This window comes from Zalophus californianus, chromosome 2, assembly GCF_009762305.2.
Source record: "Zalophus californianus isolate mZalCal1 chromosome 2, mZalCal1.pri.v2, whole genome shotgun sequence".
Taxonomy (NCBI): Eukaryota; Metazoa; Chordata; class Mammalia; order Carnivora; family Otariidae; genus Zalophus; species Zalophus californianus.
The window spans coordinates 44,960,132-45,240,985 of record NC_045596.1 but is presented as its reverse complement, the minus strand read 5'-3'; the positions used below and the strand labels follow the sequence as shown (position 1 = coordinate 45,240,985).

Genomic DNA, 280,854 nt, shown 5'->3' with positions numbered 1-280,854 from the left:
TGTCAATACCCTTAGGTATCATTTAACAGTTTTAAAATATTTTAGTTTAGTAAAGTTGATACTCGGTTATAAATAGTATGCCTTTATTTTTGGTTAGAAGAATTTTTTTTAACCTAGATCTAACCATTTTCATAATCTTAACTGACTGAAACAGATTCAAAAAAGTATCAAGTGCTATGCACTGAAACTTGTTTTTAAATGTTAGCTGGCACTATGTATATTCATGTAAAACAATGTTAATTTACTCAAGTTTTCAGCTTGTAGTGCTTGGTGTGTCTGTGTACGAAGCCATTTTTTGTGTATTGTTACAGTTTGGGGTTATTTATATTTGATGTTTCTTAAAACTCAATTACGACTATATTGTACTTATGAACCAAATAAATGGCATCTGCATACTTGTTAAAAAACAGAAACTTCTGATCAACCTCACACAGGACTTTCATATATGTTAAAGATTTGCACCCAGCAGGGAGTAAGTTACTTTACAAGATAGTGGCATTCATCACAGGAGAAAGGAACTGGACCCAGGTTTGGAGGGACACAGGACTGTGTGGGCAGAGCTGTGGGACCAGTATAGGCCATCAACTGTCCAAACCCTAATCCAAGCAGACACATAGCCCATGCAACCCATCTCCAGGGGTCTCACAGAGACCTGTGGGAAGACAAGAGCTGGAACGCAGCTTCAGAGATATAAAATATTGACCATGAGAATGTCAAGCTAACCCAAGGTCCTATGCGGAATCCTGCCTCCACCAGGCCCTCAGAGAGCGTATAAAGTCAGGAGGAGAACAAAACCATGATCTAGAAAAGGGGTGAAAAATAGGAAAACTCTAAGTATCCAAGAGATTCAGACAAAAGGGAACTAGGCCCAAGCTTGTAAAACCTCATCTCCTGTGCAGTAAAAGGTTAACTCAGCAGGCTTGGGGTGCTCAAACTCTGCACATTTCAAAGAAAGGACTCACTCTTACTGGGATGGAGCCCCCATCCCCTCGGGCTCCTGCTCAGTGCAGAGTCTGCTTCTCCCTCTCTCTTAGCCCCTTCCCCTGCTTGTGCTCACATGCCACACGTGCTCTCTCTCTCTCTCTCTCAAATAAATAAAATTTAAAAAAAGGAAGAAAGAAAGGATTCGTCCTTAACCAGTTATGGAGAGATAACCTGTAAGCCCTTGGAATATCCTACCTAAGAAGAGTATCTTTGCATACCTGGGGCCCAGGGCCATGACAGTCTATGTTAACAATGTAAAATACGGTAAATGCCTATTTTTGTTTGCCTGAGATCCTGGGCCATACTCTGGGGAGGCTGGAGACTGAGTAGCTAAGGTCAGTTATACAAGCACTCTATGCCTACATGACTGACCCCTCAAACCGTGGACACCAAGGCTCAAGTTGGCAATACTTCATGTGTGTTGTCACGAATCACTGCTGGGGGAATTGAGTGGTATCTGTGCAACTCCATTGGATGAGGACAACTAGAGGCTCACACCTGGTTTCTCCTGAACTGCACCCTATACACCTTTTTCCTTTGCAGGTTTCCTTTGTGGTATCCTTTCACTCTAAGTAACCGTACCTATGAATATAACAGCTTTTCTGAGTTCTGTGAGTCCTTCAAGCAAATCTCCAAATGGTAGTCTTGGGGATCTCATACATACCTCCCAATGGCAGAATATGTAGAGGAGTGGTTGAAGGGCTTGGAACTCTGAGGTAGAGCCCAACACAAAGGCTAATGCGAAACCTCCCTCTTTGTTGCCATATGCAACTCTTGTATAACAGACCCACTGACCTCTCAGTGGTAGTATGGGAGAGCCATAACTGCCTGCAGAAAATGGGGTTGTCATTTGGAATAACTGGGACGGATCTAGGGGTAAAAATTCACACAGATGTCCCCATCTGGTATCTGTTCAAATGACTATGTTTTTTTTTTTTAAATAAATGTATTGGCAGAATCTATGATTCTAATTGTGAAAGTAATACATATTCATTGTCAAAAATCTGGAAAACAAAACAAAATATATTAAAAAGAAAACAGCCCATTGGAATCCCACCACCCAGAGGTAAGCACGGTTAATATTGTGATATAGCTCTTTCCAGTCAATTTCTTTTTCATGAATATGCAGCAGTGTCCCTGATGAGACAGAATTTAAAATTTTTTGTTAGCAAGAAAATCTGCAAGTTAAAAGTTGCCAGCCACTTCCATGTCTAACAAGTCATCTTGGGACACATTTTTGTTCTGGAAACAATCACATGGACAGTTTCTTCAAGTTTGCAGATGTAAGGCAGAGGCACCCATCATAAGGCAACAATGTTCTTTGTCATGAAACATGTTTCTTGACAAAGGCTGCCCATCTCACCCCACTGCTAGTAAAGGCAAATGTCACTGGAAAGTAGGTGAGCCAATCTGAGAGGGAGCCTAGAAGCTTCCTAGGAGAAAAGAAATCAAGACCCCAACTACTTCTTCTTGGCTTCACTAGTTTTCAACATCTCTGATGAGTCCGTTAGTCTTACACAGGAGCCCAGATTACCGAAGTGTTGGTGTTTTAGTTTAGACATAACACGTAGCCCAGACAGGAACCCTCTACTGCAGCAGTCACCTGGGCACCATGGGTTTTAGAATACTGTATATGAGGGCACACTAAGAAACTGAAACCCTGGGAGCCCAGGCCATTATTGGCACAGAACCGTGAGAAGAAATCTCCTCTTTCCAGCACAGTGAGAACTATCGCCTGACCAGCTGTGATAGCACAGCCAGGGAGAGCCCCAGGGAGTGGTCACTAAACACCAATATTGGAAGAAGCAAATCCAGCCCACAGTGGACTAAGATTCTCCTGGGCACTCTCCACAAGGCACGTATTCTTTAGTCTGAATAAAGTGGGCAGAGGAGCCTTAAGTACATCACAAGAAGGGGATCACTGAGAAAGAGAAGAACATTTTCATGCTGAGTGAGATAGGGCCTCTGCTGGGTTCACTGGAGACATGACCATATTTTATACCCCAAGCTGACAAAGCAGAAGCTACACACTATACAAAAATATAAACCCACATGGTGTGTAACAAAAGGGGATTAAACTTCATAATGTAGATTTTGTTCCCATTTAACATTATACAGTTGACCCTTGAATAACACAGGTTTGAACTGCGTGGGTCCACTTACATATGGATTTTTTTCAATAAATATAGTCCAGCACTATAAATGTATTTTATCTTTCTTATAACTAATAATATTTTTTCTTTAGCTTACTTTTTATAAGAATACAGCATATAACACAAAATATGGGTTAACTGATTATGTTATCAGTAGGGCTTCTGGTCAACCATAGGCTCTACTAGTAATTAAGTTTTGGGGAGTCAAAAGTGATATGTGGATTTTCAGCTGCATGGGGAAGTCAGCATCCCTAACACACATGTTATTCAAGAGCCAACCATATACTGGAGCATTTTCTGACATTACCCATATTTGGAAACATAATATTAATAGGTAATAATAACAACTAAGACTTGTGTAGTGCTTATGTAGCTAGATAAGGAAGATAGCTAGATAAGGAAACTGAGGCATAAAGAGGTTGTGTAACTTGTTAATGTCATGGCTAGTAAATGGAGAAGCTAGCATTTGAACCCAATTTTGTATACATAGGATATATAAACATTTTCCTATCGTGAGAGTTCGTTTTCCATATTTTTTACTATTATACATATGCAGAGATAAACATCCTTAAACATAAATCTTTGAAAGTCAATTAAAAAATTTTAACCTAACTGTAGAACTTTACATGTGTTGAACCCCATCACTTTTAAAAAAATGTTTTTGGGTGCAGTTGACCCACAATGTTACATTCATTTCAGATGTGCAACATAGTGTCTCAACTTCTCTCCATGCTCTGCTCACTAGTTGTCTACCACCTGCCACCAAACATCCCTATTACAATATCACTGACTATATTCCCTCCACTGTCCTTCTTATTCCCCTAACTTATTCATTCCAAAACTGGAAGCCCATGTCTCCCATCGCCCCTCACCCATTTTGCCCATCTCCTCATCCCCCTGGCAACCACAGTTTGTTCTCTGTATTTATAGGTCTGATTCTGCTTTTTGTTTGTTTATTCATTTGTTTTTTAGATTCCACATATGAGTGAAATCATATAGTGTTTGTCTTTCTCAGTCTAACTTAATTCACTTGGCATAAAATACCCTCTAAGTTCATTAATGTTACCACAACTGGCAAAAATCTCATCCTTCTTTATGGCCCTGTAATATTCCTCTCTCTCTCTCTCTCTCTCTCTCTCTCTCTCTCTCTGTGTGTGTGTGTGTGTGTGTGTGTGTGTGTGTGTGTTGTACACACCACATCTTCTTTATCTGTTCATCTATTCATGGACACTTGGGTTGCTTCCATATCTTGACTATTGTAAATACTGCAATAAACACAGGAGTGCATAGATCTTTTCAATCTTTTTGTTTTCTTTGGATAAATACCCAGTAGTGGAATTACTGGATCATATAGTTTTTCAGTTTTTTGAGGAGCCTCCATACTGTTTTCAACAGTTGCTGTATCAATTTTTAGTCCCACCAACAGTACAGGAGGGTTCCTTTTTCTCCACATCCTCGCCAACTCTGGTTATTTCTTTGAATTCCAGCACTTTTCATTTAGACCTGTGACATTTTCTTGGATCTTGATTCTGCAATTCAGATTTTCCACTTTCCCCCCAACCTCTATGTCATTCTTAGTTAACTGACCTGTTCACCTCAAACAAATACTTTATCTTTTTTTTTTTTTTTTTTTTAGAAATCATTTCTTTAAGTAGGCTCCACTCCCAACATGGGGCTCAAACAACCTTGCAATCAAGAGTTGCATGCTCTCTCAACTGAGCCAGCCAGGCACTGACAAATACTTTATCTTAAGCTTGACCCCGACAAGACAAGTTCGCACAGCTTGGTCCCTGTCTCTTCCAGCAGTTCCTCTCACACTCAGGCTCCCACTTTGTCAGCCATACCATGCTCTCTTGGGCCACAGGGCCTTGCCACATTTGCTCCCTTTCCTGAAACCTGCCTTCCTCGGGTGAACTCCCAACAGTCCTTCACATCTCGCTCAAGCTGAGGCCAGGGTGAGTTCCTTGTTATGTACTCACAGAACATATTCTTTTCCTTCCAAGTGGGAAACTCATGTACTCAGTCATGAAATTATCTGATTAATAGCTGTCTCCCTTATTCACTGAAAGATTCCATGACAGCAAGGGCCACACCTGCTTTCTCATCATGGTACCCAGTGCCACACTTAGTCTGGAGTGATAGTCAGTGCATATTTGCTGAATGAATGAATGAATGAATGAATACAGCATCCCATGGCATAGCAATAGAACCACTGACCTTCCATGTTGATAATAGCATGCCTGGATTCCTCAGCTTTCTTTGAGTATGGCCTTCTAATCAGTTATAATTTATGACCTACCCACGTTCCTACCTTAGCTCCAGGATATTGCTAGAGAGTGTCAGACACCGCTGAGATCAAGCCATCCTGTGACTGACCTTCTATACTCTCTCCTCCCTGCAGACAACCTCTATACAGCCTCCAGTTTTCCTTCCTAAGGCAGCTCTGATTACACAACTCCCTGATTAAGAACATTTTTGGGTCCACAGTGTCGTGAGGATGAAGTCCAAGCTCCTAATCATGACATTCAAGGCCCTTCACATTTTGGCCCTCACCTGCCTTTTCCCTATTGTCTGCTGCCCCTAACATGGCCACCCCCACCCCACATAGTGCAATACCACAAGTCTTCCTATACACCATGTGCTTGTATATCTCTGAGCCTCTGCTCTCTGTCCCCAGAATGCAAACCCGTCGACTCTGACAAATTCCACTCATCCTTCAAGGTCCAGGTCAAAAGTCACTTCCCCTTTGAAGGTCTCCCTGTTTCCTTCCCACCCCCATCAAAGGCAGAATTAATGACTCCTTCTCTTAAATTCTTGTAGCATTTTGTACATACTTCTACTTTAGTATTTTCACCCTGTGTTACATGTAGATGTTTGTGTTCTCTGAGGGACTGTGAGCTCCTTGAGGGCAGGGACCATATCATTCACCTCAATCTCCCCAGAAACCACCTCTGTTCCTGACAAAAACAGACAGTCAATAAATGTTCATGCTGCTGTGTCTTTGGGTATTACCCCATGCCACAAGCCTTGTGATACTTTCGAAAAACATTAGACTTTTAGAGCCATTGCTGACCAACCTGCCTAAGATCCAGGGGTAGGTAGGATGAGGAGATTCTCAGCAACAGAAGGGGTAAGTTCCCCATGGGGACCTCAGCCTCTGCTTCCGCCACCATCACCACCAGACGCTAAACCCCCCAGCTTCTGTCAGTCCAGTGGGGATGCCTGCTCAACCCTGCCAGCCCTCTCTGCTGCCTGTCTGTTTTTTCTGTGCTTTTCGGCCCTCTACTTCTTCATCAATTAGCTACAGTTCTGGACTGGCTCAAGGTGAAGCAGCTACTGAAAGAATATAGAAAAACCTGTGTTCAGAAATCAAGGGCAGAGAAGACTGCTGGGTTTCTTGAAAAATTGAAATGGGGACATTCTGGGGCTCTAACCCTCGCCTCTTTCTTCCTGCTTCTACACAGCCCACTGCCTCAGATAGCTTATCTTTCACATGCCCCCTCCCCTGATTTATGTGACTTTTCAGCTGAGCTCTCCGTATATAACTAGAACATTTCTTTCAGTGTTCCAGTCCTAAGAATCTCAAAAGACGGCTCTGGTCAGCCCATTCCCACCCCAGTTTTATAGCTTTGGACCAGGTATCCTGTCCCAGGCCAACCAGCCAGGACTAAGATAGAGGTTCAGATCATGTGGCCAGGTTCCCTCGATTGGAGGGTGGAAGGAGAAGGGACGGTTAGATTCAGTGGCTGCATCTTTAATTAAGCACAAGGTAAGGACATTTTTCAATCTCAGACAAGCCTTGAAAGAGAAGCATGAGGTGTCTGGAGGTCAAGCATTGCTATATAGGAGACAAATATTGCCCACCATCCTCAACGGAATAGCCCAGAGACTGCTTTCTCAACATTATTCCAAGCAGCCCCTGTTAGTCTGGCAAAATGAAGACATGGGTCTGTAGCTTAAAAGAGAATTTTTGACTGGAGATGAAAATGTGGTCATCATCAGGATTAGTGAGCAATAAATGGGGGTAGTGGAGAGGTGGAGGCGGGCTTTGGCTCTATGCACATAAATGGGTTCTGGGAGGTTGAGCAAAGTGAGAAGGAGGCCTAAAGACAGAATGCTGGGACCAGGGACGTGGAAAGAGTTGGCAAGGAAGAAAATTCCTGAAGAAGAGGAAGGAAGAGCCAGAGCAGTGGAAGTCTTAAAACCAAGACCTAGCCAAGGTGGGATAGAGTTTGGAGGAAGGGAGAGTGTGTCAAATCTAAAGAGATCTCTTCCAGCAAGGATGAGCTTCTGAAACGTGGAGAGGAGAGGGTGGAAGAGGATTGAGGAAGTTAGCAAACCACCGGTTGGTTGGGGTGGGCATGGGGGGGGTGCCCTGAGAGATAGAGGTTAACAGCCGAGAGGAACTTGGTGTTACAGAGATTTTTTTTCCTCCAAGATAAAGTTTACTTTAAGATGTTTAAAAGCTGGTGGGAGGGCGCCTGGGTGGCTCAGTTGGTTGAGCGATTGCCTTCGGCTCAGGTCATGATCCAGGAGTCCCCGCATTGAGTCCCGCATCGGGCTCCCTGCTCAGCGGAGAGTCTGCTTCTCCCTCTGACCCTCCCCCCTCTCGTGTGCTCTCTCTCTCTCTCTCTCTCTCATTCTCTCTGTCTCAAATAAATAAATAAATAAAAATCTTTAAAAGCTGGCGGGAAAGAGTCAATCTATTCAGAGAGGTTGAGAAACAAGCGAGAAGGGGGAGGATAGATGGACTGAGATTTCTGAAGGTATGGGATCCGGAGCACCCTGTGAAAGACCCCACTTGGTCAGGAAGAGGGACTGCCTCCAACACAGGCAGTTGCGGGTCCCAAGGTCAAGTCTAGGACAGGAAACGCACCGGACCTAGCCCGCCGCCTTCCCTGCACGGCTCCAGCGCAGCGCGTGACGATGGTGCCCTCTAGTGGCTTATAGTCGACATCGTAGGGCACACGGAGCCTCTGTTGGCAGAAGACCCTGAGCGAGAGGGGCGACCCGGGCGGGTGAGCGGCGGCGGCGGGGGGACGGTAGCCTCTAAGGATAAAGTTCACAGCACAAAAGGAGTGGGGAAAGGAAACCATTTAGATTGGGGGACATTTATCAGCCTTCCCTACGTTTCTCCTAGAGAGGAGGGGGGATAGAAAACGATCTGGGCCAGTTAGCCAAAGCAACGGATACGCACCGAGCCACAAAAACAGATTAAGTCTGAGTTCTCCCCGTGCTGTGGATTCAGACCTGTTGTGACCTGCCAGGCGCAGACCATCTGTAGCTAGTGCAGCACAGCAGCATCAGGGGAGTCGCGGAGGCGCTGCTACCTGCACCTCGAAGCCAAGCACTGGGAAGGTGGGGAGGGAAACAGAAGGGCGCGCCCCGGGAGACGATGCATCGGCTGCACAATGCTACCATCTACCGGACAGGTCCAGGAATGCGCGGCCCGCCCGGCTCTCACCCAGGCTCCCAGGGCACTTTGATGCAGAGGGAGCCCGGTCCTGCTCTACAGCAGCATCAGGATCGGGAGGTTTTCAGGCTTAGCAACACTGAGACTCACCTGGTTCACGTAACAACTCAGAAAAATATGCAGGTGTTTTGTATTTTCCATCCTAAAATAAAGAAAAATCATATACCTGAAACAAACATAACAATGTTAACGAACTGGAATTAAAATTTTAAAAAATAACAACAAAGAAGCTGCTAGAAAGAGAAAAACTCCCCTGACCAAATAAAATCTCCAATAAAATGTATACAACGAAGAGTAGATCAGTATCTGGGGTCTGGAATGGTGTGGGTGGCAGTCTTAGGGTCCAAGGTCATTCTCAGCCTTACAGATCGGTGGAGTGCATGGAAAGAAGGTTTGGGTCTCGAGTCTGTTACTCTGAGCTCAGTTTCTTCATCTCTAACATGGCAATAATGTTGGCCTCAAAGGAGTGTTCTGAGGATCAGATATATTGATCCTCGGAAAGAGTTTGGCAAGTAAAAAGCTACATGTCATCACAAATGTGATCAAATGCAAACTCTGGTTCCCTATCAGAGGTGACTGAGCAAAATGTCCCACAATCAGGAGTTGTTGTTGGTGTTGAAGGGAGGATTTAAGAATCTCCATTCCATTTTCGCAGATAGTTTTTAATAAAACCTGTCTTTCCTAAATGGTTCTCCCATGCCATCACTAGGGAGGTTATAAGGAAGAAATTATATCACTTTAATAAAAAACGTACCTCTCCCTGAAGAGAGAATAATGAGGGCATTTGCTTTTTGGAGTTGTATCTGTCGAGTCAAAATGTATGTCAGTCTTATTTTCGACAGTTAAATGCTAGACATTTTTGCAGTGAGCATGATTTCCCCATATTACTTAAGAGAATACTGAGGTTCATAGAGGTTAATTTTCCAAGGTCACCAAGCAAGAAAGAAATGGGTATAAAACTCACAACTGGGGAAGAGAAAAATCAATTAACTTTGGATAAAGCCAGCCTTGAGCATAGGCAATATACCAGCCCATCCATCATGTCATTTCAGATGCAGTATGAGGACTTCCCTGCTGATAAAAAGAGATTTCTCTGCCTACTTATGAAGAAAATGTTACCATTAGAGAATGATTCTTCAGGTTTAAGACATTTTTGTTCCCCTCTTTTGAAAAGCAAATTCTCCTGAGAATGCTAATAACTTTAAGGTTTTTTAGTCATTTATACCTACATAAGAAAAAGTTTATTGTATTCTTCCCCAGAGAGAAACTTTTGATGAAGAGATAGATGAAAAGCACGTGGAGAGTCTGAATACAAAGGAACACAAAAAGGGAGAGAGGTTACCCCAAATTGCCTATTTCACTATTTTACCTAGAATTTTGGCTTTGATGATAGGATATGTTTTTGGTGCCAAAACATCATAGACTGAAAACAGCAAAGTTGGAGGACTCACATTTCCTCATTTCAACACTTACTGGAAAACTACAGTAATCATGGCATAAGTGTGGTACTGGCACAAGGATGAACATAGAGATAAATAGAATAAAATTGAGAGTCAGAAATAAACTTTAACATTTATGGTCAAGTGATTTTTGGCCAGAATGCCAAGACAATTCAATGGGAGGAAAAATAGTCTTTTCAACAAATGATGCCGGGAAAACTGGATATCCACATGTAAAGAATGAAATTGGACCCTTTAGTCACACTATATGCAAAAATTAAACCCATATGGATTATAGACTTAAACATCACAGCCAAAACTATAAAACTCTTAGAAAAAAATAGAGGAGTAAATCTTCATGAACTCAAGTTAGGCAAAGACTTCTTAGCTATGACATCAAAAGCACAAGCAACAAGAGTAAAAATAGATAAATTGGACTTAAATTTTAAAACTTGTACTACGGGGGCACGTGGGTGGCTCAGTTGGTTAGGCATCCGGCTCTTGATTTCGGCTCAGGTCATGATCTCAGGGTTGTGAAATTGAGCTCTGTGCTGGGCTTGGCATCTGCTTAAGATTTCTCTCCCTCCCTCTCTGCCCCTCCCCTCTCTCCCCAAGCTCGCATGTGCGTGTGTGTGTGTGTGTGTGTGTGTGTGTGTGTGCACTCTCTGTCAAAAAATAAAAAAGAAAAGAAAAAGAAAACATTACATAAATATTTGTTAAATGAATGAAGCATGACCCCAGGAGACTTTTTCATTGACATTAAGCTGCCAAGTCCCCTATGAGCACTCAATTATGACCGTGCTTACCTGAGTATGAAATAGTACCCATGCTGTGAATTACTTGTTAAATGTCAAGGTCCAGAGGCACCTGGCTGGCTCAGTCAGAAGAGCATGTGAATCTTGATTTCGGGGTTGTGATTTCGAGCCCCACATCAGATATAGAGGTGACTTAAATAAAACTTTAAAAAATTTTAAAAAAAGACATGTCAAGGTCCAAAGCAGATGACCTGCCCCATCACCACTAGCAACAGAGATAGCAAATGAAGAAGCAGAAGCTGAGAATAGAGTAAAGGCATTTAGGGATGTAGGTGAATCTAGAGTAATCCAATAGAAATGTAACGTGAACCATGTGGGGATGTTTAATGTTCTAGTAGCAGCAATTTTAAAAATTAAGAAACAGGGGTGCCTGGATGGCTCAGTCAGTTAAGTGGCTGCCTTCAGCTTGGGTCATGATCCCAGGGTCCTGGGATCAAGCCCTGAATCAGCTTCCTGCTCAGCGGGGAGCCTGCTTCTCCCTGTGCCTGCCGCTCCCTCTGCTTGTGGCTCTCTCTCCCTCTTTCTCTCTGTCAAATAAATAAAATCTTTTTTAAAAAAAATTGAACAAGCAGCAGGTCAATTTCATTTTAATAACATTTTATAAATTATGATTTTAAATATAATTATTTTACCCAACATATCCAAAATATCATTTCAAAATATAATCCAGATAGAAATTATGAGTGACGTAGTTTACCTTCTTCTTTCATACTGAGCTCTTGAAATTCAGTCACCGCTCTACTAGCTGCATTTCCGGTGCTCGGCGGCCACACACGGCTCTTGCCAGCGCCATCTAGAGGCAGGAGCAGCATGATGTCCGACCACTCACAAGTAAGGATGAGTGGTGTCCTCTGAAGCCCTGCTTATTCCATGAGCCTCACTTGAGTCTCCATGGGACTAAATGTCCATGTCCCCGTGTCTTCTCTGATTTGAGAAAAATCAGAACCAGGGTCACTATGTACCCGGAGTCCATGGAGCCAGATGGGGCCAAGACTCAGGACTTGCTATTCACAACTGGCAAGACTTGGGGCAAACCGCTCAGTCTCTCTGGGGGCTGATATGCTCCCAAATGAAATGTAGATCCTGCACAAGGAACTCCGGGACGCCAGCCTGAACTCCCTGAACATGGAACTAGTTTGGGGTCCTACTACTGGCTGCTTCTGCAGAATGGCTGAGATTTAACTTTAAGAAAGAAGGAAATTGGGGCACCTGGGTGGCTCAGTCGTTTAAGCAACTGACTCTTGATTTCAGCTCAGGTCATGATCTCAGGGTCATGAGATCGAGCCCTGCGTTGGGCTTCACACTCAGTAGGGAGTCTGCTAGAGATTCTCTCTGTCTCCCTCTCCCTCTGTCCCTCTCCCTGCTTAATCGTGTGAGCTCTCTCTCTCTCTCTCTCTAAAAATAAAAATAAATAAAAACTTTATTTAAAAAAGGAAGGAAATTATACAACATGTGACAATATGGATGGATCTTGAGGACGTTATGCTAAGTGACATAAGCCGGACACAGAAAGCCAAGTACGACCTGAGTCCACTTATATGAATTATCTAAAAGTGTCAGATTCCTAAAACTCCAAGACTGGAATGGTGGTTGCCAGGAGCTAGAGGAAGGGAGAAATGGATCATTAGTAATCAATAGGCATAAAATTTCAGTTAATGAATAAGTTAGACTTTTTGCCAAAATTATATTTTTCTTTCAGTGGCTGAGGCTTGAAAGGGAGCTCACCCTTCCCCAGGACTTCATGAGACCCCTGCAGGAGGCTAGCCCACGAGAGGCCACTATGCAGTGGATTTCAGAGTTGCAGTCCATGGAGGGAGCTGGTGGTCCTTTCCTGCCCAGATAAAGGAGATTTCACAGAGAGCCAATCAACTGCCAGAACACAGAATCAGGGGCACTCTCTATAAGGTGTCCAAGCAACGCACATGCTCATACTCTCTCTGCCATTCGCACCATTCCAGAAGCTCAGAGACCTGGGGACTGGGACACTTATACATGCCAGCATCTCCAGGGAATGATGCCAGGATCAGTCATAGCAGGAAGACAATCCCAAACTCAACAGGAACCTTCACAGCTGCTTCCCATCCTCTGCCCATCTTCTGGTTTCCCATTGCCTGCACCCCTTCAAATTTCTATCAGAGCAACTTCCGCATGTCTTAGCCATGGAGAAAGCTAAATGTTCTCCTATTCTCTAATTTATATATTGGTTTCCTAGAGCCCTTGACATTAACCTCCTCCCAAATGTTACCAAATTCATATCCCTGTTCATGATGTCAGCCTCTTTATCTCTTAGAAGGGTAACAGAGGGAAAAGAAACAAGCCCAAATGGTGGGTTTTTGTTTTTTTGTTTGTTTTGGCTGCCCATAGTGTTCTTGGAAATCTGTTAGCAAGGCATCCAGTGCCTTCTCCCCTATTGTTAGCACCAGCTGGCCGGCATCTATGTTGCTCTCTACTGCAGAATTGAGCCTGGCGGCTTTTTGCTCTCTACCAAAGTAAAAGAGGAGTCGGGGGTAACTGGAAAATTATCTGAATGAGATTTTTTTTAAAAAGTTTAAGATACTTCCTGTTTAAATAGACTCCTACAGGAGGGCCACTGAAGCAGGTACCCTTTTTTTTTTAAGATTTTATTTATTTATTAGAGAGAGACACAGCGAGAGAGGGAACACAAGCAGGGGAGTGGGAGAGGGAGAAGCAGGCTTCCCGCCGAGCAGGGACCCCTATGCGGGGCTCGATCCCAGGACCCTGGGACCAAGACCTGAGCCAAAGGCAGACACTTAACGACTGAGCCACCCAGGCGCCCCAGGTACCCTTTCTAAACCCCGTCCTAGGGCAGCCACAGGCTCTCAGGACTGCCGGGCAGGGCGGGATCGGAGGAAGCAGGTACAAGACAAGCAGACAGATGGAGGATGGAAAGAAGTTGGAGAAAAGGTAAAAAAGAGGATGGTTCTGGTGGCAGGGAGGAGCCGTGTTTGTTGAATGCCTATGTGGGGAGACTTGTAGGTGAGCCACCCAGCCTTCGGGAAAGTGCTCGCTGCTTCGCGGCAGGAACACGGCCGGCAGACAGCCTCCAGAAGCCAGCGCGGGGTCTGCCTTTGCTGCAGGACTGCCTCACACAAGGGGCGGGGGAGCCTTCCCAGGGCAGCCACCTCGGTGGGGTTGAATGAGGCGGGATCTGAAGGGCCCGCCATCATGGCCCCTTGTGGGACAACTCATCTGGACGGCACTCACCGCAGGACACCTGGGTTGCCTGAGGCTTTGTGGGGTTTGCATTGGGTGTCAGCCTCTCCTGCCCAGTCCTGCTTCCTCCTCTTGTATCGCCTGGGAGCTGATCCCTAATATATGCCGGTACCTCAGCCTCTGCTTCTGAAAACCCAAACTGCAGTGGCCTGCATTTGATCATACTAGATATTTTACAGATGTTGCCCCTCTTTATGTGCACTGTTGTATATAGAGTGTGTGTGTGTGTGTGTGTGTGTATAGTAATACATAACATATGGTATACTGTATATATAATATTGTATACGGTGGTATAATATTGTATAGTGCATGTATATATAATATATAGATACATATTATCAGTCCCCTTTTACAGCTAAGGAAACCAGCACTCTGAGAATGTTAGTAACTTGCCCTTGGCTCACACGGTGGCCGAAGTGGGCTTTCAGAAGACCCTCCGAGTGAATTGCTGATGACCTAAAGTGTACCAGAAAGTCAGGGAAAGAGCAGAGATGGGAGAAAAACCGCAGTCACCTTTTGGAGACTTTTGGAACGTACCCTGTACACAAAATACTCCTCCTACCTGGACAACTGCCGACTACAATCCCTTTCTTTCCAAAATTGGAGAGAAAAATTAACATATAAATCCTGAGAAGAGAATTGCTTCCACTTAATATATTCACATGGTTAAGTCAGCAAGCCCCCAGCACCCTCACTCTCTGCTGCTCTCCATCATCCTCTGCTTTGCCTCCCTGCTCCCACGTTGCCCTAGATCCCTTCTATCCTGAGAGAAATGATCTGATCAACTACCTCCTTCAGAGTGACACGCAAATGACAATGTGTGTACAATTTGCGAGATAATTCAAGATGCAGCTAATGTTTAACCGGAGCACTGGGGTTCCAGATTGGAAAGCTATTTTAAGGCAGGAGGATCATGACATTTGCTGTCACTTTGCAGATCTGTGTCTGGAAGTCCAGTACTCCCAAAGCTGTTTATCTCTTCCTGGTTATGTTGCCCATAATTGAGATAAGGTAGACAATGGTCCTTTAGAAATTGTCTAGTGGTAAAAACAGCTATTCTTCACATGGATACAGTTAACATAGATATTTTCTAAAAGCCAAAGTAGAATTCTTCATTAAGCAACATCATGAAACACTAGTCTCTAAATATAACAATTAAGGGAAGTCTTTTTAATACAAATAAATACAATCACTTGAAACCCAATTTTACTAGTCCTTTCAATAAGTGCTTAATCTAAGTGTAGCTTCTTCCCTCAGGCTTGATGACTATCGCTCTCCTTCACCCTCCAACACTGCTCGAGCACACATCTGAGTTTCTCCAGCGCAGTTGTTGGCAAGTCTCAGATCCTCTATCCAGTGAAAAGGTCCAAAATGTGCCACTTTGGCACAGGGTTATTTTGAGCTAAAGGCAAACTGAGAGTCAAGATATGTAAGATGAGTTCTCTGCCCTCCACTTACCTGCCTAAAAGCAGGGCATAAATTTCCCTTTGTGAGTGTATCCCCCCCACCAACCACCACCCCCACCAGGAAGAGAATTCTCTATTTTTTTCACTGAAGTATAGTTGACATATGATTTTTGAGAAGAGCTGAGAAAAGCATTATCACACTGAGACAAGTTTGCATAAACATATCTTATTAAATAACCTTTATGTTCCATTAGTTCCCCCATATTTTTCCTAGTCACTCCCCCACAATTTGTCATGCCTTGAAGCCTGTTGGGGAAAGTCATCGAAAAGATGTGACCGCCAGATGACCCATGAGCTGGACCCAAGCCTTTGGAGGCTCTGCATCCCCTCCCCTGTCCTTGGAAGGTAGGTTCTGATTGCCTTTCCCATTCCCAGAGGCTGCTCCAAGGACACAGCCTTTAGATAGTGATGTGGTGTTGAGAACACCTGCATAGTATACGTGACTAAACCCAGTTAAGGCCTCTTTATAACTTTAAAGATTTGGTGGGCGGGTACAGGAATCTATCCGACCATTCTTTTTTTTTTTAAGATTTTATTTATTTATTTGACAGAGAGAGACACAGAGAGGAAACAGAAGCAGCGGGAGAAGGAGAGGGAGAAGCAGGCTTCCCACCGAGCAGGGAACCTGATGTGGGGCTCGATCCCAGGACCTGAGATCATGACCCGAGCTGAAGGCAGACGCTTAATGACTGAGCCGCCCAGGCGCCCCTATCTGTCCGTTCTTGTTGCTGCACAAGACAAGCTTATTAAAACCTGCCACCTACCAACCTGGAGTAGCCTGCCTGTTTCTTCCATCTCTATGGGGGCCAGTTTCACATTACATCAGGGAAGCTCCCCAGAGGGTTGTCTAACCACTTTTTTGAGTTTCATTTCTTTTCTGTGAACTTCTGTGCTAATAAAATTTGGTAAAAATTTATGCTCTTTTCTCTTGTCAATCTGTCTTTTGTTACTTTTTTTTTTAAAGATTTTATTTATTTGACAGAAAGGGACACGGCGAGAGAGGGAACACAAGCAGGGGCAGTGGGAGAGGGAGAAGCAGGCTTCCCGCGGAGCAGGGAGCCCGATGCGGGACTCAATCCCAGGACCCTGGGATCATGACCTGAGCCAAAGGCAGACGCCTAACGACTGAGCCATCCGGGTGCCCCTTTTGTTACTTTATTTTTGTAAGATTTATTTATTTATTTGGAGAGAGAGGGGAGAGAGAGAAAGAGTGGGAGGAGGGGCAGAGGGAGAGAGAGAACCTCAAGCAGACTGTCTGCTGAGTGCAGAGCCCAACACAGGGCTTGATCCCACAACCCTGAGATCATGACCTGAGCTGAAATTAAGAGTCAAATGCTTAACTTAGCCACCCAGGTGCCCCTCTCTTTTGTTAGTTTAATTCACAGACCTTCAGTGACTGAACTTAAGAGGGTAGGGGAAAGTTCTCCCCACCCCCCACCAACATCAGCTACAGGATTTTTTTTTTTTTTTTTTTTTTTTTGCGAGAGAGCATGAGACAGAGAGAGCATGAGAGGGGGGAGGGTCAGAGGGAGAAGCAGACCCCCAGCTGAGCAGGGAGCCCGACGCGGGACTCAATCCCGGGACCCCAGGATCATGACCTGAGCCGAAGGCAGTAGCCCAACCAACTGAGCCACCCAGGCGCCCCAGAAATCTTTTTATTCAAGCTAAGGGGCCCTTTTGGTTACTACTGAGTTTCTCTCTGCCTGAGTTCAAGATTTATTCTACCTAACAATGCAGGCTCTCCTTGTTCTCTACTTAAAAGGAAAACACTTTCTGAATCATCTGTCTACTGAAGGGCAAAGCCCATCATCTCCTGGGTTTTCTCTAGGAGTAGAAACCCTTGAGACATATGGAGAAAGTGCAAGCCTGGAAGTTAAGAGGTTTGGGTCCTTTCCTAACTCTGTTCTATGACCTTTGCAATAACCAGTCTGGAGCCCAGTTTCCTTACAGAGGGAAGGGAAGCAGAAGAGTTGACTCTAACTCCAGTTCCTCGGCTCACTCCCAGAGTCACTCCAGCCCCTCGCCTCTCCAAGTTTCAGTTTCCCCATCTATAAACTGAGGGGAAGGGAAGGTGACTAGATCAGCACTTCCCAAACTGTGGTCCTCCTGCCCGACCACAACCACCACCGCACCCAGCAGTGGCAACATTGGGAATTTATTAGAAATGCAAATGTATGGGCTTGCTGAGCCCTACCTACTAAGTCAGGAATCTCTGGGATGCAACCCAGAAGTCTGTTTTAGTAAACTTTTCAGGTGATTCTCACTCAAATTCAAGAACCACTGGCAGGAATGATTTCACAGTGCTCTTCCAGATTAGAAACTCTTAAACTCTTTTTACCCCAACTTTAAGATCTTGCTCCCTCCCTCCCTCTTTCTTTCTCTTAAGAACAAAACAAAACAAAACAAAAAAAAACCTGCTCCAAACTTCTCTCTCAACAGACAACTAACTTCAAGGGACTTAAAATAAAATTTGCATTCAGTCATTTCCATAGCAACCTTAACAAAACTACTAAGATGCTTTTGTTCTTTAATATACCTGCTACTTCTTTTAAAGGGTCTGTGTTCCTTTTTCAGCTATAAATCCAATCTTATGTAAGGATATCTCTTAAAAACATCTCCGTAGTACATAATTATAGTCCCAACCAGCAGCACAAAGAATGTCATTTAAATCCTATCCCTTAATTGATCCTATATGCCAGCTCTTCTAAAGGCCAACTCCAGATGGAACACAATCTAAGCTCCTAAATCTGCAGGAAAGAATCTGTCTCCATAATAGTATTCCACACACCATTATTGATTTCACACTCTATCCACTGACCCTACTTCCAGAAATAGCTGCCAACTCTAATTGGTGAGCCACCCTCCCCCCTTCTCAGACCATGAATTTCTGGTGCAGCTAATTCTGCACCCAGCCCCGGGTTTGGCCCATAAAAGCCTTCCTGGCCCTGGACACAAGACGCATGTCATTCAGAGGTAGGAACATGACCCATCGAAGCCAATGAGATGTTGACTGAAACTTCTGGGATATACACATGTGATATTTCTCACTGGACTAAAGCCTGAAATGATGACACCTAGAACTCCACAGCTGTTTTAATCCCATGATGGGAGACCTGTCTGAGATGCAGCCACTGAACAGTAGAACTGTGAGGCCAGGAGAGTGGAAGTGGGGCCAGATATCATTTCTGAGCCTGTATCCAACAATGCCTGAAACCAGCTCCCCTCTCTGGACCTTCTGGTACAAGGTCCATTAAATTTCCTTTACTCACTTTGGGTTGACTTTCCTATCACCTGGCACCAAACACATTTTAATGGGTACATAGTATAAATTAATACATCTTTTGGTAGGCAACTTGTCAGTGCCTATAAAAAAAATCTCCATGTGCATAATTCTTGTCCTAGAAATTCTACTTCCAGAAATGTACTCTTCAGAAATGCTCTCACAATTTTGGAAATACACATACACACATACACATTCATGAACTTCATTGAAGCATTGTTTTCACAGCAAAGGGTTGGAAGCAACCTAGTGTCATTTGATAGAGAAATCGACCAATAAATCATGTTGCATCTGTACCATGGGACACTATGATGTCATTAAAATGAATGAGGTAGGGGCACCTGGGTGGCTCAGTCAGTTAAGCATCTGCCTTTGGCTCAAGTCATGATCCCAGGGTCCTGGGATCAAGCCCCACATAGGGGTCTCTGCTGAGCAGGGAGCCTTCTTCTCCCTCTCCCTCTGCTGCTCCCTCTGCATGTGTTCTCTCTCTCTCTCTCTCTCTCTGTCAAGTAAATAAATGAAATCTTAGAGAGAGAGTATATCCCCTCTCCAGCACAGGGTCTGACACATACAGGGGCTCAATGGACATTGTTGAATTAATAACCTATTCTTTAGTCAAACCATTTTTAAAGATTTTTAATGTGAAGTACAGTATTTTCCCTTCTCTGAGCTGTACTACAAGACTAAGAATTATAAATTAAGGAAGAAGCAAATGAGATGGTACATATGGAACCTTCTGTAAACTTCAGAGTCCCATACAAATCTTGGTGAGTAATGCTCAGGAAACTGGTTAACTTCTAGGGAATGGCTCCATCATATTCCCAACTTAATAGCTGATTTTGAAGATAAAGATTGTGGAGCAGTAAACACGTCAATACATGGGCTAAAGTATGTTTTTGTTTATGTATTTTTAGAAACGTGCCTCATTTGTGCATTTATGATATTAACGAAGAGAAAAGCACAACCCCAATCATAGAGTCAAAGACTCTGAGAGCTAGACAGGACCTCGGTCAAGTATTGCATCTATCACCTGATAGATGCGAAGTCTGGTGTCACCCAGAAAATTATTCAAAGAGCCAAGAGAAGATCCTTTATCTTCTGGCTGCCATTCCTCCTCTAAATCATGCCAGGTCTGAAATTCTGATTGTGCTAGTCATTGTCAGAAAATGGCTGGCATCTGGCCTTTCACTGTAAAATCAATACCCCAATGCAAAAGTTAAATCAACATTATGCTCAGTGTCAATGATAACAAATTAAGCTGCTTTAAGCTCAACAAAAATAGCTTTTTCTCTGCATACAACTTTTTCTTTCCCTTTCTTTTCCTTCTCTTCTGCCCACCAAACTCACACTTGTCCTGGATACAGCAAAGCAAGTGGCAATTCAGAAAGCTTCAGCAGTGAAATGCTAGTCAGAGCAAAGCCCTATTCTCAGCCACAGGAATAAAGCAGTTGAAAATGCTGTGCATTCAAGTCACAAATCATATGATTTCTCCCTGAGATTGTCCGATAACAAAAATGAATGATGGTTCTTTGCCTGAAAGTACATATTGATTGTTGGCTGTGAATTTCACCATGTTTAATGCGGAAGTCACCATCCTTCAAATGTGTGTGAATTGAAGTTGTTGTTGCCCATTCCTTGCAGGATGATTTGTAGCAAAAGACAAGACAAAGCAGGAGAAATGTCTACATCCAGGTCAGGCTGGACATTCTCCAGCCAATTTTCCATCCTGGATTATTTGATCTTCACTTCTAAGGTCCCAGTTTATTGCATGCAAAGGGCAGATTGATTGCCTGCATTTGACTAAGATGGAGGGCCCCTGATATTCTTTAAAATTTTTACAGAACTGGATTCCTTAAAAATCACCCCATATTCCCAGGCCAAGCCACCATTAAACAACTTAAATCTCTAGTGGCCTGACCTAGCCTACTTTCTGCTGGCCTGTGAATGGGACCAAATAGAAACCCGCACAGATGCCAAGGGTCATCATCTCTCCCTGAGCCAGACCAAACTTCATCCTTGCTGCTCAAATGCAGCCAGTAGTTCTTTGTTTTTTATCACTTTCTGATGCTTAAAAAACATTAGGCTTTGCTGACTAATTTGGCTACCAAAATTCCTGCAGAAGGTAGTTGGCTGGTCATTCTTGGTCAGCTGAGGAAGAGAGCAGTCTGCCTGAGCATCAGTTTCATGCTACTCACAACTCTAACATTGGAGTCCAGTGAGCTCAGAGATTCTCAGTAAGAAGTTTCTTATGGTATAGAATTCAAGGGCTCCTAAAAGTTTCCCCTAACCTAAAATCCGTCCCCAACAGCCTATATATCTAAAATCTCACCATTACAGATCCGCTTCATTAGAGTTCTATCAAATTAGGGTCTCTAAGTGGCCTTTGTAAAAATTCTAGAACCACTAAGAGATCTAAATATTAACTCCACCTTAGCAGAGATGTCTTCTAGGTTGACAGGCACTGAGCAAAAGGCTTTATGAGGATATGAAACATCCAGATTGGGGAGACACATAGGGGACAGCAAGAGAGTCACAGAACGGAAATGCAGAAAGATACCACAGATTTCCAATTTAGCCCAGGATCAGCTCAAGGAACACACCAATCCAGTTTATAAGAGAAATCAGTCCCAGAGAAATGCTCTGAAGATAGCAGTAGTAAAATTCCAGAGGACGTTCCTGGAACCTCAAGAAGTCCCAGAAGAGGTTTTTCATGCCTTTCCTGCCTGGTAACTCACTTCGTTACTTTCTCCTGGTGCCTAATGAGGGAAACAGGACCAGCGAGTAGACACATGGAGGATTTGAAGAGGAGAAACATACCTTTCAATATAATCGAGTGTCATTAAAAAGGTTTTTAATGCTTTATATAGTCAGCAAGACAAATTAGTTGACTTCACCTTCTTTTTTTAAAAGTATAAAATATTGCAGTTAGAGCAGTACAAAAAAAAATCCCCTTAGATATACCAATGCTTTACCTTTGTTGTCAGTTCTTGCTTTGTCTAACTAATGACTTAATCATCTTTCTCCTTCCCCCAAGTTAGAATGGAATCGTTTACCCCTTACTCAACTGAGACTTAGGCTATGCATGTAGTCATGGCCTCTTTATCATCTCTTTCCAGGAAAAGTCTCTACTGACTGAAATTCTTCTACTCTGTATGGATCCTGTATTGCCCAGAGATGGCACGTTCACTAACTTTCTTTTATGGCTTGTTTTATGTGACCATTATAGATAGAGGTCGTACCAAACATGTATGTACTCCCACCCCACCTGCTTTATGTGTATCTATGTTACTCTGGTTTCTAATACTAATTGAAACAATTTACTTCTTGCATTTTAGGACCGCCAAATTCATCTGAGATTATCCAACTATCACAGTACTCACTGGCCTCTGAGGAAACCTGCTTAGGAATAAATCCTCCCAACTCCCTCCTCCCAACCTTTGGATGTACCTACCTCATTATCCATCATCCTCCTTCAAATCTTCTCAGGATAAATGCTATGCCAACTCCCTTCTGAGAAAACCACCTCAACTTCCTCTTAGTCTTGTCCATTTTGCCCCCTACTGTATCTTGAAATATTAACTTTCTACCCTTACCCTCATCATAATACTCACTTTCCTCCACCTACTTACTCTTATACTCGAAATGTTCACCTGGCTCCCCAAATTAAAAGAACATCTCAATTCTCTTTCCATGTAGAAAGAGAAAGACTAACTCAGTGACTAAACTTTATGTCCTTAGACTATATTTCCAAAGTGCCACTCATCATGGACACTCAAATGTGGTCATTCTTTCCACCAGCTGTGATGGATTTGCTCCTCAGCCTTCCCGCGAAGCTGGATGGTGCAGCATAGTAGGAAGGGCAAAGGCAAATCTGCAGAGTCGGGCAGATCGAGGTGTACCTCCGAGCTCTCCCACTTACCATAGTATCCAAATAATGGTGTGGGGCGTTGACAATTTGGTGGGATTGTGCATAAAGAATCAATGTGGGATTTTTCCCTCTCCCACCATCAAGGGTGGGAACCATGTTCTCAGTTATCATTGCATCTATCTCCAGTCCCAACAGACACACCTGGCTTATAGAAGCCACTTACTATGTGTTTGTTGCACCAACATGCTAATATGCAACATAACTGATATCAGACCCCATAGACATATGGGAGGGAGCAAACACTTTCAGAAGTGCCAAGAAATCCCTGGAAGTCAAGAGCAACTGTCCAGAAATGGACAAGAGGGAAAAGGGTAAGGCAGGGAGTGCCATGATCACCACAGAAAAAGAGAGAGATTCCTATTAAAAACTTTTTGAATGACTCTACAATATTGATATAGGCATTTTTAGTCATAAAATTTGTTTTATGTCAATCCTCCCATTTGTCAAAAATGAGCAAGAATTTTAAACTTATTTGGTTGGGTAGAGGGAGAAGAGATGGAAGAAACTAAAGGAGGATGAATTATCTGAAAAAACATCGAGGAAACATATTCAGGCATGGAATTCTAGAAACTAAATGGCATCTCATCTTAGGTCCAGATTGAAGACGGATGTAAGTTTCCCTAGGGAAGATTCCTTCCAACCCTTTTGAAAAGGCGTCCTTGAGTGAGGCTCTGCCTCTCTGCCTTGGAGGTTTTGAAATCATGGAGCATTTTATACTTCATAATTTTAGCAGTTGTTTGTTTTGGTGAGAGAGTATATAGAGAGTTGCAGAAGAGAGTCCATATGTTATTAGAAACTAGAAGCTCCATATGATTATTAAGCAAAAGATGGCTGATCAACACTCTCCATGTGGAAGAGCATTCCCTGTCACAGAAGGAAGGAAGGCTTTAGTAACTCAGGGCCTCTGAGACGGCTCCTAAAGCATCCATCACAAGTTCCCACAGCCAGAAAGAAGGCCTTGATCAGAAAGAATCATCATCACAGAGACAAAGCTAATGATGACACTGAGTGCCATTATCAGGAGAAGCCAGTGGCTAGCAAGTTTCCACCTGCGAGAAAAGAACAAGACATTTTCTGAAGTGCTTGCTCTCCTTGGTGGAACAAAACATAATAAATCTGAAATACTATTGGTTACCATGTTTTAAAAACAACACATTCTGCAGGGGAAAAAAACAATAGATTTTGAAGATAGGAATATGAATTTTTAAAATCCTCTTCTTGGTTTTTCCTCTTTGTGACCCAAATAAAATGGGGTACTTTGCGGTCAGTCTCAATATAGCTTTGCATAAAAAGAATCCAAAAGAAGATATTGAAAAGCAATTTAAATCTTTATAGAATTCTCCTGAAGAGAAACGAAAGGGTATTAGGTGGCGTGACGCTAGGGAAAGCTCCTTTGAGTTTTGGGGGTTTTGTTTTTGTTTTTTCTATTTCTCCTCAGCAAAAACTCCATCTTTCTTCCTCTCCCTCCGACCCGACCACTTGCTCGGAGATCTGTTGTTCTTCCGATAGCTCCAGGCTCTTTCCACCGCAGGTCAGACCTGTCTCTCTCTTCCTTCCAGTTCCACTGGCCTCCCATTTCCACAATTAGCACAACAAACACTAGACCTAGCCTCCTTAGAAAAGGAGAGGCCCGGGGAAATCTGCAATTATTTATACATTAATACTGTTCAGTGTCACCCTGCCGTACCTGTACTTTCTAAACATTTTTAATGAACATGTATAACTTTGCCATCAGGAAAAAAAAAGCCATGTTTCCTTTTTTCGGTAAAACATAAGTGTTTTTATTTTTTTAAGATTTTATTCATTTATTTGACAGAGAGAGAGAGCGCGCACGAGAGCAGGAACACAGTAGGGGGAGTGGGAGAGGGAGAAAAAAGCTCGCAGGCGCCGCCGCCGCCGCCCCCCGCCCCCGAGCAGGGAGCCCGGTGGGGGGCTCGATCCCAGGACCCTGGGATCATGACCTGAGCTGAAGGCAGACACTTAACGACTGAGACACCCAGGCACCCAAACGTAGAGTGTTTTTAAAATAGAGTATCCTAAAACAGTGGTGGCCAGATTTTAGAATTTTATTTTATTTTATTTTTTAAGTTTTTTTTTTTTATTTGACACAGCACAAGCAGGGGGAGTGGGAGAGGAAGAAGCAGGCTCCCTGCTGAGCAAGGAGCCCAATGTGGGGCTTGATTTCATGACCCTGGGATCATGACCCCAGCCGAAGGCAGCCGCTTCACCGACTGAGCCACCCAGGCGTCCCCAGATTTTAGAATTTTATAATCAAGTACAATTTTAATAAAAATCCTGGGGATTAAAAAAACAAAACAAAACAAAAACACAACAACAACAAAAATCCTGGAGGTTGGGGCGCCCTCTCTCGCTGTGTCTCTCTCTGTCAGATAAATAAATAAAATCTTTTTAATAAAAAAAATCCTAGGGATTAACACGGGGCTAATAATTTTATATTTTGCCCCCCAAAGGATTATTTTTTAAATCTGCTACCCTCGAGAGAGCATTTTAACAACCTGTGAATAGGCATGGATTATGCCGATTGGCTAATGGTTTGGACCAATTCTTTAAGCATTGGGTGAAAGTATTTAGCAAGAATAGAAAGAAATTGACTTCTGTTGATAAAAATTAGATACCCTTTTATGTTCAGAACAAGAGACAATTACATACACTTATCATTAACATAATATTTGAACTTACTTGCAATTGTTTTTCATTTCACTGATTTCCCATTATTCCTAACTACAAAGCACTATGCACTCAGACCCAGCCCCTCAGACTCACTGGATAGAAGCAGCTTACGTAGCTTTTTCAAAAGGCCTTTATACTCTTTTGCTTTGTCTTTCTTGTTAACAAAACATTTCTGAAATGTGTGTTCTTATTTAGGATGTAAATCTGGACGTTTCCAAACCAGATACATTTTAGGAGACATTAAGGGCTTAAACTGTATATGATAAAATAAACCACTTGTTCTCAGTAAGCGGGGCTAAGGAATGCATTGTTAGGTTTCAGAATTTTAGCATTCAACTTCAGGCCACTGTCAGCTGGCTGGCTAGGGTTGGTTGGGGCTGGCTGAACTTTACGCATGCTGGCATCAAAAACATTCAGACAAGATTGGCCACCGCCATCAGAGAGTGCTTTGTGTTTGCTTTTGTTTTTGTTTTTGCTTCCACATGAGGGCCTCTATACTTATTAGGATTAGGAACAATATACTTTTTAATGCTTTTGAAAATTATGGCAGGGGAAAATCTGAGTTAAAAAGAACTGTATTTCTGGGGAGCCTGGGTGGCTCAGTCGGTTAAGCGTCTGACTCGATTTCTGCTCAGGTCATGATCTCAGGGTCGAGAGATCAAGCCCTGCATCAGGCTGAGCGTGGAACCTGCTTAAGAGTCTCTCTCTACCTCTCCCTCGGCCCCTCCTCCCTCTCCACGCCCCCACTTGCGCTCACTCTGTCTCTCAAAAACAAAACAAACAAACAAACAAAAACGTATTTCTGATCACACCAGCATCCCTTATAGTTGCCTCCCTAGGAAGTAGCTCAGCCGACCCGCTTCTTAATCCAGCCCTACAAAATTCACTTGATTAATGGGTTTGACTTTTAAGTACAGTTTAAAAACCACAAAAGAATAGGCACACACATCAGGGTACCCCAAAGAGTTACAATTTGTAGTTGTAAAATGAAGAGAATTTTTAAAGTCCCACATGGTTATTGATTACCTACCTGTTTCCTTGATGCGCATCTCATCCAGGCCCAAACTGATAACAATTGCTTTACCTTTGAAGTAATTAGCTATGACTGCTGCCAGATGTGGGAAGAAAAGGGGAAATGAAGAGAACACCCCAGGTGATGGCTGACAGTGTATCCTCTCTCTTTCCCAGGCAAGTGAAGAGAGATGAGTCTGTTCTATGTCCATCTTTCCCCTTACAATTGGCTAGTGTCCCCTGTGGAAAATATGTTCAACAGCAGCAATCTCTTCCCTTTCCCCTTGCAAATCTGCACCCATTGTTTCGTGCTGATGCGGACAGTTCATCTGATGTGCAGAGAGGACCCCACCCAGAGTGAGAGAATCAAGACCAGATTCCTCTCCAACATCCTGGGGAGCAGCCTGGCTCCATTGCTCCACTGGCAAGCGTACCCACATGGATGGGAGATCAGGGCCGGTAGGACTTGGCACATGCTGGAGCTGCCCTCTGAAGCTCATCCAATAATCCCCCCACTGGATGCAGGAGGTATGGAGATAATGACTATTTCCTGAATATCGTGCTGTTTAAACAGCCCTGCTGTGGTGTTTGGAGAGATTCAGGATGTTTTTGCATCCCAGGTGCTGTTGGAGCTGCCGAGCTAAGCTAAACACAATGCACCAGGCTTTGAGAACAGGTGGTGGCCCGCCAGACTGCTGGCAGTCGGGGTGGTGGCGGGTGTTTTTCTTGTTCCAGAAGTTGGCAGAGGAATGCATGCTTCAGTACAATCAGTAGCTTTCCATCCTCGAAAAAGGAATGTTTTCCCTGACACCGGCGCATGAAGACACACTCTACACTGCTCAGAAGCCCTTTCTGAGACAGAACAAAGTCCAAAACTGCAGACTGCCATGCAGAATCATCCTCACTTTATCCCTGATTTTAGCTGAAGCATTTTGGCTTATAAAATGAGCAACCCACTCAAGCTAGCTCAAGAGGGTATGTGTGTGTGTAGAGGTGGTATTGAAGGAACACCAAGGAAGAAATAGTTCTGGGGCTCAAAGGAGCTAGAAATCCAGCAGGAATCAAATCTCTCAGGGACCATGTAGACCCTCCCATCTCTAGTTCCCTCACAGACTCCTCCCCTGTCAACTATTTTCCTGTTGGCCATGGCCCCTGAGCCCCCAAGTCTCTGTCGCCCTCCTGGAAAGGCCTTCCCTGACCCCCTCTTTGCTGCTGTCTCTCCCAATTCTGTCAGATCACCCAGTTTTATCATTCCATTGCCTTTACTACTGCAATGGATTGAATGTCATTGTTCCCCAAATTCATATGTTGAAATCTGATCCCCAGTGTGATATTATTTGGAGGTAAGGCCTTTGAGAAGTAATTAGGTCATGACCAGGTCATAATTAGGTGGAACCTTTGTGAATGGGATTAATGCCAAGAAGAGGCCAAAGAGCTACCTCGCCCTCTTTCTGTCATGTGAGAATATATAACAAAAAGCTGGCTGTCTACAAACCGTAAGCAGGACCTCACCAGAACGTGATTGCACTGCTGCTTTGATCTTGGGCTTCTGGCCTCTAGAACTGTGAGGAATAAATTTCTGTTGTTTATTTATTGAGCACCCAGTTTATGGTACTTTGTTTAGAAGCCGGAACTAAGACAATTACCACCTGAATTTTTTTATTTATTTGCTATTCTTTTCCCCGCTTTAACATATGCGTGGTAAGAGCAAGACTTTGTCTTGTACACCACAGCTCTAGACCCTCAAATAGCACGAAGCAGGTAGCACTCAGGAAATGCATGATCTTTCACACCCAGAGCCCTCTGCTATGGAATTTCTGTGATAATGGGTTCAAATTCCCAAGAGAGAACATCTGATGTTCTCTATCCAGCAAAGGGACTTGTGCTCTTAGTCCAATCAGCCAGGGCCAGGGAGAGGGGTCATAGACACCCTTGCCAAGGGACTGAAAGGTGCAAGGTCTTTAAGGGGTCTATGGGTTTAGAAGACACTGAAACTTGTTCTCAGAGGGGACTGACAGCATTTGCAGAGTTACCTCCCACTACACATGAATGTAGACAAGCATGTGGGCAACCCACTTCCCTACCCCATGCACGAGGGTCACCCACCAAGAAGATGCCCAGTTCAGACATTCAAACTTGATGTTAGACCACCCTGTATTCCCTGCTCCAGACCTTGCCTCAAGCTATTCCCCCTCTGCCAGAAAGGCTCACCCCAACTAGTCCAGCCTCCACTATCAGTCTACAGATATTATAACCTTGTTTCAGAAATCAACTCAGATTCCGTCCCTTGCCCAGATTCTGCCATTCAGAAGTAGCCGCTCCTTTCCCCAAACTCAGTAACCAACTTGTCGCAACCTCTATTAGGGACTTGTTCCAGGCTTCTTTCCAAGAGAAAGGTAAGAATCAGCTAATAAAATGCCACACAAAGACCCCTAGCAGTGATAACCCAAAGACTTATTCACAGTACGACAGAAGTAAAGTGTGACATCCATGCCAGGTACAAGAGGCTGCTATGAGTGTGTTCACACAGAGGACACAGCTCCTTGAAGAAGGCCATTGGAAAGAGGCTTCAAGGGTGATGAGGTTACATTTTGCCTACTTAACAATAAGTACAAGCCCAGTCTTTGCCCAGATGCAGGCTGGCTTTAGATTTTACCCCTGAGACCAATGGTCATCAACTTTGGCTGCACATTAAGGTCACCTGGGATGCTTTTGAAAACTATCTGTGTCCAGATCCTACTCTAGAGATTGTGACTTAATTGCTCTGAGGTGGGGCGTGCTCAATGAGTACCACTTAAACTATATCAAAACACATATCAGAAGAGAAAGATAAGGGCTCCGGGTCCAAAGTGGACTGAGCATGAATCCCAACTCCACCCTTTACCAGCTTCACCATCTTCTGCAAGTCACTTACAACATCTGAACCTCCCTTTTCATACATACAAATAAAGTGATGCTAGTAATGCTTACCTCCTATGATTATTGTAAGGATTAGAGAAAACATGCTTAAAATTCCTAGGACATAACAGACCCTCAGTGAATGCTGGGTATAAGTATTATTAAAGCCTCTCCCAACAACCTGCCACAGAATGATATTTAACACCCTATGGTTTAAACATATAAGGTAGTTTTGCCTCCACAAGAAAATACTAGTGCTTTAAGGAAGAGGGTTGCTTTGTCTTTGTATAGGCCAGTCATAGAGGAAACCTGATTGGCAGGCCAGATGTACTCTTCTCTGAAAAGTAACATGGTCCCGACAGACTTTTCATGGAGGCAATATGCCATTAATAAGTAACATTCATGTCAGCAACTCCAGCCCAGGAGGCAGCTATTTTGCCACAAAGCAACTGACACAGAAGTCAGTAACTGCCCTTGAATAAGAATGCTGTGCCTACAGAAAGCAATGGGTGGCAAAGCACTGTGGGAACATCACATGAATGTGGGCCGGGCATCTATCACATTTTTCAGGCACATTCGTATATGGGGGGAAAACCGTCACCATGCACAAAAGACAAGAAGAAATACATTTCCTGTTTTTTATTAGCAAAATAATAGTATCCAGTTCCCAAATTCCATGAGAGTAATACTTCCTGGCTTTTTCTCTGTACTTGACCCTCTTCCCACCCAAAACTGGAACTAAATCTATAATGCAATGGTATGAAGCTGAGAGCTTGAGAAGTCTGGCTTGACTTAAACCAAGTTTGTGGGTAAGATACACAAGTCACTAGAGTCTGGACTACTAGAGAAGAGAAAATGGCACTTTGTAATCAGGATAAGTATTCCCTGACTTAATTTATGAGCCTAGGTCCCTACTTTAAAACACAAGAAATGGGAGGAAATTCCAACGTGGAAATATACAGATTAAATTAAGACAGACAATTGCAAGACAAAAAATATCTATGATAACAAAAGTATCCTGATCAGGACCCTAATTCATGAATTAACCTATTGATTTTTCTCAGCTGTGTACATTAGCCAGGTTGTTTTCCTCCATAGTAGAGGATCAACAAACTATGGCCCATGAGTCAAAGCCAGCCCACCACCTCTTTCTGTAAATAAAGTTTTATTGGTACACAGCCACAATCACTTATTTACATATCATCTATGGCTGTTTTCATGCTGCCACAACAGAGTTGTAGAGTTTTGTGATTGTATAGCCTGAAAATTTTTAAATATTTCCTATGCGACCCCTTACCAGGGAATTTTGCCAAGCCCTGCTCTGTTAAAACATGGCAAATGATCATCTCCCCACAAAAAATACTTAGGCTAACCATGATAGCTTCAGTAAAAACATACTAAAATATATGTTTGAAGATTTACTCTTTATATGGAGTACATAGAATAGCAATAATGTGTTTATTATTTGTTACATACCATTTGGGAAAAATTACTAAGTAAAATTACCTTATACCACTACATACCTATTTTTATATAGATAAAAGTTATGCTAACAGTAAAGATTTCATTTTATTCTTTATTAGTAATTACTAGATGGTTAGTTATTTTCACCTATCAGGGCAACTTGGAAAAGAAATACAGTTCATATTATTTCTGTCTTAGTTTTTCCACAGATTAAATGTAAAAGGAAATGGAGCTGGTGTGTTTAATTCAACTCAGCACTTTCTAACAAGGATGAAATAGTGTCAATTATATGCACTGCAGTTGTTTTAAAGCAAACTGAAACATAAAATATACTCAATTTAATTAAAGCATAAAAATAAAATGAGGTATCAATAGTAAAAGAGTGAGAACAGCAGTATTGGTATGGTAATCTTATTTATGCATCTAGATTTACTGCATCCAAAATTGTGTGGGTTTTAAACAGTCATTAATGGGAATCTGGTTAAAATAGAGCAACAAAGGAGGAAAAAAACAATTTAAATAAGTAACATTTTTCTTTTTTGCATTTAGCCATCATCTAAAGAAGGGGCTATTAAAATTTTAAATCAGTTTTTAATCAAAGTTTAGTAGTATAATATTTAATTGAAAACACCACCAGATGTTCTTTATCAAAACATCTTTCATAATGGCTAAATCGAGGTCTGAGAAGTTATTTAATGAGATAATTGTTGGTCTGTGAATACAGCAGCAATTTTTTATTTACTTATAACACTAAAACACACAGGTTTGGAGGCTAGCCGAGGTTCTGTTGACTGTTGTCTGCTTCTCGTATCTCTCCTTGTATGGTCCAAACAAAGATGGGTGCTTGCAACACCAGACCTCAAAGTCCAAGCCAACAGATGAGCCCCGAGTATCAGTGCCCTGGGAGATGGGCACCCTCTTTGAACCCCAAGAAAAATTCCATTGACAAGATATAGGGCATAGATAACACACTGCAAGGTTCACAGGCACACAAAGGCAAGGAAGGGAAGTCACAGACCTTGGCTTCAGGCAAGACTTAATTTCAGAAAACACTATTTGACAATTTTGGTAGGCAGAATTCTCAGCTGACTACCCAAGATTTCCCACTCTAATCTCCAGGACTATAAATATGATGATATATCATGCCCATGATTATGTTACTTACATGGCAGAAGAGATGTTGCAGATAGAATTAAATTATTACTGATCAATTGACTTGTAGTTAATCAGAAGGGAGATTATCCAGGTGAGCCTAGTCTAATCACACAAACCTTCTAAAGGCAGAGAGTCCTCATGGCTGGTGGCAGAAGAGGAAGTCCGAGAGATCTGAGGCTCTAAAGATTCAACAATGCGAGCGCCTGGGTGGCTCAGTTGGTTAAGCAACTGCCTTTGGCTCAGGTCATGATCCTGGAGTCCCTGGATCGAGTCCTGCATCGGGCTCCCTGCTCAGCAGGGAGTCTGCTTCTCCCTCTAACCCTCCCCCCTCTCATGTGCTCTCTCTCTCTCTCTCAAATAAATAAAATCTTTAAAAAAAAAGAAAAAGATTCAACAATGCTATTACTGCTCTGAAGATGGAGGGGCCGCATCAAGGATCAGAGAACTGTCCAGCCAACAGCCCGCAAGAAAACAGGGACTTCAGTCCTACAACCACAGAAACTAAATTTTGCCAACAATCAAAATGATCTTGGAAGTGGAGTCTTCCCTCAGAGCCTCCAGATAAGAATCCAATCCAGCCCACACTCTCATTTCAGCCTCAGTAAAGAACCCAGTCAATCTGCAAGCTGCCAAACTTGTGTTAATTTGTTAAGCAGTGGCAGAAAATGAATACCACCATCCCCTCCATTATGAAGGCGAGAACGACCAGGCGTTTCCAAACCATCTATTGGCTTTTCTTACTCAGACTCTGCTTGATCAAATTCCTAAGACCCCCTTGACACTTGCCATGACATTAATAAAACTTCCTCTCTCTGGAAGAAAAGATGGAACTGAGAATCTACAAATATTAAGCAAGTTATACCAAGATCTGCAAGCACCTTTTCCAAAAAGACAAATACTGTACCAGGGGAAGACTGGTAACATCTCTGAGATTCCTGTGACCCCTCTATCCAGAAAAGTTGTGCCAGTTTGCCGTTCAATTTTGCTACTATCTAGCAGAGGCAGACTTAACTATAAGCATCCTACTCTTGATTTCAGCCCAGGTCATGATCTCAGGGCTGTGAGATCGAGCCCTATGTCGGGCTCCATGCTGGGCGTGGAGCCTACTTGAGATTCTCTTTCTCCCTCTTCCTCAATAAGGAAATAAGTCCTTCAGTGGCTCGACAGCCCAAGCAGGATTCCTTGTGATGTTCTCCTGGACAGAGTGCTGAGGACCTGAGTATTCTTGGGGAACCAGCTTAATGTGGTGCCGAATCCACCGCTTAATTCTCTTCCATTTCACTGGAGAATGCAATGATTAAATTCAGGTTGGGTATTAACACCTCCGCTACATGGGAGATAATAAAAAGGGTCCCACCCCCAAGCCCTCCAAATCAGCCCCTGCTTGTGAGCAGAACCCTCTGTGTCCACTTTGTCCTTAAAACTGAAGGACTAGAGCAGCACCTGGGTGGCTCAGTTGGTTAAGCGGCTGCCTTTGGCTCAGGTCATGATCCTGGGGTTCTGGGGTTGAGCCCCACACAGGACTCCTTGCTCAGCAGGGAGCCTGCTTCTCCCTCTGCCTGCTTCCTCTGCTTGTGCATGCACTCACTCTAACAAATGGATAAATAAAATCTTAAAAAAAAAAAAGTGAAGGACTAGAACTGTTTAGCCTTTTGAAAAAATGTATCTCACCAGCAGGGGGCTGCAACCAGGATGGGGAATATTCAAATGTAATTTACTATTCTTTGAGATAGAGAATTAGAAAGAGCAATAGGAAACCCCTCTGTTGCCTTGTAACCAACCTCTGCCTTATTGCTTATTTTAAAAGAATGAGGAATGAGAATCCCCTAACCTCGGTAGGTCCTAAAGCAGCAACGAGGAAACTGAAGAACTCCTTGGGTGCCGAGGATGCTCTGCTTTTCAAGACTAAATACTACTATTCTCCTAGAGACCTTCTCATCAGCAGATGGCTTGGAGATGCAGCTTGTAAATTGTACCAGTTTGGCTAGAAAGACCAGTTTCCATTTTGTCCCACTCAACATTTTAACTTCATCAGTGTTCACACAGGGTTGTTTAAAAGGTGAGGGGTGAATGAAGGGGGGGGAATTGGAGGGGGAGACGAACCATGAGAGACTATGGACTCTGAGAAACAAACTGAGGGTTCTAGAGGGGAGGCGGGTGGGGGGATGGGTTAGCCTGGTGATGGGTATTAAAGAGGGCACGTTCTGCGTGGAGCACTGGGTGTTATGCACAAACAATGAATCATGGAACGCTACATCAAAAACTAATGATGTAATGTATGGTCCTTAACATAACATAATAAAATATAAATAAATAAATAAATAAATAAAAGGTGAGGGGTGGGCAGCTTATAAAACTACTGAAAGATCTTCAAACTTAAGGCAAACATTAGGTATCTCTAATATTCTAAGTGTGGCCTGCAAAGTCATTTAGCCCTAAGGGACACCAACAGAGCTACCCACCCAGCCCCCTCACACACCGAGTCCCTCCAAAAAATATGAAAGGAATCAAATGGAGGAGTAAAGAAAAAGGAAAATAAAGCTGTGTTTACATAATTCCCCCCCCAACCCAGTGAGAGGGGAAGGTCCAACAGTGATCTATTTTAGTCTATTCATCAATTTTGTCAAAATCATTGGTTTAGTAATCCTACAAAAATACTGAAGAATGCAGAGGAAATAAATAATAACATTTACTGAGGGTTAATTATGTCCTAAGCACTGTTCCAAGTGCTCTATGTGTATTAGTTCATTTAATTTCCCTACAAATTTTTAAGGTAGGTACTATTCTCATCCTCATGTTACAGATGAGAAAACTGGGGGCGCCTGGGTGGCTCAGTCGTTAAGCATCTGCCTTCGGCTCAGGTCCTGGGATTAAGCCCCGCATTGGGCTCCCTGCTCCGCGGGAAGCCTGCTTCTCCCTCTCCCCCTGCTTGTGTTCCTGCTCTCGCCATCTCTCTCTCTCTGTCAAATAAATAAATAAAATCTTAAAAAAAAATTTTTTGTATGGTGACTAACATAATAAAATAAAATTTAAAAATTTTTTTAATTAAAAAAAACAGATGAGAAAACTGAGGCACAGAAGGGTGAAGTTACTTACTCGAGCTTATAAACCTAGAAAGTGCTGGAAATGGAATAAGAGAAGAAAGGGATCCCCCCCAAATTATATATATTTATATTTAAATATATATATATGCATATAATGTACGGAGCTGAGATGTCTTAGATAACAGAGTGCTAACCAGTGGGAGATGTACAGAGAAATTCGTTCATTCATTCAAGAATGCATGCACCTATTGGCCTGAGCGCTAGAGATACAGCAATAGTAAATCAGTTTTTAAAGGCACCCATTATCCTTGCGATTGCACAGTCTGGTGGTTGGATCCACGGCAGTCAAGCTAAGGTGGAAAATGTGCCCAGGAGAGACCTCACTGCCAGACCTGAGGGTTAGAGAAGGCTCTTCCCACCGAGAGCGATGTATAAGCAGAGACCTGAAGTATGAACAAGGATGCTCTGGGAGTCAGAACAGATTGCCTCAGCCCTTCCAGAAGGGTTTTTGTTTCCCCCACCCCACCCCCTCCAGCGCTAAATGTTTTAAAAATAGGCCCAAAAAGAAGAGAGGAAGAGACTGTGGCAGCCAAATTCCAAAGGAGACCAGTCATTTCCTCCTACCCTGAAAGCCCCCGGGAGAGAGAAAGGGCTTGGCAAAGGCAGAGCAGGACAGGGTGGATGGACCCGGAAAGGCTGGAGGCTGGAATGCGATGTCCTTACAGAAGGGAAGGAAGCTCTCGAGGTCAAATCCAGCTACAGATGCTGTGGGGAGCACGCCTACGTTGTGGACACGGGCATGAAGGATACAACTCAGAAGAGTGAAAGTCGTCCCGGCGAGCAGCCAACCCAGGACAGCCCAGGAAGAAGGAACTGAGACTCCTGCAGCTCAGGACCGCCCAGGACTGCAAAGGTCTACACCCGCAGGCTGGTGTCAGCCAGACCTGGCTACAGCCTGCGCGAGTCAGGGCTTGGCTGGGGTTCGGAAGCTCAACTTTCAGAAGGGAACCAGGGCAAAGGAGGCAGGCAGGGTTCAGTCCCAGAGAGAGAGAATAGGATCTTGGGAATGAGATAAATGCTCAGCTTCTCTAGGGAATTCCAGAAAGAAGAATGTGCACAGGAGGATGGCACATTCAGGGAACTGGAAGTCTTTTGGTTTGGCAGGTCAGCGAGGTCAAAGCAGAAGGGTCAAGTGATGCAGCTGGAGGATACATTTTAAAATACTAAAAATTTTCTACGAAGTCTAGTATTTTCCTTATCAACTGGGGGTGTTTAATCAACAGTATTTATTTAGGTATAAACCTTTGATTGACTAGAGCTGCCTCAAGAGGCCCAGATGAAAAATTTTATATGTTCTAATTGGTTTGATGCAGTTATACCAGAGAATAGCTTTAACCGGGTCCCCAATGAGCCTCTTCTAGCAAATGTTTGTGGTATAGAATTACATTAAGAATGTAACCAAAAAAGGGGCACCTGGGTGGCTCAGTTGGTTAAGCGACTGCCTTCAGCTCAGGACATGATCCTGGAGTCCTGGGATCGAGTCCCACATCGGGCTCCCTGCTCAGCAGGGAGTCTGCTTCTCCCTCTGACCCTCTTCCCTCTCGTGCTCTCTATCTCCCATTCTCTCTCTCTCAAATAAATAAAGAAAGAAAGAAAGAAAGAAAGAATGTAACCAAAAAAGATTTATCAGGCTGTCTTCTGAGAGGCACACGAAGCTGCAAAGTGTTGCTTCCCACATTAAGCCAATTTCCTGGACTTACAAATGTCCATCACCACAGGGACAAGCCATGGCTGAAAATACGGAAGGTTTCCCACACAGGCATCATCGCCACATTGTCAAAGCCCCTCCTGATACTCCCCCTGTGTGCTAACAGGACATGTTAGTTGGGTCTGCTTCCCATCCTGGGGGCTGTTCAAGCCTCCAATAGACCCCCCCCATCCAGTTGTGGGCTAGCTGTCGACAAAAGTCTGAGACCTAGGATCACACACAGAATATGAGAGATTTCACCAAAGGCCCAGGAGACATGAGCTCCCCTCTCTTAAAGTTGTAACCTCTCTCCCCTCTCTTGAATATCTCATCCCCAAATCACTTTTTCTCCAGTAAGAAAATCACTGGGGAACCTCCCCTACCCCTGAAGGCCTTGACTATGAAGCCAACCACCTGCACATCTCATGGGCTTCCAGAACCCAAGGCTGAGTATACCATGAGGATAAAAATGTCACCTCTGAACCTTGAAGAAAACCTAAAACTCTTCCTTCTCAATTAGTCATAGGAATAGACTCAAATGACCCAAGAGAATTCCACTCAACAAGAATCAAAAGAAGAGGGACTTTTTCCAGTATTCCCTCTGTTCTGGCACATCAATATTTCTCTCAAAAAGCAAGCATTTTTATTAAAACATGAATGCTATGAGAAGGCAGTAATGAGGGAGGTGCCTTGGCATTAGGGATTTGGATCTGAAACCTGATAGCTATAGATGGTGACAATACTGGAATTACCCTGTTACTCACCCAGGAGGCTGACACACCAGCCAGGTAGCTAAGTTGTAGTAGATAAAGTAACAAACCTGTCATTCCGTTATCAGCTTTTAAAAAAGTGAATCTTTAGCACCAGTGAAAGGAATGTTGTTATTCTACTCACTTAACAAGCTTTAAAAAAAAAAAAAAGAAAAGAAAAAGAAAAAAGCAGTATGAGTGAAAGAAAACTTGTTACTCAACATCTTAACACCCTAGCTGATGACCTGTTCAGAAGGGAAGGGATCAAAGCTCTCAGGATAAATATCCTCACAGACTTTCAGACACCTATATAACCCCTTCATAAGCACAAAGTTTTCCTCACAGTTAAGTTTGTGACCGAACCACTTACTCCCTGAAAATATTTTATTCATCCTGGTTTGATACTCTCCCGGGCCTCTTACAATGATGAGGAGACATTCTTTATTTTTTTACTTTGCCAAGGTGAATTATGGAATCGGGCGACTGGAAGATTAATATGGGGGCACTGCATCATCTACCACCAAATGATCATATCATTTCCCCCATAACAAAAAAGGATGGAGCCTAATTATGGAATAACCCAAGGAGATTTCTTTCTACTTGTCACAAGAAGCAATTCTTCTCTAATTTATTTTTTGGGGGGATGCAAATGTAAAAGTCTGTGTTAATTCAAAGTTAAAGTGTAAAGTAATGAATTTTAAGCCAGGAAATGAAGCTCCCAGAGATTTAACAGCCTCATGTGATATATCTGGTATAGTGAGGATTAGAGCGTAAACATAATTTTCTTTGCAATTGCGTATATTTGGAAGTTAGCTTATTATTCAGTGACTCTTCAGAAATCTTGAAAGGTTGTCAAACAATAGAGCAGAATGTGAGAGAGACTGTCTTCCTTCATGATCTCTAAAAGTCCTTCAGATATCTCCATGCCCCTTGATGACTTACGATCGGGGCTAAACGCTCCAGCATCACCTAGCTTTCAATGATCTCTAGAGAGTCCTTCCAGTTCTGTGTCTCTAATATTGAATTTTATAGGCTTTTAATGCCTTTTCAATTATATCATTAGCTATTTCCCTGCATAGCTGTAGCTCTTTTAAGAGATCAGATATAGAATGCTGATAAGAAATCGGTTTCTGTCCTTTATTAAACAATGAGATTCTATCGAGGGACTTCACATATATAGAGAGAACCAGCATCAAGGGCTGACTCTAAGTCAAATGTCCTGCCATGTCTCTATGACAATGTGATATGATCACTACAGAGCCCACCCACCACCTTTCTAGAACTGTCCAAAAAGGATAAACCCGGTTTTATAAAGAATCAGCACAGCCAAAATCAAGCTCATCATCTTCTCCCAACACAAACCTGCCTCAGCAGCAATTTCACCAAGTCTCCCAGGCCAGAAGTTTCGAAGTTTTCTCTTGACTCCTTCTCACAGTTACTTTCAAAGGCCTGTATGTTCTACATCTTAAATAAAACCTCTCATGCATCCTTTCCCCTCTATTTAGGGTGACCGCATGTCCCCGTTGTCCAGGGAAATCTTGATTTATGCCTGTTGTCCCGGCACAAGTATGAACAGTACTCCCTTTTGCTCACGAAAGTGTCAGAATGGACAACAAATGATGTGGTCCATTTGGGAAGGTCCTGCCTTTCCATCACCACAACTCACGTTAAGTCCTCCTTGACTCCTGCCTGGATGGGAGTTGTAGTGGGCGGGAGTAGTTACCCAGCTGACTTTTTAAAAATTTTAACTCAGTGCCAGCTCTGTATCAGGCCCAACGTTGGCACCAGGGCGAGCTTCCCTGTAAGGCTGTGAGCTGCACTCACAGGAAGCCAGTGAGGCTGAAATTCAGCCCTTCCTTCACCTGCTAGGCCATGTATTTTGATGCAGGCTCGGTTCTCCTCCCAAGAGGAAGAGGCTACTTCTTCTTGGCACAAAGGCACCATCTTCTTGCCAAGTCTTGTACCCTCTGTGCTGCATCTCCCCGGGGGGGCGGCGGCGCTTTTTCCTAATTTACATAAAGACACTACAAAGGCTAAAGGTAGGCCCTACTTTGTAGAAATTACACTCCTTCTTCAAGTCTGTCCCTGTTCCAATCCCTTCCCCTCTTCTGTATTCACCTTCCTATGCTGCAACCCTGATCTTGCTTCCCCCAGCACCCTTCAACAGCTCGCTGTCATCTATAAGCTCCGGTCCAAAGCCGTGGGTATGGTGCGCAAAACCCTTGGTCATCTCATATCTGCCTTCTCTCCAGAGTCAAGTTTTCCCCAATTCTCCCCATACACACCTTGCTTCAGCTATGCTGGACTTCTTCCAGTTGTTGGGATGTGCCAAAATCCTTTGCATTAGCTTCATCCTTTTCATATGCTGTTTATCTGGGCTGGGATCCTCATCCATACCCCATCCCACCACCTGACAATCTACTTACTGATGATGATGAAGGAGGAGGAGGGAGAGGAGGAGAAAATGAAGTGATGATAAAGATGATGCATAACTATCATAACAGACTGTTAGATAGAACAACATCTCCTGTGCCTGGAAATGGAGCTAGGATCCACAACCCAAAACTACAGATGCCATGTGTTCCCACATTCTAAAAAAGAGCCACCAAGAACTGGAGCAGAATGTCCCCCAGTGCTAAAGGGCCTACAACAATCAACCCCTCCCGGCATACTCACCCCTGCTCTCTATAAGCTGGTTGGGGCTGAGTGAGAGCCCAGCGGAGGATGCAGTGGGGTTCTCCTCCCCTTCGTGCCTGCCCCCTCCCACCCGAAGAAGCCAAGTGAGGCGGGCAGCAGCCAGCATCTCTGTGGTGTTTGCAAAAACGGGAGACAAATAGTCCATTTTCCAGTTAGATGTCTGCTGGGGAGGCAGGACACAGGGATACAGCAGGGAAGGCCACATGGCACCCTCAGCCTCCCACAGATGCCATCAAAGTTTGCTGGACTTGGAGATGCCCTCCCCCCCACAAGAAGGGTGTTTGCCAGGTACATGGACCCACTGACAAAGGGTTTGGGAGTGTGCTGTGGGTTGGGGTGGGGGAATGTTGAGCTGAAATGGAATAGAAAAAGAAGGAGCTGGGGGGCAAATCTCTCATGTGCCATTGCCCTTCATCCAAAGGCCATCAGGAACATACCTGTAGTCAAATACATTGGCTTTCTTTACTCATTGTAGCAAGAGAGAATGGGCTCCACATGGAACTGCGGCGTTCCCGAAGTTAAGAGGGTGTCAGAAAGAACCTATTACAGGATTTGGACTCTGGTTGAGTAATTCTGGGGATAAGGAATCAGGAGTTCACTCTGGATGGAACAATTCTATGATTATCTCAACTCTTATCTATAGGGAAGGCAGACTCGAGTAATAGAAATAATTGGTAAAGCTGCAGTCTTTTTTTTTTAAGTTTTTATTTAGGTAAAGTAGCAGTCTTGTTTAATGAGGGAGGTGCTGCTTAGTACTTTGTGGCTGGCACCTTGTCTGGAGTAGGGAGACGATCTTGCCCATATAGCCCTCAGAGGAAACCAATGTTCCCAGCACCTTGATCTGGGGCTTCAAGACTCCAGAACTGTAAGAAAAGAATTGTCTGTTGTTTAAGCCGCCTCATCTGTAGTATTTGATTATGGCAGCCCCGCAAACTAATACAGACCTATAACAAGTAAAGAGATTGAATTAGTAACAAAACACGGTCCATGAAGAAAAGTTGGGGCTGAGATGACTTCACTGGTGAAGTCTACTAAACATCTGAAGAAAAATTAATACCAATTCTTCAGAAACTCTTCAAAAAAAGAAAACAAAAAACAAACAAATAACAGAAGATGAGAGAATACTTCCTAACTCACTCTGAGGCCACTGTCACCCTGACACCAAAACCAAAGACAACAAAGAAAACTGTGGTCCAATATCACCAATACATGCAGATGCCAAAAACCTGCAACAGCCCGTTAGCACACCAAACCCAGAAACATACAAAAAAAAAAAAGGACTATACATCATGACTAAGTGGGATTTTATCCCAAGCACGCAAGTTTGTTTTAATGTTCAAAAATCAATTAATGGGGCACCTGGGTGGCTCAAATGTTAAGTGTCTGCCTTCGGCTCAGGTCATGATCCCAGGGTCCTGGGATCGAGCCCCCACATCAGGCTCCCTGCTCATTGGGAAGGCTGCTTCTCCTGCTCCCACTCCCCCTGCTTATGTTCCTTCTCTCACTGTGTCTCTCTCTGTCAAATAAATAAATAAATAAATATCTTTAAAAAATAAAAAAAATCAATTAATGTACTATGCCGTATCAACACTGATCCTCTCAACAGATGCAAAACAGGCATTTGACAATTCAAAAGTTAAAATTCCAACTCTTGATGATAAAAGCATTCAACAAAATGGGGGATAGAAAAGAATTTCCTCAACCCGACACGACCATCTGTGAAACACTCACAGGTAACATCATCCTTAGTGGTGAAAGACTGAAAGCATTCCTTCTTTTTTTTTAATTTTCTTTAAATTTTTTATTGTTATGTTAATCACCATACATTACATCATTCGTTTTTAAATAATTTTTTTAATTTTTATTTTTTATTGTTATGTTAATCACCATATATTACATCATTAGTTTTTGATGAAGTGTTCCATGATTCATTGTTTGTGCATAACACCCAGTGCTCCATGCAGAACGTGCCCCCTTGAATACCCATCACCAGGCTAACCCATCCCCCCACCCTCCTCCCCTCTAGAACCCTCAGTTTGTTTTTCAGAGTCCATCGTCTCTCATGGTTCGTTTCCCCCTCTGACTTACTCCGCCTCATTCTTCCCCTCCTGCTATTTTCTTCTTTTTCTTTTTTCTTAACATATGTTGCATTATTTGTCGCAGAAGTACAGATCTGCGACTCAACAGTCTTGCACAATTCACAGCGCTCACCATAGCACATACCCTCCCCAATGTCTATCACCCAGCCACCCCATCCCTCCCACCCCCCACCACTCCAGCAACCCTCAGTTTGTTTCCTGAGATTAAGAATTCCTCATATCAGTGAGGTCATATGACACATGTCTTTCTCTGATTGACTTATTTCACTCAGCATAACACCCTCCAGTTCCATCCACGTCGTTGCAAATGGCAAGATCTCATTCCTTTTGATGGCTGCATAATATTCCATTGTGTATATATACCACTTCTTCTTTATCCATTCATCTGTCGATGGACATCTTGGCCCTTTCCACAGTTTAGCTATTGTGGACATTGCTGCTATAAACATTGGGGTGCATGTACCCCTTCGGATCCCTACATTTGTATCTTTGTGGTAAATACCCAGTAGTGCAATTGCTGGATCGTATGGTAGCTCTATTTTCAACTGTTTGAGGAACCTCCATACTGTTTTCCAGAGGGGTTGCACCAGCTTGCATTCCCACCAACAGTGTAGGAGGGTTCCCCTTTCTCCGCATCCCCACCAACATCTGTCATTTCCTGACTTGTTCATTTTAGCCATTGTGACTGGTGTGAGGTGGTATCTCATTGAGGTTTTGATTTGGATTTCCCTGATGCCAAGCGATGTTGAGCACTTTTTCATGTGTCTGTTGGCCATTTGGATGTCTTCTTTGGAAAAATGTCTGTTCATGTCTTCTGCCCATTTCTTGATTGGATTATTTGTTCTTTGGGTGTTGAGTTTGATAAGTTCTTTATAGATTTTGGATACTAGCCCTTTATCTGATATGTCATTTGCAAATATCTTCTCCCGTTCTGTCGGGAGAAGATGTTTGGTTTTGTGGACTGTTTCTTTTGCTGTGCAAAAGCTTTTCGTCTTGTTGAAATCCCAATAGTTCATTTTTGCCCTTGCTTCCCTTGCCTTTGGCGATGTTTCTAGGAAGAAGTTGCTGCGGCTGAGGTCGAAGAGGTTGCTGCCTGTGTTCTCCTCTAGGATTTTGATGGACTCCTGTCTCACGTTTAGGTCGTTCAACCATTTGGAGTCTATTTTTGTGTGTGGTGTAAGGAAATGGTCCAGTTTCATTCTTCTGCATGTGGCTGTCCAATTTCCCCAACACCATTTGTTGAAGAGACTGTCTTTTTGCCATTGGACATTCTTTCCTGCTTTGTCAAAGATGAGTTGACCATAGAGTTGAGGGTCCATTTCTGGGCTCTCAATTCTGTTCCATTGATCTATGTGTCTGTTTTTGTGCCAGTACCATACTGTCTTGATGATGACAGCTTTGTAATAGAGCTGGAAGTCCGGAATTGTGATGCCGCCAGCTTTGCTTTTCTTTTTCAATATTCCTCTGGCTATTCGGGGTCTCTTCTGGTTCCATACAAATTTTAGGATTATTTGTTCCATTTCTTTGAAAAAAGTGGATGGTATTTTGATGGGGATTGCATTGAATGTGTAGATTGCTCTAGGTAGCATTGACATCTTCACAATGTTGGTTCTCCCAATCCATGAGCATGGAACATTTTTCCATTTCTTTGTGTCTTCTTCAATTTCTTTCAGGAGTATTTTATAGTTTTCTGAGTACAGATCCTTTGCCTCTTTGGTTAAATTTATTCCTAGGTATCTTATGGTTTTGGGTGCAATTGTGAATGGGATCGACTCCTTGATTTGTCTCTCTTCTGTCTTGTTGTTGGTGTATAGGAATGCCACTGATTTCTGTGCATTGATTTTATATCCTGCTACCTTACTGAATTCCTGTATGAGTTCTAGCAGTTTTGGGGTGGAGTCTTTCGGGTTTTCCACATACAGTATCATATCATCTGCAAAGACTGAGAGTTTGACTTCCTCTTTGCTGATTTGGATGACTTTGATTTCTTTTTGTTGTCTGATTGCTGTGGCTAGGACTTCTAATACTACGTTGAATAGCAGTGGTGATAGTGGACATCCCTGCCACGTTCCTGACCTTAGGGGAAAAGCTCTCAGCTTTTCCCCATTGAGAATGATATTCACTGTAGGTTTTTCATAGATGGCTTTTATGATATTGAGGTATGTACCCTCTGTCCCTGTACTCTGAAGAGTTTTGATCAAGAAAGGATGCTGTACTTTGTCAAATGCTTTTTCTGCATCTACTGAGAGGATCATATGATTCTTGTTCTTTCTTTTGTTAATGTATTGTATCACATTGATTGATTTGCGGATGTTGAACCAGCCTTGCAGCCCAGGGATAAATCCCACTTGGTCATGGTGAATAATCCTTTTAATGTACTGTTGGATCCTGTTGGCTAGTATTTTGGTGAGAATTTTTGCATCCATGTTCATCAAGGATATTGGTCTGTAATTCTCCTTTTTGATGGGGTTTTTGGTTTTGGGATCAAGGTAATGGTGGCCTCATAAAATGAGTTTGGAAGTTTTCCTTCCATTTCTATTTTTTGGAACAGTTTCAGGAGAATAGGTATTAATTCTTCTTTAAATGTCTGATAGAACTGCCCTGGGAAGCCATCTGGCCCCGGGCTTTTGTTTCTTGGGAGATTTTTGATGACTGCTTCAATTTCCTTAGTGGCTATAGGTCTGTTCAGGTTTTCTATTTCTTCCTGGTTCAATTTTGGTAGTTGATACATCTCTAGGAATGCACCCATTTCTTCCAGGTTATCTAATTTGCTGGCATAGAGTTGCTCATAATATGTTCTTATAATTGTTTGTATTTCTTTGGTGTTGGTTGTGAACTCTCCTCTTTCATTCATGATTTTGTTGATTTGGGTCATTTCTCTTTTCTTTTTGATAAGTCTGGCCAGGGGTTTATCAATCTTGTTAATTTTTTCAAAGAACCAGCTCCTAGTTTTGTTGATCTGTTCTACTGTTCTTTTGGTTTCTAGTTCATTGATTTCTGCTCTGATCTTTATTATTTCTCTTCTCCTGCTGGGTTTAGGCTGAAAGCATTCCTTCTAAGGTCAAGGTCAGGAGCAAGACAATGATGTCTGCTCTCACCACTTCTATTCCACATTATACTGGAGGTTCTACCCAGGACAATTAGGCCAGAAATAAATAAATAAATGGCATCAAGATAAAACAGGAAGAAGTATAAAATTCTCTCTATTTGCAAATGACATAGTCCTTTCTCCACACCCAGGCTTTTCATCTCACTAGACCTAAAACTGAATAGGTGACAATATCTTCTTTCTTGGAAGCAAGTTGTCAAATTTCTTTGTCAAGGCTCCATTTTCCTGCCATTTCTCCTTCCTCTGAATAAGCGTATCTGTTCCTATTTCCAGGTGCTCCTCATTGGCGCTCTCACACCACGCAGGCGCCCCCTTCAGTGACGAGAACGCCGCTGTTCTGCTTCCTGGGCAGCGAGGAACCCCAAAGGAACTCTACTGTCCCACGCGCTTGCATGCCTACTGCTGGCTTTGATGCAGGGTTATAGAACACCACACAGCTGCTGTCAGTGTTCCTATGCCACTCCCCCCAAACTTGTAGAGCCCGAGGGCTTCATCTGGCTGCACACCCACCTCGGAGCTAACTTGATAAGCACCTTTACTGACTGTTTTCCCTTTCTGTCCACTCCCCCCCCCCACCAAACCCCATGAACTGGTGTGTCCTTATGTGGCCTCTCAAGTAAACTACTTGCACTGGACTCCTTGTTCTCGGGGTCAGGTTGTGGGGAAGCTAAACCTATGACAGGATAGTCAAAGTGGGTCATCTCAACTTAGCTGACCTTGATCAATTCATAATGTTACAACAGAATAGGAAATACCAGAGTGCACTCTGCATTTGTTTCAATTTGGGACTGTACACTGGGTTCATGTAAACTGTATCTCAAGTGGGACAAAGGCAAGAATATTTAGGAAAACTCTGCTCCAAAGACTTTTCATCATTTTACAAACAATTGTCATTTCAACAACATACGACCTTGTAAAGAAAAGTGTCACTTTCCCAGAATATCTAAGGAGAGGCCAAAAAGCAGTGCTAGGTTTTCCGGATAGGAGGATGCTTGGTTTTTTTATTCCCTGAATAAATTTTCTGATTGTATAATTTTCAAAAAAGTTTACAGGAATCCTAGGAAGGCTGATAAGAGTGACATCCATACATTACTGGTGGCATCGTGTCAGCAATCCTATAAATCCTTGGATTTATGCTAAGAAAAAAACTTTTCTAAAGAACTAAAAGGTGACATGCAGAATGATGCACATTGCAATGTTGTATGTTCAATAAAAATGGAAAGAATTTAAATGTCTGGATAGGAGGGATTTGAAAGGGCATACTCTCAGAAAAAGAGGCTTTAAAGGTAAGTCTGCAGGGCACTTTACAGAGAGACGGAGGAAAGTCTGTAGAGCACTTTACAGAGAGACGGAGGAGGAAACGTCAGTCGTTTATATAAAAAACCTCATGGGACTACTGGTGAAAATTGCTTCAGGTGCCTCAGTGGCACACCCAGCTGTGCCCTGTCCTCTGGAGAGGTTTGATGGTGATCCAACACAATTTAGTGTGAACTTAAGGCAGTACAACAGCTCTCATGAATTCAGAACTCACACTTAAAACTTGACTTGGCATAAGAGAGCACATGGGGCAGGAGTCCATCATGAAGTTCCAAAAACGAGGAGTGGTTGGCAATGATTTGTCCTCTTAGCCCGGCGCCCAAAACCACACCGGGCCTGTGGCCAACCGGGACACAAATCCCCACGTGGGGTTTTAAACACGAATTGTTCTTAAAAGAGTAGTCAGTACTCAGGTCTCCCAGGCCCACGGAGAATTTAATAGATTAAACGCAGGGTCGTCTCAAAGTCGTTAAGAAGTATAAATATCTGGGCAGGGAGAGGCGCCGTCCCCGCGGGCGACCCCGAGGGACTGGGGAGCAGTCCGCGGGGCTGAGGGCAGGGGCGCGAGCGGAGTTGGCGGGGTGCGCTGGGAGGCAGACGGCGAGCGAAGCGGACGGGAGACCGAGCTCCCCGGGCCTGCGCGGATGCCCCGCCCCGCCGGCAGGGGCGCGCTCGAGCCGGGCGGTCCCGGGAGGCGCGGCGCGGGCGGGGCAGCCGAGCTCTCACCGCCCGGGGGTGTGGCTCCCGCGGACTGGCCGGGCGGGGCGCCGCCGGGTTTAAAAGCGCCGGGCTGAGGGCTCCCACTCACTCGCGCTCCTGCCGCCTCCGCGCCCAGCCATGGAGCGGCCGCCGCTGAGCGTCCTGCTCCTCGGCGCCGCCGGTTTGCTGCTCCTGCTCCTGCCCCTCTCCTCTTCCTCCTCTTCGGACGCCTGCGGCCCCTGCGAGCCGGCCGCCTGCCCGCCCCTGCCCCCGCGGGGCTGCCAGCTGGGCGAGACCCGCGACGCGTGCGGCTGCTGCCCGGTGTGCGCCCGCGGCGAGGGCGAGCCGTGCGGGGGCGGCGGCGCCGGCAGGGGGCACTGCGCGCCGGGCATGGAGTGCGTGAAGAGCCGCAAGAGGCGGAAGGGTAAAGCCGGGGCAGCAGCCGGCGGCCCGGGGGTGAGCGGCGTGTGCGTGTGCAAGAGCCGCTACCCGGTGTGCGGCAGCGACGACGTCACCTACCCCAGCGGGTGCCAGCTGCGCGCCGCCAGCCTGAGGGCCGAGAGCCGCGGGGAGAAGGCCATCACCCAGGTCAGCAAGGGCACCTGCGAGCAAGGTGGGCACGAGCGCTTTCCCTTCCGACCCCGCCCCGGCGGCCGCGCGCCCCCTGGCGGATCAGACCCGACAGGGCGTCCGCGGTCGCGCGGTCCCGCGAGGACTCAGTGGGCATCCCGGGAGACGGAGTCGGGGAAGAGGGGTGGCAGCCGCCGGGAGGCATGGGCGACGCCCCTTCTTCTCTTTTTTTGGTAGTTTTATTTTGAAAGCTTGTTGCGTGCGCCGAGAATTGAGGACTGGCGGGGCGAGGGTATATATAGAAAACATTTTCCGATTACCACAGCTCCCGCGTCCCAAAGGCTCAGCCAGCACAGTGCTGCCCCCACTCTTTTGGAAACCCAGAGATGCCATTTCCTCGTCCTTCTTTCTTGGCTCCGGTGGATAGGTGGACGTGAAGGCGAGAGAGGGGGAAAGAGTTTTACGATGAAGTACAAAGTAAGGACTTTCAGAGAAGTTGTTTGTCCTATGTTTAATTGGCTAGACTGTAAGAATTTTAAAAATTGGATTTCATGGTTTCTTAATATTAGAGAAAATAATTCACTTACTGGAAATTAAAGATTCTCAAACAATAATGAAGCTAATTATTTGTGGGCCAAAAGTACAAACTCTTTGAAGAATGTTTTTATGAGGTAGTTTATATTGTGAACCTTATGACCATTTTGTTTTTCTTTCTTGTCCCATTTTTGTGTAATTCGTCCCCCAGGATGCACTGTTAAGCAGGAATGCCTTTGAGGTTATGTTTGATCGTTTATTTTTTTTTTTTTTCCAGACAGGTCCAAACTTGCCATAAATGAAAGGGGAAAATAAGAGTCTGGACTTGTAAGGGGGAAGAAACCTCAGAGATTTTAACTCTGTCTGAAATGAAATTACTGCCTACGGAAAATGTTAAAGGGAAAGTTAGAGATCCAACCTTGGCAGTCCCTCTCCTGGCCCCAGCCGATGTAGAAAAAAGGAGGGAGGCAGTTGCTTCTTTAAGCACAGCTCAGACTTTCTCCACACTTTCCAAATAATTCTTTTTTTAGAGCTTTTCCCAGAAGTCCATACTCTGATAGGTCGTATGTCACTAATTTCACAGTTCACTACTGAAAGCGTTAAATCGTGTAACTTAACTGTTGACTGTTTAGATTATTGTCACCTTAAACTTAGAAAATCACAACCCAAAATAATTCATAGACTTTTCCAACAGAAACAGTCATTTGTTCTTTTGGATCTAACTTATCAGTCATTTCCTGAAAAGAGAAATGTATGCAGTTTAAAAACGCATTCCAAATACTGAGATTTTTCTTATAAGCATTCCAAGAGGAATTTTTCCCCATAGTCTTTCCAAATCACTGGTACTTGCTTATCAGAGCAGAAGGTTAGCTGGATGATTGTTTAAGCATTGTTGCCAAGTCTAGCCTGTAGCTGGTTTTATCCCTTGTTCTCTCCTGCTATGTGTGTCTCTAAACACACAGTGGGATTATAAAATCTTGAGACGGACAGTCCTATAGAACTAGTCCTATCACCTCATTGCCATGAACACTCAGTTCCTCAGCATCTTTCCAGACTGTAAACCCCATGAAGATATGGACCTGGTTTTTCTTTTTGGGAAAATGTTAAGGGAAGTAGCATCTAAGACTGGAAACCTTGACATAAATTAGGCTTTTCTTCCCAATCTAAATTTAGAGATATGGGGTCTAAAGCCTGGGAGCATTTATTATGCCAGAGTAAGCAGAAAAGAATATGAGGTCTACCAGTGTACTTTTCTACAACAGAGACAAATGGGGCCAAAACCAGATCTCCTAATATATTTCTCCTGATGTGGAGGTGTTTTGACAATGACAGAGGCGAACCTGACAGAGTGCCATTTAGTACTGGGCCTCTGCAAAGAATAGGAAATGCATTTTCTAGGTCCCTCCAGTTATTTTTACCCTGAGAAGAAACTTGAGTTATGCTTCCTCAGGTATTGAGAGGAAGGGGGCATTCTTACTCATCTTGTTAACCAACACTTATTGAGCATATAGCACATGTCAGCCCTGTACTCGGTGTTCTATAGCCAAGGATGCACAAACAGATCTTGTCTTGCTGATTAAGAAAGTATCCATAGTTGAATCACAGATCTGTACCTCTGAAACAAATAATGCAATATATGTTAAAAAAAAAAAAATAGGGGAAGAATGAAGGGGTGGACATCAGAGGGGGAGACGAACCATGAGAGATGATGGACTCTGAAAAACAAACTGAGGGTTCTAGAGGGGAGGGGGGTGGGAGGATGGGTTAGCCTGGTGATGGGTGTTGGGGGGGCACGCTCTGCATGGAGCACTGGGTGTTATGCACAAACAATGAATCGTGGAACACTACATCGAAAACTGATGATGTACTGTATGGTGATTAACATAACAATAAAAAAGTATCCATACAAGTTGCAGTCTCACCTCCCTGAGTGCCTTCCCTGGGAGACCCTCCCAATCATCCCCGTCTTTTCTGAGATCACCATTTACCTACCATCTGGGGAAAGATCTTGGTCTGCCTGTTTTCTGAACCTGTGGTAAGAGGCAAAGCCATCTTCTCAAAATTATGTCCAAAAGGTAATGAGCTAATCATCTCAAACCTTGGAACTGCCATCATGAGTTTAGTGCCATTAGATCTTATTGAGGTCCCTGATGTCATGAGTAGGTGGAAGAGAGGATTTGACAGTTCAGTTTAATAAAAAGTTATAAAGGTGCTGAGATCTATAATAAAATCACACAGTTGGAAGAGAATATGGTGCTCCTTTATTCTGGTTCTTGGTTAACACCTTTTGTTTGTGGTTTGTTCGTGGTCCTTTATTTTTTTTAAAGATTTTATTTATTTGAGAGAGAGAATGAGATAGAGCATGAGAGGGGGAGGGTCAGAGGGAGAAGCAGACTCCCTGCTCAGCAGGGAGCCCGATGCGGGACTCGGTCCTGGAACTCCAGGATCATGACCTGAGCCAAAGGCAGTCGCCCAACCAACTGAGCTACCCAGGCGCCCTTGTTCGTGGTCCTTTAAATCCGAGCTTCTTGGCGATTCCATTTCAGCCACCTTGGGTGTCTGTGTTTAGTACTTTTAGGACCAAGTTCAAACTGCCTAGCTGGGCATACGAGGCTCTTTACCATAACTATATGATTTTGGCCCCTTCTCTCCAACCCCCTTATGGTCCAGTCACAGTAAGTGTTGCTGTTTGCAGTCACACCCTTACTGTCTTTCCACTCTTTGAACTCTAGGACTTCAAGAATCAGCCCATGTCCCTTTCTCTGTGAAGCTCCTTAACCTCCCCCCACCCTGCTGTGTTCCACCTACCCTGTACCCCCATAATGATGTCCTCCTTCAGTTCTCTGTAGGCTTCCAGCCATTTTTCAACAATATTTATTGCACATATACTGTGGATATGTAAGCAAGAGGGCTTCTAGCAGAATGATAAGACACTGAGCTCTAGAGCCAGATCCCTGGGTATGCATCTTAACCCTGCCCCTTATGCTTAGGCAAGTCACTTGACCTCTTGGAACCGGGTTTCCTCACCTGTAATAGAGGGATTAAAATCATACCTGTCTCAGAGTTGCTGTTAAGATTCAGTGTTGTGGAGATCATCCGTGGAAAGCACACAATAAATATGCATTGTCATTATGGAACTTGAAAGTAAGCTCCATGAGGAAAGGGAACTTTTGCTTCCTGATCTATGCCTACATCAGTGCTTGGCACTAGTAGATGCTTTAAACATATGTTGAATGAAATTTGCCAGGAGTTCTTCTAGTCTCAGGGCAAGCAGGCTTGAATAAAATAAGATCCCTTTCTCATGGCTTTTACTGTAAGCTTTAGACAGAAACATTTTTATTTAATAGCATGTGCTGTGAAGAATGTACAACAGGGAAATGGGATGGAGGCTAGGGATGGAGGAGCAGTATTAAGTGAGGGTGGGCCAAGCCATGCAGAGGATCCATGTGAGGATTTCGGCCAAGGGACTGGAATTCCTGAGGGAAAAACAAGCTCTGCTGGTTAGTATAGCACTCCCCATTGTCTCCAAAGGGCTCTTTAAATGTCTGTCTTCCCCACTAGACTAGGAGCATCCAAAAAAGAGGGACTCCATCTTATAATTATTTATAAATACAGTGGCTGGTGATTAGTTGGACACTTAGTAAATATTTGTTGATTAAACAAAGGAATGTAAGAAGGGGCCTTCCCATTTGGAAATGTAGGCTATGGACTCTCCTGCCTGTCTGTCCACTTTTCTCCCCGTATATTCTGCCTTCCTGAAGTCTAGGCCAAGGAATACATCGGACCGTTGACTCATCTTCCCTTCCTCTGCTATCCTGAACTCTAATATTAGGTGGTCACTTTTCCCTCCAAATCTCAACATTTCTCCATCCCCTTTTTGGTAAGAATTAGGTTCAGAGCTGCAGAAACTGTTCTGTAAATAGAAAAAGCTTCAGTAAAAGAATTTGGTTTTCAGAAACTCATTTCATTTGATGAATTTTACACATTTGCTCTTTGAGAAGCTCATTTTAGGTTATCAACATAAAAATGAGCCTATCATTTAATGTCTTTGTTGTATTACTATCCACTAATGACTTATGAATTTGTGATATTGTGATTTACAATAAGTATATATGTGACCTTAACTTCATTTAGGGTGAAGCTCCTAAAGCCCTTGGAATTTCCTAAGTGTGGAGTGTGATGGGATATCTTTTGCTGTGTTAATGAGTGACTTTGGGACTGAGGAGTGGGCAGGTTGCCTGCCGGTTGAACCAACCACTTGATTATTGGGTGGGAACTTTCAGGCCCACCCCCCACCTCCTGGGAGGGGAGACGGGCTGGAGACCAATGATTGTCATAGAATCATTAAATCAGGTTTATGTAATGAAGCCTCCACAAATACCCAGAAGGATGGGTTCAGAGAGCTGCTGGGTTGGTGAACATTGGAGGTGCTGGGAGAGTGGCGCTCCCAGACAGAGCATGGAAACTCCAACCATACCCCTTTCCCGTACGTTGCCCTACACAGCTCTTCTGTCTGGCTCTTCCTGAGTTGTATCCTTTTATAATAAACTGGTAATTTTGTAAGTAAAATGTTTCTCTGAGTTCTGTGAGCCACTCTAACAAATTAATTGAACCTAAGGTGGGAGTGGTTGGAACCTCCAGTCTGTGGCCAAGTCAGAGGCACAGGTGGCAAACTGGACTCGGGATGGGCATTTGAAGGATGGGGGTGCAGTCTGGAGGGACTGAGCTGTGCGAGCTAACGCTATCTCAGCTGTCAGAAAAGGACCCCCAGCTGGTGTCAAAGACTTGCTTGGTGGCATGGAAAAAATACGTCGCAACTGGTATCAGAATTGTAGAACTTTACTGAAAGTTGAAACAGCGATTTGAGAATTAAATGAAATTATTAATGGTCTGGTTTATCTCCAGGGATGGGGGGAATGGACGTCCGTGCAATACTTGTTAAGCTAACACAGTTATACCATAAGATGGTCACAGAGCCCAGAGGAGGGGGATCCTTCATCCAGATTTGTAGAAAAAGAGCCAGAAATGACTTGCTGGAAGAATAAGGTCCTGAGGGATGTGAAGGAATTGGCTGCAGCAGAGCTAGCCCGGGAGTTGGAATGGACTTAGAAGGGAGAGGAGACGAGTATTAGCAGCAGAAGGACTAGCATGTGGTTCCATGGGGCTGCCATGCAGAGAGAGGGAGCAGCAGTGGCAGCTGGACACCTGACAGAGCCCACTGATGGAAGGAGAAGTTTAGATGCATCGAGGTTTAGAGGTGATCACAAGAGCAGCAGGACCTAGTGAGTGATATCATTGGATTTATGCTTTTTAAAAAATCTGTATTGGCCACCCTTAGAATGGATTGGAAAGGGGCAAGACTGCGATCAGAGACTCCCATTAGGAAGCTGTTTAACATAATCCCAGGAAAGGATGCCTAGACTTCTTCACAAGACCTTAAGTTTCTCGGATCTTAGAAGCATTCTCAAATCCTGATTCCTAACCCGCTGGGGCAAGCTGTGTGTTAACTTGGGAGAGACAAGCCCATTGTGTTGTGCTTTTTTCTTATAAATGACTCCTTACAAAGTGTCCTCACATCGCTCGCTCATTAGCCAGCCCTGCTCCCGAATTACAGCCACTTGCTCATTTCAGGAAGCTCTTCCTTTCTCTCCCACAATCCCCATTCCTCTGTCTGCCTTCAGATCAGACACAGAAAAAGTCACATCCCAAAAAAGTCTACCCCAGCTTTTAAAATTTTTCTGGCCTCCTTTGCCCTTCTTGAGCACAGAAACTTCAGGACCTTAGCTCATTCTTATTTTACCTAGTTTTAATCACTGCATTTCAGAGAAGATTTGAAAACCTGAAGAAGCTTTAGAAAAGAGAATAGGCGGCCTTGGAAAGGGGTCTTAAAGGACTTAAGATTCTTTTCGAGGAAAGTAATCCAAAGAACAAGTTAATGTTTCTTCATGGTTGGCAATGAGTTATTAAATGGAAGGTGCCTGACCTTCTGTTCTACAGTTCCTCAGGAGATGGAATTAAAGGGCCTGGAATTAAGTAGCCATGAGGCACATTTAGATTACACAATAGGAAGAACTTGCTGTTAAAAAAAAAAAAAAAAAAAAAAATGGAATACCGTAACATGCTCCTGTGGGAGTCCAGAGAATTCTGTCTGAAAGATTCTCTTGTGGAGAGCTGAGAGAGAACCTAAGTAAGGAGGGGAAGCATGTGGAAGAGACTGTTAAAAGTTTTGAAGTCTTTGATACTCTAGACCTATGAGATGGAATGCTTGAGCTAAGCGGCATCTATTGGCACCACTAAATATGATTTCCATCCTTCCCCTGGAGCCTGCCCTCTGGGTTTACTGCAGACTTGCCTTCTACATGAAGCTGCCTTATAAGGCTCTCTTTGGGTAGTTTAGTGACAACACTGTCTTGGATGGAGCCCAAGGCCAGCCAGCCTGCCTTCATTCTAAATTCCTCCCCACAGCGGATAAGATTATGGTGCTTCCTTCACCTCAAGCTACCCCACAAATGATCTCACCACATCTGTGTTTTTAATTGTAAGGCAGCCTCTTGTCTTTATCAACTATTAAGAAGGAACCCTAAATTGTTGTCAAAAGAACTTTTAAGCCAGGGAGCATATGAATGTAACCTTTTTAAAAAAATTTAGATCCAGGAGTGGCACTGTTAGAAAGATTCCAGGCAGGAGAAGCCTTTTGAGTGTATAAATGAACATCAGCTTATTTTAGGCAGTTCTAAAGATTTCCCTGTGAGACCTTACTCTTCAGGAAGGTGGGTGGGAAGTACTAGAAATGTCTAAGGAAAGCTTTTCCCAAGCCTGTTCTGGGTGGGTTTTTCAGGTCGGTAAGACCCACCACCCCACTACCCCACAAAACCTACAAAAGAAAGTGACAAGGTCAGGAGAAGAAAGCCAGGGTTGATCATAGGGGGCGGGGAGGGGGGATGCTTTTTGTTTTTTCTTCAAATTGATGTATTAAATAGTTGAACTCTTTTATCTCAAGTTGGGTTAATGGCAAAATCATCTGGCGCCTTTGAAAAAGCTAATGTGTTGGATTGACTTTAGGGTTTTACAAAGGAGGGTGGGTGCGGTTGATTAGGACCAGCTGGAGCACGGACTAGCCCCGCCTCCCTTAGTTCCTCCATGGGTCACCCGGGAGAGGAGCCGGCTGTGGAAAGGCCTGGGCCGCAAAGCAGGCTGAGATTGCAGGGAAGTTCTGGGTCCGAAAAGTAAGACTGGTTCAGACCTGCTGAAACAGACCTAGTAACCCAGTGCTGACAGAGCCGCCTTCATTTGGTATGAAGTTATGTACAGTGAGGGGGCTAAGGACAAGCCCACATATCCAAAATAGAGTTTACTGTGAAAAAGCAACACCCTCAGAACTTCAGGATAACCCATGTAATAAGTGAAGGAACAGTTTAGTGTACCTGCTTCACAGGATTATTGCGAAGGTCAAATTGTGGAACGAGTATGAAGTCACTGTACGGTGTGCAGCACCAAATCAACGTAGGGTCATCCTTGACTGTAAACTCCTCTGGGGCAAGAACGCTACATGGTACCTTGTAGGTAGTGAGAATAACTGATGTTTGTGAGTAGTTTATGGTTAACTGAGGGCTTCTGTGGATGTTTGCTCCTTTGCTACTCATAGGAGCCTTGGAAGGTAAGGGGAGTTATCCCAGCTTCCAAAAAAGGAAACTGCAGGTCTGCCATCCACACAGCCAGTAAATGGAATTTCTGGTGTGTAAATCTGGGTATTCTCCAGGCTTGCTGTTCAAAGTGTGGCACCTAGACCCGCAGCCTCAGCTCTCTGCACTTTCTCCTCTGTAAACCTAAAATTATTTCAAAATTAACAAGGGGCACTGACTGGCTCAGTTGGTGGAGCAGGCAACTCTTGATCTCCGGGTTATAAGTTCGAGCCCCAAGTTGGGTGTAGAGATTACTTAAAAATAAAATCTTAAAAAAAAAAAAAAAAACTTCAGTGTGGAAAAAGTTTTAAGAATACCTTAATGAATTTATCTTGCTCGTATTTTCTCTTTGACGAATTGACGGGGGATAGATGATACATTCCAGTGTAAATAGGTCTAAAAGAGCTCTTTCAATGAGCATAAACTAGAAATTCGTTATGATAACAAAGGTAATGTCCTAGTTTCCTTGGCTTTTTGTGGTAACGGGATGCACCTTATAATAAATGTCACATATTACATTCAGGGAAGGATGGTATTTCTTAAATGAATGTATCTAAGGGGGTCCTGGTACAGATACCTGAGCTCTGTCTAGTGTCAGTCCTTCCAGGGCCAGATGGGGAAGTCTCCTCAGTTGCAGCCAAGAGGCTCTGGAAGGGCCGGTGTCCTGGGAGAACCTGGCCCGAATAGTTTCCCAAGCAGGGCCTCTTGGGGCATAACATTTGTGTGTGGTGTTTGACCATTTGCCAGGCTTCCTGGTAACTCCGAGTAGGGTGAAGAAGGAGAAAAATCTCTAAGATAACTGTCAGCACACTCCAGTGTTCCCTTTCCCCTGAAGTTTGAGCTCTGAGCGCTGACTGAGCCCTGCCCCGCCCCCCACCCCCCCCCCCCCCAGCACCACTCTGGCATCAATTTTCCCAGCTGGGATCATAATATTTACTCCACATCTAAACTGTGATTCATTGTAGGGCTCTTCTCTTTCGGGATTGAAGCTTTTTTTTTTTTTTTTTGTCTGTCGGGTGATGACTTGCAAAGAAGGAAAATCCTTGTAGGGGGTTGAGAACTCAAGCATAATCCATTTTGACTTTCTGAGAGGAAAAGAGCTAGCACTTTAATATTCTAACAGGCAGAAATGCAGCTGACTTCAATCACCATGTCCTTTCATGTTGTTTTTCTTGAAGAAGGGACGTCTCCAGCTTTTTTGGAGGCTTGTCTTTTCCCTGAATGAGAAAGGCTCAAAGATATTTCATTTACATCACGGCAGATTAGCCAGCCAGCGGTCAAGTGGTTGAATGGGGAAAGCTTTAGATCTAACATCTGTTCTGCTCTCTTCTGGCCTGACCCCAAGCAAGGGAGAAATTTTTATCAAGAAATAGACCTCCTGGAACATTCAGAAGGTTTTGAAAGAGACCACACAGAAATGAGGCTTTAGGAATTTGTCTGGGTAGCCCGAGCCTGCAGGATGCAAAGCCTGCTCCTTCTCCATGGGAGCTTTCAGAACTTTGTGCTCAGGGAACAGAAATCTGAAAGTGAATTTCAGTAGCAGCTGCAGCAATTACCCCACAGCCCTGGCTTCCGAAGGACCCCCCCTCCCCGGAAGCCGTGCAGCATGGGACAGAGAATGAAATGCTTAGTAGGCAGCAGTGCCGCTCCCAGTTAGAGCAGACGAGGCGAGGGGATTCATGCTGCGAGGCTGCTTATTAGAGATGCCCAGCCCAGCTGGAGAGGGCAGGCTGGGGCAGAGAGCAAGAAGCTGCCAGAGTTTTGACGGGCTAGAGCTTCGGAACCAGGGGCCCCTCTCTGCTCAGGTATGTCTCAGATCAGAGCTGCTGATGCAGCTTGGCTCTTTGTGCACCACCAAGCCTTTGGATCACTGGAAGATAACTGTCAGGGCCATGTTGGGACCCAGTTGTGACGTGGGAACGTGAACAGCCCCTCCCTCATTCCTGCCTCTTTGGAGGCCTTTTTTCACTTGCGTTGCCTGGCCTGTCCTTGCATGCTGCCCTTTTCTCCTGCCTGAGCACAAAGAAATCTGGTTTTCTCTCTGCAACCCCAACCCTTTGCTAGTCATAGAGCTTGGCCAGCAACTTTATAAATGATGAACTCTGCTCGATCTGCGCTCCCAGTTCCATCCCCAGACTTCTGAGCCACATCTGGCATGCCCCCATAGAGAGCGAATAAGCAAAAAGTTGGCATGCCACCTCTGAAAGGTCTGTGTTATCCAGGAGATGGTTGGCCTTCTTTTCTTGATACTTCTTTGGGGTGAAGTCTTTTCAGATGTGTTAGGATCCTGATTTATTATTCCATGCATCAGCCCAAGCCTAGTGGCCCTTCCCAGGTCCAGTCCAGAAGGTAGGGGCGATAGCCATACCCACTGGTGACCATGGGCTTGATAGGTCTCCGAGGCTGACCCCAGGCCTGACCCTACCAATTGTCTTCAACTCTTATGACTTCTGGGCTCCCAGCAGCCAAAATCTGACCGATACAATTGAGGAAATACAACAGAGAATGGTTAAGGATGCAAACTTTGGAGTCGGACCACATGAGTCAAATCCCTCTTTGTCACTTAACTACTGGTATGACCCTAACCTCCTTTATTCATAGTTTTCTTGATTGCAAAGCAGGTATAATATTAAAGTCTGCCACTTGGGATTGTTGGGATCTTAAGTGAGCTAATATATGAAAAGCATTGGTACCTGGAACATAGAAAAGTCTCAGTAAATGCTGTTTCATTTCAGTTTTTATTGTTACTGGCATTATAAACCCTGGTATGAGTTATTTTATAAGCACCTTGACTGTGACATGTTGATGTCTTTGTGGGGGGGGGCACGGAGGGAGAGAAAGAGTCTTAAGCAGGCTCCACATCCAGTGTGGATCCCAACAGAGGCTCCATCTCACAACCCTGAGATCATGACCTGAGCCGAAATTAAGAGTCAGATGCTCAACCGACTGAGCCATCCAGGCGTCCCTGACATGATGTCTTTGACCAATCCAAACGTAATACTGCCCTATATAACTCCAAGTTAGATCCAAAACCTGTGTTTAGGTCTATGCAAACAAAATGGCAGCATGATGTTCTTATAAACAAATCCCTGAAAACTTTTATCTAGTTCTTGTTCTTGCTCTTCAAGGATTTCAGGACAGGGAGTCCTGTTCCATCTCTGAGAGATCCCAGAGCCTAATGCAGTTACATGGGAAACCCCCAGGATACTGCCCAGAGGGTTCACTTTGCTTTACAGCATGGAATATTTCCGTCTTCCATGTCCCACGCTTTTTTTTCTAATAGCACCTTTTGAGTGTAGAGGACATGTTAGATTCAAAGGACACTCATAATATTTTTTATATTTATTTGTTTGAGAGAGAATAAGCAAAAAGAGGGAGCAGACTCTCCACTGAGCAGGGAGCCTGATGTGGGGCTCGATCCCAGGACCCTGAGATCATGACCTGAGCTAAAGGTAGATGCTTAACTGACTGAGCCACCCAGGTGCCCAAAGGATACTCAAATTAAGTAACTATTGGTCTGTTTCTTCCCTGCATATATAGGAAATGTTTTGGGGGTTTGTTCATTTAAAACAAAAAAATCAGATATTGGCTCCAAAGAATATGAACCCAAATCCGAGATTGGCAAAGAGTATGATTGGTATTTATTAGGTACATATTGGGTATTATCCTTGACTCCTAGAGACTTCTTGGTGGAAATAATAAAGCCCTTAGCTTGCAGTTCATGTATCTCCTCTTTGGCTTTCACATGTAGTCTCAGCTTAGCAGGAACTTGTTTAAAAAATAAAATCAAAACATTTAACCATAAACAGACATATTTAGACTCAGAAAGGTACCCACTTAGGTTGGTTCTTTGCATCTACTTGAAAAGTGGTGCCATCAACCTCCCAGCATAGGGTGGAGAGCAGAAGAAAGGAGGGAATAGAGAGGAAATTCAAGAAGCTAGGTAACTTTTCAGATCCACCAGTTTCAGCAATTTTGAGTGAAATTTACAGAACACTGGAACCACCAACTCTCCCTGCACACATGTGCTCTGTCACATTCTAAAGCAGTGGTTCTTGACCTTGGCTGGACATCAGAATCCCCTGAGGAGTTTTATAAAATTCTGATGCCCGAGTTCTCCCGCAAGATTCTGATTTAATTAGTTTGCTCGTGACCTGGGCAGCAGGACTTTTAAAAGCTCCTAGATGATTTAATGTCAGGCCGGATTCAGAACCATTGTTCTAAAAAGACTTCAAGTGACTTTGAGGGTGCATCATTTCCTTAGGATAATTATAATAACGATGGGCCAGTTTTGTTCCATTTATCCAGCAGGTAATGTCTCGCAGCAGGACAACTTTTCAGGCTATCTAGTTCACCATGGGAAGAGGGAGCCCTAGAAAACTGAGCACTCAGTCCTGTGCAAGCAGCAGGGTGGCTTGGCTGCCTCCTATCTGCTTGGCAGCTTTGGTGCTGTTATCGGAGTCAGAATGGAAATATTTCTACACTGGTATTTGTTGGTATCATGAAAGTTGGAATACCACAATACTTTAGGAAGAGTATTAACCTAAAGCTACACAACTCAATCTTTCAATCCTGTCACTAGAAGTAAGTTCCATGAGCCTAGTGCTTTTTAATGTTTTGAATCCCCGGTGTCTAAACTTGGGATAAGATAGTAGGTATTCAACACATGTTGAGTAAATGAATGAATAATTAAGAATAGATTGTAATGTGCCTGTGGGGAAGGGGACCCTTCACACTGGTAGAAACCCACCCTCTCCCTGTCACCCATCCCCTCGGGATCTCCAACAGGGAGAGGTGACTATCCAGCTTATAGGTTCCCCAGCCTCAAGGAGAATTTTTTTGTCACTTGGCTGAGATCGTCCTAATAGTCATCTTCTCAAATTGCCCCTCATACTCCCATCCTACCATCACAACAACTCAGACTGAGAATAAATGTTCCGTTCAATTTTATCATCTCCCACAGTCATCTCCCAGGAGGTAGTAGGGGATAGTATTCTACCGCTGGCTGTGTGACCTTAGAAAATTTACTTAACCTCTCTGAGCATCAGTTTTCTCATCTGTAAAATGAAGCTGCTACCTACCTCAGAAGTTGGTTGTAAGAGTTACGTGAGTGAATGTATTTTATTTATTTATTTTTTTTAAAGATTTTATTTATTTATTTGACAGAGAGAGACACAGTGAGAGAGGGAACACAAGCAGGAGGAGTGGGAGAGGGAGAAGCGAAGCAGGCTTCCCGCAGAGCAGGGAGCCCGATGTGGGGCTCGATCCCAAGACCCTGGGATCATGACCTGAGCCGAAGGCAGACGCCTAACGACTGAGCCACCCAGGCGCCCCTGTATTTTAAATGTTTAGCACCATGTTTGGCCCACAATTGGCCCTTAATAAAGATTACTCTGGTCTGCTTTCCCCTTCAGTTAAACAGCAATAGAGGAAGGCACAGATTCACTTCATTCTTCTTTGTGGTACTGCAAACCCTGAGTTATGAGTACTGAACCATTGCTCTGAGGGGCAACACAGTTAAGTCCCTGATCATATGCTTGTCAACCAGTCAATACATAACTTTGTTTTATGTGTGTTTTTGCTTAAAGACAACTTACTTAATTTATACTATTGATTTGTTCACATTGAGCTCACCGCCAACAACCTATAACTCCTGCCTGAATGAAACTTACCTAAGACACATTTTCCCTGTAAGACATACAGCCTTTTTTTGCTTGGAACACTAGACAGCACTTCAGCACTACACTTGGGGACCATTTTAAACCGTGAAATCACCAGCAGGAAAAAAAGTGGCAATAATCAACTGCGAAAGGGATTCTAGTTTACAGTAGGAGGAGAGCTGAAACAAGGCAGTTTGACCTTGTTTGACCTCAGCTGGGAGCTTTATTTATTTATTTGCCACTCTCCATGTACAAGAACATTTGATTTGGGGGTTACAAATTTTAGTGAACGGGTGGCTCCACAGATATGGAATCCATGAATAATAAGGATCAACTGTTGGACGGAGGTCAGTGACAAGCATTGGGGAACTACAGGTTTCTGAAGGCAGAGCCCATTATGGGTTGTGCTTCTTTGGTGTGCCCCAAAGCTAGAACAGTTCAGGGCACAGAGCAGGTACTTAATAGCTAGTTGTGGGATTCTCGATCCAATTTAACAAACACATGTCCTATCCCTATGGCGGCTGTCCCAGTGACAAGCTTCTGTTTTTGCCCTGCACTCATCTGCAAGCAGGGCTCCCATTCGCCAGGTGGTAGAAGGATAGATTTTACTGCATTTTTATAGGGACAGCAGGAGGCTCCCACCCATTTCTCTCTGCAACCTTCCCACCAGCTAGAGTCTCCTGTGTGGCTCTTCCCTCGCACAGAGCCATTTGGCCGGCACCACTTTTCACCTTCCCCGAAACCAGCCCTCTCCTCTCTGTCTAGATTTACACTTGGCAATTTTAGGCTTTGTCCTGGCTCCTCTGGGTTCACCCATCACTTCGCTCAGGAAACCAAGGTTACCTGGATCATCACCTGACATTAGAAGTAGAAAATTCTAATGATTCCCTATGAATCATGTCAAGTACCTTTTTGTAAATGCTGTGCTAGGTGCCGTAATAAGGAAATTTGCAATGATGAGAAAGATTGTGCCCCTTCTCTGAGGAGCCTGCAAACTTGTGGTCTGATGGTTTCTGAAGTATAGGAAGGCAGAAGAGGCAGTTAGACTAACATAAAAGAGCCTCTCGTAAGTCAGGTCATTAAAAATGTGTAGCAACAAAGAACATACACACAATCTACCCCTCAACTCTTTATTTTTAATAATTAGAGGCCTATATTTTCAATGCAATTTCTACGAAAAGGAAAAACGAACAAAGGTACATTCATATTTGTCATCTATGAATACATTATAATTTAATTACAGACTTCATGAGCTTATAAATAATGTAACTATGGCTAGGTGTGTAGTATACAAATGACTAGTTATTACTTTGCCCAAAGTGACATTACAGAGTGGAGACAAATGCGTTTTTTTTGTTGTTTGCTCAGAATTGAGCTAAGGATAGGGCGCCTGGGTGGCTCAGTCATTAAGCGTCTGCCTTCAGCTCAGGTCATGATCCCAGGGTCCTGGGATTGAGTCCCACATTGGGCTCCCTGCTCAGTGGGAGGCCTGCTTCTCCCTCTCCCACTCCCCCTGCTTGTGTTCCTGCTCTCGCTATCTCTCTCTCTCTCAAATAAATAAAATCTTAAAAAAAAAAAGAATTGAGCTAAGGATAGACTATTGCTCCAAAAGAATCTCAAAGATTATGTTTACCTTGGTAAACACTAAGAAAAAAAATGTAAATTCATTTTGTTGTACCTAGGTCCCCTGACAAATGTATAAAAGCAAAATTTTAAATAGGTGCAAATGACCTACTGAGATCATGAGGATACTGTTTTGCAGTTAGTGACCCATTGTCAGATGTTTAGCTTTTTGGACAAACTACAGTGGGTTTTAAATTCTAGACTTTACTTATCCTTGTTAATTCATTTCAGTTGGTGTGCAGTTTGTGTGTTCTGGGAATGTGAGCTCATTTAATTTTGTTTTCAATTAAGATCTTTTTCATTACTGAAAAAAAACAAACATCATGGAAACTTGTAGAATTCATTGAAATCAAATACCATCATTGTTAATTCTATATTTTGTATTTCATTCTAGTGTTTTTCTAGGCATTTATTATATAATTTAAATAGTGTTATTCATATTTTTATATCTTATTTTCATTTATAACTATCCTCCATGTGTTTAAAATATTTCATAAATTTTATAATGATCATTTGAGTGAATTCTTATTTACTCCAGTTTTCCTTTGTCATAAATAACCTTAAAATTCACATCTTTGGACATAAAGGTCTTCTTTCTTCTGCATTACATCTTTAGTCCCTCACATTGGAGTTACTGATTCAAAGGTATGGACATTTCAAAAAAAAATTTAATACGTATTGACATTGGTGATTCCATTTTAACAATTAGCCTCTTCTTGGGGCACCTAGGTGGCTCAGTTGGTTAAGCGTCTGCCTTCGGCCCAGAGTCCTGGGATGGAGCCGCCTGGCATCAGGCTCCCAGCTCAGCAGGGAGCCTGCTTCTCCCTCTCCCTCTCCCCCCTACTCATGCACTCTCTCAAATAAACAAATAAAATCTTTAAAAAAAAGTTAGCCTCTTCTCAATTAGACATATTTTCTCCAAAAAACAAAAGGCCAAAAACAAAGCATTCCAATATGCAGTCAGAATTACTTTTGAATTATCTTCAGACTTGAATTATACTGGGACTGTCCCTCTCCAATGGCCTAGAGACCGAGGAGAATACTACCTTCACCCCAGTCCCTGTTGATAAAATGTGCAGTGACTGACAACACCCAGGCACTCTGCCCGTCATCTAGTTTGCTCCCAGGCTTGCCAGGCACTGGGAATAGATAGAGATCAGCTAGAACTCCTCCATCAGGAATTTGCTGTAATGCCTTGCTTTTGTTAAAATCCAGTTTGGTCAATCATACATTTCAAAATAATAGGGAGCTGGAGAGAGTATGCCTTTATACATCATTGTATTAGTATTCATTAAAAGCGGCGCACCTGGGGGCTCAGTCGTTAGGCATCTGCCTTCGGCTCAGGTCATGATCCCAGGGTCCTGGGATGGAGCCCCACATCGGGCTCCCTGCTCAGCAGGAAGCCTGCTTCTGCCTCTCCCGCTCCCCCTGCTTGTGTTCCCTCTCTTGCTGTGTCTGTCTCTGTGAAATAAATAAATAAAATCTTTTAAAAAAAAAAAGATTCACTAAAAGTATGTTCCTCTTTGCTAGAGTAGCTTGAAATGTCTGTTGTAATGGCAGCCACCTTGGTGAGATCTAAACGGTCAACACTTCGTGAGCTTTGGAGGTTTTGTCTTTAGTGTTTTTTCACAGAAGAAAAAGAAGAGCCTTTATAACTCTTTGACCACAAACACTATCGATTCTCAGCATCTCGTTAAATACGAGTTCCGTGCATAATAGTGAGCCCGGGGCTCGGCCACCTGTTTCATCTCACTTCTGTGAGAGGTGCTGTTACACTCCAGCTCTCAGGGGCAGCCTGTGGCCTCTTCCACTGATTACAACTGGAAAAGAATCTGCTTATAGCATTTTACTGCACGTGTCCTTGCAGCTTTCCTCATGTCCTTAGAGATTGGCAAAGCCCTGTTTCCTTTTTCCTCAAATCCTTCACCTCCAGCAATTCAGCGACAATAGTCCTCTCTGTGAGGCAGATACAGTAGTAACTAAAGAGTGCTGAGGATAGACTTATAAAATGGAGAAGTGCACGGGATTTTTCCAGCAGAAATGTTTCCCATATTTGACCAGGAGTTAGGAATAGGACCAATATCCTAAATCAACAGATAATAGCACAGTTTATAAGAATTTTTACATATGCACATATGTATGTCACCTTTATAATCCTCACAGGATGCCTGTGGTGTATTATCCTTACATTATAAATGAGACAACCGAGGCTCAGTGTGTTCGAGTGCCCAAGCAGAGCCCTAATTAATGGGAATTGCTTGAAGCTGGAGCAAGGATTTTACATAGGCAGGTGTGTACGCAGGCGAAAGCCACAGGAAGCGAAAATTGAGTCTCAGGACCAGTTAAGCACAAGGGATGCTTCATTCTGATTCCTAATCTGTGGATTTCAGTTTCCATTCCTAAACTGCAATTTCTTGTACTGATGCCACATTCCACGACCTCCAGTGACTCTGATTATCACCAGTGTATGGAAATGCATGTGTTTGTGTTGGTTGCACTTTGGTTAAACCACATGTGTCTTTTTGAAGAAAAATATCCAGAAAATCTAAAGCTGTTTTTTTAGTAAGTTAAAATAACTCGAAGTCAAGGTTTTGGCAGTGGCCATTGCCTAGTACAGTGTGATAAAATTATTCCCTAAGTGCCCATGATTAACTTGGTTAATTACAAGTAGTCCAACTCCCAGTTGTGCACGCTGCCTGCATTGTTGGTTTTGCTTAATAACCAGTGTGTCATTCAATTTTCTGAGGAAAATGCAAAATAAGTTTAAAAAGGTAATCAGGTAAATCACTGCTTTCACATGTATTTTCTAAATATTATCACTAAAAAGCAGAAGAACTTGGGGCGCCTGGGTGGCTGAGTTGGTTAAGCGTCTGACTCTTGATTTTGGCTCTGGTCATGATCTCAGGGTCATGGGATCGAGCCCCAAGCTGGGCTCCATGTTCAGTGGAAAGTCTGCTGCTCTCCCTCTCCCTCTGCCCTTACCCCCATGTGCACACACGTGCACACCCTCTCTCTCTCTCTCTCAAAATTTTAAAAATACAAGCAGAAGAACTTTGTGAAGAACAAATTAAGTTTTCAGTCAATTTGAATAAAATTGAGTCCTGGGAGATTTATCGTGTGCGTGTGTGTCTGTGTGTGATCTCTATGGAATGGGAATGTGACCCACTCAGAAGTCCTTGAAATCAGCAGGGTGTATCATAACAACCAAAAGGCCTAACTCTGAACACTGCCAAAGAAAACAGGAAATAGGTTTAGTATGACATTTATCTCAGACTCAAGAAGTTCTTAGTCAAAGAGGTGAAGGAATATTTATCAGCAATTTTTTGAATCAGTTATGTAATTTAGTTTCTATGTAGTTTGTATTATTTTTTAGTTTGTAAATACTTTTAGGTGATGTAAGTCTGTGCCTGATGAGAAGATGCTATTCTGTACCAGTTCCTTCAACATATAAGGGGATGGTTGCATTGGGGGGGGGGGGGGCGGCGGGACCAGAACAATCACCAAAAGAGGGCAACAGCTAGTGTCTCAGTAAGGAATGCGTTCAGCTGCAAGTGACAGAAAACCTGACTACAGTGGCTCATCCAACAGGGGGTTTGTTTGCTTGCACAACAAGGAGTCCTGGTGTGGGTTTAACTGCCCATCAAGACCCAGGTTCTTTCTGTTCTATCATCCTTTGCCTTTTGTTGGCTTTTGTCTTCATGTTTAATAGCTTCAAGAAAGCTGCTGTGCCTCCGGCCATTGAGTCTTAATTCAGGGTGGTGAGCAGGAACAGGGAAAAGAGCAATGCCAGTTGTATGTCCTGTTTTATTAGGTAAGCAAAAGTTTCCCAGAAGCTCTCCTCTCAGCAAGTGCCTACCTAATCTAATTGGCCAAAAATGGGTCAGTTGGCTACCCTAGCAGCAGGAAAGACTGAGAAGAAGGAGGGTGGAGATTGGGGCAGAGTCAACCCTTCTGTGTCTGCCAGAGCCCTATACACTTAAAAATAGTTAAGATGGTAAAATTTATGGTAAATTTTAATTTTTTAGTATTAGCCACTAGATAACAAAGCCAAAACCTCGTGGACAATGTTTACCACACAGAGGTGACAAGCTATCCCTAAAAAGAATCCCAAAATGCAAGAATCCCAAAACAGGTGTTAAGGTGAATTCAAAGGATGACTGGAAGTTCAGTGTTTTGGAGTCCACAGACCTCCTCAGAGTTCACTGAACAGTAACTAGTCACTTTTGAAAACCAGATAAAATAGATCATGTCTGGAAGAAAATGAGACAAACTTATTTATAGCAAAATATGTCATTCCCAAGTTCAGTGGGAAGAGGTTCTATTGAAAAGGTGCCAAAGATCTTAACAGAGACCATTATGAAAGAAATGACATTTCGCTCTTAGAATTTAGAATGGTTTACTTTACAGAAGAGATGGCTAGCAGATTTGAGGATTCCTGCCTAATTTGCTTTCATTATGTGGAAAGGGATACTTTGAAGGTAAACAACAAGAAAAGTTTTTTTTAATTGTATGCAGATACGTGCTATGAAAATGCTTAGGAAAGAAGCATACTTTATGCAATTTATGAAAATCAAACTTCAGTTCATCCCCAGGTCTAGGTATGATGAATTCCTAATTGTTGTGTTTTTATGCTTAATTAAATCCTACATATTACAGAGGTGTTTAGAGAGCATGGTGTTCAAATCCCTGTTCCTCTAGTACTAAATGCATGATTTGGGCAAGTTACTTGACACAACTGACATTCAGAGAAGCCCTCTGTAAGATGGCGACTGTACTGCCTACCCAGCCAGGCTGGTGAGATGAGGTGCCTGATGCACAGTAGGGACGCAGTCTGCTCACCGCCCTCATCATTGGTGGTAGTGCTGAGGCTTCTGGAACAGCCCCCAGATGTCATACCTTGGCACTTTTATCCTTGTTCCTCCCTCTTTTTCTAGAGATGTGATTGAAGATGGAGACAGAAACTGAGTGGTAGGGATTGTGGGGAGAAAATTAGGGTTATTCTTGCCCAAACTAGTCCAGAACCTCTCTGTTTTTATATATGTATAATTAATACCCTGCCTTCTTCCCACATAGGATGTGAGTAGTGTGTGTCCCCCGCTCTTCAGGTGTAACAATAGTGTTGTAAAAAACACTAAGCTTAGGAGAGAGTCCAGATTATACATTGACTAAATGTGTTGTATGGGCACATTACTTGGTTGCTTGGGCTCCTCCATTTCCTTACCTGTAAAGTGGAGTTAGCAGGGCCTGTATTAAAAAGGTAGGGTTGCTGGGCGCCTGGGTGGCTCAGATGGTTAAGCGTCTGCCTTCAGCTCAGGTCATGATCCCAGGGTCCTAGGATCGAGTCCCGTATCGGGCTCCCTGCTCAGCGGGGAGCCTGCTTCTCCCTCTGCTTCTCTCTCTCTCTCTCTCTCTGTCTCTCATGAATAAATAAATAAAATCTTAAAAAAAAAAATAAAAAGGTAGGGTTGGGCAGTCAGTTAAGCATCCAACTCTTGGTTTTGGCTCAGATTGTGATCTCAGTGTTGTGAGATCAAGCCCACCTTGGGGTCCAGGCTGAGCGTGGAGTCGTCTTGAGGTTCTCTCTCCCTCTTCCTCTGCCCCTCCTGTTCATGCTCTCTCAAATAAATAAATTTTTAAAAAAATAAAAATAAAGGGGTGGGGTTGTGGAAATAAGCAAGGTAGTGGGTTTGAAAGCCCTTTGTAATGGTAAAGCTTGGTGCGAACGCAAGATTTTATTCCTTTTGGTTTTACCAATTGTTATAGCAACAGCTCTCAAATATGCCCACCTAGTTAATTATCTTGTGTACATCTGTGTCAAATGTTTACTTTTTAATAGATTGCCCACCTCCTTCCCTTCAAATCACTACCAGCAAGTAGTGCCCAGGGACGACTAATGTTATAGTGTTAGCCTGAACCAAGCATAATTAGTAAGGAAATCTGCCACAACAAATTCATACACAAGAAAATATAAAGCACTTTTAAAATCAACATCAATTTGAGATAGTCTGTTCCTCTCCTGCCCTTCATTAGTCAGGTAATCAAGAGTTGGCAGTGTTCTTTCCAGAAGCTCATGTTGCATATTGACCTGGAAAGGTATTAGTCCAGGTAACAATGGCAACTTTTATGTTAACCATCAATCACTTTAATGAGTACAAGAATGCATCCTTTCACCCTGCCAGAAGATGCGGGAATTAAGAGTGACTCATTCAGTGGTTAAATATGTGTTTTCTGTGTTGGGTGCTATCTTGGTGCTATGGGCATAAAACAGACTCCAGTTTCTAGGAGTTCTAGTTTAGTAATGGGACTGTGGCAGCAGACTTTGTTGGTCCCCTGAATTCAATCTCCTCATAAAAACAGAGCCATACAAGGGTGGTTGCCAGAGGTTGGGGAAGGGAGGAATGGGAGTTGTTTAATGGGTAGTAAGTTTTATTTTTGAAAGATGGAAAAAGTTCTGGAGATTGGACTGCAATGTGAATGTACTCAACACTATTGAACTATACACTTAAAAATAGTTAAGATGGTAAATTTTATGGTAAATTTTAATTTTTTAATATTAGCCACTACATACCAAAGCCAAAACCCCATGGACAACATTTACCACACAGAGGTGACAAGCTATCCCCTAAAAAGGATCCCAAAATGCAAGTGTGTTAAACTACTGATGCCGCAAGGTCTGCATGATGTCGATAGCTTTGTGTGAGGAAGCAGAGGAAAGTCATGAGGTGATGGACCTGATTATAGGCAAATCCCAACACAACCAGCGGGCACTCACTGGCAAGTGTGCTGCACCAAGCCATTTGTGGGTGAGTGCAAGGGACCCCCAGAAGGGTCCAAGGAGTTGGAGCAGTTTGGACCCCATGAGCTCTCAAAACTGACCAGCCCAGACTCCCTTCCAAGGGTCCCTCACTAAGGAGAAACTTCTAGAAGTAGAATCAGAATTGGGCAGGAAAGAGACAACAGAGATGAAGGAAAGAGGAGGCCAGATAAAAGTGAGGAGGGTGGGAGCGCCTGGGTGGCTCAGATGGTTGAGCGTCTGCCTTCGGCTCAGATCGTGGTCCTGGGGTCCTGGGATCGAGTCCCGCATCGGGCTCCCGACTCAGTGGGGAGCCTGCTTCTCCCTCTCCCTCTGCCTCTCCCCCTGCTCATGCATTTCTCTCTGTCTCAAATGAATAAATAAAATCTTAAAAAAAAATAAGTATTAAAAAAAAAAAAGTGAGGAGGGATTTAGCTCCTTGTGATTGCAGGACTGCTCAACAACAGCCAGAGACAAAGAAAACGGTCATGTCTTCTCCTGCATTCCACATTATCATCATGAGAGAAAACTTTTCTAAGAAGTGCTCCAGTAGATTTATCTGTAGGTCTCATCAGCAAGAATTGGGTCACACCCCCAGGCCTGAACCAGTGACTGTCAAGGAGAATGAGACACCGTGATGGGCCGACGCCCAGTCATAATTCACCCCTTGAGAATGAACCTTCTCTTAGCACATGAGAGCCTGAAAACCCAAATGCAGTCTGGTTTGCCCTTAAGGAAAAAGGGGCCTACCCGTTGGGTATATGATCAACAGTATTTGCAACAATTTGCCCAGTTACGTTGTAGCTTCAGATATTGTGATCACATTCAGTCTGGGAATCCTGTTAATTGCATTTGGTAGACATGTTATCACATGCAAAATGAGTCTTCAGGGGGGGACCTATGCAGTTGTGTGTGAGCGTCTTTTCAAAATATCCTTAATTCTCTTGGATAAATTAGGTACATGCTCTCCTGCTATAGTGTTGATTTAAGTATTACTGACTACCTAATAGATGAAAGTCATCTGTGAATTGTGGTGGGTTAGAAATGAGTAAGGTACGATTTCTGTCTTTAAGGTTCTTATGCTGTAATTAGTATAAAGATCATCATCATTTAAGCCCACGGTATAATTTTATTGTCTAAGTAGAATAAGTCTCAAGAAGTAACTGGATCTCTTGTCAAGCAGTTCACCTACGAAGTAACTTAGCACCAATTACATAAAAATAAAATTCTTCCAGTTAAAAAGAAAAATTGCTGGGGAGGGAAACAGCAAGGAAATCACACAAAGCCAGTCACCATATTTTTAACACCAAGTGAAAATAGCACAAAATGGAGTTCTTGAGAAGTTAGAAAAAGGTATCTTAGAATACCTTCTTCTAAAGGTTCAGGAAAACCAGTTTTACATGAAAATAAGCACAGAAAAGGACTAAGGTTGATGCCATACTAGAAAGAAATCTCCTATAAGGACAGAAGAGAGAATAACATTCCTGCAGATAATGAAACCATCCCCAAAGGCTTGTGCTCAAAACAGATAAAACTAGAACCTGCTATTCAAAATGAGCTCAGAGACCTGTTTTAAACAAATAAAAGACATGAAATAACAATAGAAATCAGACTTAGAAGAACTCAGAAATGAGGTGAATAGTTCTAATTACAAATAAGCAATTACTTCAGAATTGGAGGCAAAATCCAGAAGAAACCCAATAGCAAATAAACAACAAATAATTCCTCGGGCGCCTGGGTGGCTCAGTTGGTTAAGTGACTGCCTTCAGCTCGGGTCATGATCCTGGAGTCCCGGGATTGAGTCCTGCATTGGGCTCCTTGCTCATCAGGGAGTCTGCTTCTCCCTCTGACCCTCCCCCCGCTCATGCGCTCTATCTCATTCTCTCTCTCAAATAAATAAATAAAATCTTTAAAAAATAATAAACAAACAACAAATAATTCCTTGAAAGAAGTAGAAAGGTCAAGAGATGGAATTTTTTGAGGGGGAAGGGCAGAGGCAGAGAGAGAGAGAGAATCTTAAGCAGCCTCCATCTACGTGGAATTCCAGTCTCACAATCCTCAGATCACAACCTTAGCCGAAATCAAGACTGACGCTTAACCAACTGAGCCACTCAGATGCCCCAAAAGAAGGAATTTTTTTAAAAAAGAAATGAAGAGATGAAAGTAACTATTTGAAAGTAACTATTGAAAAAAAGCAGATCTAGCATACAGATAATAGAGGTCACTGAAGAAGAAAACTGAAGCCGGAGAACAGAATAAACACGTAAGGCTATATTCTAGAAAACTTTCCTGAAATACAAAAAAAATTAAAACCACATTTTGGAAGAGCAGACGGCCTACCTAAGAATATTGTTGTAGAATGGTAGAGAGCAAGTCATTCTAGAGACATCACTGGACTCTAAAAGAAATCCTTTAGAGATCTGAGTAAAAAGAGAAAATGACTTATAAGAAGGAAAAGATAAATTATCAGACCTCTGACAGCAGCTCTTTATGCCAGGGGGAAATACTTTAACCGCTGAGTAATGGAGGCAATTTAGGTTTACTTGCGATCCATTTTGTGAGCGGTGCCCTATGAGTGGTGTAAACAAGAATCACTAGAAGAGCCCAGAAAAAAAAGCCGTCACTTTCAATTAGGAAGGCTTCATGGAGGAGGTAGAAGTGTTTGTACCTTAAATAAATCTTGGAAATTTTTAAAACTAACATATTTCAGAATTATAACATTATACATAAATATGATTTATCCTCATGGTTCAACTATGTATAATATTGGATTCATTGCATACCACCCCGTGTCCATATTTTTCTTAATTATTTTTACAAAAAGTACATAATTTCTGGCTAAAAGGCTTTTTTTTCAATACTGGAATTTGAGTAATTTATTCTGTGAATCCAGAATATGCTACTATTTTAAAAATTACATACAATTCAGTGATTTTTTTTAGAGAGTAGATGTGATAAACAGCATACTCAGATTTTTTATGTGGAAACCTTGATAATCCAGCTTTTGAGCTGGTTGATAATTAAGACAAAAGTAATGATATATAGTTAAACAGAATTCTAAGCAAAATTAACTGTCAATAAAGTATTCTCCATCATTTTTTTGGTTAATTTATTTTAATAGCACACAAAATATAAGGTATTCTATATAGAATACCTTAAAATTTAAAGGGAATTTGGATTTTTAAAAAAATATTTTTTAAGTAATCTCTACACCAAACATGGGGCTTGAACTCATAACCCCAAGATCAAGAGTTGCATGCTCTACCAACTGAGCCAGCCAGGTGCCCTGAATTTGTGTTATTTAATGCTTTTTATACAAAGTAGAGGCCAAAGTTCAGAATCAAACAGTTTAGCCTGCTTCACACCACATTAAAAACAAAATCAAGATGGATTAATTGCAAAAAAAAAAGTAAATACTAGTTTTACTAATAAAGTAGTTCTGTTGCTATTCTGATGGCCCAGAAACCATAAAGGAAAAGATTGACTGAATGGGTTACATAAAAATTCTAGGCTTCTATATTTATTCATTCGTTATTTTTATTGAGAACATACTATTTACCAGGCACTGTTCTTGGTGCTAAAGACATGGTGGTGTCCTAAGCAGCAGTCACTGCTCACAAAGAGCTCATATTACATGCTATATGGCAACCAGTACCGTAAATAAATGGCTGGAGGGGGGCGGGGGGAAGACCATGACCTGGAGAGATTATTTGCAAAATATGTGATAAATACTATAATAAACAGGAGCTCGTTTAAAATACCAAACAAGTAACCCAATAGACAATAAGCAAAAGTTAAAGGCAGTGAATTAAAAGGAGAAGCAACTGGAAATGGCCAAAAACGTGTGAAGACTTGCTCAGCCTGAAAGTAGTTCTGAAAATGCAGTTAGAGCAGACACGGCAGACAGTGTTTCTCCCTTCAGCTTGGCCTAATTTCTGAAAATTCCTAACTCCCACTCCTGGGAAATGTGTGAGGAAATGAGCACAAGTCCAAGAATTTCTAGCCTTTTTTGAAAGTAATCTAGGAGTGTCTATTAAAATGAAACATTCTCGTACCCTTTGACCTGAAAAGCACATTTCCTGGAACTTATCCTACAGCTATAAAAGCACTAATGCATAAGGACATTTATGTCCTTTATGTATTTACTGAGTATTTACTGTATCATAGTGTGTTTTGTATATAGAAAAAAAATGGAAAAATCCCAAATATTCTTAAAGAAGTTTACCCATGTTATGGAATATTTTGCAGCTGTTGAAAAGAATGAATTTGATTTGTGTATATTATATTGACCTAACAAGGACATATATGATGTATTGATTGTTCAGTGACAAAAAGCAATTTGTTGGGTAATAGATACAAAATTTTTAATTAAAAAATGAAAAATATATGGATGTATAAACAACTAAATAGGTTATTGGAGGCTTGGCATTACTGTGAGGTTAAAGTAGACGATTTACTGCCTCTTTATACATTATACTTGATAATGTTTGAATTGTTACAATGAGCATGTACTTTTTTTGTTTTTTAATATCATATGGGAAAACCTTTTAACTTCATGATGTTTTTGGAAGGTGGAACTGTAATCAGTGGTGAAAGTTGCAGGAAGGCTGATTTTAGCTCATCTAAGGAAGAACTTTGCCACAACAGTGATTCAACAGTGGACTCGAGAACCTTGGGTGAGGGTCTCGGGAAATATTCAGGCAGAGAGCCATAAGCTGTTAGAAGACTTTTGTATTTGGTTTTGAGGGTTGGACTAGATGTCTCTAAGATTCCTTCCAACCCTGATAGTTTTTATAATGGTTTAATACTATTACATAGTGAGACTTCTACTCTTTTTCTTGTTACTCTTTCTTGTCGTTTGAGACATAATTGACATTATGACATTATATTAGTTTCAGGTGTGCAACATGATTTTTTTTATATATATAGTGAAACAGACTGTAATAAGTCTACTTAACATCCATCACCACACATACAGTGTTTTTCTTGTGATGAGAACTTTTAATAAGATCTACCTTCAACAGTTTTCAAATATATAATATGGTATCATTAACTATAGTCACCATGCTGTACGTTACATCCCTCTGACTTCTTTTCTAACCCGAAATTTATACTTTTTTACCTTCTTCACCCATTTCATCCACCACCTACCCCCACCTCAGGCAACCACCAATCTGTTCTCTGTTGCATTTTTTTTTTGTTTTAGTTTCACATATAAATGAGATATTTGCCTTGTTTTGTCTGACTTATTTCACTTTGCAGAATGCCCTCAAGGTCCATCTGTATTGTAGCAAATGGCAAGATTTCCTTCCTTCTTATGGCTAAGTAATATTCCATTGTTATATGCCACATATTCTTTATCCATTCATCCATCAGTGGGCACTAAGTTTGCTTCCATGTCATGGCTACTGTATATAATGCTGCAGTAAACTTGGAGGTGCATGTATCTTTTCAAGTTAGTGTTTCAGTTTCCTTCACATAAATACCCAGAAGTGGAATTACTGGATCATAAAGTAGTTCTCTTTTTAATTTTTTGAGGAAACTCCATACTGTTTTCCATAGTGGCTACACCAATTTAAATTCCCACCAGTAGTGCACAAGAGTTCCCTTTTCTCCGTGTCTTCACCAACATTTATGTTTTGTCTTTTTTTTTTTTTTTTGAGGGGGTGGGGAGGAGCAGAGGGAGAGGGAGAGAGAGAATCCCAGCATGCTCCCCACTGCAAAAAGAGCCCACACAGAGCTTGATCTCACAACCCCAAGATCATGACCTGAGCCAAAATCAAGAGTCAGATGCTTGACAAACTGAGCCACCCAGGTGCCCCTTGTCTTTTTGATAATAGCCGTTCAGACTTGTCAGATATGATGTCTCACTGTAGTTTTGATTTGCATTTCCCTGATGATTAATGATGTTCAGGACCTCTTCATTTACCTGTGTCGTTGGCCATCTGTCTGTCGTTTTTGCAAAAATGCCTATGCAAATCCTCTGCCCATTTTTTAAATTAGATTGTTTCTTTGCTATTGAGTTGTAAGAGTTCTTTATATATTTTGAATATTAACCTCTTACCAGATGTGATTTGCAAATATTTTCTACCATATGGTAGGTTGCCTTTTCATTCTGTTGATGATTGCTGTGCAGTAGCTTTTTAGTTTTATATAGTCCCATTTGTTTATTTTTGCTTTTATTGCCTTCACTTTTGGTATCAAGTCCAAAAAAATCATTGCCAAGACCAGTGTCAAGGAGCTTATCATCTGTGTTTTATTCTAGGAGTTTTGTGGTTTCAGGGTCTTACATTTGAGTCTTTAATCCATTTTAAGTTGAATTTTCTGGGTGGCGTAAGGTAGTGGTCCAGTTTTCCCAGCACCATTTATTGAAGCGACTATCCTTTTCCCATTGTGTATTCTTGGTACCTTTGTCATAAACATATGCATGGATTTATTTCTGGGCTCAGTATTCTGTTCTGTTGATCTATGTGTCTGACATTTTTATGCCAGTACCTTACTGTTTTGTAATATAGTTTGAAATCAGGGAGCGTGTTGTCTCCAGCTTTGTTCTTTCTCAAGATCGCTTTGACTATTTGGGGTCTTTTATGTTTCCATACAAATTTTAGGTTTTTATTTTCTGTGAAAAATGCCATTGCAGTAGGTATTGCATTGAATCTGTAGATAGCTTTGGGTAGTTATAGACATTTTAACAATATTAATTCTTCCAATCCATGAGCATGGAATATCTTTCCATTTTTTGTGTGTGTGTCTTCTTCAGTTTCTTTCATCAGTGTCTTACAGTTTACTTGTACAGGTTTTTCACCTCCTTGGTTAAGTTTATTCCTAGGTATTTTATTCTTTTTGATGCAATTATAAATGGGATTGTTTTCTTAATTTCTCTTATAGTTTGTTATTAGTGTATAGAAACATACAGATTTTTATGTACTGATTTTGTGTTCTGCAGATTTACTGAATTTGTTGATTAGTTCTAACACTTTTTGACTGAGTTCTTAGGGTTTTCAATATATAATTTCATGTCATCTGCAAATAATGGCAGTTTTACTTCTTCCTTTCCAATTTGGATGTATTTTTATTTCTTTTTCTTGCTTAATTACTCTTGACTAGAACTTCCAATACTATGTTGAATAAAAGTGGTAAGACTGGGTATCTTTGTTTTGTTCCTCATCTTAGAGGAAAAACTTTTAGCTTTTCACTGTTGAGCACGATCTTAGCTGTGGGTTTGTTGTGCATGGCCCTTATTATTTTGAAGTGCATTCTCTGTATAGCCACTTTGTTGAAATTTTTTATCGTATATGGATTTTGTAATATGGATTAGGTACTTGTGTATTTTTTTTAAATACCAACAAAATATTTTTTAAAATACTGTATCATTACAGTATTGGTATTCACCATGTAACATAATAAAAGTCACTAAAACTGTGAGGTATTTTCCCTCCCTCCTTTTAGGTTACAAAACAAATTAATAGATTTAAAGTGGAGACTCATAGATCTAGAATGATTATCAAGTAATACTTCAGTTCACCATTAACCATCCCCTGCCCTCTTCCCCCCATCATCCCAGTCTAGATTTCGAACTTGACTGCTCCAAAAACACCAGTAATAGGAGAGTTCTCTCCAATCACAGTTTGCTATCCGCACTGGTCTAGAATGGAAAATTTCACAGTATCCTTTGCAAACTCAGTTTCACTCTCAGGAAGGTCTTTCTTATTGTGAGTGCTATTCTTTGGACTGAAGCTTACACCTGTTTTCTCCATTTCAATGATGAGAAAGAATCAAAAATTATTCTGGGCCTCTAAAGGACCTTCTGGAGGATTGCTTCAACCTTCCCATCTCAGAGGTGAAAAAACTGAGGACCAAGTAGCATGTGGAACCTGCCTGTGGTGAGAACTGGTACCAAACCCCACTCATCCTCCCTGCCGGCCGAGTGCACTGGTGCTACCCCCGTCCTGCCTGTGTCTCCAACACACACCAGCATCACCCGCTTGGTTCTACGCTCGGTGCCTCTCACCCACTGATACAAGGTCGCTTAGGTACAGACTGCTTACAGACCTTTTGAAGCAGATCAACGTTGGGATTTGCCATCCCGCACCAAACTAGGAGTGTTTCAGAGCAAGGATGAAACTCTGAATCACCACTCATTTTGGGCTGAGGACCTAGAACCTCCACTTTTCCCTCTCTGGTTCAGGCCTCAGGCTGAGGTTTTATTTTAAAGTCAAAGCCTCACAGGATTAGGAACCAAAAGGATTTTTTTTCACCCTATCTATTCAAAACTGAAGCCCTACTGCCATTAGGAAGCTGAGGTTTTTGGCTCAGCATCTGCTGTGTTTGGGCTAAGTGAAAACCTGTGGGTGGTAGTGGATGCTTCCAGCGCCAAGTGGTTCCTGCACAAGGGCCAAGCATTCCTCCTGGCCTGATAGGACGGTCACACCAAGAAGGATGTGACTAATAAAGAATGTGACTTCAGAGACTGCACGTCCAGACAACTTCTGATAAACATTTAAACAGAGGTTAAGAATGTTTTCTTTTCTGAAGGGAAACTATGCATTTTATGGTGTGAGGGGGTGGGGGCAGAGGGGAATAAATCTAAACATCAGCTTCCTCTTTTCATGATTCTTAGGCATTTTAGCAGCAGCCATTTTTAATTCCCTGACAGGCTTTCCTGCTTAGAAGCCATAACTGGGTGCCGCCCAAAAGAGAAGGGGGATGGGATCTATGAAGACCAGCCAATTCCAAAGTGATTACCAGGCAGGTTTAAAAATAAGCTGGACATTGAGGCCAGTTTCCCTGGTTCCCACCCTGAGTCTGGGAATGCTCCCAAAGGTGTCCACTCAAGGCACACTTGAAGTTCCCTAGTTGGGATCCTCACTTCCTACACTGACAAAAGGGGGAAGCTCTGTAGAGGAAATGGGTGTTGACTTCAGGGAAAGGTGAAGTGGACCAGATGGCACCTCTCGGCATCCTCAGCCCACCCAGGGAACTCTGGGAACACTGGTCCAGGACAGGGAGGAGAGAGCCAACACCATTATCTGGCGGGCAGGGAAAAGGAAAGCAGCCTAGTTCTGGACGCAAAGCACTTTTATCGGTAGTGCTGAGCCAACTAATGTCTTTGAGCACTTTCTCCTCCCGGGCTCTTTGGTTTATCTCCTCATGTTTCCTGGATGGTGTGTGTTGGGGAAGGGGGTGTGGATAAGAATGGTACTTTTTCTCCTTGATTCTAAATCTTTTTTTTTTTTTTTAAGATTTTATTTATTTGACAGAGAGAGACACAGCGAGAGAGGGAACACAAGCAGGGAGAGTAGGAGAGGGAGAAGCAGGCTTCCTACTGAGCTGGGAACCCAATGTGGGGCTCGATCCCAGGACCTTGGGATCATGACCTGAGCCGAAGGCAGATGCTTAACAACTGAGCCACCCAGGCACCCCTTTCTGCTTGATTCTAAATAAAAAGTAAAAATAATGTTATTCAGTAGACTCCCTCTAAATGGGGAGGAGGGAAGTTCAGTATTGGAAGAAAAAGTGTTGTTAGCTTTAGTAAAACCCTTCGTGTATCTGAAGTCAATATTCTTCTGAATATGTCCGCTGCCATTATTTTAGCCATTACCCCCACAGCCAGGAGCACTCAGGACCCATGGAGATACCATGCAGTCATGTCAGTTCCTCTTCTTTGAATTTTAAGGGGGTGAAGAAATTATTTTATTTGGAAATCCTAAGTATTCCCATACTCAGTTTCAGACAATTCTTGCTTTTCTGAGAGTACTTTCTTTTTAGAAAGCATGTTCACTTGTTTGTTGGTTTATTCATTTATGTAGTCATTCATTCATTCATTCATTCACGTGTCTGCCAAAACCTACAATAAGCTCTGTAAGGATGGAAAGGGCCATCATGCCAGTAAGCCATGACTCAGAAAACTGGGAGTCATGATTAGGATGAAAGTTGTGGAGTTAAACCTACCCTGAAATCTTGGCCCTGCTACTGATAAGCTCTGCGACTTTGTGCAAGTCATTTAACCTCTCAGAGCCTCTGATTTCTCATCTGTAAAATGGGGCTAAAAAGCATAAGCCCTTCATTGAATTTTTATGAGAATTACCTGAAGTAAGAGGAAGAGCCTGCACGTACCTGGCCTGTAAGCTCATAAATGGTGGTAGGGACAGGATTCGTGGTAGCCTTAAGGCTGGTGGCAATTTTTATTTTTATTCTTATTATTAATGAGACCAACAGCACAAAAGTGACAGGGCAAATCACTGTTAGATGTCAAGGTTGGGGAGAGATTGCTGGACAGGAATGCCTGTGAAGATTCCCTATCGAACTTGACTTGCTAACTTGCTTTCCCTTGAGCTCACTTATTTTTTTCAATCACATCTTCATGGAGAAATTGGGAAATTCCTTTCCATTTGCATTTCACTTTCTATTACATTCCCGAAGACTGAAGCTTTAGTACACCATTCAGCTGAAGGCCACATCCCAGTATTTGCATTGACCTTGGAGTGCCAGGGTAATTATTTGTCAATTATTTGACTTTTTAGAGTATGCTTGCCTTGAAGAACCTCTGCCAAGGAGGACTATGTTAATGTGTAACACAGAGATAAGGAGCTGCTCTCTCTCTCTCTCTCTCTCTCTCTCTCTCTTTTTTTCATGGCTATTCAACTGGAAAACTGAAATGGTTTTATTTGCATCTCATCGAGCAGTGTTGAAAGGTGGGGGAGAAAAAGGGCTTTTACTAATGTACTACACTGAGACGTAAATTTTAGCAACAGAGGATGCAGTGAGTCACGTGCAATTTGTTTTCTGTTTTCAGAAAAAAGGAAATTGCAAGACAATGTAATACCTTGCTTTTGAAGAAGTGATGGTATTTAGCAAGAAGACAGCAAATAGGAATACTCTGAGTTGAGCCAAGGAGCTGTGTGCTCCCTTGTAGATGGGATGAATGAGTGATTCTCACTTGGCATGGACAGCAAAGTCATTTTTCTCACCCTAAATAGAATGCATTGATCGTTGGGCCTGGAGAACAACATGAGGGACAAGAGGAAATGAGCCACTGTAGCACGAGGCATTGTGTCCAGCCGGGAGGTTGGTTCCCTGCGGCTGGGAGTCGAATCTACCCAGGTGGCCCCTCCCAGGCTGGCGGGGGTGGGTGTTGGAGCTAGTGCTCTTGAGCTCTAACAGTTCTGTTGGGAACTTTCCATTATTAGAGAAACCTCCTAGTCATCATCCAAGTGCATTTCTGAAATGCCTGACTGTGCTCAGGCCTTGGTAAGCTCAGGATTAGCCAGCCTTCCATGTACCCAGTCTGTATTACAAGCGGGGATCAAGGGAACGTGGCCGAGCCAATTTTTTTTTTTTTAAAGCCCTAAATCTGCAGGTAAATGGGAAGTACATATCACTGACCCATCAAGGGTAAGGGTGTTTTGTGGAAAGAGAGGGAAAGAAATTGATTATCACAAATGAAGCTGTGGAATTTAGAGCTAGAGGAATTGTTGAAGACTGAGAAAAGGAAATTGAAAGCAAACCCTGGACTTTTAACCACGTTTCCATCCACCGCAACAAGTAGTTTGCTTGTATTTCTGTTTACTGATTTGTCGAGGCAGACTTTTAGGTCACCTATAGGATCATATGGGATGCGGTGCCTGGGTGGCTCAGTCATTAAGTGTCTGCCTTCGGCTCAGGTCATGATCCCAGGGTCCTGGGATCGAGCCCCGCATCGGGCTCCCTGTTCAGCGGGAAGCCTGCTTCTCCCTCTCCCACTCCCCTTGCTTGTGTTCCCTCTCTCGCTGTGTCTCTCTCTGTCAAATAAATAAATAAAATCTTAAAAAAAAAGATAATATGGGATGGTGGCTGGGAGGTTCTAGAACCAAATTACTTCATTTTGAATCCCAGCACACCTACTTATGAGCCTTGTGACTTTGGGCAAACTACTGAACCTTTATTTGCCTCAGTTTTCTCTTCTGTAAAATGGGAGACAGCCCCAACCTCACAGGGTTGTTGAGAGGGTTCAGTTAGTTACATATCTGTCCATAGCGAGCAGTCAATGAATAGGGCTTGCTATTGTTTTGTTATGGCCGTTGGTGGGGAGGTGGGAGACAGGAGTGAGTGGAAGGGCAGGGAAAGTCATGTGGAATAGGGTAACAGAGTATGGTGGATGCAAGGAAGTATAAAAGTCATTTAGTCCAGCCTCCTCCTTAACCAGGAAAACAAATCCTATCCCATTTTAATTTTTTTTAAGATTTGATTTATTTATTATTTGAGAGAGAGTGTGAGCAGGGGGAGGAGCAAAGGGGGAAGGAAACGGGGAAAGAATCTCAGGCAGACTCTGGGCTGAGCATGGAGCCCACGCGGGGCTCGATCCCATTACCCTGAGATCATGACCTGAGCTGAAACGCATGCATACTCTCTCTGTCTCTCTCTCAAATAAATCTTTTAAATAAATAAATAAATGAATAAATAAAATGATAATAAATAATTTAAAAATTTCCTTTGGAATCAATCTATCATTTGATTGGATTTGGTTGAAACTGTGAATAAAATGAAGAATTCATCCCTAATAATTCTCAGCCTTTGCGCATATCTACAGGACTGCATTTTAAGCAAGTCTTTTTATTGTTGGACATGTTTAAGTGCTGGCACTTTGTTAACCTTGACCTTAAACATGTAATGTGACTTTGATCTTAGTGTTTCCTTCTGGGGTAACTAAAATCAAGACTTCTCATTTCCTGATATGGTATTCCTTCAGATGTTAGAAGATAAAGTGACAGGTGCTTCCCCATTCCAGGCATCTCTTTAAACACCCACATCACCTTCTATGTTGCTTTTCAGACCCCACACCATTCATTCTTTGATGAGTCTGTTCCCTTCTTAACCTCTTAGATGGGACCCCGGGCTGCAGGACTGCAAGGATCAGTGCAGAACACAGGAGAACCATAGGCTCACATGGATGCAGACCAAGAGGGCTGGCCTCTAGCCTCATAGCCTCATTGATGTCATGGCAGGCTCCATGGTTAAATAAGGCAGAGTGGCAAGCAGGAGCTGAGGAAAGAGCTTTCCCAAACTCTTTCAGGGTGATCCATAGTAGTCTTGGTATCATTGCTATTGTTTGTATTTCAAATGAGAATTCTTCATTATATTGCTTCTAACAAAGAAATCCTTGGCATTCAAGATGTTTTCTTAAGATTTATTTATTTTAGAGAGCATGCAGGCAGGGGGAGGGGCAGAAGGAGAGGGAAAGGGAGAGAAGCAGACTCCCTGCTGAGCGTGGAGCCCAAAATAGGGCTGGATCTCACGACCCTGAGATCACGACCTGAGCTGAAATCATGAGTCAGACGCTCAACTGACTGAGCCACCCAGGCGCCTGGCATTCAAAATTTTTATAGACTATTCCTAAATTCTCAGGCATAAGTTCAAACAATGAAAAAATGTTCCCTTTTTTTTGCTAGGGGACATCTGTAGCTATGTTTATCAGAGATCTGTATTACAAATAGACCAGGATGCAGGAAAGGGAGAGATTTACAGATCTAGATATCCAGGTACTCAGGTGGCTCCTCCATGATCTACTACGCTGCTTTGCTTTATGCTCACCCTTTCTCTCAGATTGAAAATTGGACTTTATTTTTCTGTGTGTCAAATTCTCTGTAGCTTTTTATTTGCTGCGTTGAACTCTTTGCCTTAAAGGCATTTGTTGTTAGGGTGGTTTTTGTTTTTTTAATGTTTTTGCTTCACTGAAGCTTAGTGTGCTTTTTATGGTTTTATAGTTACCTTGCAGAAATCTCATTAGAAAAGCACTTTAATATATTACTTGGCAACCAGACATCTGACAGTGTTCTAGTTCATTAGTTAGGAAACCTCCCCAAGCTTGTAGGAATGGACATTCCTCTGTGAACAGGGAAGCTTTGATCACTCCTGCAGGGGCCAGGATTTTAATGCATTTTGGGAGTAGGGGAAGAGGTGCTCTAAATCTGGCAAAATGAAAATAACAGTGATTAAGAAAAACAATGAAACATTATTGAAGAAGAAATGTACTTAAGTTAATAGTATTCCGTGGCATCTCCTGAGTCTGCTGAAGACAGAGTTTGTTTTAGGAAAATGGTTTTCCCGCCGTGAGCAAGAAGCTAGTTAAGCAGCCTCACACCAGATCACAGATTACACTGAACTGATCCTAATGAGGATAGACTTTTCAAAGCTATATTCATTTTACCATGAATAAATGGATTCAAGTCTTATTCGGGGGTTTTTAATTTTCAACTTTGAATTTGCAAACTATCAAATTCCTTCAAAGCTATGGTGTGCAGAGAAGGCTCTGAGTAATAGGATTGCTTATTCTTAAAGTCAGATGCCCTTTAGCAAAGCACTAGGCTTTGAAATGTGATCAGTCAAGAGTCCAGTAGGCATGGATTGCCCCACATGAGGCTGTTTCTTGTTGGGTTATAGCCAGATTTAATATCTCTCACACAGAACACAGCTCTACCCTGAGGTCTCTTAGTGCATTCAAAGTAGGTAATGCTATATTGTTTTAACACAGATGATACCAAATGAAGTACAGTTTAAGTTCCTGAAGCATAACGGTACTTGGGCGCTGGTAACTTTTTTTTTACTGGGGAGCTGTATCTTTTTTCTTTTAACTGAAAGCCTTGAAAGAAGCAAGATGTCCAGAAAGGTGTTTTTTAAAAAGGGGACTTGGTTATTAGAACTTCAGAATAAGCCAGAAAGCAAATGGGGTATTAAGAAAGCACTTAAATAGATAGAAAGAAGGGAGAGTTTTGGCAGGAGTGATGTAGGCCCCCCAAAGCAAGGCTGGAGAGTAAACTTGAGCGTCCCACAGAGTGTGAGGGAGAAGTGAGTGACGCCTGTGGTACTTTCGTACTTGCCTGAGAAGCAGACCCCAGATGCCAGTTACAGCTTTGACCTTGAAACACCTTCAGAGGCGGGTTGGAGGAAGAAAGCGGGAGTCAAACCATAAAATGGTGTTGTTCTGGGTGAGAGGTACAGTTTCCAAAGAGGAGAGCCTGTCAGGCGGTTTGGAGCCCTGTGTGCGCACAGCAGGGGAGTGGCGGTGGGAGCGATGGCCTCAGGCAAGTTACTCACCTCTGCACCGGTGCTCACTGCGGTTCCCAGTCAACTCCGCAGCACGGCACTGTGCGTCGGCTGAGATATCTAACACTTCGGAAAGTTCTCCACAAATGGGCAGTGATGGTGGGCGAAGGTGGAGGTGATGGTGATGACTGTGATGGTGTATCCGGGCTGGTTTACAGCCTGGCCAGTGACTGCATACTCATGGGGGTGTATGGGGCCACCCCAAAAAAAGCCCGTGCCCGTCCTAGTCTGATCCTCATGATCCAGAGACCCTAGTCATCTTGGGCAGTTCTGGGACATTCTTACAACCGCCTCCCTCCCCCCAGCCAGCATTCCCAATCCACCTAGAATAGCTGTTCAAGACAAGCCCTCCTAAGCAAACCCAAAGTTTTGAAAGCCCCTGTGGACCTGCTTTCCTGATGACCCTGATGTCCGCCCTGCCACGAGGGCCACCATGCCAGCGTGGCTCCCTTGCGGCTGACCTGTTAGGATACTAGCCGAGGCCAGCCCCCTCTGCTGGGCTGAGCACTGGGTCTGTGGGACAGGCCCCCAGTGTGTGCCCTTAAAGGACCCCCACCCACTCAGTGACCAACCAGGGAGAAGAAAGGGCGGCTTTTCTGCCCTATGTGTTGGGGACCTGGGATTGCTTTGTCTAAGCCTGAGTGATGAGTGCCAGACGTCTACAGTGCACAGAAGCGAACCTTTGTCAGCACAGATGGAGGAAGGAGATGCTGGATGCGAGAGTCCCAGAGAGGCCTCCTACCAACCGACTCTCATCCCCATGCTCGCAGAACTCTGCTGATGTGATGAGACCCGCGTGCACTCCGTGATGGCATGGGATGTACCGTGTGACTAGGGGAGGCTTTCCGGAGGCCAGAACCAGAGGGGCGCTCTTTGTACATTCCAGCTGGTGTTTCACACTCCAGATGTGTCAAAAATCCATGCCTTCCATAGGACCTAGGGTTGTGCACTGTTGGGCATCACCTGTGGCCATCATCCACTCATGCTGCAGCCTGAATGGATACATATCCTTCCTTCAGCCCAACTTGGCCACCACCATATGCACACGGGCCCGAGGGACTTGGTTAACCCAGTGAGCCAGTGTGTGCAAAGCGGAAGAAATAGGAGCTACTGTAAGATGAACACATGCCGGGACGGCCCATCTCCAGATAAATTGGCCTTTGTAACTAGCAGTTTTGTTTCAGTAAACTATTTAATAAATTGAAATGTGTGTGTTGTTCCCTTCAACATTGATCCAGAAGATTGATCACGGTCATTTTTCAGGATTTATCCATCTTAATCAAATAGGAAAATGCACCAAGGCTTCCCCCCACCCCAGTGTTCATTGTTTATTAGCCCTCCCCCCAAATTGTTGACTGGGTTGAGGTGTCTCTGACATCCATAAGAGAAAACAAAGGTGTTCTTATTTAAGCGTTTGGTTTTACATGCACATGTTTTGATTTGAGAACAGTTATAGTCTCAGAGAGGTTTAGGCCTGCAGTAAGAGACTGAGAACTTTCCATCATTATAAATGTGTCCTGGGGCGCCCACCTCATTTAACTAGACCATAATGCAGAGGAGTGATTTGGGACTGACTTCTTCTTCCCACAAACTAATCTTTTTAAATGGCTTGCACTTTTTTCTGTCCCCAAAGGGATTTGTTAAATGATTTTCAGCAGGAAATGTGCTTTTTTTTGATGTTAGCCATAATGGAAATGTATAAATAAACAGAATCTCGGTTAATATAATAAGACCATCAGACATTTTTGGGTGGGGTGTTGGAGAGGAGGCTAGGATAGAGGAAACAAAGCCAGGAAAACTTCTGTCAAAGGTGAAAGTATTTCTGGAAGAAAGACTCACCTAAGATTCCTGTGGGAGATCTAAAGAGAACTCCGGTGCTGAAGGTCTCCTGTTGGAGGAACTTGCATTTGTGTTTTGTTGGAGGGGCCATAGACGACCTCAAGAGATAGAAATCTCAGCATTTGGAAGTTCCCACGATAGCCCAACCTGTGGTTCCTGCCCAACTTCTCTCTGCTTTTTTGCTTTCTATATTTTTCTCTTCTGCTCTGTCCAGCCCAAAATGGCCCAAGAGACACAAAAGGGCATTTGGGTTCCCACATCAATTTGAGTTTCCCTCACAGGCAAGCCAGTGTGTCTTGATGGTCAAGTTCTGTCTTGAAACAGTGCAGTGGGAGGGTGTCATGGTCTCCTTCATCCCGACTCATGGGAGCACACTGGAGGAAGGCCTCTCGGGGGGATCCAGCCCATCATCCAGGCACCTACCCCGAACCCACCCTAATGTCCGGGCAAGGGGCTCAGAACATTTTTCTAGTCTCGGCCAAAGAGTCTTCCTGCCATGCCTTTTTTTTCTCTTGTGTCCTTAAGAAGGGTTCTGCACCCAAGAGTGGCGAATTCAGGGAATTCGCTTTTAATGTAAAAAGAAGTAGCACGTTGAGGAACGACTGAAGGGAGCATACTGCGCTGTCAGTCAATTTTGAGAGCATTAACAGATGTTCTCAGTGTAAACATAATTTGTCCCTTTCTCCTTGTCCTTCGAAGACATGAAGTTTCCTTTCACTTCCCTCCATGCCTGCCTTTAATCCCATTCCTGGTGTTTGCCCTGTGAAAATTCAATCCTTAATATGCCATTTCCTTCCTTTAAATATTTTCTTTCCTTCTTCCTGTGGAAAACCAGGTGAAAAAAATCTTTATGTTCTCCATTTCTTATCCCAATTATGTATGAATAACAGGAAGTATTTCCATCTTTATTTTTCTCTGCCATTACTGCTGTACTACCAGGCTCCTCTTATCTGAGTCTTCACTGGATCTGTTTCTCCCTGTTCTCTTGGGTATTGTGTCTACAAGTCTTTGATGCAGGGAGAATGAGGTCATGAACTGGTGACCTCACGCCTTTGATTTGAAGTTTAGCTCTTCAAATGCTCAGGTATTTTTTTTTAAGCCCGCTTATTTTGAAACCTCAACACATCTCCAGATCAGTAATTCCCAAACTTGTTGGAATTGCAACGTCCAACCTTACATTTGGTTTATATGACATCCTTCCTCCTTTCCCACCCTGCCGATCCTCTCAGAAGAAGAGAGCAATGTTTGTGTCTGTTAATGTAAAAACAAGTAAAAATTTTGTTTAACTTTGAGGGTTTTTTGAGACAGTCTGACGCTTATATACTGGAGAAGTTCTGGAATATTGCAAAAAAGGAATCTGCCATAAATCTTAGGATAAGGTCATTTTAATCTCATGATTCCTTTTTTTTTTTAATTTTTATTTTGGAAGAAAACACATAACATGAAATCTACCCTCTTAACAATTTAAGTGTACAGACAATATTGTTAACTATTTGCACATTGTTGTGCTGCAAATCAGAACAAAACAGAAATTTCATGTTGCGTGACTGAAATTCTATATTCCCCAGTTCCCCTTCCACCCAGCCCCTGGCAAGCACCATTCTACTTTCCCCCTCTGTGAGTTTGGCTCCTCATATACATAAAATCATGCAGTATTTGCCCTGTGACTGGCTTATTTCACTTAGCATGATGTCCTCAAGGCTCATCCATGTTGTATATGGTAGGTTAATTTCCCTCGCTATTAAAGTGTAAATACAAGACTCTTAAGGGGGACCTCTTAAGGGCTGTTTAAGGTTATAAATGCTCACAGTTGGGGTTTCTGTTTTAGAGATCCTGGGGTGATATAAGTTCTGATTCTTTATTCGATCATGATGAAGTAACATAAAAGATTCTAAGATAGTAGGTACAAAGAGCATGTTAAGAATAGTCATCTCTGCAGTCATCTCCTTGGGATTGAGCAATCAATAAATATCCATCCATGAGGACTCCGTATATGTGGGGTTTTTTTACCCTAACCCTTGGGGAAAGGACTTTATGACAAAAACAAAACAAAACTCATTCTCCAAAAAGGATTATGATTTTTTTAAAAAGATTTTGTTTATTTGGCAGAGAGAGAAAGCACAGGCAGGGGGAGGGGCAGAGGGAAAGGGAGAAGCAGGCTCCCCGTGGAGCAGAGAGCCCAAAATGAGGTGACATGAGGCTCCATCCTGGGACCTGAGGTGAAGGCAGAAGCTTAACTGACTGAGCCACCCAGGTGCCCAAAGATTATGATTAATTAAGGAACAACTCTAGTTGACGGTAGAGAAGGTTCAAAGATGTTGTATTAGTTATTTTTGCTACATAATGAATTAGTCCAAAACTTAACAGCCTAAAACAACAATGCATATTTGTTAACTCACACATTTTCTCTGGGTCAGAAACTTGGGCCTGGCTTTTCCAGAAGTTCTGGCTTGGGACCTCTCATGAGGTTCCAGTCACTATGTCTGTGAGCACTGCTGTCATCTGAAGGTTTGGGTTGGTAGGGTGTATTTCCACACTGGCTCACTCACATGACTGTAGTTAGGAGGGCATAGCTCCTCATCACATGGACCTCTCCACTGCACTGCTTGAGCATCCTAACAACATGTCAGCTGGCTTCTCCCAGAGCACGTGACCCAAGAAAGAGCATGACAGAAGCTGCTATGCCTTTAATGACCTAGTCTCAGAAGTCCTGCTTTGTCACTTCTACTGCATTCTATCTGTTAGGAATCCAACCCACAGTCAGGGGGAGGAGAATTAGGCCCTGCCTAGAAAGGGAGGATTTGATAAGGGACAGGGAGACCCATGCAGTAGGAGGTATACATAGGACCTGGACTGGATAGTCTAGTGAGGCTGCAGGACAGACAGGATTGGACACAAACTCACATCTGTGGTTGACGTGGGACTGGTGTGGGGCGGAGAGAACCAGGGGAGCAACTGGCTAGCCAGACCAGAGAAGTGATACAGGTTAGGGCAGTGGCTTTGACCAGGGAACAAGGGTAGATGCCCTGGGCCAGCCCAGGAGCTTGGTGCTCCTGGATGGAAGATTTTCCATTTTCCAATCAGACTCCTGTTTGCCGTTGCTGAAATTGAACAGTGCACTAAAGATGCTTCCTCAGTTCAGCAAGGAGCTGGCTCTGAACCCAGACTCCACGGTTCTGTGAAAAAGGAGGAGGGCTGACATCTTGATGCCATTTGCCTCTGGACTTGTCCCTTTGTCCATGTCCATCTGTTGGCATTTTCAGAGCTTAAGAGTGAGCCCTTCTCTGTTTTCCCTGTGAAGTTCGATTCTGGGGTGGCCTCGATGTTTTCTCCAAAGCCCCTTTCCAAAATTTAACTTTTGTTTACTTAGGAGAAAGTTGCCTAAATTGCCTCCATAGACTGAGTTTATTTGTCTTGAGGGATGAATCAGAGTTTCGAACCCATCTCTTTCGCTCCAGCTCTCTTGGCAGAGGACACAGGAAGGTGGTTTTTGCTTATGTGTATGCTTGGGGAGGATTTTTTTCTTTGTTATTCTGTCTCAGCCATAGCCCGTGGGTGAGCCAGCACCTGGGACCTTGACAAGCCTCCATGCGTGGGCTGAGGTCACATGGGGAGTTCTACCCAGTAGAACCATTTGTGATGTTCCTGAATTCCAGAGGCAGCTGTGGTTTTCCAAATTCAAGACTCAGGGGACTGGGGGGAATTACTTTCCTGGAGCCAGCCTTCTCTTGTTTGTCCATGTTCTACTCATGCAAATTAGAAGTATTCCCACAACTAAACTGTGTGCTGCCCATCTGCCTAAGAAATGTAGCAGGTGGATGCTTAATGGCTTTGCTCAACACCTTTCTAATCTCTCAGTTTCACACCATTTAATGGTGGCCAGCTGATTGAGAATAGCTGGTTTTTTCTCAGTTAATAATAAAGTGCAAGGAGATGAATTCACATAGTTTTCATTGGTGCCAGCATCCAGTAATGAGCTAAGGTGAATGGCTAACACGCCCACCCCCAGCCTCACCTGTAAAATGAGGATCTGGACGAGATGGATCTTAGGGTCCTTTTAGGTCTAAATTCAGTGCCTATATGATAGTTGAAGAGTATGAAAGTATTTTTTTAATATATATTTTTTAAACATTTTATTTATTTGACAGAGAGCACAAGCAGGGGGAGCTGCAGACAGAGGGAGAGGGAGTAGCAGGCTCTCTGTGGAGCAGGGAGCCTGAGGTGGGGTTCGATCCCAGGACTCCGGGATCATGACCTGAGCCGAAGGCAGAGCTTGACCGACTGAGCCACCCAGGCACCCCAAGAGTCTGAAAGTATTAGTAGAAAAGGATTTACTTACTAGAAGAGGCAAATCTCCCCACTCCTTCCCGTCCCACTAGAACGGGCCTGTCTCCACTGGAACTTTTCCTCTCCATGAGGAATCAGTAATTCTTCTTTCATGTTTGGAAACAGATTTTTAAGTTGACCTTTTCACTTAAAACCTGGTATAAATATTTTTAACATCTTTGGGTAACTGGGGCTTATGCTTTGCTGTTTTTTTTTTTAATCCATCTTTTCTAATATAATAATATTGTTGGTCAGGGTGGACTTGCACTTTTGCACTTTGAAAGTATTTGCCCCACCTTCACTCTGGTTTGTCCTACCAGAAGTCTGACCAGTGACCCCGGATTTTTAAATCTTCTAATTTGACTAATATGGCAGCATTTGGCTATAGAGTCAGTCTATATCTCTTGTCTCCTGGGTTTTATCTAAGTTTTTAAATGAGATTGCTACTTTTTTATAGATTTTTTTAACATATGATCTATGTTAGTATAAGAGTAAAAATACAGAATCAGCACTTCTGGCCATTTGATTGCTCTGTGGAGTAGCTGAGTCAGGAACATAAGAAAGGCATACCTAAACATTGACGGGTTTGTACCTACAAATGGTTGAGGACCGACTTTTAAAGGCCGCAGTTAACAAAATCTCTGCACTTTAACCCTTCCCAAATGCTAAGACATGCCCTGTACAAACTCTGGAATAGGAGCAGTTATATATAGCTGGCTAGTCCCTCAAAGTGTTTTTAATAATCAGCAAGACAAAGCCAGTTTCTTGGAATGGTTCCTAAACTCATGCTATTTAAACCTTCACATGAAAATACCAAAAATATGGAACCTGGTGTGTGATTTGATAGAGGCATTGTTTCGCTCCACTACTCAGCGGTGTATTGATCACCCTCCATGCTGGGTGGTGGGATACAGGGAAGAACTAGAGTAAATTGACAGGTCCTTATCCGCACTGAGCTCACAATCTGACAGGCTATGTAGACACAATCAGAATGCCTTGTGAAAATGCTAGGAGAAGGGTAAATATAGAGAGCCATGTAGAAACCAGGAAGGAGGCCCCCATTCTGAACTGGGTGCAGGGGGTAATAAGGAGTGGTGGGAGATGAGGAAGGAACGGTCAAGGAAGATTCGAAAAGAGAGCCTAGACCCAAAGGATATCTAGGAGTTAACCAAGCAAAAGTGGGGAGGAGTGGGAAATGGGGGGGGCGGGGAGGAGATTGTTCCAGAAAAAGGAATGATATGTGCAAAGATTAGTGGAGAGCAGGACATTCAAGGAACATAAAAAGTTCTTTATGGCTGGAGCTCAGAGTTGAGGAGGGAGGTGGCAAGAAATGAGGCTGGGAAGATACTTAGGGCCAGATCTTATTTATTCTGGATTTTATAGTTTAGTAAATGTTTTCACGAGGGCCCTTATCCTCTTTCTGGCAATTAAAAAGTTTTTCTGAAGTTGAAGATGTAAATCTAAAACATACCTAATCCCAGAGAGACAACATTTTCACTGAGATAAGGATTGCTTGGCTCTGCCCAGGAATGTTTACTAAGTGTTAACATTGACTTTTAAAGTTCTCATAGGATTCCTGCATATGTAAGGTACTTTCCAAGAATATGGCATCTTCTTAATGATTTGTAAGACATACCATGAAGTATATTTTCTAATACTGATTGTCACATTAGACATTTATTGAAACCAATAAAATTCAATAAAAATGGCTGGAGTTTCCAGATTGTTTTACTCCAAGATATGGGTAGGACTCTAACCATATAATTGCAGTAGGGTTAATGTCTGCCCAGCATTCAGTATAAGGAAGAAAATTTTCACCTATCTGGAGTAGTGATCTATAAACTACCCAGAACCACTCAGATATCACCTCTGAAACATTTCAGGCCAGAGTGTGAATGGTGAGCCATGATCTCTCTTTAGGATTCTAGCGACTGTGTGACCTTTTCTCCAAAATATATTAATGTTTTTATTCTCTTGGTTGCCTTTTCCTCAGTATAACTTGTAGACATAACTTATCTCATTGGTTGACATTGAAAACCTCTGCAGTCTAGTCTGGCCTCCAATTCTCAAGATTTCTTTTCCTTCTCTCCCAACAAAACAAAGCAAGAGGGAACATTTTGGCCATTGTGGATTATGTTGAGAGGTAACATGGTAGCCCAGGGAAACCACTGGGTTTGCACTCAGAAAAACTAGATTCACATCCTGGCCACACTACTCTCAATCTGGGTGACTTTGCACAAGCCACTGAACCTTACTGAACCTCAGCTTTTGTATCTGTAAAATGACCAGCTTATCTCACAAGATTTTTGGGAAGATCAAAATGAAAGTAATAGATATAAAGGCTCTTTGTGGGGTGGAAAGTCCAATACCAATATAAATTATTTTTCCTGCAAATGACACCTCCTTTTTTTGAGCACCCTAATCCCTTTGCCTGAAGTCTCCTCACCTACCCCACCTACCACCTTTAGCTTTTGAAAGTCCCTTTCATCTTCTCTGAATTCAGTTCTTTACATCATAGGACCAGTCACACTCCATATTATAATTGCTTATCTACTTGTATACTCATCTACACTTTCTGCACTGTAAACCCATATCGGGCAGGAGCCCAACCCAACCATCTTTCTATCCATGTTGCCAGTAGTACAACACTCAGTTCATGGGGGGCCTGAATGAATTAATCCACTCCATGTTTTTACTTGCTTTGTGCCAATGCAATGCTCAAATTCGGTTTAGTTAATATCATTGTGGATCATTCTCACCTTTTATGCCATTTTCCACAGAGATTTTCCCTTACAGAATAAACTCAAGTAGGCAATAGTAGAAGTTAGTGGTCTAATTACAGGGACGGATATTAAAGTTAATGATGATTAGATGACATTTTTCTTTTGATATCTCTAATTATTAGGAATTAAACTTCTGGCCAGCCCAATTTTACATCTGATGATCAGTGTATTCCAGAAAGATCTGTTCTTTAAACATCTTCTGAGTGTGTTAAGATGACATTGGGAAAGCTATCTAGTGCTGACACTACAGAATATTTGTGGAATTGTTATTCCTCAGTATTATTGTGTAGGTTAAAAGGCTGCTTGCTCATTTAAAAAAGAAAAATTAGAACTGTCTGAATGGGATTAATCTCTCTCCGCTCCAGAGATCATGACCCTCAGTCTTCACAGACCAAGCTCGTGTGGATATGTGGGTGGAAATATGGAGAGAGGTTGCATGATTAGCCAACATCATACTTATTTGAGTCTCCTTTGAGTTTTCTTCTCTTCAAGTGTCAGTTTAACTGACTGATAGGCTCAAAAAACCATAATCTTTTCCCATGGACTAGATGAGCCTTGGATTACTTTTCCATCTCCTCCGCATTGTTCACAAGCAGAACAAGCATGAACCCCCTTGTGAACAGGCCTCGTCTTTGAAGACTCCAGCTTCCTAAAGAGGTCATAGGTTTTGCTGGAGAGATTTCCCGAGAATGTATTCAAAAGGCAGGGACTGAGGGCGCATAAACTGCAGCTTTTACGTCAATTTCAGGAAGATTAAGGACATTTTCTTCCCCAAGTTTATAAAGAATGAGTTTTCCTACTTTTATGTGTGGTCACTCTGAAGAGGTGCCAAATCTGAAGTCCCAGCTGCTCAATAAGGAAATTATTTTTCTTTACTGAAACAAAAGAATAAGCTCTCCAAGCCTAAACCTGATGGTGGTTCTAGAAGGAGCACCTGTGGAGGAAAAGGCTGGTTCCGAGGGGCAAGGCTTTCCCCTGGTGTCACCTCACCTGTAGGATACTTGGCATGCCGTTGCTCCCAGTCCTCACAAAGATACGGTATCCTCACGTTTAAAACCCAATCCGCTGTTGAAACCATGAAAACTCTCCTTGTTTTTTCCTGCATTGTAAAAAGAATTAACAACTTAAGGAAAACAGAAGAAAAATTCAACTCAAGAAAAAAAAATAACACTACTAATTACAGAAAAATAATCACTGCCTACAAATAACATGCCAAAGTAGAGATGTCTGGTCCTATAACTACTGGTAAGAGGAGCAAAGAGCATTCCCTTGTCCCAAGGGTCCCTTCTTCTGGAGTAATTACTCCCCTGTGCATTGGCATAGCTTTGTTTTACCTGCTTCCCATATGTCACAGCTCATACCCACCCAGAGGGCTCCTTGTTGTCCTCCACCCGATAAGAGCAAACATGATTTGCCTCACTAATGAAAAATTCAAAATCCTTATTCAAAGTTCTCCCACTCCTACCAGAGAGCTCCTACTACTCTGAGATCAGCGAGACATACCCATTTCTCTGATTTTCAGAGTAGTGTTGTTTGGCACTTCTGGGCCCCATCGAACAGTCTAGCTCCTCCAAATCCAGATGGTCCACTGCATCCACATCTAGCACCTTCTGTGATGTGAATTTCCTCCCAGCACACAGGAAGAATGTCTTGCACTCATGCTGGAACACAGAAAGCAAGTACACAGTGGCACACGTAACAAGTACCCAAGACACACAGACAAGAACTAGCCCACAAGGTTGGAGGAGTGTTCTGCTCTAGCTTGAGCCTTACGGACAGCACTAGAACACGCAGAACATGGGAGAAGAAACGTGAAATCCTATCAGGAAGCTGGGAGGAAATCTGAGGACACTCAGCAAAGCAGCTATAAACAAAGGCGGAGTCTTGGGGCAAATAGGTAAGATCTTTCAAGTCTGTGGACATCACAGAGGAGTACAGAAAATAGCCAGAGGGCACCGTGCAAGGCAAGAACACTGAGAAAGGGGCGCCTGGGTGGCTCAGTTGGTTAAGCGACTGCCTTCGGCTCAGGTCATGATCCTGGAGTCCCGGGATCGAGTCCCGCATCGGGCTCTCTGCTTGGCGGGGAGTCTGCTTCTCCCTCTGACCCTCTTCCCTCTTGTGCTCTCTCTCTCTCATTCTCTCTCTCTCTCTCTCTCTCAAAAAAATAAACAAACAAACAAATAAATAAATAACACTGAGAAAGAACAGGGGGAGCTGTTTGTGGGCGGCTGATGAACATCTGCGATTGTCGGCCAAGGAGGCAACTGAAACCATGAGCTCTAACCACAGCCATAGTGTCGCTACTCTCCGGTTTCCGTGCCCTTCACCAGAGCTGGCTCCCCAGACTTGTCTCTCTCCTCCCCGAACACTTGCACCTCCCAGGGGTCCTTGGCCTCTCCCTGAAGAGACTTGGAAGCAGTCTGTCTTCAAGTCTGTCCTCCTGGCCTCTCCTCTCACTTCCCGCCTTCCTGCCTGTCTGCCTCCTCCTCTGAGTGTCTCCGGCTCAGAAGCTGTGTTGTAACCGAGTGCTCCTGCCTGGGGAGTTTTCTGCACACACCAGTGCCAGACCCCACGCCCAGACCAGTGAGAAACTCTGGGAGCACGGGCCAGGCGTGGGTGCTGACTCTTCCCGGGAGCGGGGAGAGTGCAGTGTGCAGCCAGGATCAGCAAGCCCCGGGGAAGGTGCTGGAAGCCTTCCTGAGGCCAGGTCCCAGCGGCTGGAGGTCACCCCATCGGCTCCGTGTGTCTGGCTGCTTTCTGCAGACGGAACACATCTGTTCTTTTTGGTAACTCCTAGTCTGAGCCGGTGACTCTGTTCTGGCCTGTCCATCCCCCCAGGCTGCTTCCAGAGTGGTCAGCCTGACTGGAGGGATTTGCTGGGACTCCTCCAGTGTCAACCGCTTCTTGGGCAGAGCGGAGCTAATGGCAGGGATCAAGCACATGTTTCTTTGGGATGGACCAGACTGTAGCCCTTGTTAGCGCAGGGCCTGCAGGCAAAGACAAAGCTTTTAGGGTGGGTGACCTCCAGGCTCCAAAAGACTTTTTCTCACACCTTGGCTCAGGAAACATTTCCTGATGCCTGACAGTGCCAGGCCCTGGGTGTGTATGGAGGGGAAAGGGAGTGGGCAGGGACTCAAAAGGTGAAGCATCCTGGGAGCTCACTGTCTAGGTTTCTAGGAATCCCAGAATCAGGTGGCAAAAAAGAACCCCCCTCCATGGAAACTTCCCCACCCATTTCTGTGCTTATGAAATAGGAACAAGCAACCGACATTTTTCATATGTTGGATTTAAGGTGAGTCATAGTCCAGAAAGGATGGGCCCGTGAAATGTGGAGGAAAAGTATTTCCAAGACCACGTTAACAAGATACACCCACTTAACTAGGGAGTTGCCCTTTATCACGGTACTCCATATGAAGTCAGTCCTTCCATATGCTCCAACCAAATAAAAATCTGGCCCGCTAATTTAACTTGTATGGACATCAGTCAGTCTGGTATTATGATGGTAGTTTAGGTATTCCAACTTCTGTGTGAGCCCTGCTGAATCCATGAACTCATCCCTTGGCATCGTTGCCGACCCAGCCCAGGTTAGCTCACCTACCACGTGGCTACCACGGTGATCGCCCCACCTTACACATCTGAACCTGTCATGCAAGTTCCCTCCAGAGGTCGCCCCATCCCATGTGTACCAGAATCACCTGTGGGTGGCAGTCCCCCCTGCCCCAGGTCACACCCTTGGTCAGTACCCGACTCCTTCTTGTGCGAGACCCAAGTTAGGGGAAAGGAATAAGAAAACATTGTCAATATAAGAGATTTGTTTGTAAGCAGCAGATTGCAAGAAGGAACTTTCTGTTCATGTTCCATGATCAGACTTACAGTGAAAATTGTGAGACCTTGCAAGATTTACAATCATCATAGAATGACTTGTGAATACTATGATATCTACTATAGTAAAAAAAAAAAAAAGTTGGGGGGGGGGGGACTAATACACTCTAAGAAGATTTTCAGCATCGAAGATTAGAGCCATAATGGAGTGTCTCATTAAAGCCCAGAGGTAACTAGAAGTCAGGAAATGTAATTCCCAGGACCTGTGTACGCCGTCACCAGGGTTCTATCATTGGATGGTCTGCTCTCAGAGTGGCTCACGGCTGAGCTATACCTTAGCTGTCTACTTCTCTGCCCTGGGTGAGGAGGGGATGGTCACGTGGTCAGCAGCCAGCTAATTCTCGCAGAGAAGCTGCCCATGGGAGGGGGAGCCAAAGCTGCCTTCCTTCTCTACGAAGGAACCTACTACCTAGCCTTCCCAGGGCTAAAACATAAACTAGATGGTATTGACCTTGGCACTGCTGGTCCCCACAGTCTGTATCCTTTCTTCTCTTTCCATGGGGTTCAGACCTCAGTGCCCAGATGGTACCTCAACTTCAGCAAATTTGACCCCACATCCGTCCTTTCCCCCTTCTCCAGTCCAGCACCTTCCCCAGCCTGGCATCCTGCTCCTGCTCACATGTAGGAGCCTCCCCTTAGCCCTACAGCTTAGGACTCAGCCCCCACTTCCCTGCACCCAATCAGTTACTGGATGGATGGAATTAGTTCCTCCTGAATACTCTGCAGGCTGCCGCTCTCCTCTCTGTTCCCATGGCTGCAGCCCTGACTTAGCCCCCAACCCCCCCCCCCGTCCTAATCCTCCTGCAAAGGCCTTCAAAACCATCTCCTGAAATGCCCTTTGAATCCTGCCTCTCCGACATTCAGCGCCACGCTAGCCCATGAGGCCCCGTGCCCCGCACCAGATGGCCGCCGCTGTCCCTCGGTGCAGCACGCTGTCCTGGAGCCACGCGCTGCGCCCGCTCTTCTGCCTGCAAAAGCATCTGTTTCCCTGCCTCCACACCTCTGCCTTGACAGAGCCCTACTTCTGAACTTCAGGGCCTGCCCAGATGCCATTTCCTTCCCCTAGCCATCCCACTCCAAGTGCTGTGCTGTCTTCATTCTGAATAAATGATTTTTATCAGCTCCAGTCATAAGGAATTTACGTTGAAACAGAAGCGAGAGCTAATACTTACTGTTTACCCCGTGCCCTGGGTACCGGGCTCATGGCTCTATCTTGTTTGATCCTTCCAATAATCTAATGATTTTGATATTGTTACCCCATTTCAAGATGAACAAACTGGGAGAAGTTAAATAACTGGAGCAGTGTCACATGACTTGAAGTGCTCGGACAGAATCCCTGATTCCAAGGTCCGTGCTCCAAACTCACTATGTAGTCTGTTACCTCCCCAGCATTCTGTTCTTAGTCTAAACGGTTCAGCATCCCCCATCCTATCCCAGGAGATCGTATTTGGAGGAGAGGAAGCAATTCTTACACACTTTTGCCCCCAGCAGTGTTTGACAGGGCCCCATCATTATAAACTATTGGGTCTTCATTCAAGCTAAAGTGTAAATGACTAACAGTAGCTACCATAACCAGATGACTTTGCCTTAAACTAAAACCCTGAAATGAAACCCGGCCTATGCTGCTTGAGATTTAGTACTTTTTCTTCCTGCCCTTGCAGTCCTCCGCTGACACCCTTGACTGTGTGCTAGATTCCCATATCCAGGTTCAGCTGCTACATCACCCCACGTCTGGAAGTTCCCAAAATGACTTGCCTTGGCAGATGGCTCTGCTCTTTAATTAGCCATAGAGCTACTGCTTCCCCTTATTTAATATCAGGAAGTTTTCACGTGTTTCATCCCCTTCCCCCTCTTGGCCATAGTGCCTTCCTACTATTCTTTTCCTAGTTTGTACTTTTGTTTAGTGTTTTTCCCTTCAATGTGTTATCAGAATCTAATCTGGGGATTTTTGCCAAGGTGTCTGAACTCTTCATCTCCATATGTGGTATCACAGTTCTTTCTTAAACTCTCCTTTTTTGGTATGAATGCACATACTGTGTGTGAACTGTTCCAAGATTTGGCATCTTTAAGAGTCAAGATGAGCGTGGTTTGCAAATCTGTAGTGTAGGGAAGTCTTTATACTCAGCTTAGCCATGTTGGTAAGTACTCAGAGCTATAATGTCCATCATATAACCCAACATGATGCAGAAACACTTTTTTTTTTCATGTGAGGATGATTGATGATCTTTTCCCCCCAGCAGACCTACCCTCCTTGATGGGACTTCATGACTAATATATACAAATTAATTTGCATCTCCTGAACATACACAAACAGGTTAGTGTATGGGCAGTAGCCAAGAAACATTGCTGATGGCAAGAGAAAGTCAAGTGGAGGATTACAGAAAATCATGATAAATAATCTGCCAGATGGTAAAAAAGAAGTGGTTCTAGCATCACTTTGGTTAGGTGTCTGAGCAGCATGTACACCGATGCATTTTCAAGACAGTGGCTATCTACTCAGTTCCATATGGCCAATCCCTTTATGTTCTGAATTTACTGCTGCCCTTTACCCACTGCATATAATCTGGGCTGTCCCTCCTTCCAGTGAACACAAAGAACATCTGATCCCAGAGTTTCTGGGTCAGTTCTGACTCCATCTGGGCACTGGCATCTTCAGTTAGCCCTGCCTGGGGTAAGCCTGAGAGAACAATGATGTGTTAAGCTATGTGGCACTAATTGTGAACGCAACAGGATTTCAGAGAAGTTAAAGTGGGAATTTTAACTATACATTAATGCCAAAGGAGGGTGACAATTCAGCCGTAGAGCTTCAAATAAAGGATAGGGAATAGATAATAGATGAGAGGAAGGACATCCCAAGTAGGCCAGCACATCATCATAAGTAAAGCTTCAAAGTAGTAATGAGCATGTAATGGTGGGTGAGCATGGGAATGAGTTTGGGTAGAAGTAAGAAAAGCAAATTTGGAGGGTGAAAATGGAAGAGATGATGAGGGAAATGAAAGCAATGAAGAAAAAATATGTGATTATAATAGCAATAAAATGGGGCAAAAATTGACTATTGGGGAAAATTTGACTTTTGACTATTTTCCAGTGGAATATATTCAGCTTCAGAACATGACCTCTCCTAACATCTATGCAACTCTTTCATATTAAAAGATTGGCTCACTAGGTAACAGTTGAAACCTTTATAAGCTCTATTTTATTCATTCCTGGGAGAATGAACTTTGTCATGAGTCGTCACGTACACGTGCCGGGAATGGCCAGCCATCCCTGTACCGACAGATGAAAGATGACTCCAGACTTTGCCGGGAAAGAGAGGAGAAGGCAAGGGCGTCAACGCTCAGGGACGAAGACCCTTTGCTCTTCTTTGCTCCCACTTTTATTGGTCCTTCAGGAGAATCACAAATCCTTATCACTGTGTCTCAAGCATGTGATGTGTGACAAGGGGTCTTACTGAAACTGAGAGGATCTGTTTACAGGAAAGATACATATGCTCTTCAAGTCCTGCTAAACACAGCCTAAGGGACAATGCATACATGTCTTAGATCACAGGGCGGCTGTTTGGGCTGAGAAAGCTTCGGGCAAGGCAACTCCGCAGCATTCCAACGGCAGAGCGGTCATGCAGGCCCTGGCATTACAAAGGCCCACGCCCTCCTCCGAAATCTTCCCTCGCCCCCAGCGACCCCTGTGTTACATTTTAGCAATGGTAGTATGGCTGATTTCATGCTCTGCATTAACCCCAACAGACATTGCATTTAGGTAGGCGGGGAGGTCACTGGGCTGAGTTCGGGTCATGCGAGCTCCAGAGCCAGGCAGAGGAACTGCAAAACCCTCGTGGATGTTGAAGATGCCATATGGCTGTGCTCTAGGACACATTTCTGATAAGTGCGTTCACTTCTCAGGCCTGTCCTGGTTTCTTCCGTAACAGTGGTTAATTGGCTTGTCCAGAGTCTCTTGGCTATCAGCAGCAGACAAGGATCCAGAGCCAAGTGTTCTGTCTCCCAGAATGCTTTGTTTTTGGTTTTGTGTTTTTTTAATGGTGACATGGTGAGGACCTCTCAGATCAAGTGGGGGGAGTGTTTTATGCTCTGTAAGACACTAGGAAATTGTTCACATATTTCTTTTACATTATCTTCATGCTTTTTATAGGATAACAAATTTTAACTCTGTTCCACTGCAACTTCATGTAAATTGGTTTGAACAAAATGTGGGTCAAATTAAAAATTCCATTTCAGGATCTTCTCCTATGACATTTGTGTGTTTTGTGAGAACTGCCCTTCTTAGCCTCTTCAGAATCAAATTGAAATATTCCAGATTTAAATCCATCCATCCACAATTCTTCCTTTTCTACATTTTTCATGGTTTCTCAGAACATAGCTCTTTCTAGGTTATAATTGAATAATCCTAAAATAATCTGGTAATCTGTGGGTCATTTGTCTAGAACTTAATTCAAAAGAGCTAAGGAGAAGGATATACATCTAGGTGGAAGTTCTGTGGGAGACTTCTAACTCCTCCGAGGTACTTTTAAGGTGACACTGACTCATTAAATTGAATTTTAGTTTTCTTCCAAACTTAGGACTTTCTTCTCCCTTGCTACAACTTCATTTAGGATCTGGCTATCTTCTGCTTCTCCTCCACTCCTCCCTCCTTCTTCTTCCTTCCCTTCAAAGAACCATTAAAGAGAAGAGGCCATGTTAAGTCACTAGGCAAGAGTTATTAAGGGGGCGGGGCAAGAAAATGAACTTAGCTAAGATGAAGAGTGATTGGATGAGAACGGAGTTGTGAGAGGTGAGAAAGGAAAACGGAGTAGGCTGATTTGGGTCTAGTCATCTGAGAAAGATAAGTGTCTCTGAGGCAAGGAAGCACTGGGGTAGACACCCCATGCGAGCCACCGGGCAGTGCTGTGGGCAACTTGGTTGGCGTGTGGAGTTGCCCAGGGTGGGGAAGGGGAAGAGACAGGTAGTGGGCTAGTCGTTATTCTCTGTACAGGATGTTTGCTAGACAGATGTTTGAGCAGCCTGAAGTGCTTACTGGAACAAAGGCAAGGATAAATAACCAAACCTATCCTGGTGTTTGTCCCCATACATTTAAATATTCTGCAACTTGGGCGCCTGGGTGGCTCAGTTGGTTAAGCGACTGCCTTCGGCTCAGGTCATGATCCTGGAGTCCCGGGATCGAGTCCCGCATCGGGCTCCCTGCTCAGCAGGGAGTCTCCTTCTCCCTCTGACCCTCTTCCTTCTCGTGCTTTCTATCTCTCATTCTCTCTCTCTCTCAAATAAATAAATAAAATCTTTAAAAAAAATAAAAAAAATTAAAAAAAAATAAAAATAAATAAATATTCTGCAACTTGTTTCAAGTGGAATCCAAACACTGAGCATGATTTAGACGGTCATATTGGTACCCTTGGCCCGGCCTCAGGAACTGATTTTGAGCTTTCTGACTGAAGCTCAGAGGGAACAAAAACTTCCTTTACCCTTGAAAACAGAAATAAATTCTGGATCTGCTTAGCACTTCTTGGAAAAAAGGCAGAGTGGAAAGAGAAGCTATCTGGTCAAGAGTCATTTTGCTGAGCTCGCTCCTGAGGTAGGACAGAACCTTCAAGAACTGAACTGCATGATAGACGTGCAGTTCAAGATGATGGTTGGCGGTGAAAGTGCTTATCAGTGGAATATGTGGGGTGATGGTGATTTAGATCAGGGGAGAGGGGTACAGTGTTGTTGGATATGCCATCACATTAGCCCAAAATATTTTCAGTATCCCTTCACTTTCATACAAAACCTGTCCACTGTGGGTCACCATAAAGTCCCTTTCTTACTTTTTCTCACGGTGGGTCCTCACTCATCTCTATATACTGCCGCTGTGTTCTGCCTTCATCATGAGTTTGTCCATTCCCTCTTCATCCTCTGAGGGCATTTCCAGACCAGTGAGTGGCAAAGAACCAGGCAGAGGTTAGTAAGTAGGTGACCCAGTGGGTATCAGCACTGAACAGCATGAACAGGAAGAATCTGAAACTGTGGATCCTTCCAACACGGGAAATCAGGTCGAAGCCAGCCTGCCTCCACCAACTCTGGGAGGTTGGTCGATCTCTCGACTATTAGTCCAATCATTCATTGATCTGACTTGGGTTTGCAAGAGACTGCATATCAAAACCTAAAGGGCATTCTGTAGGTCCGCACTTTCTAGTGTAGATACTGTTTATTAAGTTTTCTTGAATCTGACATTTGTTCAAGGACATATGAAATAGACAAGGGTTTTTATAAATGTTCTGCAGCAAGTGGGTCCTAATGGCCCCTCTGCTCCTCCACCCCACCAACTCAACCGGGTTCAGTGAGTAATACAAAATTTATGGTATGGAATCTTGGGATAGGCTGGTAGCAGAATTGATGGGATCCTTTATATTCTTAGGATGGTCTAAATATTGACTGAGCCCATTCACCTCAAGTTTAATATGTATTCCAAGGGTTGGGAGAGAGAAAGAGGAACCACAGATTGATTTGTCCTAATCTTGAATCTCCTGGCTATGGCTCTCTTTCAAGGTATTTCTGGCTTGAGAGGTTTTGAAAAAATTCTTGCACTTCCTGAAATGTAATGCTTCTTGGAATAAGGAGAGGGCTGGAAAGGATGGATATAATGGATCTGCCCTCTATTCAGTGCTATACCTTTTTTTTTTTTTAATTTGTTTGTATTTGTTACAACCTTTTAAAGCAGAATGTGACTTGAGCACTACATTTCCACTCACAGAACTTGCTGAGTTACTTCTTGAACAGCTTTACAACATGCCTAGGTAGGCTTAGAATTTCGCTACTCTAAACAGCGCTCTTCTTTGGAAAACAAGCCCTATACATAGTTACTCCCATCCAGTTGGTTCAGTTTAACTACTAGTTTCTAGAGGCCTGGTACATGCAGTTGATAACTCCAGGGGATAGAAGATTTAAAAAGTAGATCCTAGATAGTGATACACTTTTAATACATTTCTAAATTATACCACAGACATTATTGGTGCAAGGACAGACACATAGACCAATGGAACAGAATAAAGAATCCAGAAGTAGACTCACTCATGTATGTATGATCAATGGATTTACCATTATGATTCAGCAAGAAAAGGATGGCCTTTTCAACAAATGATGCCAAAGCAGCTGATGTCCTTGGGGTGGGGGGCGGGGATGAACTTTGGCCTCTACTTCATAGCATGCACAAAAATTAATTCAAGATGGCCCACAGACCTAAATGTGAAAGGTAAAACCATAAAGTTTGTAGAAGAAAACAGCAGGTCTTTATGACCTTGGGCTAGGCAAAAATTTCTTTCAACAGGACACATAAAGCACTAATCATAAAAGAAAAATGTGATAAATTGGACCATGTGAAACCTAAGAATATCTTAGTTTTTAAATTATGCCATGGGAAGAATTCATAGCATGTCTTCAAGGCCTGTAACAGAAAAGCAGGCTGGAAATCTTCCAGGTACTCTCCAGAATGTGCCCCCAGACAAAGACCGAGGGCTCCACTACCCGTTCTGACGATGGGGAGATGAATGCAAGTTAAAATAAGTAGTTTGTTGCAAGGCTCAGGCACTGAGACCTCACAGTAAAAAAAAAAGTCTTACATTCCTTGTGTGTTTTTAATATGAGAGGCAGCTTTGTTCCCAAGCCCCTCCACAACTGAACACTAGAGTATTCTTCTCGGAACAATCTCTTGAGATCCCCTGGGCTTTGAGGTCATCCTGATGAGTCTGTGTGTGGGAAGGACAGAGCCACGCGGAAGCCCGCGGAGAGGTGAGCGAAAGGAGTTCAGATTCCAGCCAGATCCAGTTCTCCGGGAGCCCCGCCCCTGGGTCCCAGGACCCTGGAGGAAGCCTGGGGTGGAGTCAGGCCAGACCGAGCCCTTTGTGGGGTCCCTAGGAAGCATGGGAGACAGAACCAGAAACACACACAAACACAGCACGACCATGCTCACCCCATCCACATCTGCAACTGAAAAGCCAAGAAAGACCCCTGACCAAGATAGATGCTTCCTACCGGGTTAGAGGAAAGGAAGCGCAAAATATATTTAGAGCTTTTGGAACTTTGTTTTGCACATTCTTACAAAGGGGAAAAAATAAAAATACACCAGGGGATTAGAAAAAAAAAATCAGCATCTAATACTTTTAGATGAGTGGGAAAAATCTTATATGCTGGAGTCATTTCCTTTCTGTTTCAAAAAATTATTAGCGTGCTGGAAATAGCCTGTTGCAAAAGGGGAGATTTTGTGTCCTTTGAATGCTGATTGTGCCAGAAAATTTTCCAGGCCTAAAGGGGAAGTCGTCCCTTTCCCAGGATACTGAGGCAAGATGACCCCACAGTTAGACGTTTTATTTGGCTGGAAGACCCAAGGCAATGGAGAGCTGAAATTCAGAGGGAATGATGAACTCATTCATTCAAGAACTGGCGGGGCCCCCAGCAGTAAGCAAGCACACTGCTCTCTCTCTCTGTTGCTTTCAAAAGTGCTGCATCTCAGAGCTGGACCCGCAGGTGGGGTTACTTGCATGAGCTCCAGGTAATGTGTAAAGGATCAAAGTCCTGAGAGTTTCCCGTGACATCGTATTTAGGCATTGGGTGGCTAATTAGAGCTGGTCAGCACTTCTTCCATAAAAGGCCCCATTGTAAATGTTTTAGGCCATACGGCCCCGGCCACAGTGGCCAGACTTAAGGCATGACTGTGTTCCAATAAAACTTAATTTATGGACACTGAAATGTGACTCTCTTATAATATTCGCATCATAAAATATCCATTCTCCCCCCCCACCCCTCGCCCCCAACCATTTAAAAACACAAAGACCTCTTAAGTGCCAGGCCAAAACAAATGGCAGGCCCAATTTGGCCCATGGGCCATAATTTTGGCCAGCCTTTTAGAAGCAAAAAAATGCATCCCGTTGATGTTGGTCCTGTGTAAGGACCTTCTTGCCAGAGGGCATAGATAGGACAGAAAAGGCCTAGAGATGGGTTCCAGAATTGGGGGGGGTGGGCAGGTATGGCTCTGGGCTCTCGCTGGGTGGTCTCCTACGTGCTGAGGCTATCGAGGCAGTGCCTTGACACGTTCCCCCACTTGCCAGTGGCCCCTGCCAGGGACCTAGACACTTAGAGCCTGGGAAAGAGCTGTGTCCTTGGACACCCTCGTCACACACGACAGACCTGTCACTGCTGTTGTTTAACCCACTGCCTCCCTCAGCTGAGAAGAAAGCCCTTTCCCCCTTCCTGCTGGAGCCCCAGTCCACTTCTATTCAAAGGTATCTCTTGCGGTCTCCCAGGGCACACGGCACTCTGCATTTCTGTCTGAGATGAAAGTCGTCATTCCTGCCTGATTACCTTGACTTGTCGATCTCAGATCCTAAGGCTTCTTAAAATAGGGACTGCCATCTTTTCTAAGTGCTCAGCACATTTTCAAATATCTTCTTAGATTTTTTTCTTTCATCACCTAAGGAGCAGTTGGTTATTACCCTCTCCGCCAAAAAAATAGAAATTCTGGTAAACAGGGGTGCCTGGGTGGCTCAGTCGGTTAAGTGTCCCACTCTTGATCTCAGCTCACATCTCGATCTCAGGGTCAGGAGTTCGAGCCCTACATTGGGCTCCACACCAGGTATGAAGCCTACTTACAAAGAAAGGTGGAGGGGGAGAGAAATTCTGGTAAGCAAAAAGGAAAAACAAACATTTTGGAACTAAATTTCATTATATTAATAGGAACATCCCCAATAATGCAGAACAACTGGTAAATTTAAACCATTAAACATGATTTAAGGGAGCAGAAAATTTCATAAACAATACATTTTTCTTCTACTGATTTTTGTTTGTTTAGATGTATGCATTTCCAAAGCAGAGCTTAAAAATCATGCTAATGGCAGGGGGTGCCAGGCTGGTCTTTGCAATTTGCTTTAGATAAGGCACAGGAGGGACAGCCTCATAAATAGAATCAAGTATTTACTTCCTAGTATGCTAATGTTACAGACTGTTTAAAAAGATGTGTTTGGCTTTGCATTCTCTCTTGTAGGTCCTTCCATTGTGACACCCCCCAAGGACATCCGGAATGTCACTGGCGCCCAGGTGTATTTGAGCTGTGAGGTCATCGGAATCCCAACCCCAGTCCTCATCTGGAACAAGGTCAGTGACACGGATTTCAGGAAGATCCCCTAGACTGACGAGCTCCTCTGTCGCCATCCAGTGATGGCAATAATCTAAAACCTTTAGCCTCTTCTATTCCCTGCTGCTCCTCGAAGGTGAAACCCTGCGGCGATCTTCCAGACACCTCCCCTGGATCTACTGAACGATTTTACTGACCTCCAGAACGGTCTCCACTCTGCTTTCGTTGTCAGTGCCTGAGCATGGAGCCTTAGGAACTAGAAAACTGTAATGCTGAACACAAACCCACCCTGCGAGTGTGTGTGCGTGTGCGTGTGCGCGTGAGCGTGTGTGTGTGTTCCCGTCGAAGACAGTAGAGCATAGTGGTTAAGAATGTGGATTCCCTAACCAGATCGCTAGAGTTCTAAACCCGGGGCTTCTTACCCTGAGCACTATTAACATTTTGAACCAGATGATGCTTTGTTGTGGGGGCTGCCCTGTGCCCTGTAAGAGGTTTAGCAGTGTCCCTGGCCTCTAGCGGCTGTACGCCGTGCGCCACCCCCAGTGGTGGCCAGTCAAAAAGGAGGCAAGACACCGCCAAATGTTTCCTGGAGGAAAAGTCCACCTAGAGTGAGAACAGATGCTCTAAACCTCAGTTTCCTCCTCTGTATGATGAAGGTAGCATATAATTTTTGTAAAGATTGCATAGAGCGATGCAGGCAAAGTCCCTTGGCTTGTGCTCAGATACATAGTTAACACTCCCTTGATGTTAGATGCTGGTCCTGGAAATGTTTCCCTTCATGTGCCATTATCTTGTGTAACTGTCTTCACATTTGAAGGATAACCTAGTCCCAGCATGTCTGTCTGTGGAAGGGAATAGAAAACACTCATTTGCCAGATCAAATGATACTTCACAGTCATACTGTACATTATTTTCCATGCTTTCCCTTTTTGCGCATTTCGACTCGGTCAAGCCTCACAACAGCGCTATGGAGTAAATGTCATCAAACTTGCGCTAACGAAAAGGAAATAGAGTTTAAGTGAAAAGGCGTCACCAGATACCCCTTTTCAGCTGGTTCGCCCTCCAGCAAGCCCTCAGATGCTGTCTCAATTATTTTGTTTGCTGGTATCTGACCAGAGGATCAACATCTGGAATTCCAGAGGGATCTTGGCTCCCATGGTCAGAATCTTTATGTTGCAAGTTATAGAAGCTCCCTTCAGACACCCTGAGCAAGAGAAAGGGAGGGTGAGGAGTGGTGATTCCAGCCTCTAGGGCACCTGGATCCAGATACACAGTGTGGTGAGGACTCTGTTCTTGACTCTTGGCTCTCAACGTGTTGGTCTCATTTTTTTTTCCTTCTACCTCCAAAAGCTGCCGCCACACCTTAGGCAGCGCTGTCCTTGGCAGCTCCAGGCTCACATTATCGCCCCTTGAAGACTCCAGAGGAGAGAGAGGGCTTCCCTTCTCCCTGCTGCACTGTCAATCCCGTGGAAGGACTCGTGCCCAGGTTGGGTCACCTGCCAGCCTCTGGCTCCCCCGTGTGGCCAGAGGGTGCATCATCCGCATGGGGCGGTCTGGTGGAAGTGAAATCAGGGTGATTCCAAAAAATGCCTGGGGGGATGGGGCGCCTGGGTGGCTCAGTTGGTTAAGCAACTGCCTTCAGCTCCGGTCATGGTCCCAGGGTCCTGGGATCGAGCCCCGCATCGGGCTCCCTGCTCGGCAGGAAGCCTGCTTCTCCCTCTCCCACTCCCCCTGCTTGTGTTCCCTCTCTCTCTGTCTCTCTGTCAATTAAATAAATAAAATCTTTAAAAAAAAAAAAAAAAATGCCTGGGAGCAGGGGTGGGCAGAGACACCACCGGCTGCATTACAACTGACCTTTACAGCTGCAACTTCTGTTAGGACAGTGAAGGGGTGCCTGGGTGGCTCAGTCGGTTAAGCATCTGCCTTCGGCTCAGGTCATGATCTAAGGGTCCTGGGATCCAGCCCCACATCGGGCTCCTTGCTCAGCGGGAAGCCTGCTTCTCCCTCTCCCACTCCCCCTGCTAGTGTTCCCTCTCTCACTGTGTCTTTCTCTGTCAAATAAATAAATAAAATATTTTTAAAAAATTAAAAAAACAGTAAATGATAATGGTAATATTAGGAGAAATTCTCCAAAGATGTGTAAAAAGAGTTCAGAATCTCCCACCTTCCACTCCCTGGAATACCCAGCGTGAACTGCCCTGGGTTTTAGCTTTCTATACCCTTACTTGTGCCCATACACCAACACGTATCCCCAGTATGTGCAGTGAGGTAGGAATAGACTAGCATATTACTGTGAAATCTGCTGTTCTCGATAAATACCTCATGGGCATCCCTCCAGGTCTGCTTCTCAATAACTACAGGAGATTCCAAGTACGGGTGTACCATAATTATTAAACCATTCCTGTATTGTTTCTGTTTCCAGTTTTTTACCACCTTAAATAATATACGAGTATATGTGTATCCTATGTGCAGGTGCTTTTATTTTTTCCCCCTGTAGAGGATAGTTTCCCCAAAAAGATACATGACTAGGTAGGTCAAAATATTTGTTTCATGCTAGTTTTAAGATATTCTCAGATTAATTTCTAAATAGACTGTAGCAGTTCACACTCTCCCCAGTAGTGTATGGGAACCATTATCCGGCATCCTCACCAGCACTGAATATTGTCCAACTTTTTAATTTTTGTTAATGATGGGTAAAAATATCCTTTCATTATTGCTTTAATTTCCTTGACTACGCTGAGGATATTTTTTTTCACATTGTAGTATTTAAATTTCTTTGTGGTTTGGCAATCTTTTTTTAAAATTTTTTTAAAGATTTTATTTATTTGAGAGACAGAGTGAGTGCAAGGGGGGTTGGGTGCAGAGGGAGAAGGAGAGGCAGACTCTCCATTGAGCAGGGAGCCCAAGCTAGGCTCGATCCCAGGACCCTGAGATCATGACCTGAGCCATAGGCATACGTACAGTGTATATTAGTTTCAGGTGTGCAATATAGTGATTCATCAATTCCGATCATCACCCGGTGCTCATCACAAATACATTCCTTAATCCCTATCACCTGTTTTTACCCATTCCCTACCACCACCACCTCCCCTCTGGTAGCCATCAGTTTGTTCTTTGTAGTTAAGGGTCTGTTAGGGGTACCTGGGTGGCTCAGTTGGTTAAACATCCAGACTCTTGATTGCAGCTCGGGTCTTGATCTCAGGGTCGTGATTTCAAGCCCTGCGTTGGGCTCCATGCTGGGCATGGAACCTACTTTAAAAAAAGTCTGTTTCAATTTGTCTTTTTTTTGTCCTTTGTTCCTTTGGTTTCTTAAATTCCACATACAAGTGAAATTATATGGTATTTGTCTTATTTCACTTAGCATAATACCCTCTAGCTCCATCCACGTCATTGCAAATGGCAAGATTTCATCCTTTTTATGGCTGAATAATATTCCATTATGTGTGTATGTGTATACACATCTTTATCCATCTACCAGTGGACACATGGGTTGCTTCTATAATTTGGCTATTGTAAATAATGCTATTAAGATAGGGATGCATGCATCCCCTTGAATTAGTGTTTCTGTATTTGGGGGGTAAGTGTCCAGCAGTGCACTTACTGGATCATAGGGTAGTTCTTTTAACTTTTTGAGGAGCCTCCATACTGTTTTCCACAGTGGTTGCACCAGTCTGCATTTCTACCAGCAGCGCATGAGGGTTCCATTTTCTCTACATCCTCGCCAACACTTGTTTCTTGTGGGTTTGACCTTAGGCCTCTGACATGTGTCAGGTGGCTTCTCATTGTAGTTTTGATTTGTATTTCCCTGATGATGAGTGATGTTGAGCATCTTTCATGTGTCCGTTGGCCATCCATATGTCTTTGTTACAGAAATACTGTTCATGTCTTCTCATTTTTAATTGGATTACTTGTTTTTTGGGTGTGGAGTTGTAGAAGTTCTTTCTATATTTTGAAGAGAATATTTTCATATTTGTGTGTTATATGAATTGCCTGTTCAAATATCCTTTACCCATTTTTCTGTTGGGTTGTTTCTAACTAGTCTGTGGCTTTTTGTACATGAGAGATATTGACCCTTTCTTGCATATTACAAATATTTTTTTCCTAGACATTTTGTCTTTAATGGGTTACAGTGGCTGGGGATCTTAAAGTTTCAACAGACATGTATTTATTTCATCATAAACCTCTTCTGAAACTTCACCAAAAAGGCACAGCAAATATATTCTATACTGCATAAATGTCCTTTAACGGTGTCCTGAAATTCAGTGAACCCCTTGAAATGTATTCACCTGTAAGAATCACACTATTTCATCCTGCTTCTGTAACCACTAGCACTTTTCATTATTAATTGCTTATCTGCAATAGCAGGATTTAGGAAGATGTCACAGCTAAAATACAAGCAGAGAGCTGAAATGACTTCCTGGGTCTCCCTCTGATTCTCCCCCTAGTTGAACCCTCATGGCAAGCAGTGACTGCTAGGTGTTTTTTTCTGCCTAGATTTCTAAGGTTCAAACTCTGAAGCACTTCAAGCCCATTGCATATCTGTCAAATTGTCTCAGAAGCCACTTTTCTCAGCCTGCATCCTTTTTTTTTTTTTTCAAACTATAAAGCATATTGATCAACAAACTCCCCTCACATAAGGGAGCAACAGAATGTGCCATATAAAAATTTACCATGTAATAATTCTTGACATTTCTTGTTTTCTATGTGGTGTGTAGCTTTTTACAATATATTAAAATATGAGCTGTTATATATACATATCCACTTTCCAATCAAATGCTTGACGAGAACAGTTTCTCTGTATGAAGTGGATCAGGTTAACTGGCACAGAATGCTCGTTACCAAGAGTGACATAATCTGAGGACCAACAGTTCAGTTGCTGAGATTCAGTATTTCATGCAGTAGTGTTTTTCTGCTCTGGTCCCATACAAAGCTCTTAGAGAATTCTGAAATTCACTTAAGACCAGAGATACATTACTTTGGCCATTGAATCAACCCACCATTGTTAAAACCATTTTCAAATATTTCAAAATCTGCACTAGCATGAACTGTTTTTGCCAGCTACTGGGGAAACAGAAGGAAAAAAGATGCCTACTAAGTTTATCTGTTTTGTCTTGCTAGCACTTCTGTGCGAAAAACACTAAGATAACTGGTTTTCTCTCATAGTCGCAATAGAGGGAAATCCCAGGGGGAAAAAGCAAGCAAGCAAAATCCAGGCATTCGAAATCAATAATGCCAGGGTTTGTTTTTTTTTATAGAGTAGGAGTTGGCCTAGATCCCTCGTGGTTTTCAGAGCCCCAGCCCTGGTGTCACGCCGCAGAAAAAATAAAGAGTAGGTTTGAAGTTGAGAGAAGCAGCCTAACGGACTGTGGTGGGAGTGGGATCATGCGGGAAGAAGTAACACGCATGGAGAGTGTCCACACTGTCAGCTGGGCTTCTGGGACTCAGAATTTGCTTAATAATGAAAGAAAATGAAAACTACCTGTGAGATTGCAATATCAGTAAACATCAACCTAGCTCTTATTAAAGGTGGCCTGGGATGGAATAAACAAGCACTGCTTCGTGTATCCCTTTAATCTTTTTTAAACCCATCCTTGTCACAAGCTTTAAAATACTTTGTGACTCAGCAATTCCACTTCTAGAAATTTATGCTAAGTGTGTATGTACAGAAGTTTTACAAATAAATTTTATTTTTCCATAGATTTTTGTGTTATTTTCCAGTTTATATTATGAACAGTTCATGAGGGGGGAAATTAGGACAGTGTTCACTGTTACCCTCAAACCAAGGAAACTGAATGTCTTCTTAAGCCATCCCTACTCTCGTCATGATGCACAGGGGTGGGCAGCAAGCAGCTTTTGTCATAAGAGAACGGTGACAGCGTGTACTTGACAGGCGTTTTTGCTCACGAGTCCTTAGTAAATCATTAGAATGAACCCCTTAGCCCTCAGAACAAAAGGAACAGTATTGGTTTTGGACTCAACCTACTGTTTTCCATTATAGAGGTGGTTGCAGGACTTGGGCTCCGACGAAAGGTCCCAAGAATCAAACCTAGCACTTGGTGACAGTTTGTCAAACACGGCGTGACAAGCAAGAAAAAGCACAGCAAAGAAAGGCAGAATTTACAAGGGCATGAGTGAATGATGGTAGTCAGTGACAGCAAAGTATGACGGTGTGTATTCCCCAAGCATGCAGAAAAATACATTAGTTTAAAATATATAAACTTTAGAGGGGGGCGCCTTGGTGGCTCAGTTGGTTAAGCGACTGCCTTCGGCTCGGGTCATGATCCTGGAGTCCTGAGATCGAGTCCCACATCGGGCTCCCTGCTCGGCAGGGAGTCTGCTTCTCCCTCTGACCCTCTTCCGTCTCGTGCTATCTCTCATTCTCTAATAAATAAAATCTTTAAAGAAATAAAATAAAATATATAAACTTTAGAGGGAAACTGATAGGAAGAAATAAAGAAGATCTATATTTAATTATTCAGGAAAGGATAATATGGAAATTGCTGGGTTTAATCCAGTTAGAAAGTCTGATGTATGCCCTGTACAGTCTAAGAATGTGGCTACTTCCAAGTTGATAATTCAGTGCAGAAAACTCAAGACTATTTCCTTTTGTTTTTGTAGGTAAAAAGGGGTAACTATGGAGTTCAAAGGACAGAACTCTTGCCTGGTGACCGGGACAACCTGGCTATTCAGACCCGGGGTGGCCCAGAAAAGCATGAAGTCACTGGCTGGGTGCTGGTGAGTACCAAGGCTTGGCAAGGATTTCATTCCTAGGATTAGACACAGCAAACCTGGCAAATGTGCCAGATGTCCTGCCAAGCTGAAAGTATGTGCCCTGGCAGCCATACCTCTTTGGAACAGGCCTACCAGGAAACTGCTACTCCTCTTTCAGAGGGAACTTAAAAAAGAGCTGAGATTGGTTGAATGTTTTAGAAAAAAACAACAAATAAATGAGCACTAATTTTTTCTTTTAAGAAATCAAAGCAGGGGGCCCCTGGCTGGCTTAGCAGGTTAAGCTTCTGCCTTCGGCTCAGGTCATGATCCCGTAGTCCTGGGATCGAGCCCCACATCCAGGGAGCCCGCTTCGCCCTCTCCCTCTCCCTCTGCCTGCAGCCCCCCCCCCTTGTGCGCTCTCTGTCAAATAAATAAAATCTTAAAAAGATAAATTCAAAGCAGGGGCGCCTGGCAGGCACAGTCGGTAGAACATGTGACGCTTGATCTCAGGAGTCATGAACTCAAGCCCCATGTTGGGCCTAGAACTTACTTTAAAACACACAAAAAAAATTCAAAGCAAAATCTTTACAGGGTACTAAATGGCCCGAGCATTAATTATTTTAATTAATAGTTATTTTTATTTGACCTTTGATACTTCTAAATTGTACTTATACCCTATCAAGGTCTTCCTCAAACTGGTATGTGCACCTGTTCACAGTTCTTAAGCTATGTAGTGTGATCAAAAGCTGTCCGTGCTGTGTCCTCAGAGTGTGAATCCTCCTGGCAGAACACCCGGGGCAAGCTGTCCATCTTGCAGCACAGAACCTGCACTCTTTCTGGCAGTATCTTTGCTATGAATCCCTGATTCATCCTAAGAAATAATGACCTAAGTGAAGCCACAGGGAAGAGAGGACTGCCATAGAGGAGCTAAAGGTCCTTTTTTTCCACAGGTATCTCCTCTCAGTAAGGAAGATGCTGGAGAATATGAGTGCCATGCATCCAATTCCCAAGGACAGGCTTCAGCATCAGCAAAAATTACAGTGTTTGATCCCTTACAATGAAATCAGTGGAAAAAGGTAGGTAATAAATCTCACAACCATTTAAGGACTAGTGCTTTTGTTTAAGAACAGAACAGAACTAAGGATGAGAGTATCCGACATTGTTCTTATGAAACTGTTATTCACAAAGGCATGCCATCAAAATGGAGAGCACAGGGCTCTAAAAGAACATTTGGATGGCTAATGGAATGCTACTGTTAGGATGATGATGCTTTCACCTTACCTCACATCTCAAACTTGAACGGAATGGCTTCTATTTCCTCTCTCTATCCACATGGCAGTCTTCCTTGGTGTTGCAACTATGACATTAAATTTCCATTTTAAAGTAAATGATTATTAAAAAAAAATAATAAATGATTGTGAGCAATTCTGGTCCTTCACTTTGAGCTTTTATAAGAACAAGCCAGAAGGGAGAGTATACTGGCAAGGACCCAATTCTCTTCTGCTTCACCATCAAAAAAGCTTCCTCTCAAGCACCTCTCCTAGCAGCGTCAGGGAAGGGCTATTTTACATTTATATACTTCTCTTAGACCGATGTCTGAACTGGCTTCTCGTAAACCAAAAACTAAACAAAATTTACTATCCGCATCGCCGGCCCATCCCCCCGTGCAGATTGCTCACCTGCGGTATGGAAGGAGGAAGTATCAAGTAAACACAGGCTTGGTCAGACTCTCCTCGGCCAGGCTGTGTAAATCCAGGTGACAAAACAGCAGGAGCTCAGCGTCATGTTTGCGTCTTAGCTCTGCCCCTAATTATCCTCCACTTGGAATGCTGAGTGAAAGCTTCATGGCCGAGGAAAGTTCCTAAGCCTCTCTCCATCTCAATTTGCTTGTCTGTGAAACAAGCTCTTCCACTTCTGTTAACAAGGTCCATGGCTTATGCATAGCCCAGTACAACAAAATCCCATAGCTCACATTCCAAAGAGCATTCTACCCTCTCATTTGTACACAGTTACTCACAAACCCTTTAATCCCCACATTTTAACATCTTCATTTATTTGGAAATACTAAAAAGTACCTAAAGCTCAGAAAGTCAACCACATCCATATCTGTAACTAATTTTCACCTTTTTCTTTAACTAGGTGAAGGTGCTGACCTATAAACCCGCAGAATATACCCGTCTGCATCACTGAAAGTCCTGGATAACTACAGCCCTGTTCTTGCCTAATAACCAGTTTCTTTTCCTCCAATCCACTAACACTTAGTTATATTCGCTGGTTTCACATAGAGGAAATCCAAAATGAAGATAACACATCAAGACTACAAAAATTTATTGTCTATTTACAGAAGAAAAGCATGCATGTAATTAAAATCAATAAAATGCTTTCTCTCACAATGCAGTACTTTTTTTAAAAAAAATCTTGAAGAAACAAATATTTACAAGTATCTTGAGACTCTCTTAAAAGAGCTAAACACTCATCATTCGAGGTGCAATACTCATAGACATAAGTTCCTGAAACAGCAGTTTGCACGCATAAGGCATTCGCACCAAAGAAATCTGGGGGGAGGAGAAAAAGGTAATTAGCAAAACTGTATTTGAAGTGACCCCACTTCCCTACCCCAGAAAAAGGTATAAGGTCTTGGTATTGTAGATGATAAATAAGGGGTGGTAACACTCATCCTGCTACCTGGGCTTGTGGTTCTTTCTCCTGAGAGGCTTTGGTATTTCAGCCTTCCTGCCAGACATAATTTATATTCACCCTTCTCAAAAGATTTCTTTTAAACTCCTTAATTTAAAATGTTTAAAATGCCTTGTACACACCCTTATTTCCAAAAGATGACCAGCTTAGAGAAACTATCCCACCAAAACTGGTTTTTAGAAAAAGCAAATTATCTTTCTCATTTAAAACTAGGAATCTTATACAGGTATTAATCAAAATTGTGAAAATGCCAATCTGTTCCACCACAAGGAACCTGCCTGGATGATGAGACCAACATGGTTATATCCTAAACAAGTATCAACTGCCAATAAGGTCTACACACCTGGGTTTTATTGCGGCAGCCCCGGCATTCATACGTATGGGTCCTCGTGTTAGCAATCGCCATTATTCCACAAAGATTGCAAACATGAACCTGATATGGATCTGATGCCTCAAACAATCTTTCCCTTAAAAACTGGGCTGCTCCATGGGCAATCTGACAATCTCGTTCCATTTCTCCAAACCGCAGGCCACCATCACTGTTAAGGAACAAAGAACAGATTTTTATAAAGCAGCTTCTCCATGAATGAGTCTCCCAGGCAATCAAGCCTGAAATAAATGTACATTGGCAAAAGTAATGGAAAGAACAGGTGAATGGTAACAGGTTTCCCCAGTATAGAAGTGAAATGCACTGTTCAAATGGCCAAAAGTGGATGGTGATGGTTTCCTTAACAGTCTCAATATACAAAATACATAAAACCAATGATTTTCTAATAGTATTACCAAAAAACAAATCATCAGTCAACTTTGGAGGATGACAACTAACTCATTTGAAAACTGGTAAATAAAGAGAAAGAATCAAGCATTTATCCTGCCTATATGAACTATGTCACAAGATAACCAGTTGAGGAAACAAAGTTTCTCTCTCCAGAAGTATTCCAGCTATTAAGTAGAGAAATGATAAAATTAGAATCTCAACAATTTGCAGTCCCCATTTAATTAAGGGCTTCAAGTAATGATCATACATAGCTGCTAAAATTATAAAACACAACCAGATACTGGAAATATACAACACTGCCTATAAGTATTACTGCAAAAGAATGCAATCCTTCCATTTCATCAAATCTCAAGACCTAACTAGCGGTTTATAAGAAAAATAGAAATGTACAGCCCAGGAATGCAATCAGCAAAATCCAGAGTGTGAGAAACCCTCCAGGGCAAACAATCCAGTTTCTTCAACAAATCAACTGCAAGGAAAAAAGGTTGGAGGGCAACCTATAGATTTAAAAACAAAACAAAGCAAAACAAAAAAACCCAACTGCAAAGCACAGACGTATTTGTATCCTGATTGAAATCAACAAACCTATTTAAAAATCATCCAATCAGGAAAATTTGAACATCAGATACTTTATCAAGGTTACAGGTGACCCCTGAACAATGCATAAGGGGCGCTGATAAATACAAGTGATTCACTGAGATGGTTTCAGATTCTACATCACAGCTAACCTTTAAGAAACTACAACTTGTTTTGGCATAGCATCAAAAAATAATATCCACAGTCACCTAAAAAGGCTATTAAAATATTCCTCCCCTTTCCAACCACGTATCTATGTGAGGTAGGATTTTCCTCATATACTTAAATATAAAAAATACTGCAATGGAATGAATGCAGAAGCAGATACAAGAATCCTGTCTTCTAGTAAGCCTGCTCATTAAAAACATTTGCAGGGGCACCTGGGTGGCTCAGTTGGTTAAGAGACTGCTTTCAGCTCAGTCATGATCTCGGGGTCCTGGGAATAGTCCCACATCAGGCTCCCTGCTCAGCAGGAAGTCTGCCTTTTAAGAACATTAAGGAGGGCGTGTGATATGATGAGTGTTATATGCAACTGATGAATTACTGAACTCTACATCTGAAATCAATGATGTACTGTATGTTGGATAATTGAATTTACATTAAAAAATTTAAAAAAAGATTTGCAAAAAGGTAAACCAATGTCACTCATCACTAAATTTATTTGGTAAATATATTTTCCATTAAAAGTGTTATTTATGTTAATGTGCAATGGGCTTATTTTAAGATTTATTTGCGCGCGAGAGCATGCACGTGCACACAAGCAGGGGGAGGGGTAGAAGGAGAGAGAATCTCAAGCCGACTCTCCAGTGAGCACAGAGCCCGAGGCATGGCTCGATCCCAGGACCCTGAGATCATGACCTGAGCTGATAAGAGTCAGATGCTCAACCGACCAAGCCACCAGGTGCCCCCTTACTAGTGTTATTTTTTAATAAATTAATACTTCAAGTCTTACTTTTAACTTCTAACATGATTAACATCAAAAGATATAATTCAAACAAAAGCTGAGGGGTCCTGGAACCAAGAAATTTGAGAACCACTCTTTCGTAAATATATGCTGAAACATATTTATAGAAGAAATATGCCTAGGCTTTGCTCAAAAATAATCAGGAATTGGTAGGAGTGGGGAGATAAATGTAGTAAGGTTGGCCATTCATAATTATTGATGTGGAATGACAGGCATATGGGGGGGGGTCTCATTATACCATTATCTCTATTTTTGTATGTGTTTGACATTTTTCATTAAAAAAAAGGCTAGTTAATAACAATGACGGTGATGCAGCTCTCTTACCGAGATCTACCCTCCATGGGCTGTCTATTAAGGATCTGAATAGGTCCCCTGGCACGAGAATGAATCTTATCATCCACCATATGCTTCAAACGCTGGTAATATGTGGGGCCAATAAAAATCTGTGATGTGATTTTTCGACCAGTGAACCCATTGTACAGGACCTGAAACAGATTTTGAAGTACAGACTTAAAAATACTAAATATATGTGCCCAGACTATATGATTTCATTTATATGAAAACTGAAAGTAGACAATATAAAATCAAGAGACTGTTTACCTTGGGGCGGAGGTGGGGGTAGTAAATGGAAGGAGACATGAGGGGGCATCTAGGCCTAAAGGCGTTCTGGTAATTTTCAAAATCTGGGTGCCAGTCACACAGGTGTGTTCACTTTGTGTGAAATAAATTCATCAAGCTGTACACTTATGATTTGTGCACATATTTAAAGCATGCATCATACTTCAATAAGAATTTTTTTTAAAAAAATCAAACTACACACATATAAAAAATAGACACAGCTACTAATGTAAGAGCAAACATACCTCATTTCCTCTAAGATGGTAGCCATAATCAGATAATAGATTAGAAATCTTCTGCACATTAACAGCATCATTAAATGGAGTGGCATCACCAATTTCACCCTTGTTAGCGGATACCTTTTTTTAAAAAAAAGTAGTCTTTAAAAGCTGAATCCTTCTGTTGTCCCTTATAAGTCTTTATCAATAAAAATATATTCAATTTAAAAAAAGCCTTCCTATATAGGGAAGATTTTGAACATAAAAATCTATGTTATGGAAAGCCGTAATATTTTAAGTTTCATTTTATTAATATCTTAAATGAAATACTATTTATAACAAACTACTGAAAAAATTAAAACAACTCAATTATAAGCTTTCAAAAAGGAAGCTATCTACAAGACCAGATAAAAAAAGAGACTCCCAACTATTTCCTATGGCTCAAAGAAAATGACATTTTAATGTCGTAAAACCAAGTCCCCCATGTGTTAGGACATAGCCATTCTACCTGAACAAGATACTTAAAAATAGATAACCTCCACTGAAAGATGCATGAATATAGCTAATAATATAGCTATACAATTATTAAGTTCACATTGAACTAACCACCAATGAATTAACTCCTAATCTACAGAAAAGAACCAGTCAAAAGGATAACCATATATGTATGCAGAGATTAGATGTAGTAAATTTTACAAAAATTCACAAATTTTTGCTGGGGGTAAAAAAACCACCACAATCATAACCGACTTAAAAGCAGGAAAATAAGTATCATACTAGCTTTTTCCAACAAAGAACCCAGACTCAAATATGAGAGCAATCACCTATCATCATTTTGGAAGAAACATCAGTTTGGAACATATTTTTAAAGAAAATCTCTTACCTTCCCTTGAAGACATTCAATCAAGTGACCAATAGTCATGCGAGAGGGAATGGCATGGGGATTTATGATGATATCAGGGGTGATACCCTCACAGGTGAAAGGCATATCCTAGAAAGAAATTTTTAAAAGGAGACAACTCTCTCAACTACAAAACTGGAACTGATCCCCCCCCCGAAGTTTTCTATGTCCTCAATTCTGTTCAACACGCTCTGTTCATATTCTTATTCAACACTAAAAAGTCAAGCCTCTATCACCTTTGCACAGGCTTGACTTTTTAGTGTTGAATATGAACAAGATTCAATAAAATGTTAAACAGAACTTTGGGTTGGGGTAAGGGAGATACAAGATACCTACCTCTTGTCTGTACTGAATACCACAAGTACCCTTTTGACCATGTCGACTAGCAAATTTGTCTCCAATCTGTGGAATTCTAACAGAGCGGACCTGAATTCATATAAAAATAGATTAATTAACTTAAGCCAAACTAGTTTACTTTTTTTTTTTTTTTTTTGGTAGGCAGCAAAGCAAAGTTTATTGAGTGATAGTACAAAGCTCCCAAAGAGGGAGGAGACCTGAGAAGGTTGCCCTGGTTTACTTTTTATAAACAGCAATATGAAAAAGCTACACTCACCCTTATTTTACAAAATTTATATCCTTCCTGGTTGAGAGTTACCATAACCTGATCCACAATGCCCGTCTCACTAGTTCTCAGAAATGTGCTACAGTCTCTCTTGGTATAGCGTCTATTAGTGCCCTCCAATTCATCTTCATTTTCAGGCAAGGTGACTGTTTTGCCTATAATAACATCATCTCCTGATACACGGACTCCAGGAGCTATCAAACCATCATCGTCCAGCTTGTCATAAATGGCATGCCTCATACCTATGAGGAAACAGACATGGAATTTTCTGAAATGGTACTACTATATAAAATATTTAAAATGTCACATAATCCGGGGCACCTGGGTGGCTCAGTTGGTTAAGCGTCTGCCTTCAGCTCAGGTCATGTCAGGGTCCTGGGATCAAGCCCTGCGTCTGGTTCCTGGCTCAGTGGGGAGTCTGCTTCTCCCTCTGGCCCTACCCCCCAACTTGTGCGCATGCATGCTCTCTCTCTCAAATAAATAAAATCTTTAAAAAGTCACATAATCCTTCCAAAAGATTAAACCAAATACATAAATCAGTTCCAAGTCAGAGAAGTTCATAGGAATCTTTAACACCATGAACCATGTGTAGTAATAATACAATGCTCTTATTCCAAATACTACAAACTATTACGAAATTCTGAAAAACCACTGGACTAAGCACTGGAAAAATCAGATTATCTATATGCTGGGTGATTTTGGATAAGGGTGTTGCCATCTTCTGATCTCTTTTTTACATGAAAAAGAATATGCCCTCGGAGGGCCTAGGTGGCACAGTTGGTTAAGCATCTGACTCTTGGTTTCAGCTCAGTTCTGATTTCAGGGTCATGAGATCAAGCCGTGAGTCCTGCTCTGTGGGGAGTCGGCTTGGGTTTCTCTCTCCCTTTTCTTCTGCCCCTCCCCACCCCGGGCTCATGCTCTTACTGAAATAAATAAATCTTTTAAAAAGAAAAGAAAAAGAATATGCCCTCTACGCATATCCTCACACAGAAATTTTGAATTTCATCTTATGTAATCTTAACTCCACTGGACATCAATTCACTACTACACAGAACCACCCACAGGAAACGGAATAGAAAAATGACTTAAAAAACAAAACATATTTTACTTCACACAATACCATTAGAAGTCAAAACTAGCAGATACACATATTTCCCTGGGACATCCCATCCATCCCACTGCATACACAGTTTTTAAGTGTCTGTGAACATTGTAACTAGATAATAAGTTTGAGTTTTCTAGAAGAAACAAAAAGTGCTAGGTATCACTTCGTTTATCTGTTAAATGTATACAAATATTGTGGCTAGACAAATATTATGGTCACACTACAGTGTGGAGAGGGGGGGAAGTTCCCATGCAAACATATAAATGGAGGGAGAGTTCAGAGTACAAGTAAGAAGGGCTGTAGTGTATCACATGAAATTACATGACCTCTCTGATCTCCTAAATACCCTCTTCAATGCAGGATCTACCAGGATGGAAGGACCGTAACAAGCCAACTCCTATGTGTAAAGACTTTTGGCAAACACACATTTTCTTATGTATGAGCTCTAAGAATAACATGAAATCATACTCCCATGTGACAGGGGGCAGGGGAAGGTATTAATTAGGACAACCATGTATGTTGACTTTATTTTTTTTTTTTAAAGATTTTATTTATTTATTTGAGAGAGAGACAGAATGAGAGATAGAGAGCATGAGAGAGAGTGAAGAGGGTCAGAGGGAGAAGGAGACTCCCTGCCGAGCAGGGAGCCCGATGCAGGACTCGATCCCAGGACTCCAGGATCATGACCTGAGCCAAAGGCAGTCGCTTAACCAACTGAGCCACCCAGGCGCCCCCATGTATGTTGACTTTAAATTCCATAATTTAAATGTCAGTATCACTTACCCTGGCATGTTTCACGAGTTGGCTTCTCAAAAACTTCTTCTTGATCAAATCCTTTTTTAGATTCTTGTTCTTTATATGATCGATAGAAGACAGACCTAAAAACACATGGTTATAAAGATAACTTCTATTTTCCTTTTTATAAAAGAGCTTAGAACATACCGATACTTTTCACTTAATTGATACTTGGAAGACAATTTAAACCATTAATCTAGGACAAGCGTTTACTATATTGAGTCTAAGTTAAGTCTTAAATGCTGTTACATGGGCCACACATATAGCATTTGACCTGTAATCTTAACACGGCTGGATTATATGTGAGAACAGGAAGGATCTGAGGTCATTAACTGCAACCTCCTACCTAAAATAAGGATCCCTTCCATAATAAACCTCAGAGATGGTCACTCAGGATCTGCTCCAATATTTCTAGTGAGAAATTTATGATATTAAGCTATCATGCCCACCCTCTGGTCCTAGTGCTATTCTCTGACACTATACAGAAAAAATCCATCTTCTAAATTTTCAGTTTTTAACCAATCTTCATACGCTATGTATTTCAGATTGTCAATAAAATAATTGAAGGATAATTTTTAAAAGTTTGAAAAAAACCAATAGTTATTTATGGGTCCTAAGATTAATAGGTTTATTTTTATTTCTTTAGACATTTCTGTATTATCTCAATGCTTACCAAAAAAGTGGGGGGTGAGGACCTCAAAATAGTAGCATCTGAAAATCCTGAGACACAAGAAATAGTGTCTTCAATCATTCATGACATCAACCAGGCCTCCTGTTTTCTGGAGTAAGGCACTGATTTCACCACACTAAACTCTATACAGGTATCTATAGAACAGTATGTGCTTGCCATATATTCACAAAGCTTCATGAATGGAGGCAAAAGAGTAAATATCTTAACAGAAAAATTTCTCTGTTGTCAGATCAAAATTTCCTTCAGCCTGACCTTCAAAACCACTAAAAAGTTCGGATACATACAAGCCAAACCTATTTTTAAAGAACTTTTTTCATTTTTTAAGAACTTTTTTTAATTAAAGTATTAATGTTTGCACTGTATCTGTGTTTTGACAACTACCGTAAACAGCTGACCTGAAAAAGCCTCTGTCTACAGCTGAACGATTCATGATAACAGAGTCTTCTTGGTTATATCCCGTGTACGATGCAATGGCCACAATGGAGTTGATACCTGTAAGTGCACGTAAGAGCATACATTATAAGCCTCATCTGGCTTATAGTTGAAGATTGTTCCTTTTATTTATTTATTTTTGAAAAGTTAAAAATTCCTTAAGTTTTTTATTCCTGGTACCACTACCACAATTTACAGGGCAATATACCTGATATAATGAAAAGAAAAAGAAAAAGGCAAAGCTACAAGGGATAAAAGACCTCAGGAATGTACGTCTAGGGGCACCTGGCCGGCTCAGTCAGTAGAGCAAGCAAACTGATTTCAGGGTCATGAGTTCAAGCCCCACGTTGGATGTGGAGATTACTTAAAATCTTTAAAAAAAAAAACAAAAAACAAAAGAGGAATGTACATCTAATTGACACTAGACTGCATTAAGCCATAGCTGCACGTTTTGCAAACTGTGGCTATTATGGTCCTGAACAAGAAAGGTTTCCTATTTAAGCTGCAGTAACTTTTCTGACAGTGGATCATCATTCCTTCTGTGGCAGATTTTTACAATTCCTTTACTGCATTTGGGACAACTATCTGCAGCTTTCCTGACAACTCGCCCTCTCTCCTGCTAAGAACTATAGCCCTTGGGACACCTGGGTGGCTCAGTCGGTTAAGCGTCTGCCTTCGGCTCAGGTCATGATCCCAGGGTCCTGGGATCGAGTCCCACATCAGGCTCCCTGCTTGGCGAGGAGCCTGCTTCTCCCTCTGCCTCTGCCTCTCTCTCTCTCTCTGTCTCTCATGAATAAATAAAATAAAATCTTTAAAAAAAAAAAGAACTGTAGCCCTTTTCTTCTGAGTTCCTTTAAAATCTTCTGCTACCATATCCACCACTTCCACCACCAGATCCATAACCACCACCAAAGGGGCTACCCAAGTTTCTTCCACCAAGACTGCCCCCCTTCACGGGTCCATATTTGACTGCTGTTGTCCACTGTAAATTCCAAAATCACTGTAGTTCCCACCACCACCATAGTTACCTCCTCCAAAATATCCCCCTTCACTGTAACCACCATTTCCTCCACCAACACCACCATATCCACCTCCTTCGATGTCCATATCCTGGGCCTACCGCCACCGCAGCCTCCTCTACTGCTATAACCAGGACCACCACCACTATCGCCACCATCCTCTATAACTACCTCTGCTGCCACCACCACAGCCTCCTTTTCCACCGAAGTTTCCTCCATCACCCGTGAAGTAGCCACATCCACCTCTATGACCTCTTTGTGATCCAGCAGACTGCATTTCTTATTTAGAAAGGGCCTTTTTCACTTCACAAGTATGCATGTTAATAGTGTGGTATTTCCGAACAATTTTGTCATCAACTGTATCATGATCATCAAAAGTTACAAAAGCAGGGGCGCCTGGGTGGCTCAGTCATTAAGCGTCTGCATTCAGCTCAGGTCATGATTTCAGGGTCCTGGGATCGAGCCCCACATGGGGTTCCCTGCTCAGCAGGAAGCCTGCTTCTTCCTCTCCCACTCCTCCTGCTTGTGTTCCCTCTCTGTGTCTCTCTGTCAAATAAATAAATAAAATCTTTAAAAAAAAGTTACAAAAGCAAATCCTCTCCTTTTTCATCTCTTCCTGTCTTCCATAACTTCTATGGTTTCAATCTTGCCATACTTTTTTCTTTTTTTTAATATTTAAGTGGTATCTATACCCAACAAGGGACTCAAACTCACAACCCTGGGATCAAGAGTTGCACGGTCCTCCAACTGAGCCAACCAGGTGCCCCCAGAGTTTTGTTTTTAACTTGAATTCATTTCTAACACTTCAAAAATTAAATCTACACAAAAGCTTAGAATTCAAACTTTTCTTGAAAAATCAGATCTGGCATCACTGGGCCCACTCATACACATCACAACCATAGCTGAAACTGAACAGAGCTAACCCCAATGGAAAGGCAAACCTCTCTTTAACTCACCAATCCTGCCTAACCGTGTAGGAGTTTGTGGCTGCAAGCCGTTTTAAAAAATAACACTAAATACTTTGTGTTAAATATAACCTTGACTGCTCTCTACAAAAGAAGAATCATACTAACAAGAAGGCATTTGTTCTTCTGAGCACCTTGCTGGGTTTGTATATTTAAATTTGGAGCTAAAGTGCTCTGCTTGGGGAGGAAAAGGAGTGTGAAATTCTCCAAGGAAAGGGCAATGTCGGGGAAGTGGACACTGGATAAAACCCTAGTAGCAGGCAAGGCCTTCAGAGAATCAGGAAAGTCAAATACATAGTCACTCCTCAGGTGTGCAGTGAAAACTCCTCCTGAAATCTAAATGATTTCCTCTATGAAATCTTTAGTAGCATCCACATCAGTCACCATGCTTTTGCGTGGATTCTTTGGGAGAACTAGAAGAATTTTAAGTTTCACAAATGATCAAGTAGCATAATGCAAGGAAAATACATAAAGATGCAGGTTCCTAAAGGCAGGGGAGGCTCTGAAAAGTGAAGAAATTTGCAGAAATCTCAGGGTCTTGGAGGATGTGATATGATCCTACTAAGGAAGCCAGTAGTAGGGCATATATCACATCTGTGACACATGAAACGGGCAAGACTTCCCCAGCATGTCCTCACATTTTGGTGGAGCACCACCTATGCCCCGCACCTTTTTCCAGGTGATGCAGCCTATAGGTGCTCAACTGTCTTGGCCTTGTGAGGATTTCCTGTCTCTTCTGTGACAATTCCTGGATCACCACATATGCTACATCAACTAGAGCCCAGGAGGCAGCCCCTTCCTTCCCAGAACCTTTATCCAAGGTATCTGGGCAAGACTAAGAGATCAGCTAAATTTAGCTAAAAGCAGTTAACTTCTTAATTATGCTTCTTATAGTTTTTTCTTAAAAGCCCCAAACTAAGATGCAATGTAATAAAGAGGAAAAGGCACAAGAAAGAGAGATGGGAGGAAAAGGTCTACATTTGGTCAAAAAGGAAAAACATAGGCCAGAGTCTAAATTCTGGACTTACATTTCTTAAGTTGTGTAACTTTGGGCAAATAACTTAACCTTTAGAATCCTATCTCCACAGCTGTAAAACAGAGATGATACCACTGCTGCTATTTCTAATCAGTTAACATTTATTCCTCCCTTATTAACTGCCAGGCACTAAGCCATGAGTTTTGAGTGGATTTAACCATTTAATCATCATAAAAGCTTTATGAGGTAGGTACTACTATTATTTTCATTTTGCAGGTGAAAAAATACCAAAATGCTTTTATGATGCTTAGAAATGACATGTGTAAAGCACCTTGGTGTTTCATATAAACTCAATACTCAATAAATATTACTAACTTCGATAAAAATATCTGTGAGCTAAGGGGCTCCCGGGTGGCTCAGTCGGTTGAGCAGCTCACTCTTGATTTCAGCTCAGGTCAAGATGTCAGGGTCCTGGGATCAAGCCCCAAGTCTAGCTCCACACTCAGCAAGGAGTCTGCTTCAGGATTCTCTCTCCCTCTGCACCCCCTCACTCACTCTCTAAAAGAAATCTTCAAAAAAAAGAAAACATCTGTGAGCTAAAGGATTATGAAAGTGTGAAACCTAGGATTACAACCCACCTGTTAAGACAGGTTCACACCCTTCCTGCCACTTTGTTCTCACCCACTTCAAACCTCAGCTCAGCACTGAGGAGGCTCTAAATCCCTAGACATACTTTAAGTCAAGATGAGATTCTGTCACGAGGATTTCTGCTCCCAGATAATGTCAACCAAGGTAACAGTACACTACGGAAACAGGAATGATACTCATCAAAAAGACATTCCTTAAGATAACTTGATTAGCCCCAACCCCTAAGTCAGGGCTCAGAATTTGGCCAATGTAGCTGGCATATAAGACAAGGCCAGGGCCAATAATTCAGCCAGGAGGTCAGGAGATTGGTTACATCAACAGAGTGAGCAAGTAAGTAAAGAAACTGAGGCCAGTGGGAACCAGATTTCTCCTTATCAGAAAATGGAGTTCTAAAATAAACACTCCAGTGTTGGACTGATAGGAGATACTAGTGTGCACTCATGTTTCCTTGAAATATAGTCATAAAAATAGACAAAGTGGTGGGGGGCAGTATGTGCATACATGTTTTTCCTAGGTTATCAGCTGAGAGGGCCTAGAAATGATGATATTCTAATAGCAAGAAGCACACTTAGCACCACTTTGGTTTCCAAATACTATCCTTCACTGAAAAGAGAAATGGCTGAGTCCAGGTTTAAGGAAAGCACAAAATGTAAGTATGTAAAGAAGGATGAAGGACCTATCAGGAGTCATCTTGAAGCTGTTCCCACTGGAAAATCTGAGAAAATTTTAGCATCAAAATGGAAGGAATGATGGAATTAGAAAAATCACCATTTGGCAACAATCATGCTAAACTAGTGGCTGACAAGGAAGAGAATATTTACATCGTCTCAAAGTATCTCTTCACAAAAGACTTACTATGACTTAGTACAAAATACTAACAAAAAATGGAAAAATCTGACAGACACCATCTTAATCACATGATAAAAGTTAAAAGTCACTATTAATGGGACATATAGACAGCATGTGCCTCCTGATATGATGCAATGATAATACAGCACACTTCTTTGCTAGTCCTGCCCAAAAATTCATAACCTGAATACAATCATGGGGAAACAAAGCCAAACTGAGAGACAATGTACAAAGTATAACTTGCCTAAATGTTCAAAAACATCAAGGTCATAAGAGACAAGGAAAAACTAAAGAACTGCTCCACCCTGAGGAGACTAAAGAGACATGCAACTAAATGCAATGCACAATCCTGGATTAGATCCTAGATGCATAAAGGACATTATCAGGACAACTGGCAAAATCTGAACTAAGGATTGCTCACAAGATGGATATCAATGTTAACCTGATTCTGACTGTGGTACTGTGGAGAATGTCCTTGTTTTTAGGAAACATTCACTGAAGAATAAAAAGTGATGTGGCTTCACGTCTACAACTTACTCTCTAATGGTTCAGGAAGAGAAAGGGAAAGAATAAGGCAAATGTGGTAAAATGTGAACTAGGAAATCTGGATGAAGAGTATACAGAAGTTCTTTGTACTAATCTCACAACTTTTCTATCAGTTTGAAATTATCTCAAAATACAGTTTTTAGAATAATGTGATTAAGGCATGAAGCCATAACAGAACTGAAAAGCATGTGTAGTCCCTACCAGCCACGAGTGCACGCACACTTCATACCAGTATCAGAAGAACATTTTATTTCAAATCTAATCCTTTACCTGTATTTTTTTTTCTCTAGCCACAGAGAAACTATTAGCTAAATGTTGAAGAAAACACAACAGTGCAAGCATCCCCCAAAGATAGGAGCATATTGTAGGCAACCTAACAGATGGTGTTTTCCTAGACTAGAGTAACCCCTTGTGGAGGACTCTGAAAATAAATCATTCTAACCTATGAGAATTTGCCATCAAAATGTTAGATGCCCTAGTATAGTTAATAATTTAAGGCCACTATTTACAAAGCAAATTCTACTAAATAAATAACATTACGCACAGCTAAAGCCAAAATCCTATTAATAATAAGAAAACAGTTATGCCAAAGAACTATGCTGCCTCCTTTAACATTCAACGCTTCCCTACCCTTTAGATTTCTCTGCACCATTTTACCTGTTGTCCAGTCTCCTTAAGAATCTCCTCCTGCAAATTCCTGATTCTCCTAATCAGTAATTATCTCAAATGTCTTCTCATTTCTTTTCCTGGTGCCTAAAGTTCTGTTTCTGGCTTTATTCTCACTTTGAATTTCCCTCAACAATTTCATGGTATTCTATATTTATCACTAATATATCAATAACTTCGCAGCTCCAGATTTGACCTTCTTTCAAACCACATTTACAACTATCAGAAAATCTTTTCTGGGGGCACCTGGGTGGCTCAGTCAGTTAAAGCGTCTGCCTTCAGCTCAGGTCATGATCCCAGGGTCCTGGGATCAAGCCCTGCATGGGGCTCCCTGCTCAGCGGGGAGTCTGCTTCTCCCTCTCCCTCTGCTCCTCTCCCTGCTCATTCTCCTTCTCAGATAAATTAAAAATATCTTAAAAAAAAAAAAACTTTTCTGGGGTGCCTGGGTGACTCGGTTAAGTGTCCGCCTTCGGCTCAGGTCATGATTTCAGGTCCTGGAATCCAGCCCAGCCCCTGCTCAGGGGGGAGTGTGCTTCTTCATCTCCCTCTGCTTCTGCCCCTCCCTCCTGCTCATGTGTGCACACTCTGGCTCTCTCACAAATAAATAAATAAATAATCTTAAAAAAAAAATTTCTTAGTTAGGGCAGCAATTCAAAATCAACATGCTGAAAACTGAATTTATTATCTTACCTCTAAAACCTCTTCCTTCTAATGTGCTCCCAATCTTATTAAGAGTATCCCTTTCTTCTTGTTCACCCAAGCCATGAATGCCAACAATATTTCCAATTCCTATCTTCGCTCCCTTCATCACTCCACATCCAATTAATCAAGTCCCATCAAGGGTATTCCAACAGGCACTCATCCTCCACTCTTCATTTCTTAAGGACCTTACCAATTCTTATTTAGACCACGGCAAAAACCTCTAAATTATCCCCTTCCAATACCATACCTGACTGCAATCTGTATCAACTGCCAGAATGATATTCCTACAATAAATTTCTATTTGTATTACTTCCTTGCTCCAAAAGGCTGGATGAGTCTTCATTCTCAAAATTCAACCTGTTCTCTCCACACTATGAGAGACTCGTACACTTACACTCCAGTCATACTAAAGTGCCATGACTACTGCTATTCCCCTATCTCATACATTCATGCATCTAAGCCCTTCCTCAATCCATCTCTCAAATTCAAACGCCCTTTCATCAACTTTATGCTAGCTTACAATGCCACCTCCCCTGTGAAACTGGCTCTAGATTTCCAATAGGAATCAATCATTTCCTGTACTTCATCGTAATACTTTCCACATATCTATCTCTTTATTGTGTTGTTTCCCACATTATAAATTCTGAGAGAATAGATGCTGTGTCGTTATGTATTTTATTAACCCTCACAAGCACCGAGAAAAGTGCCTTAAGCACTTTAAGACAGGATCTTAAAAACTGAAGAGCAAAACTGAACATACCTGCTGGCAGCTCTCTAAATCGTAGATATTCCATAGACCGTGTAGTCACAAGTGGTTTTTGAGGATAATACAGAACATGGGCCAATGTATCCATACGAACATGGAAGTTGGTGATATAAACTCCCATAGCCTGCTTACCCATAGCAGACTGGTATGTGTTTCTAGGGGACTAAAGTAGAAATGAAAAGCAGAATCAATGAAAATTTAACTACTTCTAAAGGAACAAACTTCAGGGTACTACGTAAATAGGAATATGGCTGGAAAAGGTTATGCTTTTTTCTGAAAGGTAAGTGATAACCATTTGGAATAATCAACTCTGGCTCCTAACAGTGGAAAAAAAATAAGTATATTTAATGCAGATTTCATAGGAGTTCATAGTCCCTTCATCAGCATGCTTTTCTTTAGGAAAAACTACAGATCAATTTAGTTTTTATCTACTTCCCCCAATTCCTCACAAACCAGAAGTTAAAAACTGCTACCAACCTGGTTATGATCAGGAAAGGGAATAATAGATGCACAGACACCAAGAATCATTGACGGATGAATCTCGCAGTGTGTGTATGTGGAACAATAAGCTACTTCTTTCTCCTGTAAATCATCTGGAGTCATTGCGAGCATCACTGTTTCTTCTTCCAGAGTATCAATATATTCTACTACCCCACTGGCCACAAGATCCTGCCAACTAAAAAAGAAGAATTCACTTTATTTCCTTATTTACTGAAGTATTTTAACTCAGCTTACTACTTAACAAAGAGTATTCCTATCTCCACATGTACAGATACAGAAAGAGTTCCAAAATAGATATATTATTATTAATAGTGGGAAAAAATGCAAATTACTAAACAATACACATGAAGTGTGGTCCTATAAATATTACTATTAGTTTGTCTTGCTTTGTCCTAGAGGGAACTATTTGGAGGTGCCTGGCTGGCTCTGTCATTGGACCATATGACTCTTATCTTGGGATTTTGAGTTCAAGCTCCACACTAGTGTAGAGGTTAAGTAAAATCTTTTTAAATAAATAAATAAAGGGAATTATTTGTGAATATATGGGTATGGGTTACTTTTTAAGAGGAAAATATGAATTGGTGGCTTTTATGTATTTTTCATTATATGTTGTTTGAAATTTTTTTACAATAAAACATGCATTCAAGTATTAAAAATAAGTTTTAAAACAGGTTCATCTTTTTATTAAGTTTTTTACTTACTATTATCCATGTTACATACACAAAATTTATATTATATGTTATTTCTTATTATTAGACTTTAACAGGTCACAAAGACTTTTATTCTTAAACAAAACCTTACAAGTCCCTTACTTGATGACAAAAATCAAGAAAAACAAATGTGACTGCTAATAGTTTCTTTTTGGGGGCAATAAAAATGTTCTGGAATTAGGTAGTGGTGACAGATGCACAATCTTGAGAATATACTAAAAACCACCGAACTGTAATACTTTAAAATGGTTAATTTTATGGCATGTGAATTACATCTCAATTTTTTTCTCACTGCATGTTCTTACCTGTAGTTGTTATATTCTCTCTCTTTCAATTGATCAATATGTCTCTTCTTCAGAAGTAGCTTTTGTTTTTCTACAATCAGAAGTGGCCTACAAATACGACCTGCATCTGTATAGATCCGAATCTCCCTCTCCCGAATATCTCTAATCATAGAAACCTATAAGTAAAAAGACAAAACAGTCTCATGAATTTATTTTCTCTGTATCATTACGACTTAGCTAAAAATACAATAAAATTCCTAATAAATTTCTAGAGCAAACAATTATCAAATAAAATGGACAAATCTTTCTTAGTTTATCACTGTTCAATATACTAAAAACCTAGGTGTAATTTAAAAATTTTTAAAGAACAAATATTTAACCTTGATAATTATAAAGCTGAATAATATCTGGCAATGTCATGCAAGATAAAGTAAAATGAAGAAAATATATTTTTGGCATCACAAACACTAGTATTTAACACCTTATTTTGCTTCTTTGATAATAACAGAGACTTCACTTTGCAACCTTTCAGTAACCAACCCTATATCACTTTGCATTGATCATACTTTCTCAGTAATAAGCCCAACTTCTGACACTTACCTATCAAACAAATGGATTATAGTCTATCTGTCCAATACGGCAGTCACTAGCTACATGTCACTATTAAGCACTTGAAATGTGGCCATTCATTCTGAACTGAGACAGGCTGCACCATACAACATGTACAAACTACAAAATGGATTTCAAAGGCAATACCACATAAAGCAGAAACAGACCCATAAATACAGAGAACAAACTGGTGGTTGCCAGAGGTGAGGGAGCTGGGGGGATGGGCAGGAAAGGGTAAAGGGGAGGTACAGGCTTCCAGTTATGGAATGAATAAGTCACAGGGATAAATGGTACAGTGCAGGGAATATAGTCAATGGCATTATAATAGCGGTTATGGGGACAGATGGTAGCTACATTTGTGGTGAGCACAGCATAATGTATAGAGTTGTCACATCACTGTTGTACACCTGAAACTAATGTAATACTGAGTGTCAACTATAATAATAAAAAAAAAGTACCGCACAAAAATAAAGAATGTAAAATTTCTCATAAATAATCCTTCATACTGATTAGATGTTGAAATTGTAATATTTTGGATATATCAGGTCAAATAAGATATATCATTAAAATTACTTTCATGGGGGCACGTGGGTAGCTCAGTTGGTTAAGCAACTACCTTCGGCTCAGGTCATGATCCTGGAGTCCTAGGATCAAGTCCTGCATCGGGCTCCCTGCTCAGCAGGGAGTCTGCTTCTCCCTCTGACCCTCCTCCCTCTCATGCTCTCTATCATTCTCTCTCTCTCTCAATAAATAAATAAAAATCTTAAAAATAAATAAAATAAAATTACTTTCATGTTTCTAATTTTTTTAACAAGGCTACTAGAAAAATTTAAATTACATATGTAGCTCACGTGATATTTCTACTGAGCAGAACTAGAAAATATATTCCCAGAAAATATAAAAATATATTTTGGGCAGGGGCATCTGGCTGGCTCAGTCAGAAGAGCATGCAGCTCTTGATCTTGGGGTCATGAGTTCAAGCCCCATGTGGGGTATACAGCTTACTTAAAAAAAGGGGGGGGGGAATTTACAATAAAAAACATAATAATTACTAAAAGCACTGTAGAATTTGAAGTACCTATTTACAAAGAAATAAGTCAAAAAGGAAATAAGAATTTCCAATGAATTATCTAGATTAATATATAATCTTGGAAGTCAACTAGAGAAATGAATTGACAATGAGTTAGAAAATGGAAAAATAGATTGGTATTTCTCCAACAAAAGTACTTTAAGAGAGTAAAATCACATCTTGATACTTTTTTTTTTTAAAGATTTTATTTATTTATTTGAGAGAGAGAGAGAGAATGAGAGAGAGAAAGCACGAGAGGGAAGAGGGTCAGAGGGAGAAGCAGACTCCCTGCTGAGCAGGAAGCCCGATGTGAGACTCGATCCCAGGACTCCAGGATCATGACCTGAGCCGAAGGCAGTCGCTTAACCAACTGAGCCACCCAGGCGCCCACATCTTGATACTTTTATTATAAAAGATTAAAGATTGGGTTTATTTAAGAAAGGAAAAGATTTAGGTTACTGGGTTTAAAAACAAGAGTAAATCATAAAAGCTTGATCAAAAACATCAAGGTCTCCAAAATTACAAAGTCGAAAGCCATTATATAGAAAACGTTCTATACCTTCAGCCCATTTCCTGCCCTTAAAAAACAATCTGAGGAGAAACACTATGTCTTTAAGCAGAAACACCATCAGTGGTACTATCCATTCCTAGAAAAGACATTGCTTTCAAATGCATTGCCTTGAATCCTTAGAGAATTCCTAATAAAATACAGTTTCATTGTCTTAACAGGACGACATAAATTGTGGGCTGTGTCTCCTCAAAGCCCCAAAGGAAACATGTATACTTTAATAGGTCCAGAGAGGACTATTGACAGAACAGCCTAACAGGTCCAACAGAAGGCTAAAGTCAGAAATGGGTAAAATGAGGACCTCTGGTAGTTAGAAAATTTGAAGGAAAAGAAAAAAGTGCCAGACTCCTTCAGGAAAAATACACAATTCTCCCACTTACTTAGAGCTTTCCAAAATCACTAACGGGATATTAAAGTGCCTAGTCCAAGGACACAGGGTTAGTTTCTATATTTAATAAACAATGTCTACTATATGTCAGGTACCATGCTCACAGCTGAAAATACAAAGTCATATTAATACATGTTCACTACCCCTCTGGGGAGTTAATGGTGTAGTGAGTAAGGAAGGCAAATAAGTCAATAGGTACTATCTGGGACAAGCATTCTGTCAAAAACATTTAAGTAAAATATACACTATATACAGTCATAGAGATCTAAATCAGGGAGTCAAAGGCCAAACCTACTCTCACTTGCCATATATTTTTGTAAATAAATAGTTTTATTGGTTTATACACTGCTGCTTTTCACTACAACAGCAGAGGTGAATACACAACAGAGAGTATATGTAAACAAAGCCTAATTCAGTATCTGGCCCTTTCCAGAAAATCTTTGCCAAGTTGTGATCTAATTAAACTGGCAGGAGGGGGTTGTTCAGATAAGGTATCCTGAAGGAGACGAGAGTTAAGAGAAGTTTTGCAGGGGTGCCTGGGTGGCTCAGTCAGTTAAGCGTCGACCTTCGGCTCAGGTCAGGAGCCCAGGGTTCTGGGATTGAGCCCCACATCGGGCTCTCTGCTCAGCGGGAAGCCTGCTTCTCCCTCTCCCACTCCCCGTGCTGGTGTTCCCTCTCTGTCTCTGTCAAATAAATCAATAAAATCTTTAAAAAAAAAAAAAAAGAGAGAAGTTTTGCAGAATAAGTGAGATTTACCTGAAAAAAAGGTAGTAAGAATCCTTTTCCCTATTGCTCATTTTTGAGGAGGAATAGGGCACAAGAAGCACAAACATTCCAGGTTAAGGGAATGGGACCATGGAAAGATAGAGAGGCCTAAAACAGCATGAAGAATTTAATTTTACCCTAGAAAACACAAAAAAGCTGAAGAAGGCTCTTAGCAGAAAAACATGGTATTACCAAAATTCTCAATCATAAAAAATACAGCCAATTTCTTAGGCTTTCTCTTAGACCTAGACCTGCCTGCTCTCAAATGAAGCATGCTGTTGCTGCCTTCAAGCTGTGAACACTCCTGGTTCAAAACCCAGAGTCTGCCTGCTAGAGGAAAGCCTGGAGCAACCAAACTCTTCCCTGCTCAGCTTCGTAGAAAAGACATCAGCTACTGGCTTAAGTGTGTTACCGTTTCTCTCCAAACACCCACTTTCACCTAGACACCTAGACAGAACCCACAGTATAGATTTAAGGGAATCAAAAAACCAAGCCATATCCCTTAATACACTACACTAAAAGCAAAAGTCCTATTTGGGGTAGTAATAAAGCTCATATAATATATATTAATGTTTAAAAAAAAAAAAACTACCCTAATCCCAAAGCACTTCAATATCCACCTAAATATAAAAATCTTTATGGAGGTGTATCAGATTTTAAGAATGAATCTCTGGGTGCCTGGGTGGCTCAGTTAGTTGAGCATCCAACTCTTGATTTCAGCTCAGGTCATGATCCCAAAGTCCTAGGACTGAGCCCCGAGACAGGCTCCCTGCTCAGCAGGGAGCCTGCTTCTCCCTCTCCCTCTACCCTTCCACCCCACTTGAGCGCTCTCTCAAATAAATAAAATCTTAAAAAAAAAAAAAAAAAAAAAAGAGGGGCACCTGGGTGGCTCAGTCGTTAAGGATCTGCCTTCAGCTCAAGTCATGATCCCAGAGTCCTGGGATCAAGCCCAGCATCGGGCTCCCTGCTCAGCAAGGAGCCTGCTTCTCCCTCTCCCACTCCCCCTACTTGTGTTCCCTCTCTCACTTTGTTTCTGTCAAATACATTTTAAAAATCTTAAAAAAAAAAAAAAAAAAAAGAATCTCTAGATTCAGACAAAAGGAAAAATCAGAGATTATTCTTTTCAAAAGCATTACTGTCAGCTTTACAAGAAGATCCTCAAAAGAATTCCTTTTACTTTAAAATATAATTTGAGTTCTAAAATATAATTTAAATTACATGTCAAATTTTTAGAAGCATATATCTAAAGCATTAAAGCAAGCAATACCTTATAATTAAATTTAGCTCAAAACATCAACTAGACTTTTGACAATGTAGTCTAGAAGGAAAAGCAGTTAAAGATGCCAATGCAAAGAAAATTGTCACTAGTCTTATGCCTTGTTTAGCAATCCCATAGGATCATGCACTCTTAATTAAGACTCACTTCAGACACAATGATGTCCATCTGACGCCGCAGTTTCCTTAGGGTGTTCATAAGTTGTTCAGGATCTTTATGTATTCCAACCCAGCAGCCATTAACAAAAATCTTGGTTGCACTAAAATATGAAACCAAAAGCATTCTGCAGTTAGTAACTCTATATTAAGCAACAACCAAAGCTTAACAATAGTTTCAAAAAAGAAATCACATTTGGGCGCCTGTTTGGCTCAGTCGGTTAAGCATCTGCCTTAAGTTCAGGTCATGATCCCAGGGTCCTGGGATTGAGCCCCACATCAGGCTCCCTGCTCTGCAGGGAGCCTACTTCTCCCTCTCCGTCTACTGCTTCCCCTGCTCATGCTCTCTCAATTAAATAAAATCTTAAAAAAGAAAAAAGGAACAGAAAGGAAGAAAGAAAGAAATCACATCTATACACACTCAGCAATAGCTGCAGGAGAAATTTCTTCTAAATTTTCCATACTCCACTCTTCTAAAAATTCCAGAATTGGAGAAGGTTGAGATCCAACCGAAATATAAGCCATCAGGGCTAAATTCTTCACAAGTCCTACAGCATGGCCCTACGAATAAACAAAAAATAAATCACACTGATTTAACATGCCTATCAAAATTCTTTTCCATAAACATTTTTCATTCAATTTGATTTCAGGATTTACTCTCACTTTCTGAAAACAAAATCATAAATAAACATTAGTTCCAAAACCACATAGCATAATTACTTACTCCTTCAAGTAATTACATACCCTACATAATTATTGGTAGACTTTTTGTCCTGAATGTAAATTCTAATGTATTACCTCTGGAGTCTCAGCAGGACACACCATTCCCCACAATGTATTATGCAACTGTCTTGGTTTTGCTAGCTTGCCATCTCTACCAATAGGTGAATTTAAACGACGTAGGTGAGAAAGAGTAGATGCAAAAGTCAAGCGGTTTAACACCTAGAAAACAATAGCAAATCTTTGAAGTTTGGGCATTTCTGTTACTCATATTATCACATTTTTGGCAAATACTCGAATAAGCCAAAGTCACATTTTTACCTATAATCAACTGTCAAACTTTCCCTATCCCTCTTTTCTCCACCCTTTCCCTGAATAATATCATTCACCCCGTAACTTCAGTGCCCCTAACAGCAGGGATGGCAAATATGTGATGTACAGTTCTAACATCCCACGTAAATACTTTGTTTATGATCACCTCCAACCACCAGGATGTTAGTTCCGTAGGAGCTGACACCCCAAACCCCCACATTGTTCACAAGTCAACACTGTACTGTACTTTTCAACAAAGGAAGGGAATACCCATTTATTCTCTGGGTCAGCATCTAACATGGAGCTCTAGAAACATAAATATTTCACTAACATGGACCGTCTTACCTCCCAAGCAGCTACACTACTTAACTATCTTAATGCAAGCCGAAACCTTAATCTCTCTTAAGTAGTGCTAACAGCTAATTTAAGAAAAATTCCATTTTTGTAATTCAAAATCCCCCAGTGCCACTATACCTGAGAGAAAAAAAAAAGCAAAATAATTTATATTAAATGAAAGAAAGGATCTATTAGTCGCACAACATATTCCTATCAAACCTGTGGTCATAGTCAATGTCCTACCTGAGATACTCCAGCTCTGGCTTGATGAGCTTTCTTTTGGTCACCCCAGTTTCCCGTAGCTAAAGAATATTTTAGGCCATCAGATATAATCCTTGTTTTAATTGCCAATTCCAAGTTAAAATCCTTTCCTCGATCAATAAACTTCTGTGCATAGATCCGCACTTCTTTAAGCAAATTCTTAAACATACTGCCAAATAAAATTGGTATCATTTTAAATATGTAAAGGTCAACAACATGCATTCTCAATATGGACAATACTGCCCACAATGGGAAGGAAAGTAGTTGGAGGAAGGGAAGTATTATTACTCTTTTTATGTAAAAAGCACTGATATACTTACAGAACAAACATATATGAGGGGAGCAACTAGGGGAAAAAAATGTCAAAAGAGGCTCCTTAGTGGGGTGAAAACAAAAGGCTGAAAAACACTAATCTACAACACACTAAGTAACAGAATATGTAGGGGTGGCTGGGTGGCTCAGGGTTAAGAGTCTCTGCCTTCAACTCAGGTCATGATCTCAGGGTCCTGGGATCAAGCCCCACATCGGGCTACCTGCTCAGTGGGGAATCTGCTTCTCCCTCTCTCTCTGCCCTTCCTCCCCCCAACCCCGTGCTCGTGAATTCTCTCTCTACCCACGCCAAATAAATGTTTTACCAAAAAAAAAAAAACAGTATGTAGAAACATTGCTATAATCTTTATTAAACTGTCTACATATTTTGTTTTTAAAAATAACTTTTCTGATTATAAAAGTGTTATTTGCTCATTATAGGAAATATGGAAAACAAAGACATATGAAGAAAATAAAACTCACATTACACCAATACTGCTAATATTTTGATAGATTTCCCTCCAGTTTTTGTGTTTTTATAAAACGCAAAAGCAGGGGGCGCCTGGGTGGCTCAGTTGTTAAGATTCTGCCTTTCGCTCAGGTCATGATCCCAGGGTCCTGGGATCAAGCCCCGCATCAGGCTCCCTGCTCTGCAGAAAGCCTGCTTCTCCCTCTCCCACTCCCCCTGCTTGTTTTTCCTCTCTCGCTGTGTCTCTCTCTGTCAAATAAATAAAATCTTTAAAAAAAAAAAACAAAAATGCAAAAGCAGAACTAAAAATTTCAGTATCATCAGTACTTAGAAAATCAAGACAAACGCCTTATAAAGCTACCAGAGGAATAAAGAAAATATAAGTAATAAACTGTCCTCACAAACTTGAAATTCTCAGACATGAAGCAGAAATCTGGACAAGTGGCAAAAAGAATGTAGCTAACTTCATATGTACCCAATATGGATACCAAGATAGTTTAGTACCTCCATTAGTGCAATGATCAATCTAAAGTGCAATCTCTCTACTTTTAACAATATCATTCTATCATTCCTTACCCTCTAAATAAGAATGCAAGCAGTGGCCCAGCAAGATCCAATCTTTTGTTCCCATAGTGATCCCTGTCATCTAATTCTCTTCGACCCAAGGCTGCTAGAAGCAACCTATGAACCATGTACCTTTAAAATAAAAAAAAAAGGAAGTGAAAAACAAAACATACGGCTTTGGGCTTTTTAAAAAAACTCGTATGTTAAAAACACATTTCTAACATTTTTAACTTTAAAAACTGTATCTCAACGTTACCTTGGCAAAAATCTTAAAACAGTATTTAACATACCCCAAGAAATAAGCTTTTTTGGTCTCACAAAAATCACTGACACCAACATGAGGGAGCATTTCTTTTTGTAAGACTTCTTTTGCATACTTAATTCTTTTCTCTTTAGTGACACCAGGCTTTGCCCCTCTTGAGCCAATGAAATTTAGTGCAACATTCTGTTCCTGGATGACAAAAGCTTCATCGAGAGAAGGTTTCACCTATCAGATAATTCAAATGAAAGTTATTTTCAAATTCACATTTTCACCCTAAAATAAGTCAAGTGTAACTTTAATTTATAACATGTTAAATATCCCTATGTACCTAATAGAAAATGCACATTTTTTTTTAAAACCAAAGAACCACAAAATCCTAGAACTTAAATACACTTTAAGATCTAGAGATCTGACAAAATCCACTCATCAATACAGGCAATTATACTTCGTAAAAAAAATACAAGTAATTCTATTATAAAAAAAAAGTAGTGGTTTTTGGTTTTTACATTTTAACGAACAATGGCAAAACAAAAATTCCTTTTAGAGGGAACTTCTACGAAGTAACTGGTCTACCCTCTCAAAAAACTTCAATGTTATGAAACACTGAGGAAAAAGGCAACAAAAGATTTAAAGAGTGTGAAGAGACATAAAAATGACATGCAATACACAATCCTGGAATGGATTCTGAACCAGGAAAAAAATGCCATTAAGGACATTATCAAGACAACTGGCAAAAACCTCAAGAGCTATGGCTTAATAGTTTTGAAGGTAAGTGAAAGGTTCTGATTTTGCTAACTGTATTATGAATATGTAATGAATGTCTTGGTTCTTAGGAAATACACACTGAAGTATTTAGGAGTAAAAGGCACAATGCCTAAAACTTACTCTCAAATGGTCTAGAAAAAAATAATGTGTGTATACAGAGAGAGAATGCTAAATCAAACGTAGCACAGGTAACAACTAGTGAATCTGGGTGAAGAGTATATAAGTTCTTTGCCAACTTTTAAGTTTGAAATTACCTCAAAATAAAAAAGAAGAAGGTTCAACTATTCATTTTCCTTTTTTACTAAATTGCACCAGACCAGTATGCTTTTACGATTTTCCTTACTATGGTTTCTTCTTGCTACTGTCAGTGAACTCTGGCTGCCTCTAGTTTTTATGTCTATTTAGGCTTTCACTGCACAGTAAATGGCATAGGATTTGTGACAGCTAAATTACTCTTCAGAGCATCTTTCTACTATGTTTTAAGATTAGTAACAGTAACTTTAAACCTCTTATAAAACATTACAAATACATTTTGCTTTCACATTACCATTTCCATCATCTCTGGATCTTCAAAATCATAAATAATATGCTCTAAAATATCTCTGTCAGACACAAAACCTAATGCTCTGAACACAATAATGATGGGAACTTCCTGCTTGATATATGGTAGGGTTGCTACAATGCGTTGACCAATAGCACTCTTTTTTGCACCCTAGAAAAATAAAACATCATTAGAATATCAATACAAAGAGATCAGAGCCACACACAAACATGAGAATCATTTCATATACATGTTCATTGTATGTATTTCAAGGGAAATATACCTCCATACTTTTAAGGAACATCCTATGGCTGCTTTTCAAAACCACTGGAACAGGTTTACTAATTTTATGAACAGGCTGATCATTTAGGCATGAGAGAACTTCCATCCTCTAACTATCTGCCTGCCAAGACTCTATTAGAATTACCCAATACTGTATTTCGAAATGACATCTGGCTACAGAAGAATATGAACACTGATCCCACACCCTCTCCCCTGGCCAAAAAACCCCCACAAAACACACACACACACACACACACACACACACACACACACACACACAACAAGCCACACAAACTCTCTGGAAGACAGACATGAGGGATTAAAAAATATATATATATATGGACAAATATGGGAAAAAAGCTAAGCAACGAATGAAAAACAAATACAAACTCAGAGCTGGTCAGTAAGATATCTCTCGTTTGAATAATATTTCAAAATTAACAAACAGCCTCTTTCACACAAGTTTATTTTTTCCAATTTCTCTTTAATTGTACACACATATTTAATTGTACACACAGGGCGCCTGGGTGGCTCAGTTGGTTGAGCGACTGCCTTCGGCTCAGGTCATGATCCTGGAGTCCCGGGATCGAGTCCCGCATCGGGCTTCCTGCTCAGCAGGGAGTCTGCTTCTCCCTCTGACCCTCTTCCCTCTCGTGCTTTCTATCTCTCATTCTCTCTCTCTCTCAAATAAATAAATAAAATCTTTAAAAAAAAAATTGTACACACATAAATAAGTTACTAACCTAGACTTTCATACAAACTTGTTTGTATGAAAAGCTTCTCCATTTTAATTATACTTCTATAATATTAAGCCCTATCTTCTCTTGGCCTCATAACCCTACATTATCATGGTCCCTCTAATAACAATTTCTGTCATCTCTCTCCTCCTATTCAGGCCTCGGTCCCTAGACACCTTATTCCATTTTACGGGTTCTCAGTTAACCACTCTTCATAAATGATATCCAAACCTTCATCTTGCTCTTTTTCCTGTACCCTCTGCCCTCATTAACTCCAAATGCCATTTGGTTGTTTCTATTTAGAGGTCCATTATTCCAGTCTATTATTTGTTTCATCATAGATCTTTTTCAGAATAAGCAAAACATAAGAAAATAATGCACACAACATGTACTCCCACAAAATCTCGTCTAAAAAATGAACTCACTACATTCTAAAAATCAATTCTTAGAAGTTTTCTATTTTATCCAGAACTTGAGGACAGAAGCCACAGAATCTTAATTGATTCATATATCAAACTTACCCCTAAATCCAGATTTTTTTAAGATTTGATTTTTAAATAATCTCTACACCCAACGTGGGACTCAAACCTACAACCCTGAGATCAAGAGTTGTAGGCCCAGGCGCCTGGGTAGCTCAGTTGGTTAAGCGACTGCCTTCGGCTCAGGTCATGATCCTGGAGTCCCGGGATCGAGTCCCACATCAGGCTCCCTGCTCAGCCGAGAGTCTGCTTCTCCCTCTGACCCTCTTCCTCTCGTGCTCTCTGTCCCTCATTCTCTTTCTCAAATAAATAAAATCTTTAAAAAAAAAAAAAAAAAAAGAGTTGTATGCTCTACCGACTGAACCAGTCAGGTGCACCAGATGATTTTCCTTTCTCTGCCTCTAATTCATTCATTTTGCCCATAGCTGCCACGATAATTTAATATACTGTTTTCATTTCTTTGCGCTCATAATCTAGGCCAATGCTTCTCAACAAAGAATGTACATCAATAACACCTGAGATCTTTTCCAAACACTTGTAATTGGGCCCCATTCTACCTCTATTTACAAGTAAAAACCATTTTAATTCTTTAAAACACCTATTCTAGGGCGCCTGGGTGGCTCGGTTGGTTGGGCGACTGCCTTCGGCTCAGGTCATGGTCCTGGAGTTCCGGGATCAAGTCCCGCATCGGGCTCCCTGCTCAGCGGGGAGTCTGCTTCTCCCTCTGACCCTCCCCCCTCTCATGTGCTCTCTCTCTCTCATTCTCTCAAATAAATAAAATCTTTAAAATAAATAAAAAATAAAAAAAATAAAACACCTATTCTACATATGTGTTTAACTTCGAGTAGTTAAAATGCTCTAATCTTCAAGTTTTTCATTTTTATAAGACTTAAAAAGGTGGTATTAGGCTCTACAAAACTGTTTGCAAGGCACAAGAGTAGAAACCTAAATGTCCATCAAAAGGGAAAAGGTTAAATAAATTATGCTACATCTACATATGGAATATAACAGCTCCAAAATAATGATCAAGTGCTCATCTAAACATGTTTTTAAAGGATTCCAGCAAAGTTCAAACTGTGTATCACATGCTCCCATTTGTATTTTTTGCATTAAGATTATTTCTGGGGGCACCTGGGTGGCTCAGTCGTTAAGCGTCTGCCTTCGGCTCAGGTCATGATCCTAGGGTCCTGGGATCGAGCCCTGCATGGGGCTCCCTGCTCAGCAGGAAGCCTGCTTCTCCCTCTCCCACTCCCCCTGCTTGTGTTCCCTCTCTCGCTGTGTCTTACTCTGTCAAATAAATAAAATCTTTAAAAAAAAAAAGATTATTTCTGAACTGATTCATGAGAAATTATCAAAAGCAGCTGCCTCTGGGGAAAGGAAGGGTCAAAGGAAGACTACTTTTGATAGTATACTCTTTTTTTCTACTTTTGAACTATTTTAATGTGCATGTATGACTTATTCAAAACAAAATAAAAACCGTACCTGAAATTAAATAGAGGCAATTACAACTACTTTAGAAGATAGTTGTAAACATAAAATCAAGCAATCTGAGTAACAAAACTGGCACACAGCAAATATTCAAGAAAGGCTACCCTATTTTTTTTTATAAAGATTTTATTTATTGGGGCACCTGGGTGGCTCAGTTGGTTAAGCGTCTCCCTTCTGTTCAGGTCATGATCCCAAGGTTCTGGGATTGAGCCCCATGTCCAGCTCCCTGCTTAGTGGGGAGCCTGCTTCTCTCTCTCCCTCTGCAGCTCCCCCTGCTTGTGCTCTCCCTGTCAAATAAATAAAACCTTTAAAAAAAAAAAGACTTCATTTATTTATTTATTTGAGAGAGAGAGCATGCTACAGTAGTGTGGGGAGGGGCAGTGGGAGAGGGGGAGGAAATCAGTAGACTCCGCATTGAGCACAGAGACCACAATGAGCAGGGAGCCCAACACGGGGCTCAATCTCACAACCCTGAGATCATGACCTGAGCCAAAATCAAGAGTAGGACGCTCAACCGAATGAGCCATCCCGGCACCCCAAGGCCACGTATTATTATTACAAGTAACATACCTATGGTAGGCAGCTTCTAAGATGGTGCTCAAGGACTCCCACCTACTATTATTATTACCTTGTGCAATTCCCTTTCCTTGAGAATGGGATGAACATACCGGCTTACATTTAACAAAGAGAATATGGTAAAAATGATAGGACGTTGCTCTAAGATTAAGTTATAAAAGACTGTGATTTCCATCTTGCTTGTTCTCTCTATGGCTCTTATCAATTACTCTCCCTGATGAAGCAAGCTGCCATGTTGTCAGCAGCTACATGGAGGAGAACCACATGGCCAAGAACTGAGGGTTCCAGCCAACAGCAAAGAACTGAGTCTCTCAGTTCAACAGCCCACAGAGAACTGAATCCTGCAGACAACCACGTGAAATGAGCCTAAAGATGAATGCAGGTCATGCAAACACCTTGACTGCAGCCTTGTAAGAGATGCTCAGCCAGAGGACCCAGTGAAACCGCACCCCCATTCTGGATTCACAGAAACTGTGAGATGATAAATGTTGCTACTGGAGTAATTTGCTACTAGCAATAATTAAATAATACAACACCTACGTATAACACTGACAATATACTCCAGAAAAACGTTTTTGACTAAGAATGCAGTCTGATAAATTTATATAAGACTAGACAAAAAGAAATAAATCCAAACAATATTATCATATTCCAGTCCATACCTGTCCCCCTCTTGCCAGCATGCTAACCCAAATAGTACTGGTGGGTCGTGAAGAATTCTCCAGACATGATCTACACTCTCCCGTGTAGGCATATTTAGAATCCTTTTTGGCAAACACATAGACTGTGTTTGTTGCCATTTTCTCTTGAGCAATCAGAACCTATATGGACAACAAAAAAAGTTATGCCATAAAACCCACAGGTCTTTGAAGTAGAAAGAAGAGTAAAATCTGCATCTTAATTTAATCTGACCACATGGGCTCACTGAAACATCAATTCTTGAACTTTACAAACTCCATTTTACATAAACGCTTCACAGAAACACATAAGCTCAAACACCACCCAACTTCTAATGTTTATCATATATAGCTAAATAAAATTCTGGTTTACATAAGTTTAGCTGTCACCCCCTAAATAATTCAATTACCACTTCCAGGTTATTCTGTATCCAAATTTACTTAATTTGAACTTTCATAACTTAAATCTTAATTACAATATTGTAATTTTCTTTAAATAATCCTTATACCTTTTCTGATCCATTAATAATGAAATATCCACCAGGATCCAAGGGGCATTCATTTAATTCACAAAGATCACGATCTGTTAAGCCATTCAACAGGCAATAAGTTGAACGCAACATAATTGGAATTTTTCCTATAAAAGTTTTCTGATGCTGAGTTTGAAGTTGTTCTTCACCTTCCTTAATGACTGTTTTTGTTATATCAACATAAAGTGGAGCAGAATACCTTTAGAAACAAAAGTAAGATCATAAATAATAGTAACGTATTTGCTAAACTCTCAATTGAACTGGTCAAAATTACATTTTCTGAACTGTATTTCAATATCAATTGTTGGAAAAATTCTTACGTGAGATTTCTTAATCTAGCCTCATTTGGCATCATTGGTGAAGGAGCACCATCTCTTTCCCAATGGGTAGGTTTGGAGAGGTAAATTTGTTCAAACTTCAGCAAATATCTTGGCTAAAAGGAAACCAAAAAACATGAAAAGGGTAACTTTTTTCCATAAAAGTTTTAATAATTCCATTTTAATCAACATTAACGTTTTGACTAGAAGCAGCTCGAGAAACTGCTGAAATTAATCCACTTTACTAATACAGGGACTCTCCAAAGCCAATATCCATATTCCATAGATGTCAAGTTGAATATTTAATTGCTTTCTTAAGGCAAAAGACAAAACAGTCTTAAAACACCCCAAGTAAATAAAGACTATGCACATATCTCATATGCTGTGTCAAATAGTTAAAGAATTTATGTAAATAATCTATATAGTTTTATGCGCCCTCTCCTTGGTTAAGATAAGTAGAAAGTTACCAGAAAAGATAAATTCAGACAATTAGGACCATGCTCTAATTTATTCAACAGAACACCAAAGAAATTAACCTAGCTCTTCAATATACAAAAAAATCCTAATTAAAAAGGACTGAGAACTTCCAACTTCCAACCCTGACTATAGCTCAGCTCACTCCAAAAAAAATAAATAAATAAGTTTTCAATTAATATCTATTCGCTCCCCAAAACAAGATCCATGAGAACTTTCCAGAAATAAACGGATAGTAGGTTTCTCTCTAAACCAAATCTCAAACAAAGAGACAATGGGACTAAACAGACCACTAACCGTAATTAACACCCAAGATACCCAAACTGGAGTAGATAAATAGCAGAAAGAACTGGTGGTAATAATGAACCAAAGGGAAGCCATCCCTCTACTCCTTATTTCTACCATCATCCTAGTCTAGAACACATTATTATCTTAAGCCTAGGCTATTCAAAGGTTTTTATCTGTCTCCAGCCTCTTCCCACTCCCAACTAAAAACCATTTCTAAAGTAACCCTTCTAAAATAATGCTTTATGCATTCTTTGACAATCTTTCAACAATTCCTAATGACATCCACAGCCTGTGACAATTTCATTCTATCTTAACTTCCACTAACACCTATCAAAAACAGGTCAAGCCAAAAATCACACACTGACTATTGTGGTCATTCCATCCCCAAGCCAAATAATACCAAGTATTTTCTTGCTGAACCCCCTAAGTATCTTTTCTCTACTAGGACAAGTCCTACCCTGCCCTTCATGGTCAGCTTAAGTCTCCCCCCATCTTTTCCACCAAGTTCTTTTCTTTTTTTAAAGATTTTATTTATTTGACAGAGACACAGCCAGAGAGAAAACACAAGCAGGGGGAGTGGGAGAGGGAGACGCAGGCTTCCTGTGGAGCAGGGAGCCTGATGCAGGGCTCGATCCCAGGACCCTGGGATCATGACCAGAGCCAAAGGCAGACGCTTAACGACTGAGCCACCCAGGCGCCCCTCCACCAAGTTCTGATACTACAGCTTCAGATCTCTTCCTCGATTGTACTTAATAGTAGTGGCACTTTGAGTCTGTTATATTATTATCTCTTTTGTTTTTTTTTTTAAAGATTTTATTTATTCATTTGTGAGAGAGAAAGAAAGAGAACAAGTAGGGGGAGAGGCAGAGGGAGAGGGAGAAGCAGATTCCCTGCTGAGCAAGGAGCCCGATGCGGGACTCGATCCCAGGGCCCTGGGATTATGACCTGAGCCGACCATCTGAGCCACCCAGGCGCCCTTATTATCTCTTTTGTTTTGCAAATACGAGGAAGAGAAAATGCCATTAAAAAAAAAAAAAAACAACCATTTTTCCAGCACAATGCCAGAAGAGCTGATTATTTTTGTTAAGAGCGAAAGTCTATGCAGCATCTCGAATCAGAATGAGATTAGATCAGCCCTTAGGAGATTAGCTACAGAAAAGGACTGAACTTACTAGAAATAAAAAAAAGGACTGAACTGGGGCTTTCCCTGACTCATTTTGTTTTTCAGTTTCTCCATCTCTCTTCTCAAAAACTAGGGACAGCTATTACTTTAGACTATATACTTCTTTACAATCACTCATGTAAAACCAGATTATAAAACTATACCCTTGCTATGATTTTAACAATGCTAAGAACACAGACATGTGTGAACAAAGACTGTAAGGAACTTAGAAAAACTAAAACAGCTGGTATGTTTGGGTGATTTTCTTTAATTATCTCCTATATTGTTATAATAATGTATTCCTTACAAAAGATAAGGAGAAAAGTCCTTCAAATACATTTTCTTTCATGATTACTTATTGCGAAAGAAAAAAGGGAGGCTTTCTGAAGCAATATGACTATTTGTGGCTTGCTTCTCCTACTAGTTCATCGTATTTCTAAGTTCCCTCTCTCCAACTACTAAAACCCTACTATCTGAATAAGGATTAGGGTTTTGGATTACTTGCAAAAATGCATCTCTTCATTAGTAAGAATAAATCAGGGGGGCGCCTGGGTGGCTCAGTTGGTTAAGCGACTGCCTTTGGCTGGGGTCATGATCCTGGAGTCCCGGATCGAGTCCCACATCAGGCTCCCTGCTCGGCGGGGAGTCTGCTTCTCCCTCTGACCCTCCCCCCTCTCATGCACACACACTCTCTCTCTCAAATAAAAAAATAAAATCTTTAAAAAAAATAAATAAATCAGGAACTGTAAGATAAAAGATGCTGTAAGTACCCTGCTAAAAACACCTACTTTTTTTTCTTTTACCTTTAGGCCAGGTGAGAAAAGGACTGACGTTTCAAATCAAAACTCTTCTTTCACATATGTTACTTTATTAGAATAACCATCTTACCGGTTCTTCAACTTCTCCGCTAGCATGCTGAGCTTCGGCTTGTAGGTCTATGGGTGGAGCATCTTCCACAATTCTTTGAACAGACATCTGAATAAACTCATCAAAAGAATCCAGCTGTTGTCTGACCAAGCCTTTCTCATCAAAATAGGAACTGGGAAAATATTGGAGTTTATAACCAGTTACAAGTCAGTGATTTTCTAGCATATTTCCTCATTTTCATTATAATTAAATCCAACAAATAATCAATTGTTAAATACCAACCACTATAAGCCCATCATTACAGAGATACTCTGAGTTATCCAAAAACAGGGTGAGACCAGGTTTCTTTGTAGAATTTAAGTTTCAGGAAACAAGACTTATGGGTAAAATAATTAAAGCACAACAAAAAAACTATAAGGAAGCACTAATATAAATGTCCTTTATAAGTTTTATCCAACCTCTTTAAGTTTTATTTATTTATTTAAGTAATCTCTACAGTCCACATGGGGCTCAAACTCATGACCCCAAGATCAAGAGCTGCATACTCCTCTGACTGAGCCAGCCAGGCGCCCTTCATCCAACCCCTTTGAAACATTTCTTCAAACTAAAGAAAATGTGGATACTTGAGTGGCACAGTCAATTAAGTGTCTGACTCTTGGTTTCGGCTCGGGTCGTAATCTCAGCATGATGAGATTGAGCCCCAGGTGAGGGTCTGCAGTCAGCGAGGAGTCTGCTTAAAATTCTCTCTCCTGGGGCGCCTGGGTGGCTTAATCATTAAGCGACTGCCTTCGGCTCAAGTCATGATCCCAGGGTCCTAGGATCGAGCCCCACATCGGGCTCCCTGCTCAGTGGGAAGCCTGCTTCTCCCACTCCCACTCCCCCTGCTTGTGTTCCCTCTTTCGCTGTGTCTCTATGAAATAAATAAAATCTTTAAAAAAAAAGAAATTCTCTCTCCCTCTGCCCCTCCCCACCATGCTTGCCGCACTCTCTAAAATAAATAAATCTTAAACTAAAGAAAACGTATAGTCAAAGATAAAAGAACTCTAATTTGAGTAACAGAGAAGATGATGATACCCATGACTAAAATATGGAAGGTATAAAAACTTCAATTTTAGGTTTAAGATTAGTTCTAATTTGTATATGTTAAAGGTGGGATGAGAGTAAGTCATTCAAGTGAAAATACTCATCAAATGATGATAAAAAATGAAGTATGGGTAAGAGATGGGAGTTACCAATAGACACAGAAATCATATAATGAAGCCCTAAAGAAGAATGAAGAATCTAAAAAAGAGACATACGGTTTACAAGGAACAGACTCTTGTTCACATGAGGGAAGGGAGAAGAATATATATTATAAAGGTACAAGAAGATGTAAATACAAGAGCAATCTCACTCCTCACCACCATCCAGAAACAGTTGTATAGCTGGGCTTCAGTGAGACTGTAAGAGCTCTGAGATCTACCACAACCCTAAGGACTGGATTATCTCCTCAGTCCTCAGGAAATGTCCCATGAGCACACCCCCATGTCTCAATTCCTTCACCTTGTGACCCCTGCATCTTGTATCTATGACACTTTCTTAGCTTCTGCTCCCCAACTCCTTTACTCTCACATCAATTTTCTGAGGCAACATGCAAAGCCCAACTAATCACCAGTCTCCCATTTTGGCATCACCAGGTCACTTCACAGTTCACCAGCAGTTAACTGGCTGGCTTTGGGTCAGGATCTCACCCTGATTCAATCAATTGTGGACATCAATATTAGAAGTTAGGTCCTATGGCAGAGAACAGAGCACACAATCATCCTTGTATAAGGTACAGCCGGAAGAATGGATAGGGCAATTTCCTTCAGCAGAGACTGTGAGCTAACAGGAAAGAAATTTCTCACAACCATTTGAGTCCACCACTGATATGTAAGAAACACATGGAAAAAGGCACTGTCTGTAATTTAAGTAACAATGGTTTTTACAGACAATTAACAACGAAAAATCTTCAACAAAAAAAAATCTTCACAAAACTATGGATAAGTTTCATTCCCCCAGGAAGACTTCCCAAAATCATTAGAACACGGCTTCATTAGAATGCTATCCTTGGGGCGCCTGGTGGCTCAGTCAGTTAAGCATCCAACCTGATTTTAGCTCAAGTCATGATCTCAGTGTGTTGGGATGGAGCCCCATGTGGGGCTCCATGCTCAGCAAGGAGTCTGTTTCTCTCCTTCTCCCTCTGCCCTTCCCCCCGCTCACATGTGCAGGCACAAGCACGTGCTCTAATAAATAAATCTTTGGGGAAAAAAAGTTGTTCTTTACATACCTAAACTATATAAATATCTCATATTTATATCTATTTTGATTATTTTACCAGAAGTCATCTTACTGAAGTCCCTGATAATATTAAGTAACATCACAGTCACAATGCTTGGGAAAAAAAATCACTCTGATGTTAAAAAGTGAAAAAAAAAAAACAAAGCATCATCTCACAATAGACAAAGCACCTATAGTCAATTAAAATATAAAAATCAAATATTTTGTTTTTCTAACCAGGGCCCGGCAGAATGGCTCCCGTGAAGAAGGGTGGCGAGAAGAAGAAGAGTTGTTCTGCCATCAACGAGGTAGTGACCAGAGAATACACCAACATTCACAAACACATCCATGGAGTGGGTTTCAAGAAGTGTGCCCCTCAGGCACTCAAAGAGATCCGGAAATTTGCCATGAAGGAGATGGGAACTCCAGATGTGCGCACTGACACCAGGCTCAACAAAGCTGTCTGGGCCAAAGGAATAAGGAATGTTCCGTACTGTGTCCATGTGCAGTTGTCCAGAAAACGTAATGAGGATGAAGATTCACCAAACAAGCTCTACACACTGGTTACCTATGTACCTGTCACCACTTTCAAAAATCTACAGACAGTTAATGTGGATGAGAACTAATCACTGATTGTCAAATAAGGTATAAAACTGAAAAAAAAAAATCAAATATTTTGTAATAAATGTTAAACAGGGTGACTATTCACAATAGTTTACCTTGAACAACCAATCACATATGTTGAAAACAGTTCTTTAAGATCAAAATATTCTTTCTCCCTGGATATTGTAGAATAAGGCATACCCACAGAATATCTACCTAGTTAATTTTTCCTGGTAAGACGCCCCTTGGTGTTTAATACTCAAAGATCATAGAAGATACAAATGTCTTAATACAAAGTTTTCCCCCCACCCCAAGATTTTATTTATTTATTTGACAGAGAGAGACAGCAGAGAGAGGGAACACAAGCAGGGGAAGTGGGGGGGGGAGAAGCAGGCTTCCCGCGGAGCAGGGAGCCCGATGCGGGGCTCGATCCCAGGACTCTGGGATCATGACCTGAGCCAAAGGCAGACGCTTAACGACTGAGCCACCCAGGCACCCCTTAATACGAAGTTTTTATAGCCCATGTTTAGTAGTAAAAATATACATCTACATCTCAAAACCTCAATACATTTTTAATAAAACAAGGTTCAAGAAGGTTCAGTTATACTCCAAATATAACTGGTACAATGTTGGAAGCATATGTTCTTTGAAAAGGAAGAGACTGTCAACCAAGAGGACGTGCATCTTGGAGATGAAGGGGCTCAAAAAGACATCATTCCGTTACTATACAGACAGCAATTGTCAATTTGATAAGAGAGCAGAGTTGTAGCATTTTATATCCTAACACAGCAAGATGTTACTTCACTTAAAAAGTTACTTTTCTTACCTACATGTAAGGCTTCTGAGTTTTGTTACATTTTAATTACACTTAGAATTGGATGGGAATTTCGACTGAAATACAACCTAATGTAACTTTATCCATTTAAAATAATAAGAAAACCCAAAAATCAAATTAACACCAGTAATGGAAAAAAATGGGCATCATGTGCCTCCTGATAGACTGCAGAGAGAACATCACTGCTCCCAAAAGTAATCATTTGAATCTAATTATGAGGAAACATCAGAAAAACCCAAACTGAGGGGCACTCTAAAAAGCAACTGGCCTGTATTCTCCAAAAATGCCAAGGTCAAAAAAAAAAAAAAAAGAGGAAAACTGAGGAACTGTTGTAAATTACAGGAGACAAAAAACTAAATGCAATATGTAATCCTAGGTTGGATCCAGGATGAGAAAAAAACGTACGTTGCTATGAACAACATTAGTGGGACAACTGGCAAAATTTGGGTAAGATCTGTAGATTAAATTATTGTATTAATATCAATTTTCTGATTTTGATGACTTATGATTATGTAAAAATATTCTTAGGTCTGCAACTTACTCTCAAATGTCTCAGGAAAAAAATATGCAGAGAAAGGGAAAAAAAGGGCAAAGAAAGTATGTAAGGTTAACATCTAGGGAACCTGAGTGAAATGTATATATGAATTCTTTGTGTAACTTTACTTAAGTCTGAAATACTTTAAAAGTTCAAGTTAAATATATAAATAGAGAAACCAGTTCTCATGTAGCATATTCATATAAACATCTAATTTTCAAGAACAGAATAAGCAAGAAATCCCTTTATAGGTTATTGTGCCTTTTAAGGCTTACTAAGTTTGATCTCAAAAGTTACCTGATTACAATCCAGCACGCTTCTTGCCACAAGTCTGGGGTGATTTCATCATCATCTTCATCATATTGCATGTCTGCAAAAACCAAAATTATTGTACCCGTGTGCAATAAAATGCTAGTAGCGAACATCTTGCTATGATTTGAAGTAGCAGAAACATATTTACTCTGTTAAATAAAAAGCAATCCTTTTACCCCACTTTTCTAAACTTTCACTTAATTGAATTATTACTAACATGTTACAATATACACAGGTACACATCTATGTATACAAAGGTCTACGTCACATAGGTATTCTCCCAATATACATTACAAAGGTTCAGTGTAAGTTGTGTGAATTTGTTAATATTCCATCTTCTGCAGAAAGTCCATGCAATTCTCATTAATAGCTAACTATGATAACTAGGAGCAAGCATGTAGTCCTCTTCAGAGACTGGAGTGAAAGATTAGGGTAAGGAAGTAAAGCCAGAGAAGGGTTCCAATAGCTGGGCAATACCTTAAGGTACAGTGGTTTATTACAGCAACATTTAATACAGGTAAAGGTATGACAGACTGTATTTTCCGAAGATGGCCACAACTATAGCTTCCATTTCACGTGCTCTTTTATAATGTCATCTTGATATGCCTACCATCAAGATACAGGGGTCTATTTTTCCTCCCCTTAAATCTGGGTGGGTCTCTGACACTGCCATAACAAAAACAAAGCAGCTGAAGCCATACTACATGACTTAAAAAGCTAGGTAAGAAAAGGCAATGCAATTCCACCTTGTTTACTCAAACGTGCTTCTGGAACTCTGAGTGGCCATTAGTTAAGTCCTACTACTCTAAGGCTTGTATAGTACAAGGAAGCCCAAATCATATGGAGAGGACACTTATAGATGCTCCCGTCAATCCTGGTCCTTGAGTCCTGCTAGGCTAGGTGCCAGACGTCTGAGTAATAAACACTCTAGATCATCAAGGCCCCAGCTGTCAACACCCAAACTTTGAGTCTTTGCATTGAACCACTGACATCACGGAGCAAACAAGTCATTCCTACTATGCTCTATCCAAATTCCTAACCCACCGAATCCATGAACACATTAATTTTTTTTAATTTTTTTTTTAAGATTTTATTTATTTATTTGAGAGAGAGAGAATGAGAGATAGAGAGCATGAGAGGGAAGAGGGTCAGAGGGAGAAGCAGACTCCCTGCTGAGCAGGGAGCCCGATGCGGGACTCGATCCCGGGACTCCAGGATCATGACCTGAGCCGAAGGCAGTCGCTTAACCAACTGAGCCACCCAGGCGCCCCTGAACACATTAATTTTTAAGCAGCCAAATTTTAGGGTAGTTACGCAGCAATAGTAATCTGAACAATAGGGGATTTGAAAAATCAGAGTGCACTGGTCCTCTGCTATTGGTCTCATCATCTTATGTAAAAGAGAATTGTGCTGTATTTTTGTTTTATATTCTAACTTATATAACCTGTAAAACTTAAGAGCTTTCAATCCAAAATTTAATACATGTTCAAAACAAATTATATAATAAACTCTGCTTGAACAAATTGGAATTACTGATTACTATACATGGGGGCGGTAAGAAAGACAAATGTATCTAAAATAGCTCAGAGATATCTAGCTTTGATGACAGATTAGAGGTTAATATCACAGCCACATAGAGAAGCAAGAAGGTGGGAAAAAGAGAGAAATGAGGAGGTTAGCTTTAGGTACACTTGTGAATCATTTATCCCTTTAAATACCTGCAATAAACAACTGGATATAAATATAAAACTCAAATAAGGGGTCTAAATTACAAATAGCTGAGAATCATTAACAAGTGGTTGGTAGAATACAGAGAGCTTCCACAGAGAAGACTGAAGGCAGGATATTAAGGAATACCTCTATTCGAGTCATGTGAAAAAAAATGAGTCCACAAAGGAGACTCATTTACTCATTCATCCATTCCCATACATCAAATATTTGTTGAATGTATTTACTATATCCCAGGCATTGGAGACACAACCTTCAATAAGATAAAAGATGGCTGTATCCTCAGGGAGATTATCACCTACTGGAGGGATACAAACAAGATGAAGTCAATTAAGAGGAAAAAGAACGTGAACTGGCAGTCCTAACCAAGACCTGAGGAGGTTAGGGTAGACTTCCCAAAAGCTGAGCTGAGCAGAGAGCTCATGTATGAATAAATAGGAGTAAACCAGGCAAAAGCAAAAGGTGAGGATGGGAGGGGTAGAGAAAGTAGTCTTCCAAAAAGAAAAAACAATTTGCACAAAAGACTCCAAAATGAAAGCTACTGAAGGAATGAAAGAAGGCTAATGTAGCTGAAGCATGGAGTGTGAAGTTGGAGTGGTTAAAGAGACTGGTCTTTACCAATAGAGCTTTGAGGAACCACACTACGATTTTAACAAGGGTGTGGCTAGATCAGATTTTCATTTCTGAAAGATCACTATGGCCACAGTATAGACAGTGAATGGAAAGGAAAGAAACCTGGAGCACACAAACCAGTTGAGAATCTGGAGAAGTAATCTAGATAACAGATGGTCGTGGCCTGAACTAAAAATTGTGGCAGAGGTGACAGACAACTGACCAGATTTGACATATTTAGGAGACAGAACCCTCAGGACTTGGTGGCTTATTAGATAATGGGGGCAGAAGAGAGGAATCAAGAATGATGCCCAGGCTTCTGGCTTCAACAACACAAGGGGGGATACCACTCACTGAGATGGAGAACACAGGACAAAGCAGATTAGGAAGGTGGATGAGTAAAGGAAAATAGCTCAGTCTGGGCAGTGACAAGTTTGAGTAGCTTAGAGTACATCCAAGTGAAGTTGTCCAGTGGCAGTTAGATATGTAAGACATCTGGACTGGAAATATAAATTCGAAGTCATCCACATACTAATGGTACCTGAAGCCATGGAGAAGAGATGGAATCCTCCAGAAATAATATGAATAAAAGAGAACGAGAAGAAATGTCAGACAGGTAAGAATTACATGAGAGTTATGTGGCAGAAGGAAGGAGTGAGTTTCCAAGAGGAAGTAATCAACAATGTTGAATACCACAGGGTCTGGATAAGGTTTGAAAAATGTCCCTCTGATTTATCAATTGAGAAGTGACTAACATTCTTTTTTTTTTTTTTTTTAAGATTTTACTTATTTATTTGAGAGAGAGAGCATGGGAGGAGAGAGGGTCAGAGGGAGAAGCAGACTCCCTGCTGAGCTGGGAGCCTGATGTGGGACTCGATCGTGGGACTCTGGGATCATGACGTGGGCTGAAAGCAGTCACCTAATCAACTGAGCCACCCAGGCGCCCGAAGTGACTGACATTCTTATTAAGAGCTGTTTTACCTTTCGTCCAGAACCACATCTTCCAGTAATTCGCCCAATGACCAACACAAACAGAACGAGGAGAGGTACTCGCTATATGTTCTCTAGGCCTTTTAGAAAACTTGGAGTTGTTCCTTTAGCCTCATACATGAGAATCTATAAGAAAGGTGATACTGTGGACATCAAGGGAATGGGCACTGTTCAAAAAGGAACGCCCCACAAATGTTACCATGGCAAAACTCGAAGAGTCTACAATGTTACTCAGCATGCTGTTGGCATTGTTGTAAACAAACAAGGGCAAGATTCTTGCCAAGAGAATTAATGTACGCATTGAGCACATTAAACACTCAAAGAGCCGAGATAGCTTCCTGAAGTGTATGAAGGAAAATGATCAGAAAAAGAAGGAAGCCAAAGAGAAAGGTACTTGGGTTCAAATGAAGCACCAGCATGCCCTACCCAGAGAAGCATACTTTGTGAGAACCAATGGAAAGGAGCCTGAACTGCTGGAACCCATTCCCTATGAATTCATTGCATGATAAATGTAAAGAAAATAAAAGACCTGAAGACTGTTTAAAAAAAAAAAGAGCTGTTTTAATGTAGTGGCTAAAACACAATTAGATTATAATAGGTTGAGGAGAAACTGGAAAATAGGAATTGGAAACAACAAAGAGCCTATTTTTTTTTAAGAAGCCTAGCTGTGAATAAAAGGAGAAAGGCTAAATACTGGAAGAAAAAGTAAAGTTTAACAACAACAAAGGGTTTAACTTGTTTTTTTGAGGACAAGAGATCTAGTATTTCCAATAGAAAAAGAAGCCTGGTGAAGAGGAGTGTCTGAAAAACTGATGAGGGCATATCTAATAAAGCTATCAAAACGGGGCACCTGGGTGGCTCAGTTAAGCACATGCCTTCAGCTCAGGTCATGATCTTGGGGTCCTGGATCGAGCCCCACGTTTGGCTCCCCGCTCAGCGGGGAGTGTACTTCTCCCCCCCAACTCATGCTTGTGCTCTCTCAAATAAATAAAATCTTTAAAAAAAAAAAAAAGAGGGGTGCCTCAGTGGCTCAGTCGGTTAAGCATCTATGTTCGACTCAGGTCATGATCCCAGGATCCTGGGATCGACCCCCAAGTAGGGCTCCCCACTCCGTGGAGAGCCTGCTTCTCCCTCTCCTCCCTACTCATGCTCTCTGTCGCTATCTCTGTCTCTGCCTCTCAAATACATAAATAAAATCTCAAAAAAAAAAAAAAAAAAAAAGGGCGCCTGGGTGGCTCAGTTGGTTAAGCAACTGCCTTTGGCTCAGGTCATGATCCTGGAGTCCCTGGATCGAGTCCCGCATCAGGCTCCCTGCTCGACAGGGAGTCTGCTTCTCCCTCTGACCCTCCCCCGTCTCATGTGCTCTCTCTCTCTCTCTCATTGTCTCAAATAAATAAAATCTTTAAAAAACAAAAACAAAAAATTGGGGCGCCTGGCTGGCTCAGTTGGTTAAGTGACTGCCTTCGGCTCAGGTCATGATCCTGGAGTCCTGGGATCGAGTCCCGCATTGGGCTCCCTGCTCGGCAGGGAGTCTGCTTCTCCCTCTGACCCTCTCCCCTCTCATGCTCTCTCTCTCTCTCATAAATAAATAAAACCTTTAAAAAAATAAAAATAAAAATAAAAAAAATAAAAAACAAAAACAAAAAAAAGATATCAAAGGACACAGGCAGGAATGGAATGTAGACTCAATGCTGGAACAGACTTGATAAGAGAAGTAACTTTAACTCTCTTTCCACAGGATTATTATACATTGCTAATGAGAATATACTGGGGTGCCTGGGTGGCTCAGTCGGTTGACTGTCTACCTTCAGCTCAGGTCATGATGCGGGGTCCTGGGATCGAGCCCCATATCAGGCTTCCCACTCGTGGGGAGCCTGCTTTTCCCTCTCCTCCCCACTTGTGCTCTATCTCTCAGATAAATAAAATCTTAACAAAAAAAAGAATATAAACTAGTATAGTCACTATAAAGGTCACTTAGCACCATCTGCAAAATGTTAAACATGTATATCATTTGAGCTGACAATTCTATATCTAGGAATTTCTCCTACAGACATACCTGCACTGGACAAAATGACATGTACAAGATAATTAATAACAGCACTATTTGAACCAGAAAAATACTGGGTATAACCCAAATACCCATCAATAAAACACTACTTAAGGTACATCCATACAAACTAGGTAGGTGTGAAAAAAATGAGGTGCTCATGAAAATCTCCTAAATATAAATATATATATATAAATAAAAGTGCAGAAAAGTGTGTTATCTTTTTTCTGTAAAAGGATGGAAAACAGAATCCCATTTCTATTTGCTTGAATATGCATAAAGCACTCGAGAGAGAACCTAAGAACAGAGGTAACTTACTGTGGAGGAGGCTCACTCTACACAGATGGTGGACAAGAATAAAACCTTATGCTTTAACATTTTAATATTTTCTACCTTGTGAGCCATGAGAATATTCTACCCACTCAAAAAGTTAAGCTAAGAAAACTTTTAACTTTTTTTCTGAGATAAGAGTTAAGAAATCTAATGATGCTAACAAATTTCCAGACTCAAGATAGGAGACAGAGAAGTTTAAACAGTAGAGTTTACGTTTTTTCTTCTTTTTCTCCATGGAGTGGCCTGGGAATAAGGAGAAACGTGAGAGGTGGCCACAAGACTGGGAATCAGAAAAAGGTGGTTTGAAATAGTAGCTGTGGAGAATGGAAGACCCAGCATTAAAAATACATAATGAATATACACTAGACACGACTAAGAATTCTACATGTGAAAGGAAAAAACAAAGACATATTGGCCCTACTCAATAGGATACGTAACACCTGAAAACTCTTCCATCTGTAGGGAGACGAAATTTAAAGGTCTTTTTTTTTTTTTAAGATTTTATTTATTTGAGGGAGAGGGAGAGTGAGAAAGAGTACAAGCCGGGGAGGGGTAGAGGGGCAGAGAGAAGTAGACTCCCTGCTGAGCAGGGAGCCCGATGTGGGACTCGATTCCGGGACCCTGGGATCATGATCTGAGCCAAAGGCAGACGCTTAGCCAACTGAGCCACCCAGGCGCCCTGAAGGTCATCTTTTAAAACAATTTACTTAGACATATGACAGCATGAAGGAACGCCCGACACAGACACTAGATTCTTTGACCCGGCTGTAAAACCTAGCACAATGCTTGGCACAGGCTAACACTCAACAATTCAACTATTCAATAAATTCACTCTGGCCTTGGGGGAAATCAAGAAAGGAGCCCTTTACTTCAAAGTCAAAACAACGGAAACTGTCTTACTGCTCCGCACGCCATTTCAATTCGGGAAGGCGGTATCAGACTCAGCCAGGAGCAGAAAGTGGAGAGAACAAAATCACCTGACCAGGAGCATTAATGCTAAGGTTCCCTGCACCCTCCATCTTTCACAATCCCAGCTTCGTTCCCAGCCTGGGGAATGTTGGGGGCACGACTGGGAACACTTCAGCGGCGAGTAAGGGGGAGGCCGCAAATCCTCAATTGGTTCAGCTCCCCACTTTTCCCTCCTTAGATAGGTAGTAGCGGAGTATTCTGAGGAGTTACCTACCCTCGTCCGCGTCATACATATTGGCAAACGGTTCCCAAGTTCCTAACTCTTGGAATCAGAGAAAATCGCGCCGCAGCCTACAACACCCGCACCGTGAAGAGAAGTAATTTCCGTCTCCGGCGTTCCCAGAATGCTCTGCTTCTCAGGCCAAAGGCCACCCACAAAGCGGCTAACGTAAGATCTGCGCCTGCGCAAGTGGGAGGCTACGGTTTGATGAGTTAGAATTGCGCACGCGCAAATCGTAGACCCCCCCCCCCCCCCCCGCCTCCGGTGGCTGATAGCGAGGAGTGTTCCTCTAGGGAGGATAGGATCTCGCCAATTAAATTTTTTGTTTTTTCAATATTGTTGCACAAATAATGACACCTAAAAAAACCAGAAAGATTTATTAATAAAAGATATTAATTGAGGCCATGGGTATGCGACATTTGATGGGGTTTTTTTTTTTGCACTTCTAGAGACTAAAAACATGAAGCTTTTAAAAAATGTGATTCACTAAAAGCGAGTTGTGCCAGCGATGGCGCGTTGAAGAAGCCTGAAAGTACACAAACCCCCATTAGCCTCTCCCGCCCACCCAGCTCAGCCTATGTCGCCGACGCTTTTGACGTAGCTTTGAATGGGTTCTCCGGCCTCAGATCCTTCATCGCGAGAACTCACAGGATTAGACGCGAAAGAAGCCGAAGTGCGCTTTCCGGTAAATGAAAGCCCACCAGTAGTCCCGGGCTTAAGTCTCAGGATTTTAACGCGCATCTCGGGTCCCAGTGCGCCTGCGCGCTTGTGACTCCGCCCCCGCCGTGCCCGGGGTTGCGTTCTCCATGCTGCCTTCACGCTTCACCCGCCGACTGTGGCCCTTCCTACGGGGATCAGCTCCCACCGTAGCGCGCCATGTCTCTCGGGAGTCGCTTTTCGAGAGATGTGCGGTCGCCTCCTCCTCCCAGCACCCATCGGGCCTGGGACATAGGCTTTCCCATGGCTCAACGGCGACTGGGGGTTACGAAGGGAGGATTGACATGGAGGAGCATTTTCTGTTCCCCGAGTACGTCTCGGAGCCCGAGCCTGCACCGATCCTCGAAAAGCAGCTGCGAAAGCTGCAGCAGCGGCAGGAGGAGGAGGAGCGACAGAAGCAGCAGCGGCGGGAAGAACGGCAGCAGCAGAAGGTACGGGCCAGGAGCCGGCTACACCTGGTCGTGGGACAGCCGGACCCGACGGTGCCGCCCAGCGGCCTGAACTGCTCGGGCTGCGGAGCGGAGCTGCACTGCCAGGACCCCGGCGTGCCCGGCTACCTGCCCAGCGAGAAGTTCCTCAGCGCAGCGGCGCAGACTGACGGCGGGCTGGCGCGAACTGTGTGCCAGCGCTGCTGGCTGCTGGTGCACTACCGGCGCGCCCTGCGTGTGCAGATGAGCCGCGAGCAGTATCTGGACCTGGTGAGCGCTGCGCTGCGTCGCCCGGGGCCCGCCCTGGTGCTCTACATGGTGGACCTGCTCGATCTGCCCGACGCCCTGCTGTCCGACCTGCCCGCGCTGGTGGGCCCCAGGCAGCTGATCGTGCTGGGGAACAAGGTGGACCTGCTGCCCCAGGACGCGTCCGGCTACCTGCAGCGGCTCCGGGAACGACTGTGGGACGACTGTACCCGCGCAGGGCTCCTGCGGCCCTCTGGCCACCGAGGACCACAACACGCCGGCGAGGACCCGCAGCAAGACGGGAGGGAGAATTCGATTCCTTCCGCCAGGACCCGCACAGTGCTCAGGGATGTACGGCTCATTAGCGCCAAGACTGGCTATGGCGTGGAAGAATTGATCACAGCGCTTCAGCGCTCCTGGCGTTACCGCGGCGACGTGTACCTGGTTGGCGCCACCAACGCTGGCAAGTCCACTCTCTTCAACACGCTCCTAGAATCCGACTACTGCGTCGCCAAGGGCGCTGAGGCTATCGACAGAGCCACCATCTCCCCTTGGCCTGGTGAGCCTTAGGAGGCCCGCTCCCTTCCTTTTCTGAGATGCTGAAAGTCTGGTTGCAGCCCAGGCACCTCGTATATCCTTCCTTAATGTCCACCGGGGGCTGTCTGGAGCCTTCCGTTTAAAAATTCTCTCCATACTTTGGTCACGCCTCTTTTGTGTCAGCCTAGTTAGTACTTGGAAATTTAGTACATGGTAGAGTCATTTTCTCATGGGCATATATATGGAGCACTTCTGTGTTCCAGTCACTGTTCTTTAGGCACTGTAGATGAACCAGGAAACAAAGCAAGAGTTCCTGCTCTCTTGGAGGTTTCCCTGGTAGCTTTACTTTGTATGTTTCTCTGGAAAGTCGTTCTTTTTACTTTCTTTTTTTCCTTTTACTTTCTAAACTTCCACCCCCTCGGTCTTACTCTTCATATCTTAAGTTTATTCATAAGATCAGTATACTATACACATTTAACACTTGAATAATCACTAATGCTATATGATTTGTGGCTTTGAGAAAAAAAGTCAACTTTGTGGGTTTTGCTTTTTTTTAAGATTTTATTTATTTGACAGAGAGGTAGAGAGCACAAGTAGGCAGAGTGGCAGGCAGAGGGAGAGGGAGAAGCAGACTCCCTGCTAAGCAGGGAGCCCGACGCGGGACTCCATCCCAGGACCCTGGGATCATGACCTGAGCCGAAGGCAGACGCTTAACCGACTGAGCCACCCAGGCACCCCTTTATTTATTTATTTGCCAGAGAGAGAGCACAAGCAGGGGGAGTCAGAGAGAGAGCACAAGCAGGGGGAGCAGGAGGTAGAGGGAGAAGCAGGCTCCCTGCTGAGCAAGGAGCCGGATTCAGGACTCCATCCCAGGAGCCTGGGATCATGACCTGAGCTGAAGGCAGACGCTTAACCCACTGAGCTACCCAGGCTTCCCTCAGCTTTGGTTTTAAGAAACATCTGTAATTGCAAAATGGGTCCTTCTGTGACCATGTTGGTATTTAACAGTTGGCAAAACTGCCTTATTTGTTCCTTTGAAACCAGTGTTTAACTTTGATAAGCTCTTCTTCTCTGTCCAGGACTTTGGTTAAATTATATACAGAAGTGCTTTTATGCTGGATGGTAGTACAGTGAAAATGGAAAGAAAGCAGGTCTGCAGATTTGGGATTCAAATCCAGGTTGAGTCTGTGGGCCAATCTCTGAGCCTATTTCCTCATCTATAAAATAAGAACGATCTTGTAGCAGGTTGTCATGAAGGTTAAGTGAAGTAAATCGCAGTACCCAAGTCAGTGTAGCTCCTCAAAAATGTTAGTTTTCCAGGGCGCCTGGGTGGCTTAGTCCATTAAGCCTCTGCCTTCGGCTCAGGTCATGATCCCAGGGTCCTGGGATCGAGTCCCGCATCTGGTCCCCTGCTCAGCAGGGAGTCTGCTTCTCTGCTCGTCCTCTCTCTCTAAAAAATAAATTAAAAATCTTTAAAAGAAAACATGTTAGTTTTCCTCCCCATATTCCCTCTTCTTGTACAATGTTTATAAGAACATATTTACTCTTTGGTATTTCAGGTACTACATTAAACCTTTTGAAGTTTCCTATTTGCAACCCAACACCTTACAGGATGTTTGAAAGACAAAAAAGGCTTAAAAAAACTGCAGCTGAAGGTGAAGAAGATCTTAGTCAGCAAGAACAAAATCAACTTAATCTCTTGAAAAAGCATGGTTATGTAGTAGGTAAGCATCTTCTCTAGGAGAACTCTTGTTGGGGCTATGTTAAAATTTTTTGTTGAACAACTTGAAATACAGCTGTCTAGGGCTAGCCAGTTTTTGTGGGGAGAGACTACTCTCCTTGTTCTGGAACAAAGAGGCCCTTGAGAGGCAAGGCTGCTGTTTGGAAACCCAGAGTTAACTGTGCTAGGAAAACTGAAACAGTAGATACTTGGAGAAATCCAGGAAGGGAAACCTGCAAAACTTCCACCTAGCCATTGTCAGGGGTGGAAGCATTTTCGCTGAGAAACAGCATCCTCTCCTTGCAGACCAGCACAAGTTGTGGACTCCATACCGCAGCTTTATATTAGATTGTCCCTCTCTCCTTGGTATTTTTTTCAACCTTCCTTCACTGAAAACAGTTTGGTTGCCAGCACTTTTCCCCCAACCACCCAGCCCCTTGACCAGTGTACCCAGCTAGTGACATATTTGACCATTGCAAGAGTCTGACCTCCACTGCCTTTGAAAAAAAGGGCAAAGGTATCATTGTAGTCTTTCTTCCAGATACCATAGTTAGTCTAAGTAACTTGTTTTTGAGGCAAGTGAGGAGAATAAGAATTATCTGTCTGAAATCAAAAGCTTCAAAGGAGTGACTAATGGCTTAAATATAACTTGTTCTAGGAAGAGTTAGAAGAACATTCTCGTATTCAGAAGAACGGAAAGATGAAGCTGCCTTTGAGTTTGATGCTGATGCACTTGCCTTTGACATGGAAAATGAACCTGTTATGGTTGCAGATAAATCCACCAAACGAGTAGAATTGACCCCGCAAGATGTGAAAGATGCCCACTGGTTTCATGACACCCCTGGAATTACAAAAGAAAATTGTGTATGTTTTTGATGTCTTCTGGAACTATTAACTTTCAGTTGCGCGAGTGCCATCTTCATTGGCAGAACACAGGAAAGGCGTATCCTTTCACTTTAGACTCACTTCTGATTCATTCATAGAAGCAGTTCAGGGTGAGCTATGTGCCATCAAGATCTGTATTCTGCTTGGTAGGCTTCACTGCTCACAACCTCTTTGTGTTAGTGTGGTTGTTATCTTCGTTAGGGAGACATTTATAAAATCCTAGATTTTGAGGTTGGAAGAAAACAACTATCGCTTCAGTCCGGCCACCTATTCTACGCTTGAATTCCCTCTAAACATATCCGTCCAGCTTGAACTGAAATAAGGAGTGACTCACCATCAGCTGAAGTAGTGTCCCCTCGTCTCCCGTGGTAACCCATCTGGCCTTTGACCTGCTCTTTGTGTGGAGCTGAACAGTCTCCCTGTAACTTGCACCCATTGTTCCTCCAAATGGTCCTGTATGGAATGAACATAATGCCTGTTTCCCTTGCTAGACTTTGAACTATTTTAAGTTTAATATCTTATTTCTTCCTCACTCTACTCTTTCATTAGTTCATCCAACAAACAATGAACATTTACTGTGCTGACATAATTCAGATGATTTCTCTTTGTTTCTTGCAGTTGTTCTCTCTGAGAGGCTTTTTGTCAACTCAGGCCTCTTTTCAGAATATTTTCTTATTTGTTTTTGTCCTTAAAATATGACACTAAAGGGCGGCTGGGTGGCTCAGTTCGTTAAGCATCTGCCTTCGGCTCAGGTCATGATCCCAGGACCCTGGGATCTAGCCCCGCGTCTGTTGGGCTCCCTGCTCAGCGGGGAGTCTGCTTCTCTCTCTTCCTCTGCCCCTCCCCCCTGCTTGTGTGTGCTCTCGCGCTCTCTCTCTCCCCCTCTCAAATAAAATCTTTAAAAATATATATGACACTAAGAACTAAATTTCTTGTGTAAGTGCCCTCAGATGAGCACAACTTAGAATAAGATTAACTCCACCTGTCTTGCCCGTACACGTCTTTTTACTCCAGTTAACAATCTTCTGGGCAACTTTCTTTTATCTCATTAAATTAAGCCCATATCCTACACATTCATTAAATCTCACAACTTTTTATTCATTTGCAATTTTGATTATCATCCAAGTCACGGATTGACTGAAGAATGCATCCAGGATACAGCCTTACAACAGATCCATTAATCAGTTTCCTTTGAATCTGGTTACTGACGCAAGTTTCTGATTTGCCTAATTATGTCTGTATATGCCTATTAAACAACAGTGGTGTCTTAGCTTCTTTTCACTCTTTGCCTTATCTGGATCACTTAGTTTCAGCCTCAGAATTATACTCTATTTAGTGTCTCATGTCATAGAATTATATAGACATTTTTAACTTTTTTGCACTCCTAGAATAATTGCTTGTGTCCTGTCTCTTCCTTAGCAATCTGTAGCTTCAGAGTAACTGGACTGCTTTCTAATAATGTTCCAGCACTTGAACTTCACCATTCACCAACTTATTCTTCCCTTTTAGAATCAAGTCAAGGATAGCAGTTACTTTAGTCATCTGTACCTTCTTGTCAAATAGAAAAGCAAGAATTTGCTAAATACTGTAGCCAGCAAAATGAGACCCTAAGTTTTTAGATCTAAAAGGGCTCTGGCAGTTTGTTTCTGTGTCAGTTTAATGATACATTTATTAGATGCCTTAAACCAGTGTTTTCCCAAACCACATCAAGGAACTCTGTTGAGAAATAAATTAGGGTCTCTGCTAAAAAGGGTTAAAAGTGTTCTACTGCAGGTGGCTTTTAATGTGCTTTTTAAAACACAGATGCTGAAGAAAGTACTTGTGGCCCCTTGTTACATATTTTCTTGTGAGGCTTTCTAGGTTTCACGTATTCTTTATTTCCTTGTTATTTTTCTTTTTTTGTTGTTTTTAAGATTTTATTTATTTGAGAGAGAAACCAAGGGGGGGCAGAAGGAGAGAGAGAGAGGGAAAGAATCTCAAGCAGACTCTGCACCTAGTGCAGAGCCCAATGTGGGGTTCGGTCCCACAACCCTGAGATCATGACCTGAGCTGAAACCAAGTCAGATGCTTAACTGACTGGGCCACCCAAGCACCCCTCCTTGTTACTTTTCTTAAGAATCAAGTTCATAAAAGTTTTTTAATCCACTTTTTTACCTTCTCTAATACTTTTTTTTTTTATTTTTTTAAGTAATCTCTACACCCAGTGTGGGGCTCGAATTCAGAACCCTGAGATCAAGAGTCACATACTTTACCAGCTGAGCCAGCCAGATGCCCCATAATATTTCTTTTTAATCAGATTTTGATTCCTTAAATCCTACCAGAATCTTGTGCTTCCTGGCTTGCCTTTTCTAGTTACTCTCTTTAGGAACTCTTCATCCTTAGAAGCCAGAGTAGTCATAACTTTCTCTCTCGTTTTTTGCTGAGTGTTTGGGGGAAATAAGAAAACTGAAGACCAGACTTCAGAAAAGGGTTCTTCAAAGCTCTATAACTGCTCCTAGAATGAGGTGACCATTTTGCATTTAATGCATGCATACTTGCCACTGGGCTAGCAGATGGCATATTGCCTTACCTTTACCTGAGAACTACTGGTCCCTAGAAGCCTTGGTGGAGAGAACATATGTGCTGTTTTGGGATTGACACATCAGTGTTTTCAGTTCACACCAATTTTGACATTTGAGGGATGCTACTGACATACAAAGTCTTATACTCCCATATAAGTTGTTTCGCTCAGTATTAAGTTGTGAAACAAGAGTAGAGCCATCCATAAATTGATTGATTTAGAAAGAATGTAGCAATTTTATGTGCAGCAAATTCTGACATACTTTGGTTTATTGTGAAGTCTGGAAAAAAAAGTTATCACTTTTTTTTTTAAGATTTTATTTATTTATTTGACAGTGGGACAGCGAGAGAGGAAACACAAGCAGGGGGAGTGGGAGAGGGAGAAGCAGATTTCCCACTGAGCAGGGAGCCCAATGTGGGATTCGATCCCAGTACCCTGAGATCATGACCCGAGCCAAAGGCAGACGCTTAATGACTGAGCCACCCAGGCGTCCCTATCACTCTTTACCTTAAAGGTAAATCACAATATATCATATCTTCAGTAAAAGTAATTCTCTAAAATATCTGCCCTCCGCTTTACAGATTTTAAACCTTCTAACAGAAAAAGAAGTAAATATTGTTTTGCCAACACATTCCATTGTTCCAAGAACTTTTGTGCTTAAACCAGGAATGGTTCTGTTTTTGGGTGCCATAGGCCGCCTAGATTTTCTGCAGGTAAGGAAAGTCTGTACTGTTAAAAAATGACTTAGGATTACTTTAAGGATGCAGATCTATGAACGAGATTGGCAAATTGTTGATAACTAGTTCATGACTAGTATCAACTAGGAAGTTGATACTTTTTTGTTTGTTTGTTTGAAAATGTCCATAATAAAAACTTGGGAAAAAGAAATGGGGAGGAAAAACAAGTAGTATGTCTCAAAAGCTAGATCTTCATTAGGATATTGAATGCCCCATACAGCTTGGCATGAGGAAAAGATACTGCCCCTATCCTGTGGTATTGTTTCACATGGAAATCATAGGTTAAAAAAAAAATAGGTCCAACCTTTAGGTACAGGGTTAGTGTGTATTAAATAAATCCCACACTTTTTAAGTTTTTATTTTTAAGTCATCTCTACACCCAGTGTGGAGCTTGAACTCACAACTCCTGATCAAGAGTCACATGCTTCACTGACCAAGCCAGCCAGGCGCCCCTCCCACGCCGTTTATATCCCAAGATATGTATACATTACATATGTGCTTTTTTGTTTGATATTCATTTACATAGCATCATTCTGGTGATTTTAGAGTATTTATAGAATTGCTCCCTGTTTTCCCAAAGTGAGGAGAAAAAGAAAATGTAACATGGATGTATCCAGCAACAGTAAGTGTAACTTGCAGGCCATCGCTATAGCATATTTCTTGGGTTTTGTGTTTTCTCATAATTTTTTGGCAATTTAGACTTACACACTTAAAACCCTTATATGTTTCATTAAAGCCCACAGAATGTTAAACCTAACTTTATACTGGCACAATTAAAGCATTTCCTTTTACTTATATTCCCATATATATACTTTTTTTCTTTTTTTCTTTTAAGTAGGCTTCATGCCCAGCATGGAGCCCAGCACAGGGCTTGAACTCATGACCCTGAGATCAAGAGTCAGCTGCTTTAACCGACTGAGCCACCCAGGCACCCCTCCTTATGTTTTTCTTTTAAATCTACTTATTTACATCTCCATATATTTATAAAGGGAGCTTGGTTTTTTTTTGAGGGGCATGGTAATTGATTGTAATTTGTAATATGTTGGTTTTGCAAGTTCTTCAGTCTGTAAAATAACTTATTTTCTTCCTTTCTTAAGGGAAATCAGTCGGCTTGGTTTACAGTTGTGGCTTCCAACCTCCTCCCTGTGCATATTACTTCCTTTGACAAGGCAGATACTATGTATCAGAAGCATGCCGGTCATACATTACTCAAGGTGAGGCAGCACACTTTGAAGATTGCACAATTGGGTTAACCTACACTGTGACAGTCCCACAGCCCTGCTAAGAAAGCCTTTGTTGGACCTACCATTTTTGTTATATGATCAGCTAGCTCTCTCCTCACCTGTTCTGCTTGAGGATTTTGGCTATAAAGTAAAGTGGACCCTATAAGAAAAGGGATGTTGTTTGGACTGATCCTAGAATAGCTACAGACTTGTGTTTTCTCTAAACTACACTGGCCAATACCGTAGCCACAAGTGGCTATTTCAATTTAAATCTAAAATTTAGCTTTTCAGTTGCACTAGCTACTTTCCAACTGCCTAGCAGTCACATCATTGCAGAAAGTTGTATTGGATTAATGCTGAGCGAAGAGAAGCCACACATTTTCTCACAACTGGGGGCATTACTGGCATCCAGTGGACGGAGGCCAGGGATAATGCTGAACATCCTGCGTTGCACAAGAAAGACTCTCACAATGAATTATCTGGTCCAAAATGTCCGTAAGGCCAAGGCTACGAAGTCCTGGTCCAAGTGGAAAAGATCTCCTCCCAGATTCTTACTCCCAGACACTTACAGATTATCCTGGCTTTTTATTTCTGCTCTACTAGTTCCTTCCTTCCCCCTCTAAGTATGCTACAGTTTCATCTTTAAAAAACAAAAGAAAACAAAACTCAGTGTCCTGCTTCTTCCTTCTTTTACAGTCAATACTTCTCGTGCTCCTCCTGTCCTCTGCAGTCCCTGTTTGGTCCTTAATGTGTCACTGAAATTGTTCTAAGTTCACCAAATACTGTTTTCAGCTTTGTGTGGGAACTGTTTTCAGCTTAATAAGGCATTGCACACACGCAGTTAATGTACAGTGTCTGTACAGTGTTTAAGATCGCCACAGCCAGACGGTCCAAATGCTCTTTTCCACCACTTCACAAAGCTGTGTGACTGTGTCGTACCTACATCACAAGGTTGTGGCGAGGACTGAGTTCCAGGGCACTGCTGTAAGTCCTATGTGTTTGTGATGATGATGATGATGATGATGATGATGATGATGATGATGATGGAACACATCTACAAAAATACCAGGTGCATCCAGCAGAGGTGATTTAGTATTAATTAGTGCTTATGCAACTGAATATAAGCCAAAACCCAAAATATATACCTGCCCTTCAAAGGCTAAAGATAAACCTAACTTGAGAAGTAAATGCTTCTTTATTTCCTAAGAAAGCCAGACTGAAATTAAAACTCCATTGAAATAATTGCCCTGAAGTGAATATTCCAAAGACTTGTAGGATTTGCAGGGTGGGTGAGCATATAAAGGCAATCAGCAATATAGGATCTATTGATTTTTCTACACTTAAAAGCCTTTGGTTGTCCCGTCAAATTTGCTCACTTTTTAGGCAAAACGATAATACATGAGTTGAAATACAGCTGGAGACTTACAGGAAAGAAAACTTCCTGAATTTGTTTAATATGGCTCTCACAAAAATGAACTCTGTGGTTCTCTACCCCCACTCATCTGTGTAGTTTTCAGAGTGGACATCACTGATACTTTCCAAAGCAACAGTCCCAGCCTTCTCTCCCACTGTAACAGAAACGTGTTTGGGGGGCTACTCTGAGACTCATTCTTGCCTCCTGGTTTTCTTACCTCCCAAATGAAAGTCAGCCCTGCCTCCTAATTATCGCTGAATCCAGCCTCCCAATTCAGGCTGTAATCTGATGTCAGTAGGCTGTTTTTGAGATCCTGAAGTATTTTCTTAGCTTCCAGCTTTTGCCCTCCTCCAACCTCCACCCCGCATATACCTACACGGCCACTAAGGCAGTGCTTCTCAACCAGGGTTGACTTTTGCCCCCAGGGGCCCTTTGACAATGACTGGAGACAGTTTTGTTTTTCACAACTTGGATACTGAGTAGATGCCAGGGATGCTGCTAAAAATTCTACAATGCACAGGACAGCCTCCCCACCACCCCCCCCAAAGAATTATTCAGCCTAAAATGTCAATAGTGCCAAAGTTAAGACACCCTGCACTACAGAGATCTTTCAAAAATACAAAGCAGGCCACAGTATTTTTTTATTCCTATCTCTATTCTTTTTCCTGCTTATAATTCCCTGGTAGTTCCACATTACTGAGAAGTCCAAACTGATAGCGTCATTACTAATACACACTCATAACACAGACGTAATATGTCCTATACAGTTAACTACAGTTCCCTGAACTCATCATCCTTTTTCCTGTTTTTTTGTCTATATATATGCTAACCCAGAATACCATTCCAGTAAGTAACTTCAACCTATTTCTCAAAATACTGCTCAGATACTGCTTCTTCATTAATGTTTTCCTCGACCAAAACAGTGTTTATTACTTCTTCCTCCACAACCATAGTACTTAATAGACACTTCCCATCACACTCCTTACCTTGTAATTTGTCTACCTGTTATCTCCACCTTCTGACCACTGTGGGCGCAGGGACCATATTATAACATCTATCTTGTGTCCCTCATGTTAAACACAGAGAGATCTATTAATAATTATCCAGTTACTTCCCATTCATGGACACATCTGTAAGCAGAAGCTGAACCTTACCCATTATACATGTACCCTTCACTTGTAATGAGGCAGGGAGGGATTAATCTTTGAGGCCAGCCGGGCCTATGAGAACTAAGGTATTTTGAGGGATGTTACCGTAATTGCCAAACATTACTCTGTAAAGCTTTATGGAGGGCTGTAAAAATAGTGTAAACTAATAAAACAAGATGCTGCTATCAGGAGGTTACCACCAGACACATGCTCACATGCAGATTTTGTCACTGGGATCTCTATAGGCTTCATCTCCCTACAGAGCTCTCCCATGCTTTTCATTTGAACTAGAAATGATTTGGGGTTTTCAGTAGCTGAGAATATTTATCTCAATGGCAGGTTCCAATGGGTGGAGAAGAACGAATGGCAGGATTTCCTCCTCTTGTTGGTGAAGACATTACATTAAAAGAAGGACTTGGGGAATCTGAAGCAGTGGCTGACATCAAGTTTTCCTCTGCAGGTAATTTTACACCAGGCACTTTTTAAAAGGTGAATAAAGTAGCCTTATTGATTTACAGTATATTTTTATAGAAATGTGCATTTAACTGACATAAACTGAGAGGATTTTAGGAAATACGTACTAGTTTATTCATTAAATGCAACCTACTGTAAAAATAAATTTGTACCTTTTCACAAATGCATTGCATGCTTTCTTTAAAAATAGAGCAAAAGAGGGACACCTGGGTGGCTCGGTCATTAATTGTCTGCCTTCGGCTCAGGTCATGATCCCAGAGTCCTGGGATCAAGCCTGCATCGGGCTCCCTGCTCAGCGGGAAGCCTGCTTCTCCCTCTTCCTGCCACTCCCCCTGCTTGTGTTCGGTCTCTCTCTGTCAAATAAATAAAATCCTTAAAAAAAAAAAAAAAGGCAAAAAAGAGCAGTAACCTCCTTTGGTGCTCCATTTTGAGCTTGAGCTTGGTGTTTTTTGTTTTGTTTTGTTTTGTTTTTTTAAAGATTTTATTTATTTGAGAGAGAGAGAATGAGAGATAGAGAGCACGAGAGGGAAGATGGTCAGAGGGAGAAGCAGACTCCCCGCTGAGCAGGGAGCCCGATGTGGGACTCGATCCCGGGACTCCAGGATCACGACCTGAGCCGAAGGCAGTCGCTTAACCAACTGAGCCACCCAGGCGCCCGAGCTTGGTGTTTTTAATAAGATGGTTGCTAACACCATTTTGTGTTCTGTCGCATGCCTGCATAGGTTGGGTTGCAGTAACACCTCAGTGTAAGGACAGACTGCATCTCCGAGGCTACACACCTCAAGGAACGGTTCTGACAGTCCGGCCCCCTCTCTTGCCACATATTGTTAACATCAAAGGAGAGCGCCTCAAGAGAAGTGTGGCCTATAAAACCAAGAAGCCTCCTTCCCTTGTGTACAATCTACAGAAGAAGAAAAAATAGATAAATAGGTGAAGTTGATCTTGTTCACACTGAATATTAACTATATTAGACATAACTACATACACTGAATTGTATTAAATATAACTACAATAAAGCTCTCTTTGCTCCCACCCTTTTTAAACCACCCAAGACTGCCTGTTTGTAATGTATTGAATTTGTAAATACAAGTTATTTTTTTGTAAGATATGTATTTGCGACCCAAATATACCTAAAAAGGAGTTCAGCCACATTCAAGTTTCTCGCACTACTTATTTATTAAGACCAGTTAGAGGGCACCTGGGTGGCTCTGTTGTTAAGCATCTGCCTTCCGCTCAGGTCATGATCCCAGGGTCCTGGGATCAAGCCCCACATCGGGCTCCCTGCTTAGCGGGAAGCCTGCTTCTCCCTCTCCCATTCCCCCTGCTTGTGTTCCCTCTCTCGCTGTGTCTCTGTCCGTCAAATAAATAAATAAAATCTTTAAAAAAAAAAACAACAAAAACAGTTGTTGGGGCACCAAGCTGGCTCAGTCAGAGAAGCATTCAACTCTTGATCTCAGGGTCATGAGTTTGAGCCCCATGTTGGGGATAGAGATTACAAAAAAATAAACTTAAAAAAAAAAAGACCAGACGTCATTTATTTGCAGCCTAATTGAGAGAGCAACACAACAGTTGGCATATGAAAAAATGGCAAAAAATGAATTTGTTCAAAATACATTGGCTTAAGTAAGATAGAAGTGAATAGGTTCCTCTGCTCCGTATAATCATCCAAGTATCCAACTGGTGGAACATTCCGTGGCTTCTTCTCTAGGTCTAAGGTGATTCAGGTTGTCAACCCTTCCCAGCAAGTGGCAAGAGGGAAAGTGAGTAAGAACACACAGTTTCCCTATTTCAGAGAAGGGGGAAATGTTGGAAATTGCACACATTCCATACCGTCCATTGGTCAAGTCACAATGGTCACACCCACCCACAACAGAGCTGAAAGATGTTGGGGGAAATGGAGACCATTTGGGGTTTTTATTACTTAGGGGAGAATGAACACTGGAGAATCAAGTAGATACCTTACATAATCCTACCTGAAAATCTTAAAAAGATTCAGGTTATATCTTTGTGACAGCCAGAGCCTATTCTGCAGTTATCAGAGCACTTAGAACCATTTTATCAACAGGCGCCTGGGTGGCTCAGATGGTTAAGCGTCTGCCTTCGGCTCAGGTCATGATCCCAGGGTCCTGGGATCGAGTCCCGCATCGGGCTCCCTGCTCCTTGGGAGCCTGCTTCTCCCTCTGCTTCTCTCCCTCTCTCTCTCCCTCTGTCCCTCATGAATAAATAAATAAAATATTTTAAAAATAAAAAAAAGAACCATTTTATCAACATCTGCCTGTATATACTGTATAACATTACATCAGTCAGATGTCTACCTTTTATTCCTAGCTGAGTAAGTAGCACTGTAGCTGTGTACAGTGAACAATTGGCAAGTCAAGTCCCAGATCCCAATGTTGAGATAAATGCTAGTGGGATTAGCTGGCCTGAAATGCAGTCAGATCCATGCATTTCCTGTAGACTAAGGTTTACCATAAAATTAATAAACATACCTATGTTCTCAGTCAATGGGTATCCCCCAGCCCCCATCTCACTGAGACAGCTTAGAATAAATGGTTAGCATTTTAAGGTGCAATTTGTAAAAACTACATCTCGCATCATGTTTCATAGAAAATACTATTGGCATTTTGGGGAAAGGAGCTCTTTATGTGTAACCCTGCATTTCAGTATGACAGCATCCCTCATCCCCAGATAATAAATGCCAGTCAGTAACAACTCCCGCTGCCCCATTAGTCATTGTGACAAAGAAAAAGCACCTCTCAGGCACCTGGGTGGCTCAGTCAGTTAAAGGTCTACCTTTGGCTCAGGTCATGATCCCAGGGTCCTGGGTTCGAGTCCTGCATCGGGCTCTCTGTTCAGCAGGGAGTCTGTTTCTCCCTCTGCTCCTCTCCCCAGCTCATGCTCGCTCTCAAAAATAAAAATCTTAAGAAAAAAAAAAAAAAAGTACCTCTCACATTTCCAAGCCCACCCTCTAGAGGGCGGTAACTTCCCAAATTGAGAAAATCAATTTCTAGTTGTTTTTATTTTAGAAAAAATGAAATACGATTAATTTTACAAGTTAAAAGTCTGGCATTTGTATAAAAATATAGAACCTACGAACTGATGCTGTCATTACCCCAATAACTTCTGAATATTTTAGAAAGCAAAGCATTCCTCCTTATCGTCTCTAAGCTTTTAGGCCTCCTAACAAAGATCCAGTTTTTCAATGTTCTTAATTTAGACTCTCAGATCTCTTTTAACTCTAAAATTCAATGGTTTTGTTTTATAAAGCTTGACTGAAGCAGATGTTCCAGTATACCTTGCTAGAAGTTTCAAACAGTACAGTTTACTCGGCAAGTTTAGTTTCCCTGGTTATATTAGTTAATGTCTTCAGGTCTTCATTTTCTCACTTATAACAGGAGGGAAAGACATTAGATTTTTCTTAGTCCTTGTATAATTCTCAGCAAAAACAGGCAGGAAAGCCAGGGAAGAGTGGTTCCAATACCACAGACAAAAATGAGGCCCCATACCTAGACAGTCGAGGACTTCTGCTAGGATCCGTGTTAACTTACTCCATATTCTGCCAACCTCATGCAGCCCAGGATCACTGCTGGTATATTCAACTGCTCCACAGTGGATGTAACTTTAAGTTGTTACTGTGTTGGTTTCTGAGCATTAGTCAGCTTCATGATACTTCTTAATCTAGTAATCTAAGTATGGAGAGCTCCCTTGAATCAGTAATCATGCAGGAATAAGTAACGAGGAGAAATTAATGGCAAAGGGTCAGGACAGCCCACTCACTTTTCCACAAAACAGATGGTTTCGAGGGGCTAGAAAACAAGCACATTTATACTAGATCATTTACAATTTCTGCAGCTGTGTGGCATTCAGCATGTCACCTCTTTTGTATTCCTGACACCTAAAGGAAGTAAAATATGTGCCATCAAAGGTTTTTGACTTCTATGTAATATTAAACTCAAAGTTTTTTTTTTAAAGTTACACCTTATCTCTTCCCCTCCTTGAAACAGCAGCATTTCCTTCCAAGTTCCCGAAACAGTTTAACACATTTTGTATTTTTAATCACCATAAATGGCCATTAGAACTTTACTGTGGGGGCGCCTGGGTGGCTCAGTCAGTTAAACATCTGCCTTCGGCTCAGGTCATGATCCCAGGGTCCTGGGATCGAGTCCCACATCGGGCTTCCTGCTCCGTGAGAACCCTGCTTCTCCCTCTCCCACTTCCCCTGCTTGTGTCCCTTCTCTCGCTGTCTCTGTCAAATAAATAAATAAAATCTTGAGAAAAAAAATAACTTTACTGTGTAGTTCCCCCAGAGTCTAAATTTGTTTATGTTACTTGCAACGCTCCCTTCCCATGACAACCAAGGAGAAGTAGAGCCCAGATGCAATCCTGTGGGCTTGTGTTTCTGGATCGTTCAGACACTGATTACAAAATGGAGATCAAGGCCAGTTTCCTGCAGATGACTAACTTGGAGCTCCCGCTGTGCCAGCCATGGTAGAGCTGTTATTGCTTCACTGAGTAGGCACCCAGCGCCCAAGCTGGGGCGAGCTGGTTCGTAGACAGCCTCTGATCATTTATCCTGGCTTCCCTCCCACTTGGCTCTGCCTTGTGGAGCAATAGAATCATTTCCATTCTTTCTCAGACTGTTCCATTTTCTCTTGGCTGCTTTCCTCCTCCCAGGGGGATTGTTTTCTCAACTGTCAAAGAGTAATGCTTAAACATTAAAAACAAGACCTCACACTCATGTGAATCGAATGGAGAGCACCTCTGCCTGCTCTTAATGTCTCTGTGTCATGTTGTCTGTCCCATTAATGTCCTGTAATGATAGGGGAATGGTTCAAGATTAATATTTGAATACCATATAGGAATGATGCCTCATTTTTCCCTTCGTGTTGAAGAGCATTGTTATTCTCTCATTTTGTACAAGAGATTCATGATCTGAATATTCCTAAGTCTGTCTAGAGCATCCTTAAAATACCCATGGCTTGGACCCCCAGGTTCCTGTTTTTCAGAAGCTTCCTTTTCTCTCCCAAATAATTCTCAGGATTTCCCTTGTAAGTAATCAACCTAGTGGAAGAATTTCTTTGGTCTTAATATTCTCACTGGTAGATGCCATAGATACGATGCTTAGTTGTAGACATTATCAGTACTTCTAGCCAGTAGCTGTGGTAAATCTGAAAAGCCAGGCCTCACACACACAAAAAAAAGATACACATGCCCTGGAGAACACATCCTCAGGTGATCTGGGAAGTGAGGGACTGCCAAGATCCTTTCTAACTTTTCAGTAAGTCCCTGGAAAATAGGCATTCAATGAATAATTGAATTAATTAGGAGAATGAGGGGATTTTCTTGTTTGGTTGGGTTTTGCCTTCCCTGGAAAATAGCAACAGAGCAGACTTAAATTTGCTTAGTAGAGGGGCACCTCAGGCTCAGTCGGTTAAGCATCTGACTCTTGATTTTGGCTCAGGTCATGATCTCAGGGTTGTGAGTTGGAGCACCGAACTGGGCTCCGCACTGGGTGGGTGTGGAGCCTGCTTAGGATTCTCTTTCACTCTCTCTCTGCCTCTATCCTCCAACAGGGCACACATGCACACACACACGTGCACTCTCTTAAAAAAAAAATTTTTTTTTTTGCTTAGTAGCATTTGCATTCTTTTAGGGTTTCTTCCTTTCCTGCATAAGGGCACCACCTCATGGTAGTTGTATTTTAGACTGTTCGTGTTTGCTATGATGATATTATAGCTCATACATCTTTTTATTCCTTTACATTATAATAATAGTAGCTATCTCTTATATAGCACATACAATGAGCCAGACACTGTTTTAAGTGTTTTACATATATTAGCTGAATCCCTACAGCAAACTCCATGCAGGAGATACTATTATTACCTGCATTTACAGATGGGGAAACTAAGGCACAAGTAATTTGCCCAGGGTCACACACCTAATGAACAATGGAGCTGTGATTCAAACAAACCCAAGCAGTCTAGGTTCAGTACCCCTGTGGGTTTAATTATACAGGGAAACTGACTTTTTTCCCTTTCATTGTACAGTTCTATGGATTTCAATATAGATATGTCTGTGTACCGACCACCACAATTAGGATACAGAACAGTCCCATCAGATAGCACCCAGGTTTCTAACCACTACACGGTATGTCCTCTATATATGGGAACGCATCACAAGTCTAAAGGAGAGACCTTTTCAACCTCAAGGGGGAAACATGTTATCTCGGAAAGACCACTTTGAAGACCTCCAAAAGCAATGACACAATTTCCATGGAAACTGTAACTGCCACGTTAATTCTTTCTGGCTTCCTTTGAATTCTACTGTGCACAATTCTACTGTGAGAAGAGTATTTCTCAGGGCTAGGGCAGAGTGTGTGTGTGTGTGTGTGTGTGTGATGTGCTATTATTCTCTGGCTGTCTTACTTCAGCAATGCTGAACAAACATCCAGTGTCCCAGTGTGATTTCCTTGCTCTTACCATCTCAGATAGCTTTAAATCAGCTGTGCTTTCGTGGCTGGCTGGGAATCTTTCCACAGTGCTAGTGAGCTTTGCCAAGTACCACGGACAGATCACAGCATGAGTGGAGATCCTGAACCACAGTTCTGATTAAGAAAATAGTAAATTAAATACACAGGAAATCTGGAATGCAAACATCCAAAGAATTATACCACTAAATTACCACAGAAAAGAAACTGATTTTTAAGTCCTGACTCTACTAGTGACATAGAATTAGAACTGTATTAGAACAGAAGAACTCTATTCACAAATCAAATAGCTTCAAATACCAAATTGATCTGGTCCTGAACTTGTGTAAATGGGCTTGCCTTTTCTACTTGTATAGCACTCATCCTATTCCTGTTCATTTTTACATCTTACTTTCACTAAAAGGGAATCCTAAAAACTTTCTCTTATCTCCAGTTTTTCTCAGCATTTAACATCAGGCTTAAAAGAAGTTTTTTTTTCCCGTCTTTGACTTTAAAACTCCATGATTACACAACAGGAAGGAAAATTAGAGAAATGGGACTACTTTTCTCTAAAATGCCAGATAAAAGATGTATTTTGCTGAAACACTAGCTAAAGAAAATGTCTTTTTCACCGAACAAATAAAGCTATTATGTAAAGCTAATTCTGAGAAATGTGAAAATTTTCAGCATGGGAACTTGGATGAGACTGTTCAACAAAGGAAAACTATGCCTAATGGTCCCGTTTACCCACTAACTCCCCCAATAGGCACGGGTTAAGTCACTTCTAGGTAGTTGCTCATTTGTTCACTGGAAATGCTTTTTTTTTTTTTAAGATTTTATTTTTTTATTTGACAGAGAGAGCACAAGCAGGGGGAGCGGCAGGTAGAGGGAGAGGGAGAAGGAGACTCCCCGCTGAGCAGGGAGCCCGATGTGGGATCATGACCTGAGCCGAAGGCAGACGCTTAACTTACTGAGCCACCCAGGCGCCCTGGAAATGCTTTTTTATTAACCAGATTGAGGCCATTATTAGGTTTGTATCCTTATCTATCGCTGGGTAACAAACTAAGTGACAAACCAAAACTAAGTGGCTTTACACAAGCATTTATTTGCTCCCATTCCTTAGTTTGGCAGTTTAATCTAGGCTCAGCTCAGGGACTCTTCTGCTCTACAGGGACATGCACTTGCAGAGTTCACTCTACATCAGGAGCTCCGGCTGGGATAGTTGTAATAGCTAGGAAACCTGGGCCTTTTTCCAGAGGTCACTCGTATCTACTGTGTCTCACCCTAAAGCTTGTTTACAAACCTGTGACAGTGTTCAGAAAGAGCATGAGAGAAGAGGCAAGCCCTCCGGGAGCTGAAGCTCAGAAGCGACACGTCACTCCGCTGCATTCTATTGGTCAAAGCAAATCAAAATGGCAGCACAAATTCAAGATGACTGGAAGTGCTACCAAGAATCTGTGCACCAGATTTTATCTACAAGTATCAGGCATGTTCATCACCTTGAGGAAAACGCAGTGTAACATGCTATCTATTCTAACAACCTTATGAAGAGAATCCCCTGTAAATCTGCAAAATAAGGAATTTGGTGCTAGTTTAAATTTACCTGCTATATGTACCTATAGGTCAGGTACAAATAGCAGCTATGTGACTGAGGAAAGGAGGGAGGAAAAGACTATGGAATGTTGATGCCATCATAAATCTTTTAGGAATATTGGGGTTTTTAAAATATTTTTTAAAGATTTTATTTGTCAAGGGAGGGATAGAGGGAGAAGCAGGCTCCCCGCTGAGCAAGGAGCCCCATGTGGGTCTTGATCCCAGGACCCCGGGATCCATGGGGGTGCTCCATGTGGGTGGACATAGGCTAGATTTGAATCTGAATGGATTTTTTTTTCACTTTAAGTTTGTGCGAGTAATACATGCACAGTTTAAAACAATATCCCTGGGGCACCTGGGTGGCTCAGTCAGTTGGGCATCTGCCTTGGCTTGGGTCATGATCTTGGGGTCCTGGGATCAAGACCCGCATTGGGATCAAGACCCACGTTGGGTTCCCTAATGCTTAGTGGGTAAGCCTGCTTCTCCCTCTCACTCTGCCATTACCCTGCTTGTGCTCCCTCTCTCTCTCTCTCATATAATCTTTTTAAAAAAAAAAAAAAGAGAATGCCTGGGTGGCTCAGTCAGTTAAGCATCTGCCTTCGGCTGGGGTCATGATCCCGGGGTCCTGGGATAGAGTCCCACATCGGGCTCCCTACTTGGCAGGGAGTCTGCTTCTCCCTCTACCCCTCCCCCCTGCTTGTGTGTTCTCTTTCTCTCACTCTCAAATAAAATCTTTTTTTTTAAGATTTTATTTATCTATTTGACAGAGACACAGCAAGAGAGGGAACACAAGCAGGGGGAGTGGGAGAGGGAGAAGCAGGCTTCCCGCAGAGCAGGGAGCCCGACGTGGGGCTCGATCCCAGGACCTTAGGATCTTGACCCAAGCCGAAGGCAGACATTTAACTGACTGAGCCAGCCACCCAGGTGCCCCTCAGATAAAATCTTAAAAACAAAAAACAACAACAACAACAACAAAAAAAAACAAATAGCTACCCACAGGGGCACCTGGGTGGTCAGTGGGTTAAGCATCCAGCTCTTGGTTTTGGCTCAGGTCATGATCTCGGGGTCATGGGATCAAGCCCTGTGTCGGTCTCGGGGATCAGCTCGGGAGTCTGCTTGACATTCTTTCCCCTCCCTTCTCCCTCCCTCTCCGCTCCTTTCCCAGCTCATGCTCATTCTCTAAAATAAATCTTTAGCTCTTACTTCTTCCCCGGACTCTTTGGTAGTCTGTCAGCGGGAGAACCTTGTCGCCATCCCCTCACCTCCTCCAGCCCCAAGGAACCCTATAAGTCTCAGTCATGCGTGAGTGCATCTCCATCCACATGGTCCAGGCTGGTGTCCAGATCAGCAATGCCTGCTGGGAGCTCTATTGCCTGGAACATGGCATCCAGCACAATGGCCAGATGCCAAGTGACAAGACCATCGGGGAAGATGACTCAACACCTTCTTCAGTGAGACTGGCACTGGCAAGCATGTGCCCAGGGCCGTGTTTGTAGACCTGGAACCCAGGGTCATTGATGAAGTTTGCACCAGCACCTATTGGCAGCTCTTCCACCCTGAGCGGCTCATCACCGGCAAGGAGGACGCTGCCAACAACTATGCCCAAGGGCACTACACCATTGGCAAGGAGATCATTGACCTTGTCTTGGACCATATTCAAAGGCTGGCTGACCAGTGCACAGGTCTTCAGGGCTTCTTGGTTTTCCACAGCTTTGGAGGAGGAACTGGTTCTAGGTTCACCTCCCTGCTGATGGAATGTCTCTCTGTCGATTATGGCAAGAAGTCCAAGCTGGAGCTCTCCATTTACCCAGCCCCCCAGGTTTCCACAGCTGTAGTTGAGCCCTACAACTCCATCCTCACTACCCACACACCCTGGAGCACTCTGATTGTGCCTTCATGGTAGACAATGAGGCCATCTATGACATCTGTCGTAGAAACCTCGATATTGAATGCCCAACCTACACTAATCTAAATAGGTTGATAGGTCAAATTGTGTCCTCCATCACTGCTTCCCTCATTTTTGATGGAGCTCTGAATGTTGATCTGACAGAATTCCAGACCGACCTGGTGCCCTACCCCCGCATCCACTTCCCTCTGGCCACCTACGCCCCCGTCATCTCTGCTGAGAAAGCCTACCATGAACAGCTGACTATAGCAGAGATCACCAACGCAAGCCTTGAGCCAGCCAACCAGATGGTGAAATGTGACCCTCAGCATGGTAAATACATGGCCTGCTGCCTGTTGTACTGTGGCGACGTGGTTCCCAAAGATGTCAATGCTGCCATTGCCACCATCAAAACCAAGCGTACCATCCAGTTTGTGGACTGGTGTCCCACTGGCTTCAAAATGGGCATTAATTACCAGCCTCCCACTGTGGTGCCCGGTGGAGACTGGCCCAAGTACAGTGCACTCTGAGCATGCTGAGCAACACCACAGCCATCACTGAGGCCTGGGCTTGCCTGGACCACAAGTTTGACCTGATGTATGCCAAGCGTGCATTTGTTCACTGGTTTGTGGGGGAGGGCATGGAGGAAGGGAGAGTTTTCTGAGGCCCGTGAGGACATGGCTGCCCTTGAGAAGGATTATGAGGAGGTTGGAGCGGCTAGTGCTGAGGGAGAGGATGAGGGTGAAGAGTATTAACCTGTCTACTACGATTTTACACTCCATTGTCTTGGGACTGTCTTATTTCTGTTCTGGAAGCTGTCTGTTGTGGCCCTAACTTGTCAATAAAAGTGATGTTTCTATTTTTTAAAAAAATTTAATTAAAAAATAAAATAAATCTTTAAAATATGTATATGGCTATCCACATAATATAGTGGCTTATCTAAAAATGCCAGCTTAAAAAAAATGCCAGTTTATGCTATCTCAGAACTAGAATTAAGTAGGATTAGGGCACAGTTCTTTTATCGTAGTTTACTTCTTTTTCAAAAAGGTGAAATTAACCTGACTACTGATGGTAAGCTTCTCATAGGGTCTTTAATAAATATAAACTGATTAGAAGTTATGATAGCCTGTTTAGAGTGCCCTTTTTATCATGTTAATAGGGCACTGTAAATTGAGAACATTCAGATTAGGCGGATATCCCTTTGATCACTCCTAATTGCTCCTTTTATTTTTATAACATCCATTTCCCCACATATTCACTTAATCAAAATGGCAGTGTGGCACAAACCTGCCACTTCCTACTGTGACATCAAGCAATGTACTTGTCTGTAGGATGCAATGTGGGAGTAATAACCTACTTCTTAGTGATGTTGAGGGGTTGAGTTAATGTGATGTGCTTAGAACTGTGCTTGGTGCTTATAAAAAAGTACTTATACTCCTAGATGCTAATGCAGGATCTCTAAGCCCATGCAGTGTTTCCCAATGACTTGAGTTGTTTCACATGGATCATGAGTTAAGTCCTACCTACTCTTACATGAGATCAGCCATTTTATTTCTCTTCAACAGCTTCCTTTAATGGAATTTCATACTTCTGTGCACAGGGCACAGAACATCTCATCAGAAAAATTGTTCTTTTATGCCAATAAGACTCCCGTTGGGCTCCCCACACAGGGCAAATAGACATGGCCCAGCTAGTTATATCTTATGCTCAAATTACAATTCCTTAATATGCCATTATATGGATAATACATTCACACCAGCAATGTTAGCTGAGTGTGAAGTGCTATTGCCTACCTGCATCTATGCTGAACATTACATGTTGGGAATATTATTCATCATTCTGTTATTTTAAGCAACACTAAATTAAACATTCCAAATATATACATCTTCTGTGTTAAAAAAAAAAGTTTTAACATAAAAAGTACAAGACTTGATTACTACTAGAAAACCTGAAGGAAGTTCTATCTTAAGCACACAAGCACAGGGGCGCCTGGGTGGCTCAGTCCTTAAGCGTCTGCTTTCAGCTCGGGTCATGATCCCAGGGTTCTGGGATCAAGCCCCACATCAGGCTCCCTGCTCCGGGGGAAGCCTGCTTCTCCCTCTCCCACTCGCCCTGCTTGTGTTCCCTCTCTCCCTGTGTCTCTGTCAAATAAATAAATAAAATCTTTTAAAAAAAAGAACACAAGCACAAACTAACATAATTTGTAAGACTGTAAGATAAATAACGGTCCTCTGAACCTTACTTCGTATGGTTTCCATTCTCAGAATACTTGCAGGTTGTCAACCAACTTTGGCATAAAGATGTCAGAGAAATAGGCATTAAAGAGATTAAATCATGACATTCACCCTTTGGAACATTATGCAATAGTTACAAAGAATGAGGAAGTTCCTAACTACTGACAAAGATCCCCAAATTCTGCAAATTGTCAATAATCCCATTTGTCAAAAGCAAAAAAATCAAATATTTTAATGTGTATACAAATATGGAGGTAAAAAGTTAACAGTAAACCATTAAAAGTAGTTAAGTCTAGAGAACAAATGAGAGTAAGAGGGTTAACAGGAAGAGAGCTAGTCAAGATGGATTTTAACATTTTTAACGAGAATTTAGTTTCATATGCATTATGTGATTTTTAAACAGCAACTAGGGCACACACACTAAGAAATAAAAGGTGTGGCATTTCAAAATTAATATAAGAATTAGGATACTGTTCTTTAAAATTGCCCCTTCTGGTGGTGGAATCTTGACCACTGGTAAATTTCCACCTGCAGTTGATACCTTAAGACATTCCAGGGCGCCTGGGTGGCCCAGTTGGTTAAGCAACTGCCTTTGGCTCAGGTCATGATCCTGGAGTCCCTGGATTGAGTCCCGCATCGGGCTCCCTGCTCGGCAGGGAGTCTGCTTCTCCCTCTGACCCTCCCCCCTCTCATGTGCTCTCTCTCTCAAATAAATAAAATCTAAAAAAAAAAAAGACATTCCAGAAAGCTTCCATAATTTTATAGTACTGTTATGACTTAAGCAGAGAGAAATTTGATATATCTGAGTTTCAAAGTATTTGGTCATTAAGTAAGAACCTTCAGTGTTTTAAGACTCTTAAGTCTCATGAAGGGAGCCAGAAAGGGCGTCCCCCTCACTGGCTGAATTGGAGTAAAGTGAATGACTGCCAGATAACACAGGAAACAAGAACTGGGCTCTACCAGAAGGAAAAGCTCTTCCTGACAGAACACCAGTGAACACAGAAGGTATAACTGATTCAAGCAAAAATAATTATATGCTAAAATCACTGGGTTTGTTGATACTTTCAGTATATCCTCCCACAGAGGGGCGCCTGGGTGGCTCAGTCATTAAGCGTCTGCCTTCGGCTCAGGTCATGGTCCCAGGGTACTGGGATCGAGCCCCACATCGGGCTCCCTGCTCAGCAGGAAGCCTGCTTCTCCTTCCCCCACTCCCCCTGCTTGTGCTCCCTCTCGCTGTGTTCTCTGTCAAATAAATAAAATCTTAAAAAAAAATTATCCTCCCACAGAATATTATGAAGGGGAAAAAAAAAGTAAGAGAAATCTGGTGGACAACACCTTAACCAAGTAAGAGTTAACACTAATAATGGGATAAACTGACACAATGTATGCCATCTGGTGTAATGCACCAATATTTAGTATTCCTGCCAAAATGCATAACCTGAATTGAGGTATGAGGAAATAGTAGGCTCGGGTCGTGATCCCAGGGTCCTGGGATCGAGTCCCACATCAGGCTCCCTGTTCCTTGGGAGCCTGCTTCTCCCTGTGCCTCTCTCTCTCTCTCTCATGAATAAATAAAAAGTTTAAAAAAATAAATAAAAAGAGGAAATAGTAGAATAATCTAAATTAAGAAACACTCCTTAAACAGCTGGCATGAACTCTTCAAACTCTTATTACTGTTGTGAAGAACAAGCTAGGGAGTTGTTCTAAATTAGATTTATGCGATCTGAAGAGAAACCAGAGGAAATTCGAGGAAATTGAAGAGATGAGACAACTAAATGCAATGGATAATAGGAACAGGGGGATTGTTAAAGGTTAGTATTAAGACATTTGGCATAATTTGAACATAGATTGTAAGAGAAATACTCTATCATTCTTAAAAGTCCTAAATTTGATAACTGGAGTGTGGTTGTGCAAGAGAATGCCCTTATTCTTAGGAGACACAAACTGAAATATTCAGAAATAAAAAGGTATGCCACTTAATTTCTGGTGGTTCAGCAAATAATATATACATAACATATAGAAGCAAATGTGAGTGAATCCAAATGATACACAAAATTCCAAGGTACCATTGCTGCAATTTCTCTAAGTTTGAATGTTTCTCAAAATAAAATTTAACAAAGTCTCTTTCTCAAGATTTACTATTTCCTGCTACTTGGGTTGACTCTCCTTGCATCCAGAAAAATACTCTCCTTTAGGAACCAAGAAATTTCTGCATTATCAATTTTTTTAAAGATTTTATTAATTTATTTGATAAAGACACAGCGAGAGGGGGAACACAAGCAGGGGGAGAGGGAGAAGCAGGCTTCCTGCTGAGCAGGGAATCTGATGTGGGCCTCGATCCCAGGACCCTGGGATCATGACCTGAGCCGAAGGCAGACGCTTAACGACTGAGCCACCCAGGCGCCCCAGAATTTTTTTTTAAAGATTTTTTTATTTATTTATTTGACAGAGACAGAGAGAGACACAGCGAGAGAGGGAATACAAGCAGGGGGAGTGGGAGAGGGAGAAGCAGGGTTCCCGCTGAGCAGGGAGCCCAATGCGGGACTCAATCCCAGGACCCTGGGATCATGACCTGAGCTGAAGGCAGACACTTAACGACTGAGCCACCCAGGTGCCCGTGCATTATCAGAATTTAAAAATTACAGTAAACCTACCATCATTAATTAGCTAAAATCAAGGAGAAACACACAGAAATACACACCACACACAATTCTTGGCCCAGGTAACTACTCTACCAAGGACCACATACTATTTTAGCTGCTTAATAAAGCAGTGAACATAAAAGCATTCTGACTCCCAATATATTACAATATAGTTTGACACAAAAGCCCGTGTACTACTTTAACATTAAAAGCTGTTTTGCAAGACAAACAGGTGAATTACACAACTTAATCCTGCCCAAATATAGAGGAAGGACTTCATGTATTTAAGGATAGTTACTCGGTTTGCCATGTAATCAAAGAGGTCCCCAGTAAAACTATATACCAAGCACCAGGCTAAATGCTTAATAAGCACTTAACACTCAAAGCCTCTCTGGATAGAAATTCCATGTCCCTTTTATAGCTGAAGGAATAGGTTCAGTAAAGTTAAAATGGTTTGCCCATTTTATAGTGGTAAGGAAGAGAGGCCCATTGTGAACCCAGCTCTAACTCAAAGGCCCACAGAGCACCTGATGCAGTGCTCGTTTGAAAAGGCAATTTCTTAACACTGAAACTTTCCCTTATTACCAAACACTAGTGCATTGTTCTTAGTACCTTCAGCAATCTGCCTTTATGAAGCTGAGAATGAATGCTGTGGAGTACCCTAGGTGGATGCTCACCCAACTACACTGTAATTCTACCTACAAATTAAGAGTCAAGCCCTCACGGAGACCTGGGGAGAAAAATAGATGGTCAACAGGTCAAGTGTAAATGTATGGCATATGTAAACATCCTAAGAAGGGTAAGCCCCTAGGAAAGAAATAGAAAGGGACTGAAGAAAGACACTTGTAACCATTCCTTCACTCATTAAAGATAACAAACCAAGTCAGACATCAATAGCATTTATGTATTCAAGATAAATTCCCCACATATACTTGGTTGCGCAAACTTTCACGCTCCTTGTCATTGATTCTACCATACCAATAAAATAAATGCTGAGGGCGTCTGGGTGGCTCGGTCGTTAGGCGTCTGCCTTCAGCTCGGGTCGTGATCTCAGGGTCCTGGAATAGAGCCCCGCATCGGGCTCCCTGCTCAGCAGGAAGCCTGCTTCTCCCTCTCCCACTCCCCCTGCTTGTGTTCCCTCTCTCGCTGTGTCTTTCTCTGTCAAATAAATAAAATCTTTAAAAATAAATAAATAAACGCTTGGAAATTCATTTTGCCCTTTGCCGATAAGGAGTCTTGCAAAAGAGGCTGGAGGGTGAATCACTCTCATCAATATGAAAATACCCATTCTTTAGGACTCAGGACCTTCCAGGTCACTTGCTGTATCTGGACAGAATGCAATCCAGTTGTTTTGATGCTTTGCATAGCCAGAGGTTTCTCCATCACCCTCCCCCGTTTTTTTCAACTCAACAAAAACAAATTAAAACACATTTCTCCATTAACAAAAAAAGCAGACTCTTATTAAGATGGTTTATCACTTTCCTTTGAGTTTCATTAAATACAGCAAAATGCTTAAAACAGTACCTTGGCAGTCAACACTCAGTGTAACTCAACTTATTTTCCCTTCAATGCATCTTTTTCCAATTATAAGTCAAAATGTACTAACACCAGGCCTGCTACTGAGAAAGGGTATTTATGTCATAGCTGTTACAGGAACCTGTTGGGCAGTAATTACTATGTAAAGGATGCTATGAACTGTCTTCAGGTTGTTTTTCCCTGACCTCCATCTCCCAGAAAAGTACAGTATGGGAAGATGCGGTCTGGACTACTACCCACTGGACTTGTTACCCCAAACAACAGATTGCCATGACCTTTCTACCTACCATGGGTTATCAGACATAGTAATTTTAGAATTAATATACTTGCAATTCTAGCAAAATAAATTTGGTTTCTTTGATACGTGACGTACCAATAATAAACAAAGGCATAAAATGCTTTTTTAAAACTTTATTTCAACATAACTATGCTTACAGAAATACACTCATATTGGTTAATAGAATGCAATTTAAGTTTAACTTATCCTACACAATTTGGACCAAAGACTTGGTACATGGTTTAAGCTTAAAAAAAAAAAAAAAAAAAAGGATTTGCAATCTGGTTTATTTTTCATCTATTACAAATGTATATAAAAGATCCTCCCATCAAATGCTGCTAAAGCAGGCAGCAAGAACCTTGAGATATTAACCTTTGGTTTGTCTCGGAAAAATAACACGTATTGCACTGTAAAAGTTTATAAAATTGGTGCAACAAAACATTGTTGTAATGTTTCAATGCCAGTTTACAAAGATCAATTAACTAATGGATGTTGAAAAGGGTGGGGAGAGCCTATGTACACAAATGAAAATGTAAAAGCTATCTGATTTAGTTAAAATTGCATGTAGATTGCAAGTCTACACAAACCAGATAATTTACTGAATCTGAATTAACACTATCAGATCAGTTCATCTGCTGAGGTCAACAAGGAAACTGCACACACTAAGTGTTTTTCTGGTTTATGCAAAATTAAGTTTCTTCCCCAGTTTTTCAGTCCAGAACTGTTATTATACTACAGGCAAGGTATTCCTTCCATTGTCAACATTCATGGGGTGACATGTGATGAGGTCTACTTGGGTTTAAATTTATTTGCATTAGCACTTATATGCAAAATAGTCCCCAAAGTTAAAGACCACATGACTTTAGAAGTAACTCTAAAAAATAAAATGGCCCTTCTTGGAAGACTAGAACAAAACATCCAGCCATAGTTATAAGAAGGCTTATCAGAAATGTAGCCCCTTATGAATTACACCTCAATAAAAAAAGGTAGCCCCAAAGAAGCAGCTCTGAAAAGGGGAAAAAATATAACTTAAGATATCTTGAAGATCAATGTGAATATAGGTTCAGAAGATAAAAGAGATACATTTTCATAAGACTACCTAGGATTAGGCTTATAATGTATTCTAGTATTTCAAGTTTATCTCTAGTTACTAAACATCAATTTACAGATAACATATTCACTTTTTATTCCTTTAACAAAAGGGAAAATTCTAGTTTCAATTCTATCCAGTGGAGGGGAAACTGAGAAAACAAAGATTCAAACAGTTCCATGCAAATATCACATTTTTCAAATGGAAGAACTCCCAACTAAGCCAGAAGTTCATATTACTAATATATTTTTCATTGAAACAATTTTTAATAAGTACAATACATGGCATTAAGGTTCAGAACCTAATATAGGCCTGACAATCAAGTCCTTGTTTTCTGGAAGAAAGGCCTCAAGTCCCACTCAATTTCCAGTAACAATGTTTTCACAGATCAATTTAATAATAAGGGGTTTTAATTTCCTTCATATTTTGTTTTTAGCATTCTAGTCTTAAAAACTAGATAAGAAAATTAGTCCAATTCCCCAGAAATCTAATTTTTTTTTGTAGCATGAAAGAATCCACAAAACCTCTTCCCCAAACTGATTCCCAATCTCCAATCTGTACTTAACATGAGTCTTTTCATATAGAATGTAAAAGGTAACTTACATAAAATGTACCCATGAACATTAAAACTAGTTGTTAGAAAGATTTAACTAGCTTTATAATTTAAGTTTTAAAACATAAATATTTGCAGCTTGATCTTCTGTTGACAATGATTGTCGGAGCCGTGAATTCATCTAGAATTCAACATCATTTATAAATTCCCATTCATGCACACAAAACACACACCATTAACACACAACTTACTCCTCATGTCTTGAGAGAATCTTCTCTTCTTTAAATCTTTGGCCTCCCAGTCAATTCCAAGTTCAAATGTCTTTTAACTCAAACCTCACTCTCAGATTTTTAACAAGTTTTCCACCCACACTTCATCAATGCTTTTCCTAATCTTTCATGTTGCATTGCCAAACTCTGATACCTGCCTCAAAGAGATCACCAGATAAAAGAAAATAAATGAAATATAAAGTGGTTATTTCAGAACAGAACATGGGAGGATCAGAATTGTCCAAGATTCCCTAATGGGATCATACTTTGACTGAAATGAATTAACTGCTATCAGCAAGGAAAATCCCGTTGGATTCTTTCATATTCTTTGGCAACTGGCCAAAGAACCTACCAAGAAAGTTTTCAAAGTACACTCTTTCTTAATACAAAGTGCCCCCACAGGAACACCAGGATAGCTGCAATTCATCTGAGGCCTCACCTGTAGAAAGAGGCTGTCACAGGGACAGCCAGGACACCCACTAGTTTGTGGAGATCCCTGAGAAAGTGTGATTTTTTAAAATCTGGACTGTACTTAAGTTTCACCTGCCTTTTTCATTGTATTCATAGAAAGTAAGTAGCAGCTGGTCTACCAGCACTCATACTACCTCTCTCAACCTAGTTTGCTATGGCTTTGGAATCTCACAACTGATATTCTGTATAACTTGAAGGAGTAATTGTGTCTCCTAATTCCAGGTTTGCAGTTTCCAAATATCACTTACAGTTCGTTATTCAGCTGAGTAGCCATATGGACACCAACCATCTATGGAAAAGGTCTTCCTCAAAGATATATATGACTTAACACTGTACATCTAGGAAGTAGTTATACTAAAACAAGCCAAAAATTTTTACTTACGGTTGGTATCGGAGATAAAAATCCATTAAATATAGAGCCTAGTGGTTTATTTATTGTAAAGGTCAAAATGAGAGCTGTGAACTCACTATATCCTTTTAAAATAAATAACTTATGTGAAATACAGATTCTGGCATAGATATAAGATGTGAAATTCAAAATCAATGGATTGAACCTGCATGTTTCATTTGCTCACAAATTTGCACACACTAATAATATTCTGCAAAAAAGACAATTGCAGCAAAGGAAAAAGAAAACTGCCCTTTTGCAAACACTAAAAGCATCCCTCCAAAGAGGACAAAATAAACATGCATATATATGTATAAAGTGTTACTGTTCAACAAATACTATTTCTAAAAAAAAAAATTGAACTGCATAGGTTAAAAAAAAACAAAAAACAATGTGCAACATCTTAAGCCATTAAAGCACCAAAAAAAAAACACGAAAAAAACAAAAAAAAACACACCAAAATCATAATGACGATTAACATACACAAATAAGAGATATTGATCAAAAATCAGGAAGTAAATACCTGGACTGATACAATGTCCACTGTTGGGAGAATTTTTCTTCAATTTAAATGTCTCTTCTCATCTCTAAAAAAATTTTAAAGTGCTAACTTTATATAAAGCAGGCAAATTCTTCAAGTAATTTGCTATTTAAGTATGCCAATTTTTATAGAACTAAACAAAGAACTAGAAAAAAACTAATGTGAAACAAGAAGACAGACATGGCAAGAAAAGTGACAAGTTACAGCCAGACAAAGCAACAGAATGCTACAATACCACCTTGGCCTTCTCATTTCAATTAAATGTATAAGCTAACGGATTGAGGTGTCTGCTGGTTTAGTACACTAACTTCCTTGGATTTGCTAAAATTTATCCATCAGTAAGTATAAAGTCCTAAGGAAAAGAGTGCCACTTAAAAATCAACATCAGACACTAATTAAAGCAATTTAAAAAAATAAAAGGTTGTCTACAACTATAAATGAATATTAAATGTAATAGATCTTATAAACTAAGAACTGAAGCCTTATCCTAAGTTTAATTACTCCTGCCCTTTAGCTGCTTTTTCAAGGAAGTATACATTAACCAAATGGCGATTGAGGTGCTTGCTGTAATCTTTTTCCTTTCTAAAAGAGCGATCACAGAAGATACAAACAAAATCTCCCTCAGCCACTTTCACTGCCAAGGTTTCCTTTGCATTTTTCCTGTTGTTTTCTTGTGGAACTGGCCGGGCCCCATTCAATCCAGAGTCATCACTACCCTCTGACATGTTGTCACTTAGATCACTTCCATCATGACTGTGGATGCCTTCATCTTCATCCATTTCCTGAGACTCATTTACTGCTACAGTGACAGAAGGTGATGTCACAGCAGTTTTGGACACTGCTTCGTGGTTTTCTATTGGTAGGGGAAGCAGCACTGGTGAAACTGGTTCTTCAACTGCTGGGTCTTTGCCAGGGGGATTCTCTGTTTTGTTCTCATCAGTGTCCATTTCCATTTCACAAAGCACAGCTTCAGCCTGACACTTAACATCTAAAATTTCACCCTCTGGCATAGTCAAGTTTTGTTCAGAGGATGAAATATTGGCAGATTCCTTGATAATAGCAGCAAGACCAGCTAGACTCTTCTCTGCCTCTTCTACTTTTTGAAGAGGGGCTTCTTTGCTTCCTTCGCCTTCAGTGAATAATTTTTGGTCTTTTGACTCCTCTTCTTTTAAGTTTTCCTTTGGCGGTGGTGTTGATGGTGGTGAGAGATCCTGTGCACCTGCACTTTCCTTTAGAAGCTGGCTATCTTTGACAGGCACTAAGCCAACTTCAATAAGGACTTGCTCCTTCCGTGCCATTTCACTCTGCATGTTGGACTTTTCCTTTTTATCTTTTCGAGGAGACTTTTTGGGACTTGGTTCTATGTGAAGAGGAGGCTCTGTGGGAGGAGGAGGCTCCATCTGATCAACCTCCAGCTGAGTGGGCCCCATGGGAGGAGGTGGCTCTGTCTGAGCAGGCCCTATCTGAGCAGACTCCATTGGAGGAGGAGGCTCCATCTGACCAACATCCATCTGAGCAGACTCCATGGCAGGGGGTGGCTCCACCTGAGCAGGCCCCCTGGAAGAAGTCTCCAAATGAGAAGGCCCCTTGGAAGCAGGCGGCTCCATCTGAGAAGGCCCCTTGGAAGGAGAAGGCTCTATCTGAGAAGGCCCCTTGGAAGGAGAAGGCCCCTTGGAAGGAGAAGGCTCCATCTGAGCAGGCCCCCTGGAAGGAGAAGGCTCCATCTGAGCAGGCCCCCTGGAAGGAGAAGGCTCCATCTGAGCAGGCCCCCTGGGAGGAGAAGGCTCCATCTGAACAGGCCCCTTCTGAGCAGGCTCCTTTTGAGCAGGCTTGCTGCCTTTTTTACTTGACTTATTTTTCAGACTTTTCTTCTTTGTACTTTTTTTCGTGCAAGTAGTTTGCTTTTTAGTCTCCTCTACTTTGCTATCAGCTTTTGGCACTTCCTGACTATTTTTGGATTTGCTTTCTGCCTTCTTTTTCTTTTTTGTCACAGGTTCCTCATCATTAACAGGATCTTTTAAGGAATGGGCTTCAGCTTCCATCCTCCTTTTGCTTTTCTTGGTTTTACAGGTTGTTTCTGAATTATTTCCTGTATGCACATCCATTTCTTTAGTTTCCATTGCGGATTTGCGAGTTCTGGTAGTCACTTGAGTTGAAGCATTACAAGACCTTTTCTCTTTTGAAACATTATCTTTCTTCTCCACTTTTACAGACCTCTCATTCTTCTTTCCAGCCACATCCCCCTTTATTTTTGTCTGTTCTGTTTCTTTTTTTTCATTGGTAATATTGTTATCAGGCAGGTCAGCCTCTCGCTTTTTGGTTTTCTTTAGTTTCACTTTTGAGACATCCATTGTTTTATTAGGACAAGTAGGATGCTTGGATTTGAAGTGATACTGCAGATTACACTTCTTGGAAGCTGCATAGTCGCACACAGGGCAATTGAACTGCCGTGGATTAACATGTAGCTCTACGTGTTTTTTGAAGTTACTTCTATCTGCTGTTTTGTAGTCACAATGTGGACAGTTAAGAGGTTTAGGCCCATTATGAACCTGTCTTGCATGGCGGGTTACTTCATGTTGATTAGAGGCCACATAACTGCACTGATCACATTTAAATGGCTTCTCACCTGAAGGTAAACAAGAGATGTTAGAGAGAACATAGATTAAGAAATGAATTCAAGCTCTTATTAAAATATAAGGAATTGGATATGTTAAAACACACACACACACAAGCTATTCATTGAAAAGACTGTATCATGCACTTTACATTTACCATATTTATTTGTAGATCTTTTCTCTACCCCTTGACAATGACTCTCATACCAAATGGAGGAACAATGACCTCATTTAACCATCCTCTCCTAAAAAGTTCATCAAGCTAGAGCTCTCAAACACTGTAAGAGAACAATGAATCATCAAGAAGTACACAACAATTACTGGCACAGTTGGCTGGGCTCTGGATGTGAATTTTGGGGCAAGGGCACTCAAAGAAAAATATAATTTTATTTTATTATTTTATTTTTTTGAGAAAAGATAATTTTAAATGTTTTATGTTTAGTTAAAACAAATGACAATGGAGTAGAATATATAATTCCCATACATTTTTAAGATAAATCTTGAGACTTCAAAAGTATCTTACACTCCAGGTTATACTCTCAGACCTTAGATGTAGAAGTTGTAAAAGTTTTAGCCTCAGGAACAAAGGGCCTTTTCTTTAAATTTAACCCTTTTGTCCATCCCAGGATAGAGTCAAGCTTCACTCAGAAAAACTAGTCCAATGCCAGAATTGCTATTTTAAAGCAAAAACATAGCAAAGCCAGAAACTTTTTGATTTTTCCCTACCTTCTTTTAACAAATGGGTAAAGAAACAACATAGATAAGGGCATACAAATAGATATGGTATGTAAAATAATCGAACAAAGTCATGATCACAGATCATAGGTACATACAAAACCAAAACCACCCCCACCCCCAAAATTAAAGGTACAAGATTAACACATTCTACCTGAATACATACCCATCTAGATCACACTCTAGTAAATATTACCAAATGGTATCCATACCCCACTGGTCCAATGGAATGCATAGTAGAAAAATGGAAATTGACATTTATGAAAATTCATCTCTGAAACATTCTCAAATTCATATCAAATCTAATTTTTTCATAAAGCAAATTTCTCAGACATTAAGTAAAACCATGGTAAGCTTTACATGATTAGAAAATGTCTGATAATAAAATAATCGCAGAAACAACTTATTCAGGTATATCAGACTGGTTAGGTTGGTTGTGTAGCTAACTGGACAACTCTTTTCCATGTTAGACTACTAACAGATTCACAAATAGAGTAATGCCTCTATCTTGTCTTCTCTAGTGAATTACCTCAGTGGAGACAAACATTTGCTTAACATATATAGACACAGAATGGGGAAAATAGGTGGCATAATGATTAAGAACTATCTGGGGGATCAAATATGGGCTCTTCTCCAACTCACTGTGAGATCCTGAGTAAGGTACTGAAAACTCTCTAAGGCTCAATTTCTTCATCTGTAAAAATACTTTTAAGTGTTATGAGCTATAAATAATTTAATCCATATAAAACACTTAGCATGGAACAGAGAGCCAAGCAGTCCATATACATTCCCTATAAATCATCACTTTTGGAACAGGTACTTTTAGTATGGATAACAAAAGGCAAGATTCATTTTGCCTTTCCATTTAAACCCTACCTCTGAGTAAACAAGCAGCTGATGAATGAAGTTTCTATCTTTAGGAAAATATCTGTGCTAATAAAAGAATTACAATGGAAATATTGCCATTGTATAACCCCTAATAAATGCGGGTATTTACACAGCAAGCATCAATCAAAGTGCAAGCCTCCACCTATGAAATGGTCAGAGAATGGGAGTTCATAAAAATCTATTTAAATTTTGATGGCAAAATTTACTTGCTCCATTCATTTCCCCCGCCTCAATCTTATTTTCTTGCCTTTAAATCTTGTGTATGAGATCTAGGCATTAAAACTATACAGGCTATTAGTATCTAGTTAAATATATATTTTTTGCCTTTTATCAGTGATTTTAATTCTTTTCCAATTCTAGTATTTATCTATGTTTTTCATCTTTATAAACATGTCAGATGTCTATTTTATTCTTCCCAATATATAGCAAATTCAAAAGAGCAAAGATTTTTACACACTTTACATGTTTTTATCAGGAAGAATCCAGAAAGAACAGCAAGGGGACTTTTTAAAACGTAATGGGGCATACAATTGATTACTACTTAGCAAAAAAACACAAAGTTCTTATAAAGCAGCATGGGATGAATGTCAAAAACATCTTACAGAAGAATGTCATAATATTCTTTTTGATAGAAGTCAGACTCTCAGTTGGGGGTAGACTGGAAGGGGTAAGGAGGAAACTTTTCTGAGGGTGTAGAAATGTTTCAGGTCTTCCTCTAGGGGGCAGTCAAACAGGAGAAACCACGTGAAGTCACTGACCTGTGGTGCTTGATACATGTATGCATTTTCATGTGTGTAAATTGAACCTCAATAGAATACTGTTTAAAAATTTATTCTGTACCCCTGAAACTAATGTAACATTGTGTATCAACTATACTTCAATAAAAAATACGTTTACTGAACAAAAAAAGCCCAAACTGCATAGTAAGTTCAATTTGACATGACATACTAAAATGAGAAATAAAATAGCAAAAACACAGGGAAGAAAACTTATTCTAGAATTCATGAAGACTCTCAAACCATAATGTCTTTCAAATAAGCCCAGCCATTAAAATAGTGCCTCCGTAATAATTATCAAATACTTGGTGAAAGGAAAATAAACTTATGGTTGAAAAAAATATTTTTCCATCTTAAAAAGAGTAATAAATGAGGTAGAACTTGGCAAGTTGTTAATCTCCTTTAACAAAAGCATCCATTACATTCATTGTGGAAAAATATTTAAAATGAATTCCGATGCAAGCAGAATGGGGAACTAGCCATTATATAAAATATTATCATTAACAGCAAATACAAACTTGATGTATTTCATCTAGAACGAAATATTTCATTCAGGATGAAATGGTAGCATTTCCATTGAGAATAAGAAAGGGAGAGCTGTGGATAATGTCAGCCAGGTGAAGGATACTTCAATACCATTAGGGAGAAATACCAATAAAATGGAGAATAACACCAGATAAGGTTAGATTAGTTTAGGGTGTCAATTTTTCACCTCATTAACATTCTGATCCCTTCCGAATTTGGCCTAAAAAAACCCCACCCTATGGTTGGAAATGCTCTAAGTAAATAACCATGGTGGTTTGCTTTAAAAACGAATCTGTCAGTTAAGCTAAAATGTATCAACTCCACAGAGCCTAATCTCTTCCAAAAATAGGAGACTGAGCACATTTTCTTCTCTAAAATACACTCACATGAACCAGGAACAAACAAGCCCCTGGGGACCTTAAAGATCAGACTCCAGACCACAGAGAAGGCACCCAAGATATTCACTCCATGCAACCCATTCAAAAAAAAGGCTACCAATCCAATTTGACCTAATTTAGCCTCACTGATCCAATCTGACCTAATTTATCCTCACTTTACTTACAAGTGCTATCAGTAACTTTGATTAAAAGTATTAAAACATAACATCTTCTGTAAATAATTGCACACTCATACGCAAAACAAACTAACCATGTTTGCTTCCTGTTTGCACCTCAAACTATTGGCACCCAATAAAAGACATGTCTCTGCTCTCTCCATACGCTGTGGTTCCAATTTCGTTATGCTATAGTTTCTTGAGCCACTTTCTGAGCCATAATTTTCTTTTAACCATGCTGATAACTGAAAATGGGAGGGGTGAGGAGTTTAAACCAAATCCCAGCTCTTCTGATTTAAAGGAATGACAACCACAATAAAAGCATTTATCCTCTCTTAAGTCTGTGTCCTAATCCATAAACTAGGATTAAGTATTTAAGGACTACTAAGATTAAAGATAACAAATCCCAATTTCTCAGTACCTGGCATACAATAAATAGTAGCTACTATTGGGATGCCTGGCTGGTTCAGTCGATAGGGCATGTGACTCTTGATCTTGGGGTTGTGAGTTTAAGACCCACACTAGGTGTAGAAATTATTGAGAAAAATAAAATTTTCATGGGGCACCTGGGTGGCTCAGTTGGTTAAACAACTGCCTTCGGCTCTGGTCATGATCCTGGAGTCCCGGGATGAGTCCCGCATTGGGCTCCCTGCTCAGCAGCGAGTCTGCTTCTCCCTCTGACCGCCCTCCTCTCATGTGCTCTCTCTCTCTCTCTTTCTCACTCTCTCAAATAAATAAATAAAATCTTTAAAAAAAGAAAAAGAAAATCTTTAAAAAGAAAATAGTAGCTACTACTCATTAAGAGACTTTTAAAATACTTGCTGTAACAGTACTGAATATCATCTTTTAATACAGCAAAGAGATTCAAAAGACAACAGTTAGCAAACACAAAATTATTCAAGCAGAAGTTATTGACTGGTGTAAAACACCACAAGACACTTAAACAGTGACAAAAGTATTATCCATTCAATGAAAAAGATACAAGTATGTCATCATTCTAATCCAGTAACCCAGCAACACTAATAGTGGGTCAACCAGATAGGACTTCAAATGAGACACATTAAGTAGAATTCAAGCATTCATATTTAATTTCCAGTGTACAAGTAATACAAGGCACAGGGACAGAGGAAAAACCAAATGACACCATAAGAAAGCAAGTAAGACAAATCCAGAAAGGGGGACATTCTACAGGAAAAATGGCCACATTTCTTCAATGCCTTAGTTTAGTCTCCCCATTGGTAAAATGGGGACAGCAATAGAACTTATACATTATTGGATAGTTAGTTATAAAGGACTAAAATTAGTTAACTCACATAAAACTCTTAAATGTTTTAAGGGCTAGAACACAACTATCAATAGAACATGATGCCTACCCTCAACAAAGCCTGAGAGCATCCAAATTACCCTCAGAAAATGAAACCAGGAAGTACCTAAGCAATAAACTCGGGTTTCTGGTTAAGTGACTCAACTCAATAGCTTAGGAGATTTAGAAAGAACATTCAAAGTATATTAAAATGACAAGCTTTAGGGTGAAGAAAAGCAGCCAAACATATTATGTGACCCCTTCATAGCTGCTCAAATCAGAATCTGTACTATAATCAAATGTTACTCAATCACTGACTCAAAACAGTGATATCCAATAGAAATAAAATACAAGCAATGTATGTAATTTTAAATTTTCTGGTAGTCACATTTACAAAGGTAAAAAACAGGTAAAATTAAATTTTACTACTTATTTAACCCAATATAACTGTCATGTCAACATGTAATCAATACTTTAAAAAAAATTTTTAAGTTTTATTTAAGTCATCTCTACACCCAACATGGGGCTCTAACTCATGACCCCGAGATGAAGAGTCACATGCTCCTCCAAATGAGCCAGCCAGGCACCCCAAAATAGGTATTTTACGTGCTTTTTATTTATATTGTTTGAATTCTATGTATTTTATACTTTTCAAATTACATTTCACAAGCTTAATAACTACATGGCTAGTGGATACACAAGCAGTCTACACAAATTTCAGGCAATTAATTAACCTAAGGGAGACGAGTCTACACAGACTTCTGTTAACACCAAGATTTTGGCATAGTTTCCCTACAGGAGTATATATTCCAAATTTGTAAGTAGAGTATTCTGATCAGTTGTGGTGGTTCACCAAGGGTCAAGCGTTAATTGTAGCCAAAATGAATAATCCTTTCAAGACCACCTATGCTATATTTACTTTTTAACTCTGCCATCTACCTACCTTGATAATGGGGACCAATTCTGGCTAGAGATCACAATTATTTCACTCATTAGAGTGCATTTATAGTCCTGCATTTTATCTATTATAGGTTAATAAATTGAGATCCTGGATTATCTATTAAAGTTTGGCTTTTGTAAATCAGTCCACAGAAGCCCTATCAGCTCTCAAAAGAGGACAAACCCACATTTCAGGACCTGAGAAGTTAAGAAGGAATCTCTGTAACCTGGAAACCACACACTATGAAACTTGGTGTTCTATTGTGTTGGGAGTGGGGGAGAGGGTGAGAAGGTAAGGGGTTGCTCGAAACGTACAAACCAGTGTTGGTCTATAACAGCATTTCAAATTTTATTAGTCATAGAACTTTAAGATCTGATGAAAATTATGGACCTTCCACCCAGAAACAGTGCATGCATACATTTATATTCAGTTTCAAGAGTTCCACCTATGGATTCCTCGTTAAGAACATACATTTAGATACAACGCCACATGAATACAACACTGATTTTTAACTCTAATTTCTAAATCATGTTAAAAATAAATCATAAATTGATTTTTGAATAAATAAATAAAAGGTCTAGAAGAACTTCCTTATACTGATGTATTGTTTACTAAAAATCATAGAAAGGTTACCATTTCTTACCAACCTGAATGAGTACGCATATGTCTAGTTAGATGAGTCTTCTGAGAACTTGAGTAAGGACAAAGTTCACATTTATATGGGCGTTCCCCTGCAAAAATATAATGATTAGGGTTTAATTATGATAAAATAAGGGAAATACAATTCTCACTAACAATATACATAATATTCAGTACTGAGCATTTTTTTGATAAGGATTCTCTTTCCTATTCCTGGCAAATTGGTCAATTTTTTATCAGGTATTAGACATGTAAATGATTTAATTCAGAATTCAAGTAACTACATTTCAGCTTTGCTGACAAAAAAAGATCACTGGCTTTCTGAATTCTCATAGCCCTTTTAATTTTCACAGTAATGCTATATAATATCACATTAAATATTAAGAACTGAATGATCTTGATAAGTTATCAAGAAGCATCTTTTTTTTTAATTAGAATTACCCTTAGGGAAAAAAGCTACCCAAATTTTCTCATGCTGTCACTTGGAATTTTTGATTCTTGTGAAGGATAAATCTATCATTTGAAATTGTTAGCTTAAGAGCAAGAACACTTGAGTGAGGATGCTTAAGCTAAAAATTTCAAGTAATAGACCTTTCATGAAATAGATTAGTACTGGTTAAGGCAAATCATGCTCATAAAGCCATAAGGACTGAGAGCAACTTAAGACGAGAGGATAATAATGGCAGGAAATGTGTATTTTTGGGGTATGGTTTGTCAACCACAAAACAGGTTTTAAAAAGCTTGGCAATTAAAAAAAAGCTTGACAATTTGTAATTTGTTTTCATCTGTCTTTGGCCACAAGATAATAATTATGACCTTGGGCAAGTTTCCTCAGTAAAAGTAAAAGTGCCTTCACTTCCTAGAATTGTGAGAATTTAAATTTAAGATAATACACACAGAACATTTGACATTGTGCCTGGCACATACTAAAGCCCTCAATAAATACCAGTTATTATTTTGTCTATACAGTAAGTTACAGTAATAGATGTGTCTAGTAAAATGGACAAGGGAAAGAAAAAACAAAGTGAAAAAAGAGGAAGAATACTGTAATGAGTAGGAAATGTGTTCCTAGTACCTGTACACTGTTACTAGTTGGTAGCTACAGATTAGCTATAAATTGGTCACAACAAAAGAATTCCTACTTCAACCTGGAATTTTAGCTTAAAAAATGTTGAATGTATTCCTATAAATATACATATAAGTGACAGATAAGCACATGAAAAGGCTCACAGTATCTTTACCCATGACGGAAATGCAAATCAAAACCATAATGAGATGAAAACTTCACATCCATGAGGATGGCTATAATCAAAAGGACAGATGTTAAAGAGTATTGGTTGGGGGGGGAATAAAAAAAAAAAAGAGTATTGGTTAGGATATGGAAAAATCAGAACACTCATACAATGTGAAAATGTAAAATAGTGCAGCCACTTTGGAAAATAGTTTAGCAGTTCCTCAAATGACTAAACATAGTTACCACATGGCCTAGCAATTCCACTCCTAGGTATGAACAGTTGACCCTTGAACAACATGGGTTTCAACCGTGCAGGTCCATTTATACATGCTTTTTTTTTTTCTTTTTTAAAGATTTTATTTATTTGAGAGAGAATGAGAGATAGAGAGCACGAGAGGGAGAAGGGTCAGAGGGAGAAGCAGACTCCCTGCCAAGCAGGGAGCCCAATGCGGGACTTGATCCTGGAACTCCAGGACCACGACCCAAGCCGAAGGCAGCCGCCCAACCAACTGAGCCACCCAGGTGCCCTGTTTTTTCAATAAATACAATAGAGTTCTGTAAATTTATTTTCTCTTCCTCATGGATTTTTTTCTTCTTTTAAAAACATTTATTTATTTGAAGGAGAGAATGAGCAGGGCAGAGGGAGAGGATGCCAAGCAGCCTCCCGGCAGAGTGCAGAGCCCTTGGGCCTGAGATCAGAACTTCTGCCGAAATCAAGTCAGATGCTTAACAGACAGAGCCACCCAAGGCCCCCCCTCATGGATTTTCTTCACTTTCTTTTTTCTAGCTTAAGAATACAGTATATAATACATACAACATATAAAATGTGTTAATCAACTATGTTATTGGTAAGGCATCTGGTCAACAGCAGGCTATTTAGTGGTTGGGAGTCAAAAGGTATGTGCAGATTTTCGACTGCCCCTAATCCCTGCATTGTTCAAGGGTCAATTGTATATATCCAAGAGAAATAAAAACATGTGTTAGGGGCACCTGGGTGGCTCAGTTGGTTAAGCGACTGCCTTCGGTTCAGGTCATGATCCTGGAGTCCCAGGATCGAGTCCCCACATCAGCAGGGAGTCTGCTTCTCCCTCTGACCCTCCCCCCGTCATGTGCTTTCTCTCTCTCAAATAAATAAAATCTTTAAAACAAAACAAAACATGTGTTTACACAAACTTGCATATGAATGTTCACAGAATTATTCACAATAGCCGCAGAATTATTCACAATAGCCAAAAAAAAACGGAAAACAATCCCAAATATCCTAACTGATGAATGGATAAACAAAATGTGGTATATCCCTAAAAGAGATTATTTTGGGCAACAAAAGGAAAACAAGTACTGTACATAGGACATGGAGGAACCTTGAAAACATTATGCTAAGTGAAAGAAGGCAGTCACAAAGGACCATCTATTATTGTATGATTCTATTTATGTGAAATGTCTAGAATGGGCCCATCCACAGTGAACTGTATGGTATGTAAAATGTATCTCAATTAAGCTGTCACAGAAAGAAAAGTTAATGGAAGAAAAATCAAATACCATTATTGATAAACATAAAGGATTCTTTATAAAAGATTGCTTCCATCTGTGCAATTCTACAGAAAGGCATAAATACTCTAGAAAACTTAGTGAATTTTCAGTCACACATAGTGGCAAAAAAGTCATCCTTTAGAATTTGTGATCTTTTTTGTTTTATTTTTTTTTATTGGGGGGGGGAACGAGCAGGCGGAGGGACAGAGGGAGAGGGAGAAGCCAACTCCCTGCTGAGCAGGGCACCGATCCCATTAACCTGGGATCATGACCAGGGCCAAAGGCAGATGCTTAACTAACTGAGCCACCCAGGTGCCCAGAATTTGTGAACTGGTTAAATATCAAACCCACAAAATTAAAAATCTTTGATTGAAGACTCAAATGAAAGTAATCCTCAGCCCACCACCATGGTAATTACCCATAAAAAGAGAATTGAACTTTGACTCTTAGTTGTATATGTATGACCTTGGACACATCACTTCAGGGTTTCCTCTCAGTAAACATGGGCTATTATAACTTAGTTCCTCAATAGATTGTTCTGCAGATTAGCATAGAAGTACCCAACACTGGCCACTCAAAGAACAGAAGAAACCCATTAAGTTAATGTGAAAACTAGGGTACTTAAATGAGAAGTGATTCTATTACTCCTTAACTCTACTCTTCAGCATTAAATGAATTTGTTTCCATAAACAAAATTTTCAGAACCATGCATTTATCACCAGAGATACTCAGAATTTACAACATTCAAATATCCTCCCAGTGTATGCACTACCAAATTGTTTTAAAAAGCTTACCAAAAATAAAAAATGACAAAGATAACATTAGGAAGAAAAAAATTATTTTCAAAAAGTATTAAAACCACACAAGATTAACACTAAAATGTGAAATGAGATACATACAACCAATGTTAGCTTACTGTGAAAATATCAACCTTAAATTAATGGGGAGAAAAACTTATGGATGGTACAGTTAAGCATAAAAAAATATACCCATTAAAAATCAGTCACCTAAACCTCAATTAAAATAAATTACCTAAGGTGCCTGGGTGGCTCAGTTGGTTGCAACTGCCTTCGGCTCAGGTCATGATCCTGGAGTCCCAGGATCGGTCCCGCATCGGGCTCCCTGCTCAGCAGGGAGTCTGCTTCTCCCTCTGACCTTCTTCCCTCTCATGCTCTCTACCATTCTCTCTCTCTCTCAATAAATAAATAAAAATCTTTAAAAAAATAAAATAAACTACTCTAAAAAAATAAAAATAAATCACCCTACAAATAAAACTTTAAATGGCCAAGAGTTCTTAGTTGTTTTTTCCCCCACTGTTGTGTGTGTGTGTGTTTTTTAAAGACTTATTTATTTATTTTAGACAGAGTAAGAGCACACGCACCCGCAAGCAGGGGTAGGGGTAGAAGGAATGGGAGAGAAGCAGACTCCCCCACCGAGCACGGAGCATTGATGCAGGGCTCCATTCCAGGACCCTGAGATCATGACCTGAGCCCAAACTGAGAGTCGAGTCAGAGGTTTCACCAACTGAGCCACCCAGGCACCCCAAGAGATCTTGTTTAAAACAAAACAAAACAAAAACACTTTAATAAAAAAATTGGAAATACAAAACAAACAAACAAAACCAAAAAAACTGGAAATACACACAAAAGACTTAAAAGCTTTTCCAGTTCTCTCCATTTTCTTTTTGGTTCTAGAAATACTCTTAAGTTGACAAATTTAAATTTACAGTTGAAAACATTTTTAGTTTTGGGAAACATGAATTATCAAAACACAACTGACAAAAAAAAAATCAAAATGTATAAAGACAAAAGCACTAGGGTGTTGGTCATATTCTCTATGTTGAACTTGCATGGTGGTTATGAGTACATATATTTGTAAAAGTCATCTACTATACTTAATTAAAACAATTCATCAAAGTGTACAGATAAAAGTTATGCCATGGCTACTACCTGAAAGCTCTACAGATCACAGCCAATCTAAACTAATCCCCAAGGTTTTCAAAAAACTGTTAAATGAATATGAAGTAATTATGGCTTAAGTATATATAGTAGCTAGGATTTATTTTAAGATATTATACATGAGGTTAGTTTAGTCTGTTTAATTCAAACTGATTAATGGGGTAGGATTTCCAAGTAACTTGACTTCCTATGCCATGTAATTTTGTAATGTTTCAACTTCTAGACTTTTGAAACTAAATGGTTTCAAAGCATGGAGACAATCACAGATTAAAAAAAATTCCAAAAGATCTACAAACTTTTTTACTTGACTAGATTTTAAAGCTATATATATATATATATATATATAAATATAAAATACTGGCGCATTCTCCTGGAGCTTAGAAATCTTGCTGCAGACATCTTTTCTTCCTCTTTTTTTTTTTGTTTGAGAGCGCGCGCGCAGGCGCACGGACGCACGCGCACCAACACGAGGTGGGGAGGCACAGGAGGACAGAGAGGAACGAACGGACTCTGCCCAAGCAGGGCTCGATCCCACCAGCAGAGATTGTGACCTGAGCTGAAATCAAGAGTCGGGCGCTCAACTGATTGAGCCACCCAGGTGCCCTGACATCTTTCTTGTAACAGAATTTCACCTGCAAGTTTTATTAAGTCTACCACTCCAGTAAAGCACTATTGATTGCCCTCCCCACGGTGCCCTACTTTAACTTCACCTGTGGGGTTCAGTCCTACAGAGTAACAACTCTTGCAAAAGGAATCTTACGCAAACAGCATCCTACAACCCCTTTTTACTTGTGATCCAGACTACTGTGCTAAATTACCCTAACCATTTTCTTCAGACCACTAATCAGTCCTCAAAGGTACCAATTCTTAGCAGAAAAAAAATGTAACGTGAGAAAACTACCAATAAGTTGCAAACATTTCCTTAAAAAATCATACTCCTTGGGGCGCCTGGCTGGCTCAGTCAGTTCAGTGGGGCATGCAACTCTTGATCTCAAGGTCATGAGTTCTAGCCCCACAATGGGCCTAGAGCTTACTTTAAAAAAAAAACTGAATGATTAAGGGGTGCTGAGAAATGGGGAGCAACCACTAATAGACAGGGTTTCTTTCTGGGTTGAAAATGTCCTAAAAACTGATTGTGGTGATAGTTACACAACCTTTGTGAATATACTGAAACCAGTGAATCTTAACTTTAAGTGGATGAATTCTGTGGTAGTAGACTGTATCTCAATAAAGCTGATATTTACCAAAAAAACTGCCAAATGTGATAAAATATCATTAACTAATGAATATAGGTAATGGGTACATGTTGGTATTTGAGATGTTTGAAATTTTTCGTATTTTTAACATTGTTCCATTTTTCTGATAGTGTACACTTACAAACTAGAAACCATCTCTTACCTGTATGAGTTCAAACATGCTGAAGGACATTATTTTTTCTCTGAAAAATAGCTTCGTTTTCCACATGTGTGTTTGCTTTCTCAGGAAAATGATTTCAAGTGTGGTAATCCCACCAATCTTTTAAAAACTAACTTTTCACATTTCTATGTTTCGGAGACAAGGTTAAGTTGTTCCACTTAGGAACTCAATACCAAGACAAATTTTTTTAAAAGTTTAAGGCTTCTGTGAAATGGATCTATGCAAGGGTTAATCATTGAGTTTTCCTTTTTGCCTAAGTCCTCAATTCCTTTGGGAAACTATACTGCATCTTAGATAATGTATTCACTATCAACTAAATACACCTTCCAAAAAAAAAGAAAAAAAAAGGTAGTCCAATTTAGCTAAGTATCTATCCCAAGTTGTTAGAATACAAATTTTAACAAGAACATGGATAATATTTGTCTTGGCCATTCTTTGAAATAAGTGTTCTTCACTTATCCTCCAATCCCATATAGTTATTACCCCATGGAGAGAGAAACTGAAGCACAAAGATGTTAAATGATTTATCCAAGGTCACAAAGACAGGAAATTATGGAACCAGAACTTGACCCCAGAATCCCCTTTCTTCAGTACTACTTTAACTGACTACTGAATTAACTATCAAAAGTGAGCTGAGGGGCGCCTGGGTGGCTCAGTTGGTTAAGCGACTGCCTTCGGCTCAGGTCATGATCCTGGAGTCCCGGGATCGAGTCCCATTTCGGGCTCCCTGCTCTGCGGGGAGTCTGCTTCTCCCTCTGACCCTCTTCCCTCTCGTGCTGTCTATCTCTCATTCTCTCTCTCAAATAAAAATCTTTAAAAATAAAAAAAATAAAAAAAATAAAAAAAGTGAGCTGAATTTAGGGACTACAAGGTACTCTTACCTGTATGAGTTCGAACATGTTGAACATAATTATTTTTTCTGTCTGAAAAATAGTTGCATTTTCCACATGTGTATACTTTCCTTGGAAAATGGTTTCTCAAGTGTTTCCTCCAGTGATATTCGCTTACTGTGGTGTATGTGCAAATGATACACTTGTAGACTCGCTCATTATCCCCAGCTCTGGTGTGGTGTTTCAGGTGAGCAGTATAGTGATCGTATCGATTGGTATTGTAGCCACAGCGGTCACAGCGAATGGGGCCCTTGGAGAAATCTCCCTCCTCTGCAGTGGAAGACCCAGATTCTCTGGCTTTTGCTTGCTTCTCTGCACTTTCTTCCACAAAAAATTTCTTGGCACTATGAACTCTGATGTGATGCACAAATTGTTCTTCAGATTCGGCTTCATACTGGCATGGCTTACAGCGAAAAGGTTTGCTCTTCAAGTTCTTGCATTTGTCCTCTGCTCCAGGTGTCTCAGGGGGAAGATCTTTACTGGAGCTGTAAATTTCTGGGGCAGCAGCTGAGACCTCAAACACAGGCTGTGGTTCTACAACACTGAGTTCCAAACTTTCCAGTTCCATGTTTTCCAGTCCACTGGGTTCACCTTTTATTTCAGGGGACTCCTCAAGTCCTTCTCCATCACTATCTGAAAAGTTGTTATCTCCAACAGGCATCAATTCTGCCATCTGTCTGTCTTCACCAACCAGGTAATCACAGCAGCTGCCACTTACTTCCCCAGTTAAGGCCACATTTGCCAACATGATAAGCTGAGGCGCAGCCAATTCAGCTTTGGAGAGGTCATGCAAGTCATACATGTCGTTAGGCAAGGCCATGCCAATGTTGCCACTGCCTGTGAACAGCCCTCCTCCTCCAGAAGACTGCCCCATTACCTGGGTGGCCATGACTGTACTCTGAATTCAAAATAAGACAAAAAATGCAAAAAGTACCAGTTTAAACACAACATCCAAAACAGTGCTGTAATTCTTCATAACCTAAAAAATTCTTTTCAAATATAATCTTTAAATTCAATGAGCTTTGTTAATTGCTAAACTTAAGCTTTGAAATATTTTTGTACTACCAAATTTTCTTCATTGCAGTCACCAAAAAAATTTCTATTACCCCTACAAAAAATTCTATCAATTGTTTGACATAACTCATCCATCAACTAGGCAGGCCTACCACTGGCATGCCGTCCCTCAAGCACTTTTGATTTTTTTGGTGGGGAAAAAAAAGTAATCTCATTTTTAATGTTAATTAAAATTATTTTTCAATTCAACACATGAATAGTAAATTGCTGTCCTCCCAATTCCCCCCTTCAACAGTTTACTGGTCAGAAAATGGAGAACTCCAAAAACCATACTGTGCATTTGTTAAGTATAAACATGTCTGGAAAGTAGAAGCCTGTAGTAATTGGTCAACTGAACTGAATTTCATATGAACTCAACTAACTCCAGAAGAATAAACTACTGTGAAAAAGTACCACTTAGTTTATTTTTTTTAATGACTCGACCTGTTTAAAAGAAAAAAAAATGCGGACCTTTTCTGTAAAAAAAGGAAGATCCGTGTATTTAAAACTTCACAAATGAAAATAAAGAAACTTTCAAAACCTCTAATAATCGTACAACTTAACCCGACAATCAGCAACTTTCTTGCATTGTGCTTGACTTGGCCTACTTGCTTAGTGGAAGCCATTACAAGATCACCTTCTTGAAAACATGTTGGGCTTTTAAAGTCGCCTTAAGCACGTTACTTTCCAATCTAAATGGTGCTATTCTCAAACTGAGCGCTGTCTTGCGAATTAGAAAAAGCAAAATAAGTGGCAAGCACTCAAAAAATCAAATCAAACCCCAAACACAAAAAGCAGTCCGTTTCACCCAGGTGCATAAACACAAACCGACTGAGTTATACGTACCAAAAGTTGGAATCAAATGCCATCACAGAAAACAAACTGAGGGCCATAGCTGTCCCGGGCTTAACAGCCCAGGCTACTCGGCAATTTACCCAAACATCGACTTTTCTAATACCCCCCAACCCTAACTACCGTCTCTAAAGGAATTTTCACATTTGTCAGGAAGGCCGTCTATGCACAGCCCGAAACCCAACGTGTTGCACGAATTCCTATGTGCGGCTGCCACCAGCGCCTGCCTCGGCGGCGGCATTCCTGACTGAAATAGGCATTCGGCCATTTTCTCAAAATACCAAACACAAAGCAGCTCTTTGCAAACTCGGGCGCTCTCGCTTCCTCTCGGCTGGGCCCGCTCACTGCACACATTTCCACACCAACTCGCGGGAGTTGCCCCAACACTCGTCCTGAAGCTTTTCCTGAGTTCCCCAGCACTAAGAAAAAGCAAGGTGGGCAAACTCGGGGCGCCGTTGGGCCAGACCAAGTCTTCCCCATTCGGGGCTGCCCCCTCCCCGGTCCGCGGGCCCGAGTCTGGGAAGAGGAAGGAAAGTTACCGCGTTGCCGGCGTCCCGGCTCCTCTCAGAGCGCCTGGGCTCACCCTCCGCAGAGGGCCCGGGAGGCTCCGCTGGCGCCCTCCGGAGGCGTCGGGCCCCTAGCACCGGAGGGGGCCCCCACGCGCGCCGGCCGCCTCCCCCGCGCCCCGGAAGTTTGCGAACTCACTCCCCCACGGCGCCCCGCGGGACGCGCGCCCCGGCCCCGCCAGCTAGGGCGCCGAGGTGGCCGGGTGCGGAGGGCCGCGGCGGCGGGGCGGCCCGAGAGCAGAAATCGCTGTCCAGCCCCATTGGAGGAACCGCCCGGGCCGCGGGGCTGACTCAACCCGCCCGGCCGCACTCAACGGCGCCTTCCGGCGAAAGGGAGAGGCCGGAGAGGGAGGGGGACGCGAGGGCCGCGGGCCGACGAGGGGCTGCGGCGGGACCTGGGAGCAGGAGGACGGGGAGGAAGTTTCAGGACCAAGGCCGCAAGCAGCTCCGCTCCTCAGGACCCGACTCGAAGGGCGCCCGGGCCCGCGCGGAGGCGGCAGCCCGGCCTCGACTGGGGAGGGGGTCCTGGCTCCAAGCCTCTCCCCAAGGACGCCCCCGGCCCAGCCCCCGGGCCGCGCCGGTGTAACCCGATCCCGCTCGGCCGCCCGCCTCCGCCCCGCGCTGCGGCCGCCGCCGGAGCCACAGTATCTGCAAATCAGCCCTGGACAGCGCCTCGCTCCGCGTCCTTCCGCGCCCTCCCCCTGCCACTGCCGCCGCCGCCGCCGCCGCCCGGCCGGCCCTCCCCCACCCCGACCGAGCCCCCAGCCCTGCGCCGCGCTTACCGGCCTTCCTAGGCGAGGAGGGGCGGGAGACACGGCGTCGCCGCTCCTTCTCCGACTACTTTTCTTTGTTGCTGGAGTTTCGGGGGGAGGGGAGGGGGAGGATGGAAAAGTTGGGCGCTGGGGACGTCGAGGCCCGCGAAGGCCCAGGAGTGGGAGTGCAGAGAGTGCTCAGGCCGCCAGCTCTCGCCCTGCCGTCCCGGCCACCGCCGCCGCCGCCGCCGCCGGGGTCTGTGGCCCGGGGCCTCGGCGGCGCTTGCTCTGCTGAGGCGCCGCGAGCTCGCGGGAGCCGCACATTCCAGCACAGGAGGCTGCGCCGCGCACCCAGCCCGCGCCGCCGCCGCCGCCGCCGCCGCCGCCCGCGGGACACGCCCCCTCCACCGCCCGCGCGCGCCCGCGGGACACGCCCACTCCGCCAACCGCGCGCGTGGCCGCCCGGCGCGCCCCGCCCCTTGGCGAAGGGGGTTGTTATGGGCCCGGGCTGGGCTGTGGGCGCGCCTAGGGGGAGCCGCACCTAATCCGCCCGGCCCCTCACTGTTGCCCTTAGGTCAAAAAAGAGACGGGCCCCGGTCCCTTTCTTGATTTCTTTCATAAACAAACAACAGAAGAGTTGCCCCCTAGCCCTGGCGTGCAAGGATGAGAATAGAGCTGTTAAAAGAAAAATCTGCAGGCTTTGACCGTTCTCTTTAGAACTATTGTCACTCGCCTTTCAAGTCTAAAGCGCTCGAAAATACCCTTTAGAATCTCTTGAAATCTCCACCCATAGCCACCCTTAACTAATTAAGCATCGTTAAGCTCACGCGGTAAAATGCATCCCAAATTTTAAACAATAAGAGGAAAATGCAGTCAGTTCGTGAGCTTTGAGAAGAAAACGTCTCGGGAAGATCATGGACTCAGAACTGTGGGGACAAGTCCAAGTCCATAGACATGGCAGGTAGCAGGTCATTCCTGAGCCTTCAAAACACGATTTCAGTGGAGCAATTATCCTCAGATTTATAGGACGGTAAAGCAGGTGGTGAGGACATGGAAGCTGTCTGGTCACCACGTGTGGGAGAGTAACCTGGCTTCCCCGTTTATAAAGTGGAGTAACCATGCATAATACCTGGCGCACAGTAATATGCTTTTAAAAGAGAAAGAGAGAGAGAGAACATAGTCTCATGTACCCTTTACCTTCTGTTTACACCAGAAATGCCTTATTAGTCTGCCTTTGAACTCTAAATCATGCCCATCCTCAAAAATTTAATGGCTTCCTTAAACCACTTAGTGTAGCATTCAAGGCCCTCACCAACCTGATCTAGATAAGCTGGACTATCACTAGAATTAAAATAGACGTAGCAGCAAGTGCTACGGAGGTTCAGAGTAGGGAGATGGTCCCTAGCTAAGAGGATCTAGATACTTTTCACAGTAGGTGATTACCCAATCTTCCCTTACAGAATTAGGAGAATTTCAACAGGTGGAAAGTAGGGGAAGGAACATTCTACACAGTGAAAACAGCAAGCTCAAAAACCCATCAGCTGAGACTTGCCTAACTCCTCCTCCAGCTCCCCCAGTCCCTTCTGTTTCAAGTTCCTTCACTTGTTTTTCTTACTGACACAGCTTCCACACTCCTCACTTTCCTAGTCTACACCCGAGTAGGACCCTTGTCTCCCCATATTAGGACAGTATATTATTAATTAATGCAGCTTCAGATGCAAAATGTTTTAAAGGCCCTAAGGGCTTAATCACCAAGGGTCCGGTCACCTAATATCAAATGCAAGCCCTCCCTTGTGAATCAAACTTGAGAGGTATTCATTTACATTGAACCAAAGAGAAAGAAATGAAGAAAGGAAAGGAGGGAGGGAGAGAGACAGAGACAGAGAGGAGAGGAGGAAGGGGAGGGAAAGGAGGAAGGGAGGGAAGAAAAAAGGAAAGAAGTAAGGAAGGAGAAAGAAAGAGAAAGAAAGAAAGAAAAAGAAAGAAAGGGAAAGAAAGAAAGAAAACTGCTACAAACTTGTCTACATTTATTCTTTCTTTCTTCTTTTTAACTAAAATCTAATTTGAGTTGCATGGCTTTTCTAGGTGCTGTAGCCCAGGGAACAATTCTGGCCTCTGTCAAAGCCCTCAAAGGCATAAACTGTTTTCTTTCCCTTTTTTTATATCCAAAAAGGCAAAAATGAAACATCTCTTTTTAAACTTACTAGATAAATGTCCTTCATTTCCTCAGCCTGACTACTTCCTGGATATGTTTTATTAATTGTGAATTTATTCCCACATATTGTGATGCAAAAAAAGAATGGCAAATTGGCAGCTGCATTCATTTAAAATTAGCAGAGGCCCTTGTTCAAGAGATGGCATATTCAGAGTGACCCAAATTATCATGACATGAAGGCCACAGGTCAAATTCAAGGCCAAGTTACAAATCAATAGAAAATTTCCTTGGTGGGGGTGGGTGGAAGCTAGTGCTATGACCTTGAATTCTTAATTGTTTTTCAAGAGACTGTATAATTTGCTGCATCCAAAATTTAAGATCTTCTGCAAGATAAAGACTTTGACATGTGAATGAGTTCTGGTTTTCTTATTTTGAGACTATGGATTCTTTCCTATATATTTAATTCATCAATTTTTAAATTTTAATTATATGTTCTTAATAATGTTTTCTCTGGAGATTTACTTCAAAAGTTTGGTATAATGTTTTTCTGCTTTCATGTGCTTTTTATTCCTAACCATGTTTCATTTTTTTTCCTCTAGAAAAGAGCATAGTTTGGCTGAACCCACATGAATGTTACACTGAAGTTCAATTATCTGGTTTACATATTACATAACTCAAGATTTGTGACTGAAAATTGGGGTACAACATCTCCATTATGATGTTAAAAGATTTCACATCTACTCATTTGGGGTCACCAGCCAAAGGGAAGACATTGGTGTGTCAAGGACTAACGTTTTGGGAGTTTCTCCCACGCTCTCTGCATTTTCAGTAGTACCTGTCACTGTTCACCCTACCAGGAATCTCCTCCCCATGTGATTGATTCTGCAGGGACTGAACTCTGGCTCTGAAGTTTTTGCTGTGAGTTAGCCCAATTTCTATTTCACACTGAGTTCAAGTGAACTTAAAAGACAACTTAAAAAATACTGCTTTCCCTTCTCTATAACCTTATTCTGAAACTTTTAGTGAGAGTAAAAAAAGATTTTTTTTGTGATAGAAAGTGCACTGGATACTCTTGGTTTCTCTTCAGATCATAGAAGTATTTTGCCTTTTACTAAAGATTTCCGTGGAAAGGAACAACTTTGAGTCTTAAGCCAATTTTTTGAGTCCTTGTTTCATCAAGTTAAAAAAAAAAAAGAGAGAGTGAGAGAGAGAGAGAGGAAGGAAGGAAGGAAAAGAAGAAAAAGAGTGAGCGAGCAGAGGCCGGACAGGCTGGAGAGCTGCTTCTCCCCTGTGTCGCTTTAATAAATCACGTCTCTTGAGTTTTCCCTGTAAAATGAAGAGGTTGGACTGTGATGTCTAAAGATCTCAGCAGCTTAGAAGCCTAGGGTACTTTTTATTCTGTTTGAAATTTCAAATCATGTGTAGTTTTTCCTAGTACAATTATATATATTTTAAGTTCAATGCACTGGCATCCCTAGTTTCTTCTCTGTGGTTCTCTTTTGCCCTCCACGGAGACCCACCAGTAGCCTTGAGCCATACTGGCTTAAAGATTGGTGTTGTCTGAAGACAAGGATCTGAGGCCTGGTCTAGCTCTACTCAGTGCAAGATCATCTATCGTTGCTTCCAGCTGGACCCTGACCTTCTGTTCTGGTTCTGACAACTGGAACGCAATGTCTTATCCACTACAGTATCTGCAGCTTGAGGCACAGAGATGTCCCCTAAATGCTGAGAGAAGGAAGGGAGGTGAAACAAGGGAACTCCAGAATAAGCTGGGCTCCCTCCTGCCCTCTCCCAGAGCCCAGAACATACTTTGAACTACTCTCCCCTTGTTCCTCTTCCCCCCAGCACCACTGGCCTCCTTGAAGCCCAATTGTGGTTCCTCGTTCTGCTTGCTGTTCCTTTTCGGAAACACTGTCCAGTACCCTCTATCCATGCTGCTCATTCCTGCCCCTCCTGATTCAGATGTCATCTTCTCATTTACCAAGCTTTTAGAATTACAGCCCCCTCCCCTTTGCATCCAAACCTGTTGTCCTTCCCTGGTGTTTTTATTAGCATTTATCACTAACTAGCATGCTATGCATTTTATTTACCTTATTTATTTTCTTTCCTTACTAGAACTTAAGCTCCGGGGCGCCTGGGTGGCTCAGTCGGTTAAGCGGTTGACTTCGGCTCAGGTCATGATCCCAGGATCCTGGGATCGAGCCCTGCATCGGGCTCCCTGCTCGGCAGGGAGCCTGCTTCTCCCTCTGCCTCTGCCTGCCTCTCTGCCTACTTGTTCTCTCTCTGTATCTCTCTGCCAAATAAATAAATAAAATCTTAAAAAAAAAGAGAGAGAGAGAGAGAACTTAAGCTCCAGAAGAGAAATTGTTCTTTATCTCCAGTGCCTATAACAGGTCATTGTTCAACAAGAGTTTGTGAAATGAATGGTTGAGGGATCTCAGCGTGGTTTTTGCAGTCTTTCAAAGTGGGGACACCCCTTACACGTATCAGTACCCCCAGTTCAGTACCCATCATAGACTTCCCTCATGCTCAATGCTAGCCTGCCTCTTTGAATCTCCCCTAAAATATTCCCTTTTTAATAATTATTTTTGAAGGAATAAAGAAATGCTCCTGGATCCCTGGTCCCTGTGCTATGCCTTCTTGTTGGAAATCTCCCTTCCACCTCTTCTGCATATTGTATTCCTAGCACACCCCTAGTTTCACACACCAGTCTCTAGTTGGATTTTTCTTGGTGCCCCTAACAGTCTGTTGAGCCTCCAGTGGAGCTCCGTGTGCCTGTGGTTTAAATATAAGCCACACCCCCCTCCCTGCAAAGCTGTCATCTCCATTGCCCTGCCCATCGCCTGCATTCTATCTCTTTACTCTGGCCTTTGTCATTGTTCTTCCTCCCAAGAGTTCTCCTTCGGGATGGTGTGCGGACCACAAAATCTCACAACTAGAAGAGATCTTAGGGGTCCAAGCTCTCATTTTATAGATGAAAGAAGATAGGCCTGCAAGTATTTGGCTTGCGCAGGTTTGCACTCAAGTTAGGGTACAGCTGGAACGAGGATCCAGAGGCTCAGATTTCCAGCCAGTCTGGTGTTCTTTCCACATCTCTCAAAATCTCCACAGTCTTCCCTTGGTTTTTCCTTCAGCCCCAGTGGCCCCATTCCCAAAAACATCTTTTACTCCTCTGGATCTGATGAGCCACTTTGTTCAATGGCTGTACAAACAATGTATATTTGAGGTAAGAAGTCTTTTCAGATCCATATTTTCCTTACTTTTAAGCCTATTTTCATATGAAAATAGGCTTAAAAGGGAAAGCTAGGGAAGCCCTTACTGTATCCTATTACACTTAAAATACTCCAGACCTGGGGCAGCGGGGTGGTGCAGTTGGTTAAGCCGTTTGACTCTTGGTTTCAGCTCAGGTCCTGATCTCAGGGTCTTGAGATCAAGCCCCGCAGCAGACTGCTTAAGACTCTCTCTCCCTTGGGACGCCTGGGTGGCTCAGTCAGTTAAGTGTCTGCCTTCAGCTCGGGTCATGATCCCAGGGTCCTGGGATCGAGCCCAGCATCGGGCTCCCCGCTCAGCAGGAAGCCTGCTTCTCCCTCTCCCACTCCCCCTGCTTGTGTTCCCTCTCCCACTGTGTCTCTCTCTGTCAAATAAATAAATAAAATATTAAAAAAAAAGACACGCACATTGGAATCGGTCTATGTGGTTTCCTATAGAGACACTTAGCATATAATCTAGGTATTCTATTGTTAAAAAGAAAATCGCAGGCCCCAAATAGCATCACTTAAGCCAAGTCTCCAACCAGGAATTTTCTGATCACATCAATGAGGTAATCTGTCACATGGGCCCTCTTCACCCACCCCTCCTTCCAAAAAGAGATGAGGTAATCTGCCTGATAAGATTCCTGCTCTTCCCCCTAAGGGAAGGTGACCTTGTCTGAAACAACCTTTTCTTTCCTTTTGCTAATAACTTCCTTGCCCCACCCTCCTTCCTATAAAAACATTCCATTTTTGTACGATTCCTCAGAGCTCCCCTCTACCTTCTAGAGGGGATGCTTCCTAATTCATGAAATGATTAATAAAGCCAATTAGAATTTCAAATTCACTTGGTTGAATTTTCTTTAACAGTACTGATGCAAGAGAACTGAAAATATATGCCATCCATGCAAAGACCCTGTAGGAAAATGTCCAAAAACTGGGAACAATCCAAAAGTCAACTGGTAAATGGGTAAACAAATTTTGATATACCCATACAATGGAATAATAGTGTCAGAGAACTAAAACTTTCCCTGTACTCTCTTAGTTTAAGTGATTGGGGCCCTGCAAATTAGACTAACAAAGACAGATTAGCAAAAGATCAAATTTCTTTTAAAGATTTTATTTATTTATTCATGAAAGACAGAGAGAGAGGCAGAGGGAGAAGCAGTCTCCCAAGGAGCAGGGAGCCCGATGCGGGACTCGATCCCAGGACCCTGGGATCATGACCTGAGCCGAAGGCAGACACCCAACCATCTGAGCCACCCAGGCGCCAGCAAAAGATCAAATTTAATCTTGTTTTTGTTAAGGTATATAGAAGGGTACACAGTAAAATGTGACACAAAGGGGCTGTTAGAACTTGGGGCTTATACACCATCCTAACAGAGGCAGGGGAGGGGGAGGACACTTACGGAAAACTAATGACTTCTTAATAAGGGAAGGTGGAGGACGAAAGAGCACTTATGGGAAGACAAATGAGTTTTTTGTTGTTGTTTTTCTTTTTAGAATTTATTTATTTATTTATTTGACAGAGAGAGACATAGAGAGAGGGAACATAAGCATGGGGAGTGGGAGAGGGAGAAGCAGGCTTCCTGCGGAGCAGGGAGCCCGATGCGGGGCTCGATGCGGGGCTCGATGCGGGGCTCGATGCGGGGCTCGATGCGGGGCTCGATGCGGGGCTCGATCCCAGGACCCTGGGATCATGACCTGAGCTGAAGGCAGATGCTTAACGACTGAGCCACCCAGGCGCCCCTTAAGATTTTATTTTTAAGTAATCTCTACACCTAATGTTGGGCTCAAACTCACAACCTCGAGACTAAGAGTGACGTGCTCCACTGGCTGAGAAAGCCAGGTACCCCTTCTTCTAAAAATTTTTATGCCACAGTGAGTGGCATATTCTGGACTCTTCCAATAGCAATAAAAAGGAATTAGCTATAAGGCAACTGCATAGATGAATCTAGAGAGTATTATGCCAAGTGAAAGAAGCCAGATACAAAAGGCCACTTACCTTATGATTCCATTTGTATAACATTTTGGGAAAGGCAAGCCAACAGAAACACAAATCAGATCAGTGGTTGCCAGGGACTGGTGGTTAGGGAAGGGAACTGACTTCAAAAGGGCATAGGGAATTGTGGGGGTGATGTCAGTGATTATACCTTGCCTACGGTGATGGCTACACAACTGTACAAACTCAAAATCCATAGAAATGAGCAACCTAAAGGGGCAAATTTTACTGAATGCAAAGTATATCTTAATAAGCCTGACTTTTCAGAAATACAGCTTTAGAGAATAGAAATTAGTTTTTCTTTGGGTGTTTGATTATTTGAGTTATTTTGGAAAATGTCTGAAATCCTTTCATCAAATGTTACATCTGAGAATGATGACTTTTCTCCTAATAGAGTCTCTTCCAATTTATACTAAGAAGTCACTTTTTATCCCTAAATCTATTTTATTCTACAGATATTTACTAAGCACCTCCTCTGTTCAGGGCACAAGGGTGAGTGGGGTTGGGGGGTAGGAGACAGCTAAAGAAATATAAACTAGGTTTTGATCTTCACCAGCTTACAGTTTAGCTGGGGAAATAAAACCCTGCTTTAGTTAAAGAACATAACGTAAGAGCTTTTCGAGTTTGGAAGAGAAAGTGCTTTCAGCTAGGGCAAAGCTTCCACAATGCAGCACAGGATGTCTTGCAGGAAGGGAAGCAGCCCATGGATATAGTTCATAAGGAAAGTGTTCAAAGTCTAGAGATCAGTTACCTTAAGGTCATGCCTAATGTGTCATTCCAGGAAGAGGAGAGACTGGTTCTCTGGTGAAACATGAAGAAATAGCAACAGAGATGCAGGAAAGAAAGTCAGGTAAACCAGAATAGCAAACCAGCTGGGGCTGGAGCAAAACAGGACTAAAGGTGAAGTGCATGGCATCAATCTACGTCTGGCACCCTTTTTAAGTATGGGCTTGGCTTTCTACCAACAATGTCTTAGATAAGCAGTAATGGATTCTCTCAGAAAAACAGACAAACAAAAACGTGAACAGAATCAGCACTACAATCTTCTTTTTGTTTTTGTTTTTTAAAATATTTATTTATTTGACAGAGAGAGAGAGAGAGACAATGAGAGAGGGAACACAAGCAGGGGGAGTGGGAGAGGGAGAAGAAGGCCTCCCGCCGATCAGGGAGCCCGATGTGGGGCTCCATCCCAGGACCCTGGGACCACTACCCGAGCCGATGGCAGACACCCAACGACTGAGCTACCAGGCGCCACATCAGCACTACCATCTAATCACACTTGAGATGGTCACACAATCAAATCAAATCAAATCAAATCAAATCAAATCAAATATCTTGATTTGGATGAAGAGGAAATGTAAATACCTGTTGTGTGCTCAGAAGAAAGAATGTTTCCCTAAGAAGCTAGTCTGTCTGTAATCTAGAAAGGAGGAAAATGCAGGGGGGAGAAATTGGCTTTACCTCACGCTGTCCAGAGGGAACTGAGCCACTAAATGTGGCAGTTAGAAACTAGATTTCCAGGGCGCCTGAGTGGCTCAGTTGGTTAAGCGACTGTCTTCGGCTCAGGTCACAATCCTGGAGTCCTGGGATCGAGTCCCACATTGGGCTCCAGTTCCACATCGGGCTCCCTGCTCAGCTGGGAGTCTGCTTCTCCCTCTGACCCTCTTCCCTCTTGTGCTCTCTCTCAAAGAAATAAAATCTTAAAAAAAAAAAAAAGAAACTAGATTTCCAGAATTCTAGATTTAGGACAAAGGACAGTTCACTTGGATTTTCCATGCTTAGCATAGATGTCAAATTTATTTAATTTCTCCTGACGTTGAGTTCATGCTCACAAAACAACTTAATAGTAATAATATTCACCTGTACTTTGACTTCAAGACACAATTAATTTATTAACTGGTATTCTGATTTTTGCATTTTCTCCTACTATTCCCCCCTAACATCTACTACATCTCCTCCTTTTCTCACCCTCACTCGCTAACTCCAGCCACACATGGCAGGCATACTCCTGTCTCAAGACCTTTGCAGATGTCATTAAATTAAGGATCTTGAAATGAGGAGATTATCCTGGATTATCTGGGTATGTCCTATATCCATTGACATGTATTCTTATAAAAGACACACGGAGGAGAAGGCAATGTGGAGACTGAGGCAGAGGTTGGAGTGATCTGGCCACAAGCCGAAGAGGCTGGCAACCACCAGAGGCTAAAAGAGACCGGGACTGGAGCTTTCCCTGGAGGCCTTTCAGAGGGAGCCTGGCCCTGCTAACACCTTGATTTTGGACCTCTGACTCCAGAACTGTGGGAAAATAAATTTCTCTTTTGTAGCAATTTGTTATAGCAGCGCTGGGAAACTACTACACCGCATGATTCCATCTATGTAACATCATCAACTGACAGAGTTATAGACATGGAGAATAGATTAGATGTGGCCAAGTGTTCAGAATGGGATGTGGGGTGGTGGCTTGCTGAGTATAAAGGGGTATCACAAAGGAAATCTTTGTTGAGATGGGACACTTCTGTCTGCATGTCAATCTTTTTTTTTTAAGATTTTATTTTTATTGGGACGCCTGGGTCGCTCAGTCGGTTAAGCATCTGCCTTCGGCTCGGGTCATGATCCTGAGGTCCTGGGATCGAGTCCCGCATCGGACTCCTTGCTCAGTGGGGACCCTGCTTCTCACTTTGCTTGTGCTCTTTCTCTCTCTCTGACAAATAAATTAATTAAAAAAAAGCTTTTATTTTTATTTATTTGAGAGAGAGAGGGCACAAGCAGTGGGGGGAGAGGCAGAGGCAGAGGGAAAAGCAGGCTCCCCACTGAGCAGGGAACCCTACATGGAACTTGAACCCAGGACCCTGGGATCATGACCCAAGCCGAAGGCAGATGCTTAACCGACTGAGCCACCCAGGTGCCCCTCTCTGCATGTAAATCTGATGAAATCTGAATAATAAGGTGTGTGGATTGTACCAATGTCAATTTCCTTGCTTCGATTTTATATTATAATTATATAAGATACTCTGATTAGAGGAAAATAGGAAAAACACAGGACCCCTCTGTATTATTTTTGAAACTTCCTGTGACTCTGTAATTACCTTAAAATGAAGAGTTTAAAGAAGTAATTTCACTTCTTTCTTTTTACTATTTTCAGTTGCAGCTCCTAGAAAACTTTAAATTACATATGTGGCTTGTGTTATATTTCTTTTTTTTTTTAAAGATTTTATTTATTTATTTGTGAGAGAGAGAATGAGAGACAGAGAGCACGAGAGGGAAGAGGGTCAGAGGGAGAAGCAGACCCCCTGCTGAGCAGGGAGCCCGATGTGGGACTTGATCCCAGGACTCCAGGATCATGACCTGAGCCGAAGGCAGTCGCTTAACCAACTGAGCCACCCAGGCGCCCTTGTGTTATATTTCTATTTGATCAGGGCTGCTCTAAAATGTTATTTTCCCCTGTGGGGTTCTATAAAGGAGCCAAACAGCCTCCTGCTCTGAAATCTCAGCCTCACCTTCTATAATTGCAATAAAAACAATACAAGTCTGGGAAGTAAACTCATAACAGGAGGGAAAGTACAGACTGAGTCAGACAGACCTGGGTGGAATCCTGGCTTTGCCATTTAGAGTCAGACCTCCAGCAAATCCTTTAGCTTCCCTCAGCCTACCTCTCTTCATCTGGACAATCAGAATAATAATGCCGTTTGGGCAGGACTCATGTGAGGACAAAATGAGATCACAGAAGTGCCTGACACATATTGAGTGTTCATTAAATGTCCGTTTGTTGCCTTTCTGCTCCAAGTTTCTCATGTCACATTAGATCTTGATGTTTCCAGAAAGGGAAGAGGAGGGAAGTGATAATTAGGGCCATCTTAGAGGCGGTCTGCCATGCATGGGAAAGCACATTATTGTTTAGAGATGCTTCCAGATACCTTTTTTTTTTTAAAGATTGCATTTATTTATTTATTTGACAGAGAGAGAGACACAGCGAGAGAGGGAACACAAGCAGGGGGAGTGGGAGAGGGAGAAGAAGGCTTTCTGCAGAGCAGGGAGCCCGACGGGGGGCTCGATCCCAGAACCCTGGGATCATGACCTGAGCCGAAGGCAGATGCTTAATGACTAAGCCACCCAGGCGCCCCAACATGCTTTCAGATACTTGATTTCATTCACTGCTCAAGATAATCCTGTGATATAGATTATTGCTGTCAGTCATTAACCTCCCAAAAGACCACCAGGAAAACTTGCTGATGAAGCAAAGCTAAGTTTATTAGGGTACTGCAGGGAGAGGGAGCAACACCTTGACAGAATCTTAGGAGTCAGAGGAGGATACTTTATAGGGCTTTAGGCCCAGGTTAGATGACTTAAGCAGGTCTCGGAGGACAGGAAACTGGTTGGGAATAAGCAGAATTTATCTTATAGTTTAGGATTAGCGAGCATAGCAAGGTGAGGGTATTAAAACAAGGATTAACGAGCAAATTGTTAATCTTGATTAGTAAACTATTTTAGTTGGTTCATAGTGGTATCTTTCAAGAACAAGAATTTCACAGAGTAAATAGCTAAGTTATTTCTGTCTGATCCCAGAACTCTTTAGCCCAGGGACAAGAAAGTGAGTGAGTTTCAGTTCTCATGGCTAACAATTTTATAGTACAAACAGATTAAATAATTAGGTTAATGATTCATGGTACATCAACAAGAAAAGATACTCTACAGTCATTAAATATAATTATTAAAAGTACTCGAAAATATGTTAATATTGTATATTGATGATATAATGTTAAATGAAGGAAACAAAGGGGTACGCCTGGGTGGCTCAGTCGGTTAAGCAGCTGCCTTCAGCTCAGGTCATGATCCCAGGGTCCTGGGATCAAACCCTGCATCAGGCTTCTCCCTCTTCACCTGCTTGTGCTCTCTCTCTCTCTCAATCTCTGTCAAATAAATAAATAAAATCTCAAAAAAAAAATTTGGGGGCACCTGGGTGGCTCAGTCAGTTAAGCGTCTGCCTTCGGCTCGGGTGGTGATCCAAGGGTCCTGGGATCGAGCCCCGCATCGGGCTCCCTGCTCAGTGGGGAGTCTGCTTCTCCCTCTGCCTGCCGCTCTGCCTACTTGTGCTCTCTATCTCTGTGTCAAATTAATAAATACAATCTTTAAAAAAAAATAATTTGCTTTAAAAAAGATGAAGGAACAGAAGACAAAATATTAAGTTACATGGTTGTGACAATGTCAAAATATGTGAGGATTTAGAAGAAAGTATGCTAAGAAAATAATGCCAGGATGGTGAGGTGATGAGTGTAGCAATCAGGGTCCTATCGGGAAACAGAATCCATTTCTAAGTATTTAAAACAGAGGGAATTGGAGGCAAGGGGTTATTTACAGAGAGGGTGGAAGAGCTGAGAAGCCCAACAGGGCAGCTAAAGAGCTAGGGGTATGCAACAGTTGCTAGAACCTCCACAGTAGGCCTGTTTAGTAGGAGGCCCACTGTGGAGGTTCTAGTCTTGCAAGAGGTGGAGCAAAGGGAGAGATCACTGGCCTGGCAAACACACTTCTCGGGACAGAGAGAAAGGGAAAAAATGCCAGACTTCTCACTTCCTCACCACTGCAATCTCTTGCCTGGGCTTCCCACTAGCCAAACTCAGTCAGATACCAGCTTCCAGGAAGCCTGGGAACTAGCTGGCAAAGGCCAGCCTCCTTCAGATGCAGAGGAACACAGAAGAGCAGAAATAGATCTGAGGCCCCAACAAGAGCTTTTCCTTGGCTTTCAAATATGTGTATTCGCTGGGGTTATAATGCTCCTTCAATTCCAGTGGGGGTGGGGGGGTGGGAGGGATGTAAAGTAAATAAATTAATTTTTCTCAGAAAGAAAACTCTAAGCAGTCTCTTACACTGTAAGTTGCTGTGTAAATGGGTATCACCTCTTGGGAGGGTAATTTGGCTATGATGCTCAAAGATTTCATTGTACTTATCCTTTGTCCCAGCAATTTCATCTCTAAGAATTGACTCTATGGAAATATTTACAAGTATCTGCAAATATATATATAATATTATACATATATGGATGGTAATTGTAGCACTGTTTGCAACTGCAAAAAAAAAAACCTGCCCAAGTGTCCGTCAATAGGAAATCGTTTTTTTTTTTTTTAAGATTTTATTTATTTATTTGACAGAGAGAGAGACAGCGAGAGAGGGAACACAAGTGGGGGGGGGGGGACGCAGGCTTCCCGCGGAGCAGGGAGCCCGATGTGGGGCTCAATCCCAGGACCCTGGGACCATGACCTGAGCAGAAGGCAGACGCTTAACGACTGAGCCACCCAGGCGCCCCACATTGTGCCATTTTTAAAAAGCAGGTTTCAGGACAGAACATAGCGTATGAGCCACTTTTTAATTTTTTAAAAAGGGTGTATACTGGTATGGAAAAATATCTGGAATAACATTCAAACTATCTGTGGTGATTTAGGAAGTAGGCTGACAGGAGACTTCTGCTTTCAAATAATACTTTTCTTGCTGTGTGAGGGTTGGTTTTTTTTTTTTAAGGTTTTATTCATTTATTTGTCAGAGAGAGAGAGAAAGCACAAGCAGGGGGAGCAGCAGGCAGAGGGAGAAGCAGGCTTCTCACCGAGCAGGGATCCCGATGCGGGGCTAGATCTTGGGACCCTGGGATCATGACCTGAGCCGAAGGCAGACACTTAACCAACTGAGCCACCCAGGGGTCCCAGAGTTTTTTTTTTTAATCATAATGAGTTTTATTATTTTATAACTTGAAATACATTCAACCCAGCAAATACCTTACATGTCAATTAGCCTAGATCAGTTTCTCAGTTTCGGTACCGACATTTGGACTGGATAATTCCTCATTGTGGAGGCACTGTCCTTTCATTCTAGGGTGTTAGCAGCATCCTGGCCTCTCCCCACTAGATGCCAGTAGCACACACCCCTACCCTGAGTTGTAACTGCAGAGACTGACAAATGTTTCCTGTGGATATGGTTGCCTCACGCAGTGACCCAGTTAAATTTGAATTTCGGATAGACAACAAATAGTTTTTTTATTTTTTTTTATTTTTTTTAAAGATTTTATTTATTTATTTGAGAGAGAGAGAATGAGAGATAGAGAGCATGAGAGGGAAGAGGGTCAGAGGGAGAAGCAGACTCCCTGCTGAGCAGGGAGCCCGATGCGGAACTCGATCCCGGGACTCCAGGATCATGACCTGAGCCTAAGGCAGTCGCTTAACCAACTGAGCCACCCAGGCGCCCCAAATAGTTTTTTTATAAGTATGTCCCATGTAATATTTGTGTTGCATCCTATGTTTTGACTTGTTAAACCTGGCAACCCTACCTGGGGAGCAAATTGCCCTGGTTGAGACCCACTAGCCTAGGTGTTATGCTGCTTCATTGCTTTTCTGAACAGCAGTCTCTGTATGGAAAATCCACCTTTCTTCACCGTGAAATAGACATGGCCAGAATGCCGATTGGAAACCTGTAAAAAACTAAGTCATTTTCCTGTTCTATTCTCTTATTCTCATACTGTCTGCCACCAAACAATCAATAGTATCTTCCAGAAAATTCTCTCACCTGAACTAAGCCCTGCAATATGTTTTTTTTAAAAGATTTTATTTATTGGGCGCCTGGGTGGCTCAGTTGTTTAAGAGACTGCCTTCGGCTCAGGTCATGATCCTGGAGTCCTGGAATCGAGTCCCGCATCGGGCTCCCTGCTCAGTGGGGAGTCTGCTTCTCCCTCTGACTCTCCCCCCTCTCACGCTCTCTCTCTATCATTATCTCTCTCAATAAATAAATAAATAAAGATTTTATTTATTTATTTGAAAGAGTGAGAGCACATGAGAAGGGGAGGGGCGGTGGGAGAGTGAGAGAGAGATGGGCAAGCAGACCCCCCCACACTGAGCAGGGAGTCCGATGTGGGACTCGATCCCAGGACCCTGGGATCATGACCTGAGCCGAAGGCAGACACTTAACCGACTGAGCCACCCAGGAACCTGGTATGATCCTTTTTAAGCTGGATCAGCTATGCCTACAAAGGCTTATGCTCCAAACTTTGAAAAATAAATTGTAAGACAGACATCGATAAAGGTTTAATGAAATGTCTACAGATACATTAAGTTGAAATAACTTAATAAACTTAGCATTTATTAAAATATCATTTTTTAAAAAGCTTATAGGCTAGATTTTCTCACCTCCTAAGGAATCCTAAATATGCAGAGAAATTACTGAGAAATTATACCTGATAAATTACTTATGGCCAAGTATTTCTAAGATAAAAATTTAAGATTTAACTTATTGCTCTTTTATATATTGCACACACATGCATATAATATTTGATGGTGTACATCTGAAGATGATTGGTAGGATGTAAAGTAGAGCCTCAAAATGTAAGGGTAATCAAGGCCTAGAAGGTTGAGGCATGTCTGTCCCAGAATTTCTTAGCAGTGACATAGGTTGTTTACATATGCTGGGGAAAAAGAAGAAAAGACAGAGTAAAACTGGTTTTGGGAAGTGACTCTATTGACCATATTGTTGTCTTATTCTTAATAATCTCAAAAATTGGATGTAGCAAAATTTAATTTTCTTTTTAATTTAAATTCAATTAATTAACATATAATGTATTATTGGTTTCAGAGGTAGAGTTCAGTGATTCATCAATTGCATATAACACCCAGTGCTCATTACATCATATGCCCTCCTTAATGCCCTTCACCCAGTTACCCCATCCCCCTACCCACCTCCCCTCTAGCAACCCTCAGTTTGTTTCCTATGGTTAAGAGTCTCTTATGGTTTGTAAAATTTAATTTTCTACTTTGTATGCTTCCAAATTGTTCCGCCTCTTTTTGAACGAATGTATCACTTTTATAATCTAGAAAATAAGGATTGTTAAAGTAAAATAAAATAATCATGGGCCATCTCACAATACTATGTTTAGGGAATATAAACTTTGCAACTTTTTTGGAGAATGAAATGGCACAGCCAAAATAAACACACACACCATAGACACAGTTTTGACCCAACATGACCTTCCACGGCACACGGAGATATACAAGAGTGTTCAGTCCAGGGTTTTAGTAAAGCTACTGGTCAAAATATTAGCCAGGATTATTTTGTGGAACAGGTTTATGGGAGGGTACTTTCACTTTCTATAATACGCATCTTCTAAGCTATATTTAAATTCTAGGGTTCAAATTTGCTTATAAATTGCTTCATTCACTCAACAACTATTTGGTACTTATAATGTGTCACCAAGTTTGCCCCTTTGTTTTTGTTTTTTGTTTTTTTTAAGATTTAATTATTTATTTGAGACAAAGAGAGAATGCATGAGCATGAACAGAGGAGGGGCAGAGGGAGAGGGAGAAGCAGGCTCCCCGCTGAGCAGGGAGCTGGATGACATGGGGCTTGATCCCAGGACCCCGAGATCATGACCTGAGCTGAAGGCAGACACTTAACCCCAAGGTTTGCCCCTTTGAATCTGCCTTCACCAGTATAAGATTGGGGTGAAAAAATAATTTTAAAAGGAGACAAAATAGGGAGATGAGTAGGTGCTTGTTTTCTGGATACCAGAGAATCCATGTGGTACAGAAAGACTAGGAAGAAGGTAAACGGAGGGTGTTATCTCAAGAGTTCTTGATCACATCCTCCAAAGAAGGCCCAACTCCCCAGTCACTTTAGAAGATAAACTGATAGCTAAAGCTAATTAATCCCTTTAAGGGTCAACCACCACCCTCCAAAACCCAGAGATTTCAGACTGAAAGCAAATAGGATGACCTCACCCACCCACTCACCTACCTTCCATGAAATTGTTTCAGTGAATATAAACTCTTATCTTTGCTTTCTATATTCTGAAGCTATTAAATGAGTAACAATCCCCAGCTTAAATGAGAAATTAAAAACAGAACTTCTTCAAGTTTATTTTTTAACATGCAATATAAATTATAAATAGACCACTCTTTGGTCACTCTCAGCGGTTTATGCAAATAACCATGGAGATATTGATTACTCAGTTTCAAGGAAAAGTTAAGGAAAAAAATAGCATTCATGGATCAGGTAAAGGGGACATACATGGACTCACTTTAGTTTCACAACATCCACTCTATAAAAAGTATTGATAAAAGTGATTCATATATGGGGACCCATTAAACGGAAGCTTCCCCTGTAGCCTCAGCCCAGGTCACAAACCTAAGTAAATCCTGTGAAAGGATTTCAATCTAAAATGGAACCAAGGGAGGGCCGCCTGGGTGGCTCAGTTGGTTAAGCGTCTGCCTTCGACTCAGATCATGATCCTGGGGTCCTGGGATCGAGCCCTGAGTCGGGCTCCTGCTCAGCGGGGAGTCTGCTTCTCCCTCTGTTCCTCCCCTTGCTTGTGTTCTCTCTCTCTCTCTCTCCCTCTCTGTCAAATAAATAAATAAAATCTTAAAAAAAAATAAAATAAATAAAATGGAACCAGGGGATATGAAATGGAGAAGCTTGTGACCATGCTTTCGGAAGAATGAAATTTAAGAACCAAGAGACTGATTTCCAATAAATGCCTGATTTATGAAAGACTGAGGGACATCTGCCAAGAATCTCTCCTCATCCTCAAGCCACCTAACTTACTCCTGGGACTCTGGCTGGACTTCCCCCACTTTACATTCCCTACACATTAACACAGCCTATCCCAAACCCTCAACACACCCTAGCTTGCTACAGCATGTGTTTCTCAAATCTCAATTCTGCGATTTCCTGGTAATTCAAACTTGCCCCAGTTTACCTCCTTATTCAGGTTGATAGCCTGCAATTACAAGAAATGTCTCACTGTCAAGGAAACCTAACATAAACCAATCACAATCCTCTAACTCAGCTAGCTTACCCTACAAAATAGGACCTGCTACTTTTGGGTTTTTTTTTTTTTTTTGTCCCTGCCCTAAGGACCTGCTAGTCTTATAAGGAAACCCCCAACCTCCTAGCCAATCATGCCCTGCTCCTATGTTCCCTCCTCTAACACTCTGTAGGACTCACTCTTGCCCAAAATCCCTTGGGAAGAGTGCTCACTGCTTGTTGGGCACTGTACTTCCCCAATCCATGTGTTGTTTTACCTTGAACAAAGGACATAAAACTTGTTATGAAATTGTATTATTTTTGTCATTTGACAGCATGGACTCCCAATTTTACAGAAGAGCGAAGGAGGGGTTGGGTGTCTCTAGGCAAGTGCCCTGGAGTCCAGCAATCTGTCATTATCTATGACATGGAAAGCAGTCCTCATATCACCCTCCTGAGACTACCAGGTTGGGAACCTGAGGGTACGATATAAGTACAATAGAGCCAGGAAGCCTTGGATGGGTTTCCTTTATTTATTTTTTTTTAAGATTTTATTTATTTATTTGTCAGAGAGAGAGAGAGAGAGCACAAGCAAGGGGAGTGGCAGGCAGAGGAAGAAGCAGGCTCCCCGCTGAGCAAGGAGCCCGACGCGGGACTCAGTCCCAGGACCCTGGGATCATGACCTGAGCTGAAGGCAGATGCTTAACCAACTGGGCCACTCAGGAGTCCCCTTGGACTGGTTTCCTTTGCCAAATTGTTTCAAAGGCTTTGAATTTGACCTATGCCCCAACAGTTTTAAAGCAATACTTATAAAACTGCTTATCATCAATGTTTTCAAACATTGAAGTAATGAATAGTGCAATGAGGGGGGCCTGGGTGGCTCTGTTGTTAGAGCATCTGACTCTTGTTTTTGGCTCAGGTCATGAGATCAAGCCCTGAGTCAGGCTCCCTGCTGGGCATGGAGCCTGCTTAAGGTTCTCTCCCTCTGCCCCTCCGTCCCACCCCACCCCCAACGCCGCTCCTGCACTCTCTCTCTCTAAAAAGAACAGTGCAATGAACTCCGTATACCCATCACTTAGTGAAGCACTGCTTTTTTTTCCCCCACTCAAAAACTTGTTGAGTCACATAAGGAGGTCCACGGAAAGAGACAAAATGCCTAACTGGTTTACAGTCCTAGCTCTGCTATGAATAAACTGTGCAGCATTGAGTACTTCATGGTGCCACTTCGGAGCTCCGTTTTCTCATTAACTGAGACGATAAAACTTGGATGGGATTTTTGGGGACTTTCCAGGCTGTCTACCCTATCGTTTGATCCTAAAGTTCATTCACTCAATTTACTCATTAAGCCACCATTACCTTTTGCCTTAATTCATCTCCCTTTGTCCATTCCTGTTCCTCTACATTCCATTTTCCCTCTGGTGGCCTAAAAAAGTCAACTTCTAAAATGTAGATCTGATCACCTGATCACATCATTCCTCCACTAAAGTCCCCTTCGTGCCTTCCCATTTCTTGCAGGGCGATGTTCAGATGTTCAAGCTGCTCCACAAGATGCTTGAGGAGCTGCCGGATCTGGCCTAGGCCTGGTCTGCCTCTCTTCTCACTGACTCCACCACACTGGCCATTTCCAGCTCAGGCTCCCTCTGTGTGCCATTCCAACTCCCTGGAGGGTTCCTCTCGGCCTCAGCACTCCACCTCCCTCCATCCCAACACAGACACATTCTGCTTGGGCTACCTGTTCTCATTCTTCAGGAATCTGCTTAAGGATTACATCCTTCAGAAAGCCTTCACCTGAACTGGACCAAGTCCTGTGAAGTCTGTGTATGCTCTGTTAGTACTTGGGTGTAGTGGCCTTAAACACTGTGTTAGTTACTTGTGTATTTACTTAACTGCTACTTACCCTCACCATACTATAAATTCCATAAGGTCGTTTTTACTATTTTGGCCATTAACGTGATTCCAGCACTTAGCACAGGGCCTGGTACAGAATAGGCATTCAAATACATATTTGTGGTTAAATGACTCGTTCGCTGCGAGGCCTTAGAGATAAAGACACTCATAGCTTAGTGGGGAGGACAGACTGAGAAGTGATAGACAAATGGCAATGCATTACTAGAAGTGCTAGGATGAGGGAAGAGATGTAAGGCAGCTCAGATCCATTCAAGAGACACCTAACACAGTTCTTGGCCAGGATTGGCAGGGGAGACTGACTTTGCAGGGGAAATCCATTCAACAAGCGTAGATACAGAGTCTCTATGGGGGCAGGGGCACAGTGAGAGAGGGGGACAGTCTCAGTGACCTTTTGGGAATGTTCGGATGCTGACATGCCCACGTGATACTCCCCCAGACTTATTTGGCCTGTGGTCAGGTGCTGTCCACCCTTTCTCAGTAACAGGGCTGGAAGCAAAGCAACTATTCATCAGTACTAAGTTGGGTTCAGTTAGTAAATGAGTAAGAACTGGGTAAGCCCTTTTTTTCCCAAAGAAGGAAGTGGGAATTACAGTTAAGGCAGTATACTTTTCCTTTATTTAAGCTGCAAAATGCCAGCATAACTTCCTTTTTTTCAAGAATAATCACCAGGGGCGCCTGGGTGGCTCAGTCGTTAAGTGTCTACCTTCAGCTCAGGTCATGATCCCAGGGTGCTGGGATCGAGCCCCACATCAGGCTCTCTGCTCGGCAGGAAGCCTGCTTCTCCCTCTCCCACTCCCCCTGCTTGTGTTCCCTCTCTCGCTGTCTCTCTATCAAATAAATAAAATCTTTAAAAAAAAAAGAATAATCACCAATAACTTATCAGCAAGTATAAAGTCATCTTAAACTGAAAGTCTAAGGGCACCTGGGTGGCTCAGTCAGCTAAGCGGACCACTCTTGATTTCTGCTCAGGTCATAATCTCAGGGTCTTGAGATTGAACCCCATGTCCAGCTCCATGCTTAGCTCAGAGTCTGCTTGGGGTTCTCTCCCTCTCCCTCCTCTGTCCCTCCCCCTGCTCACGTGTGTGCTTACATGCTCTCTCTCTCAAATAAATAAGTAAATGAAATCTTTAAAAAAAAAAAAGAAACAAAGTTGTAGGAAATATCAAACATTTCAGAAATGTGCACCTGAAAACTAAAATCTTCTATATTATTACTCATGCTCAAGAATAAGTAGTGTCAATAGTTACACACGTAAGTTACATAGGCTTTTTTCTAAACATATATAAATATACATACAGAATAACATTTTTTAAAGATTTATTTATTTTTGTGAGAGAGAGCACAAGCAGAGAGGAGGGGCAGTGGGAGAAGCAGTCTCCCCATTGAGTGGGGAGCCTGATATGGAACTCAGCTGAAGGCAGATGCTTAACCGACTGAGCCACCCAGGCGCCCCTGAATAAACATTTTTAATTAAAATTATTTTGTATTGTCCTGAAACTTTTTCTTTTTATTTTTTTAACTTCTTTTTTTCCTTTTAATAATATACCTTGAACCTGTTATTTTATGCAGATCTATCTGGTTCTTTTTTTTTTAAATGAGATTTTATTTATGTATTTATTTTTGAGAGAGAGAGGGAGGGGGAGGGTCAGAGAGAGAGGGAAAGGGAGAGAAAGAATCCCAAGCAGACTCTGCGCCGAGCACAAACCCATTGTGGGGCTCAATCTCATGTCCCTGAGATCATGACCTGAGCCGAAATCAAAAGTTGGACACTTAACTGACTGAGCCACCCAGGCACCCCTGTCAAGTTCTTTTTAATAACTTCCCAGAATTCCATTAATTAAAAATCTTAAAGTACTCCCAAAACAAAATTAAATGTTTACATACTGAAATTAAGTCTATATTAGGTTGTACAAATGAAATATACTCACTTATCATTTTCCCTGGATTGTGTACCCGAGAAAGATTATAGCAAAAGTTGCTGAGATATAAAACCCACCAAATCAGGGGTGCCTGGGTGGCTCAGTCATTAAGCATCTGCCTTCGGCTCAGGTCATGGTCCCAGGGTCCTGGGATCGAGCCCCGCATCGGGCTCCCTGCTCCGCGGGAAGCCTGCCTCTCCCTCTCCCACTCCCCCTGCTTGTGTTCCCTCTCTCACTGTCTCTCTCTGTCAAATAAATAAATAAAATCTTAAAAAACAACAACAAACTAAAACCCACCAAATCAAATTGAAAGATCAAATTAAATTTGTTGGAGAAAATCTCCCAAAAGTAGAGTCTGGTGGATAGAAGGGTAGAAATCAGTATGGAAGAAATAAAGAGGATGTTTCACAAACCTGTTTATTTGTGCATTTGTGATATACAGTTTCAGGATACAATGAAAACTTCCCCCCCATTTTTCATAGAGGGAAGTCTTTAAATAGAGATAAGGATTTTGGTACAATAGATAAAGAACATTGGTTTGCATATTCAGGTCATTGCAGACTGATGTCTAAAATTCCTCTAGGACCTGGTTTAATCTGGCGAGGGAATTACTCCCTCCGACCCGCAATCACTGTAGGTAAAATGTACTTTAAAAAAATCACATTTTCTTTTCAGACAGACATATTTTGCTGAAATTTCTTTAGTGTTTAAGTGTTTAGTTTCTTTAAGTATTTTAGGAGTTTGGATTTTTGTCTCTGTGCAAGCAGAAACAATAGGGGTTTCAAAGCAGGAGAAGGAGCAGATCTGATTCTGTTTGCAAAAGGTCACTTTGGCTGATGTCGGGGAATGGACTATAGGGAGGTGTAGCAGCCTAAGTGAGGTTCTATAGGTCAAGTCATTCCTTGGCTCAAAAGCCTTCATCTCAGAGTAAAACCAAAAGTCTTTTGGTGCTCTGTCCCCTTGCCTGTCTTCTTCCCTCTTGCATACCCCCTCCTCTCTCCCCCCACCCCAAGCCATTGGGGGCTTCACGAGGGCAGGGGTTTTGTTTTCTCTGTTAGAGGGCCAATACTTACTCCATATACTAGTGCTGATAGTATTGGTCATCGAGTGCATGGTTCTCCTTTGTCTTTAGAATAAATTTTAAAATTCTTGATTTGGTATCCAAGGTCTATTTAGGGCAATCACAGCCCCATCTTACCATTAATGTCTAAGGCTCTTGCTATAGCTACACAGACCTCACTTTTAACTTTCTCACAGTCTTAGAATTCCCTGTGGCCTCTGCCTAGAAGGATCCTGACTTCCTCTTTTCTTAGCCAACTCCTTTTCAAACTTCAAGTCTCAGCTTGTATGTGATTTCTTCAGGAAAACATTTGCTTGTGACCTTTATAGACTCTAATAACAAACACCCGGGGTTTTTTGCCTTCTTGGTGTTTATCACAGATAAATTCTGTTTTTATTGACAGTGAAAACAGTGTTTTTTAAAACTTCTAGACCTTTTTTTTTTTAGAACCATTTAAGATTCACAGAAAAACCGAGCAGATAGTACACAGTTCCCATATACTTTTTCTCCTGTTAAAAAGAAAACCACAGGGGTGGCCCAGTTGGTTGAGCATCTGCCTCAGCTCGGGTCATGATCTCAGGGTCCTGGAATCGAGTCCCACATTGGGCTCCCTGCTCAGCGGGAAGCCTGCTTCTCCCTCTCCCTCTGCCACTCCCCCTGCTTGTGCTCTCTTTCTCAAATAAATAAATAAAATCTTAAAAAAGAAAGAAAGAAAGAAAGAAAGAAAGAAAGAAAGAAAGAAAGAAAGAAAGAAAGAAAGAAAAAGAAAGAAAGAAAGAAAGAAAGAAAGAAAAAGAAAGAAAGAAAGAAAGAAAGAAAGAAAGAAAGAAAGAAAGAAAGAAAGAAAGAAAGAAAGAAAGAAAGAAAGAAAGAAAGAAAGAAAGAAAGAAAGAAAGAAAGAAAGAAAACCACAGGCCCAAACTGCATCACTTGGGGGCCATGTTGCCAAACCTGGGTTTAATCCCAAACCTAATTGCAGATTCAACTTCCCCCAAAATAATATAGTCTTAACCTGTCAGTCAGGAATTTTCTGATAAGAACCAATGAGGTAATCTGTCATATGGGGGCCCTTTCGAGCCCCCAAAGGATGATGAGGTAATCCAAGATCTCCTGCCTTCTCCCTGCCACCCCCAAAGGGAAGGTGATCTTACTTGGAACAATCCTTTCTTTTCTTTTACTAATAATTTTCTTGCCCACCCTCCTTCCTGTAAAAACCTTCCATTTTGCACCCCCCCCCCCCTTCAGAGCTCCTCTCTCCTTGCCAGATGGGATGCTGCCCGATTCATGAATCCCTTAATAAAGCCAATAAGATCTTCAAACTTACTGGTTGAGTATTGTTTTTTAACACCCCCAACACACACACGGTTTCCCCTCTTGTTAACATCTGTGTGAGAGCAAGATGGAGTCACACATGTCAAGTAGTGAGTTAAGCAGCTGAGGACGGTGCAGCTAAGACCAGATATCGCTGGAGCCAGCACGGGCTGACAACACCCAGAACTGATAACTAGCTGAACCAGAAGAGGGCTGCAAAGGCCCAAGACTGATTAAACTGCTTTAAAAAGGGAGGACTTTTGCAGCAAACTGTCAGACTTCAGACATTGACCCTCTCGGGCCTGCCCACATCCAAAACGCAGCGGCCACCAAAGGCTCTGCCCAACTGATCTCTGAACAACTGCTTGAACGTAACAAGCAGCATGTGCCAAGAGCTGACTTGAACTGGACTGAGTCCTCATCTCAACTGTGGGCTCATGCACTGATTTTGCATTTGGTTAACTTCCTATCCCTTGTTGTATCTTGTTTGTTGCGTGACTTTGTACCGTGCTTTGCTTTTTGACACCTAGGAAGCCAAGTTAAAGATTTTTATTTTATTTTATTTTTTATTTTTAAGGAATCTCTACACCCAACGTGCGGCTTGAACTTACAGCCCCAAGATCAAGAGTCGCAGGCTCTACTGACTGAGTCAGCCAGGTGCCCCTGACACCCAGTTAAATGCGTAGTGAAATGTCATTTGAGTTTGGAATCCCGAACCTGCTTTACAATTATGTTAACCTTGCTTTATGATTAAATAAAGCTGATATTACGGAAAGACATAACTCACGTGTGTGCTATCATAGTGTGCTTTTGATAATCTTATATTAAAATGGTGCATCTGTTATAATTAATGAACCAATATGTGTTCATTACTTCCCATACATTATTATTAACTGAAGTCTATAGTTTATTTAGTTTTTTTAGTTTTTACCTAATGTCCTTTTTCTGTTCCAGCATTCTATGCAGAATACCACATTACATTTAGTCATCATGTCTCCATCATGAGGTATAAACCATCATTTCTCCTCAGAAACTGAGACAGTTTCTCAGACTTGCCTTATTTTTGATAACCTTGACCGTTTTGAGGAGTCCTGGTGAGGTATATTGTTGGATGTTATTTTTTCAAGTAAACTTTCTATTTAAGTATAACTTCCCAACAGTAATTTAATTCTCTGTGGTGCAATTAGTATCAGTTTTTCCCAGCACACTATAATCTCCATGAAGGTTAGGGTCATGTCTGATTTATGCATAGCTGTATCCCCAGTGATTAACACATAGCAGACACTCAATATAAATTGCTAGATGAATAAATTATTTGCTCATGAAACAACAATTTGTGCAGCACTCATTACTGGAAATTCCCACTCATAGGCATTCTCCTTGAGGCTAAGTATGGCCTTAGTATATTAGTACAAATCCTATTCCTTTTTCTGGTGGAATTCTAGATTCCTCCTTTCCATTAAGTTTTTCCATATTATTTTACTTTACAATGTATCTCCTTTACCGATTTTTTTAACATTCATTTTGTCACCTACATATGGCTTTATTACTTGCTAATCCACAGCATTATAGAGTATATTCAAGGAGCTGTTACTATAGCAATGTATTAAGAAAGCAAGACTCCTTTTTTTTCTTTCTTCTTTTTTTTAAAGAAAACCTAACTCCTTTTGAGAGGCTCATAATCTACATGAGGAGACTGGACACGTACATAAATATAAATAAACTAAGAAGACATTGTATACACCGGCAAATGAATGATTTAACCCTGAAGTATATACTAGGTCTCTGGGAGCAGAGAACTCAATGGGACTAACAGAGTAGGCTTTGAGGAAATCTAGAAACAAGATTTCACCTTCCAAGTTATAAGAACACTCAGTCCTGGTAACGGATATTCAGTGTCAGCTGTAGAGCCTGGAAATCAACTGCACTCCTCCCAAACAAAAGATATCATGTGTCAGTGGAGTATGGTTAGAAGGAACATGAGCTTTGGAGTCAACATCCCAGCTCTGTCCATTATAAAGTGTGTGCTCAAGGAAAAAGTGTGTGAGGACTCTGACATTTGTTAAGAAAAATTATCCAAAATTTGGAAATAGGCAAAAAGAAGGCTGTGTGTAGCTTTGCGCAGTGGCAGTATCGTAGCCAATGAGGTTTATCCGAGGCGCAATTATTGCTAATTGAAAAAGAAGGCTGTGTATCTTCTCAGTGTCATACTTGAGTTCTGTCTTAACCGGCCTGCCCAAGGATGATTTAATTCTCTAGGAAAATTACCACTTTTGCTATGCTATTTACAACTGATTAGGCCCAGACTCAGGGAAGAGTTAACATGCAGTTACAAAGGGGCGCCTGGGTGGCTCAGTTGGTTAAGCGACTGCCTTCAGCTCAGGTCATGATCCCGGGGTCCTGGGATCGAGCCCCGCATCAGGCTCCCTGCTCGGCGGGAAGCCTGCTTCTCCCTCTCCCACTCCCCCTGCTTGTGTTCCCTCTCTCACTGTGTCTCTCTCCGTCAAATAAATAAATAAAATCTTTAAAAAAAAAAATGCAGTTACATGATAACTTGCAGATTTTTGTCTGATAGAGAAGCAAATAATTTCTCTCCAATCTTATTGTTCTGTAAGACATCAACTAGTTTTCTCTCTCACCTAGCACATTTTATTTCAGAATGTCTTTCCTGGAAGACTTTATAAATCCTTATTCTTCAAAGGGTCTCTGAACTGGCTTTACAATTGTGCAAGCACGCACGCACACATGTACGTCTGGGAGCCATATTTTAATTTTGGGCAAGTTACTAATAAATATTTTCCTTACCCCTTAGTTTCCTCTTTGTAGTTAATGTCACGTGACAAGACCTTTCCTTTGGCAAGAGACTCACCCCATCTCCACAGCTTGTGGTGTTTATTTTTTCTGCTTATACCTTACTATCAAGTTTAGTTTTAAACATGTGAGGTTGGAGATGTCCATGACTCATGCCAGTGGAGATGTCAGAAGTTCTGAGCTTTGCATTGAGAGAAGAGCCTGGGCTGACAATATAAGTTTGGAAGTCATTAACGTCATCAAGAAGGTATTTATTTAAAGGCATAAGGCTAAATGGGGAGGAATGAAGGAGGAAGAAAAGGAATGAGAGAAGCAATGAAGACAGTTTACTTGATGCAACATCAAATTGGAACTCTGATACTTAGAGACTCATGGAAGATGAAGAAGTAGCAAAGGACACTGGAGAGGGAACGAAGACATCAGAGAAAAAACAGTTTAGCGTCAGAGAAACCAGAGGGCTGATCTGGGTGAAATGCTGCTGAGCAGCGGTGTCAGCAGGGACTAGAGTGCATATATTAGATATGGTAACATGGAAGATGGCAGTGACTTGAGAAGGTCACTTTGTGTGGAGTAATGAGACAGAGGCCTAGCTAGATTCAAATGGGTTAAGGGTGAAGGGAACTTGGAGATGTGGAGATAGCACAAGTGGAAAACTTATATTACAGGAGCACCTGGGTGGCTCCGATGGTTGGGCATCTGCCTTCAGCTCAGGTCATTACCCAGGGTCCTAGGATTGAGTCCCACATCGGGTTCCCTGCTCAGTGCAGAGCCTGCTTCTCCCTCTCCCTCTCCCTCTGCCATTCTCTCTGCTTGTGCTCTCTGGCTCTATCTCTCTGTCAAATAAATAAATAAAATCTTAAAAAAAAAAAAGAAAACTTGTATTACAGATAAATCTGCGACTTCTGGCAGAGATCTAGACTCTACAACGATTTATTATATTTCTTTAAAAAATATTTATTTATTTTACTGAGAGAGAGCATGCGAGCATGAGTTAGGGGAGGGGCAGAGGGAGAGACTCTTCAAGCAGACTCCCTGCTGAGCTCAGAGCTTGGGGCCCAGAGGCAGGGCTGGATCCCATGACCCTCAAGAACCAGATGCTTGGGCGCCTGGGTGGCTCAGTTGGTTAAGCGACTGCCTTTGGCTCAGGTCATGATCCTGGAGTCCCAGGATCGAGTCCCACATCGGGCTCCCTGCTCAGCAGGGAGTCTGCTTCTCCCTCTGACCCTCTTCCCTCTCGTGCTCTCTATCTCTCATTCTCTCTCTCTCAAATAAATAAATAAAATCTTTAAAAAAAAAAAAAAAAGAACCAGATGCTTAACTGACTGAGCCACTCAGGCACCCCAACAGCCATTTATTACATTTCTAGCAGGATCCTGATGATTTCACCAATGTGAAATCCCACACAATTGGATGCCTACTACACACCACACTCTGTTATGTTAGAATTATTGAGAGGAGGGGCGCCTGGGTGGCTCAGTCGTTAAGCCTCTGCCTTTGGCTCAGGTCATGATCCCAGGGTCCTGGGATTGAGCCCCGCATCGGGCTCCCTGCTCTGCGGGAAGCCTGCTTCTCTCTCTCCCACTCCCCCTGCTTCTGTTCCCTGTCTCGCTGTGTCTCTCTTTGTCAAATAAATAAAATCTTGAAAAAAAAAAAAAGAATTATTGAGAGGAATACCTGAGGAAGCTTCCACTCAAATAGATGTGGGTTCTACAGCCCAACTGCCTGAGCTCAAATCCCAGCCCTGACACTAACTAGCTCAATGAAGTTCAGCAATTACCATAATATGAGTCTCGTTTTCTTCATCTGTAGAATGGGCAGTACCTATATCATAAGGCTATTGTAGAGATACGTGTTTAGAGGATGCCTGGCACATAGTAAGTGCTCAAAAAAGATTCATTATCTTTTTCAAGGAGCTAGTTTAAGTAAGAAAATAAAGAGACTTATAAATACAAGGTATTAAATGTCATGATCGAAGCATGCATTGGGGCTATGGAAGTCAAAGGAGTTGCTTGGCCTAATAAGGAGCCCAGGAAAGAGTCTCATTGAGGTGAGGTATAAACCATCTGGACTATATCATTTTTTTCTCATCACAACCCTATAAGGAGGACATACTGCATTTTACAAAGGAATTGTAGCTTATAAATATCAGAGAACAGATGATGAAGAATCCAGAAAGCTGCTTTAAAGATGGATTGATTTCGGTATTCTGCAAAACTGTGAAGGCCTAGGGATCTGTAGCTTTGAGACCATATGTATCTTAAACAAAGACTGTATCTCCTATCCTTTGCTTGATGAAATTTCTCAACTTGCATTAAACAGCTAGGAGGGAGGGCGGGAGACAAGGAGAGATAAAGACTTGGCCGAGGCTTTGTTGCTCTGTTATATGGCTTCTTTCCCCAGTGGTGACTTGTGTGTTAATATTGATGTTGCAGGATTTCTTTTCCTTTAGTGCCCGTGGTTCTCGGTCACACTGCTTCGAAGAATGAAGAGGTAGACCAGACGAAGAGTGGTGGGTAGCAAAGCAAAGTTTATTGAGTGATAATAGTACAAAACTCCCAAAGAGGGAGGGGACCCCAGAGGGTTGCCACCAGTTTCTAAGTCTAGGGGTTTTTATGGGCTTGTGGGTGGGCTGCTTTAATCTGATTAATCACCCCCCATGCCCCTGTCATCCAATCAGGTTTTTGTCATCTACCCATCACATGGGAAAGGGTGGAGGGCTCCTTCCAGGGTGGTGTAAAATCCTTTTAAGGGTGGTTTCCTCTTAGGGCAGGGAGACCTTGTTCCTGCCTGCCTTTCTTCCTTCTTTTTTTTTTTTTTAAAGATTTTATCTATTTATTTATTTGAGAGAGAGAGAATGAGAGATAGAGAACACGAGAGGGAAAGGGAAGAGAGTGAGAGGGAGAAGCAGACTCCCTGCTGAGCAGGAAGCCCGATGTGGGACTCGATCCCAGGACTCCAAGATCATGACCTGAGCCGAAGGCAGTCGCTTAACCAACTGAGCCACCCAGGCGCCCCTGCCTGCCTTTCTTCCAACTCCTTCATTATTGACTCTGGGACTAAAATTTAGTGCTTACTTAATAAGAAATGAGTTATAGTAAACCAATCTGACCAAGTCCCTTCTGTTTAAAACCTGTCCATGTTTCTCCATGGTCAAGCCCTCAACAAGTCCTGGTTTAAGTTTCTATTCATGTTCTTTTCATTCTTGAATGTCCCTTTATGAAAAGTCTTCCTCTACTGATGCACTGAGTCTCTGCTTTTGAGACCTGGTTTCACTGGGTTTTAAGAATTCTGTGATCTGGGCGCCTGGGTGGCTCAGTTGGTTAAGCGACTGCCTTCGGCTCAGGTCATGATCCTGGAGTCCTGGGATCGAGTCCCACATCGGGCTCCCTGCTCTGCGGGAAGCCTGCTTCTCCCTCGGCTTGTGTTCCCTCTCTTGCTGTCTCTCTCTCTCTGTCAAATAAATAAATAAAATCTAAAAAAAAATTAAAAAAAAAAAAAAAGAATTCTGTGATCTAAAATCTTTCTACACAGAGTATAGTCCATGGACCAACAACACTGTCATCAACTGAGAACTTGTTAAAAATGCAGAATCCCAGACCTACTGAATCAGAAATTGCATTCTGACAAGCTGTCCGTGCACATTAAAATTTAAGAAGCACTATTATAAAATAGGTAAAAGGGACTTAGGAAAACTTCAGGACACCAAGAGATTTTTTGCACAGAAGTAGGATAAATTAAAACTAAATCTAACATGGAAATGTTTTCTAAAATCAGATTTACAAGTTCAAAATAAATTTTGTGACATTTAGTATACTCATTCAAGTGAATTGCCACAGAGTTTAAGCTTCTTTGTAAGTACTCAACATTTTTCAGAGAGCTGGAATTTTATATTGATAAGTAGAACTTATCTGATGACAATGAAAAAGACAAATTTCTTATTTTAGACTCAGTCCTGGGACAAAGTCATCTCTAAGAACACAGGACAGATAGAAGAGGTGAAATAGCTACTCTTGCCATATCTTTTTTCTTTCCCTTCCAGAATCAAGTGTAGCCACTTTTTTAAAATCTTTTTTTTTTTATTTCTTAAGAACTCATCTTACACTGCTTGTAGACAATCTAGCATTCTCCGTGACAATTTGTTCAATTTGTTCTTGTTCTATTTCGCACAGTCAAGAATTTGATAATTTTTTATTATGAGAAGCTATCTTTTCCTTTCTGTGAACTTATTGGCTTCGTGGAATTTTTTTTTTAAAGATATTCTTATTTCCTTTTTTTTTTTTAAAGACTTTATTTATTTATTTGGCAGAGAGAGACACAGTGAGAGAGGGAACACAAGCAGGGGGAGTGGAAGAGGGAGAAGCAGGCTTCCCACCGAGCAGGGAGCCCGATGTGGGGCTCGATCCCAGGACCCTCGGATCATGACCTGAGCCGAAGGCAGATGCTTAATGACTGAGCCACCCAGGCACCCCTTCATGGAATTTTTTGTAACCACTTCTACCTGTAATTCTATTTGCCAGATTTGGCAAATTCTAATTGCCAGGTTTGGCAGGTTTGACTGGGCTCAGAAAGACCTGGAGAGGATGGCCTGGGTGGCTCAGTCAGTTAAGTGTCTGACTCTTGATTTTGGCTCGGGTCATGATCTCGGGATTTCGAGATCAAGCCCTGTATGGAACTCCGTGCTGAACTCAAAGTCTGCTTTGCTTGAAATTCTCTGCCTCTCCACTTCTCCCTCTGCCCTTCCCTCACTTGTGCATGCGCGCGCTTGCATGCTTTTTCCCTCTCTAAAGTAAATAAATAAAATCTTTAGGGTCTCCTGGGTGGCTCAGTCAGTTCAGCGTCTGCCTTCGGCTCAGGTCATGAGCTCTGTGTCCTGGGTTGGAGCCCCAAGTCAGGCCTCCTGCTCAGCAGTGAGTCTGCTTCTCTCTCTCTGCCCTTCTCCACTGCTCGTTCTCTCTTTCTCTCACATAAATAAATAAAATCTAATAATAATCTAATAACTGGAATGAGTTGGACACTCAACCGAATGAGCCACCCAGGTGCCCCACTGATAGTATGTCTTAAATGTGGTAAGATTAAGACAAATTTGTAAACCCTTGGCCCATAGCCTCTACTCAATAAATGTTAGTTCCTCACTCTGGCACTGCCTAAAATGTCTTTATCCTTCAGCAAAGATTGCTGAGTGTTGAAGGCAAAATGGTTGATGGAAGCCAGCCCCTTAGGGCAGGGTCTCTTTTCCCTACCAGTCCTCAGAGTTCCCCAGCTGCAGCCTTGCAATAGTAAGAATCACTGTGACCACAGCAGAGGCAGCTTGGGGATCCAGTGGAGATCTATCTGAGATGGAGTTGCCACCCCAAACTATGATGGTGAACATACACCGTAGGAAGAAAAATCACAGATTTCAGTGTGAGCGAACCCTTGGAAATTCCCTTGGCTCTCAGTGTGGCCTTCAGCCCTGCTGATACCACTGTTACTGAGGCAATAGTCTCCATTGTTGTGGGCAGCCTCACAGTGTAATTGACAGCGACAGGGGTTAGGAGAGGTAGAAAGGCCAAAGAACAGACATCAAAGGCAATTATCACAAAACCCAGCTTGCTGTGAATGGAGGCAGTCACTCAGAATCTCATTCTGGAACTAAACTCCCCAGGCAGATTAAAAATTCTGATCATCCCCAAAGTAAAAATGAGACCCAGGAGCTTTCTATGAAAAAGATGTTTTGACCGAAAGCATACCAGCATCTGCTTCCTGGGGTTGGGTGTTTCCTGGTTTGCAAATACACTCCTTCCCAGTACCTCAAAAGCTGTTTGATTACATTTCCGAAGTAGTCACATCTGTTTTCCATTGTGCAGTACGGTCATACATTCCTTCCTGCCAGCCTGCAGCAAATAGTCACGCAGCACCTACTATGTGCATAGCATTGCTTTGGGTAATATGAAAATCTGGCCATAGAGGTGGGCAGGGAGCACATTAACACAAACCAGAGATCTTACAATGATTATCACCCTGTCAATTATTTTTGTCAGCATTGGCTCCTTTTTTTTTTTAAAGATTTTATTTATTTATTTGAGAGAGAGAATGAGATGGAGAGAGAGAGAGCACAAGAGGGAAGAGGGTCAGAGGGAGAAGCAGACTCCCTGCTGAGCAGGGAGCCCGATGCAGGACTCGATCCTGGGACTCCAGGATCATGACCTGAGCCGAAGGCAGTCGCTTAACCAACTGAGCCACCCAGGCACCCTGTCAGTATTGGCTCCTGGCCATCAGGAAAAATTCCTCTCCGGTTGGCCCTAAAATCTGATAGAGCCAGTGTTTTTGATGGTCCCAGAGAATTAAGCTTCCCATATTCTTCTTGTTCTTAATATTGGGAAATAGATCCCAAATTCTAATGGTCTCTCTCTCTCTCTCTCTCTTTTTTTAAAGATTTTATTTATTTATTTGAGAGAGAATGAGAGAGAGAGAGCATGAGAGGGGGGAGGGTCCGAGGGAGAAGCAGACTCCCTGTTGAGCAAGGAGTCCGATGAGGGACTCCATCCCGGGACTCCAGGATCATGACCTGAGCCGAAGGCAGTCGCTTAACCAACTGAGCCACTCAGGCGCCCTCTCTCTCTTTTTTTAAAGTATTTTATACACTTATATTTTAGTGTATATAATTCTCAACTTTATTATTATTATTATTAATTTGGGGTAATATACCTACATATCCCTAAAACTGAGATCCCTATACCTTATTATTTTGCAATTCCCATTTTTCACTTAGCAATATACCCTAAAGATCCTTACATATCAATAAATACCCAAATTTGTATTTTTTAAATTTTATTTTCTTTTAGTAATCCCTACACCCAACGTGGGGCTTGAACTCATGACCCTGAGATCAAGAGTCACAAGCTCCTCTGACTGAGCCAGCCAGATGCCCCCCAAAGTATTTTTCTTCTTACTACACAGTAATAGCTAAAATTAACATTCTATTATTATTATTACTTATCCATCCTCCACTTATTTCTGTTGATTGTCATATTCTCACACCACAATGCAACCTCCAGAATGCAGAGAACTTGTCTGCAGTATTCCGTATCTGAATGCCAGTCACCTAGTAGGAACTTCATAGATATTTGATAAATGAACGATTAAACGAATAACAAAAAATATTTTACTTTAAATGTTAAGATATAACTATTATTAAATTTTTACTATTTTACTTTCCTGAAGTTGTTATTTACTTCATTTTAAAATAATCATGGAGGGGCGCCTGGGTGGCTCAGTTGTTAAGCATCTGCCTTCAGATCAGGTCATGATTCTGGGGTCCTGGGACTGAGCCCCGCATCGGGCTCCCTGCTCAGCAAGAAGCCTGCTTCTCCCTCTCCCTCTCCCCCTGCTTGTGTTCCCTCTCTCGCTGTGTCTCTCTCTGTCAAATAAATTAAAAAAAAAAAAAAATCTTGAGAAAATAATTAAAATAATTGTGGAAACCACTGAATTGTACACCTGAAACTAATATTATACTGTATGTTAACTAACTGGAATTTAAATGAAAACAAAACAAAAAAATCATGGAACATACTCTTAAAAGCATAAAAAACTTTAAGTAGTAAAATAAAAATCGGGGGAAATTTTCTTTTTTTTTTTCCGGGGAAAATTTTCTCTTAATATTTGGGGAACATGCTTACAGAAAGGCCTGAACTACCTTCAAATATAAATCTGTAAAAGTAGAGAATTTGATTTTAAATAACCTTAACCTTTGAAAAAGTTAACCAGAATAATCTGAAATCTAATACATCCTTTTCAAGAAGTCATGATAAATCTTTCCATGACTGAAATTCGAGGAACATTGAACACCTGAAATGACTGGGAGAATCACTGACTGGAGCATGGAAAGATGAAAATTTTAAAATATCATAGTTACATGCTCCATGATATATTCACTTGCTCCTACTGAGCTTGCCTGAGAATATGCACTTCTTTATGCCTGATTTCACAATCCTTCTTTGAGGACGGATATTTTTGAAACATGGCACTTGTAGGCTGCAAGGGGCTAAAGTTGTTGCTTCTTAAGAATGTGTTTATGGATCTCTCTGAATGAGAAACAGAGAATGGTATTCTTCCTTTGTTCCTTGCATGGAACAAATGAAGCTCAGAGTAATATGCAAAAATCTGAGAGAAAATGACACTGAACCGTAATAGTAAAAACTCTGGATTATTCTGTGTTTGTTGATCATTATTAACGATATCTGTGGATGGCTTCTCCAAACAAAACAAAAACAAGAAAAAAGCCCTTTAGAGATAAGACATTTTCTCTTCATATTAACAGATGTTTACTGGGCAAATTCTCAAGGTGCTATGGGAAATTCAAAGATGTCCGTGACAGGATTGCAGCCCTTGGTTCCTGTCTTTACAATCTTGGGGAAGATAAATCTAAAACCCAGGCCCAGTATAAAATGAAAATGTGGGGGCCCTTAAAAATTTTTTAGGATTCAGAGGGGGAGACGAACCATGAGAGATGATGGACTCTGAAAAACAAACTGAGGGTTCTAGAGGGGAGGAGGGTAGGGGGATGGGTTAGCCTGGTGATGGGTATTAAAGAGGGCACATTCTGCATGGAGCACTGGGTGTTATGAACAAACAATGAATCATGGAACACTACATCAAAAACTAATGATGTAATATATGGTGATTAACATAACAATAAAAAATTTAAAAAATTTTTTTTAGGATTTTCAGGAAAGTGACAACAGAGCATTAAATCACACACAGAGCCCTTCTAATCGCAGGGCTCATTCACTGCACAGATCACACTCCCGTGAAGTGGTTCCTGAAGAAAACAACAAACCGTTAAGACCAAAAAAAAATGAAATAAACACTAGAGAATACACGAGGTGCTAAGGAAACAAAAAAGGAAAAAGCCATTGGGTATCCTTTTATTTATTTATTTATTTTTAAGATTTTATTTATTTATTTGTCAGAGAGAGAGAGCGCGGCAAGCAGAGGGAGAAGCAGGCTTCCCGCTGAGCAGGGAGCCCAACGCAGGACTCAGTTCCAGGACCCTAGAATCATGACCCAAACTGAAGGCAGACGCTTAACCAACTGAGCCATGCAAGTGTCCCGTAGAAAGGGGCCAAAAGATTATACCAAAAAAGTCAATACCTCCTCCAAGGGCAGTGGATGTGAAGCTGAGTAGGGTCGGGAGTTGATACAGGGAGATTTCCTTGTTTGGTCTCTGTACTGCTCTATTGTTTGAATCTTTTATAATGAGTTTATATATTTATGTATTTGTAATTTAAATAAATGACTTAGCAAAGAACCTAGGCTACAGCTTATGGTTTCTTTCCCTCTTTTTTTTTTTAAAGATTTTATTTATTTATTTATTTGAGAGAGAGAGAATGAGAGATAGAGAGCACGAGAGGGAAGAGGGTCAGAGAGAGAAGCAGACTCCCTGCTGAGCAGGGAGCCCGATGCAGGACTCGATCCTGGGACTCCAGGATCATGACCTGAGCCGAAGGCAGTCGCTTAACCAACTGAGCCACCCAGGCACCCTCTTTCCTTCTTTCTTTTTCAGACTTATTTTTAAGTGATCTTCACACTCAGCACGGGGCTTAAACTCACAACTCTGAGATCAAGAGTTGCATGCTCCACTGATTGAGCCAGCCAGGCACCCCTAGCTTATTGTTTCTTAATGCTTATCTCAGGAGTCAGGAGGGAGACAAATCTCAGTATTAGTTTTCTATTTCAAAGTCAAAATTTAGTGGCTTAAAACAATAATAAACACTAACTAGCTCCGAGAATTTCAGAAAATTGGGAGCACCTGGGATGCCTGGGTGGCTGTGTTGGTTAAGCGTCTGCCTTTGGCTCAAGTCATGATCCTAGGGTCCTGGAATCGAGTCCCCGCATCGGGCTCCCTGCTCAGTGGGGAGCCTGTTTCTCCCTCTCCCTCTGCCGCTCCCCCCTGCTTATGTTCTCTCTTTCTCTGTCAAATAAATAAATAAAATCTTAAAAAAGAAACCAGATAGCCTACAAAGCTTAAAATATTTACTATCCGGCCCTCTGCAAAAAAAATTTGCCAACCTCTGGCCTAGCCTTGGAAGTCACACACCATTACTTTCATGGTATTCTACTGATTACAGAGATAAACCCTGATCTAGTGGGGAGGGGACTACACAGAGTATGCATACCAGGAGGTGGACATCTTTGGTGACCATCCTGGAGGCTACCTGCCGCACACTTCCCCTCCTGAGGCTAATATCTCTATCACCGCACTTGCCATCTCAATATGGTAACTACCTGTCCATGGGTCAGCCTCTCTCACTACAGTCCTCAAGGACCCAGAGGCCTGGGCTGCGCACTGTTCCATCTTTGGGCTTTTGAGTTAGCACATGGCAGCTTTCCGCATAATAGTTGCAAGAGCTCAATAATGGGGCGCCTGGGTGGCTCAGTTGGTTAAGCGTCTGCCTTCGGCTCAGGTCATGATCCTGGGGTCCTGGGATCGAGTCCCACATCAGGCTCCCTACTCAGCAGGGAGTCTGCTTCTCCCTCTGACCCTCTTCCCTCTCGTGCTCTCTCTCATTCTCTCTCTCTCAAATAAATAAAATCTTAAAAAAAAAAAAAAGAGCTCAATAATGTTTGGGTTTGGCCTGCATGGGAACTGGGGGTGGCAGGAAGGTTTGACTTCACTGGGCAGGGGGCTTTTGAACAAATCTTGAAGGATGGGTCTGATTTGATTTAGAGAAAACAAGGCAAAAGAAGGGAAGACTGATAAATAGAAGACTGAAAAAAAATTAGATAGCAGTACAGCTTTGATTATTTGTCTGATGAATTATCATAATCAGCTCTTCTTAAAAGCCTATGCATGAGTCAGGAACTTTTTGGCTGCAAATGGCAGAAGCTGTGCTGGAGGAGAATCAGGGAGGTGGAGAGGAGCAAGTGGGTCTCAGGGCTGTCCTGGAACCAGAATATAATGTCACAGGAATCCCTTTCTCCATATTGGCCCCGCGCTCCTTTGCCTGTGTATAGGTTACATGGCCTCTCGTTTGGTATTGTAATGGAAGAGACTGACCCAGGAAAGGACTCTTTTTCTCTAATGCTGAAGAGAGAAATTCTAGGAAAGGATGCTGGATTGAGTCCTAGGCCCACTCCTGTGATGGTGGTTGAGAGTTGGCAATGGATGGTGTACTTAAATTGGAGGTGCCCACAAGAGCCCCTGACTTGAGTCAGAGGAGTTGTACTTCCCCAAAAGAACCGGAATGCTATCACTAATGGAAGAGAGGAGTACTGGGTGGACAGTGGTAATAATGTCTATTCTAACAGTGGCTTCCATATCTTTTTGACCTTGATGCCCCGAAAGAAAAGGAGTTTTATCATTAGGACCTACTACCTGTATACAGTACTTTGGGTTACCTGGGAAGCAGATTCTGGATGGAGAACTGCATGCAACTTGTTTATTGGGGAGTATGCTGGGATCAGCACCTGTGAAAGAACTAAGGATGCAGGACTGGGCAGAGGGAGAAGTTGAATTGTAACCTATCTTCAACTTACATGAAGCTTTATTTGATTCTACAGAGAGTTCTGAAGATGGCTCATCACTGGTGTCCCAAATTGTGGCCAGAGTATGGTGACCAACCATCCCACTTTGTCTAGGACTGAGCAGTTTGCCAGAATACAGGACTTTCAGTTTTAAAGTTAGGAATTCCAGGCAAACCAGGATAAATTGGTGCCTCTAGGAGGGCTAGACCTTAGTACCCACTTTCCAAATTGACCCGCCATTGGATGTGCATTTTCCCTGGGGAGGAATCTTAAGCCTGAGTGACTCAGTTCCCTCAGGCCAAGGGCAATTTGTTGGGAGAGACTCATTTTGAGCACTCAGTCAGCAACATTCCTGGGAGCTGGGGAGTGTGTGTCTTAATCTTATAGGGAGTCTCAGGGTAGTATACCACAACATCTACTATAATATATAAAACTAAACAAATGTTTCAGAAAAAAAAATACCTACTCTTGCTATGTATAATGTACTCTGATATTTTCTATTCTGTTCCATTTGAAAAAATATACTGGCCCTCTGAACAGGTACTTCACAAAAGATATTCAAATAGCCAATAAACAAATAGCCATATGAAAAGGTCCTTAACTTCATTAGTCATCAGAGAAAAACAAATTTAAACCACAACGCAATACCACTGTATACCCAGGCAAATGGCTAAACTGAGAAAAACAATGCCAATTGTTAGTAAGGCTATGGAGTAACTGGAACTTTCATAGATCATTTATGGGAGTATAAATTGGCACAAGCTAAAAAAAAAAAAAACAAACAAAAAACTATTTAGCATTGTCTACTAAAGCTAAGCATACATACACATTTCGATTTAGCAATTGCACTCCAAGGTACATACACAACAAAAACGTACATGTGGCCATGAAAAATATCTAAGAATGGTCTTAGCAGCTAGGGCATATAGTATATTACAAAATGGCTGCAACAATCTCTCCTGTCTCATAATCCTTTCCTACCATGTAACCTAGAGACTCTTCACTAGGAGGGGTAGGATCTGTGTTTCTACCCTTTGAAACTAAGCAAGCCTGTGACTCATTTGTAACAAATAAAATGGTGTGGAAGTAATGCTGTGTTAAGTCAAACGCAAAGTTAAGTCAATGGACGGTGGAAGAATATACCACCCAGAAATATGCCATTCTGGCATTAGGATTCTTGTGAGCTGAAGGCAAAGGAGAAAAAACATATATAAGAAAAGCTCTCTGCCTTCCCCTATGTGCCTAAATGCAGGGCATAGTTTGTAAAGGCATCCCTCCTCCCCTGTCTACCAGGAAGAACATAAGTTAATCATCAAGTACAACTGTAGATCTTATCAGCCCAGAGATGGTACTAGAGGAATCTATATAACAAACCTTCTAACCCGAACCTTATCTCCCCGGAGTTCCCCCATATATTTCCCTTCCCACAATGTGACATCCCAAAAACTTGAAGTCCTCTTCATCTGTCTTGTCATTTCTCTAAAACTTTGTTATTTTTTTGTTAAGATGCTATATAAGCCCAAGTTCTAACTGCCCTTTGTGTTTCTTATCACAGAGTGTTCCCGTGTGTATGGGCAGTGCACATGTTAATCAACTGTTGTTCTTGTTAATCTGTTTTTTTGTCCATCTAATTTATAGGACCTCAACCAATCAACTAACATGGGTGGAGGGAAAACAGTTTTTCTCTACTCTATCAGAAAAAGCCTTGCAGCTTCTACCTCGTTCCGGGGGAACACTCGGGCTTGGAACTCTGAGCTACTCTGTAAGATGTCCAACTGCCCTGAGACCACCATGCTGTAAGGAAGCCAACAACCAGAAGAATCCACTTACAGGTTACCTAATTGACCTACTTAGTCCTTTTTATTTGAGATTTTTATTTATTTATTTGACACAGAGAGAGAGCTCACATGCATGCACGCACAAGCAGTGGGGAATGGCAGGCAAAGAGAGAAGCAGGCTCCCCACTGAGCAGGGAGCCTGATGTAGGGCTCAATCCCAGGACCACCCTGGGATCACGACCCAAGCTGAAGGCAGACACCCAAATGACTGAGCCACTCAGGCTCCCCTTGACTTAGTCTTAAGAGTCCTCTCAACCCACATGCCAGGCATGTACCCCCGCACCACCATCAATTCACCTCCAACCACGGGGTCTTTGCATCCAGAGCCCCAGACCTCACTAAAGCAGAGATAAGCTATCCCCCGCAGTGCTCTTTCCAAATTCCTGACTCACAGAATCTGTGAGCATGATAAATGGCCATTCTTATATACCACTATCTATAATGGCCGAAACCTGAAAACACCCCAAATGTCTTATTGAGAGCAGAATGGATAAATTGCAGTATATTCAAATAATAGAATATTCTAGGGCAATGAGAACTATTGATACAACAACATCAATGAATTTCACAAACAATAATGCCAAGCAAAAGAAATCAAATATAAAAGAAGATGTACCATATGATTTTATCTGTATGAAACTTCAATAAGGCAAAACTTGGGTGCCCAGCTGGCTCAGTCAGTAGTGTGAGTCTTGATCTCGGGGTTGTTAGTTCAAGCTCCATGTTGGGTGTGGAGATGACTTACAAATAAAATCTTTTAAAAAGGCAAAACTTATCTCTAGTGCTAGAAATCAGGCTAGTGGTTAGCTTCGGAAGGCATATGAGGCATATGAGGACGTTTCTGAGATGCTACCAATATTCTTCAGGTCAGGCTGGCTACGTGGGTGTGTCCATTCTGTAAAAATTTATTGAGCTCTTTACTTTTGACATGTGTACCTTTCTGCTTATAGGTTATACTTCAATAAAAACTTTTAAAGATGCTGGCCATGACCTACAAATTGATTTCCCAACCCACAAACAGATTACAACTCACAGTTCTATGTAAGTTGTATGGGACAGTGACCAGTGGTGATCTTGCCTCAGACAGCCAGATGGGTGTCTCAGGTTTGTAAATAAATGTCCCAACACAAATTCTCCTGAATATCAGAGCCAACTGCTGGCTGTTCCTGCCTACAAAGGCTGTGGGGAATATTATCCTTTCCCTTCAGATCAGGATTGAATTGGAGTGTGACCCTAAAGAAAACAGAAACATCTTAGCGTTTTAAGAACATGGACTTGAGGATTTGATAGAGAGGCTTTGAATGGCAAGCAGCAGGTTAATTTAATCTTAAATATATATATTTTCTTTTTTTTTTTTAGCAAGCTCTACACCCAACATGGGGTTTGAATTCCCAACCCTGAGATCAAGAGTTGCATGCATTACTGACTGAGCCAGCCAGGTTCCCCCTTAAAAATATTTCTTTAGCACTTACTCTGAGCTAGCATTTTACATGTACAATCTCATTCATTATCAGAACAAATCTATGAAGTAACTTAGTTACTAGGACTTTCTCCATTTTGAGAGATGAGGCAGTTAAGGACTGGAGAGTTACATAACCTGCTCGGGTTTCCACAGTTAAGTTCATTTCGATGGGTAGAAATGTCTAAGGATTGGGGCACCTGGATGGCTCAGTCAGTTAAACAGCCAACTCAATTTCAGCTCAGGTCATGATCTCAGGGTCTTGAGATTGAGCCCCACATTGGGCTCTGCACTGGGTGTGGAGCCTGCTTGAGATTCTCCCTCTACATCTCCACCCCCTAAAAAAAAAAAGAAAGAAAATGTTTAAGGATAGATCCTGACATATTACTATATTTTCTGAGTTGCTTGAATATATGGGCAAACTTTAAATTGAAGGACTGTAAAGTATGAAACTAGTCGGCCAAGAATGGAGGAAAGAGCTTACTGAAGATGCTAAAGATTCTTGGTCAAGGGCAATATCAGGTTAGGAACACATGAATCTGGGGGTTGAGTTTCATCTCCCTTGGATTCATCTTTGACTAAGTTGAGTCACTTCAGTTTTTCTTTTTGTACTGCTGTTGTTTTTTCCCCTTCTACAAATCACCACTTTTTTTTTTTAAAGATTTTATTTATTTATTTGCCAGAGAGAGAGAGAAAGAGAGAGAGCACGTGCACAAGCAGGGGGAACGACAGGCAGAGAGAGAAGCAGGTGAGCAAGGAGCCCAATGCAGGACTCAATCCCAGGAGATCCCGGGACCCTGGGATCACGACCTGAGCCAAAGGCCGATGCTTAACCAACTGAACCACCCAGGCGTCCCTGCAAATCACTCCCTTTAGAGAAATGATTAAGATCTTTGTCCCTTTGGATATTTGTATGATTAGCTCCTTTGTATCATCAGGTCTCTGCTCAATTCCACTTCCTCAGAAAGCCTTTTCCTAACCTTGTCTAAGAGATCCTCCTTGCCACTCTCCCACTCCTTTTATTATTCTTTAGTTTTCTTCTAAGCAATTATCAATGCTTGAAACCATATTATTTGTTTATTGCCTGTCCCCTGCATTATAATGTGAGCTTCACAAGGGCAAAGATTTGTCTGCTTTGTTTACCCAACATCCCCAATGCCTAGAATAGAGCCTAGAAGGAGTGTACTGGATGCTCATTGGAAAAGGAAGGAGGGAGGGCAGGAAGGCAGGAAGGAAGGAAGGGAGGGAGGAAGGGAGGAAGGGAGGATGGAAGGAAGAATGGAAGGGAAGGAGGAAGAGAGGGAAGGAGAGAAGGAGACTGGTATAAAGACATTTTAAGGACTTTGAGATAGCATTTTATCTTTAAGACTATATTGGTAATACTAGCTGCTATAAGAGATAAATTCCTCAAAATCTCACGGGCTTAATTCAAAAAAGCTGATTTCTTACTCACAAAATAGTCTAATGCAGATGTTCCTGGTTGGGCAGTTCTCCTCTAAGTAGTGATTCAGTTGGGGATCCAGGCTCCTTCCATATTAAAAATGTGGCTCCCACAGTTACCTTGGAGTCATCTCTATTCCTGTCAGCTGGGAGGGTTCAAGGGCACAGAGGATGAGGCATGGGAGTTCTAATGGGCCAGGCCTGCAAGTGCTCCCTATCACTTTTGACCACATTGCACTTGGTATAGCTACGTGCAAGGGAGGCTGGGGAGTACAGTCTAGCTGCATGCCCAGGAGGAGAAGGAAACAGGTCCGCTGAACAGCTAGCCCATCTTTGCTGCTGTGGTTAAATAAGTTGGTCCCTGTTAGGTATCTGGAAATAAAGAGTTTAGAGTAAAATAATTCACTACTGTGTATTTGTATTTATGAAATCTGGAAACCATTTGTTTCAGAGAATATCCAAAAGTCTTCATCTATGATAAAACCGTTCCTTATTTTTGAGAGCTTTTATATTCCCTGGGGAGAGGAAAGAAAGGAGAAACTTGAACTTGATTTTTGTAAAAACTTCATTTGTATCTAAATTGCCTTACAAGATTGTGAAATGTTTAAATATAAGCTATAGTTTTGACTTGATTACAAAACCTGCCAGAGTTGCCCCCAAAGGTGTGGATTTTCTAACAGTGAGGCTGTCAGCACTGCAAAATACATTTCCAAGGGTTCGAAATCTTATCACCTAGAAAGGAATGGATATTTTTAAAATTTCCAAATTCTAATTTAGGCTCAGGTGAAGCCTGGTGTTTCTGTTGATTGCCTTACTATAAAGTTTCTTTACTAATTTAATACGGGTGAAGACTATAAGCTCTGAAAGAATGAGTTTCAGGCCATCGGTCAGAGGGGTTAGAAAGGGGATACCAGGAAAGAAAAAAAACATCTACGGAGGCTTCTCAGGACTGTGCTGGGCACTATGCCCATACACTTGACTTCCAGTAATCCTCACATTGACATTGCAAGGAAGGTAGTGGGATCCCAGATTTACTGGTGAGGATCCTTTGTCTCTGGGAGGCTATCTAACTCATCTGCAACCCCATGACAGCAAGGGACAAAGCCCGGATGTGAGCTGAGGTGGGTCTGGCTCCAAAGCCCAAATTCTTGACTCGACCAGACTGAGAAAGAGAAAGAAAATGAAGAACATAAGAAATGAGCTAGAGATCAACCCTGAAGAGCCCTGGAATTTGATTCCTGGGTCTTCTCTTTCCTGGAGATGATGAATTCCTTTGTATCTCTGTTAGCCACTACACTGTAAAAAGACGGAAGTCACCTGTGCAGTAAGAGTTTCAGATCCCAGGACCCGCTCTCCGATGTTCGTGGTCACCTATTGAAATCATCTCACCAGGAGTTTTTCCAAAGTAGCTGTCTGCGGGAGCAATCAAGTTCCAACCCTGATTCTGACTGGGAAGTTTTGGTCACCCTGATCACGCCTCCATGGGAAAAAATGAAACTGACAGATTAAGGGTGCAATTCCAAGAATAATTTTGGCGTTCAATTCAAGACTGGAAAATAATTTTCCTTCTTATTTGGGCAAGGAAAATGCCTCAGGGACAGTAAAAGCCTGCAGAAGAGGTTCAGCTGAGAGCCCTTCTTCCTCTTCCCCTTTGTCTGTAAAACAGCTGAACTATTTGCTTCTGAGTTTGTATTCAGTTCTTTCATGCAGACCTGGAAATATGTACATCATTAAAGTAAAAAATTAAACCAAATAGCAACTTCAGATTGGGAGAAACCACAGTCTTTACAAGTCTAAGAATTAAGCTAAAATTCCAGCCTTATCTATGAGGTAAGTTTTTTGAATTCTAAGAATTATATTTTGCAAAATGGAATGTATGTGCCATTTTTGGGAAAATCCACTCCTTTAGAATCTTCTTGGATTGATACCATTTTCAAATTTCCTTTCTCACAGCTACTGCATATAAAGGAACAACTGTGCTAAGACCCATTCGCTGTAAATTGGTACAGTCTCTGGAATCTTGATGAAGCATACACTGGCAACATTTATCAAAATTGCAGTACAAAATTACATACTTTTTGACTCAGAAGTACCATATCCAGGAATTTATATTATAGATATACTTGCACGTGTACTGTATATATACATGGTTATTCTGCACCACACTTTATACAAGGCAAAAGGATGGAGACAACCTAAAAGTCAAGAGGACTAGCTGAATAAATAATAGTATGTGCATACAACAGTATGCAGCCATCAGGGGCTGTCTGGCTGGCTTGGTCGATGCATCATGCAACTCTTAATCTCGGGGTTGTGAATTAGAGCCCCACGTTGGTTGTAGATAATTACTTAGAAATAAAATCTTAAGGGGCGCTGGGTGGCTCTGTTGGCTAAGCATCTGCCTTCGGCTCAGGTAATGATCCCAGAGTCCCAGGATTGAGTCCTGCATTGGGCTCCCTGCTCAGTGGGGAGTCGGCTTCTCCCTCTCCATCTACCTCTCCCTCTACTCATACTCTCTCTCTCTCTCAAATAAATAAAATCTTAAAAGTAAAATAAAATAAAATATTAAAAAAAATAGCATGCAGCCATCAGGATGAATAAGGAAGCTAATATTTAATGAGCTCCAGGACATATTGTTAAATGAAAAAAGCCAACTGTGGACAGTGGTGCAAGCATAGACAAAAATTAATTTGTATGGGTGGGGGATATGTATATTTTTGCTTTATATGCAGAGACTAGATCTAGAAGGACACAGAGAACTGGATAGCTGGTGAGAGACTTTACTGTATGCTCTTTATATCTTTTGAGTTTTGAACTCTATCAACAATTTAAAAGGATGATTTTTTAATTGGAAAGGTTCAGAATGAAAACACACCACAAAATAAGAATAACTAATAGTTTATTTAATAATATTTCTTTTTCCTTTAAAAAATAATAAATAACAAATTGTGGAGTTCTATTTTATACCCTAAGACCTGGACATTTGAAAGCTCTTTTTTTTTTTAATTTAATTTAATTTTATTATGTTATGTTAGTCACCATACAATACATCATTAGTTTTTGATGTAGTGTTCCATGATTCTTTGTTTGCGTATAACACCCAGTGCTCCATGCAGTATGTGCCCTCTTTAATATCCATCACTGGGCTAATCCATCTCCCCATCCCCCCACCCCCCTCCCCTCTAAAACCCTGTTTGTTTCTCAGAGCCCATAGTCTCTCATGGTTCGTCTCTCCCTCCGATCCCCCCCTTCATTTTTCCCTTCCTTCTCCTAATGTCCTCCCTGCTATTCCTTATGTTCCACAAATAAGTGAAACCATAGGATAATTGACTTTCTCTGCTTGACTTATTTCACTTAGCATAATCTCCTCCAGTCCCATCCATGTTGATGCAAAAGTTGGGTATTCATCCTTTCTGATGGCTGAGTAATATTCCATTGTATATATGGACCACATCTTCTTCATCCATTCATCTGTTGAAGGGCATCTCGGCTCTTTCCACAGTTTGGCTATTGTGGACATTGCTGCTACGCACATTGGGGTGCATATGGCCCTTCTTTTCACTACATCTGTATCTTTGGGGTAAATACCCAGGAGTGCAATTGCTGGGTCATAGGGTAGCTCTATTTTTAATTTTTTGAGGCACCTCCACACTATTTTCCAAAGTGGCTGTACCAACCTGCATTCCCACCAACAGTGTAAGAGGGTTCCCCTTTCTCCACAACCTCTCCAACATTTGTTGTTTCTTGCCTTGTCAATTTGAAAGCTCTCTTTACAATAACTTTGACTCAAAGAAAAATCCAAGAGAAGATCCAAGATGGAACTGCAAACTGTACAGAAGATAAATATTATGAAATTTCTAGATATCTTCATGGTTTCAAAGTGAGTCCTCACAGATTGTTTATTAGCTGCAAGAAGCAAAAGAGTATACAGTGAAGAAACTGGACAACACCTTGACTGGATGATCGAAATTAACATCACCATCAGAGACAGACAGATATTTTGTGATATCCTGAAAAGGTCACAAATCACTTATGGGAATGTAAAACCAGATTGTACTCAAAAGGAAACCCAAACTGAAGAACACTCTAATAACTGACCTGTATTCTTTTAAAAATGTCAGTGCTATGAAACACTGACTATTCCACATTAAAAGAGACTAAACAGACATGACAACTAAATTCAACTGAACGTCTTCCTGGACTGGGTCTGGAACTAATAGGAAAAATAATATCATAAAGGACATTATTGAGACAATTCACAAAGTGGGATTACAGATTATAGATAAAAGTAATGTACCAAAGGTTTTATATGAAATGTTGTTCTTCAGAAGTCATGTAGTTGTAGTAAGAGGTAAAGGAATGTGACATATGCAATTTAGTCTCAAACGGTTGATAAAAAAAAAAATGCATAAATATGCATGCGTAGGTATGTATCTACAGAGACAGTGAATTATAAAGCAAATGTGGTGGGTGCCTGGGTGGTACAGTCAGTTAAGTGTCTGGCTCTTGGTTTCAGCTCAGGTCTGATCTCAGGGTCGTGAGGTCAAGCCCCATGACCAGCTCTGCACTCAGTGGGGAGTCTGCTTGGGTTTCTCTCTCCCTCTCCTCCTGCCCCTCCCCCCAGTGCACATGCACACACTGTCTCTCAAATAAATCTGAAAAAAAAAATAATAATAAAGCAGGGGCTCCTGGGTGGCTCAGTCTGTTAAGTGTCTGCCTTTGGCTCAGGTCATGATCCCGGGTTCCTGGGATTGATCCCGGTTGGGCTCCCTGCTCAGTGGAGAGTCTGCTTCTCCCTCTCCTTCTCCCCCTTCCCCCTGCTCATGCTCTCTCTTTCTCGCTCTCTCGCTCACGCCGCTCACACCCTCTTTAAAATAAAATCTTTAAAAAAGCAAATGTAGAAAATATCAAAAACTGATAGATTTATTGTGAATGTACTAATTGCCACTCAATTGTTCACTTAATTTTTTAAAAAGATTTTATTTGTTTGTCAGAGAGAGAGTGCACAAGCAGGGGGAGTCGCAGGCAGAGGGAGAAGCAGGCTCCCCACTGAGCAAGGAGCCTGATGAGAGATTTGATCCCAGGACCCTAGGATCGTGACCTGAGCCAAAGGCAGATGCTTAGCCAACTGAGCCACCTTGGCATCCCTCAATTGTTCACTTTAAAATGGTTAATTTTATATTATGTGAATTTCACCTCAAATGAAAAAAATTGATGGATTTCAGTGAAGGGTATAAGGGTATTGAGAATTTCTGTGTACTCTTCTTGCAATGTTTCTATAAGCTAGAAATTATTTCAAAATAAAAAGTTAAAGAATTTCTGTATGTCAGTTAGGTTCCAGGAAAATGGACACCCTAGTAGGTGGCTCAGCAGAGAGGATTTAATTTGGAAATTGAATCCCTTATACAGATCTTAAAGGTCAGAAAAAAGCAAAGAGACACTGAGGTAACTCCAAGGTAGTGCCTGCAGGTAGCAGCTGCCATGCTCTAGCAGAGGTCCCACCGAACTGACACTCAGGCCTCTGAAGGCTACGGTGGGGCTCATTTAGGGAGCAAGGATGGAAAAGAATCTGCAGGCTAAAACCAGCTGCTGCTGTCGCCACCAAGGTAAAAAGGCATTTCTGGCCAAAGTTCTGGCTTCTTCCTCCTGCCTTCGAGGCCCCCCTCCTCGAGTGCCCCCCTACTGGTAGAACCCAACAGTAGCCAGCTGACAGAAAAGGAAAGCAGCTTATAGAGTTCCAGCCCCACCTCACAGAGCCTAACAAGGAGGATTCAAAACTGCTAGCATGTAGGACTCAAGGTACTTGGAAAGCCATTCTTTCTGGGTTTGGGTTTGACAGATAATAGCTTAACAAAAGACACACTTTACACGTCAGAATACTGAGATGCACATAAAGCCCAGCTTGAAAGAAAAGTCACAGTCTTAAATACAAACACTAATACAGCTTGATTCATGTTATTTATAGTAGTATTACTTGTAAATTCTTTTTTTTTTTTTTTTTAAAGTAGGGGCTTGGAGCCCAACATGGGGCTTGAACTTACGATCCTAAGAGCCAGACCTGAGCTAAGGGGTGCCTGGGTGGCTCAGATGGTTAAGTGTCTGCCTTTGGCTCAGATCATGATCTCAGGGCCCTGGGATCCAGCCCTGTGATGGACTCCCTGCTCAGCAGAGAGTCTGTGTCTCCCTCTCCCTCTGGCTCCTCCCCACTGCTCATACTCTGTCTCTCTCTCTCAAATAAATAAATAAAATCTTAAAAAAAAAAAGGCCTGAGCTGAGATCAAGAGTTGGACACTTAATGGACTGAGCCACCCAGGCACCCCTATTTGTAAATTCTTTTTTTTTCTATTTGTAAATTCTTTAAAGTTGGTACAAACACTAATTTAACAAATACTGAACCACTGCTCCTGTGGAAAATAGAGGGTTAGCTTCCTATGACCCTCTGGTCATAATATTTTTGTCAAACAATCAATGCATAACTTTGTTTTATGGCTGTTTCTGCTTAAAGACAGCTTATTTATTACATAATTATTGATAGAGTAACATTGAACTCATGTCCAATAGCACTATAACTCATGTCTAAGTAAAGCTCTTCTAACACATGTATTTTCTCCTTATGGCATATCACAACATTCTTGCACTTAGGAACACCAGGCAGCCCTTCAGCACTTAATGTGGTGGTATAAACAGTGAGATCACAAATAAATAAATAAATAGCCACACAAAAGTGTGGAAAATGGGGGTACCTGGGTGGCTCAGATGGTTAAGCATCTGCCTTCGGCTCAGGTCATGACCCCAGGGTCCTGGGGTTGAGCCCCACGTTGGGCTCCCAGGTCAGCAGGAAGTCTGCTTCTCCCTCTGCCTCTGCCACTCTCCCCTGCTCATGCTCTCTCTGTCTCTCTCTCTCTCAAATGAATAAATAACATCTTTTAAAAAATGTGGAAAATGTGACATTACATAGACTGTGGAAGGACATTTGTTTATAGTATGAGAGCTGAGGTAAAAAGGCAGAGTGTCACCTTATTCAACCTTATTCAATTCAGCTGGGAATAGGCACATCAGCCAATTCAAATTTTTTTTGCCATTCTGCACATTCTGTCCGAGAATGACTGCAAAAGCACCCAAAGACTGACTGTATCTAAGTGTGGTAGGCAGAACTGAAATGACTCTAGTGATCCCTAATTCCTGTATTCACGCCCTTGTGAAATCTCTTCCCCTTGAGCATGGACTAGACCTAATGATTTCCTTCTAATGGATAGAATACAGCAGTAGTGATGGATTGAAACTTCTGTGAGCAGATGACTGCAGGGGAGAAAGAGAATCCTTTTCCTTCTACCATTCTAAGTACTCAGCTGCGGCCTCTGTAACAAAACATCTATTAACAAGAGAAAAACAAAATGACATCATTAACATGTATATCTCATATATGCATGGGACTCAGAGAAACTCAAAGAGGTGGCTTAGAGCTCTGGCTTATACAATATCTTCAACAAACAACAATAAATCTATAGAGAAATGACAGGACAAAGGAAAGTAGTTTTAGACTTCCAAAGGTGGCAAACTGTAGGAAGGTAAATATATGGGAAACTAATGGCAAATAAAAGCTAGTTAGGAGGCACCTGGTTGGCTCTGTTGGAAAAGTACAACTCTTGATCTTGGGGTTGTGAGTTCCAGCCCTATGTTGGGTGTAGAGGTTACTTAAAACTTTTTTTTTTCTGAGAGAGAGAGAGAGAGGGGAGAGCATGGGAGCGGGGCAGGGAGGGGGAGAGGGAGAGAGAGGATCCTAAGAAGGGTCCATACCCAGTACAGAGCCTGACTCAGGGATTGATCTCATGACCCTGAGATCATGACCTGAGCCAAAATCAAGAGTCAGATGCTTAACCAACTGAGCCACCCAGTTGCCCCAAAAATAAAATCTTAAAAACATAGAAATAAAAGCTAGTTAGTAAACTTTGTTATGTAGATTCCTCTAGTGCCATCTCCAGGCTGCTATAGGTCTATCTAAGGTTGTCTCCGATAATTAACTTTTGTCCTCCCTGGTAGAAAGAGGAGGAGGAACACCTTTTAATATTTATGTCCTACTTTTAGGCGAATAGGGGGAAGGCAGGGAGACTTTTTTGTATCTGCTTCTTCTCAATTGTCTTTAGCTCAAAATAATTTTTATATCAAAGAGGCATATTTTAGGGGTGCTTGGGTGGCTCAGTGAGTTAAGTGTCTGCCTTCAGCTCAGGTCATGATCCCAGGGTCTTGGGATTGAGCCCCACATCATGAGTTACCTGCTCAGTGGGGAGCCTGCTTCTCCCTCTGCCCCTCCCCCTGCTCATGTGTGTTTTCTCTCTCTCTCTCTCTCAAATAAATAAATAAAATCTTTAAAAAAAGAGGCATATTTTGGGGTGACATATTTTGGTTTCCTTCATTGTAAAATATTGCTATCTTCATCTTACTGGTCCTTTTTATCGTTGGCTCTTCTCTCATGCCTGCTCTGATGGTGAAGTCCAGCTGTCAAGGAACTAACAGCCAACCTCAGACCACGAGCCAAAGAGGAACTGAGCCACTGAGTGAGTTTGGAAGTGTTTCTGTCCCAGTTGAATCTAGAGATGACTGTGTTATTGGCCTGTACCTCTTTTTTTTAAAGTTTATTTATTTAGGTAATCTCTACACACAACATGGGGCTTGAACCCATGATCCAAGTTCAAGAGCTGCATGCTCCACTGACTGAGCCAGCCAGGCACCCTTCATTGGCTAATACCTTGATTGCAGCCTCACTGTAGATCCTGAAGCAGGGGGCCCAGTGTAGCTGGGATTTTTGACCCACAGAAACTATGAGATAATAAATGTATGTTGTTTTACAGACACATGGAAAGATATTCAACATCACTAATATTCAGGAAAATGCAAATCAAAATCACAGTGGTATACCACCTCATACCTGTCAGACTGGCTATTACCAGAAAGACAAGAAATAACAAGTGTTGGTGAGGATACAGAGAAAGGAGAACTCTTGTACATTGCTAGTGAGAATTTTACATTGGTGCAGCCACTATGGAAAATAATGTGGAGTTTCCTCAAAAAATTAAAACAGAACTACCATATGATCTGGCAATTCCACTTCTGGGTATTTATCCAAAGGAAACTAAAACACTAACTTGAAAAGGCATACGTAACCCTATGTTTACTACAGCATTATATACAATAGCCAAGACATGGAAGCAACCCTAATGTCTGCTGATGAATGAATGGATAAAGAATATGTGGTATATAAAGACAATGCATATTATTCAGCCATAGAAAAGAAGGAAATCTTGCCATTTGTGACAACATGGATGGACCTAGAGGATATTATGCTTAGTGGGATAAGTCAGAGAAAGACACATACCATATGATTTCACTGATATGTGGAACTGAAAAAACAAAACACATGAGCAAACAAACAAAAAGCAGAAACAGATCCATAAATACAGAGGACAAACTTGATAGTTGCCAGAGGGAAAGGAGGATGAGAGGATAGGCAAAAAGGAGTGAAGGGCAGTGGAACAGGCTTCCAGTTGTGGAATGAATAAGTCATGGGGATGAAAGGGGCAGCATAGGGAATATAGTCAGTGGTCCTGGAATAGTGTTGTATCACGACAGACGGGAGCTATGCTTGTCGTCAGCATAGCATGGCAAATCACTATGGTGGACACCCGAAGCAAATGTAGCATTGTGTATCCACTATGATTTGATTTTAAAAAAGTATATTGGGGGTGCCTGGGTGGCTCAGTTGGTTAAGCATCTGCCTTTGGCTCAGGTCATGATCCCAGGGTCCTGGGATCAAGTCCCACATCGGGTTCCATGCTCAGCGGGGAGCCTGCTTCTTCCTCTGCCTGGTGCTCCCCCTGCTTGTTCTCGCTCTCTCTCTCTCTCTGACAAATAAATCTTTAAAAAAATAAATAAAAAAATAAAAAATGTATGTTGTTTTACATTACCAGCTTTTAAGGTAATTTAGCAGCAACAATTAGCAATAGGCAACTAATACAATAAGAAAAATTGAAGCAAACAAATTAAGCACTGAATATAAAAAATTTTAAATGACCAAAACATAAGAAAAGCAAACATCAAATATAAAAATTAACAAGTTAGAGATATTAAAAATGGTAGAACTAATAAATCCAAGAACCCACTCTTTGAAATGCGGTAAACTACTAACTTACCTAAGAAATAAAAAAGGAGAAAACATGAATATACAAAATAAGAAATGAGGGGCGCCTGGGTGGCTCAGTCGTTAAGGCATCTGCCTTCAGCTCAGGTCATGATCCCAGGGTCCTGGGATCAAGCCCCGCATCAGGCTCCCTGCTCAGCGGGAAGCCTGCTTCTCCCTCCCCCACTCCCCCTGCTTGTGTTCCCTCTCTCGCTGTGTCTCTCTCTGTCAAATAAATAAATAAAAATCTTAAAAAAACAAAAACAAAAACAAAATAAGAAATGAGAGCGGGGAAATAAGCACAGTTATATAAAAAAATTTAAAAGTAATTTGTTGAGAGGCCAGTCTAACTACTCTCTGTTGGGGCTGTGTCTCCCTTTAGCTTGAGCCATAGCCCCAAGAAACCCTTGCCTTCACCTTTGGAAAAAAGAAAGAAAGAAAAAGTACTTAATTCAACTTTATTAATACTAAAATTTTATTTATTTATTTATTTAAAGATTTTATTTATTTGACAGAGAGAGACACAGCAAGAGAGGGAACACAGGCGGGGGAGTGGAGAGGGAGAAGCAGGCCTCCCGCCGAGCAGGGAGCCCGATGCAGGGCTCTATTCCAGGACCCTGGGATCATGACCTGAGCTGAAGGCAGATGCCTTAACGACTGAGCCACCAGGCACCCCAATTACTAAAATTTTAAAAGAAAATATTTCAGACCCGACTCCCTTCCTTTTCCCTATGGGGTAGTCGGATGATGTAAATTTGGGCTTTATGTCTTTATCCTGACTATTCTCTGTAATTCAGGGTAAAACTGGGTGAAAATCTTACGAAACAGTATTTATCTACCAGCATGTCACGATCTATTAATGGTCATGAAATCCGTGTAGTGACTCTTGACCAGAATTTTATCTTTTTTTTAAAAGATTTTATTTATTTATTTGGCAGAGAGAGACACAGCAAGAGAGGGAACACAAGCAGGGGGAGTGAGAGAGGGAGAAGCAGGCTCCCCACAGAGCGGGGAGCCCGATGTGGGACTGCATCCCAGGACCCTGGGATCATGACCTGAGCCAAAGGCAGACGCTTAACGACTGAGCCACCCAGGTGCCCCTTGACCAGAATTTTAAAATGACATACAATAGAATATAAAAACTGGAGTATAATACATACTATTAATAAAACATAATAGGGATAAGTGTTTTCATAAAACTTGTACTTCAGTTACGTGTGGGTGAATGTGTGCACATTAGTTGCTATATAAAAATGTATTTCTTATTCTTTGTCCAGGTCAAAAGCATTTGAAAGCCACTAGTGCAGGACTCAGGGTATATGGAAAGTAATTCAGTACACACAGAGAGCTCCCAAGAGTATCTTTAATGGGGAGCCCAAACACCAAAACACGATGGTATGACTTTTCTCCATTAAAATGTGTGCCACAACCTTATAGGTTTCAAACTGTGACTCATTTTTCCCAGGGGTCAACTTTCTTTTTTCTACCTGCTGTATAATAGCATTGGTGATTTCCATCTGTTCCAGTGATCTTGTATTTCATGGCAACTGTTAAGACTTCCTCGGTTTTATCCATTTTAAAATGTTTGCATGTTTTTTATATCGAAAATTCGTTCATTTCTTGCTACATGGTGGATTCCTGAGCTTTATGTTATTTTTCCTTTAGTTTTAAGTTATATATATATTTTTCCATATGGAATCTATCTGCCTAACATATGGAAAAACAAAAGGAAAACAGTGAAGATCAAACCATTTCACCAGTCCTTTGGGCTGCCCTTACTTCCTACCTTAATTCCTTCTTCCTGCTCTTCTCTGCTTTACTCCTAAATATTGCATTGAGAAGGCATTGGCATTCCTCTCTCTCCACCTGCACTCTGGTGGGGGGTGCTGCCATGGTGTAAGTAGCCCTCTGGAAAGGCCTATGTGGCAGGGAACTGAAGGCTGGCTAACAGCCAGCAAAGATCTGAGGTCTGACAACAGCCACATGAGTGAGCTTGGAAGTGGACCCTCACCTCCTTGAGCCTTGAGACGACTATTCTCCTGGTTGATAACATAATTGCTTCCTTGTAAGAGACCCTAAGCCAAAGGACCCAGCAAAGCTATATCCAGATTCTTTTTTTTTTTTTTAAGATTTTATTTATTTATTTGACAGAGAGATAGAGAGCGAGCACAAGTAGGCAGAGCGGCAGGCAGAGAGAGAGGGAGAAGCAGGCTCCCTGCTGAGCAGAGAGCCCGATGCGGGGCTCGATCCCAGGACCCTGGGATCGTGACCTGAGCCGAAGGCAGACGCTTAACGACTGAGCCACCCAGGCGCCCCTATATCCAGATTCTTGACCCACTGAGATAATGTTTGTTTTCAGTTGGTATGATTTGGGGTAATTTGTTACACCACAAAGATAATGAATACAGGGCAAGTCACTGATTAAGCCTTGTTGGAGGCATCGCTCGGCCTCTGTCGGGGGTGTTGAAAGGAGCCAGGTATGGTCTGTCCTTAATTCCTGATAAATATGGGCACATGTGGGCACATAACCCAGGCTCAGCCTGTCCAGGAATGGCCTGGGATTTAGTGACCTAAACCCCTAAAGATGTAGGGATGGGTAAGAAATGATTCTTCACAGCGCCTGCCCTGAGGGTTCTGCAGCAGAGGTACCAATGGCAACTTCCCAGCCAGACTGTCCCTTGTCTCTGGTCCTCAATTTCCCTATCTGTAAAATGGAGACAGTAACAGTTTGTCCCTATAAGGAAGGGAGGGGTGTTGTGAGGATTACACGGATTCCAATAAAGTGCTTAGGTCAGCACCTGGCATACAGTAAGAGCTATTTCAATGTTGATTTTTATCATTATTTTACACACGAGAAAATGAAGGCCCAGAGAAGTAATTTGCCAGGATTGGAACTCATACTGAAAAAGTGGAAGGGGATATAAGAGAAAGGGGGCTCCTTTCCCCATTGCTTTTAGGGAATTTATAGAAAGATGCTCTAAAATTGGGAGTTATTGGCACTGAAGATGGAGATTGAATGGGAGCATTTTGAATAGGAGTCCTGCTTCACCACCCCCAAGTCATTCTGTCTCCCCTGCATGGGTGAGACATCAGATTCCCAGTGTAGTTTGCTTCTTCAGGGTTGGACTGCTGACAAACCTGGTACTGAGAAGTGGGATCAGGGCATCCCCAGGTTTTCCCAGTGCGCTATCCTGAATAGTTAACACTTCCTGAGGGCTTACTGTGTCATTGGCACTAATTACCTACATGTTTTTTGTGCATTAACTCATGCCAGCAACCTTATGGGGTACCTTATTATTAGCTCTATTTTATCCATGAGGAAACTAAAGCACAGAGAGGTTAAGTAAGTTACCCAAGGTCACACAGCTAGTGAATAGAAGCTTTGAATTGGGGCAGTCTGGCTCCAGATTATGCTCCTAACCACTAGGTTTCCCTTTTTCCTCAGGTGAAGTGGTTCAGTCCTATGTACCTCTAGGTAGGCTCACTCAAGTCCCCAGTAACCACCTCATGTGCTGGTCACTATGGTTGGCTGAATGATGGCCCCCAGAGATAACCCACGTCCTAATGTCCAAAACCTGTGACTGTTACCTTATATGGCAAAAAGGACTTTGCAGATATGATTAAATAGAAGATTCTGAAAGAGATTATCCCAGATTATCCAGGGGGGCACTAACTATAATCACAAGTGCCCTTCTAACAGGTAGCCAGAGGGGGATTTGAGAACAAAAGAGCAAGTAGGAGACCTGAGGATGGAAGCAGGAGTGATTCTAGGAAGGTCAGGAGTTAAGAAAGTTAGAAAAGAAAAAAAAGAAAAAAGAAAAAAGAAAGTTAGAAAAGGCAAGAAAATGGATTCCCTCCTACACCTCCAAAAAGAGTCACTCTGCCTACACCTTGACTTTAGCTCAGCAAAGCTGATTTCAGACTTCTGACCTCAAGAAGTATAAGAATACAAACCTGTGGGTTTTTAAAGCCACTAAATTTGTGGTCATTTGTTACAGCAACGATAGGAAACCAATAATAAGTCATCAGCTCTGAGGGTGCCTCCTTTCAGGGGTCACGGCTTAGGGCAGGGATTACAGGTAATTCTGCCCCCCTCAACCCTGCACTCCCCCATCAGTCATCTGTCCAATCACATGCTAGCAGCTTCCATTCCTTCATTCACGTATTTCCGGAGTGCCTCTTACGGTCTAGGCACTACCAGAAGTCCTGAGCTTTTAATAAGCAGTGAACAAGACAAAAGTGCTACCTCACAGTTTCCATTCCAATGAAGGAGAGAGACCATACATGCACAAAGGAAGAAATACATTCTCTGAAGACAGTAATTTGTTTAGTTTAGGCCTCAGTCATTGCTCACCTGGGTAACCTCACAGCCTTCTACCTGCCTCCTCACAAAAGACATCCTTGTCCAGTTTCTTTGTGAGTCAGACCACATGTGAGGCACCTTCACCCTTGTGCCCCCCCACCCCACCAATGCATTCACCACACCATAGAGTTCTTTTCAATTTTTTTACATAATCTCCACGCCCAACGTGGGGCTTGAACTCATGACCCTGAGATCAAGAGTCACACGCTCCACCGACTGAGTCAGCCAGGAACCCCCACACTTATTTTCTTTCTTTTTTAGACTTTTTATTTGTTAGAGACAGAAAGAGAGCGAGTAAGCGCACAAGCAGGGGGAGCGGCAGGCAGAGGGAGAAGCAGGCTCCTGCTGAGCAAGGAGCCTGAGGACCCTGGGATCAGGACCTGTGACCGGAAGGCAGGCGCTTGACCAACTGAGCCTCCCAGGGGTCCCCCAGAGTTATTTTCTTAAATGGTCCATCAGCCCTGAGGAATCAAGACCAAACTCCTTAGCATGGCTCAAAAGATCTTTCTGGCTCTGGTCTCCGCCCCCCACTCCAGCCTCATCCCACTGTCCCCTTGCTGCGCGTGACCTTGCCCCCGAGCCCAGCTGACCCACTGGTGTTCCTTAACTAGGCCAGGACCCTTCTCTAGGCCTTTGCCTGCCTACTTGCCTGCCGAGGATGCCCTTGCCCATTCCTCTTTCAGAAAGCCTTTCCAGGATCCCCCAGTTTGGGTTGCTTTTCCAAAGTACCTGGGGAACATCCCACACAGAGCACTCACCGTATAGTGATATTTATACACGCTGTCGTTCCTCAATGAACAACAAGCTCCTTGGGGAATGGGACTGCCCACCTTGGAGTGGTGAGTGTGCCTTACAAAATCTCCAGGCGCACAGGAAACCCTCCCAAACATTTCCTGAAGGAACAAGTCTGAGGGAGGAGGTTTCACAAATCTCACCATGAGAGTGAACAGAAAGAAGTCATTCATGAGGGCTAGGTGTGCCTTTTGGAGAATGTGAAATTTCAGACATGCTGTGTGGAAGGGCCAAGGCTTGGCAGGGCATCCCCATGCTGGCAAGCTGGAGCGGGTTTTTGGAGATGAAGCTAAGCTAAAGAAGGCTGGGGAGAAGGCTGAGGGGAAGAAGCTTACCCAGGGCTGCCGGCAGGGAAGTTGGAAAAAAAACAGAACGGTTTTTCAATCCACTTTAGTGAGGGGCGTGGGTCTTAATGACTCAGGTGTCAGAAAACTGTCCCAGGCAGGTAAGTTTTGGGCTTCGCTGGATTGACTATTAGGAGGCCCTTCTCCAGAGATGTGCTACAAAGCGCCACTTGCGAACACACATGTCATCCTTGCAGAAAAGAGCTGGAATGCTTCTTCCTTCATTTGGGCCTGGCTGCTTGAAGATGGCTCCGAGTGCCTCCCTGGGGAGGAAGAGGAAAAAGGGAGGAGGAAGAAATCTCCGATAGGAGGCAGTTTTGAGACTCAGGGAAGCCGCCAGAGGTGCCATAGAATGTTCAGTGGGCTGGTTTTGTGATCTCTGGGCACTTTTTTAAAAAGCGGGAAGGGGAGGGCATTTTCATCGTGTGCCTAAAGCTTGTTTACTCCCCTGGGGCTGGTTCTTTGATTGCCTTGCTTTAGAATATTTACATATGAATTAGACACAATGGGACAATAGTTACACAACCCCCCTGGTGGGCTGGTTTCAGGACCAGAATTGAAGGAAGATTGACCTTCAACTCTTCTGGGAATCGCGAGGGCAACTTAATGGACTGCGGAGTGGATTCAGAAGATGGGCTGGGTGGGGCCTCTTTTAACTGTTTTTAGGCTGAGAGGAGGTAAGAGAGGATGAAATTTCTCTTACACTGGCAGCCCAGCTCCGCCTTACTCTGGCCCTGCACTCTACAGGTTTACTCCACAGCCCCCACAAAAAGGTGCCCTCCTCCAGTTGCCACCAGATGTAGAATTTTCCAAGAGGCTAGCATTTGTGTGGTTGTTCCTGGTCTGAAACTGTATCCTGGTGCCAAATCTCTTCCCTGTGTCTCCGTCTCGACCCCTTCACCAACCCCACGTGGTGTCATCTCGCTCAACATTTCTCCAAAGACCTGGTGTCGTCAGCTCATACTGCAGTGGTAGCTACTAGTGACATTATTTGTGGAATTTTAGCCTAAAAATGGAACTCTTCAGTGACTGAGAAATAAAAAAATGTTTAAACCTAATTTCAAAAAAATTGAGGACCATACGTACATATATCTCTCTCCGGAATTGGGCCTTGTGTAGAAAAGATTGCTCATCAAGGGGCTCTTGGGTGGCTCAGTTGGTTAAGCGCCCTGCTCTTGATTTCCGCTCAGGTCATGATCTCAGGTTTGTGGCTTCGTGCTCAGCAGGGAGTCTGCTTGGGATTCTCTCTCTCTCCTTCTGCCCCCCCCCATATTCTCGCTTTCCCTCTGCCCCCCCCATGTTCTCTCTCTCTCAAATAAATACATAAGTCTTAAAAAAGAAAAGAAAAGATTGCTCATCACTAATCCATGCTTGGTTTACTGCCTTCTCAAAGTCTTACAGGAGAGGCATAGAAATCCCTTAGTAGCCAAGACTGTGGGACGCTTGAGGTTCAAGGCTGTGTCATTTATTCCGGAAACTGACACACAGCTGACATTCAGTAAACACATTGGTATATTTAGGAGAGAAGCCACCAGTATTCTCTGGGCTGACTTCTCCCTCGTGCCCCTCCCTTTCTGCATAAATCACAGACTCATGTCTCACCCCTGCAAAACCAAACCGAACAAGTGTCCCCATAACCCGCCCCCCGCCTCACCCCACTCCCTCTCACTGGCCCCTGCCATCGGGCCTTAGCTACTGTCTTTTCCCTTGGTAGAAAAAAAGAGCGTGATTAGCCCTACAACTCCTCACTCCCTGTCCCCCAACCTTGTGAAATCTGCCTCGAGCGTCCATTACTCACAGAAACTACCCACCATATTCGTCAGGAGCCTCTTCACTGAGAAACCCGTTGGCTCCTGTTTGGTCCCTTAGCATGTACGGCTGTTGACAGTTTCACCTGGGCATGATTCCACCGTGGCCGCGCTGACGGCATGCTCTTCGGGTTCTCCCGGGACCCCTTCAGGCCACTTCTCGCCTCCTCCACTTCAGAGTCTCTTAATTTTGATCCCCTGCCTCATGAACACAGGTGCTGCCAAGGAGTCTAATGCTGATCTCCCCCTCCCTCTCTCCCTCCCATCTAGAACATTGCTCCCAAATGTGCTCCACCTCGACCTCCAACATTGGCATCACTGAGAGCTTGGGAGAAATGCAGAATCTTCGCTCCTCCCTTGGCCTTCCTGCATCAGAATCTGCACTTTTACCAAGTGACTCACGGGCATGTGAAAGTTGAAGGATTGCTGGTCTCCAGCAGCACTGGCCAATAGAAATAGAATGGGGGGCCACATGTGTAATTTATTTATTTTTTAAAGATTTTATTTACTTGAGAGAGAGAGAATGAGAGAGAGAGAGAGCACATGACAGAGGGGAGGGTCAGAGGGAGAAGCAGATTCCCTGCTGAGCAGGGAGTCCGATGTGGGACTCGATCCCGGGACTCCAGGATCATGACCTGAACCGAAGGCAGTTGCTTAATCAATGGAGCCACCCAGGCGCCCCCCACATGTATAATTTAATATGTCTAGTAACTACACTTAAAAAGGTGGAGAGAAGAAGGGGCACCTGGGTGACACAGTCGGTTAAGCATCCGAATCTTAGTTGGGGCTTGGGGTCATGGGACAGAGCCCCATGTGGGGCTCTGTGCTCAGCATGGAGTCTGCTTGGGACTCTTTCTCACCCTCTGCCCCTCCCCGCCAAACTAAATAAATAAATCTTTAAAAAAGTGAAGAAAAAAAGTGAAATCAATTGTAATCATACATTTAACTCACTATATCCACACTGTTATAACTTCAACGTGTAACACATATAAAAATTATTGCAGTATCTTATGCTGCTTCTTTTGTAGTAAGTTTTTGAAATTCGATGACTATTTTACATTTACAGCACACCTGGATGCACCCCACCATATTTTAAGTACTCAATAGCCACATGACGAACGGCTACAGTATTAGACAATGCAGCTGTAGAGTTTAGCCGGAATATAAGAACTTAGGGTTTAGAGTGAAACAAATTTGCGTAGGAACCTGACTTCAGCACTTACTAGCTTTGTGATCTTGGGCAAATTTCCCTCTCTGCACCTCCTTTCCTCATCATGTTAGCAGGGAATAATATTCACTATCCTATCTGGTCTCAGTGAAGATTAGAGATAAGGTAGATAAAAAGTTGGGGCACCTGAGTGGCTCAGATGGTTAAGCGTCTGCCTTCGGCTCAGGTCATGATCTCCAGGTCCTGGGATCGAGCCCCACGTCAGGCTCCCAGCTCAGCGGGGAGTCTGTCTCCCTCTCCCTCTGCTTGTTCTCTCTCTCTCAAATGAATATATAAAATCTTAAAAAAAAAGTACATAGCACTTGATAAATGGTGACTATTAATACTTTTCTCTATTTTTGGAGCTTTATCTAATTATATGCCAGGTTTGCCTCCTTGATTAGCAACATGTTAATTATCATTATTCTTTGCAAAAGGTTGTTAAAAAATTAAATGGTTATTAAAAGATTGTTATAGTGCTTCTTCATGTGGTTCTCAGTGACTGATTCAAAATGTAAACAATTCATTTTTTTAAAGTTTTTATTTAAATTCTAGTTAGTTAACGTATCAAAATTTAAACAATTTTAAATCCTTGCTTTCCAAAGTTATATGATGGCAGACTCTGAAGCCAGACTTCCTAGGTTCAAATCCTAGGTCTGTCACTTCCCAGCTGTGCCTGTTTCCTCATCTAAAATAGAGCTTGTAACAGTCTATGTACTATGGAGTTTTTGTGAAGATTAAATATATAGAAATTCCTCACACCAGTACCTGACCCATAGTAGGCACTACAAATTATAACAATAATAAAGGACTCATAACAATAACAATTATGAAGAGTTTGGGGATATTGGAAATGCCTATATTATGATGTTAAATAAAAGAAACAGAACAGAAAATAGTTCTTATAGTATGATCACACCCATATTTAAAAAGAAGTAGCTTAGAATTATGGCTAGGAGTGAGACACTAAATGTTAATTGTGGTTGTGTTTGAGAGAGAGAATTTTGAGTGATTTTTTTCTTTCTGCTTTTCTAAATACGCATTAATTTTGTAACAAGGAGAACTGAATTACCTTTATTTCTTAAATTGTTTACTGGTTAAGAGAATGGGTTCTGGAATAAAACTCCCCGGGTTCCCTTGAGGGCATTAGGTTAAGTGACATAGTTCAGACAGAGAATGGACAAGTACTGTTAAGATCTCACTTAAAGGGGCGCCTGGGTGGCTCAGACGGTTAAGCGTCTGCCTTCGGCTCGGGTCGTGATCCCAGGGTCCTGGGATCGACCCCCGCATCGGGCTCCATCCCAGGGTCCTGGGATCGAGCCCCGCATCGGGCTCCATGCTGAGCGGGGAGCCTGCTTCTCCCTCTCCCTCTCCCTCTGCCTCTGCCTGTCGCTCCCCCTGCTTATACTCTCTCTCTGTGTCAAAAAAAAAAAAATCTTAAAATAAAAAAAATCTATAAAAAGATCTCACTTATATGTGGAATCTAAAAAAAGCCAAACTCATAGAAACAGAGACCAGAATAGTGGTTGCTGGGGGCTCTGATGTGGAGGAAAGGGGACAACCGTCAGAGTACAAACTTCTAGTTATAAGATAAACAAGTTGTGGGGATCTAATATTCAGCATGGTGACTATAATTGACGATACTATGTTAAAATACTAGAAAGTTGTGGGGCGTCTGGGTGGCACAGTTGATTAAGTGGCCGACCCTTGGTTTTGGCTCAGGTCCTGATCTCAGGGTCGTTAAGATGGAGCCTCACATTGGGCTCCGCATTCATCGACAGAGTCTGCTTGAGATTCTCTCTCCCTCTGCCCCTCCTGCTCGTGCTCTTTTTCAAATAGATAAATAAATCTTTAAAAAATATATACCAGAAAGTTGCTAAGAGTTGTTTTTTTTTTTTTAAGATTTTATTCACTTATTTGACAGAGAGAGATAGCAAGAGCAGGAACACAAGCAGGGGCAGAGGGGGAAGGAGAAGCAGGCTCCCCACTGAGCAGGGAGCCTGATGCGGGGCTCGATCCCAGGACCCTGGGACCATGACCTGAGCTGAAGGCAGATGCTCAACAACTGAGCCACCCAGGCGCCCACTAAGAGTAATTCTTAAATGTTCTCACCACGCAAAAAAAATTGTAGTTATGTGAGGCGATGGATGTGTTAACTAACTTCATTGTAGTAGTCATTTCTCAATATATATGTATGTATCAATCATCACATTGTATGCCTTAAACTTACACAATGTTAGGTATCAGTTATATTCTCAATAAACCTGAAAAAACAAAGAAATGGGGGATAAAAGATTCCTTTCACAGACGTCAGAGAAGCAAATTTTAACTTTAAGTAAAATACTAAAATAAAGAAATTCCCGGGGCATCTGGCTGGCTCAGTCAGAAGAGTATGCGACTCTTGAGCTTGGGGTTGTGAGTTCGAACCCCACTTTGGGTGTAGAGATTGCTTGGAAATAAAATCTTTAAAAAAATAAAATAAAATAAATTCCCTAAACTCCAATTCTGGCTATGCTTTTCACTACTGATGACTGGATAACTTGCTTAACTCCTCTATGCCTTGATTTCCTTATCTATAAAAATGGGAATAATAATTATACTTAACTCATAAGAATTGTAAGGATTAAATTATGGAATACCTGTAAAGCGTTTAGGAAAATGCCTGGCACATAATCACCATGTTTTGTGATGATGATAAAGAAGAAAGTGATGATGATGGTTTGTGTTGGTGACATGTGCATCCTCTGGGTTTGAAACTTGGTATTTCCACTTAGTAGCTATTGGAGTGTGGGCATGTTTCTTACACTCACTAAGCCTCAGCTTCTTCATCTGTCAATGGGAATAATAACACAGGTAATAGTATCACATAAGATTGTTATGGGTGTTAAAAAAGAAAACCACAGGCCCAAAGTTGAGTCAGTTTTGCCAGGCTGAGTCACCAAACTAGGGCTTACTACCTAATTTAATTGCAGTTTCAACCTCCCGCAGAAACGTGGTCCTAACTGGTCAGTCAGGACTTTTCTGATCAGCCCCCACACGGTAGCCTGTCACATGGACCCTTTCTGTCCTCCACCTGCTTCTGCAAGGGAAGACGAGGCAATCTACACAGTAAGGAAGACCTTAGCCCTTCCCCTTAAGGGAAGGTGACCTTCCCTGCGACAATCCTTTTTCCATTTTGTACCACTCTTCAGGGCTTCCCTCTTCTTCCTAGATGGGATGCAGCCAGATCGTGGCTCACTTAAAAAGCCAATTACATCTTCACATTTACTCCATTGAATTTTTTTTTTTTTTTTTTTAATGGGAATAGGGGCACCTGGGTGGCCCAGTCGCTTAAGCGTCTGCCTTCGGCTCAGGTCATGATCCCAGGTTCCTGAGATGGAGCCCTGTATCGGGCTCCCTGCTTAGCAGGCAGTCTTTTTCTCCCTCTGCCTCTGCCCCCCTCCTTGCTTGTGTTCCCCGCGTGAGCTTTCTCTCTCTCTCTGAGATAAATAAATACAATCTTAAAAAAAAAACCACATGGGGAATAAATAAGATCATCCATGTATAGTGCCTGGCTCACAGTAAGCTCAATATTAATTTAAAAAATTTAGGGGCGCCTGGGCAGTTCAGTCGTTAAGCGTCTGTCTTTGGCTGGGGTCACGATCCCAGGGTCCTGGGATCGAGCCTCACATCGGGCTCCCTGCTCAACGGGAAGCCTGCTTCTCCCTCTCCCACTCCCCCTGCTTGTGTTCCCTCTCTCACTGTGTCTCTGTCAAATAAATAAATAAAATCTTAAAAAAAAATTTAAACAAATTGGAATAACAATATCTACCTCATAGGTTATTGTGAGGATAAAGTGGGAGCGCATTGAAAACTCCTCTATGAGGCACTTGTTATGTCAATTAAAGCCCGCTAGATGGCAGTAGACACCACCAAATACAGCTTGGCTAAATCTAGAGCTAAGGGAGAACAGAGGACAGTTTTCGGGAAATTCCTTACCAGGCTTAGTCTCAGGTCTGTGATTATCCTGGAATTCAGTGAGTGCATATAGTATTTCAAATGAGTGAACTACCTGCTTAGGAATTGTTTTGTTTGATGTAGATTGTTAGAAAAAAAATGATGATTTTTACTAGGGAGACTGTCCTTTTTTTAAAAGTTTATTTATTTGACAGAGAGCGAGCACAAGCAGGGGGAGCACCAGAGGCAGAGGGAGAAGCAGGCTCCCCACTGAGCAGGGAGCCCGATGCGGGACTTGTTTCAGGGACTCCAGGATCATGACCTGAGCCGAAGCTGAGCCACCCAGGCGCCGAGGGAGCCTGTTCTAATTCCACATTCATCTCCGTCTGGTTCCATTTTCAGCTCTGGCCATTCCCACACGCACTTATGCTCTGGCCTACCCCCTTGCTACCCAGGGTGTGGTCCGTGGACCAGCATCTGTTTCTACTGCGCTCGCAGAAGTGCGGAATCCTGGGCCTCACCCTAGATTCGCTGAAGAAGCAAGCTGAACTCTTGGCTTTCTCTCGAGAAGTCACGCTGGCCGTCATACACACTAGTAAATACACAGTCTGTGGGGAAAAGAACTTGGGGATAAGACTGCAACATCACAGGCAACCAACACTGCTTTCTATCGTCAGAGTAAGAACATGGTAACCTTTGGAGTTACCTTTTCTACCTGACAATATCATTTGCCACTTAT

General features: G+C 42.0%; 4 protein-coding genes, 1 non-coding gene and 3 pseudogenes across 9 annotated transcripts; 6 read left to right on the top strand and 2 right to left on the bottom strand.

The window, feature by feature from the left end:
• The first annotated feature begins 47,557 nt into the window (after window positions 1-47,557).
• Window positions 47,558-117,439, top strand: IGFBP7 (insulin like growth factor binding protein 7). Its single transcript, XM_027597931.2, has 5 exons — window positions 47,558-48,065; window positions 108,246-108,355; window positions 114,954-115,070; window positions 115,997-116,122; window positions 117,186-117,439. Exons 1-4 carry the CDS (start codon window positions 47,591-47,593, stop codon window positions 116,105-116,107), a joined length of 813 nt encoding a protein of 270 aa, XP_027453732.1. The 5' UTR covers window positions 47,558-47,590; the 3' UTR covers window positions 116,108-116,122; window positions 117,186-117,439.
• On the bottom strand, window positions 117,360-162,983 carry POLR2B (RNA polymerase II subunit B). Of its 2 annotated transcripts, XM_027597929.1 has the most exons (25): window positions 162,798-162,983; window positions 155,890-155,962; window positions 151,343-151,493; window positions 148,534-148,646; window positions 148,193-148,412; window positions 147,669-147,827; window positions 143,451-143,615; window positions 142,167-142,363; window positions 141,889-142,008; window positions 140,517-140,703; window positions 139,704-139,847; window positions 139,327-139,466; window positions 138,898-139,009; window positions 134,097-134,251; window positions 133,058-133,256; window positions 132,575-132,743; window positions 125,407-125,503; window positions 124,309-124,403; window positions 122,412-122,662; window positions 122,135-122,224; window positions 121,781-121,888; window positions 120,925-121,038; window positions 120,386-120,546; window positions 118,087-118,282; window positions 117,360-117,601 (listed from the first exon to the last, which is right to left on the bottom strand). In XM_027597929.1, exons 1-25 carry the CDS (start codon window positions 162,814-162,816, stop codon window positions 117,512-117,514), a joined length of 3,525 nt encoding a protein of 1,174 aa, XP_027453730.1. In that variant the 5' UTR covers window positions 162,817-162,983; the 3' UTR covers window positions 117,360-117,511. The 2 variants fall into 2 exon arrangements, with proteins under 2 accessions (XP_027453730.1, XP_027453731.1); XM_027597930.1 differs by lacking the exon at window positions 155,890-155,962 and having other exon boundaries at window positions 162,798-162,916.
• Window positions 159,263-159,740, top strand: LOC113924312 (annotated as a pseudogene).
• A 150-nt stretch (window positions 162,984-163,133) lies between the features above and the next one.
• Window positions 163,134-175,936, top strand: NOA1 (nitric oxide associated 1). Of its 2 annotated transcripts, XM_027600416.2 has the most exons (7): window positions 163,136-164,753; window positions 166,291-166,455; window positions 167,110-167,315; window positions 170,478-170,609; window positions 171,731-171,847; window positions 174,758-174,878; window positions 175,615-175,936. In XM_027600416.2, the coding sequence occupies exons 1-7, from the start codon at window positions 163,610-163,612 to the stop codon at window positions 175,812-175,814; spliced, it is 2,085 nt and encodes a 694-aa protein (XP_027456217.1). In that variant the 5' UTR covers window positions 163,136-163,609; the 3' UTR covers window positions 175,815-175,936. The 2 variants fall into 2 exon arrangements, with proteins under 2 accessions (XP_027456218.1, XP_027456217.1); XM_027600417.2 differs by lacking the exon at window positions 170,478-170,609 and having other exon boundaries at window positions 163,134-164,753.
• Window positions 175,937-184,249: 8,313 nt separating this feature from the next.
• LOC113925193 lies at window positions 184,250-185,591 on the top strand (annotated as a pseudogene).
• Window positions 185,592-191,625: 6,034 nt separating this feature from the next.
• On the bottom strand, window positions 191,626-214,316 carry REST (RE1 silencing transcription factor). Of its 3 annotated transcripts, none has more exons than XM_027599016.2 (4): window positions 214,093-214,316; window positions 210,831-211,737; window positions 203,820-203,903; window positions 191,626-197,463 (listed from the first exon to the last, which is right to left on the bottom strand). In XM_027599016.2, exons 2-4 carry the CDS (start codon window positions 211,726-211,728, stop codon window positions 195,335-195,337), a joined length of 3,111 nt encoding a protein of 1,036 aa, XP_027454817.1. In that variant the 5' UTR covers window positions 211,729-211,737; window positions 214,093-214,316; the 3' UTR covers window positions 191,626-195,334. The 3 variants fall into 3 exon arrangements, with proteins under 3 accessions (XP_027454817.1, XP_027454819.1, XP_027454820.1); XM_027599018.2 differs by lacking the exon at window positions 214,093-214,316 and adding an exon at window positions 213,284-214,007; XM_027599019.2 differs by lacking the exon at window positions 214,093-214,316 and adding an exon at window positions 212,739-213,236.
• Window positions 214,317-217,285: 2,969 nt separating this feature from the next.
• LOC113926022 lies at window positions 217,286-217,400 on the top strand. Its single transcript, XR_003521110.1, has one exon. It is a non-coding gene; the product is annotated as a U5 spliceosomal RNA (small nuclear RNA).
• Window positions 217,401-240,551: 23,151 nt separating this feature from the next.
• LOC113926011 lies at window positions 240,552-240,730 on the top strand (annotated as a pseudogene).
• The last annotated feature ends 40,124 nt before the right edge of the window (window positions 240,731-280,854 follow it).

What these genes read in the sequence shown, in the direction of transcription:
- POLR2B (XM_027597929.1), bottom strand. An exon ending in TGCTGGCAAGAGGGGGACAG is followed by an intron (nt 143,616 to 147,668) that starts GTATGGACTGGA and finishes TTATTTTTCTAG; the next exon opens with GGTGCAAAAAAGAGTGCTAT. An exon ending in TCTCCTGCAGCTATTGCTGA is followed by an intron (nt 139,010 to 139,326) that starts GTGTGTATAGAT and finishes TTCATATTTTAG; the next exon opens with TGCAACCAAGATTTTTGTTA.
- NOA1 (XM_027600416.2), top strand. Translation starts at nt 163,610, where the DNA reads ATGCTGCCTTCACGCTTCACCCGCCGACTGTGGCCCTTCCTACGGGGA. An exon ending in CACCATCTCCCCTTGGCCTG is followed by an intron (nt 164,754 to 166,290) that starts GTGAGCCTTAGG and finishes TTGGTATTTCAG; the next exon opens with GTACTACATTAAACCTTTTG. An exon ending in CCGGTCATACATTACTCAAG is followed by an intron (nt 171,848 to 174,757) that starts GTGAGGCAGCAC and finishes TCTCAATGGCAG; the next exon opens with GTTCCAATGGGTGGAGAAGA.
- IGFBP7 (XM_027597931.2), top strand. Translation starts at nt 47,591, where the DNA reads ATGGAGCGGCCGCCGCTGAGCGTCCTGCTCCTCGGCGCCGCCGGTTTG. An exon ending in CAGTCCTCATCTGGAACAAG is followed by an intron (nt 108,356 to 114,953) that starts GTCAGTGACACG and finishes TTGTTTTTGTAG; the next exon opens with GTAAAAAGGGGTAACTATGG. An exon ending in AAGTCACTGGCTGGGTGCTG is followed by an intron (nt 115,071 to 115,996) that starts GTGAGTACCAAG and finishes TTTTTTCCACAG; the next exon opens with GTATCTCCTCTCAGTAAGGA.
- REST (XM_027599016.2), bottom strand. Translation starts at nt 211,728, where the DNA reads ATGGCCACCCAGGTAATGGGGCAGTCTTCTGGAGGAGGAGGGCTGTTC. An exon ending in ACATGTTCGAACTCATACAG is followed by an intron (nt 203,904 to 210,830) that starts GTAAGAGTACCT and finishes ATATTTTTGCAG; the next exon opens with GGGAACGCCCATATAAATGT. An exon ending in ACATATGCGTACTCATTCAG is followed by an intron (nt 197,464 to 203,819) that starts GTTGGTAAGAAA and finishes GTTTACCTTCAG; the next exon opens with GTGAGAAGCCATTTAAATGT.